Raw genomic sequence first — 254,706 nt, 5'->3', positions numbered from 1 at the left:
CCAGAGATTTCTAGATAAACCAGATGTCATCTTGACAAATCTTAGCAATCTGTTTTCTATTATGCATCTCTCACACCTTGTATTCAAAAAGAATTGAGTTGATTAAAAGCTGAAAGGTGCAACGCACTTTAACGAAATGGGTGATGACTAAAACCTAAACAGAAATATCGGAATGTTGGTGTCTTAGATTTCATAGTATATGGTATTTTCCAAAGTAACGGACTATCTCACGACGAATGGGGACTATGAACAATAGAGGTGTGTTTCGGACAACGCGTAGAATGCCGTGTAAATCGGACGGGACGTTGCGACTGAACGTCGCGAGTATGGCGCGTCTGGGATGCGTTTTGCAATGGTGCGCGTGTCGTCGGCGTATCTACGAGCGTTGTACTCCGAGCAATGCATCGAGCAGCGGCGTTCGTACTCGTCCGACATGGAATGTGGTCCGGTTCTCGAGAGTGTGCGCGAGCGCGAGCGCGCGGGCGCGGGCGCGGGCGCAAGAGCGGCGGAGAGCGCTGCGCTATAGTTCCCGTTTTTTATCGCTTCGTAATGCATTAGCCATAATAGCCGCACGCACTTAATGGACTGTAGCCTCGTTACAGTGCGCCACGTCGTGGGTGGATACGCTGCTCGTCTTCGTGCTCTTCGGCCGCGCTCGGCCTCCGCTGGCCGTTGTCTCGCATGCGTTGTCAATCTCTACAGGCGCATCGATTCGCCAACGATTTTTGTCGATGAGCCATCTTTCGAAGAATTTGCAACAAGTTACGCAAAATTAGTCCACGTTTACATTTATTGAAATTCGTAGACGTAGGCACAAAACAAAAGAACAGTCTTATTTTCAGACTATCGTTATTCTCGAAATGTTAAATATTAAAATGCAAATTTATAGCGTTAAACAGACATGAGGACATATTACATAAGTTTATTAAGAAAAATGTATTATTATTTAATAATTTCACAAGTTGTAAGAAAAAAAATATCAGATGGAAAATAACATCTCTCAAGTAAAAAATTAAAATATTGTAATACTATTATTATCAAAATAATTATATTATATTCTTAAGATAAATGTTAATGTTTTTAATATTTGTAAAATATATAGCTTTTCAAAATTTAATATTATTCCAAAATTTAATATTATTTAAAAGATTAAATTCCAACGCCGTGCGGAGATTGACAACGCTACAAAAGTAAAAAAAAAAAAAAGTAGGAAGAGTGGAAATAATTTGCTTGCAACCACTCTGTTGTGTGCCTTTACGTTATATTAATATTGTGTTATAATTTTAGTTTTTTACTCTTAATATTAACGAAATTATTGTGAGGTGAATCAATTTGTCAATGTTATGAGAGGCGCAGCAATGTATTACGTAAAATTAATTTACGTAAAATGATTACTCTCTCTACAGTCAGTATAAAAGATTTATTGATTACTTCATGATACATAAGTGCAGAAAGATAGTAAAGGATGGAATATAAGAAAATAAGTGTTTAGCTCTTCTTTGTTCAATTTGATTGTTCCACTCATAATTCTCATCACTTTCAATATATGGCAAAAGAGCAAGGGTTTCTTTTAAAGTTTTTTTTTTCAAAAATAAATATTTCGCATTTCTAATTTTCCTTTTATGAATAATTAATTTTTTCATAGTAATAGAAATTATAAAATTTTGAAACAGTTCATTTTTCTTAAATAGTAAATAGAATTGATAAATCAAGTTTTTGTTAAGTGCGGCCAAATTATATACCAAAGTTACTATATATATGAAATAATGATTGCTAAATAAAATATAATATTTTTAATTTGATACTAATGTTTTTTTTTTATATGTGTTTAAAAAAATATAATAATTGATTTTTACACTGGAAGAAAAATTTTGTTGAAATACAGATCTGAAAATGATTATGTTGATTAAAATAATGGGACATTTAAGCTAGTTACTAAAATGTTAAAATTGTTTGTACCAATATCATCATACTTGAACGTCCTGCAGAAGTACTTGTATTTTGATGATCCATTCTAAAATTACTTTTAGATTTATATCTAACTGAATATTTAGATACCGCAGTGAACTTATTATTGCAGTGTAACTAAATTAAATATTGCGCAAATAACAATATTTCCTTGGCACGATTTAGAAATTCAGCATTGTTCGCATCATTTGCAAAGTTTCATACATTTAACGTATCTCTCGTATTTGGTGCATCGCGATCTTATATCCCGACCTGCATGCAATTTCGTCCGCTCTCGCAGTAAAACCATTACTCGCGTATTACCTTCCATCATTCGTCAAAGCAATCACGCTCGCTATTCTCCTTAAACAAATGGAGAAATCCGCATCGGCGGTCACGATCGCATCGATCAATAATCACGCCTGCGAAAATCGCATCCCACGGTAGCGTATTATTTACCGACTTCGTCTCGGACGAAGGCGCATAGAGAACCAAATAACTTTCTCTACGACGTTCGATATTGGTTCGATGTTAATAACATAGAGATATGCTTTCGCAAACAGTGTGTGTCAGTGCTTAAATTAAAATATAATATCGCGCAAAAAATGATTCGATATAGCACGAGCATGCTATTCCCCTTTCCCCTTAATTCTAGCAATTATACTGCTATTAAAGTTCGGACTACCACGTGTTCTTTCGAAATGTCATGGTCATCTAAGGCCTCTCCTTTGGTATGACCTTAATTCCAAATTATGGAAAGAACTTAAAGAAAAATATCAAGTCTAATTAAGAAAAACGGAATTTACCATTCTTCTTTTAATAGGTATCTTAAACAAAGAACATATTTTCTTGATAATAGTCTCAAAGTACGTTTTTCACAAATTTTGTTATCATGTAAAAAAAAATTTACTCTCTTTCAAAAAATACTATAAAATTTTATCGAAAAAAGTCAGGCAACAAACAAATTAAATTTTATTTTCATTTATAAGTAATTCTCTGGAATATCAACACGTTTGAGTAACGAAAAGTAATTTTATATAATTTTCGTAATATTACATTTCTTGATGCTTTTTTAAAATAGCTGTTTTAAAGTCCATCAAGCAAGTATGCGGCGCACAATTTGAGGAATCTTGTAAATGTTTGTAAATTCGCCTAAAAAATTATTGCGCACAAAGATCTATTTTCAATCAGTGTAGCCCTCTCGTTATTTAAAAGCAGTGTTTACTTAATTCAAGTAATTTACAGTGTGTAGGTACTTTTACAAATTACCTGACCGATTATCATAAGTCCAGGTCCCCTACGTTCGTCACCTGAATCATCGATCGTCACACGTGGATTCAGAAAACAATTTCGCGAAACCGGGTAACAAATCCAGTCGGCGAGCAAGGCACACCGACGCGCGTTAATAACCGGCACCGCGCACACGCACACACGAGTCCGCGTGCTTTAATCTCACGTGCGTGTCCTCGGATCAAGGAGCACACTGGTAGAATTACTCACACGCCCTCGTAACGGCACACACGCACGCGCCTCGCGAGCACGCCTGAAATATTCAAAGGCTCCTCTCGCCGTTCCCGCTCCGCGCCGCCCGTTTCGCCGCGGTGTGCGTGTGCGTCTCTCGGCGAGACTGGTTTTCGATATGACTCACGCGTGTAACGCCGTTCGATACGTGTATTAGTGTGCTCGTATATCAAAACCAGTAGGCACCCCCGACGTCGCGGGATTCGTGCGCGAACGCGCGCGCGCGCGCGCGCGCGAGCGCACCTTTGCGCTCTCGCCCCTTCCAGACTTCTCTCTTTCTCTTTCTCGCAGAACGCGTGTACGCGTATGCGAACAAGTCGCCGGCTCTCCTACAACGGCGTGTTCCCTCATTTTTGCAGACTACCTTAAGTCTAAGTCGTTCTATTTAAGCGAACGCATGGAATTAAGTAACGACCCCGCTGTCTTTCAGCACTACATCCGCCTCACCTCGCCTTACCACGGCTCGACTCGACTCGCCTTGCCTTGCCTTGCCTTGCCTCCTCACCTTCGCGTCGACACTCGCGCTGCTAATGTTTTGTTCGCCGGCGCTACACGTGGCCGTTGCCGCTACGCTTCCGATCTTTCTCCTCCAGCGTGAGCGTGAGCTCGTTCGATTGATGACGGAAGACGCCGCGCGAGAGACGGATTTCGAAATATTTTTTTTTATTTGTTATTCGTACAAATTGCAGAAGGCATTTTGTTTCTCTAATAGACATTTATTTTCGCATTTATTTATTGTAGAAACAAGACTGTGTGTGTGTGTGTGTGTGTGTAAGCGGAGCTCCCAAGTGTGTGTCTATTTTGGATCTAACGATAATAAGACCACACAGCCAAAACAACAAATCGTGCAGTGCAGGGTTAAAATCCCATTAGAACCATCATACTCGGCGATAATACGCTCGTTTATTGAATCAATGAGATTTATTATAGCCAGCTCGACGACAGCGAAGGCTCGTAATAAAAAGTCGTCACAATTTCCGAACGCTGACACGAGAGAAACACATTCACAATCATTGCACGAGGCGTTAGAAAATTAAACTAATAATTACGCGTTTCTTATTTCCTGTGTAATAATCGACCGGTCGTAGAACGCCTTAATGGCGATCGTTACAGATAATGATTGCAAAAAAAGAGGAGATCCAAATTCGCGCGATCTAAAAAGGTCTTTCTAACGGTTTTCGTGACTGCGGGCGAAAATCCTGATTGCCGGCATTCCATTTATCACGAATCTCTTTTTTTCTCACCTTCCGTTGGAATAATCAACAGCTTGATTCTACTTTATCGCAAATGCGAGAGATTCTAATTAGCTAACGCGGTCTCATCGATTCGCCTGCCGAGTTCGACCAGGAAGTCTCGGTCGATGAAATAAATGCTAACCGTAAGCTAACCAAACGAAATTGGTTCCGCGATGAGCAAACAGCAATTAAAAAGTGATCTGTGAACCGTTAAACATAGTAAAATAATAGAGTAAACTAGAGTGTTATGGCCACAGTCTGTAATTTCTCCAATAATTGTTAAATAGTGCATTTTTATAGTTAATCTGAAAGATAATCAACATTTACAGTAATTTATATGTGTACATTATTCGAAATCATCTTATTCTAAACATTATATAATTCTTTTACTTTTGACTACCTGCAAAGCTTTGCATCTGTCATCGAAAAGCTGCTATAGCGTCGAATAAATTACAGTTGAGCGTACTGTAATCAACGTTACACCTTCATAAACTTTGTTGTTTCATACACAAGAATGTATTTTATCACTTAGTTTGTCAATACATTTTATAGTTGAGTTCTTCCTTACAGAGCTGTATTTGAATTCTGCTATTATTAACTAGTGTGCTGGTTTCAGACCAATTTCTCAGATGCTCTACTTAGGATAAGTTGCGAAAATCCTAATTATTAAATACGAAACATTATTACAAAAACTGTTATACCGGCTAATAGAAGACACTCTCTAACTTGTATTTATGTTCATAAAATTTCATTTTTAGCTTTTGTTTAAGAAATTTTATCCAAAGACAAAGTGGTATGCCAGTATTGACGACTTTTCTGTGTAAAATATAAAATAAAGTAGAACGAGATGAATCTCAAAAGATGAGGTATCACTACAAGGCTGCCTTGAAGCCTAAAGTTTAATACAAGAGATAAAAATAATGATACTTATCAGCTTATTTCAAGTAAAAGCATTTATCATTTGCTGAATGCGTTTGCCGAATCGTAGGACGTTACGGTATAATTCATCGATTAGAGCGTACATGCGTCCTCTTATCCGTCATCGCGGACGTAAGTGGTTCGCGCGCGGAATACCGAGGTACGGTACGAAGAAATAAACGTAGGTCCGCGAGAATGCGAGTATTATGTGTCCCGTGGAAACGGGATATCCCTCTCGACCTGGCTCTTCGGTCGAACAATCGATACCAGAGCCAGAGGAGTCGCGATACTCGAGCATGTACGTAAAACGCACACGCACTGGTTCGCGGGCATGCGCTCAGGTATGTGCGACCTCGTCGTATGTAACGAGCGTCAAATCGATTCCCACGGCTGTGCGAATCAAGGTCTTATCGGCGGAATTACCTGGTCGCGTCCCGCGAGAAAGTGGAAACTTCGCGGAAGTATGGGAGAAGTATCGCGCACGCTGCCGCGCCGCGCCGCGCTGCTCGTCTCTCGTATCGCGCGAGACTCGATTTCGCGGTATGACGGCCGATAAAGTTTATGTCGCGGGGAAACGAGCGGTTATTTTACGATTAACCGTAAAGCCGCGTGTACACTTCATCTCCCTGTTATTTCCGTAAGCGCGCATTGCCTCGGTGAACATGTACCTGCAGAAAATGCGCGTGTAGTTCGCACACCGACAATTAACTCTTGACCGATGTGGCGAAAAGAATGTTGTACGATGTGACAAAGTCACGGATACGTACCATTAATAAAATTAAAAAAAAAAATAAAGTTGCATTCCTAAAAATTCTAAATGAAGTATTTTAAACCTGTCATTCTTCGGCAGCAACATGTAAAACTTCATCTAAACCAATTATGAGATGTGATCAAATTGTCGTAGGTTAAAGAGGTAAAACTGTAGGTTAAATTGCTTAACAAAGACACGACATCTCCAGTCAAACGGTATGGAGGAAAGTCAGAGTGTGAAGGAGAAAGAAAGGTATTGGAGCACACAGAATTTAAGGCCGACTGTAACGACGTTGTACCTCGCAAATAAGACTATAAATTCGTCTCTGTAAATCATGTGGGAGGGTAACGATGAAGCAAGAGGGTTACTGCGTACATTTTCCTTCTCAACGAGCTACGTAACTATCGGTGCGTCTCGTCACATCGTTATATTGACGACGGGCATGCTCGCGCGTTCTCGAACGTAGCAGAATTGCAATCATTTTAAGCATCCATACTTTTACTCGATCACTTTGTCGTTAAAGATTATCAATAATCTTGTGATATCCGACTTTTTACAGAATTAAAAATTTTTATGAAAATTTGCTTTTCAAAATTAACTTTTAATTTAACTTAAGTTAATTTAATCTTAACATAACTTTTAATTCAGTTAGTTTTTTTAATAACTTTTAACGTAAATAAATTAATTTTTTAAACCATAACTTTAATTTGATTAATAAAGTATATTAACTCAATCATAGAGTTGAGTAAAGTCAAAACATCTCATAATTATTATTACACGTATAGATAAATATTTTTTATTTTACATTTTAATTATTGCTCATTTTTCAACTTCTCTCTGTATTTCCTTTGTTTTATTAAAGTCAAAATTGAAATTTAACGTTACTTAAGAATTTTAAACTTTTTTTTCTATATTATAAGTTGAAAGTTGTTAAAAATATTTCAAGTTACACTATTTTAATTCAAACAAAATTTTATTAACAAAATCTGTACTGTATTTGAATTATCACTTGGATGAAGATTCACCCGCAGTAGCATTCCAGGATTAAATTAAATTCTAACTTACATAAACCATTCGTACATTAATTCCAAAATAAAATTTAACAAAATAAAACTTAAGAAATTTTTTTAACTTTTTTTCTACATTATAGTTTGCAAGATGTTGCAAGTGATTTAACTAACACTATTTTAATGCAAATAAAATTTTAATAACAAAAACTGCAATAAACTTGAATTATCGCCTAGATAAATTCACCCACAGTAGCATTCCAGAATTAAATTATCTTCTAAACTTATATATACGATTCATACATTAATTGCAAGATAAAATAAAAATATATAAATATTTTATTTATTTTGTTTATTTTTGGTATCCAAGCTTATCACATCCGTGTGAATAACACAAGTGTCCGAACATAAAAAGTCTCGTGTCAAGTGTCAGCAGCGGAGTATCTTCAGACAGTTTCGCGTATCGATGCTTTCAATGTACCGTATGTATGTTGGTTGCATCCCTGGTATTGGATGCATCAGAGCGAGCGCAAATGGAGGGACAGCAAAAGCGCGAGTGTGTTTCAAGGAACGCGTAATTTATATTCGAGGCCCGTCGGTGCTGGACGGAGATTTTATGTGCCTTTCGGGAAACGGACGTTACGAGGCAATTAATTTCAAAAATCCCGATTATCCGTCCGCCGCCTTGCCGCTCTATTGCGGGACGTAATTTATCTCGCGGGGCTCCTCTATTTATGCGCGCGCCTCTAGAATTATTCTCTCGCTCGGCGCGGAGCCGCCTCGAATTTCGCGATTACTTCCTCTCGGTACTCTCAGCCTCATCATTATACACTGTGACAAACTTTACGGGACCGGCAAACTGGTTCTCAGTCAATCGCGTCTATCCGGCTGTTCTTATTAAGGACGCCGCATTATCGCGCGTGTTCCAGTGCCGTTCAATAGGTAGAGAGCATTTTGCGAGAGGTATTACCGATTACAATCGCGACTGGATGTCGCAGGTGTTTAATGTTATCACGTGGTGCAAACGCGCATGTACCATGACCATCCGGTCGACCGGACGATAAAACGTCGGAGGCGGGCTTGGAAATTGGCCAACGCGGAATAAAACTATTCAACGACCGCGAGTGATTTATATTTACGGTATCTCGCACGTTATCCGTGGCAACGGAGACTTAGTTACGGAATCGCTGTACACGTTATTTAGAAACGGTCTATGAGCCGACCCCGGTATACACCTCGTAACGAGAGAGCAACGACAATACAACAACACCACAAATCACGCCGAGCGAACAATAAAATACCAGTAGCTCACACCCACCACGTGTCTTTCTGCCTACGTCACTTACATACGTGCCACCTTCCTGTTCTCTCTCTCTCTTTCTTTCTCGTTCTTTACCGCGCGGTCGTCTTCTCCTCCTCTCTTCTCTTCTTCTTTCCCATTTCCCTTCATTTGTCTTCGGAAATTCCTTCCCGTTTTTAAATTCCCGGAATCAAGCGGCAGTCTATTCACGATTCGCGCCGAGAAAAGGTGGAGGAGAGGAAGAGAAAGAGAGAGATGGAGATAGGAAAAAGAAAGAAGCAGGAGATAGAGTGCAGGAAGAAGAGAGTGCACGAGGCATTTAATTGAGAAGTTTAACGAAACAATAGGCAGTCATTCACATAAGAAAGCGAAGAGAGATATATACACGTGACATACTGTGCGCGGCATGCCTGAGAAAACGCGTATTAGATATTAACGCGCTACATCCTCCTGAAGACATTTAATTTTCAGCTGTATGAGAAATTGCACTTTTAAGCGAAAGCCAAAGAGCATAGAGAAAAGTCACTAGTACCGGCATACCACGTTGTTTTCGGATAACATTTCTTAAACAGACTAAAAATAAAATTCTATAAAAAAAAAATTCTATAACCTGAATAAAATCTAGAAAATGCCTTCTCTTAGATGATACGGCAGTTTTAATAATACCATTTTGTATTTTGTGTAATTCCAACAATATTACAATTACCATTTGTGCAGGTTAACTGATGTTCGTTCACCAGTACCAGTTTACATTGATATAAAGAAAATTAAAAATTTTATGAAGCCCTTTACCCTTAACAACTCGGGTTTTAAAATATTGTAATCTAGAATTCAGAGAAACGTCTCTTCAAAGCTCAAACGAAAATAAACCTTTTCTCGAGTTACGCCGTTTATTCTCAGCCATATTTGTACGCTGAACTCGAAAGTATAGTCCCGAGATACTTGTATATTTCCATTTCCATCGAATCCACTTGGCGCAGCGAGTTAAAAACTTAAAAGATATTTTCACGAGCGTCCTCATAAAAACAGATTCATTTAAAAGGTCTCGCGATCACGCAAGAAAGAATTCGAGATATTTAAGTATATTCAGCAGTTGAGAATACAGTCGACAAAGTCAACTTACTAACAAATTTAACTTTGTACATACAAGTTCAGCGCCATACAAGTTATGCTCCCTGTCTCCAATGGCAATTCTATGGACTGATTAAATATATATACCTATATATACTATATGTATATACACATATACATATGCATTTATATACATGCACTATATGTCGCGTAACGCACATGTTTATTGACGAAGAGACGCGCGCGCGGATGTGAACGTGGCGATTGTATATGCTGTATTCGCCAGCGAGACGTCAATGACCTTTTATTGGTCGGTACTGCCTCTATGCACTCTTATCATTTTAATCCCTCGTAATTTCCTTTACGTTTATGCGCCATTCGTTCTGTATTGGTAACCGGAGACGCGAACGGAGCTCGAGCTTAAATCGAGCAAACCGAGTTTATAAATATTTTAACTCTCTCGGTATCAAATTATTATTTAACGTGATTATTTAACCCCCAAAGTGAAACCCTGAACTTTTTACAAATCGTTCGTACATAAACTGATAATACCAAAAACTTTTCGATGATCCAATTTTGCGATGTGAATTATTGCGAAGATCGTCGCCAAAAGGGAAGCTATCGACAAATCACTTTGATTGGCGAAAATTTTTTCGTCGAGTTTTTTAAAACGATGTGAATAAAAAAAGTTCTAAAGAAATTCGATTGAAATTGAAACGTTCGACTTTTTTGCCATTATACGCTTCCTTTATGAAAAGCAAGTCGATGAAAAGAAGCCGAGAGGAAAAACGGACGCACAATGGCACCTGCCTTTGAAGAAAACGAGAAAATTCCTTGGGGGTCCGTCTGTGAAATTGAGCGGTTAACGCTTGACCTATCGGCCTGCCACCGGACCGTCCCTCATCCCGAACCGGCGCGGCGATCGAAATATTGGCCCAGAGAAGACCCTCTTCTTGCGAGACCCTTCCTCCTCGCCCCCCCGTCGATGCAGTAACCTGCGGAAAATCGTCCGACAATGCACAGAACTGTCGGCAATATTTTGACAGATTCGTTCATCCTCTCGGCCTATCGACCATCGAGGGTCCGCCGTTCCAGAAAAAAAAGTTCGATGGGACAAAAAATCCTTAAACCGGTCAATTAATGGTCGGAAGGAAAAAAGTGTGATCGGGAGTTTCGCGCGTGTGAAAGTCCCATTTCACAGCGAACGGGCAAAGATAATAATGACAGAAGACGGAGAGAAATGGAGGGGTGAAGGCAGACGGATATCACACTTTCGGGATTTATAAGATGTCGATAGCGTGCGAAAATAGCTTTTACTCGATTTCCGCGAAATCTCGAGAAACGTGCAAAGCATTTGAATCTTTTTTTTTTCCTCGAGTATTTTCTCAGCAAAGCACGTTTTTAACGCAATTGTGTCGTTCACGAGAGCTCGCCGTTCGCCTTTTTATACGACGCGAATAAAGATACGCAGCAGAGAGCGCAGCAGGGAGGAGGACGGGGCTTCGATCGACGACCGCACTCATCTCTTCGAGATCTCCGGTTACCCGGCTCCCAGAGTGCGGAGGCGTGTAAGCGTATAGATATACATATACATGTACAGAAACATACGCCATCGTACGAGAGTGGTAAACGGAATGAAGGAGAGAAAGGGCAAGGGAGGCCTGCGCAATTTATCGGTATTCTGGAAGCCCTATGATTTAACGAAACTGGCGTGCGCTCCTGAGTTCAACGTAAATTTAATTAATTTAAAACAACGTTGACTTAATTGGTTAATAATTGGCGCTGTTGGATATCTGGTATCATAAGAAACGGAGAAATTCTTTAAAATAGGAGAATAAATACAAAATTTTGTATCCAATAATTTAGGTTTTTTCTAATGACAATATTAAAATAGCATTAACACTTTCGTTATAAACAACGAAAAATCAAGATTTAAAGTCCTATATAAAACAAATTTTTTTATCGTTCTATTGTAATGTTAAATATCGAGGAAATTAATAGTTGCTTTTAATATGTGCACAATTTTGGGTCAACCGGACTGAACAAAATATACATTGATTCCGCGAGAATCGTCCAACAAACGGGCGCGACTTTTACACGGGCAACACCGACCGAAAATCGACGAAAAATTCGCAAAGTCGGGGCGTCTGGCCGTAGCCCATAAAGTGTCAGGCGTAAATCACTCGGTTTTATGGTGGTGCGCGTTTGCCAACCTTTAGCTGATGAATTCCTTACTCGCTGGGCAGACTCGTGCCCATGCACAAGGTAAAATACGCATAACGCCAAATTCGAGAAGGAGGCTTCCATCTCGTTTTTCGCGGAAAAAAACGGCAATGCTCAAAGGAAGGTGTCTAGATTAAAATAGGGAACAATTTTTCATTCTCTTTCTTTATACTTAACTTTAAATTAAATGCATAAAGAAGAAAGAAGTATTATGGTCCTTCTAAGTATAATGACCACTCGTAATATCTCTGTTATTAGGTAACAAATTCTAATAATTACTTATGGAATCATTTGTTTAGCAGCTCGTCTTTATGCAACGGCGCTAATATGCCAATACATAATAGCCGACATTTGTTATAAGGCATTGTTACTTTTGAGTATTACAAAGTACATTTTAGTATTCAATTATGCATACTTCCTCATTCTTTTTAAACTTGGGTACGTTACCATACAAATATATGTACGTTTTTTTTTATTTAATATTTTATATTTTCGGCTTTATATCTTTCAAGTTATGCAAAGTTAAACAATAATGTGAAATTTTGCTAATGTAGTCTCTTAAGTATTAACGTCTTAACAGGGCTGCTTTTGTTTTCATATCGAAGTGATTATTTGATACCATAGTTCTATTAATTTATAATTTACATAACATGTACTATAAAATTTGTTCTCTTTTTCACGTTTTCACGTTTCAAAAATGAACTTCGTGCACGGTTTCTCTTTTCTCTTTTTCTCTCTAATATGAGAAGAAAAAAAATGAAAAAATGACCCGTGCAAGAAGTTCAATCTTGGGGTATGAAAAAAAACAAGCCTATAGATTTTCAGTACTGCAGCCTATGTGAAAGGGTTATATATACGTAAATACATTTACATATATTCTGCAATATTTTTTCTTTATTTCGATAATAAATATATAATTCTATAACAACACAGTGTTTTTTTTATTAAAACCATTTTTTTTATTTATTCTTATGGTGAGCAACATTACTCCTGATTCTCTTCAACCTATTATGTAGTATTGTCACATTTTTATAAATAAGTAATAAATGTTCCATAATTTTAATTATAGAATTGATTAAACATTGCCGAATGTAATCGTTAAGTTTTCAATTGAAAATATTAATTATTAACAAAGTTATTACACAAAATATAAATGGGAGCAATATTACTGCCATCTTGTCTATTGATTTTATAACTTGTCAAATTGCAAACAAAGGATTAATCTTCCTCCAGTTCTCGTATTTGCGAAAAGTTTGTAAAATCTTCGTAATCACTATTTGATGGTACGACACGTTCTTAATTTTGATGACATGTAAAGTGGAAGATGAGCCGTTTTCGTAATGGAGTGAAAGCTGTTACCGCGCTCGAATAGCGGGGACGTAGGACTAAAAGAAGTCGCAAGGAACGCTTTTTACGCATCCCTTGGAGAAACGAGGGTGCGAAGGTGTCGACGGCAGGCTCCGCCGTTTTCTGGTTCCGCCCCAACGACGTTCCGATTATACAGATATTCAAATGAAGGCCGCCCCTTTGGCTCTGGCCGCAACAGTTACGTATCATCGAATTATTCTAATTTCCTATCGCAAAACAGCCGGCGGAAGTTGCCGCGGAGTTTGCCACCTCGCAGAAAAAGGAATCGCCGGTTACGCCCACCTCGCGGGGATTTGCGACAGCGTCGGATAACCCCCCCGTCACCCTCGACCACCCTCTCCAACTCGTCAGTGGTGGTGACTCTCCGCTTTCCCGGTTCAAGGGGGCGGTCACGAAAAGCTAACGCGCAAGTTCCAAGCCCGCTTTTCCTATTCGCGGAATTCCACCCTCTGCGACGTGATCGAGGGGGTTGCAACTACGTGGGAGCATGCGCGACTCCGCATAACTTTTCGCGGAAAATGGATAGAAGCGAAACAAATGGAGATCCCAGAAAAAGAAAATTCCTTTATTACAGACACATTATTATTGTGTATCGACATTTTTTTTTACATATCAGATATCATGTATATTTTATATTTGCGCAATTTAGAGAAGCTAAAAGTATCAACAGCGGTCGATGGCGTGCGAGCATGGAATTGGTGCTGCTTAAATCCACAAACGTGAACACTTGATCGCCCATTGACCCCCGAGATTACGAGGGTTAAATTCTGACGTTCGAACCGACCATTGACTTCTAACGTCGCGTCGACTGCGCCAATACGGGACCATCTGGGCAGCATTGGCCTACCGGTATAATATAGCACGAGTATGACGTCACGTACGCGGCCGGATGCCGCGGACGTGTCACGCGCTTCGTACGCGACTACGCGGAATAATAAAAAAAAGCATGCACGCGGGAAGGGACGAGAAAAGCAAGAGAGACAGAAAGAGAGAGAGAGAGAGAAGAAAACTTCGATTCCACGATTCGACGGGTCGAACGTCCGCGAGGAGACGATCGACAGATCGTACGGCACGTACCCGTACACGTGTCCACGTCCACAGACCCACGATGGGCTTCCCAGCTTGGGCACCCGAGTCCCGAGCTGGCGGTACCGTCGAGCCGTTAACTTCCTCCCGAGCGCCTAATGAACGGAGAAGTCAGAAGTAGGTATACGCGTATCCCGAAGTTCACCGCTCGTGATAATTATCCATTCTAATGATGATGAATGTCTTTATCCTTTGGAGCCCCGGCGCGATTAGACGAGTTAATGACCCGCAACCGTACGGAATGCCCAAGTTCGTTGATAAAGTGTTAGATTGTTAAACGGACCGTGAGATTGCATGATTACGAGTTGGTAAATGTCGCGTAAATGGAAATCAGAGATATTTTGGGACTTGAACATATGACGACGGTACGGCCATACATTTAAAATCGTTGCTGGAACTCGATGATCGCGTATACTCTGACAACCTGTTGCTTCGACTACACCGTGTAGAGGTATTTTACTGTAACGCGCGATGCTTTGTAAGCGCCACAATAGAATCTCTATCAAAGAGTGTAATAATTTAATTGGACGATAACTCGAAACTAATATAATCGACGGTGATCCCAAATAGCACGGAAGACTATACGGCCGATCGAATCATCTTATTGAATTCCACTCCCAAAATTGATTTCCTGAGATTGATCGATAATCAATCTGCGGCATCGCATGTATTCGGAAACCGCAAGTTTACATCGATTGACAATAAAATCTGGGTGGAAAGAGAAGATGTGCTGCAGGCTCGAGCAGCTAAGACGGACGAAAGTCTCGGGCAACGGGCGTAGATATAGCGAAGAGCGTGTGTCGTTTCTCAGTTAAGTCTCTCTGCGGTTTGAAACACGATCGGCCTGAGAGTGTTCCATCATATGTGTCTATAAAACACCGTCCACGCGGGCGGCCGTGTGGGTGCGTGCGTGTGCATCTGGCCGGCCGTGGTCGCGTCGGTGTGTCCGCTCGGGCGTACTTGGACTGGTTTCTTAGAAGGAATCAGGAGATAATTAATTGTCCTCGCGGAGCCGGCATAACGAACCGCCGCCGCTCCTCCACCGGTCCACTCCGCCGGTCCTCCTCCCTTCCCCAACGCTCGCAGGCTTTTGTGCATAAAACGCATACCTCCTAGCTCGCATACGTCCAGCCCCGTCGCGCTTCTTCATTAAACCGCACGGCCGTGGTTTGTAAACTACCGATACCGAAGAAATTAATCGTTAACCGTAATTACCATGGATTTCGCTGCGAAAGTAAAAGAATATTTATATCGCTCTTTTCGCCTAAGAATGTAAACGTTTCTTATCTTTCTTCTGTTTTTAGGCAGATATTGGCTATTCTGATTTGCAAATATTAATATGTATTATCTTTAAAGATAATCATTTTTACGTTGCGAGTTTCGATAATAATTTCATTAATGAGTAATATTCTTTTTATAGTCTAATACATTTTTTCCACACTCTATTAAAGCTGTTCTGATGCTTATACACGAATAGAATTTTCTCTCGGAATTTATCCTTAAAATTTTGAAAAATTTTATGCAACTTTCTTTATTAATATAAGTATATCTACCGTAATAAGATATAAACTAGTTTGATCAGATCAGTTTTACTAACATTTTATGAAATTTTATTCAGTTTATAATATACTTTTTCGAAATACTATGTTGTCTCACGATTATCACGACTTTGTTAATAAATTCTAAAAGTCTGTGTTCATTTTTTCTTTAAATTTTAATTTGTTACCGTGCGCTACTATTACAAATCGAGGTAGCTGAGAACGGCGACCAAGATTAATAGTTCTGAAATCGTCACGAAGACCGATAGCTTCATACTTGCGCAGCACTAATCCAGAGCATAGAGCTCTGGAACCTATTTCTCTCTCGGTTTGTTTCAGTATTGGTATTTCGATAATCTAGAAACCTTGTAGAAGCAGAATCTATGTTTCTCCCCACGGTGATCGCGAATGAAGCTTGTTTGTCTACTTGGAAACGAGATCCGCAAACGGTATACACCGGTTAGTTCGAAACTGGAGCGTACAACGAGCGATATCGCGAATTCATATCGTGGATGGAAATTATAATAATCGGAGATCGCGATTATTAATCATCGATGTTTTCTAATCTCGTACGCAAAAACAACAGCGAGACAAAACTAATCATAATCTAAAAATAATTTTAATCTTCCCATTTCCATAATCTATATTTTTTAACTTTAAGCTTCTTAGAAAGCGAGGAAAATTCAATCGGCAATCTTGCACAGTTTTAGTATGCGTAGAATCGCGGCCCCATTCAGCCGCCATTAATCGTACGTGGTGTTATTAACGCGTTAACAACGCAACGCTGGACCGGCTCTCAACCGCTCTCGTATGTCGTATACGCGCCATTGTCACGTTTCAACACGGGCGGCAGTATCGATCTCTCGGATTTTTCTTATCGACGTTAATGGGTTTAAAGTCGCTACGCTATTCGCGCAACTCGTTAGATCGGCCGGATTGTGCCATTGGGGGAGCGCTTAGATCCGTAGATTTATGATGACTACCGCGAATTTCGAGGCTATCGTGACTGGGCACGACCTGAAATACTCGCCAGTATCGGCCACGATCGTTCTAGGATCGCCACGACTGCAGCGGCTGCTAAATATCGGGAGCAATAGGATATACGATACTGGCCCTTGACATTCTTTTGCAACCGAGCTAGGAATCCATCAACCGGGGCTCAACGCGAATAAAACCAGATGTATAATCGCTCGTATAATCTATGTATAAATTTTCTATATCAATATAGGTGTTTCGTAACGTAATCTCAGAAATATAAATTCAGGATACAAAAAGTTAATGCACACTATAGATCAATTCGACTCGGTTATCAAGATAGAGATGGATAATTTTATTGATATTGTAACAGGCAAAAAACATCAGACATTTATATAACTTTTGTTAATGATTTTGATTAATTTATAGTGTTATTAAACTATTATTCTCCTAATTATTAAGTGTGCGTATAGTTACACTCGAATCAAATTTGAAAAGTTCGAATTTAAATAGTTCGAGATTTCGAATTAATCAACTGTTTTGATTGTTTTATTTATATCTTTCGTGCGACCACTTTTTATACTTAATTATATGCAAATTTCCAAAATTTTTTCAAATCTTATAAAATTTATATACACGATAGACGATAGCTTTTGTAAGTCTTGGTTAAACATTTTATACACTTGTATTATTTGTAGATGTTAAAACAAAATAAAAAAAATTGCTCCATTAAATATTTTTTAATAAAGTACAGTAAAAAGTACTTATTTTTAATAATATAATTCGTATAAATATAGTCAATCATTTATGAGTCTAATACTCTTACATTTATTATCAAGTGTTTTTTATCAATTTTTGTTTAGCACATAATTTTTTTTAATTATTTTCTAAAATTCTTGCAAAATAATTTTCACGTCTATTAAAAAGAATCTGTAACATCATTAAAAATACTTTATTATGCTTAATCATATAATGTAAATCTGGAAAAATTTGACGTGATAATCTCAGATTTAATTCAATTCGATTTCAATTCAAATATCAAAAATTCGATTCGATTCAATTCAATTCGACCTCACAAATGTTTAATTACTCTATTCTAATTAAATTACTTCTTTAAAACTTTGTTGAACTTAGTCAAATTAATTGGTTGCGTTTAAAAGAGCACTATTATGTTAATAAAAAAAAGATGGACATTTGAACAAATAATATAATTAAGAGAATAATATTCACTTAATAAAATTATAAAATAATAAAATATTTACTAATAAAATTTATAAATATCTAGTATTTTTCATCTGATATAAGTAAAAGTATCTAGATTATTACAACTGAGCCGAAAATGACCCAAAGGATACATGAACTTTTCGTGTTATTTCTTGTGTTCTGAATTAATTCCTAAAGTTGTGTGAACATAAAACGCATATAAAACGCCCTTTATCTCGCAAGTTTTTATAACTTTATAGATTAGTATTTTCTTATTTTGATCATGACGCCTATTTTAAGCTATGTCACACTTCACCGAATAGTTGTACATATTTGAATCAAACGTGCCGTTTCTACTTAATGTGTCGTTGCGGCTATAAAGCTTATGAAAGCGCGTTTATTTACAACGCACGTCGATAGCTGTAACGGTATTGGCGAATACAGTTTCTATTTGAGATCCCTCCAAAGGTAACTTGAGATTTAACAGGAAAATCGGAAGTACGAGCGGAATAACATGCGGAATCCCCGGCGTGTATCGATAAACCGCGTGCATATTCGCGCATATTTGTTTGACTTCGTGTCCCACTTAATGATCGTAAAATAATCCTCCGAGCGCGAGACGCCGCCGCACGGTCGGCGCGACGATCGATTCTGGAGTGTTATCTCGCACTTACGCGAGTTTTATCCGTCGATTTATCCACGCTCCACGATCGCAGGAGAAGCAGATGTGTAAAGTGGAGCGCACGCGGTGCGATATCTCTCGTTCACGGCTATCGCTCCGTCCCGGACAAGCTGGATATCCAGTTTCCAGTATTTCTTGGTTCTCCGCGCTTTCGAGACCCTAATCCTGTCTCTTTTTCTTTCTTTTCGTTGCGCTCGGCGAGCAGGCACGGCGATAAAACCGTCGATGAAATAATACTTCATCACACGTGAATGGAGGCACTCACGTTTAACGCAACAGTTATCGCCTAATTTTTCAAGAAGCAACAGAATTCATATATTTTTAAATAAATTTGCAATAAATTACGATTAGTTTCATTACCAGTAAACATTTCTATCATATTATTAAACATATAATAAAGACGAAATAAATTTCTCTTAAATGATACCGATTTAACTGGCATTTTCAACAGAGGAAAGGAACGATCCCGACGAGAGACGACGACGCCCGCATCAAGAGGAAGTCCGCGGAGCACGCGTGCATTCCTGCGATTCAGACGTGCAAACTCGAGAGGACGAGGTGCGCGGGCGACACGCCGCTGTGTTGTGTGCGAACGAGCACTCGTATCTCTCGGGCTGCTGACAGAGAGAGAAAGAGAGAGAGAGAGAGAGGGAGGGAGGGACTTTCTGCAAGAGGGGGACAAAAGGGGAGCGAGCGAGTGCGAGGTCGAGAGCTCTGGTTTCGCCAGCCCGAGGGCTACCTCGGGCGAGTCCGGGGAACGGTCAAGAACCTAATACACCTAATGCCGTGTGTATTAGGCTGGTTCTCTGTCCAATAAAGTTAGATGCATACTCCGATAATTTCGCCGGGGAAACCATCGTATTGTGCAAATATACCGTAGTTACGATCGGTGCTGCACGGACGAGGGAAAACCGGAGTTTGAAATGCCGAGTCCTTGCGACACGCGGATACATTTTTCAGGAACAACTTACGTGCGCATAATTAGGAAAAATCGTTTATCGACAATCTGGCGAGACCGCGCCAAGATAATCGGCTATCAGAGGTATCGTTTTTTTGCCCTCGGCTTGCAACGCTAGCGATAATAATGAAAACGAGTAAGGCGGCAGTGTTTATTGGAACTGCATTCAGTTAGTTGGCTAACGATGGCATTTAATTAACTATATATATACGGCGATTCGCAGCTCTGATTTACCTGTTCGAGATGCATGGGAACCCTTCGGGGAACGTCTCCCCCCTCCCCCATCAGTTTCGTTGAGCCTTGCGGAAACGACGGCGGTAATTGGGAAAAGAAGCGTTCGCGGCCGGTTTCTCGCGGCGATTCGCTCGGAAATTATGCGAGCGGGCAGTTTCACATATTCTCGGAATATTAATCGTTTCTGGATTAACAGCGGATGTACGAATACCGGTTCCGATAGGGAGAGATAAACTGCGAGGAATTTGCAGCAACGCCGACCGATTTTTTCATCATTCCGCTGTAACGGTCTACGATTTTCTCTTATCGATTCCCCTTGTTTTACCAACGGAACAATTTTATTAGAGCAAATATGTCCTAGATATCCCAATTTTTAGTTCATATTAATTTTACGTTAAATACAGCTAATTGATCTGAGATATACTCTCTTTATAAGAGGTTGAAAATATCTGTAACTACGTTATAAAAAATCTGGAAATAATCAAGCCTGGATTATATTTAAAAACTAAAGCTTCTGCAAAATAATTTCAAAAATTTGGTAGTATAATCAAAGCCAACTAAACGCTAATTTTATTTTCCCAATTATTATCAAACAATTGATTATTATTATTATGTTTAGTAAAATTTACTATATATTACATCAATATGCAAAACTAAATACATTTGATGTCAATTCTAAACTTCTTTTAGTAATTTAGAAAGTGTATTCAACTACCCAATTCTTTTTTTGTCGTCAATGGACGACTATATAAAATTAAGAAAATTTCATTAGCAAAGCCTATCTGAACTATACAACGGTGACAATTATTTTATAGTTATTGTATTATTGTGTAATTATTATCAAACTTTTTTTGGGATCTAGTGGACTTCGGGTGATCACAGAAGGTTAAACATTTTGACATTATTTATGACTTTTTAATAATATAAATATGACAAAAATATAAAAAAAAATTTCTGTAAAATTTTTGCGTTTCTATTTTTTTTTTAATGTGCTTTTATCGATCAGTATGCATCGTCAAGTGACTCTATGGGTGGTCCCATCTATTCTATATACCCTGTATATCGCTATCAGATGTTATCTTTTTTTTCGCTAAAAAAAACTTACGTTTTTGAACTCCGTACGATTAATTGGAATTTCGTTCAACAATGTGCGCACATGCTGTGAGAAGTTGCAAGCATTAATGATCGATTTTAACGAAGCTTTCACTTGAGGCGACGAAAGAAAACAAAGAAGAAACAGCACAATGGAATGATTAAAGACACTTTTGACACATGGGTCGTCATCGGCCGACAATTTTTAAATATATAACACATTGAAGTATTCTTTAATGTAAAATGGATAAAATAAAAGTAAAGAAAAATATTTTTAACAAGATTTTAAAGTAATAATAACGAGTCGTTGAAGAAACAATATTGTCACAATAAGCGCGCAGCGATTAAAATGCATGGAGAGAAAAATATCTCTCGTCGGCATAATGTCTGTCCGCGAGAAGAGACGTTGGTCTTTCAGAATGGTAAATGTGACGGGACTTGAAGAAGAAAAAGACGGTGGTATCTTAAAATGTCTTCGTTCGGAGATGATGTGACGAGCACGTCGTGCCTTCTTCCTGTCGCTGGTCGACAAGTTAAATATAGATGGCCGGCTCGTTTCCGTGGCCGTACACAATTTCTTCGTGAATGGGAGGTGCGTTCAACGAACGTTCGCCTACAGTTTGAAACTCCATTCATTTTTCTATGAAAGACTTCCATTCGTTTCTACCGTGAGATATCCTCAAGAGACATTTGCTTCATCAACGCCACGTAGCAATAGTTTACCGTTTAACAATGATTTGTTATTTCAAATTTTCAATTTCTAACACAAAAACTAGTTGTGATAAAAAGTTTGGCCCGCAAGAGATCAGAACCTTTGACTAATATCAAATTGACAATTGAGAAATAATCAGATTTTTTTTTAGAAACTGTCGATATCTTAATATTTTTTGGAAGATTGTAGATTGACGCGAGTTCCATTTTCTAAATATTAACGATGAGAAATATCAATTGAATTTTTAAGGTATATGCCACCGGCAATATTTCTCCTCCATGGACATGCTCGCGGATCTAAGATCGATCATGTCCGTAAGACCCTTGTCCTGCCATTACTCCTTGCATAGGGAATGGCAAATTTTCGTGGCGAGCGTCGACGCGTGTCGGCCGATTGAAATGCACAGTGTCGCACCACGGTTCCAGTACACGACGAGAAATTCTTAAACGGCCGGCCCAAGCGCGCTGCTGCCGCCCAGGAATGTGTATGGAAACGTTACGTTACCACCTCCGTCCTTTATTGTCCTACATGGTGACTGGCGGCGGGTCGCTTTTAGATATATAGACTGTCGGCCTTTCCGCGCGCGAGCGTTCGCGTTACGTACGGTTACGTATGTACGCGCGATCCGCGCGAGTGTGGAAAGATAGATGAGCGCGCATATACGTGTGTGACGCGTGACACGTGTTAATCGTGCCCGCGCCGAGGTCTCAACCCTTCCTCCGCACCTTTCCCTCCCCCGCTGATGTCCGACCGCGGCGGCCGCGCCAACCGGCTACACGCGGTGGACGACTAGTCGCGGATATATACGCGGGGATTTGCAAACGCACAGATGCTATGGGAATAAGGATATTGTCGCTCGCTCAACAAACGCTCATAATTTATAAGAAATTTTACGGGCACATGTCAGGGAAAATACATATATCCGAGTCTCGCAAGTCTCGCAAATATCAATTTCAGATGTTCTAACTCGCAGGCAGTCGCGTGATTAATAACGGCATCTGATAAATCGATGAGTGATGCGCGGTATTGCATTTTTGCAACGTGCCTAACCAGCGTTCGCCAAGTGCCGCAGAATGTAAGTCAAAGAATGAATCATTATCGGTATCGCCGATTGCAAAATGTGTCGATAGCGATTTGATACCCGTGACTAGTTCAAACATGAATAGTTGATTGTTTTTCCTTTTGCGGTACGGCTAAGCGGAGCGTCGCCGACTCGTGCCACGTAAATAAGCCACGACGAGGACCGGCCCGATCAAAACCGATAGAAAATCAAAGCACGTTTCGTATGACACACATGTTGCAACCGATGGAATGCAGGTATTATGCTTCACCGGCATCGACGTTTCTTTTGTGGAAATCGTCAGAGAAACGCCGACTGTCATCGATAAATTATACATGTATCCACGATCAATGTCTCCATTCGGTATAGTCTAAAAAAAATCCATGAAAGAAAACTAAAATTGAATCAACAGTCATCGTCTCATATATGTTGTATCCATTATAGTTTTATTCGAGTATTCGCGATCAAAATTTTTTGTCGACGATTAGAAAAAAAAAGTCGAATAAGAAATTTTCAGTTTTTTAATTTCAATGATTTTTAACTATTTGAGCAGAGCTTAAACATCCTTAAAGAAGTCTTTTTTCTTGCTGATTGTTGAGTTGGTACTAATTTCTTGTGCAAAATATTTTTTCAATGACAAATTGCATAATTTTGTCGTGTTAAATCAAATTATAAAAAATATCTCTTTGTTCAATAATCATAGGTTCCAAGGATAAAGTAGCTCCGCCTAAATTCGGTACGCAAAAAAATATACGCGTGCCTGAGAAAGTTTCTACTTTCGCGAGATCCGTAATGAAACTGGTATGCGCGCAGCTCCACGGTCCCGATGATTGACGCTTTGGAGAAATCGCAGAAATCGGAGGCATCGTTACCGGTTGGTTGACACTTAGTGGCGCATTGATCATCGCGTTTGCTGCCGCTGTCCGCCTCCTTCTTGTGCTCGACGTATCCCTCGGCAAGCGCGCAAGATATACGAGGAAACGCGCGAAAGCTTGTCGATGGCTTTATCGTTCCATCGCCATCGTTTTGACGACTGATCTCCCGCGATCGGCGCGGCGCGTTCGCATTCGAGTATCACGTGATATCGTAATCACGGTACCAACAACAATGGCATAGATTAGGATAACGTTTTAACCGCGTATATCGGAGTACCGCAACGAAGCAGCAACAAAGCGAGACGCTCGATCGAGCCGCGATAGAGCTGAGACTCGGCTCGCCCACGCGATTCTGCTCTCGACGCGGTATTCGCGGCGGTTGCCAGGTTGGCTACCGAGTTGGCACGAGAAATACAATTCGCGAATCCGATCTCTATCAACGGTGCTAGGCTTAGTTGACGATCTTATTAATCGACACTGTTGCCGGAACATCAATTGTTTTGCTACGATATCATCGCGTCATTTGTCAAATTTACGAGATTATCAAGGAAGTACGTAGCTAGAATACGCGAGAGCGCAATATAGAAGATTATTAAATATTATTAAAAACCGAGGCTGAGAGACACAACCGGATGTGGACAAATAGTTTCACTCCCTGTAGTATGCAGTGTTCCTGCTGTTAGAGAAAGTCCGCAGAGTTTTAACAACCAGCATTGTACCGATACGTGAATATTATAAAAATTAATAGAGCCTGCTCATTAACTTGTAAGACCACATAAATAAAAGTTATCCAACCGAAACGCAAGTTTCCCATATTCAACGTAGGATTAGAGATAGAAAACCACATTTTTCTCAACATTATTACTTTCAAAAATTGCACATGGAAAGAACGGTTTCGCTAGTATCTAAAAATATGGTTGGCTGTAGATCTGAAAATAATTTTGTTAGACTACCAAAATAATTATGTTGGATTCTCAAGCTGAATTGCTAGAATGTCAAAATTTCTTACAGCATTGCTCATCACGTTTGAATGTCACAATTACTTTGATGGTCTAATAAAATTATTTTCAGATCTGCATTCGACTAAATATTGTATTTAGATACTTCAACAAAATCGTTCTTCCCGCACGCAGGTTTCTACTGCCATAAATATAGATTTGCCATCTCAAAACAATTTTAATTCTACGCTCGATTTTTAATATTTGTTCCATATTTATTCGGAACATGCATATATTTCCTTTACGTTTATGCAAAGCACGTATATAATTCTTTTCTGTTTAATATGCGGTTGTAAATAAGCATATAGTTCCGTGGTAAACAAGTTCTGGGAGATTTCGCTCTAGCGTTAGCGCGAGATCTCGATCGTATTCCCGTTTCACTAGCGTCTCAACTAAGGGGCAACCCACGCACGATTCGCTCCCCGGCGAAACCGCGGAAATCGGAAGAACGCGTTCCGCACGAGTAACGTTCGCCGGCATGCATTTTACTGTATTAATACAAGCACGCGCTACACATGCCTCTCTATTTATACACGCTGTAATGTTCGTATTTATACCCGCATTATGGCTTCGATTTTCTGATGGTACGTAACTAATCGATCGCTTAAAAGTATGACCGCAGCTACAAGTTTTCAGTTTCGTAAGAAGGTAAGTACGCAATGAAATAGTGTAAGGTCGGTGCGACTGCCGAATGAACATTGGTCGCGTGTATGCGCACGAGCGCGAGTAAAAGCGTATAGAAGCGTGTACACGCGCGTGATCTTGTATGCAAGCGGCGTTCTAGGTTTAGCGCGTGTCTCCTCGCTTTCACGTCCATTAAGTCAGTACCTTCACTGCAGGAATTCAAAAAATATTAATTCATTTAAAAAAAAATACAAATGCATTTTACGCCCATTTCTATAAATGTACATTAACTTTAATCTCGGTTAACGTGCTCTTTGCTTCTTTTTCTAATATTAAGAATCAGGAAAAGATGAAGAGCAAGCCAAAATTTACAGTTAATCTGCGTTGGTAGAATTGAACGTTAATGAACAAAGTTTAATTTCATCGTATTAAAAATAAGTAAGTATAATAAAGTTAATTAAATTCCTATTTTCATATTTCATATTTCCCTTTTTCTATTTTTCCAATATTTTTAATAATTTTAATATTTGTCTTGATAGCAAAAAAATAAATTCAGTATAAAATATTATCTATCAGTCTTTTAAGATATTCTTTGACAAAGAAAATAAATTTAAATTAACAGAGATCAAGGCTAAGTAAAGTTGATGCAATCGAGTCTAAGGATATCGAGATCGGCGATAAGAAATTGTCAATTATACGGACAATTAGTTTTCCAGAAGCGTAACGAAAAAAATAAGACACCGTAAACATGACTTATGCAAGTTTCCGTGTAAACTCCGTATCATTTTAACCGATCAAGGAAGCTGTGTACATGAAAAAGCTGGCAGTTAACACACTCTTTACAACTCAATCTCGCAATTTACTTTTACTTCTTTGCATCTTGGCGCGTTTTTGTCGCGCATGAAGAAAGGAATCGTTGCGTTTGACTGAAGCTACCGGATGTCGTGGCGGATGGACGAATCAAACTTATTCAATACTATAGTTGTGTAAAGTCTCAGTAATATATTATGTCACACAATTAATTAATTGATTAATTAGTAAAATATAGCTAAGAAAGTTACATTATTAAAATTGCACAATATTGTAAAAAGTATAAAAAAAACCATTAATAAAATCGATCAATAAAGACTACAATTTCATTTTAAATAAATTATTTCCAACGAATGTAAGTACGTGTAGCAAAAAACTGTTCTAATTAGGAAAACTTTGTGAAAAATTTTATTGATCTTTGATTTCTTTACCAGAGGAGCCAAATCAAATTAGTTGGCTAAAAAGAGTATTTACAAAAATAATTTATCACTTTTACATAATGCATATATGAGCATATATTTTTTAATAGATTACTCGTTTTCAATACTTGTTTTTCAACTGATAAGTGAGAACACGTTAATACGTTCCTTTTTTTACTCACAAAAGGAAGACCAAGCAGGATACCCGCAAATTTCGTCAAACTGTAAATATTGTATTTTAGTATTTGCTCTTCACTAATTCGCGAGAAATTTGCATCAAAAGTTTTTAGAGCCATCTTTTTTATGTCTTTCGTCTTTTTATTATATAATAATAATTATAATCTTTACTGAGTCGTGCGGTTTCAGAATGTATATTTTTACATTTACAATTTTTCAAATTTACACATAGCACGTTTTTACCACTTAAAACTACTCATAAGTATACATTATTCCCATTTGAATACACTCGCGTAACCTGCTTTAACTCATTTTCCCGGAAAAGTTTCTATTTGCAATCTAAAAACAATTCATTGAGCAAAATTTTCACTACTTAAACTAACCGTTCTCGCCAAAAACAGTGGACTATTTGTGTAAGGGAGATCAAAGGCCCTTAGGTCCTTACTTATTGACGAAAACAAAGTTTGAAAAAGTTAAGTCGTTTTTAAAAAAATTTGCAGACAGGAGCGGATGGACAAGTGGAGGGTCTAATCAACACTAAAATTATAAAGTGCTTTTTCTACACTACACTATTTAATAACCAACATCCACATAATAAATGTAAGGCAAATAATTGTTACTAATTATGTGGTATACGTTAATATGCTACGATAGTTTGATACAATTTTCTTTCAGAGTTCTGACGACTGTTAATCAGCGTATCATCTGATGCACAAAGCGATGTGTATCGAAAAATAAGCATTTAAATCCTGAGAGATGGGGACAACTTTGTTATCCAAATCCTAGACGCTAGGAACCCATTCGTCCTCGCGTCGAAAAGTGCGTCGACATGCAAATTCTTGGCAGTAGCCAACAATAAGCACCCTCCGCGACGTGTAACATCAGTGGGGGAGGGGGGGGGAAGGGTTTTACTCGCGCGGGAGGTGAGAGGGGCGGCTAACACCCTTTCCCAAGCACATACACGCGACTCACGTTGACTCGTCTGCCGAGTAAAAAGACCGAGGTGAGGCATCCTTCTCCATCTTCTCTCCTCCCTTTCTCCCTCTCGCTCTCTCGCACGACGGATCATCTGCATATCTAAATAATCGAACGTAGCCATGTGTCGTGGCGCGACAAGGAGGGCGAGTCCTGCGAATGGAAAAGGACGCACGGCGTGTGCGCGCCCGTCTCGTCCGCCGGTAGCCCCGGCGGTTCCCTGTTTTGCATTGCAAATACTGTCGCGGTCCCCGGGGTTCCTTGAACCAGATCCGATTGGCTCAGTCAGTACCGCGAATCTAGATCTATCTCTCTTCGTTGGACCTTTAATCCAGCGGACGCGCTTCATTGATTGTCGATTGAAAACCGCCACCTAACCACCACACCTCCCCCTCACCTTCTCCCACTTTCGCCTTTTTTTCTGGCGTTATCGCGCTTAGCCTCAATACCTCGCATTCTATCTGCCGTGTAGATCCGTACTCTCGGCCGCGGAAAATCATTTCCATCCCTGCCCATTGTCGGCCGGGATACGCTCGTCCCCGACAGCTGCACCGCTTCGGGAATATATTAATGCACGCGTTGATAAATGGCAATGCGAAAGAAAGTTAGACGGAAAGTTAGCGCGAGCGCGCGCCTCGGGCAGATTTGGATGGATGGTTCTGTGAACGCATCGTTAGATAGCAAAGCCCGATACGTCGTTCTGGCCTATCAGACATCTGTTTGGCATTTTGTCGCGCGTGCCGCGGAGAGAGACTTCGACGAGAGGTGCATTACGATGTGTTCTCTCAACCGTCCACTGTAACGTTAATACCTCCGCCTTCAAGGGCATGACTGGAATTTAAAATCCTCGTGACGACGAAAACACAGCACGATGTCTACGCCCCGTTAAATAGCGATAAGTAATAGTCATGATTGCAACATAATCCCCGGGGCCACGATAAAAATGTCAACCTCGTTTATCATTATGAAAGAACGATAGAGGATAATATGTTGCACAGAGAAAGAGAACAAAACTGCAATTAACTCAAATCATTGCTATTAGAAATTCTAAGAGAACAACGAAAGTATCACGGAAAGAAATTTCTGTCACATTTGATCGCAAAATTAACTACAAATTACCAAATATGTGATGATAATCTTGGAACAATTTTTTTGGCAACCTATTAAATATTACAACAGAAAATTGTCATAATTTAAGATCAAATTTTTCTTACATAAAAATATACATGTATACATAAAATTTGTTTTTTTATAACTATTTTTATAACTTTTAATGTTACATAGGGTCTCTTGAAAAACAAGCTAATTCAAGAACGATTCAAATCAAGGATCTCTAGATCTTCTGTCTCACCCCATTTTTTCTATTAATAAATATGTTATATATTATCTGTTTATATTATAAATTTTACAAAAAAATTTTCTGTGTACTAGATATTAAAATACGGTTGCGACGACATCAGTTAGCAACCGAAACAGAACTGGAGCATTGTACATCGCAGTCATAAATCTCATCCAATTTCCATTGCTCTTTTAATCCCACGAAAGCGGGCATCGATCGTCAAACGTCACTCCAGTCTCACTCATGCTCATTCTATTCTTTTCCGAAAGCCACCCCGTGCGCAACGACAAGCCGTTGTAATCGGCACACGCGCCAATTGGCAGCTGCCATTTCGGTAATGAATCGGCAAGCTGAGATGTCCTCGCTGATTTATCGGCTGATTAGCATACCGGACACAATCCGTGGGGTTGCATTCGTTTGCTCCCGTTTGCATCATCGAATCTAGCTCAACTGCGACGTCGACTTTATCAAGTGACAATTTGTGAAAAATCGTCACTCCAATGATATTTAAATAATATCGAAATTAAGAATATTAGATTTAAACAATAAACGTTTTTCATGTTTATGTGCTTTAGTTTCCCTTAATTTATAAGACTCTGTTGTAACTTTATCAGAAACACGTATTGAATATTGTATAGAGAATACACATAAAAGCGAAACGTTTCCGTCATTGTCAGTGACTCGAATTCTGCTGATTCCGTTGTCGACTACAATTGATATCCACCGTGGCTCGAATTCGTTACCTTTCGAATCGAAATACTGTCCTTATCGCGTACACTCCGTACCAGAACCGGCTGGTCATGCGTCTCTCGAAATGTAAGCCGGAGTTTTGTGTGGGCAACCGCCTCCTTGCATTGTACCTGCCCAAGAACAGGGTGCGCGAAATGTCGCACCGCAGGTAGAGATCAAGTTGACTTACGACCCGCCTGCGTTATTAATAGCCCGGATTTTACCGGCGAAACGTCAAGGCGACACCATTTACGCGACTTAGTTAAGCGATCAACCGTGTTACGCATTTCACGCGTGACGTCTGTCACCAAAAATACGTTTCTAATAAAATTTAGTTAGACCAACTAAGTGTCATCGAAAATTATCATTTATGCAAAGATCAATTTTACTAATTGCATTAAAATAATAGATCAAATTTAATCTAAATCATTTAATAAACAAATTAGTTTAATAATTAATAAGTGGAATTTAGCAACTGTCAAGAAAGTAATAAATAAAGAACATTTCATACTTGATTATTCAATCGCGAATCACCTTTAGCAAACATTGTAACATTTATTAAATTGATAGTCATTCCTACCTGATACGGTCGCACAAGGCTAATTTATTTACGATAATAATTCAACTTCCAAAAGAATTCAAGGTATCTCTCCTTCGCAAGACATCTTATACATGCTCCGCAAAGCGAATGGCGAAAGGCAGAACTCGTCGTCGTGTATTGTGAACGGTCGCAGGTGGACAGGACTTGACTTATCGTCGGTGTGAGCGAGCGCCGGTCTTTCCGACAGGTGAACCGATCGCGAAAAGTGACCTGACGAGTGACCCGACGGTCACAGCTGGTGCAACCGCAAAAGCCGTGTCAATGCCGATATCTTTGCGCCCGTCCAGGTGCTTTCGTCAGGTCAACCGCCTCGTTATTCCCGGGATGGAACTATGCCGGAGATAGACTACGGATTATTGAATCTCTCTTTGCAGCAGGCTAGAACTCCATGCTTCTAACTGTTCGGATAACTGATCGGGTATTATTGTACCGACTGACGAACCAATCGCGATGTCTGACCGCCTTGGATACGGCTCGCAGACTCGTAAAATTTCCCGATTATTACTAGCGATATAAAACAATATAAATGCAAATGGCGCGCAGTAGCATCCTAGTACAGATTGTATCGGATTTCTTTTATCGATTTGTATTAATCCGGTCGCAATTAGGCCCACCGGTGGGTGCTCGATAATATCTAAAGTTAGTTAGCGCTCGATCGAGCGCAGGCAAATGCGAGTTCGTTATTATGTTTCAAAGAAAACTTGAAGCAAATTAAATTTACGACTGTGAAGATTGATGCATACGATATTAGGTGTACAAATAAATGATGCACTATTTTTTGTGAATTTTGGTATGTAAATATTATCAAAATATATCAATGTTATTTTATTATAAAAATAATTTCCATTATGTTTAATTTTCATTACTAACATTAATGTATAACTTTCTTTAGCTTTTAAGCAAGTTATACATTCCTCAATAAAAAGACTGGTCTTATCTTCCAATGAATTTATTAACTTCCGAAAACACCATTATTTTTCATTGCTTTCCTAGATACAAGGAATCGCTGATGCGTAATAGTGTTTTAAAAAAAGTTTTTAGGTTCTAAACAGTCTGAAAAAAATCTGATACACTCTTCTAACATTCTAAAATACGATTTCACCATCGTTTGACCCAAAACTTTTTTCACTTTTTTTGTATGTGTCCAAATTTGAGAGAGAATAATTTCAAATTGAAAATTTGCTATCGTGTTCAAATTCCTCATGTGATTTCAGTGTCAGAGAGGGTTAAATCATTTTCTTATTTCTTTGATTTTTATAAATTTGTTGTCAGACAAAAACGTGCTGCATCGAACAAATGATAATCTAAAGGCGGTATGTTCAGTACGCCGGGTGCGGTAGAACATCCCAGCCAAGTTTTAACAGTGCATCTGCAACTGGCGATGATAGGACAAGGTCGTCGCCCAATCAAATTGCTGCATGACAATGCTCGGCCTCGTGTGGCGAGATTGATCAAAGATACACTGTTGCAACTTGGCTGGGATATTTTACTGCAACCGGCTACTTATTGGACATAGCGTCTTCAGATTATCTTCTTCATTTATTTTATTTGCAGCACGCTTTGTGTGACAAAAAACTTATAAAAATTAGAGAAGCGAGAGAATGCAGTTTGACAAATTCATCGCAAAAAGAGAGCGGAAATCTGTAACGTTCTTGAAAAGTGGACAATATTATTAAAAAATAATGGGGATTACTTTCAGAATTGACTATATCGGTATATCTCTACAATGAATACTGTGAATTTCATAAAAAATAATATATTTGTATATATAATATTTTATGAAGTAAAGTATTAAAAAAATTACAAAAAAAGACTCAAAACTAAAGAGCAACGAGCACAAAGACGCATATTGAGTCAGATCAAGTTTTAATGCTAGAGATAAATAAACAAAGACTTCTAAAGACGATCGATATAAACTATATGTATTAAGTTATTTTTCGTCATCTTTGAAGATGTGTTTTGAAGTATCGAAAACCATGCACATCTTTATAAATACTATTTATAGTAAATAAAGTATCTGTGGAATGTGAATTCTCCGTTTCGTAGCTATCTTGAGAGAAGAGTAATTTAAACTGGAGTAAAATAGTGATGTCATCACAACACTCAGAACCTGTTATCTATTCTACTGAGTCGTCAGACGTATACGTGACATCGTAACGATGATATATCTCGGGAATAAAACTTTTCCACATTCATAAGAACTTCTATTGTGATGTTGGTTTAACCTATACCTTTGTAAAATTATTAAAAGTTATTTTATCTCATGCTTGTGAAATTTCTCACATTTCAATGCCTAAACATTTAATACAATAATTATTGTAACTTGTAATCTCAAACTTTGTTATATCAAAATTCGATATCTAAGAAACATGTATGAGAAGCAGAGAATAGTTTTTTTAAATATTCTACATCGACATGTAATATTTATGTACAAATTTAATTTTTATCCGACTCACTAAACAGTAAGTGATACGATGTAAACACATTTCTATCATCTCTAAGTATTATCTTTATATACATTACTAAAGATGATCTAATATATGTCACAATATTTGTTATATTCAAGATTGTTTATAATGTTGAAAACTTTACTTAGTTCGTAGCTCATAACTTTCGTATTGCTTTTTTATATATCAATCATTGTTCATAATTAAAACAATTATTTTAATAGTTGTTAATTCTTTTGCAATTAAAAATCGTGCGTAAATATTCAAGATTGTTTATCAATAAATTGTCGATACAAAATGTCATTTAATACAAAAAATAAAAAAAAGCTGGACGACAAATCTGTGATAACAACTGTGATACGATGCAATCGCAGAAATTCGAAGCGACCACCCACGTTAGCATTATCCCGGCCTCCGGGGGAAAAAGGGTCTGTCTGAATCGCGGTACCGAAGCGTGGCTGACCCTGGCGAGTTTCCAGGGATCGAACGAACGCAGGAGGGATCGCCTCTCCTACTTGGACGGTATCAACGCATGAACGATATCAACACCGCCCCATCATGCACCAGCTATATCAATATTATGCTTAGTCGTTTCTTGGTAAAACGTGCCCCGCCAGAAGAAACTGTTGCGTCTGCAACAGCAGAGACTGGATACCGTCGGTGACGAAGATGTCAAATGAACGAGTATTGTCCAGGAGATTAAACAAAGCTCCTTATCGATACAGATTAAAGTCGACGTTGTTATCCTTAATTTATCAACGATTATTTCCAGTGAAATTAAAAATTTGTTGAAAAATTCGATTGTTTATAATTTAAAATGTATGTTACTATTTTAAATAAAAAATCTTTTTCCTATATTATTAAAAGATAAATATGTACAATATTCATTTGTTTTTCTAACTTAATCGGCCTAAACTTTAAAAACTTGAATAGTGGACTAGCAGCTTTTGCCACGATCTTTACATTACTTTGCTAAGCGAATGCCAGCGACAGTATCGTTTCATCGTATGAGTATTGCTTAACGACTCGAATCGCGGACGTTTCCATTGTCGACCATCGGGTTTCGTTCTAACATCGAAACGCCTCGGCGAGCTATGCGTAGGTATACGCTGTATATGTATCGAATCAGGCGACCGACCGCGCCGATCGATCGATACGAAATGTCATTTACAACATAGGAGTTCCGGGAGCGGACGAGACTTTCGAATTTAAATTGCGATCAGTTTCGCAAATTCACAAGTCATCCGATCGTTACCTCATCGTGCGGTATTTCGATTCGATTGGAATCGCGTAGCCTCCCCTATTCGCATTTCGTTCTTAATAATAACTCGTAATCTCGCATCCTTTATGAAGGTCGATTCAGCTTCTCGTTCTCCGAGTGTAGATTCAATTTTTCGATAAAACACCAAACATTGCTTCAATTAGTGTTGCTAATACATCACAAAACAATAAGGATTTTGATGAACCACGAACGGTGGGTAAAAATTAGCCAATTTTTAACAGTTAGATCAATAAAATAGTTTTTTTAAGCTGATAAATTTTATTCTGACCTTTAAAAAATCTCAATTTATTGGAAAAATATTAAAACCAGCACGAAAATATTAAATGTATCAGAAGTAATTACAAGATGTTAATAAAAGTATAAATTTGCAATAAAATAAGAAATATTAAGTAAAAATCAATTAATACGATTAATAAATACAAATTAACAAGTGTACGGAAAGCTTTATTTGATTAAAGTTAGTCTTGGCGCTTAAAAATTGTAAATACAATTTCCAGTACAAAATACTGTGGAAGAGAGTTACTGAAAAATCCTTGAAAGATGTCATGACCAACAATGCTCTCGAATGCCGTAGTCAAGGTAATTAAAAATAATTCCCATTGATAATGCCTTTATTTTTTTAAATTATTAATTAAAACATTTTTTTCTTATCAAACAGAACATAAATTAAAGATAACATCATCATGTTTTACTAGAAGAAAAATCCAAATAATATGTTCATAAAGTTCTACAATAACAATCTAAATCTTAATTCAAAGCATTGGTTTAAATTTGATTCTTTAATATTTAACAGTGCAGGATATATCAAAATACATATAAATTTTTTTTACAAATAAATTAAAAATAAATTATATGAAAAAATTGCATCCTCAACTATCGTAAATATCGACTAATTTATATCTATTTGCCTCACGTGAGGAATCGGAGCAGCTGAACGGACGTGACGAGTCACGCAATTTGTCGTCACCTACCGTCGCCATTGTGATCAATTTTCGAAAATCTACAGGAGGCACAATGGTGATGAGAGAGAGAAAAAACGGACCCAGTTCGAGAACGATCGCCTCGCGTAAAAGGATCTGGCCTACGTTTTCTCCCAAATTTCTAGGATCGGGGACGAAGCGTGCACGAAGTCAACGGCAAGTGTCAGGTGACACCGAAATTCGTAACGGGTGCAAACGGATATATACAACGGGCGCCACAATTGAAAGAGGAAGAATGCCCCTTTTTGCGAGTATCGAGCGGGATTCTCGGGGTGCGGAAAGAACGAAATTTCCACGCTCGACCCTCACCAACGTAGATCATAGGGGCAAAGGCTCACTAAATACGCCCTTAATGTCGCGGCTGCATTCTCTGTTAGTCTGCGGTTACGCAATTTCTCCTTCGTTGACTTTACCTTTATGTACTAGACAGGATTGAATCCGTTTTCGGGCTCGATAATACAAAAGATGAAAAATGTCCAAATGTTCGGCGATATCGAAAATTAGAAAAATATTACATATAGATCTACTTTCTTGTAATAGATTAAGCGTGACAACTTGGGAATTTTGAATAATATTTCATTTGATTATAGGCGGACTACAATCGTCACGTTGCGCCTGTCAATTGCGCCGCACCTTCACAATTTTCGTGCGGTCGGCAAGAAACGAGAACGAGGTGAGTCGTCGAAGCGGGACCGAAGAGCTAGAGATACGAGCACGAGCGGATACGATGACGAAGCGGGCATTAACGAAGACGAAGAGGAAGAAGACGCGCGAGTGAGGATGGATCGGAGTGAGCGCGCAGAAAAGAAACAAGAGCATCCAAAGTCCGTGATCGTTCCATCCGTGGATCCGTGAGTTTCGGTGAGTCCGCGACGCGCGGGCACCTCGGTCTCCTCTTTTTAATTTTGAGAATCCAGTTAGTCTCCCGAGATACATCGAACAATCCTCGGGCTCATTTGAATAAGCCGTGTACGTACTAGTCGGCCGATACCAGGGACCGATGGCGAAGGTTCGTCCGTCCCGCGTCCGTGCGGGCGGAAGGAACGGAAGAGTGACGAGAAGCGGGAGAGGAGAAAGAGAAGCAGGAGAAGACGACCGAGGATGGAAATGCACGCAGGGAAGGTTCACAGGGGTAGGAAGGGGGGCGGGAGGCAGGGAGCGTATATCGCTTACTACGAAGCGCGACTTCACGGACAGGTGCACATACGTGCACCAACACGTCCACGGCGAAAAAGGCACGGGCATTATACATTATGATTCGTCATTTCGGAATAACAACGAAGCGCGGCGCAGCCACGCCTTCCTTCGCGCCGTGGAATTCTACATTTGGGACACGTCGTCACCGCGCAAAGAGACGGAAATCTCACCGACGAATGTGCGTTTCTGTGATATGCAGTAGCTGCGACATTCTGTAATGCCCGTGCGCTTCGAGAATGTATAATAGGCTCATACAAATACGTCACAATAATGTAATTAACGATCGATGATATTAGAATTGAGAACCCCGTATCATCATTATTATTACAATGAGAGAACAAATGATTTCAATTACTATAATTCATAGACATTTTCGGTGCTAACGTATATATTTATAGTTATTTTATGTAAATTACAGCTATTACAGTTATGACTGCTGCGTAAATAATAAGTTACATAAAAAGTAAAATTGATAAAAAATTTATATTTACTGCAAAGAAATGTTCATTTTATTTTTATCATCTGTATCTCGATATTTTACTATATTAAAATTAACATAGAGTATAGTCATAGTTGTTAGAATTGTAAACATATTATTTTCATTATTAACATTTTAGCAGTAATAAGCATAAAAATTTACAATTCGATTATAGTCACAACCAAACACTTTTCTCTCAGTGTGTATACTATTATAAATAATGATATAACATCTTGCTAATTTATCTTAAATGCTGTTTTAAAAACTACAGCTTATGAGAAATGTAATAATCCAAGCAAAGCAATTAACACTTTGCGGTCCGCGTATATTTTACTCTGTTGCATTCGACTGAAACAACGGCTATGATACGAACTAAACCACATTTTTGCTGTAAATACAATATAAAAGCATCTATTAAAGTATTTACCATCATTATTATTGTCAATATCTTTACCACGAAGCGAAATTAATGCTTAAGAACCAGAAAATTAGGATCAACATCAATCCGTCAATGTTAATTACATACAATCAATAATATTGTCAGTATTTGTTGGTACTCACAGTATATTATTGACTGTTCTTAAGGTTCTTATTACACTTGCAGAACTGTGTCATCGACGGAATGTAACGTAAAATTTGCGCGACGATATTGTATATAGTCAGCGGACCGCAAAGTGTTAATTGTCTGTTAATCGTGAAAAACATGCTATGCCCTTAGTGGTTATGGAGAAACAATCTCAGCTCTGAATGTTTTCAAACTTGAAAGCGCTAAAATTCTTGCGTTCGTAGGTTTTCAGAAATTAAAAGCAAGCGAGGTCTTACGTAACCTTTTCTAATTTTATTCCCGATGTCAAAAGAGCGCATGGTTCATTTGAATAAAATCGTAGATTCATTAACTCGGTAGAAGATCGCGGAATAATCCGAGCAGCCGCTCGCGTGCGCACTTTCAGTTAATTATAATTCCAATGTGTTAATGACCACGTGCCTCGGTGGCTCATTACTTTCGATGAAAAAAGAAAGAGCACAATGGGTTACACGCCGGGTAATAACCGGCGGCACGACCCGAAGAATGCCGTCGACTCGACGATCTCGCCGCGCTGACATGGCGATAATAGGCTCGGACGACTATGAATTCGCGGACAATGACGTTAATCGCATCATCGAATCGCAAAAATCAATCGCCGATCGACGTGATGAAGGACGACCGGCGAGAAATTGATCGCGGCGCACCCAGATTCGACTTTCGCCTCTCGAAATTTCAACAAATCGGAAGCAGTCGAATTCGTGCGCGTTTTCCGCACCGTCACGAGACACGGGACGCCTATTTCGTCGTTTCCTTTGATCCAAAGAAGAGGCATCTTCACGTGAAATCTGATTTCACGCACGTCCATTAATCCCCGATTGGCTAATTGATCGAAGATGAAAGGAGTGTCGTGGAAGTCGGACGCATCCTCGTCGAAAGACAAAAAATGCAACTCTTTTTTTACTATCTGTTAATATTGTAGCCCAATTCATATTGTCACGTAAAGCTTATACAAGCTCATGTTTAAAAGAAATCGTACATTTTTTCTTTACACATTGTAAATACTAAAACGAATAATTTTTCAATTATTAAAAATAATTCGAACCATATCTTCACACCGCCTGCTTCGGAAAAAATATATTTAACACGATTGAGGCATTTTAAATACTGATCCACGTCGTCAATTCAGAGTCAACAAAGTATTACTCCCACCGGTTAGATCGTATGAGAAAATATTCAAATTTTGAATATTTTATGTCCCTGAACTTTTGGTATCGTGCTGTAAAAATTAAAGCTTAATTTTTCGTTAATCGTATATACACTAATTAATCATTATTTTTAGATAACAGTTAATTTTTTTAGAAAAGCGAGTTGTTATATAGCTGTAGAAAGGTGAATAAGTTACTTGGAAATTAGATAAATTTCCTAGTCTGAAAATTGGATGCCAAGCGATCTCGGTAACTTCGATTATTCTTATTCTCAAATGCGCACTGATTATTCTTTTAAAATTATTATTTTCGGTAATAAATAAATTAGGAAGTAATCAGAAATCTCAATATCACGAGACACATTTGACGCTCCGATGGACATCCAAGAATATCCATTGGATATCTACGCATGGAGTAAGGTTGGTCTCATGTTGCGAGACGCGAGATATCGTCCTGGACGATGTGTCTTGGATTTCAAATGTCAGGCTGGCGAGTAAATGCGGACGAACGTCGATTTCCGAAACATTTCCTGCCCCGTCACGCATCGCGACAGTTCAAACAAACAGCGCGTCGCATTTCGGAAAGCGCGCGCACGTTCTCGCGGTGGAAAGCTTAAAAAAAAAATGAGAAGAAAATCGAAGGAGCTCGACTCTGACCCACTGACAATTTTAGTCGAGACGCGTCTGTGTCGTCCCTCTCTCTCTTTATTTCTTTTTTTTTTTCTTTACATTTCTTCCCTGTTCCCGCATTGAAGGGCACCGATCGAGATGCGTAGTACGCACTTTGCACCCGCGAGCGACACTACGTCACACAAGGGCTATTAATCCTCGTGACAAAAACACGGCGGCCAAAAGCGTGTGCGCGGCTGCGCGCGCGCGCGTACTAACGAAAGTGAATAAAACGAGGCTTTTAATAGCAATCGCCGCGCGCCGCAATAAAACGAAGGCATGCCTCTCGTTCATTTACGAAGGCGATACAAGACACCGGTGCGACCCGCGTTTAAATTCGAAGAGTGCAGAACACCGCGATCGACAGGGACAAAAAAGGACGAGGAAAAGGGAGGAGGGAGGGAGGAGGGGTAGAGTTAGAGACGGTTGAGACTGAGGGCTGAGGACTGAGGGGAAGAAATACTCTCTCTCTGGTGTGAACTCGGATGGAAAAGGAGCCACCCGCGGGAGAATAAGAGGACGGAAGGAAGAAAAGAAAAAGGATGACGCGGAATACGAGAACCACCGAGAAAGAAGCTCCTCTGTCGAAGGAGAGGAGGAAAATGAGCGAGACCGAGGAGAGAGAGCCCGTGAGCGATAACACCGCGAGGACGCGAGGAGAAGGCGCGAGAGGAAGAGATCGAGAAAGAAAGAAAAAGGGACAGCTGCATGAGGAACGAAGGTGGTGACCAAGAGGGAACCTCTCGATAAAGGAAAGAGAGAAAGGAGGAGAAAGAAAGAAAGGGTGGAAGAAACGGAGGACCAGAGGTCTCTCTTTCTCTCTCTCTCTCTCTCTCATTCTCTCATACGCGCGGAGGGAGAGGTGCGCCCGAAGGACGAGGAGCTTTGCAAGAAGCGAGACGAAACTGGTCGCATTCCGCGGGACAAGAGACGGCGCGGACGGCGGAGACGGAGGAACGGCGGGACAAAAGAGGATCACGCGGGTGATTACAACATTAATAAACAAATGAGCCTCGAGGCGGGAGAATTTGCCATCCAATCGGACACTGGAGGCGGACGCGAGGCGGAGTCACCTCCGACCAACCTCGAGGGCCTCACGAGGACGCTCGCTCCCTCTCTGGACCTCTCCTCTCCTTCTCCCGTGTGCCTCTCCTCCACCAAATTTCTCCCTCTCGCGCTCGATGTTTCGCTATCTTTTCTCTTTCTCTCTCCCCCGCTTCAATGCGGCTCGCGCTTTTACGTATACAAAACGCGACGTGCACGCTTCGATGCGAAGACAACGGTGCGTTGGATTGCACGCTCTCGTTCTTCTGTCTTTAAGATTTCACGTTGTTCCGCATCTAATGTATCGATAATATTGATAATGCAAAAATTCAATTTTTATACACATCAGACTTTTCATTATTCAACCTTCTTATAATCGAAACGTCAATTTTGGACAACGGTAACCAATTCGTAACTAATTCTTTTCCAGATATTAAAGAAAATCCAGTAATTAAAAGTTAGTTTACAATATATTATTTGAATTTTAATGACTATGAATATTAATCACTCCGTACGAGGCGATAATAGAAAACCAAAATCCTCGACGAAAAGAAAGACGGTTGATTACGCAAATGACGTCTCACAGTTAAACTGAACGTACTCAAAGCCAATAAGAAGATAGTACAAATCGGATTATGCGCTCGTCGAAAAATTGTATATGAATTAACTAACGTACGAATCGATGACAAGGAGCGCGACGAAGAATGGGTTCAATGAATTCTCAACGGTGTCGTTGACAAATAGTGTAATAAAGTGTCGTTGCACGTAACAATAATGGAAACTAATGGAAACTATCATTTACTCTAATTTAATTTTACTAATATTCTGACATGCATAATTAAAAAATAATCTCTGATGAAAATTCTTCTCATAATTTTTATACGAATTGGAATATTTTGCAGAAATACTTAAAAAGTCTACATTTTCTCTCAGACCTTTTCATACATGTAAATTCTGAAATATTCTGAGATTTCTCATCTCATAATTTCTAAAAAAACTTTTCTAACTCTTCTAGATTTTATAACATTTCGTCAAAAATTGTAGAACAAAAAATCTTAGAAATCTTAGAATATTTCATAATTAACATGTATGAAAAATTCGGAGAAAAGATGTAAACTTTCTCAGTATTTGAGAAAAATGTTATAATTCATATAAAAGTCTGCAAAAATTATAAAATTGCACAAAAATTCTTAAAAATTCCGAGAAAAATTTTCACCGGAAATATTTCGTAAGATTTACTAATTTATAGTAATAAAAGAACCAATAATGAAAAAAGAATGTTAAAATTGCTGATAACGCGCGGATGACAATTGAAAAACATTTACTTTAATTTATAAATTTACAATTAATATTATATATAATTAATACGATTTTATAAATACTGTAGACATAATTGCAGACTCGCTGGTTGCGCCAGTAACCATCATTTATCGAGGCTCCCATTCTATCGGGAATAGAGAAGCGCGAATTATAAATATTAACTGCCCGGAAAAAGGAAACGCGTATCTATCGGGAAGAGTACGTTCACGTGGTCATGTAGAAAGACGACAAACAACGTGAGAAAGGAAGCGAAATAAGCGTTCGTTACCGAATAAATGAGCCGACCAGCCGACCAGCCGCGCGGCCGGCGAGGCACACGAGGGCAAAGGTGGAACGGGAGGTCGCGATAGAAATGGAGGTTGAAGAAGTCGTACCGGGGGCATGCGCCTCACCTTAATCTTTTAAAGCCCGAATTAGGCTCGGGCGCACCCTTTCCTGCATTCGAGGAGACCGTTCTTCGCTTGCCCACGAGGACTGCTCGCCTCCTCGCTTAACCGGAAGCGGACCATTACCGCAAACTTAATAGTCCGTGAAAACAATAGAATTACGCGCGCGGATCGAATAAAAATCGGAGAGGCGAAGCTGCCTTTTTGCAACGACGACAACGACGACGGCGACGACGACGACGAGGACGAGGACAGGGTGGCACAGGAGGAAATTGCCTTACGCGCAGTACGCCGTGCCCTGTATAATCGTTCTGGAAATCTATCTCGCTCCCGTCGTTAAGGAGAACGGAGACGTTCGCGGGAAAATCGGTTACCCTATGTCTCCCTCTTCAGCTTCTCCTCCGCCGCCTCTCGTTGTACGCGCCATTACTCACCGTACTACACGTCCAACCGCACGTGACCGGAGCTCGGGCCTCTCCTTGTTCCAATACACATGCACATCGATTGTGGAAAAATATCAACAAGTTGTCAAAGAAGAACTGACGAAGGTCGATATCAAAATAGACTTTGAGCGATTATTTAAGATTTGATATTAAATATAGTTAGGGATTGTCTAATGTGAATGACACATCTTCCGATGTGTAAACTGCATTGTAATGTACCTACGATTTGTATTTCATTAGGGTAAATTAGATTTAACAGGTATTACTTTCCGCGTTATTCGAATGATGGATGATGAGTGATCCGTCATCTACGATTTTGCATACGGGCGTCGGCAGCTGCTGCGCGCACATTGCATACACCGTTGCGATAGTATCGATTTCGTACAGTTATATTATACCGCCTACCGCGCCACCTTATCGATAATCCACTTTAGATCCTACGCGGTTTTCAAAATTTTGGTACATCTAATTCGTGGCACCTGACGGTTCCTCGGCGATGCAGCGATACGACTCTTCCCAATTCGAGACGTAGGGTTCCCCGGTGGTTGTACGTGTGTCCCTTTAGCATAATCCCCCGGCGACACGGGCCCATACGGTAGGTATCAACGCACGGGGGCACTTACGACACAGAATCGGGACACACACGGGGACACGTGAGTCTCATCGTTGCTCTCTCGCTCCCTCCATGCCACAGTCAATTCTCGTCTACGTCGTCGTCGCCGTCGTCGTCGTCGTCGTCGTCGTCGTGGTCACACCACCGATAGGCAGACCCTGCAAGCATCAGCAACGGCAGAAGTACCAACGGCAGCAGCAGCAATGCCCGGGCATCGGGTTGTCCGATCATCCTCGCCCTAATGAAGGCTGGTTTATCTGAAAGGCTTTCGATTCCCAGTATAACCCATACCACATGTACACGCCGGTGATGGTGGACACCTTCGCGGTGGTGCTAGCCACCGGCTCGTACATCCTTGCACAAGAGTTCCAACTTCGCATATAGCAATTGAGAGAGAAAGAGAAAGAGAACGGAAAATAAAATATTTATTTCCGTTATAACCACGTGATGATTGTAATATACTAATAATAGTAATAAATTAGAAACAATACCATTGAAAAAAATAAATAAAAATTTTCGTGATATTAAAACTCCCAGCTATAAGTTTAATCGATATCATTGCGAGAGGTAATACTAGACTAATTGTTAAATGGAACAGAGAGATAGTTTATAAAAGTAAATATAATTATTTACCCCCTCCCCATACAAACAATTGTACTTTTATAAAAATACAATAAATATCTTTGAAAAATTGCATAATATCGTAGTTGGATTTATGATTATCTGAAAGTGTAGAGAGACTCAGAGCTCGATAAGTTAGGACGGAGAGTTTTAGCGGCGGCTGTACCGCCGTTCAGGCCACCCAAAGCTGGAGAGAAGACTCGAGGTGGGTGCTCTCGGAGGGCACGTGGGGGGGGAGGCGGGAATGCTCCACGATGTTAATTTTAACTTAATTAAGGCTTAATTGAGAGGAAAACATTATACTCCGCGACCGCGACATTGCCCGGGCCCTCCGCATCTGCAACGCAAATCCGGATTTGAAATTTCAAAAATCGCGCCCGCCCTGCCTAAAGACCGCTCCCTTCCGTTTCCTTCCGTCTCCCCCTTCCGTCCCACGATCTTCTTCCCCGCGTGAGTGTAAGATCGCAAATCGTGGTCAATTAGAGAGGGTGGAAGAGGTCGGTGATACGAGAGGCATCGGCTGTTCTAGGGAGGACGAGGAAAAGAAGAAAATGCATCGTAACATTAAGAACACGCATACGGCAAGTATGTATCGAGAAAGAAAAAGCTTTTTACTTTCTCTACATTTTCGAAGCACGCAAATAATAAATGTGTCACGAAGTACTAATGAAGAAAAGTACAATGAGCTTTCATTGTCTAATTAAATAAACTAACCGACTGTCTGAATCAGTTTAGTTTAGAACAAGATATTGGAATATTAAATTCTTTTCTCGTCACGCTGCCATTCTCGAAAAAAGAAATTCAATAATATGTTATTGCATTGCAATATTAGTCAGTCATTGCACGATATTAAATCACCTAATGTGACATTCGGAACGTGACGTTTGAAAAAAAATACCGAGAAAGAGTCCGATAAGAAATTATTTATTATATATTACGAATTCGGTGACGTGTGATTTTCGAAAGTTTTGTAAAACTGTTCCAGCGATAAAACGCGAACCCTTTTTTTACATTGGTGAGCTCGCTTAATACTGTCCAGAAAAGCACGTACGTTCCGTGAACGGACCTCCGTTAGTTTGAAACGTCACTCGACTCCTCTCAAAGTATTCAACAGGCGAGAGACACCGTAACACGCGTTCATTCCCCTGCATTCAAAAAGGCGATTATATCCGCAAGATCATTTTATACGGACAGAGAACCTATTCGGCAATCTGATAAATCTATTTAGCATGTTTGATAAATTGCGACATGTCAAACTTTTTAACGTTAGCAAAACGGTCGAAACAGTAAATCTTTTTTTATTTTATTTTTTTATAGTATTATAGTTTGGATATTATTTTACATATTTAACGTGAATGTAAAAAAAATATGCCAGTGACAAGTGTAAGATACAATTGACTATTCTATCAGACATCCGCGTTCAATCTTTGGAGATAAAGAAAAAGATTCATGTAAGATACCGTACCTTTCTAATCATAATGACAATCTGTGTGTTTGAGGTAGACGAGAATAACGAACGTTATGACATTTAAAATGAGAAGGACCGATGATCTCTCGAGCGGTCGTCAATCGTCGGTAGATCGACTCGGCGAGATTTCAGCGAGTCGTTCATAGAATACGACAGATCTCGGTTATATACACCCGGGGCAAATAAACACTTCCAACAAACGTGCGTGACGTCACTTCCGTTTCCTGGTACGGACGCGAAACGCGTATTCGAGCCGCGCGCCGCGCCGTACGCCTTCCTCTCGCGATGGATAACGTCGCCCGTTTTAATCGGTCGTCATGTGTGAAAAAACAAGAAAACCGACGATGATTCGACGAGGAGGGCGCGATAAATATCACTCGGGTCTTTTATGGCCGAGGAGTCGATCGCGCAATTATTTCACTGCTGCAATTTCGAATTAAATGTTGTACCCGAAGTATATTTAACGTTATTTACGCGTTCTCGATGCCTACCGCAACGCCTCGGCGATTGTAATGATTTAATTTATATACTGTCATGCGCGTTAACTCTGTGTCGCATCGCCGTGCATTGTATCTAATTAATCTTGTAATTTTATTACTGTACACGCTTTCTTTCTCAAAATTCGATTTGAAATTTGCGTTTGACAAGTTTTTGCAAAAAATCTCTAATCTACAAAATTATCTGTACACAATGCAATTATCAATAAGTAGGCATATTATATGTCCAAAATGCATAATAATGACATTACGAATTGATAAAAATTTCAATCAATAATTGCGCTAAAATGATATGCTAATGCAGTTGTTTTGAAATAAAATTTTTAAATATTTATAAAAAATTGGAAAAATTTAATATAAAATTTTACAATTACATAAAAAAACCATTTGATTCCTTATTTAAAATTTTGCCATGCCAAAGGTGTAATATTTCATATTGAAATATTTCTATATAATTTATGAATAAATTTGTTATTTTGTAAGCACATATAGTATGTGGATTAATTATATTTCTAAATATTTTTATACATAACATGGCTAAAATATTCTTTTTAATTTTATTAAAAAATTTCTTTTCAAATTTAAATTTACAAACGTACCACTAAGATGATTCACTATATCGTTACAGTTTTGCCAAAATGCCATTTCGAAGTTAATTACGCACAATTATCAATATTTTAACACAAATTTTTACAACTATAACTACATAATTGCAAATTATAATATTTATGCAAGACCTGGACATACTCGTATAATTTAATAATTTAATATAATTTAATAAATGTTGTCAGACCGGGTAAATGGATTCTATTAAAATATTATCCTAGAAAACTAAATACTTAAATTTATTTGCAATAAAAGCTTTTAAGAAATATTCATTGAATTCATTTTTACGAAATTCAATCATAACGTACAGCGTGAAAAAATTGGAGAAACGATATGCATCTCGCGTGCATTTCGCGAAGGAGTGAATTCTCGTTTCAAGATATCCAACAACGATCGTCGTGACTACTTTAGAGACCGCTCAAGGTCGCGGCTGAAAAACCTCCTTGGATATTACACGGGTTAACCAAGATATACAGATATACGTCCGTAGGATATTCAAAAACCGCCTCGCACGCGTGGATCGGCATGACGGATCGGTGGCCTCTCGTGATGAATCGCTCCGTTATAATTCCCGACTTGGACCGATGATGAATTCGCCCCCTCTTTTTCGTGCCATCGTCCGCGCTCCTACTTCGGCTCAGCGGCAACTCCCTCCCCTCGACTCTAAGATCTTTCATGGATTAACGTAATTTCTGACATGACCAGAAATTGCGTATCACGAATACCCAACGATGAAGAACGATAAAAGACGGCGTTTCTCGCAGTGGGATACGCGCGATTTTTATGCAATACATGCTGAAACACATTAGTGCTACCACATAAGAGCGTCCCGCTTCTCAGGAATCATTCATTTCTGCGCGAGAAACAGTCAGCGGGCATTTACAGTTTTAGAGACGTATCGACAATTAGAACGTGGAATTGTGAAGGAATACATGCGAGATAAATTACAGCGGAAACTAATCAACGCTGATGAAACTGACCATTACGGGCGTAAAAATTTTTTGTGACCGATTCTATGACCGATTCGATCAAACATAGGTAGTTCTCGCAATCGTTAAGCAGGGACCTATATAAGTGCAGAGGCAACTCTGCTCATTTTCCTCGTTGTTTTCGTGGCCGTACGTTTTAACGGCCTTGATCCCAGTCTCTCCGGCATTCTCTCCGGCATTACCGTCGTAATTCGCGATACGACACAATAACTACCGTACGAAAGTATAATCTCATTTCAGAAGTACTACACAAAGAGAGAAACCAGAACCAGTTTCGATCGACGCGACCGAGCGTGCGCGCGCGTATCGTCGACGGACCTAATCAATTAGTCACTTCGCTTGGCTGCGCGAGTCATTTCGATCGTAATTTGCTTGCTAGCATAATAAACCTCCGCCGTACCCCCTTCATCCTCCGTCAATCTCCGGAGCTGTCTCCTCGCCTCGTCTCGCCGCGCGTCTCATCCCGCGTCCCGTCCCGTCTCGCCCCGCTGAGCCCCACGGTCTCTTCGCCGCGTCGCGACTCTGCCTTCTCTGCTTACGAAGAGAAACGGCGGTATTTACAAGCGGTCCTGCCAGGCCTGGAATTCGATTTGTTTAAAAATCCATCCGTGATACGTACAACGACGCCCGCGAGTAACAATCCGAGAGACGATTCTCAAACACTACAGATGCCGCGCGCGCTCTCCCTCTTTATCGATACGTTGAACGGACCGCGTTCTCGCCGCTTGTTGGCATTGACGACGATCGACGGACCACAGACGTGCCACGCGAACGTCGCATCGCCGTCGTCCCGTATCTATTCATCGCGGACGCAGAAATTATATCACATACCACGACGACGCATACACAAATAATATGGAGACGCACAGTCGAGTGTACAGATCTAGAATCGCTGGAATCATAAGAGATTAAAAAAAAAGAGGGAAAATAAATAATATAAAAAATATATGAAATATGAAAACGAGAGAAAGTGTTAATAATAAGGTATCTGAATCGAATAAGGCCCATATAATTTATTTTATTTATTTTTTTAATTCTATTTATTGGGATATTTTTAAATGAACCAAGTAAGAATAAAATCATTTCAATCACTTACAAAAATAAAATGTATCTTCCATATAAAATATTTAAAAATAAAATTTTTTTTTAACTTTGACATGGACTTTATTATATTTTTATAAATATAAAGCTCTTGTGAAATAATTGAATATAATGTTTCTTGTGTGATTTCACATAAAATTTCTAATTCTCTCAAACAGTGTGTCGTTACTTTCGGTTTCAAATGCAGTATTTAAATTGAAGCAGCACTGTTACATCACAAAATTAAATTGAAATAATGCTGACGCGGTGAGACAACAGGCATCTCTATCTATCCCCCTCTATTCTGAAAACTTTAAAGAATTTGTTGTGATATTACCAGTTCAATTTAAGAATTTGTTTGAAACCGAAAGTAACGACACACAGTGTCGAGATAAATAAGAAATTGTATGTAAAGTCATACAACAAACGTTATTTCAGCACTAAAGATACCTATTATAGCTATGACCGGTTAGATAAGTCAATTTGTATTTTCACATATCAGTCAAAATATTTGTATTAAAAAAAAAATTGTTAATTTGATGGATGGCCCTATGTTGTAGATTTTTTTTATTTTCCAAGTGTACGAATGTGGTCAGAGCGTAAATAATTCTATGTTTTTGAGTATTTTGAGCAAAAATACGTAAATTACGAACGCTACCGAGAGCATTCGGAATTACGCGCGAGTCTGCCGGGTCGAGACGAGAAGGAGAAAGAGAAGGAGCACGAAAGAAGGATCGGGGTGAGGCAAATTCGTAACGAATTCTTTTGTTTCGAGCACCCCGCAAAACGAGCAACTCGAGAGAAAACGATTCCAGACTGCTACCCGACGGTGGTGAGCCGCGGAGAGCCACGGTGAGCCGCGGAGAGACGAGGAAAGAGAGCAAAGAGGCCGTTCGCGTCTGCGAAACCTTTTCTGCAGCCATGTATGCAGCCTCCGCGAGAGTCGCAAACCTGGCACACCTATGCAAGCGGGTCCACGTGCATGTAAAATTCGCGATGGTGTGCGAACCGACGAAACGCGCGCGCGCGCGCACGCGGGAATATAAGGTTTTATTTTCGAAATTTATGATTGTCAATAAATTTTAAAAGCGTTCCGTCTGGAGCCCTAAGGGCTGGCAAGGCTGGCCAAACCGAAAGCAGTCGTCGGGAGAGGGCCAGATTCCCTCTTTCTCTTTTTCGCCCTCCCTTTCCTTCTTTCTTCCTCTCTGTCCATCTCGTTTCCCTCTTTCTTCTCCGTTTCTCTTCTTTCCACCTTTTCTTTCTTCCTCACACACACAAATCTACACGGTTCTTTCCTCTATCCTCCTCCCGCTACTTGGTTCCCTTCTTCAAGTTCTCCACCTATATACGCCATCCCGGGCTCCTATGGGGATTCGGGTTTAGCGGTTAATTGCGTTTGGTGCAACCCGCGTGGATTTTACAACCGCGATTTTCATCCTTTTTTTCTCTCTCCCGGACTTTCGACTGGCCGCCCTTCGACTCCTTTCTCTCCCCCTACTTCGCTCGACTCCTCTTCCTCTTCTGCTTCTCCCACAAAATACGGCCCCCCTCTCCACTCCTTTTCTTCCTCTTCCTCCTCCGTGTTCTTTACTCCTGTTTTGCTCCTTTCGCGACGTTTAATTGTTCGCGACTGGTTCTCAAATCGGTTTCTCACCGCGCCGTTTTTCGCCGACTAACCGCCGACCCCAAGTCAGCAAATCGCCTTTTGAGATCCCTCTTCCGATCATTCGATTACTAAAGAGAACGTTTAATGTAACAACTATTTAACAGCATTTAACTATTTAACAGCATTTAAAAGAATATCGTTTAAACTAGTAAATACATGAAAAAATAATTATTTAATCATTTTCCAACCACTGAGAAAATTAATGATTCTTGCTTCCCATTCATTTTCCTCAACGAACTTTATATCATTTCAATTATTCTGTATCGGTAATCAATATACATTTATTATAGTTTTCATTTATACTCTTTACATATTTTTATTTCTTCGTGCATCTACTTGTTTTTATTTTAAATTATTTTTCTAAAATAATTTTTCACCGAGTACTGCCGAAGATAATGAGAATTAAATGACAAGAAAATGTAATATATCAATCTGTCCATCTGTACATTTGCTAAAATTAATCTGCACATTTGAATTTTATAATGTCAAAGCTACATATCAAATTGTTTCATCGACAGCCAAGAGTTTCAAAGAATTCCTACCAAATGACACAAACATTAAGCCATCTGTGAACGTTGCAATGAAATATATCAGTGTACGTCAACAGCAAACGCTTCTCATTACGGTACCTTTGATAACTACCATTTACACGATATATAATTAATACTCGAGTCGATGTTTCGTCGCGCCTCCGAGATGCACGTATCGAGCACAATCGCTTCGCGCTCCATTTCTGCCGCCGTGGACGTAGCCTGGTAATTTCTTCGTATCCGAAAATCGATATTTCATGGCTAATCACCAGCATTTCGGAGGCGTGGAAAAGAAGTTCGTTATTCATCGCGCGTCGCCCCGGGACATGCGAACGAAGAAAGGACTAGGCGGAGAGGAGGGGAAGAGAATGTCGAAATCACCCAAGGCGATTACCGATCTTTTTTCCGCAAACGTTCACTTCTTGCAAATCCGCGTTCGTGCCATTCGGGTATGTGCCAAATGTCAGTCGCGAAAAGAGAGGCCACGCGCTTCGGGCGATCGGCATTATTCAATCACGCGGACGAGCAGTGATCGGCAAGGAAAATCGATCGTGAAGAAAAAAAAAACGCGCGTCCAATTGATCATAAGCTTTCCCAAAAAGGGCGAAGACCGAGACGCTCGGATATGATAATCGATCTTTAAGGTCGGCACGTAGTCGCGCACTGACGATATACATCTCGATCATGGCGGTGATCAAAGATCGCCGGCCTCGTTACGGGACGTTATAAGGACGTACGAAACCGAACCGCAGGAATAATTACTCGTAATCAAGCTCAATCTAATGCTCCGTAGGATGACTCGCGTCATTTTTTCCTCCACTCTTCTCTCTTCCTCTGGCGCACTTCTGTGTGCATATGTGTGCGTGTATGTGTGTGCGCGGAGGTCGTTTCTCTCTCTTTCTCTATATCTCTATCTCGTCCTCCCCCCTTTGTCTCTTCATCGCTCAACCGTACACTCCTATTAATTATAAATCGCGTCTTTCCTCCGCCGAGTCCGCGACTCCATCGCGTTTTGTTTTTTAATTGTGTCTCGTGCTCGCCGCTGTAATTACTGTTATGCGGTGGTGAACGACGAGCCGATAATGAATCATACAGTTTGTCTTTATTATAATTTATCATATCGCAAGTTTATCGGGACATCATCGTAATTTAGCTCATTAAGTCCACAAATCAGATTCTAATTCAGATTATTTCAACTCTTCACGATGTAACGGTGACAAGGCGCGTTTTCAAAAATGTTTTCGGAATTTAAATTCGGTGGTTACCCCCAGGAATAACAGCGGCCACGAAGCTTCATTGAAATTTGTGATGTTTCAAAACTGAACTTACATCGCTTTCAAAATAAACATAATCTATTCAGATGCCGTTCTCCAATTTCAGATGCAGGTTCATACAGGTTCATTTCACCGTCCGAGGAATCTCGGTTTATTCAACCCCGCACGGTCGGTTTTCTTGTTTTTTCTCATCTTCGTCTCGCGCACGTATACAAGCGTGTAACCGATCTTTGTAAACTCGAACAAAAGCGACTTTTATCCGGTTATCTTTCAGCTTTGACGCGGTCTCCGCGACGTCGTCCTTCGCGCGATGAGATCCTTCTTACTCTATCTGTCGCTTCGTTATTCGTCGAGAGGTGAAGATGAAGAAGAAGAGGAGGAGAAGGAGGAGGAGGAAGAAGAGGAGAAGAAGAAGAAGACGAATAGGGAGGAGAAACCGGCCGACGTCTTCCTAACCGATTTTTGTTCCCACAATATTGAAAGCCGTCGAGTCATCGTTTCGAGTTCAGAGAGATGAAAGAACATTATTATTCCAATTTTAAAGGATGCCTCGAACCCCGCAGGCCTCGGACTCTCTGCTCGGTCGAGTCCGTTCCGATGGATCTCTCGCTTCCATCTTGGCACCCCCTTCGGCCTCCGATCTCCCTCGCCAGCGTATCCCGCTCATCCGTCCGATACTCGTCCACTTAAATTCCAAATACGACGATTGACGGGCTTATCGACGCAACTCGTCGCTGTCTCTCTCTCTCTCTTCTCTTTCTCTCTGTCATTCCTTTTATCTTTCGAAACAACGCGTTATCCCAATTTCAATGGAAAGAGGATAGCTTCTTTTTTCAAAGTTACGTTAAATCAAACATGTTTATTCATATTCATGTAAAGTAAATTTGGAAAAATCAAGAGTGGAAGAAAGATGATGTTTGTCAACATACTTCATAAAATAGAGCGAACACTCGGAATTTCAATTACACAAGTCATCGCGGAGCTTGTTTTCTCTCGCTTCCTCCTCTTCTCGTCCTCTTCTTCGAGTTGCACGTCCTCTCCTGCGTCCGTCTTTTCTCTCTTCCTCCCTTCATGGCTAGCAGTGGTGACCGCTTATTAATTTCTCCTGATGGCTTGCTCTCTTTGTGAGACGTTATGGAATCTTTCCGCTGCGTTTCTCGAATCGTTTGTCGATTCTCAATCCTTCCAATCCTTCCATCCCCTGTTTCGTTCTGCCTCTTTTTCTTTCTCTCTCTCTCTCTCTCCCTCTCATTCTTCTGCTCCCGGGGCCACCGACTGGCCCACACTCCACCTTCTTCCACCACGTGTTTCCCCCAACATACGCAAGTGTGCGTGGGCAGCAAACTCGGCGGTACGAACAGGGAGAATACGAGAGAGAATGCGCAAGATGAAGAAAAAGAAGAGGGAGGGTTTTTTCTATTCCAGGAACGCTCGTTCGAATATGAATATGCATTGATTGACTCGTAATTGCGAGCTACTTCTGCGCGGCCAGCATTGTTCCAGGTTATTTATCATCTCGGCGAGCATTGTTTAAACGCGATAACGAGGCATTCAACGCGTACCGGCTTTTATTTATTTATCAGTACGATTCGCACGCGTTTCGCTGATCCGCCATCTTTCCACAGAATAATTAATCTTCGAGCATATGCGAGAGTTACGTGGAGAAAGAGACTTTATTTATATGCGAACGAGAGAAGAGAGTTTGCGACGGTTTCCGTCGCAAAATATAGCGCCGCTTAATATCGCGCGCGGGCAAGCAGGCGCTTAGGGGAAGAGGCACGGACAGAGACCGGACACGTAAGTGATTCATCACGGTCAGGTGGCTTCGACGAGGCTCGCTTTTTCTAAAGGAGAGAATGCGAAGGGTGATTTCTCATACTCGCAAACGGACGGAATCTCGTCGTGCCCGAAATCCAAGGTTAACTCGCGAATTTATATTAATCACATTAGAGTGATATTTCGTGCTCGCTGTCGACGTCCAGACATCTCGTATGAGAAATTTCGCCAAGTAACTTAACGATTCCCTCCTCAGTAGAGATTGGAGAAATAATAATAGCCAAAGTTTGAATGATATTCATAAAATTCATAAAATGACATTCATCAAAGTTTAAATAATATTCATAGAATTCATTAAATTATTATTCATCAAAGTTTAAATGATATTCGTAGTATCGTTCATCCAAAGTACATGGTTTTAATTAGATTATACAAATTAATATTTAACGACAGTTTTACAGTGAAGGCGAATAGAAGGATAATTTTATAAATTGCTTGTTAACTTTCACTCGCGTCATCAGATAGGCGGGATGTCTCGTAGGGATTCAAAGAAACGATAGGCAGGGAGAAAGATACCTGCGGAGAAAGAGAGACGAAGGGCCCACAGCCTTCCCAAAGGCAGATTGCCCGTGTAATCCCCATTAGGCCCCACGAATCGATTCCCATCCGTCCGCGTACGTTCGATATTCAAATAATCGGACAATGGGCCCTGCGCCGCTCTCAATTCTACAACCGCAACAAAAGGAACAAATCTAAATAATCATAACTACGGTAATGCCTCGAGAATTACTAGGGAGAGAGAGGAAAAGAGAGAAAGAGGAAAAAACCATCTGTTTTACAAAGATTCCCATCGCTAAAGCTAATAAGGTAAAATGGAGTATGACATTCTATCTTTAAATCTTTTGGTATTTCATCGTTAACCAACTAATTGCTAATAGTTTCAATTAATACAATAGATAAATGTAATTGTATAAAATTTACAAATGCGTAATAGCAAGGTGTAATATATAAAAGAAAGAGACGAGGAGATGCGAAATTCTCCAAAAGCTCGTCATTTCAAGGAATGAAGCGAAGAGGGATGCTGAAAGAGATGAGAAAAGTAACATCTCGTAATCGTGCTCATAGGTGGAGGATTTCGAGCCTCCGGCCCCGAAGGGCCTCGCGTTTCCCCTCCAACCACCTCGCGCTCCCCTGTATCTCCCGCCCACCTAAAACCCAAAGCTACGTTTGGTTACACGTCAGTTTGAAGAATTCTTCACGAGTCAGAAAAATGAGCATCGTCATGATTTTTGAAAGTAAAAAATGAACGAGTGCCGCGGGTGCAAGAGGAGCAGGAGGAGAGAGAGTGAGAGAGGGCCCCGATCTCCCGTCTCGGCGCGGACCCTTTTTCGGTCCCGTTTCCCTCCACATCACTCCATCCCCCTCGCTTCCACCAATACACGATGCTCACACGCGTATGAGGACAATACGAGCCCTGCCGTCCTATGTGCATGAGTACGCGCTCGTACGTGTGTTCGTGCGTGTGCTAAATAATGCATACGAGGATTGGGCTTAGTCCCACCGACACACGTGCGATCGCGATCGCGCGCTTTGTATGGACACGTGAAACCACACTATGCGAAAGATCGTAGGGCTCTGGGTCCCGTTCCTACTAATAACCCGGCGTTGGAGAGAGAGCGAGAGAGAGAGAACATGTGCGCGCGCAAGCGCGCAACCCGATCAAGCGCACCGCCATAAAGCTTCAATGATTACCGGGCCGCGTATTTGATTTGGCCAGCGAAATTTTCTCGACCGTAGAATTTACCCCGAGAGTAATTTATCCGCGTGTATGCTTATATGCCGATCCCTCGGCTGTTCCGACTGTCTCGCGCGCGCAGGAAGATCGAGAGCGAGACCGTTGGTAGTCCGAGATCTGCTCCGGGCAACATATATTTTCTAGGATGTGAAGGGAAAGTAATTATCGGACCTGCGGAACGCATTAATAATAAATAAATAAAGGCGAATTTATCGTGATTCAAACTTACGCGCCCTTTGAATTGCACTATCGGCAATCGAAGAAACAATTCGAAAAACAATTCCTCGAAATTAATTTGATCATTGATTCAATGATACGACTTTTTTTCATATTGTACCGAACATGTGCGCGACATGTTTCATAACTCCATAAGACATGTACAAAGCTTGTGAAAAATTCACATGACTTGAAAATAAAGAAAACGTACGAAAATTCGTCGATGACATTTAGAGCGCAATAATGAGGAACTTTTGTGCGTGCACAATCGCGCATCGGACACGGCATGAGGCGGGTGTTCGAAAATATAGAATCTCTAATTTTCAATCTAAATTCTAATAACTCGTCCGCCTACTTCCAGGCCCCCTCCGTGCCCCCATCGCGCGGCGCGGCGGCTGAAGTTACGGCGGAACATTCCCTCTGTCTTTCTTTCTCCCTCCCTCACCTCCCCTCCCTCTCCGCCACTTCTTGCAACAATAAGAAGGAATACGCTCACGATCAGAATGTCGTTTAAAGGCCTGCGGTAAAGTCATTACGTTTAAAATAAAGTCAGAACCGTGAGCCGGAGCTCTCTTCTTGCCGCTCGCACACGCGCGACCCCCGCGGAAAATAAAATATCGAGACGCGCTCGGCCTGACGTTTATAGTTTGTAATACAGGATCGTCTATTATTATTATCTCGTCTACATCCTGTGATTCTCTCTCTCTAGGCACTTTGCGCCTTGAGCGCGATGCTCTTCTTGCGCCGCTTTTCGCCGGCCGCGCCGATACACGCGAACTTGTATCCATTATCTCGTTATATCATAACGTTTATCCTTGTCATAATTTTCTTCGACAACCGTCGCCGAGTGGTGGACGTCGACAAATTTTTCGCGATGATTATTAAACGCTGCCAATGGTATCTTACTCCTAAATTACTATACGTGCGTTCCCTTACTTTATAATGTCCTTAATTTATCGCTATATGTCACGTACGTTTTCTCAGTGGCCACACCGAGAGCAACTAAGTAATATTAAAACAAAAAGTGCTCGACAAATATCAGAATGGTCTTGTTTCGCAATGCGCACAACCGCGCTTGAGAAGGAAGAAGGAATGAGAGGGTTAAATGTCGGATTGCTCCCGCACTCTTTTCTCCTGTCGATCGATTACTCGGCCGTTCACGAAGATCGTTAGATTCGGAGAGAACAGCGAGAAGCCCAGTTCTTCTTATAATGCAGGCATTCGCTTTGGCAGCGTGAAAGATGAAAAGAAAGAAAAAGTAAGATGAAGATGGCAGCGGCTGGAGCGCAGACTGGAGCAAAAGACTTATAAAGACTCGCGAGGGAGAGGGAGATGGGGGATGGGGACTCGCGGCGAGAAGCAGGGAGGGAAGAGGAAAGGAGAGAAACCAGCATCGCGGCCGCGCTTATAATATAATATTCATATTTCGAACGAAAGATGTTATCTCTTAAATGAATCGAACGCGCTCCGATTCGAGATATCTCGAACTCGAGAGCTCGACGCATTGTAATGGCCACGAGGCCGAGAGCGCGCGGCTCTCCATATGCCTTAAAACTAATACATCACGCACAACAGAAAGTCCCTCTTTCTTTCTGCTCCCTCTCGGTCTCCCCTTCCCGCGCCTCGTCTTCCCAATGCTCCCCTTTTCTCTCTCTCTCTTCCGATCGTTGCTCTTATTACTCGTATCATCTTCTCGAGTTTCGCGTCCGGTCCGCGCTAAAAGTAATAAACTGCATTCGCCAATTGTGGAATATCTCTCGATACTGTCAGAAATATCTAATTACTGTACGTCCACAAAATAAATGAAATAAACGATTTTGCTAAAGTATATAAATATTTAGCTAAACGCAGATCTAGAAGTAATTTTGTCAAACCATTAAAATAATTATAAAGAACGTTCAAACATGATTAGTAATTCTGCAAAACATTTTGACATTTTAATGACAAATTGGAGCGTCCTACATAATTATTTCGAAGTTTGATAAAAAAAATTGATTTTAGATTTCTATCTAGTTAAACTTTTAAGTCCTTTAGCAAACGTATTATCAATTGATTTCGAAATGTTTATCATTATTGACTGAAGAAAAAATTTATTCTAACAACATCAAACAACATCGTATCCTGCGAATAATTGGAAATGCAACGAGATATTTATAGAAATACAGCAAATTCTGCTGGTACCCACGTTGATGAAGATCGTAGACGAACGATAGAAAATTTATAACTGCGGACCGGCAATTCGTCGACTTTAACGAAAGGATTTGAATCAAAATTTTTCTTTCCCTTGCGCCGTAGGAGCGGAATGTATTGATGGAAAAAAAAAGTTGTCGAAGAGAAAGAGTTTGGTTCGGTCAAGCACCCCGCGCTTGTATAGTGGCTCCCTATGACTCTGGAGTTTCGAGACGCTCTCTATCTTTCCGGCCAGATCTCCGGCCCCGCGCGGCGGAATGATTTTCGAAATATGATTAATTGCCCGGCCGTGGCATTTCGTCGGCGCGGAGAGGCTTCCAAACGAACTATGGATATTTTTCTGCCGTTGTAAGTCTTTGCGGTATGTGCCTCGCGACTCGAAAAAATTGATTCCTGATTTTCATCGCTTTATGCGCCTGTGTCGCATGGATGCAAGAGGAGGACATGTCTAACGCGTAAACGAGCAAGTAACTTGTCTTAAAAGTAGTAGAAATCGTACAATTTAAATTATTTTAACTTACTAACTGTGTTCGGATCTTTTTCGACCCGAACGCTTTTGAAAGATTCTCTTCGCATTAAAATATTATTAAGTTTTGCAATTTTTTGAAATATCTACAATATTTTGATACATTTTTGTGAACAAAGTAATTTTTTCAATATATAAAAATATAACAATGGTCTAATATCATAAAAATTCCTCAAAAATGTTCGGATCGAAAAAAAGCCAAACATGGTTAAATTAATTTAAATTGTATAATTAAAAAATTAAATAAAATATAACGCATGTAAGCACCGTTTAGTTGACATCAACTTCAACATTTAAAGTGTGTCGATGAAGAAGACGTGAGTTCTCTTAAAAGCTCGCTCTTGATTACAGCGCTAGAAGTGATTTGTACATACATTGCGGTGAGACATTAGCCATGCATCGACACGGTCGAAATATTCCCGGAGATTCGTCCGCGCAACACGAGCGTGAACACGGGACCAGAAGAGGATAGCTTAAACACCGCCTCGACATTTGTAAAATGTGCTTTGGACCGGCCCCCTCCGTCCCGTCTCGTCGCACCGGCCGCCTCTCGCGCGCACGCAATTACAGCCAATTTCGCGTAAACGAGAGCAAAACAATTCGTATCGCGGTGCAAACACGTGCGAGGGAACGAGAGCGAAAGAGACGAGGAAACGCAGAGAGCGGAGTAAAACGCGAGCGCAGAAACACAGGCGGATTGAGAGAGAGAGAGCGCGAGAGAGCGAGAGAGAAAGAGAGAGGGAGAGGGAGAGCGAGATCAAGACGGACCTTTATCCTCTGCCACCCCGGCCGATGTCCCCTTTCCGTTTTCTCCCCTTCCGTCTCCCCCTATAAATCCGATCCTGGAGGCACGCCGGGCCTCACCCCGCACCTCGCAGGCGAGATTTTTAAATTTTGTCACGTTCAAGTTTAAACACAGTCATTTGTTGTGATCTCCGCCGCCCCAGCGACTATACCTTTTGCCAATGCCGATATCTTGTCCCTTCTCTCTCGCGGACCATTCTTTCTCTCCCTGTCTCACGTCTTTCTCTCTTATTCTATCACTCGTTTATTACCTTCCTTCTTTCGTTTCATTATCCGTATGCGTGCGTCTATACTTGGAGAATTTTTTCTGCAACACAATGAAAGCATGAACGCGCCCACGTTTCGATAAATAATTTGTAAAACGAATAAGCAAATTAAAAATATTCATTATGTTCATTGTTTTCTTATTTCCTCTATATATTAGGGATTTCATTGTCTACCTATATTGTCTACACAGTTTTATTGCCTAAAAATCTACACTACAAATTTATACTGTAAAAGTCACACTGAAAAAAAAGCTATTAAGTTGATAAAATTTCTTTAAGTATTTATACATGTTATATTATACATTAAATATATAAATACGTGAAATAAAATTTAAATATTTTATGTATTTAAAATAAATACATAGGAAAGAGTATTTCGTACTATTTTAATTATTTCTGTATTATATTTCGTGTTTGGTGCTGTTTTGCAAATCAAAGTTTTGCAAATCGAAATTATTTCAGACATCTAGTATTACATGTTAAACCTTTCAGTAATAGCAAACTAATTTTCTGCAACATGTTGCATAAGATGTGATTTAGAAAACAGTCGCCTAAAGCGAACTTGTGAGCTCTTAAATCCTGATGTCTTTAAAAAAAATCAAATTTATGAATTAAAGTAATTTAAAAAATATAAGGAATAGAGTTAATTAATTCATTTTATTAATAATTTATAGTAAAAAAACTATTAAATATTCAATTATATATTCATTAATAAATTATAATACACAAATTTTGATATCAAAATAAAATTGGCTTAAACTCATTTTTACAATTGACATTTTTTTATTCATATCAATTATTAGTTTTACTACTATCACTTATTAATTTTACTTTAGTATCGTTTATATTGTAACAAAATTTTCGGTGGTACTAGTTGAAAAACTTGATTAATTTAATTTTTACAATAATTGTAAATGAAGTATATACAATAAACGTAAAATAGTTTACAATAAACCTTCTTTTATGAAAATATAATAATTTAAAGTAAAATTGCGTAATTTTCAACTGTATAAATCGGTGAAAAATGTACATCAAATGTATCAGATTTTCTTAAATGTTAATAGCCACAAAATAAAATAAAATTTGTTGAATTATTTTTGTCTATATTACTTTTTATTTTTATCACTAAATATTGCTTATATTAAGTAAAAATGTAAAATATTGAAGAGACACGCCATATAAGACCGGTACGCACATTTAGTAATTCTTGATTATCTTACATCATTTTGCTGGTGATAATCTAAAAATTACTTTCAGATCTATATCTAGCTAAGTTTTTAGATACTTTAGTAAAATTCTTTTTCCCGTGTATATAGATTAATTATATGAATTTTCTGTACGGAAAAATGACTAGAAAAATATATCATGCAAAATATCCAAAATTAACAAGATTAAAATGTAACATTAAAAAAGTATTAATAAGAGTCTCATTAGTTAAGAACTAATGTTCTAATATAATTTTACATCTATTAAATTTATCAGGCATTGTCTACACGATTTTATATATTCGAGTATTCTTTTATACCTTTTTTCGTATTATTCGAAATACACATTCGAAAAGCCGTGCACTGGCCTCCCTTTAACAATTTAGAAAATTATGCCAATACAAAATTATAACATCCGCAACACACATCCACGCACACACAAATATCGCGAACGGATGTAGTTTCGTTTCGCAGCTATTGTTTTTCTGGGGCACGTAATAACGCACGGCGGGTTAAAATCGATCGCGGTCCCGAAATCGCATTTCAGTCTTCTTCGTGATCGAGATCGAAGATTAGCTAATTGCAAGCCAAACGACCGTACGTTTATTTCGAGTTATATCGGATTATAGCGACAAGAATTATAGCACGACTATACTTTTTGTCTAATGGCATAGAATTGAACAAATTATTTTAATGTTATTCTGAATGGAATAACATTGAAGAAAAACACGTAAATAACCTAAAATATCTCACAGAATCTTAAAATATGATATTGCCATAATCAATTTCATTATCTTTAAATAGAATACTTTCACGAAATCATTATCATGTCTTTAACGGCAAAGTGTTACAAACGATAGCAGAAATGAAAAACCGATGACGACCGTGATAAAATCGTATTCACGCACGTAACTAATTCGTACATCATAATCGCGTTATCATTTTCTGCCGTTTTCGCGTAGTAAACATTACGAAGTATCGACCTAGAAGATAGTCACTTACGAAATTTTATTTTCATCTGATATCAGTCAATCTCAGTATCTAATCTAATCAGTCGCTCTATAAATCGATGACTGGATCACGTACTTTTAGTATTTACTACATCTTTCTATTAGCTGTGCGGATACATGTTCGTCCCTTTGCTCTTATACTTTGATCGAAACCTTATCGTTAAACCTATCAAAATTGTGTTAAATGCTGCTTAATGATTTTTCGCTCGATAGAGAATGATCGTCTATTAGGTTCACGATTTTTCTGCGAGTTGTGTTTATTTGCGATTTATTTTGCGATTTTCTAACCCGCCCAACGAGACAGGAGGAAGGAAAGAAAGGAGAGGCGGGCGATCCGCAAAAATGAGAAAAAATAAAGGAAGGAAGAAGAAAAGGGATCGAAGGTCTGAGGAGGAGGAATCGCGATACCATAATATCGCGGTTATACCAGGGTCTGTCTCTTTTCAAATAATTCAAAAACCGGCCGATCGAACATATATTCCTGGGCCGACTCGCAGCTCGTACCGTGTAATTATCGTAGAAGGGCCCAACAGACCCTGAATCGCTGAATGCCCGCAGTGGTGGTCAACCTCGGTCGTACGGCCTTCATCGGATCGATTGTGAATTTGCAACGGCGCGGCGCGATCGAAACGCACAAATAACCGATAAAGTTCATTATTATTGATTACTTTACTAGATGCGATTACTGAGCACGATTACTTAGGTTTAACCCCCACGTAAATATTATAAAGCGTTTCACTGACAAACGTACGTAGCAATAAAATATACGCGAATAACTAAATGCTAATTTTTATATAAGGTTTATATTTAATTCTGCTGTTCAGGTCATTTCATCCAAAATATATTTTACTAATATTTTTTTCTTACTATTTGATAACTTTGCCTATTAATATAAGATTTTGTTTTTAAAAAAATGTTTCATTTCAAAAAATTTTTTTTATCATTAATTTAAGCAATATAATTGTACAGTAAATTCGAACGTAACGACAAAGGGTTAAAAATTGTATACTAGTTACGTTAAAATTGATGAAAATTCAACGGAAATAATATTAAAGGCTGAAGAAAGTTTACTCTTTAATATAAATGAAAGAAAAGAATAACACGAAAAAAAAGCTTAAAAATAAAACAGAGACATGACAAGCTTTTATCGACGAGTAGTTCAAATGTGCAAAGAGAACTGTGCGAATATTCATGGATAAAGATTGCACGATTCGCACGAAACCACGGTGCGACCTGTTAGATCATACTATACGTTTGTCCCTTACCTTCTCTACGGGGCGGTGCAAGGATGCAGCTGTGGCTTTCCCTCGCGCAGATACACGCGGACAACGAATAGATCGGTGCTTCGATTATACTCGTCGCGCCATCGATTTCTTTCGCAGGTTTTTTATCGCAATTCCGTATCACAATCTAAAATATTTTCACTTCGTCTTTCTATCCGTGATATATGAAATTGGAAAAAAAAAGGATTTTAATACAGATTTTCTCTATCGTAATTTACAAATCCGTTATTCGGTAAAACGCAAAAGCAAAACAAAATAATGATTCTCGACCGTCTGAAGACAGATGACAACACGAAATACTGGAGTTTCTGCTACTTTTTACAGATTTATTTATCTTATCGGATTCCAAGCTTTCTTTAATCATCAAATCTGCCCACAAAAATATTGGCGTTTCTTTATCGTTCTATGCGTCCGGCGCAAATATCCCTCCCCTCCCTCGTTTAGAATCGCTCCACGAAAAAGTGTGACCATCTAATTTGCGTTTGATTAAGTAAGCACCTACTCGATAAAAACCGTTGTTATTTATTTTTATATCTTTATCATAAATCTGTAATATATTTGTTATCAGCTCATTGACTGATTGCCCTTGAACGATTTAACCGAATTTTTTTCGAAGCTATATATTTTATCCCAAGAGAAACTACAAAGCGAAGTGCTAGGGTAGAGTCATGCTTCCATCCTGTACCATAAGGCATCTCTACTTTTATCATTTTCAGCTTTCCTCGTCAGAGATGAAATTTAAATATAGCGGTTTGCCGCTGTACCCCTCGTCTAAAACGCTCGCACTCGCGTCTTTCCCCAATGTTCCCACGACAATGTGGGACGTATTTGAGAAAAGAAAAAAGATCTAAGAAGGGTTACGGACGGATTGTCGTCCTTCGAGAGTTAGTTGGATCAGGAGGACTTCCGGCGCGATAAAAAGTCTTCTTTCCTAGTCGCGTTCTAACCCCGGTACTTTTTCCGCCGCTTTTCGGAGGGTGCGCGTGTAGGAGAAATATGAGACAGGCGTGTCATTTAGCACGACATCAGGTAACGTTACATAGCGAGTCGATTAACGTCATATGTACGTATATTTGAGAAACAAAATTCGAATATATTTGTAATGAGAATGAAATGATCGTGGTATCTCGATGAAAGTAAGACAATATACAATAAACAATATATTCTCAAGTAAAACATACAACTAAAAGATTTCGTACAAAAACTGTATACGTCTAAAAACTTTAATTTTCAGAATATACTTTTTTAAATTGTTCATTACATAAATATGCTAATTTTTCTCCAAACATATAGTCAATATAAGAACATGATTAAATAATTTTATTAATATTTTAAGAACTTTTAAAGAAAAGAAAAAATAAAATTTTTGGACTTGTTTGCTTCTTGCGAAAATTTTATTTTACTATTTTATCTATTTTTAAATTTTATATTTATCTATTTATTTGTTTTATAGCATTAATAATAATAATAAAGATAATAAAAAGAACATTATTTAAAGTATAAAACAATAATTGTTTCGCTTTATTTACAAAATTATACGAATTGCAATTAATAAAAACACCCATTTTTTATTTCTCTTTATTTAAATATAATTTTTTCTCCAAACGTATAATAGGCATGAGAACATATAGTTGTGGGCTTTAATTATTATATTTTGAAGATCCATTTAAAAGAAGTAAAAATTTTAGGGTTTGTCTAATTTTTGCGCAATTTTATTTTATTTATCTACGCATTTTTAATTTATATAATTTATATTTCCCATTTGATTATTACCGAAACATAATTGTTCACGATGTGACACTACTCACGATGTGACACTACTCATAGAATAATTTGATACATTAACCCAGATTTTTTAAAACATTTGGACTTATTTGGTTTTTGTAGGAAATCCTTCAATCATAATTTCTCCAAAATTGTACATCTTGCAAAGAACTTTTCAATAATTTATAAGAATGATTAATTTCTGGATTAGAAACTCATCTCTTCGAGCAACCGACTTCTCGCATAGCACCTGCTCTAACGTCTGTTGCTTTGGGAAAATTTTACAAATCCAGCCTTTCGGAGGACGAAGAAACGTACGAAAAAAAAGAACTATTAAAAAGATTCTCTCGTACCGTTCGATCATTAAAATTTTCACGCCGTCGTGAAACTCTTTTACTTACATCGACTGATCGATGGATCCAACTGAGAGAAACCCCTTCCCGATGCTGGCTGGCAAAATAGAATTACGATGGAGGGAAGGAGGGTGTGAGGAGGAGAGAAAAAATTATCGTGGAATACGAAAAATGGAGAAATCTTGAAAGAGAAATCGGTTGATCAACGCACGGTGACGTATAAAGGCGAGAATGATTAATCGTCGCACAGATCGTTAAGGCGTCCCGAGATTTACTGAAGTCGAGGATTTACCCCTCGGCATTTTTTCTCCTTTTTTTCTCGCTCAATCGTTCTGGAAGTGGGGGAGAGGAGGGGTCACATTTGCCCGGATCGCGGAAGTTCCGGCGCAAATTACCGAAACCGAATCTCCTCGCTCGACAAGCGGAAGCGAGAGTTACTTGAGTGTTCCGAGTGTAACTTGTGCATTAAATTACGAGGGTCGTCGCCTTCAAACCCACTCTCCAAAATTACCCTACTTCCCACAACCTGTAACGCGCTCAATCGCATGTTCCCAACGGGGCGAGAGACAACGCGTAAAAAAAAAGTCGACAAGAAAGAACACCCTTAGGTCTGTCAGTTCGTGTGAAAGGAAAATTATGTGTCTCCACTTTTGAGTTAATTTGTCTGACTTTCGACAATATTTCTTTTGACTTGGTATATTTTGATCAGTAATTACAAATTGCTAAAAAGATAAATGATATAACCGTAGAAGATATAATTATAAACGTAATTATCAACTCAAGAACATTTTGCAAACCTCTTTAAAAAACTTCTTTTATTAAATATTAAAATTGCTATTATTTTATTATTTAGTAAAGAAATACACTCGCATGTTCCTTCCTTACAAAATTTTCTTCCTATAAAATATCGATTGGGTTCAATGAACTGTAATCGACATATTTGTAATTCTAAAATTACGGGATGTTCGATAAGTTGGACCGAATCTCCCGAATGAGGGGCCATGTGCGCGTTTGTGTCTCGAGAATGGTCGAAGAGATCTAATAGAAGGCACGCGGGATCTTCGAAGTCTGCAGTTTCTCAAGGAGACGCTATCTCATCGAGCGGGTTTTGCTCTCCAAAAGCCTCCGGGAATTACGAGGATAAAAGTGTTTTTAGCATACACTGCCTGCGCACTGATACAATGACAAATCATGTTCTATGCGAGAGTGACTTCATCATTGAAAGAGTAAAGTAAAAAATTCGAGATTAACACGTGCAGCAAAATGGAGTCAAACAGTGTCAGAAACAGTTTTACGATAACGCAGGAGATAATCCCTCCCATTTCTCGACAAACTCAACAGCCATTTTTTTTCTTTCAAAAGCTTTTTTTAACAGAGAGCTGTACACGCTGATGTAATCTCAGCCCGTCTCTCACGGTACACTTTCGTACGACTCGTATCGCTTATGAATTCTTACGTGATTCGTACTTTATTCCCCCTTCAGTCTGACACGCGTACGCATTCGGTACTTTCTATTATCTGAATCTATTTTTACGATGACTCCTCCTTTGAAAGCAGTTCCTTTCACGCTCGCTCGCTCCATAGACGACGCTAAGCCGATCGACGATCCCCGAAACAGGATTTTTTTGTCGCACGTCGTAAGATCTTAAGAATTTCACGCGAGTCACGTTTTGGACGGGGACCCGTTGTGGAGGCGTAGAACCGTGACTTAAGATTTTTTAAACGTAATGGAAGAAGAGACGCGAAATGTTTAAATGCAAAATATCTGATATTAATATGATATATCTATAGAATAAGAAATATCATAAGATGTTTCTCATAAAGCGCGAAATCATATATCGTTCTTTCTCATCATCCATTTTAATATACACAAATATTTTATAAATATTAATTATACATATAAAAATGTCACAAAATAGAGTAGCAAAATAAAAAATATTACACTAAATGAAAAATATAAAAATGTCATGCATATTTCCAAAATGATAAAGTATATAAAACATTATTTTATATCAATAAATAAAAATTTGCAATAAAATGCGTAAAATATAGAATTGTCACTTTAATAGTGCGTATTTTTTTGGCAATCAGCGTAGTATTACCAATTCTAATTATTACACATGTGATATGATCTACTACTTTCAGCAACCCTATCCAAACCATTTTATATATGTATAAGAAATATTATTTATTGAAAAAAGTGTAACTAACAGCACAGTAAAATTATTTTATTAAAATACTTTTTCTGGCTTAATTTATAACAAGTAAAATAATTACTACTCATCTATTATGACATAACATATGATAAATAAAATAGTATAACATATGGTAAAAAAAATAGATTTTTATCTCATACATACTTTTTGTTTAAATAATATTGATTTAATTTTACAAATTTTACAATTCGTAAAAGTTTCATTTTATATAAACTAATCGTAACAATTAATAAAATTTTATCTTATCAAAATAAATATGATAAAAATTTCTATAAATTTAATATATTATAAATATAAATATAATTTGTATTTTGTTATTAATAATTTGTGTACTATTGTTAATATATATATACAATTTATTTGTTGGATATTTCATTTTTGATATTTCAGAATCAAAATTGATTCTGAAAGTTTTTATAAGTTGCAAGACAATTAGATAAACTCAAATTCTAAAAAAAAAGGCAATTATTTCGCAATATTTCTCGATATTCACCGATGCATTTTTCACTGCAATTATATTCACAATACATCACCCAGAAGTAATTGAAGAATCTCTTACATTGATAATGCCTCAATGTTTACTTCATATTGTATAATGCATTCACAATGCAAAATTAAAAGAATGATAAATTTAACAGATTTACTAATTTAATAATTGATAAACTTATTATTTTATTTTATTTTATTTTATTTTATTCATCATATTATTTTATTCTATCATACTAGTTAAATAGTAATTATATCACTTGTTATAAATTAAGTCAGAAAAAATATTTTAATAAAATAATTTTATTATAAATAATTATTCAACATAGTTTGATCTAGACTATGTATTTTAGGACAACAAATCTGTGAAAAGTCACATTTATCTCTACTACTACTTTATTGATATATATAAATATATTTTAAAATAAGTATATACTTTAAAATAAATTTCATAGGTTTGTTATCCTGTTATAAAAATTTTGTCACTCACCATTCCGATGCGCAACGAGCGGAGTTAATCAGCTACGAAGCTGCGATGATACTGTAACACAAGACATAAAAGATAATTAGAACCAAAATAACTAATATTTTAATAGTTAATTTTTATACGCACATAAAACTTTGAAAATTTGACTTTTAATTAGATATTTAGTAATATTATATAATTAGTAATATTATGATTATTTTAATATAATCATATTTGGAAAATACCTTTACAAAATTCAATACATTTGTATAACATTTTGTGATTTTTCTTTCTTTAAGCACTTTTTCAATTTAATGAGATAAAAGGGGGAAAAATTATAAATTTTACAATATAAATAAAAAATTATATTTACCCCAAGGTTGCTCCGCTGAGGCCCGATGCTTCTCTCAAGCTTCCTGCACCTCCTAGATTCTGTGATGTTAATCTGTAACATACAAATAAGAAAAAATTATAGCAAAGTTCAAAATTAATATTTAACAAAATAATTATTTAACTTGATAAATTTTATTTATAACTTAAATAGATATAAAATGTAATTTTTTAAAATCTATTCCTTTCAACCATCAGGTCTTACAACTTTACAAGCAAAAATTTCTTTGTTCTAATGTTTATTTAAATTCAAATGGATAATTAAAATAAAAAATAAAGATGAAATTACTGGCAAATGATATATAAAAAATAAATAACTCACCGAAAGCTTGGTACGTCAATGCACGATGCTTCACAGACCTACTCTTAAATTGTTAAGCCTCCTTTTGTTGCACTCGCGGAACACTCGCGAATAACACACTAAAATTACGCCCGTAGACTAATTAAGTCCAGTTACTTTAAACGGAACACCCGAAACAAACGCGCAACGCCACGAATCGGCTGCGGTTCGTATATTTTATAATAATTCGGCGACGATGGATGTTGGCATACTAAGGAATATCTGTAACATTGAATTATCCATTAATTAAGCTAAACGTTATACACCCTGTATGTCGAATCTATGAAGCTGGCACAACATTCTGTTAATATGAAAAAAACACATAAAGTTCCAGTGGCATTTTTTATATTTCCAAAATTCTTTATAAAAACAACGGAGAGTTCTGCAGTTCTTATCTCCCTCCTCCTCCCTCCCAAGAAAAAACAAAAATAAAAATGTGCTAATTTCGTAAATCTAGCACGATATCTCATCTTTCAAAATACAAGAAAACAAATATTAGTACATTTGACAAGAGTTCCAATTAATACTATCAAAGTTCTACCGATGACTGCAATTGCAAAAGTAATTTACACAATGAACATTCATTTTACACTAAGATATTAAACACACCACGACACTTGGAGAAAACGTGTCGCGTTTCCTACTTACCGCAGTTCCAGCAGTAGTTCTTGCAAGTTTTGATAGAGATCTATGCTACACAATCATTTTTAAAAATAGTTCTGGCAATTGCATATTTTTAAATAATTTTTTAATATAAACCATCATATTATTCCATATTAGGCAACACAACACTTTTTATTTAAGCGTCGTGCTACCTAAAAACATTGAATATTATAATTCAATATTAAAATATTGAACGGCATATTTCGTTGAAATCCAGTTAAATCCGGTGTAATCCGATGACAATCCGTGAAATTCATAAAATCCGATAAAATTCGGTGAAGTTTGGTGAAATTCAATGAGGTCCAGCGTAGTCCATGAAGTCTGTAAAATCCGATGAAATTCTATGAAGTTTGATAAAATCCAGCGTAGTCCATGAAGCCCGTTGAAATCCAACGTAGTTCGATAAAGTCTATAACAGTCCGTATAATCTAGTAAAGTTCGATGACAATCCATGAAGACGACGATGTCCGATAAAGTCCGGTGAAATCTGATGAAGTCCAGTGTGGTCTATAAAGTCCGTAAAGTCTCGTAAAATTCAATGAAGTTCAATGAAGTTCAACATAATCCGATAAAGTCTAGTGAAGTCCATGAAGTCCGGTGAAATCCACTGAAGTCCGACGACGTCAATGACAATCCGTGGAGTGCGATAAAGTCTTGAAATTAGAATTCCGGTGTACACTTATTCTTTGAATGATTATCCCATCGAACATATTAAAATACATCTTAGAACCATAATGCTGAAAGTAAAAATGCTGAAAGTAAAAATGCTAAAAAGTAAAAATGCTGAAAAGTAAAAATGCTGAAAAGTAAAAATGCTGAAAAGTTCAGCGTGGGTCATCGGTAACTACATAGTACACTACGTTTTAATTTAACAAATTAATATATAAAATTTGAGTACTAGTAAAAGCTTTAATTTTTTTATATTAAGAGTTTTTTTATATTAAAAGTACTTATAAATATATTTCAAATCTTGCAGATAATTGTTTGTAAGATTCAAAACTAACTAGTCAGATTGATTACCTCGCAAATACACTGTATGAAATATTATTGGTTATAAGTCCAATGAAGTTCAGCATAGTCCATGAAGTCCGACAAAGACTGATAAAGTCCAACGTAGTCCAATGAAGTCCACGTCAGTCCTTGTAATCTTGTGAAGTCCGATAAAGTCAGAAATCTTAAAGCCTTGTAGCCCGGTGTATACCTATTTTTCCAGTGATCCATAAAGTGCGTAAGGTCTGGTGCAATCCAATAAAGTCCGATGAAATCCAACGTAGTTCGATAAATTCTATGACAATCCATGTAGTCTATGACAAGTCGTGTAGTCTGCTAAAGTCCGGTGTAGTCTTGAAGTCAAAAGTCTTGAAGCCAAAAGTCCTAAAATCGGAAATCCTGAAACCGAAAGTCCTGGAGCTGGAAGTCTTGGAGCCGGAAGTCTTGGAGCTGGAAGTCTGGAAACTGGAAGTCCTGGAGCCGGAAATCCTGAAGCCGGAAGTCTTGAAGACAGAAATCTTGAAGCCGGAAATCTAGGAGCCAGAAGTCCTGGAGCCGGAAGTCCTGAAAGCCGATGAAGTCTTGAAGTCAAAAATCTTGAAGTTTTATGCGGTGTATACCTATTTTCCCAATGATCCATGAAGTGCGAGAGATCCGGTGAAATCCAATAAAGTCCGATGAAGTCCGACGTAGTTTGATGAAATCCATGACAGTTCGTGTAGTCCATAACAGGCCGTGTAGTCTGCTAAAGTCCGGTGTAGTCTTGAAGTCAAAAGTTTTGACGCCAGAAGTCCTGAAACCGGAAATCTTGAAACCAAAAATCCTACAACCAAAAGTCCTGAAACCGGAAATCTTGAAGCCAAAAGTTCCAAAGGCCGATGAAGTCTTGAAATAAAAAATCTTGAAGTTTTGTGCGATGTGTACCTATTTTCCCAATGATCCATACAGTGCGTGAGGTCCGGTGCAATCCAATAAAGTCCGATAAAGTCCGACGTAGTTTGATGAAATCCAAGACAGTCCGTATAGTCCATGACAAGCCGTGTAGTCTGCTAAAGTCCGGTGAAGTCTTGAAGCCAGAAGTCCTGAAGTCGGAAATCCTAAAACCGAACGTCTTGGAGCCGGAAGTCTTGGAGCCGGAAGTCTTGAAGCCGGAAGTCCTGGAGTCGGAAGTCCTGAAGGCCGATAAAGTCTTGAAATCAAAAATCTGGAAGTCTTGTAGTGCGGTGTGTACCTATTTTCCCAGTAATCCATAAAATGCGTAAGGTCCGGTGAAATCCAATAAAGTCCAATAAAGTCCGACGTAGTTTGATGAAGTCCATGACAGTTCGTGTAGTTCATGACAGTTCGTGTAGTCCATAATAGGCTGTGTAGTCTGCTAAAGTCCGGTCTAGTCTTGAAGTCAAAAGTCTTGACGCCAGAAGTCCGAAAGCCGGAAATCTTGAAACCGAAAGTCCCGCAGCCGGAAGTCCTGAAACCGGAAATCTTGAAGCCAAAAGTTCCAAAGGCTGATGAAGTCTTGAAGTCAAAAATCTTGAAGTCTTGTAATCCGGTGTATATCTATTTTCCCAGTGACCCATAAAGTACGTAAAGTCCAGTGCAATCCAATAAAGTCCGATAAAGTCCGACGTAGTTTGATGAAATCCAAGACAGTCCGTATAGTCCATGACAAGCCATGTAGTCTGCTAAAGTCCGATAAAGTCTTGAAGCCAGAAGTCCTGAAACAGGAAGTCCTGCTGGAGGTCCTAAAGCCGGAAGTTCTGAAGCCAAAAGTCCTAAAGGCCGATGAAGTCTTGAAATCAGAAATCTTGAAGCCTTGTAGTCTGGTGTATACTTATTTTTCCAGTGGTAAAATGCGTGAGATCTGGTAAAATCCAATAAAGTCAGATAAAGTCCGACTTAGTTCGATGAAGTCCATGACAATCCGTGTAGTCCATGACAGGCCGTGTAGTCTACTAAAGTCTGGTGTAGTCTTAAAGTCAAAAGTCTTAAAGCCGAAAGTCCTGAAGGCCAACGAAGTCTTGAAGTCAGAAATCTTGTAGTCTAGTATACCTATTTTCCTAGTGGTACACTTGGACAAAAAGTGTTATGCTACCTATTCAGTGTCTAAGTGTGGTGGTTCATATGTTAAAAAAAGTATTTTTAAAAATGCAGTCACCAGGGCTATTTTTAAAAATAATTATGCAGCATAGAACTCTGTCAGTACTGGCGCAAATTGTAGCTGGAATTGCGATAAATATGCAGCACAACACTTTCTGTCTAAATTGTCGTACTGATTTGTACATTAAAAAATTATTTAAAAAACTTCAATCGCCAGAACTATTTTCAAAAATGGTTATATAGCAAAAAACTCTAGCAGAATTGGCGAGTATTGTCGCTAGAGTTGCAATAAATGATCTTTTTGTCCAAGTGTCGTTGTATGTTTAATATTTTAGTACAAATAAAAAATGTTGATCATGTGAATTATTTTTGAAATTGCAGCCATCAATAGAATTTTGATAGTACTAATTGGAACTCTTGTCAAATGTACTAATATTTGTTTTCTTGTACTTTAAAGGATGAGATATCGTATTAGATTCGCGAAGTTAGTGCATTTTTTTTATTTTTGTTTCTTTTTGGGATAAAAATTGCAGAACTCTTCGTTATTTTTATAAGAAACTCCGAAAGTATAAAAAGTGCCACTGGAAATCTATGTATTTTTTTCATATTAACGTCGTGCCAACTTCACAGATCCGTATATGTTACAAATATCACTTACCTAAGGTTGCCTCTCAGGCCTTCTGCTCTTCTTCTCGGATCATGATTCGTTGCTCACTCACTCGCTCGCGAAAACACGCTTACGCTCGCGCGATGATACTTTATATGGCACAACCGAACCGATCGTGCGCGATTGAGTACTTAAATTCCCTTTAAAATTATGGGAATAATTTGTCCGAGTCCACTGAAAAGTTTGGTAATAGCTACTAAATGTTAAGTGAAATAAAGCCGATTAAACATTTGATTAATGTAATCAAAAATAATTTTACTTCATTATAATCAAACATTTAATTACTTAATTTTATTATATTTCACCAAACATTTGGCAGCAAATACCAAACTCCTTTTAAGTGTCTCTTTTTTTTATCCTGTGCAGAACATTAACATAGCATTGAAACAAGAAAATAAGAATTGTTTTCCGACTCACCGACCGATGCGCAACGAGCGGAGTTATTCAGCCATGAAGCTACGATGATACTGTAACACACAAACACAAGAAAATTAAATATTTAATAATACAATCATATACAAAAAATATCTTTAAAAAATTCAATTTGCACCAAGAGAAAAATTTCTTCAAAACAAAATAATTTTGTTGGTTGTTCCTTTTATTAGAATTAAAGAAATAGTTTAATTATGCAATGCAAATATTTTTTTAAGTAAAAAAAATATATTTCTAAAAACTAGAACTAAATTATTTCTTACACTTGTATCAGTCTTTGAACTAAACAATTAGTTATTGAAATTATACAAATAATTTGAACAAATAATTCATTTACTTTAAGAAAAATTGATAACGTCATTTCTTGAAATCAAATAGATTTTTATTTTTCATAAAGATATTTTCACTTCAACTTAAAAAAAACCTACTTAAAAAACGATTCCATCAATTTAATCATAACTTTTCTCTGGATGCGTATAAAGTTTCTTTAAAGTATTTTTTTTTAAATTTATTAAGATAAATCAAATAAGAGACAATTAATTTTATATAAATAAAAATTAATATTAAACTTAAATAAGAATTTTTATTCACCCCAAGGTTGCTCCGCTGAGGCCCGATGCCTATCCTAGACCTCCTCCTCCTCTCAGTCCTCCAGGTAGTTAAACCTCTTCTTTCGTTGCACATGCGAAACACTCGCGAATAATCTATTAAACTTGCGCGCGTAGACTAATTATTTATAAAGTTTTTCACGCGATACTGCGGCACATCAGATTTATAAAACCCATGATATGAGTTCCCATTCAGAGGGATTCCCGTGGATTCAGCACCCCGAGTCGACGAGTAGAACGCACGCGTACCCACCCCCGAACAAGGGTAAGTCCCACGCGGAAGAAGACAAAATCAATGGCATTGAATCCGACGCCTCTTGTCTCACAAAAATCACGTCTAAAATTGACTCGTTCATACGCCCAGCCAACGGATCATCTTAATCAGTCCCACCGGATCTTATATCCAAGCGGCGTCGACAAGACACTCCGGCAGGACGAGAGAAGAAGGTACTCATTGCCGACGTCTAGCATTTTAGACGAATCAGGAAATGAGAGCCAGCCTCTCGTCACAAGCTTAACCTACAAGGCCAAGTTCTGACCAAGTCAGATTAAACGTGATTCACCCAGCTCGAACCCCAGATCCAAAGAATCCAAAAAGGGTATCAAGGATCTAAGAAAACCTTAAGATGGTGGACGAAAGCAAGAGAAACGCGCGAATCCAAGGCAACTGATCCGAACTCTAACCGCTTAGGACCGAACCGATCGTCAGAGACAGAGCGTGTAAACCTCACACAACCAGACAGCCGCGCAACATGCACACGGGTCATGTCGTACATACGGCCCGGCATTACTTCGTGCACGGGCACTCAGCATGAAACGTCGCGGTGCGGCGCGCACGCCCACCATGCGCAACGCCCCAGTAAGGATATTCACTGCCAAGCAGCGGGGGTGCGATTCCCGGCCCTCGAATTAGGATTCTATCGAATGGGAGTTATGAAAAGTTCATTAGTCCAATACTTAAACGGCACTCCCGAAAAAAACGCGCGACGCGACGAACCGGCTGCGGTTCGATTATTTTATAAAAAATCGGCGACAATTTAGGTGTTGGCTTCCTCTCGTTGCTTTTTTCTTAAGGAATATCTGTAGAATTAAAATATCCATTGAATAAGCCAGATATATTGTACACCTTGTACGTTATAAATATTTTGTTGAGTATTTAAAAAATATATATCTTGAAATAAAATTTAATCTACATAAAAAAGATAAAAATAACGTAAATAAACAAGTATAAGAAAAATTATAGCAACGTTCAAAATACTAAATATTTTAATAAAATAATTATTTATTTGATCATTAAATTTTATTCGTAAGTAAAGTAGAAATAGTGAATTACAAAATATATATATATAATATTTTGTCGCAATATAATTTTAATTCGATACATATAGTTACTCTAAACTAAATTAAAATTATGTCAAGATATAATTCGATGAATTAAAATTATATCGCGTCGTAGCAATAATTAAAATTATGTGTCGATATAAAAAGAATTTTTATTATGTATTTCTATTATATCGCGTTAATTTTAATTCAATATAAAGTAGAATTATTATTATGTCCGGTCATAATTTTAATTATTTATTGAAACTCATAATTCTTTTGAGAGTTATTTCTTAAAACATTTATATTAAAAAACATTTCTTTGATGCTGTTAAAAAGTAAAATAGCTTGCCATATTTGTACGAATCATCGGTATACGAATTTATATCACACAATGACTAAATTGCGTATATCATACGTTAGAAGCGTGTTGATATTAAGATAGATACCCTCGTGCATTATTCGTAATCTGATAGTATGATTCTCGCGTTGTCAATTAATTATTCGCGTGATACACCTGATAAATTATTATGACATACGCGTTTTTACAAATCGCTGATATATGAGCATCGATCTGTTATGCAATATTGATTTCGCTTACTTGTTAAACAAGTGTCACGACGCGACTCGCTCCGGTTCCGATCTATCAACCCCTATCTGCCGCGTTCTACAATTAGACGTAAAATGCGAATCAAGATGGCGAGCCGGCTTCGTTTTCGCGCGCGCGTCAACTTGACGCGTCAAGATCAACGCGTCCCGCTCGCGTCGCGGCTACGTTGCACACGAGCATCGAATCTACGTTACGCAATGATTGAATTGGCGGTAAATACTAATGCGAGCATAAGTTTCACTCGCCTGTTTAACGAGTCGCAAGGTAGATTCGTTTCTGAGTCGATCCGTCCCGTGTCCGCCGCGTAGCTGGAAAGAACACCCGAATGCAATTAATAGCGTGAAGTGGGGCTTCGTTTCGCTCGCGCGGTTAACTTCACGCAAGTGACGTCGCCGCGGCGCGGCGGTGCGCGCCACTTTTGATTTCAAATGGGACGATAATGAGATGTAATAACAATTCCATGAATTAAAATTATGTATCGACATAAAAATAATTCCTTATTTTTATTATGTCGCGTCCATAAGTTTAATTAGTGAAATTACTACTGTTGTGTTCGGATATAATTTTAATTATTTATTTAATAAATAATCATTATTCTTATAAGACAATTATTTTTTATATAAAACATTTCTTTTATGCTATTAAATAATAAAATGGCTTGCCATATATATGTAGCGAATTAAAATTATATCGCGACATAAAATAATTCGATGAATTAAAATTATGTTAAAATTATAGAATTATTATAATAAAAAATTAGGAAATAACATTATTACCTTGTTATAAATAAATAGAAAGTAGAGATAATACTATTGCAAAAAGAGAGCAGAAATATGTTATGTTTAAATCGCAATACTGACTTTACCAAAAAATCTTTTATCTCACCAGGCATTATAATAGTATCACTAGTAAATTGCCTGTACAAGTATTTTGCCTGTTATTGTTATTCATCGTGCTTGTTCAATGTAAGAGTAAGGCATGGCGTGCTCGACCTACGCGTGACTTTGACCGCACGCTTACGACGCGCCTCAACAACGAGCATCCTACCCGCATGCCTGACTAAATCGGAATGAACAGTCGTTACAACCGTGTATTACTTTTGTTACTTTTCCCCCACTAACGCGGCGGAAGACGTAGGACATAAGCAATTGATACTGAATTGATATGAAGTAAAACTATTAGCAGCACAAATTTTACGAATTACATTAATAACTTATAAAATCCGAGTTATGAAAAATATTTATTGATAACACTTATATAACTATTTTACTTGAAATATTTTTATTTTCTTTTATTCACTATAAAATTTATAAGAATGTTAACAAGTGTTATTTAAAAGAAATATCAATAAAAAAATAAGGAAAATTAATTAATGCGTTTTATTACATTAATTTATCATATTCCAATATATGTCATTAGAAATATTAATTTGTTTAATCTATTTGTATTAAAACATATGAATGTTTCAGCTTCAACGTTACGTGAATTACAGATTATTTAAACTCTATGAAGATTAATAAAAGTTTCGCTCACATTTAATAATGATCATAAAAATTAATTTTAAACACGAATCTTCGTTATTATATTAATTACTTAAATTAGTTGCAATCATACATTCTCACAAATATTTATTTTACGAAAAATTAAGCCACTTTTAAATACAAATTTTCGAATTAATTCATTAGTTAAATTAATCAAAATTCTATGTTCTAAACAAGTAAATGCCCACAAAAAATTAATAAATAAATGTATAGAATATTGAATCACTAGCTCTCATTTCAATAAAACATAAACCTAAAACTAAAAAAATAGAACAGAAAAAATCATAAATAAAATAGAGCAAAATAAAATAATATTAATAAATATTTCTCACAAACATTAAAAAAAAAAAAAAACAAATTATCATGTAAAATACGTCTTAAAAAGAACATTACGCAAGTAGTGGGTATCAATAACGCGATATGCTACGAGAACGACAACGGTTACATACCCACGCACAATCGTGCTTAGAAACACAGGTTTTAAGACCGCGGCAGGGTGTACAGCTGTTACGCGCGGCAGCTGACAGAAGAAAGGGGTTAAGGACCCCAGTACATCCGTGGAAGAGAAGAGAGGAGCCTCAACACGCGGAGGAAGGGATCTTGACGGAGAAGGACCGTCGCGAGGAAGAACGAGGAGGTGGTTTCTCTCCGCGGGACCATTCACGATCCCTGGCGCAACCCCACGAAAAGGGTCTCTCCTCTCTCTCTCTCTCGTCTCGCTCTCCTGATCCCGGGCCCTTCGCGATTTCTGGATTTCCGCGTCTTTAGTAACCCGAGAACCGAAAACAGTTGGGCAGGTAGCATCGAGAAGGAACGAAAGCGAGCGAGCCAACGGCGAGAAAGAAGGAATATCGTACCCTTCCAAAGCGAGAACCCTTTGAAACGGCATTGCAACCCTTGAATGGCGAGCGATCTCTGCGATTACAACAAAAAAAAAAAAAAAAATTGTGCAAGATGACATCTCGTGCTCTCCCCCTCCCCCTTTTTATTCCCCACCCCCCTATGGTCGCCTATTCTCTTTTCTTCCTCCCGCGACGCCAACTTCTTCCAGAATGACGGAACCCTGCCGTTACCTGACTACCAGCTGTATTTTCTCTAGAGATTTTCAGATCGCGTCACCGTTCCCCGTTTCTCTCTCCTTCGCGGCTGACTGGATCCGTTCTCTCTTTTTAACTCACTTTCTTCTGTCTTTCTTTCGCTTTCGACAAGCGCTATCTCGAGCCAGAGTCTGGTTTACGAGCTCACGGCTTTTGATCGAGTTTGACGCTAGATCTTGATACTGTCTGCGAGCGAGTCGCTGATCCTGCATCGGTGTCGATTTCGTGCTCGTATTGTTGCTCGAGTTTACATATACCAACGACAAAGAATACTTTTCTTGTAACGATTGTAACAATTATGTCAAATAATGCAGTTGCTTAAAACGTTCCGATTTTATTCTAACAATTATAATAGAGAAAAAATGGCCTTTTGTACACAATAACTTTAATATTCAATATTTTTAATTAAAAACTTAACTCTAAAACGATTGTATTAGATAAATTTTCAAAAATCTATTAGGGAATATTAAAGTATTGTATAAAAGAAAAGTCAGGTTCGAATTTTCAAGCTCCACTTTTAATTTAAAGCCATTTGAAGGTCTTTTGGCTACAATAAATGTAGATAATAATATTGAAATTCTCACGATAATGCTTTATCGTCGATGAGCAACAAAGTGTTAAGAAGGAATTTTCTCATAACGCATAATTCTAGGCATTAAGTATTTTATAATATTAATATAGAAGATGGTAATACGGTCATTTACATTTTGTAACTTTGTTAATATAGAATACTTTAAATTGAAATCTTAATGATTCATAATCTGTTGTTCAATTGATTTTAGACTTAGAGTTATGAAATATTTATTACTCAAGATGTATTATTTATAAAACTGCGACGACAATGCATTATGGGTTGAAGAGAAACGGGGGTGGTAATGTGCTTCTCTCCCACCTTCACAAAAATAGATTTAAAAAATTAGTTTTACAAAAAAAGTACAGTGTTTTGTTATAAAATTATGTTTATTTAAAATAAAGAAAAAGTATTGCAGAAAATATGTAATATGTGCGCATAATCTTTCTGCATTTATATTGCAGTACTGAAAATTTATAAGTTTTGAAATGCTCAAAAATAAAAAGTATTATAAGAAACGTCGGCTATTATGCATGTATGTACTAGCATATCAGTTGTATAATGGCGAGCTAATAAGCTAGACAAATGATTTTATAAGTAACCACTAGAATTCGCCACCTTATAACGAAGATACGAGTGGCCATTATATCTTCTCCTCTAATGTTTAATTTAAAATACTTATGGAAAGTAGCGAATGTCGCGAAAGAAATATAAAATGGATTTTTTCTTCCGTTTTACTAGTGTATTAAAAACTTGCGTTTACATCGTTTAATCTTCTTGTAAAATACAAAGGCATATTACGGAAGGTTTTGAATTTAAGGAATAACGAATATTCATCTCTCTTCTGTGCTATACTCGTCGCGTTTTATTTACATATTTTTTTTGCCACGCGAGGGAGACAACGGGTGGGCCTTTTAACGTGCGGCGATAGAATTCTCCTCTTTATTTAAATCCCGCCACTTTATTTGAGCCCTTGATGCTTCGTAAAAAAAACTCTAGAAAAGTTGAAAGTCCCGTACCTTTTTCCCAGGACTCAGGTATATACCCGCGGTTCTAGGCAGGCACCCGATGGATACCCAGGGGGTTCCCCGCTTAAATCCAGGATCTTGTCTCTCTATTTGAATAAGATTCATCCTGTTTATCATTTTCTACGATTTCACCCCTCTGTGCCGCGGTAAAAGCCTCACCCTTTCGCCCGCGACGCACGTTGCCTCGGGTACGCGCATTATACGTAAAAATCTTTTCCCAAGGGGTGAAATAATCACCCCTTCTCGCACTTTTACCCCTTCAGTCGTCAGTTTCAGACGTCAAATTAGAATTTTGTACGGACCGGTTGGATGAAAATTTGATTTTCACCTGGTACCCATTCCCCCTCCGAATCCCTTTTTTCCTATTCTACCCCTTTCTTACCATTGTTTGCGGCCACGTTTATGCCTTTCTTCTGAGCAGTCGCGCAACGATGCACATATTTCCGTTGATATTACATAATTTCTTTTCTTTGCACAGACGAATATATCGCGGAAATAAAGATAAAAATTGATGAAAGGCTATTATGTTATATATTCAAATTATATTAATTTTTAAGGAATTTTATTTAATTTTTGAAATTTTTGCCGTTATTCAGGAAGTGCTGAAACATCTTGACAAACCATCATATACCCTGTTCGTATATCCCTGTTCTCATCGATTCTATAGTGGAAAAAATCATCGAATAGTGGAAAAAATCATCGATTAAAACCCGTTTCCAAGGAGAAACGTAGGATTCGTCGCAGCGAGGGTCGCGACCTTTCCGTAAAAAAAGACCCGGCTCCTCTCGGAAGCGAATGATCGTGTCTCGGGGCCCCTGACGCGTACGAGATGACAAATGGATTTCTGGACTCGATCGCAACCACTCGAATCCAACTCGGCCAACGCTGCACTTACCGTTTCCTTGAGCGTCGCCGAATTTGATCGATGGAGAGGCGCGATCACGCGTGGAAAATTCGCACCGCGCGATCCGCGTATTGCACAGTTCGGGTTCCTTCACGAGCATTCGTCGTACCACGGAGCTAGCAGAAATTCACGATTACGATGAGAGATCGACGGGACGAGAAAACTGCGAATCCTGTTACCTCTTTTTTTCCCCCTACCTTCATCGCGCATGGCGGATCGGCCGAACTATTTATTTTCAGTGTGTCAAAACGAGTGACTGATGACGCCACGATGCTAATTCCACCATATGGGAACTGATCGTTACCAGATCTCACCGTCGTGGAATAATAAAAACCGCGTACGAATAAGAGAGTCGACCGCCATCGCCAGAACGCAGAATTGGAAAAAGTCAAGGCAACGATGCGCGTCCGATTTCTTGGAACAACTGGGACAACGGGTTGTCAAACGTTTCAACGACACTGCCATATATTAATAGATAGCTTCGATATTCTATGTTATGTTACGTGTCAAAGTAGAACAAAACAGACAAGTATAATTTTTATTTCGTCTTACCTCTACCGATCAAGCTTGACTTGATTTAAATTACGATATCAATTTTTAACTGGCTGTTCAAATTTTTTTCTATATTAGTCATATCGTTTTGGTTAATACGATCATAAGCTCTAAAAAATAAAAAATAGAAACAAATAACAACTTTTCATAGAAAAAAGATCTTATTGCCAGAGGAAAATGTTTCTAAATAAATATATAATTTTTATAATTATATAAGTTTGATTAAAATTTAGTAATTAATAAAATGCGTTTTAGGCCAAATAAGAGTTAAACACGATAAGTAACAACTTATTATAATTGTATACATTTTAATAGTAACTTTGTATATTGTAAGAAGAAAATAATTATTCAAATTTGGTATAATTTATACAAAATTATTTTTGCTTCAAGAGTTTGTAAAAAACGATTGTTGATAATTCTCTGTTTTCCATGTATTCGCAAGATTACGTTCGTTTCAGAAGAAAGAAAAACGCTCGATTGCTCGGCAAACAGCAAAATGATCGTTATTTCTACAAAATACCGCCCATTCGCGCTAGGTACCGGTTCCTTTTCCCCTCATTCGCCCAATAGTGCGCAAAGAAAAAAGTAAAGGATAAAAGGTGGAACATGTGCCGGCAAAACCTCAAAATCAAATATTGATTCTCGGTTATACGCGTAGAGCGTCACGCGATGCCGGACCGCCTTTATTAAGTGATTACTCTCATTAGCTTGCACGCGATGCGCTTTGTAGCGGTCATTACAAGCCGATGGGACACAAAATGGCCATTCTCCTCCTTCGTTCCGATACAAAACATGCGTATTCGTCTCCTCGTTAATCGTACGACGTCAATTGAATTTTTATGAAATAATTTAAAAACTAAAAAAATGTCTTGATCTAATTAGCGCGAACAATGCATGTGTCATTAATAACGAGCGCAGCCACGTTTTGTGATATCTTTCTCGCATTATAATTCCCATCGCGCTTTTTTTTGCGCTCCCGCTGCAACCTATGCAAATGGCCGTCCTCGAATGGCACGACAGAAGTTGCAACGAACAAAGGAGAATCCCTTGTGGTCCCGTTACGAGGGTGTCGATATCGCCGTACATTATCGCTCGAATGCACATTGTCATTAATATTATTATCGATTACAAGTATCAACGTGGCTCGTGGATCTGAATTTATATTGGATTTAAATAGCGCCATTCGCGCGACGCGACGCGACGATAAACGAATTGCCTCTACTTGACTCTCACAAACACGATACGGATCACAAAGCCAGAACGAATATTTACGTCAAATTCAAACAACGATGAAGTGTTTAACTCGTGAATCGAATGACAAGGCAAAGAAATGTGCCAAAAATGCGACCTTTGTAACGGGACATCAAAGCAAACCGCAGCCGTTTGAATCACAGTGAATCCAAATAATCTTCGCTGCAGAGAATTTTATTGTTGAAGCAAGAGTAAAAATCGTGTTTTTGTGCCAAGTCCGAACGTAGCACGCGAGTCATTCGGTCATGAACGTCGCCGAAAAGAAGAAAAGTGACGGCTCGAATCTAAAGGGTTCATCGATCGACCCACGGACCGATTAGCCCCCGGACGGACGGTTGGCTAGCGCCAACGCGAGTCGCGGTCGGCTTTTTGCGTCGCGGTTTTCACCGTCGCTTATTTCGCCTTCTCTCCTATTCTCTTCCTCCTCCACCTCGTCCTCCCCCTCGTGTCCCCCGCGATCGACCGACGCGCGATTCGTCCATTTGCTCGTCATGGCTTGAATTCTTCCCGACCGATCGACCGGACGACGAACCGGCCATTTGGAATTCGATCAGAAATACTTAAGTTGGCGTCTGCTGCTTTCCTCGATCCCTCCGACCCACCACCACCCTCCGCGTTCGTCTCTCTTTCGCGGGCTCGCCGCATGCACTCCCAAGGCTCCGTAAGTCACCAGATCGGTCCTCGCCAATCGGTTAAGCGCGCTGCTCGACATCGGCTGGACGAGCTTTCAACCTCCTACCGGCCCGTCGTCGCGACCATCCCAGAGACTCCCGAAAGAATTTAAATTAGTCCCAGCACGTATCAAACTAGCTAAAATTAATTGATTTATGGATGCCGGATCGCGACGGTTCACTGCGAAGGCAAATACCGCCGTTGCAGTTAGTTCCATTTGTTTAGTTTTCAAGTTCGAGTTCGAGAAAATTCAAAACGATTGCACATTTCTTCATTTACCTAGAGATTCTTTCAACAAATTTTTAAATCTTTGACTTTTTTTTTTGTTAGAGCATTCAAATATATATATCGAGTTGTTAGATCTCTATTCAATAAATTTTTGAACATGTCACAAAAATTAATTTAATACTTTATGTGTAGGAAAGTTCTATTTTATGGATTCTAGCGTAAGTAGGAAGCGCGGAACGTTATTTATTGCAGCAAGAAGTACATAAATTCACATCAAATGGAACCGCCTACTTTAAGAGTCTTGGCATTGAATAGTCTTAGGATATCGTGGCAGCTTACCATTATATATAATCATCGCGTAATGATTGATCGTTTCCACTGTGATCAGAAATTCTCGCTACGTGTATACACCACATTTACATCATGTAGGTGTTTCAGCAAATATGAAAAAAAATTCCTGAATACTCAACTATTGCGCCTGTTTTTTGTTCAACTCAACGAATGTTAACTGTTCTTTTTTTAAAAAAGACCTTCAACTTTTTGACAAAAAAAGTGATGTTTCATCAACGAATTTCGCACGCATATATATAATCCTTTGAAGTGCCGCATTGTGGGTCATAATTTAGATGGAATTCCATTTAACAAGCTAGTAACGATGAAACATACTTTCATATCTCACTTTGTACAGTCAAAGAGCCGTGAAAAGATTAGGAACGCCATCTAGCAAATTATTGATTATAATTCTGCGACCCTGCTGCTGCTTGGATAGTCTATAATTCGTCGACGTTTATGTAATTCTATTTTAAGATCTGAAAATACCAACATCTGATATAACTCTACCTTATACCATCATGTAGAGCTCCACATTAACGGCACTCTGCCGAAATAGCTTACCACGCGGCACTTGGCAGAAATTGGAACTTTGTTTCAATTACAATGAGCTACATATGCATGAATAATTTTTACAAATAAAGATAATAAAAAAAGTTTGATGTAACCTAAATTATTCTACTCTTTTCCTTCTATTTTACAAGAAAAATCAGCATCACAATTTATATATTAAAGAAATACCGACAAGAGATAACCGATCCTTCGGTTCAGTCCAACCATATCACGATAATATTATCGTATTTGCAATAATTCATATGCTATTCTAATAAAATGATAAAAAGCTTAATTTATCATAAATTAATCAAGTTTTATATACATATGTACATACATATAAAAACATATGCATGAATTATACATTTATATGTACATATAAATTAATAGTAATTTTAACTCTATTACTTTTAGCTTCAGCAATCTTCATAATTTTCACTTTTATTGTAACAATCTATCAAAATATTTCATTGCACGTCTTAAGAATGTCAAGTAAGAATGATCATCACTCTCTCGTCTAGTCTGAAAATTTTTGTTACAGAGAAGCAGCATGTAACAGGCGTTATAAAGTATCGCAATACGCTGCGGCTGTTTCTGCAACATATATCTGGCAAATCGTGAGATGGAAACAAACGTTTGCACTTATAGTCCCGTGGGAGAGAGCAACATGTCTGTTGCTCAAGAAACTTCGTCGAAAGAATCCAACTAATACTTTCAGCACCGTAATTACAGTCGACACGATTCATACAGCGGTTTCGACGTCTCGAGGGAAAGTTTGCCCTGGCGCGGTGAGGCGAGGATAAGAAGCAGCCCTTGAACAAACGAGACGACTCGCTACCTCCGAGAGGTCAAAGAGTATATCTACTCACTCGACAAGAGAGGTTGTACAAAGGAGTAAAAAGAAGAAAAACAACAATAGTCCTGCGTCGATCTCTCTACCAGTTTCTTCAAGAGATAGGTCGAGGATCTCCACATGAATTCTCTTTCAACAATCAGGAAGCCATCAAAAGTTCGTTGAACGTGAAACCCACGCAGAGAAGTGGACAGAAAATCTCGATAAAAAGAGTGAAACTCTTAATCAAAATAAAGACAATACTTCAAACTTTCGCAAAAATTAATGAAAATCTTCGTGAAAAGTTTTAAGCTCTTATACTTACAATGTAAATAATTAATTTTTTTAATTACGACAGAGAGAAACAGAGAAAGAAAGAGAAATTGATTTATTGATGGATTGTAGTTCTAATGCAAGCCCCCTAGGAACAAATACAGTTAGAAAAAGAATACAGAAGATGAAACAACAACAATAATAATAATAATAATAATAATAATAATAATAATAATAGAGCAGAAACAAAAAGAAAAAAAGAAGAAAAACAGTGAACAAAATATTATGCAAAAGTAAAGTAGTGAGAGGTAATAATACAAATAATACAGTGTCAGTTGGTGATAGATGAAAAATGAAAAATAAAAAAAATAGTATAATGCAGGTGCACAAAATGAGAAAGTTGAGAAATGAAGAGATGAGAAATGATATTGCGAATCGAAATGCAAAAGTAAGAAAGACAACGAGATGTGAGAATAACATACAGAATTGCGCAATATAGAGTATACGAATTACATTAACATTCAAAGCTAAGCCGTGTCGTGCTGTGTCGCTGCAGGTGGCGAAAGAGGACCCGCTTAAACGAATTGAACGATTCCGATTCTCGGATGGGAAGAGGGAGAGTTTTACAGGGAGGAGGAGGGCTGTGTAAGCAAAGGACCACTAATAGCAGGATAGAGAGAGAGAGAGAGAGAGAGAGAGAGAGAGAAACCCATTAATCTAAAATCATTACTATCATGTTATTCATAACAACAATTTTCAATAATGTGTAATGTGATGTTTTCAAACTTGACGTATTTAATATTGCACACAACATCGATATAAACACATTTTAACCATAACTTAGAAATAATATTTTTAAAACACTTCAACAATGTTTTAAAAAAAAGTATGTATCAAATAATCTTTTTAAAATGTTATATGATATTTTAAATTATTTATAATTTAATAGTATTTCATAATGTTTAAAAATACACTTAAAATTAACGTTTCAAAGTGTTGCTTTAATGTTTCTTGCATACTGAAAGAGAGAGAGAGAGAGAGAAAGAGAGACACTCTCAAGCGGACAGTTCGCACAACTTTCCTTGTGCATAATCTCCTAGTCGAATTTGTATCTCCATCCGAGCTCTCACATGGCTAATTTCGGAAGTCCCAAAGCAGTTCACGCGTAATGTCAGCTTCCGAATTAGACACGAGCTTGGACTTTGTATCAGGTTGGTGTGATGCTCTTGATTAAATATGGGACGTTGCGCCAATCTCATGGGAGGAAGCTACAAATCTTTCAGACGAGAGAAAGAGAGAGAGAAGGGGGGAGGGGAAGAAGGTTAGCGGAAGGTCGTCAGAGCGAAACCTCCGGTTTATTTCGAATCGATCGCCAGGCATGTGTTCGAGGGTACTCGGGCTAATTCGGCTCGCATCGGCGATTCAAAACTGTTCGATTCGTAAAGTAACCACATAGCCCATATCATGCGATAAACACCGCTAGGTTCCACCTTCTCCCCCCTTCTTTCACTCTCCCTTTTCACAAGATCGACCCTCTCGCGTATAAACGCGGTCAGAGATGCGCGAGGATAGCGTTGCGTCTACCAAGAAATTTGGATCCCTCGATCAATACTGCGCTCCCTCTGCGCCAGTCGAATCACCATCGTCAAAAATATGTAATGTAAAAATGTTATCTCAATTTCTTGATATGTAAATTTTCAAAAATGATATATTCTCACTTCTCTCTCTCTTTTTCTCTTTCTCTCGGTCTTTTTTTCCTTTATAACTTTTTTATCGTTAACATGCATTTTTCAGAAGAGCAAATTCTTCTTTACAAAGTTCTTTCTTTTCGTCATTAAAAATTCTTTATCTCGGCAATTATGCTAAGGAAACGCTCGCAGATGACAAGTACTCGTACCACCGGTAAGATAAAAAATAAAGAAGATAAAGCATCTTTTTAACAGTCTTCATTCCCGGAATAAGGTTCATTATGCAAGGTAAAAGACTGTCCCGACAGGTTCATCGCGTAACCAAAATAGTTGGAATCGACCACTCTGTACTATTCTTGCAGAACGAATAAAAAAGATTATATCGTGAGGAATATTTTAATAAGAGAATTCAATTGAAATGAGTAACATTTAATTCCTGTCAACCTCTCGTACAAATCTCAAACACGTTCCGCGCTCAGTAAATTCCGGAGGAAGATTTACATCGGTTCCGTGAAGAATTCTTTCTTATTGAGTAAACTGCCAGGGCGTAAGCAAAAAGAATTTTATTATTCTGAATTTTATTAGAACTAACCTTTCATCTATTCTCTCCTAATGTCTTATACATTTAAATTTAATGGTAACAACTGCATTATTCAATACTCGATTCGTATGATTAAATTTTTAAAACACTAGCATTAATACGAAAAATCTATATTCCAGAGAAAAGAGATATTGCGAAATCTCTCAGTATAACGTGTTTTACCATTAATGCCGATATCGGTAAAACAAAAGAATTGAAGGCTCTTCGGTACATTAGAGCAAATCAATACATTCCCGTTGAATTTCCAATTCAGTGAGCACAGAATAATTCTTAACATTTATCGGGCAACAATTTCGTCCAATTTTCTGATCGATTCACCTCATTCTGGGTAATGTTTCCCACCTCAGAGAGAGCCAGTATTCGAGTCAGCATCCTGAATCCATATTTCCAGATTGTATTCCGTAACAACGAGGCTTGCTTCGATTGCCACTGAAATTGCTGGAAGTCATGCCGATCGACGAAAAGATCCCGTTCACGATAGCAGCGCGAAATCGAAATCATAAAAGTAAAGGGATTGTAGGTCACGAATGTGTGTGTGTGCGGTCGTATCCGCTGAATTTAATTCCATAACTCGACCCGTTTGAAAGAATGTTGTCCTTAGCATTATTAAAAAATAATGGAACGAAAGAAACATACGGATATCTAGAAACGTACAGTTGATATAATTGCCAAACCAGTATCAAAAAGACTGACACAGACATTGATTCGATTTCAAAAAATTGACATTGGCATTGACATTGATTTGACGTCGAACGAATCAACTATGTATTTGGGATTAGATATAAACGTATTCAGACAGTTTTTCATGAGAAGAACCATACGGAAAAAATATGTATAGAATATTTTAATGCATTTGCTCGAATAAATAATGTATACAAGAAGTGAGACACGTCAACTAAATTTATGCGAGACATTGATAGTCCGGTGTTGATTCTGGACGTAATATCAAATAGGGAATATCGAGAAGACGTAGAATAATCTGGGGTGCAACGGTACGAACAACACTCCATATATAAGGATGATCCTTCCCTGTCGTAGAATAAATACAATAACGTGCGTCCAGTATGTTACGGATGTTACGCGAATTGTTGGCGCGTACGCATTTGATAAGCGCCGGCTTATAAAATATTTTATTTACGGACAATGCTCTCCTTTCTACGAGAGCTTTTTCGCGGCGTGTCGCCCATTGCGAAGTATCCACCGTGCAACATCCATAATCCAAAATCGATGCACCACTGTTTCAATGCGAGTTTAACGCCCCGTGACCGTGGTGTTACGACGGCATCGGACAGCGTAATCCTCGTGATTTTGAATTTAGAGGGATCGTCAATTTGGTACGTTCTCACTCGTATCCCAGTACAGCATCGAAAGAAAGTGACTTGCCTTTAATTTCTCTTTAAAACACGTAATCTTGTTGCGCTTGGCAAAGATAAAGGAGAAAAATGTAAAAAAAGAAAGGAACGGAGGCGAAAGAAAAAAAGGAAAGAGCGATTGCGCCAATCTTATCGACGCGAGGAACGAACGAGTCCATTCAAGAGAAGCGAGAGATTCCGCGCTCTTCTCTCGGTGGTGGTGGTGGTGGTGGTGGTGATGCCGTTGGTCCGACAGGTAGTCCCGGTGGTCCATCCGTGTCCTTCGGTGCGCTGGTGGCGCGACCCCGAGTGTATCGAATCGAGGATCTTCGCAGATTTTCGGAGAGCTTCGTTCACCCACGAACAGGCTCCCGCGGGTTCTCCCGGGCTCTCGGCACCACCACTCAGTGTACTGCGTGGCAGCCTGGACCGCGGGCGGCCCACAGCCTCCACCGACCGCGGCGCATGGAACGCGTCGACGCGGTGCTTGCGTGCCTTCGAGAACGCACACGAAAACGCGCTCGCTCGCCCGAACGTGCGCCCTTCTGCGTGTTTTGGAACGCACACACGGCATCTGCATCTACCAGCGCGCGCGGCACATGGTCCTCTCGTGTCCCGACGACCAGCATCCCCCGGCCGCGTACGCGGGGTCATCTCTCCGCTCGAGGTGCTCCGATCAGTAGCACGAGTGTGCCACGAGCGCGACACGCAGCAACGCAGACTATAAGTGCGGGAAAGGAACCGTCATGAGCCGCGCCGTCATTAGCTGACTAAAAACTACGCCAAAATCGAGCATGACGTCCAGAAACAGTAGTGGTACCAGAGAAGATTCGATATCGCGACGGTCAGCACGTGTGACATCGTCCCCAACTAACAATAAGTCGTAGCAGAATGTGTTAACGACATCAATACATCTATCGATCAACAAGATCGGAATCATCGATCGACCAAGCAGGCGAGAGAGAGAGAGAGAGAGAGAGAGAGAGAGAGAGAGAGCGAGATCGGACCGCGAGGAATTGCGCCTTCCTGCAAGTGGGTCGAACCTGCGACACACGCTTACTCTCACTGCGGAGAGGAGGAGAGCCGTGCCATTTCGCTGTGGATGAGATCCGCGGGAGATTTGCGGCAAGCCGAGCATAGGTACGCACGCGCCCGCGCGCATGTTGCACGCGTGCATGCACCAGTACATGCGTGCCTGTGATGCATAGCGCAGAGACCAACCACTACGGCATGATGCGATTCTTTGCTCTCGATAGCTAAAAGCGGGTAATACGCGGCATTTGTGGTGAAAAGCGGACTCGAGACTGCGGAAAGGAGAGAAGGTGCCAAGAAAAAGGAGCGACAAACAGAAGAAACGAAGATAGAAAGAGGGAAGACGGAGAGAGAAATTGCTCGTGAGACAAGTGGAAGGGAGAAAAAGCAAGAGAGAGAACGAGAAAGAGATAGGGAGATAGGGAGAAAGGAAGAGAGAGAGAGGAGCTAGAGAGAGAGTAATGATCGTGACAACGGTCGTGCGGACAAATGAACACCTCGGCACAGCGTTTGGGATATTCCAAGTAAGTAGCAGTGCGCAATGCTAAGTTGTATTAGGTTGCGGAAACGCTCGCTTTGATATATACGCGTAGTTTTAAGTACTACCATTTCGGGAAACAAAATTAGTTTCGCCTTGCGGGAGCAAACAACGCTATAGAGGAATAAAGAAAATGGGGTTACTTGAGGAATTCCGAGTTCGACCTCGACGAATCTTTTCAACCAAATCAAAAATAGAGAGAGATCGATACGTCTCGTCTATCTAGCATACCAAACACATCGAGGAAAGTTGGTAGGTAGGAGAAAACTTTCGAGGAGGAATTTTTCGAACGAGATTTTTAACTGAACCGTCACTGTACGACAACTACTTGTGATGCGCGTTTCTTTCTTCTTTTTTCTCTTTCCTCTTTTCTCTCCTTTCTTTTTTCTTTTTTTTTTTGCACTATCGCTTTACGCCCGGGAAATTTTATCGCCGGTCATTTTTCAAGCCTGGACCATCGATGGGGATCATGGATGCCAGTAATGGATGCATGCGTACCGGCTAAGCTAGCGCATTTGGTGCGAAATCCAACACGCGGTTAGCATCGAATCGACCGATCGTGCGGCACATCGCGTATACATCGCGCCGGATCGTGCGCTTAACGATAGCTTTCACGCCAAAACTTCCGGAAAAAGTTCAACCGACCGCGATAAAATGAAAGCAAAAAGATACAAAAATTTCGTGCTGCTGTATATTATAGTCGGTATATTAATGACCGAGCGACTGAATCTGATTTAATTTATTCGATAAGAGAGAGTTTAAATCGGGACGCATTTAATTGGTCGACGTGCACCAATTGTCCCGTATAATTCAAAAAAAGTTTTTCTATTTCACTTTGAAATTGCATTTGGCGGCGACGTTGGCAGGTCGCTGTCGATATACTTGAAGAGTATGACCTCGAGATTCGTCCGACCCATTTTTCAGGATTTTTCAAAGCGACCACTTCTGTTGTATAAATAAAAAATACGGAGCATTTTCATTTTTAAGTCTTTAATTTTAATGTTGCATTAAGCGAAGCACTTTTATAACCACCTCTTCTCTTTCTTCCTTTATAATAATTTCAGTAAAATTGCATGATATACTTTGATTCCTCATTTTCGCTCGTTGAACTATCCTCATTTAAGCTGAATCAGAGTTCCGAGATCGCATTCTTCCATCCTTTCCCGTTAATTAAAGCCAGATGGAGTCATCCCGGAATGTCAGGGGCCGATCAATCTTCGCAGATCATACTGCCGCGCGCAATACCGTGAGATGGATTACATCCGACTCAAAATTTGTAGAACTTCTTCGAGTCGGGTCGTATACTACGTCGATGTATAACATTAGCATTTATATGGGCGCGCCGGAGCAAGATTCCGCGCGCGCGAGTGCCTCGGAAGCGAAATCCGAACGGAGCGAGATCCGACGGAAGAGAGAGAGAGGTGTCGCGAGCAGAAGCAAACGCCGGAAAGAGTAAAAAGACGAGGGGGTAAACGCGACGACGGCAAATTCCAGCGTAACGCCGAGGACGAGTCAACATATTTTTCGGCGTCATCTTGGAATCAACGTCGGCGTCGCTCGTCGTCGTGGCGACACACGGTATATTGAGCTTGAAACCCTGTACAGCGATACCAACATTTTTCGAAGCACGTACCAGAAGGTTGCATGAAAATTTGATTCCGCCCGGTATACGTCATCGACTTATCATCACAGACGTACTCAGAGTAACAAATTCCTCGCACGCAAATCCTCCGCGGAAATTTTTCTATATGAGTTTCCGCGAGCAAAGGGGACGTGGCTGGGTTGTAATTTTACCAAAGATACATCGTCCGCGTCCAGAAGGGAAGCGATATAGCATTTATATTAGCATTTATATAAGGCTAGAGTAACTAAGCTTTTCCACGGGCCTCTACGTGCTCGGGGGGCAAAAAAAAAGAACAAGGAAAAAATTCCACGCCGTAAGATAAGTACTCCTCCCGCTGTTGTGCGCGAACCGAAGCGTTTCGCAGACACGGAAAATTAAACAAACTAGAGTCACAGTTATATGTATATTCTTAAAGCTCTAACGCGAGAAACGCATAAAGTTGAAACTATTTTACACAAGACGCCGGATTTGCGGAATTAGGAATATTTATTCGAGTAACGGCGAAGCAATAACTCCATGGACTTGTACCAACTTGGTCGGAGAGTAGAAACAAAGGTTAGTTGTGAATAGAGCGAGCCGGAGGGATGAAAACAGACGATCGGAGGAGGGTATGAGGAGAATGAGCGAGCTACAGGGGTGTAAAGGGTTGGAAACGCGGCTTACAAATAGCAGAGCACACAATTAAGTGGCCGCCAGACCGTGACCAAAGTTCTCTCGGAAAGAGATTATCGGCTAATTATCAGTTTCCAAAAAGTGTTCCTAAAATTACAGCCGCAACTCTCTCTCTCTCTCTCCCCCCCCCCCCCCTCTCCTTTGCCTCTTAAGTTATTCCCAGGGTAGTGGTCCAGGTGGTTGGCTGACTAGTTTGGCTGAACTAGACAGTTAATACGCACACGTACACACACACACACACACACACACGCGCGCGCGCGCGCGCACACACGCACGCACGCATACACAGCCGTGGTGAACAAGAGAATGGAACGGGCGAGGAAGCGAGCGTACGCGCGTGTGTTTTGGGCGCGATAAGTTGCACCCTGTACGGTGCATTATATTACCGTGTGCACACAGACGCGGTTAGCTCCGTTTCATCCGCCCTCACGTGTAAGTGGTGACGAGATCCAGACACGAGTTGTAGAAAGGGGTAGGAAGGGCGGGGTTCTCCTCGCCGCGAGGCGAACAGTGTTACTTTATTGCTCGCGTCAAAGGCAATCTGCCCTCTCATACCCTCTTCTTCCTTGTGCTCAACCCCGTTTTCCTAACGCGGTACTTTGACGATCGCGAACACGTCGCGCGGGCGTTTGCAGCGTGTAGCGCTACAAATGCATTTTCGCGGTTTCACGTCGATAGGGAAAATTGTCGACACGCTCGTAAAGCGTCGCTTTCCGCGAGATGCTCCTCCGTTTTTCTCTCCGCGCACGCTCTCATTCTTTTCCATCTGATCAGACATGGAGGCAACGACGTCGTTACCCTAGAAAACAACGTCGCCGATCTGACCAATGTTGTAGTATTCATAAGAAGCTCATAAGGAAATAAAAAGTTTCGGACGTTTCGTTGCTGAGGAGAGCGGCGGGATTTCTGGCGCATATTTCATCTCCAGAAAGCATATTTTATCGGAGACGACCGTAAGTTATTCGAAAGTTGGTCCGGCAAGTTTTATCCTTCGAGAATAAATCGTAAAAGACAAATTCTACCTCTCTCTCTTTCTCTCTTTCCTTCTTTTTCCTCTCTCTCTCTCTCTCTCTCTCTCTCTCTCTCTCTCTCTCCCTCTCTCTTGGTCGCGTGACTTGGCGCGTGTAAACGAAGTTCTCGACAATTATAAAAGTTGCAAAAGAAAAGGGAGAGGGAGAAAGATGTGCGCAGGAAAAAAATGATATCGCGCGATGGCGGTCAACGAACTTCCAAAACTGGAAAAAAGCAATCTGTACTTTGCCTCCTCGGGCTCTATATAAATACAGGTGCGAGAAACACGAAAGAAGGGCGGAACTCCATTTCCGCAATCAATTAAAAGCGTCGTTCTCGAGATGATATCAGCGCCTTCTCCTATGGCCTCTTCTCCTGAATCCTCGGTTCTCTCTACCCCGAGATCTACTACCATGCTCGAATTATCGGCTCGAAACTCGTTCCTTTTCTTTCCCATTTTCCCCGACAGAATTATCGAGGTAAGAGAGAGAGTATGAGAAAGAGAGAGAAAGATAATGACAGGGAGGACCGAAACAGCCGCGGCTATCGCGCATTTGCCCTCTCACTTCTTGCCGCCCGTTTAATTTACTTCATCGACTTCCGGCCGGCGCGGCGGCGGCGGCGGCGGCACTACCGATCTCCCCAGCCGACTATCAGTCCTCTAAATCAAATAACATAATTTCGCTAAGGCTACCGTCGGTAAGAGGACCGATCCTTTTTCCCCGGGCCTGGCAAAATCCCGTCGCCAAATTTATGGGGACTCCGTGGCCACGACATTCGCTGTTCGTGTCTACACGCGTCTTACATGTGTGCGGGGTACCTACACGCGCGCATACGTGAAATAAAGTAACACCCCTGGCACAGTGGCTGGGACGGCTGCACTGCGACCTGCGACTTGTAGTTGCGATAAATTTTTCTCGGCTTTAACGGTGCTGCGCGCTGCCGCAGAACGGTATTTTCAATCCTTTATATATAAGCAACAGAAATGCGGCAAAAAAGAATGGTGATAATTCAACGAGGACGTAAGCTAGACGACGAGCGATGAAGGATTTCGGTCGCCAAGAATGAGAACTCGCTTGTATAACAAAATAGTATAGGGAAACTTAGCTCATTTATTTACAGGTTCCATCAGAGGGAAAACAAAAGCCTTTTAAAGCGAGCCAGTAACTCATAATTAAATTACATAATGGATCGCCAACCATCTCCGGCATAACAATATCTGCAGTCTTCAATAAATAATGAAAATTTTAATATTGAAAATGATATAAAATCCGTACGTTCGCTTAGCGAAAAAATGATTTTCATTTTATATGGCAATCATTACTAAATTAAAACCTTATTTCTTCGCTAATCGCTGTTTTACGTTGTAATACGACTAATACGTAATTCGCGCTATTCAAAGCTGTAAAAATTCATACGTTATTTGTGAAAATAGATGCGGTGTATTGAACTTTCGGAAAATGCTCGTGGCAGTGTAAGCGATTGTAACAGATTCGTAATTAAATTTCGAAATAGATTGCATTCCACCGGGACAGAATGACATTTCCAATCTTTTATGAGGAGAAGACAATCAGAAACGCGAGACTGACAACGATTCAGTATCATATATTGTTGAATGAACAAATGATTTTAAGTCGGTATAACAATGATGACATCGAACGTTAATTACTCCTCACAAGCACAGTTATTATCGTTACATAAATTCGTTGTTTGGAGAAGCAAACAGTTGTTTACAAAAATAGATCGGTTCCATTGTTCGACGTATCGGGTTTTTAAAGAAAGAAAAAAAATACGCGAGAAACGAATACGAATGGATGCAAACCAGCACCAGATCCATAATTAAATTTTAAAATCGAGTACCGAACGTCTCTCTCTCTTTCTCTCTCGCTCTCTCGCAACTGGCAATAGACATTTACGAGTCCAGCAAATGAAAATACATATTTAGAATTTAGAAATAAAAATTAAACGTGTTAATATTTTTAAATAAAGATCTAAATTTGTCAACAAAAATGAAATTGATGAAAAAAAATTGTATTTTTATTGCAATCGTCGTTATTAAACTACTGTTAATTACAGCGAAAAAATTGAAATTTTACATTCGAATACGATATGTCGTGTAATATATGGCTGCACCTTATAAAAGAATCCTGAGAGTGAGTGCGAAAGCGAGGTTTTAACAGGCTTGTAATGAAAAGCCGAAGTGGATTACGGTTCACTCCCCTGGCATAGCACATCTCCAGTCTTTTTATAAGCTCCAGAAGGTTTAAAATTGAGACGGGTACAATTGCGGACGTTTGTTCGACAAAGAGAACTTTACTCCGCTGCAAAAAATCACCTTTTACACCGGTATCGCTTTTATAATTCTATAAATTTAGTTGTCATGTAAAAGTTCAAATCTTGATTAGTAAAAGGGTCCTTCCTCTCTATTCGCGCAATATGCTCGGGCTTTCGAAAAAAATCCGCCGAAGGGAAAGCAAATTTGTAACAGCCTCGTAATTAAATTACGAAATGGATTGCCGGACCATCCCCTCAGTCGGTGGCGTTACGGCCGTTTTATACTCCGAGCTCTCCGCTCTCCGATCTCTCCGTACGAGCTTTTACATTCGCGTTACACGAGTTTCGCGATATCCGGAGGGCATAGGCGCGAGAGCGCGCCAGAAGACCACTATTATATTCTCGATAACCGCGCGAGCAACGTAATATGTGTTATCGTTTAACCAATTTTCCGGATTAACCAAAGCGGGTTGGAAAGCTGGACAAGCTGGATTGTCGATTAGAGTCAATTTTCTTTAGAAATCAGTCGAACGACGCGATTAGGTATGCACCTCGTTTGAAGCAAACTACCAGGATCGTCTCTCCGGTTTCTGTGCTCCCGTAGTCTGGTCTGGTGGCGCGTATCGGCTAAATGCTACGATAAAGGGAATTTGCGGGTGTGCCGGGCATTAACGATAGAGAGATGGTTCGAGTACGGGCGGAATCGCGTTTGTCTGACGCCATGGCCGTTTCCATGGCTGTTTCGCGGCGGTCCGCAGAATCTGTGTGACCGGGGCGGCTATAATTTCGCAAGTTAAGGTCTCGAGCATCGGAGGTTTGGGATCGTGCCGCGCACGGCGGCGGCGGCGGCGACGACGACGACGACGACGACGACAACTTCGGCCGATGCCGCCGAGGCCAGGCCGAGGAGGACACTTTCGGCGGGGTAAACTTCGCTCGTATATTACGCCAACTCCGCGGTAATTGATTTTGCACAATCGCGTTAAACTGAAAGTGGGTTTCAGGCACCGGCGTCGTAGCCGCCACCAGCCTGCGATATCCTCTCGGCAACCGTTGGATGACTGCAACGTTGCGCCCATTATCACTCGTCCCTTTTTCGCCAAATCCAGACGATACTAACTTTTTCCGATAATTATCGTCGTTTCGTCTCGCGCAAACTGCAACGCTATTTCGCACGTTGATACTGTCATAAGCATCGTGTTACGATGCTAGTTTACTGTGGCCGGGTATCATGCGAGTAACTACGGGCGAGTAATGGCAAACCTGTGCACTCTGTAAATTACTTTTGGCATAACAGATATCTGCCCCGTCGGCGTCCGGCTTTTTGTTTAATTTACAGTGCCCCAAGTTCATAATTGCGAGCATTAATCTTTCATCGTCGATATCGCGCTTTTTGTAGGTTGCTTCGAGCGAACAAAGGGCACAAAACGGGCGCAAGTTTTACCCGCGATCGACGTCGCTCTTTATTCTTTCAGTTGGCGTGAGATAGCCCGCGCGGTGATCGATAATTACCGTCGTTAGTGATATCATGTCACTCGGCCGTTATTTCCATAAAAATATAAAGTCCGAGCTGGAAAGCTACACTCGAAATACTCGCCGGTAGTAAATTAACCTGTGTGCGCAACGTACATCTTTATTCATTATATTTGACTAGCCATAAAATATAATTTATTGCCTCGTTCTTTCAGAACTGTCGCAGACTCGGTCGAGAATTGACTTGGAATTTTATTACGGACTCGATGTACATAACTATTCGTTGTATACTTTAGTAAGATTATTCGAGACGTTTTCATTAAAGATGCATGCGTCTTATCTTAAAGTATTAGCAAAAATATTAAAATTTCATAAATTCGTCTCATATTACGTTTGAGTATTTGTGTAAAATTTGAATATATGTAATTCTCTCATTGGTTTAAAACTTATTTGATTTTTTGTTTTCTAAATCACGTTTAGTGTTAAGATAAATGTCTCAGTATATAACGTTATAGATCCAAAATTGTCGAATGCTTATTAGGATTCACGACACAATTTTATTTAATTATATAAATTAATTGAAAAATAAAATATTAAGTATTAACCCTTACTAACCTAATTTTTAGTTCTTTACTCGCGTTTTACGCTTCTGGTAAAAGGTATACCGTAATGAGATGGTTTTCAACCATTTCCAACCATAATTTACTTGTTAGTTTCAATCTCCTAATTACGTAATTCTATTTAGTTTCAATACAATTAGAAAATGAAATAACAATAACAATTAGTGAAACTATGTAATTTTGGAACATACTCTACCGATGTACGCGACGTAGGAAATTTTACTCAGACGTGAGTGATCCTATGATAGCGAATAAAAATTATTATTAATAAAAAATGTGAAAAAATTTCAAATTATTCCAAAAGTAATAAAAATTTGTAAATATTTGAATGAATCAATTCAGACTAAAATACTAAATAGAATTCAATCTAAAATACTTGTCTTTAATGTTCTAAATGCTTGTATTGTTTATAAAATATAATTTGTTTAGAAAAAATATCTTAACAAATACACAACATTTAAAAAAATACTATGAAATTATCTTCAAAATAGAAATTATAATTTAATGCTGTAACAAATTTTTTAAATATTTTTATAGTATTTAAAATAATTTATCTTATAAATACCTTTGAATATTTATAAAGCATAAAGGTGAAAGAAGGCTTATATCGGTTGTAGCAGATACTTCAATACTAAAATACGCTGTGACCTTCTCACCTTTATATTTGACATTTTCATCGATCTAAGTTTCAAACTTATCTATTGTTTAAATATTAAAAGCTTATAATTAAATTTTAATGTTACACGAAAAGCGCATTTAAATTTAATAATTTAAAGTAATAAATTTCGTCTAAGTGTCTACATAAAAAGATATATTCGATCACTGCAATATCTACTTTATTTGCAAATTCAATAATGAAGTAATATTATAAATTAAATCAAATTCTACATGTACGTACTGATAATAAATCTAATAAATATTCGAGCAAAAGTTTATTTGAATCCATTTATTCGTTTAAAAATTAATCACCTGAAACTGCAGCAAAAAAATGATTATCTACGTTCCATTACAAGCCAAATTGTCCATTATTAAGCTCTTTATAACTTTCATGGTGTATTTACAACTAAAATTTTTGTTTGGTAGGAAAAAAAGAATAAAAGTTTACGAACCTTGCAGTTTTTAAATTTCAGCCATTTTTAACTGGTATTGTATAACTAACTATTGTTCATGTAACTATTCGTATAACTTTAATAAGATTATTCGAGGCGTTTTTATTAGGACATGTAAATATATTACAGAACTTATATTTTGTGCCATGGTGCTTTTCTATCCTCTATTTTCCGAGGGGAGCTATTTATTTTATCGTAAGTTTCCTCATTCTTCGGTCCGAGGCTTTCTCGATCGATGGAAGTGAGGAGCACTTTAGCATTTTGATTCTTTCGCCTTTTGTGCGGTCCTGTTCAAAGGAGTGACAGCATTGAGAATCGATACGACGGCGACGTCTCGTTTGTAGTCCTTAGCGCGTTTAGTTCTTTGCCTCTCTCGCGCATTTTGTAAAAAAACGTAATAAAAAAAAGTGAAAAAAAAGATAAAGAAAGCAACAAGGAAAAAATAGACAAATAACCTTACACATTTATTTCAATTCACCAACCGATTCACGTGGCTTCGATCGACCAAAGGCCAAGAGAGCAGTCTTCCCAAAGGGATACTTTTACGCCAAGTGTAAGGAACAAAAGTTAATTTCGATCCACACACTATCAAACTTGAAAAGAGCTTGAAAATAAACTCCATCATGGCTTTCAGTTTACAGTACAGCAAAGTTTCGTGTGTCTTTATAAAAGGCGTATAATCGCAGAGTTTAGTTTCTGTTATCTTATTGAATATACGATAGTTAAACGCAATTAGAAAAATGAGTTCAATTAAAGGTGTTGTTATTAAATGAGTTTATATCAATTTAGTGACGTTACATTTTAGAGGAGAATATTTTTGTCGAACTGTAGAGTCGGTTCACGGCAGCCAGACACGTTAGTCTGCAACAACGCGCGCAAATTTTTCACAAATAAATCGACTGCATTTCCGGCATTTTAGATCTGAATTGCTGTTCACACACAATTTACAGCGCTCCATTTCCCAGTTCGCGGGCCGTGATCGCATCGTGCAATCAGCACGCGCGTTCCGTGCGCTCCGCTTTCGAATTCTTGAACGATTGTTTAGGATAGATTCGCAAAAGAACGAGCGTTTTCGGAATGCCCGAAGGCAATTCGCGTAATGAAGGAATACAAAAAGATCCCAGAACGTCCGCGTAACGATACACAACAACGGTTTACTTCGTCAAGGAACAAATACTCGCGTTCTACGTGTGTACGCGATCGTATCGAGACGCGAAGCTTGAGAAGCATCGGGAGGATAAAAATTCTTCTTGCTACGAGATTCGATTGAATTCCCGGTCACCGCTCGTAACAATATAGTCGGAAAATTCGATATAACGAAAATCAGGTATGACAAATTTAATTTTAAGGTTCGACGGAGAGTTCGCGTTGTAAAGTGATTCGTTGTAAAGTGATTTTGCCGTAGTTACTCGAGCGGTTACTCGGAAAGCGGTTCTTTCGAATCGCGAGCATCGGTGAGAATCGAAGGGACGTACCGGCATGGGAAAGAGCAAGAGGAGAAGAAGGATGAAGAGGAGAGGACGGTAGCTTTATCATCGACCCGTTCCCGGACGTCCTCGTCCCCGTCATCCCCGTCGGGCCACCGCACCGTCGAGCACTTACGGAGATGAGTGGCCGTGTAAGAAACACGATAAAACCGTGGGAGGCGACGTACAAATTTCTCTACCGTACGAATTACGAGATTCGGAAGGAAGGAAGGATACGTTCCGTCACGTTTCACCCTCACTACGCACACGCGTGTTACACACGTACATACGTGAACGGGCTGAAAGCACACGTGCGCGAAGGAGCTCGGGGGGTGACCTGCACGGGTCGTGAGCGTCCATATTTAATAAAGCAGCGCGTCCTCACCCGCCAACCGCATACTTTTCCGTTCCGGAGTAATGCCTTTTTCCATCTAGTATGAGCCTTTCCACGTTACCGGCGCGACCTCACACTTTCGACTTTTACTTTAAACCGTCCTATCCGCGCTCTGCTCTGCTCTGCTCTGCTCTGCTCTGCTCTGCTCTGTTCTGCTCTGTACGTCCACGCTCTGCCTTCACTTTCGCACGTTTTCAAGTCGGATTAAAAGAGAATCGCGGTTTCCCAACATTCTACGATCATTTGCGGAATCTTCTAAATCCAACATTTTGCAGGAAGGGATCTCGTTAGGTTAATTGCCGGAGGCTCTTAATGTTCGTTAGGTTTTTATAAGAACCAATCACTGGTCAGAGTAGAAAAAGTTCGGGAAGAATTATTTTTAACGAATCTCATATCTCGTAAAAATGTAAAAAATTGTAAATATTGTTAGATAAACCAAGAGAAAAATACTTGGTACTTGTATTTATAATTGAACGTTAAATTAATTGTGAACAAAAGCTCCATTCAAATAGTTATTACTGATAAAACATTACAACTACATAATTTATTATAGCTAGCATCAAAAATGATTATATTTCATAATCATTTTTAATGCCAACTTACCAACTGCAACTATTATTTTTGTCAGTGTTACACATTGTATGTTCCTAACACTGATAGCAGTAATAACTATAAAAATGGAACTTCTACTTGTAATTATTTTAACATTTAGTTCTCATGAGTACTGGAAAAAATTAAAATATACTTAACAAAGTATCGTTGTATTAATTAAAAGTATCTACAAAAAATATTATTTAAAATAAGTATTTAGTATTTTGTGTAGAAAATATAAAAAAAAGCAAATAATATTTAATTTACTTTATTTAATATACTTTAAACAAGATATTTATTTTACGTTTTGATAAATAAATTTTTTCATTGTTTATTTTCCATTGTTTATTTTCTATTATTTACTATCGTCCATTTCGTACCAAATAACTTTATTAATACATATTCATAAAATATATGCTGCTTTTTGTTCTTTATTCATAAAATAGTATTTTTTTAATAAATACATTCTCTTAATAAAAATTTCTATTACTATTTTCTATTTTAATTATTTTTCTCAGCATTGATCACAAATGTCAAATATTTTTCTCTCAGTGTGTACTTTTCTTTCCCAAATAAAATTTCAATTGTGATTAATAGATCAGTGCACTAAATCATGAACAAATACACTATCTCACAAAGTAATAAAACACTAAAATATCGGAAGAAATATGTAAGGAGGAAAAAGATACGCATAGATTTTCAAAAGAAAAATTACATTAAGCGGAACCGGAAAAATTTGTTTCCCCTTCATAAGGTAAAAGTTATATAATTCGTGTGTTTCCGTGCACTAAGCATATTTCTCTAGTGCGTATCTCTCATAGTCGGAAATATATTATGTTTATCGTACCACTGAACCGCCGCGCGCCGTGGCATTCGCCGGTCCGAGTCCCTTTTCCGCGCTTTAACCCTCGTTCTACCCTCGTTTTGCTCTCGTCCCGAGCGCCTCCGTGCCACGATACAGCCAGGAGGATTACCACGAAACTCGGTGAAACGTCTCCAACTCTCATCGAATAAATAACAGGAGAAATCCGGTCGACTCTCAATGTTCCCCGGAACGTCGTATTCTCTCGAAAAGTCGCTGGTGGATCGCAACGTCGCCGTTGGTCGTTTTCACAGAAAGATAGAAAAGCCGCACGCGGTCTGACGCACGAATAAACAATGGATGTTCAAGCACTCTGACGAATTCGCGCTGATGCGTGCAAAATTCATCACGGTACATGCAAACATATATATCATACTTTGTGAATTATCTCCTTTGTCCACGTCGCAAGTGCCCGGGCAATCATTTGACGTTGAGTATTAGTTGACATTTCAAGCAAGTATATAAAGATAAAAATAAATAAACGTTTGACGAAAGAGAAATTGTACAGTGACGCGTACGTGTAATAAAGTCACACTATCTGCTGCGTCGGATGTATGTATATGTATAAAATGTGTCAAGGACTACGCTCGACATCGAAACTACGTATGGAAATTCACTCGGTTTTGTGTGACACTTTCGGATTAAAGAGGACCTCTCTCTCTCGTACGTCACTCATGATTAGTGCTCATACTGTTTGCCACGAAACGCCACCCGTACGCCTAAGGCAATATTGTCATAACGCGTTAAAAGAGTACAGAATTTAACACTAGATTATTATCGATCTGTTTTTCTTCAATTTGTGGCGCATTTGCGTGGCGCAGGGTGAATCTATTCATGCGTCGAGCCTAGCCGCCTACATCCGAAGCTGCAACGGGGATTTCGGGACGCGCCATGAGCTCACAATTATCCAGGTCCGTTCCTACGAATGTTTAGAAAACACGCCGAAAATGCGAGCCTGCTATTACCCTCCGTTAATAGAGAAAGCGCGGATATATAACTTTAGCCGTGTGGGTCTGGTAATCAGAAAATCCGATCGTATCCAAGCGGCTTTGCTTGTCGCGCTTAAATCGGTGCATAATTTAAATACCGTTCTTGTGCGCATATATCGACGCGGTAATTACGTTTTCGCTCCGTCCCGTCCTTTCGTGTTTCTTGCACGCAAAACTTTATCCACGTTACATTTATTCAGCGATAAATTGAAACCACCCATTCGTTTCTCGCATATTACGCTATTACGCTGGAAATGTCCGTCTTACGTGAACAAGTATCAATGTCGAGATAATTTCGATAGAAATTAAATACATTTCATTAAAGTAATTTCAAACTAATTTCGGTTCTGCATATTTTTCTAAAATGGAAAGCTCCACGTAAACCCATTTTGACATTATCTAGAAATTTTAATATGGAAATCATCAAAAATTATAATCCTCTAGATCTACATAACACTTCCAACCGTTGAATTTATATTGCGTATATCGCTTTTAAAATGTTAATTATTATTAAAATTGTAAATTAACTTTAGCCGTACTTTTCAGTTTATTCATGGAACAAAATTTTCAACTGTAGCTCACAAAAGCATCCTTCAAAAATTGTCTCTTGGAAAATAGTTCCCCTTTAAATTAATCGGAGTTCGAGGACGTGGGAGTTCGCCATGATTGATGCGGAATTAAATTGGCATTTGTTTTTACGAAAAAAAGTATTCGTCGTCGTCGATAGCTTTCGCGCGAGATGAGATGAAACGTCATTTCGGCGACTCATCTATTTTAATTAGTTTCATCGGTAATTAAATACATGCGATGATTGTTCGATGAGGATTGTCGTCCGACAGCTTAAAAGTCAACCAGGGCGTAACCGTGTAATGCGATTAACTCAATCGCTTTTATTATTTATTCCTGCTCCCGATTTATTTATCTCCCAATAATTTGCTGGATTATAATACGCGGTATTACGAGTTTTAAGCCCGTTTCGAGCTCTGTTCGCGTTAGAATGGACGGAAGCTGCGCTTTCTAGAGAGTTGATAGGGCTTCCTTCGTAATACGATACGCCAAATGCGTTTATACTCGATCAAAAGCCAGACACGCATATCGCACGGCAATATACATAACTACTTCATCAACGTCCCGTTTACGGACATAACTGAAATGATTAGCGCGCAATAATTTGATCGATAGAAACTCCATGGGCAATTTATTTCGAATGAAGCTAATTACTCCATTCCTAAACAATATCTCGTTTTACCAAGACAAATAAAGCGGGAATCACGGATCGTGAAAATATGGCCGATATATATCAGACGGCACAATAGCATTGTATGTCGATATAAGAGAGGAAAGGTATTCGCATTGTCAGACGTGGCCAATAAATGGCAGGGCTTTGTCACCCGGTGCTGTGCCAAGCTCGCGAAAAAGTTTTACGCGCGACAGGTGTTTCGTGACGTGTATTTCCGCGCGAGCCATTTTACATAAAATGGTTTTCTTATCTTGATGCATGGTTATTTTGCATAAACTGGCGGGAAAACTTGTGCAAGAATTCAATACGCGGAAATATCCGTCTGTACATATTTACAAAGCTGTATCCAAATCATAGCGTCAAAGGATTCCGTAAAATCACTCACTTCCGTCTATTTTGAATAATTAAACCCGAGAGATTTAAGCAGCAGAAGATCGAGCAGCGGGTTTGAAATGCGCCGTTTATGCAAACATAAATCTCTCATTATTTCAACGATATTACTTTCAGCAAACGAGATGTTGGATAGTTTATGATTCCTAATTAAAGTGTACCGCTTAAATGAATCAAGTGTATTGCATATCTCATGAAGTCTACATCGCATACACTTTGCACAATTTTCCATCAGCTACTCGAGCTAATTAAAACGAAACGAAGCAACGAAAAGATAAACTCTGGCGGGCTTTCTTGGAACGATGTACATAAAAATGCCATTTTGCCACAAAGTTATATTCCTTCGTGATGTCGCGAAACGAAGAAGAAAAATACAGTGCATTATATACATCGCCGAGCACCAAACTTCACGAATAAGTGGAGCACGGATAAAAGCAAAGTTAGTAAGTGTATAATTAACAACTCCGTTAAGAGAGTTCAAACTCAAGAGTATTCAGAAGTGGAAGCAGTAAGGATATGGGAACATCAGCAGGCCAAGAGAGCGTGAGACATAAGCCCTCTTACAAGAATGAATTTAAATTCAAGCGATAAAATATGCTATCAAAAACTCTAGATAGCATAAAGTAGAAATAATTATACGTATCAATGGAGGTTTCATGTTTTATGCTATTTCCTGTCAAGCGCAATTACTGTCATTCTCAAAGGGTTTGTGTTAACCAAAAGCCATATGCTCCGCTCGTTAATCTTATTCAAATTTACATTTAATCTCTAAGCGGATATATTTAAACCTCATATTATTGTTACATGAAATAATATAACGTATATTTTGTTATATACATATTATACGATAGTGAACAAAAAAATGCGCGATTTTTGCCTATAAGATTATTATCCACATTGTTCGATAGCATAACAGACTTTTATGATATATTATTATATTGGAAATATTTCAAAGCAATTTTCATGGTATAAGGTTGGTCGCGTATCTAACAATATTTCATAATTTTCCAAGTTGGTAATTTTTCACACTGTGATGGACAAATTGATTGATAGTATGCAAAATAGATGTAACACTTCAATCAAAACTCACATGGCCTGATTGAATATTAATAATGTGTCTTTATATTATAAATTTCTTTTATGTTAATTTAAATTTCTGTATCCACGTAAACCAAAAAGGAAAAAGAAAATTAGTAAAATATATGATAAAAAAACTAATTTATAATTCCTTTTATACATTTCACAATTAAATTCCCTTAATACTAAGGGCTATGTGTTTCTGAATAATACATTCAAAATGGCATTGATATCTTTACTACAAAATGAAATATAATGAAAAATTCAAGTTGTGCATTTCTAGAATCACTGCACCAGTCAATGGACAAATAAAAACAACTTAATGTAATAAGATTAAATTTCAAGAAAAGGTTCATGCTCTGAGAAAATAAATTCAAATAAAGGTGAAAAAAGTCTCAACACTGAACAAGCTCCAAACCGAGAGTTGAAACGCAATTACGTTTTATATGCAATTTTAAAATGCAATTATATTTTAATTTTATTTAATTGTTTCCGAGTATGCCACAACGTTCAACTTCATTAGTTGAGTAATTTGTTCTAATAAACCCAACTTTGCAGTAACAACCGCGTGTGGCTTTTATGACAATTTTTTACCTTTATTTTAATATAACTACATTTTAAAGTAAAAAATGATATTTTAATCAAATCTGTATGAAAATTAAATATTAATTAATACACAATTAATTACTTCACAGTCTCGTTATTTTCATGTTTCTAACAATTATACTGATTATTGTTCAGCGAGTGGTACAGCAATCTTGGATAAAAAAAAATCAATATAAACTTTATTATATCAATAAATCAAGGCTTCATTATGGAAATCTAACTCATAATTCGTAGCAAGGGCTATAGTGAGCAAAAAATGGTATAATAATGGTTTCGCAAAGTTTGCTGATTACGTTGAAATTGGAAAGTGGTTGTCAGAATGATCATGCAGTTCAGAATTAATTACTTCGATTAGAGGGTGCTTGTCATCGCGAGAGCGTTTCTTGCGGCGAGCTCGCCCCCGGGAGGAAAGCCACGACACGACCTTATCTACCTCGAAAGGTCCAACGTTCGATCCATTGACTCGTCGAGACCCTAATACGACGCACGGAACTGACGTCGGCCGATAGGTCGCCCGTGTCCTAGAATCGGGTTCTGATCGACATCCCGGTATGTACATCCACTCGGGACAGTCTATCCGTTGGTAGACGGCACATACGCAAACGGCAGACACCCGGTTGTCGACGAGACGACGCGACGCTTTAAATCGGCCACATTCGTTGTCGACGTTACGTCTCGCAATTCCTAATTCGAATATCGAGAACGCTGTCGGACTTTCTGACCCGACGATTTTCATGTACGTTTATTCAGAACGCGTTTCAAATTACAAATCAGAGCACGATTTTAGAAAAATTAACATTGCAGGAAAAAAATAAAAAATGTATTAATATACTATTTAAATTCACCCTGTATTCTTACCTCTAAACCACTCAACCTCTACACTGAAAAAAGTTTCATAATAGCTATTAAATGTTGAGTGAAATAATGCCAATTAAATATTTAATTAATATAACAAAAAATATTAATTTTACTTTTCTAAATATTTTGTAAAAATTACTAAATTTGATGATACTTGATTGCTAAATATGCAGAAAAGTAAAATTATTTTTGGCTACATTAAATAAAAATTTAATTGGCATTATTTCACTCCACGTTTGGTAGTTATTAACAAACACTTTTTTTCGATGCAGCTTTGTGTTGCTTATCCGATATAAAAATCATATCCCAGTATTAACGCGATAGGGAGAAAAAGGGGAACCAGACAGCCACATTCCACGGCAAATGCACGGAGAGAATGCGAACATTCGCGACTGTAGAGCCACTTTGCCACCTCTCTCCCGAGGGACGCGATACTCGCGTCGCGGTACGATCGATCAGAATTAAAATTCGCGTCCGGTAGCTTTTCTACCGCCGACTACCGTCCTAATGCTTCTCGTCCTCCGAGTAATTGGCGTTCTCTAATGCCCTTTCGAGGTCACTTATGTAAGTAACGCGCGACCCCATTTCTGTCATTCCAGAGATGTGAGGAATGATCACGTGGATGATGGTCGGGCTGCTTCTGGCTGCGGAAACTTGCGGCAGAAACGTCCTCTCCGGAAACGAAAACGGAAACGGAAAGGAGGAGGCGAAGCAGCGGGAGGGCCTGAAGGGTGTCAGCGCGGACGAGGAAGACATCTATCGTGGGTATCGGCGCTGGACCGACGAAAAATAAACGGAAACGTTCGGTAGAGAATAGATAGAGAGCCAGTATAAAGAAGCAAAGTATGAGAGGCAGAGAGAGAGAGAGAGAGAGAGAAAGAGAGAGAAGGAGAAGACAAAAGAGTCGAACGAAAACCATGATTTACTTGACTAACTCGAGTTTATCCCAGCTCGCCGATCCTGCAATCGAATGCCACTAATCTCCGAACTACCGCTTATCCTTTCTACCAAACTCTCTCTTCGCACATGTACCGCAACCCTTCCTGTCAATGACACCTACTCCCCCTCCCTCCGTGTACTCGTCGTGTACAACGCGCATTCACCATCGCACGAATGCTCTTCTCCTCTGTCGCTACGGTAAAATCACTGCCGTAACTTCGCATTAACGAATTTAGCTTCTGCCATAAGACGCATTGTTCCAGAACCACTGTTCCAGCAAAGTCGTCGCGAAGTCCTTTTCTGGCAGAGCCGGCTTGTTTAAACTTAGTGGTTTGGCTTGTTGTTAACTTTTGAACGTCTAGACGGTTAAACTTGTTTAATCCCTAAATATATGTTCCTTTTAATTTTCTTTCTCTTCAAATACAAATTTTGCATTTCTACGGCACGGCGGGCGGTGCAATTAAGAGTTTAACGCTCCCGTCTTTTCCCCGTCTGATTGTCCCAGTGACGCACTTATTCAGCACGACGCTCTCTCTGTTGCAGGTCTAACGTGCTACACTTGCGTCAACGTCAGCGATAACCAGGTATCGACGACTCCATTAAACGTTCCCTTAAGAGTCTCATAATGACTCTATCGTGCCTGGTCCAACCGTAGTTTTGTAAAACTCTGTAGATGGTTCCGCCATCGATTTCGGTTTATTCTAAACCCCTTATTGCATTTCGTTTCATTCCTTTCGCAGTAATGGTCTTATCTCCAATTCCCTTTCATTTTCGGTCCTTTTCTTCGCGGAAATGTGCAGCAGTTTATCGTATCACCCATTAATTCGCAAATGTTTTGCAGAATTTCAAGAGAACAATACAATACATACTGCAGCTAGACTAAAAGTTTGGAAACGCTTGCAATTTTGTCGCACCTCATAAAAAATTAAATATGTCAGTGAAAAAAAACCGTAGAAGTTTTCAACACGTTTCAAAGAGCAAAAGTGCTTTAAATTTGTATTTTAATTTGCTCTCTATATATTGTTTCCTGCATGCATCCGAAAATGGATATTTTTTCAATATTTTTATTTTTCTTGGAAATACTGTAACTTAATAAAACAACACCCAACAAAATTGAACATAAAAGTATTTTTTTTAATGTACTTATAATATAAGCTTTAAGATGTTTTTTCTTTAAATTGATGATATTTTTTACAATAATATCAAATTAAAAAGAACTACAAAATGTAAGTAAAATATCAATGATTTTTTATTAAAACGGTCGGAAAAGAAGTCTTAAAAAAATTCTGAGATAATTTGTACAATTTTTTAATTTAATACTTTATAATAAACGTGATTTCTTTTTATTTTTTAAGTCAACTCTTTAGTTTCAAAATAAAAAAAAAATTTATATAAATGACTTTTACACAAAAAAATTCGATATTATGACAAAAAATCATTATTGATACTATATGCATTTCTATATTATTGTGCTAAAAAGAACTTGGAGGTTGAAAGGTACGACATGTAACTATTGATTTTGATTGAATAACATAATACATAAAATATTAAATTTGATTGAATAAAATAGTATATAAAATATTAAATTTGATTGAGAAATTATCGTATCATTTTTTTATAAATAGCAATTTATAATGCTTAAAAAGCCTACTTCAATACTTTAATACTTTCATATTTTAATACTTTATAATATTTTTATGGGAAATTTCATCCAATGTTTTATCAAACTCACTTTACAACGCTTCAAAAATGAAATAAAAATATTGAAAAAATGCAAATCTTCGATGTTATGTAATTTAGGAAAAACATGTTATAGAGACAAAATTGAAACATAAATTTATAAAGCCCCATTTTTGCTCTTTAAAATACACGCAAAAAGTACTCTGCTATTTTTTACCGAGATATATAATTTTTCGTGAGGTGCAGGAAAATTGCAAGTATTTCAACTTTAAACCTACAGTGTGTATGTATAGTACTTCTTATACATAGTAAATAATAATTTTTGTAATTAAAAAGAATATTAACATACAATAGTTAAACATATTTAAAAAAAATAAAAATTTTATATTTATTATTTATATTCTATTTATTATTTATATATCTATGTAATAGATCACAAAAGTAAAATTCGTATTTTCTGTTGATTTTTCGACTTTCTCATATATCGAGAAATACATAGTCGATATTGGCAATAAGAATTGACTTTCATATGGAGATCTCATAGCGAATGTTGCTATTTCTATTCTTGCAGATGTGCAACGAATGGGCGATAGACACACCGTGTCCGGTGGGCGGCCGTGATTTTTGTCGATCGCTGCACATTCTGGACAGCCGGGGGAACAGTGTCTTGGTAAGCTCACCTTGCTTTATTTGCTCCGTTATAATTATGTAATGACCCGCTTATAATTTTATCCCAATATTCATAAATTTCAAGTATATCGAGTAGTTCACTGAGTAGTAAATATAAATAAAAAAAAAAGGGAAAAGAAATATATGTACATTTACTCTTCTTATCGTGAACTAAAGAGCAACCTTTCATCCTTAACTCGACATATTGCATTTCGAAACTGAATTTTGTAAGGACTATAAAATACATGAAAAATATTTTTAATAAAATTATAACATATTTTAAAAAATAATTTTTCATGTATATCAAAATTTTAAAACTTGAAATTGTAAATTTTAATACGTTATGAAAAATATTTTTTATTTCCTAATAAACATTTTACTGTCCATAATCTAAGTGAATATCGGAAAGTGTCAGTTATGAACGCTGCCTTGTCAGCGACAATTGCGCTTTCGGAACGAAATGAAAACGTAAAAAAAAAACCAGAAAAAACAGGAGCCGACAATAACAAATCGACTTTCACGATCGAGGTAAATTTCATTAGCGCCCAACCATAGTACAGGCACAGTCAAATAAAATCAATTAAAGATTATCGTATGTGGCTAATTGACTTACATTAGAGAGATAATCGATTTTTGGGCTATTAATGAATGAAGTTACGAGAACGGATTCGAGCTTGGACGTCGAGATGGATAGCCCTCTCGAGCTTAAGCGCTTCTCGAGTCCAGTCGATGTACCAGCGGATGAACTTTGATGGAACTTTCCACGCTCCGACGCTTGACGACGATAATGCGCGATAATCTAATGTCGCGCATTACCGACGACAAAACTAACTATCTAGTTAATAAGTTATTTCCAACTTTCCGATTAAAAATTAACTTTATGAGAGAGTAATAAAGATACATATAAATAAAAAATGTATACGCTGTGCTTTTTTATTTTAACTTTGAAAGTACAATAGCGGTCAAAAGTATTTATTGCTCTTGAAATTACAGAAAATGCAAGTAAATTACAAGTTCTTTGTCTTTTTCCTCAAACCATTCCTATCAAAGAGAATAAAATAAAAATATTAAAATAAATTTATATAATATTAATGCACAGAAAAGTTACTAATATTGGCATATACTTTATAAAGAGACACTCTTTTATTTCTTGGAAACTAAATATTGTACTGTATTAATACTGATAAAAACTTGATCTGCTTAGATTATTAAATAAATAAAAATCTATGATTTATACATTTATGACTTCTTTCTATTAAAAATGTACTAAAAACAAATTTTTGAAAAGCAAGAATAAAATTTGCACAATTTTCTTTTGCAAATTGCATAGTTTAAAGTGTTTAAACAATAAAATATAAAATTTATTATTAATAATATCAGATCATTTTACATTTGTTTGTAGCTTTCTAAAATTGTTTCGTTTATATTTTCCTTTTTTATATTTTCGTCGTAGTGCAGTTTGAAATATAAAACCGCTGTGTAGTGTAAACCGGTACACTTCTCCGTGAGAACAGACAACTATGAAATCTAATACAATGTTGACGGGTATTTCATAAATTTTTTTTCATTTTCTTTAATACCTTAATAAAAAAATAGCGACATATTCACATATACATTAATAAGGTGCCACAAAACGTTAAAGTTCAAAAGTTCAACTTTAGCATTTTAATTTCAAAAACTTTATTGTTTAATACACAAAAATATATCTCTGTTTTAATTTGTTGCGCACAAAAATATATTTTATTGCTGAATTTATCAATTTAGTTTGTAATTAACTCCTTCCCTACAGAGTCGTATTTCAATTCTGTTATTACTGCCTACTGTGCCCGTTCTAAGGTCCAATTTCACTGATGCTTTTTTTTGAGGATTGTAATCAATTAAAAAGTTAAACATTAAATAATAAAGTTAAAAACTTAACTTAGTTAATTTTAAATAATTTAATATTTAACTTTAATTGTATGTTACCTATGAAACACATAAACTATAAATTATATTTATTAGTACATTTAAATAACGAAAATGACAATACTGGTCACTGCGTGCCGAATATTTCCCAGACTTAAAAGACAGCTTTTAAGAAAAACCTCGAATGTAACGTCACGAAATTAAATTGCTGATCAATTTAATAATTTTTGATGCTTGCATGCATTTTTATGATACTCTCTTATCCCGAAAAAAATGTACAGAATTTATTGCGAAAAATATTACCTGTATTTTTAAAATAATTTATTAACATTTTTTTCCAAATTAAAATTTATCTATGTAAAACAAAAAATACATTTCCATATAAAAGACAATATTTCTTTATTATTTCATATGTACTTCATTTACAAATAAAATAATAATCGTTATATATAGGACATATTTAAAATTTTTGATACAATTTCTAATATTTACTACTTCCCGTTCTAATTGTATTATTATTTTACGTACAATACCGCGATATTTATTTATTTAAATTTTTGTAAAGTATTGCAGAAAGACTCAACCTTACTGATACCCATATGATAAAAGACACTTTCTAGTTTGTATTCATGTTTTATTTTTTTTTTAAATACTATCAAATACTATCAAAAAATAAAAGTAATAAGCCAGTATTAATAATTTTTCTCTATTTCTTTTTTTCTTTAAAATTAATGACTTTCCTGTTCCCAGAAGTAATGAAATATTTTTGACTTGTATTGCACATTTTTTGCGATGTAGACTGGATTTATAATAGTCACTGCTTTCGGTCATAAAGTCAAAAAATTCCGACATCTATAGAATCTTTGTCATCGCGTTGTTCATTCACGCGTTACCTCCGCTTCCAGGTAAGCAAGAGTTGCGCCAGCAGCGAGGAATGCGGACCAGCGTCGGTCGGTTGCATTCCCGTGGACACGCAGCAGGTGCGAAATAGCGAATTTTGTCATGTACCCGGAGGGAGGTTTCTCAAACAATTCAAACGAAGCAAAAGAAACAAAAAGATCAGAGAAATGAAAACGCAAAAATAAAAGACAAAAGAAAAAAAGGGGGAAAAATTGAAACACAAGAGAGAAATACCGATGGAACCGGGTGAAATAAATTCGGTTATTTCGTTTCAGATTTGCATAAGTTGCTGCGACCTGAGCTACTGCAATATCGAGTCGCCCACGAACGCCACCAACGCGATCTATTCCCGCAAACGACGCGCCAAGTCGAAATCGAAGCGCAAACGGCCCGGCAGAAACGGGGTCGATGCGGCGACGCGACTCTACGGATCCAGCCTGCTCTGGCTTCCCGCCTCGCTCTTCTATGCATATCATTGCTGAGGAAGCAGTAACATTACTAACCACGCACGCGAAGCGGACAGCGCGGAAATCGCGCGCGGATCGCTCGTCGCACCGACGACGATATCGCCGCTCGCCAAACGGCGACAGCGGGCGGCGGGCGGCGCGGCTCGCCGATCTCTCTAACAATCGAACGTTCCTTTCTGTGATTTCTTCTGTAGTATCTCGTCTAAGTAACCGACACCGCCGTCTAATTCCGACCAAGCTCTCTGACGAAACTTCCGCGAAACAATAGGAGACCCGTGTGTTTCACGTGCTTCGATTTTTCGCGCTCGCCGGGCCGATCTCGGCGGCGATTATCGTCCAATTACTTGGAAATAGAGCACACTACTCCTCTATTTTTCGTACTCTCGTTTGACATCTTTGTCGCCGTTAACTTTAATGGGAATCGTAAATTTTAACATACGTTGTATACGTCGATTGAACGCGCGCGCTCGCTGTACGAGTACGTTGGAGAAACGAGATGTTCGGGAATAAAGCGTCCGTAAGGAATTGCCTGGGAGTAAGTCCAGAAGAGATTCAGAGGAACGAGATCCGTAGTAAGAGCAGTGGCGAAAAACTTGGCGCCGTTTCGCGCTGTCCGAAACGTTATTAATCGGGGACTCTCCGAACTAATCGGGTCCCCCGTGATGGCAAAAGGAATTGTTTTCTCGTCGTAGTATCGGTAGTCGCTATGCCTCGAAGTAGAAGAAAGACTTAAAGCACAAAGAGTACACGAGGGGTCGAAGAAGACTCGCTACGGAAATCGATAGATCCGAATTCGTTTCCGGCAAGACGACAATCTAGACACTACGCAATAAGGTCGACTACTAATCACACGAACACGTAGTCTATCACGACGATCTATATCCCACTTACTTAACGCTCTCTTTCGCAAAATCAAAAGCTAAATAACCTGTGTGATTAAAAGTCATTAATTTAGAGACTATAATAACAAAGCATAGACAGTGAATGTATCAGGATACGAAAAAAAAAAAAAAAAATTGATTAAACTGATTTCTCTCTTGATATCAAATATTTGGTGTGCATACATTTAATTTAATAAGTGGAAAATTGAACGGATAAAATTACTTGATATCACGTGTGACTAGCTGTTAATATATTGAACATGGAATGTTTGTTATAATTAAGGGCATAATTGGTCAAAGTACCCGTTAAAATTCGATACGTTGAAACTTTCGTACATTATACAAGCGCTGCGGTAAACACGTAGCATCGCAGTTTACAAGTGATGAACCAGAAGCGAATTCGAATTATCGACAGAAAATTCATTCACACATCTACAAAACTCGCCTACTACAAACTCTTTAACGCTATTACAATTATTAACGATTACATAAATATATTACGATATAGATACTATACATTGTTTCGGCATGTAAGAATACTGTTGGTAATGAAATAAAGAAAATTATACTTGTCACGTCCTTTCATTGTCTCCATCAAAGCCTCAATTACCCTCTCTTTTATATATGTGTGTACATATATATGTATCCGCATCTACGTTGTTCGTCGGACAAATTTAAATAAATGTGAGACTTTTATTTTGCTCATTCCATTAATTTTGATTTACAGGTTTTGTGGCTTTGTATAAAGCGGATTTAATTCCAGGTTGCGAAACATCGCAATTTTGTCGAACAATACCAATTGCCCGCAAATAATAAAATAAATTGAATAAATTTACTCACCGAAAACGTAGTGCCACCACATCAACTCCCACCATCAACTGCTCTATTGGTGTTAATTTCTGCTCGAAACGTTCCAGCCTCAAGTCCATCAAGGCACGTGGATGCGAGTGGAAACCGCATTTAATTGCAATCGCACACACTGACGAATCCTTTCGTAGATGGCGTATCATCTTTGATACGTTCGAGATTGATGAGCTGCAATAATACATCATACATCATGTTAGTAATTAATTTAGAAATTACACATTGACAAAAAAATTTACTAAAATTTAAAAAATGCATTCGCAGTCGTACGGTTTACTAAAACTTGTGGTTTACTAAAATTAGAAAAAATATGTAAAAAATATGTAAAGAGAAAATTATTTCTTAATTTTATTAAACCACATGTTTGCATATGACTGTAAATTCATTTTTTTAATTTTAGTAAATTTTTCTCAGTGTGGACATATTTCTCTTTAAATAAAACAAACCAAATTATTACTTTATTTTTAATTACGTATTTCATAAAGACATCATAAAAAGCATTGTAATAACATTTTAATTGTGCTTAATGTTTAATTTATGATAAATTATGCTTAAATTATGTGTTACGTATAAAACATATAGTTGTCATATATTATTAAAATTAAAAAATACGCGCATAATATATAAACAGATATTATTGTATAAATATTAGTTCTACAGATATAGCTGACCTCGACATAAACTGGAATTGAACTATATACCATTACAAGCGACCGAGAAAATGCGGTTAATTATGCGCGCGCCAATTAACACGCTGTAACGGCTACCCGTTATTACACCGTTGTTCATTTTCGACTAATAACGCTGAACGGTTTGATTTTAAATCGATATGATGAATTTCACAAATTTACTCGAATGACGCGAAGTAACGACTAATTACTGTTACTCATCTTAATTGATTCACCATGGCGGGTTGGCCATTTACTCATTCACTGCTGTTTGGCGTGCTGCTGCCTCACAAACGTGAATTGCGCGTGAAACATGGAAAATCACAATCTCACGCGCTAAACAACGCGTTACTTCCAAAATACTAATTTGCATACAGAAAAATACTTAGTATCAAATTGACAATTCATTGTTTCATATGTAAGCAAGAATATAAATTTTCTTGGAAGAATTTATAACCTTAAACAGACATAATTTGCTTACGTAAAGAACAAAATTTTTTTCATGTAAGCAAATTATGTCTGTTTAAGACTTGGTTTAAGATTATAAATTCTTCCAAGAAAATTTTATATTCTTGCTTATATATGAAACAATAAATTGTTAATTGATTTTTTTTCTGTGCACGCAAAATGTATTTTTGTATCATGCGAGAAGACGCGAACAATGCAAAAGAATTTTGCGGCAACACAAAACCATGTAAGATACGATATACGGTTACTTGTAGTTCATGGTAAATTTATTCATGAGTCTTTAAGTAAACGATAAAAATCATAAATAGAGAAATTACTTAATATTATTTATCTCAGTGACAAATTTTTTATTAAGTGCAATTGGTTGATATTACGCTGTTATACGAATTATATTTTAATTAATTTAAAGTGATTAAAATTAAAAAATAATAAACGATTGACGCGCGTTGCAATTGTTACTACATGATGTTAACTATATATTATTATCAAATATTACAATTATTAATTCATTCTTTTATAAATATGACGATTCTGCAATTTACTGTTACTATAATTACCATTATACTCTGAATATTTCGTACTTCTAATCTATAGACCGACTAATGATTGTGATTAACACAGAATACATGTGATCACTGCCAATTATTACCGCATATTTCGATTAATACATGCACATATAGACATAACAACCACATTATTAGATATTGACTATTCATGTAATATGTATGTATTAACACTGCGCAATATCAAAGTTATTAATATTGCATTTCTGTCAATTATATACATGTAATATTACATAAATAATGATTGCAATATTAATTACATGACTACATATGTAGTGTGTTAGTATTATACAATATTAAAGTTATTACTTCCGCCTCTCTCCATTAATTAAGTCATGTAATATTATAAAAGTAACGATTGCAATATTAACTAGTTTACACTAGTGAGCTACAAAAAATACGTATAACAGCAATCACAGCCGACACAGAATGTAGCAGTTACTATTAATTACTATTGCGTACCTCAAATACATTACTTTTTAAATATGTAGCAACCGCGTAACATTAATTACATCTATTTCGTACTTTTATTTTGTACAGAACAATTGTACAGAACACTGATCGCGGTCAACACAGAATATCGCGCTCGCTGTTAATTACTACCTTGTACCTTGATTAACCCAGGAGTGTTACTGTGGGTTTTCTGTGAATTTTCATCCAAATGCTAATTCAAGTTTAATACAGTTCTCGTTATTCAAAATTTTAATAGCTTAAAATAACATTTATTGAGATTTTGTTTATATTACTATAATGTTCTAATATAGTTCAATTATACCAACACAAATTGCAATCTATAAAGTAACAAAAAAATATGTAAAAAAATTTTTAATTTTGCAGGTAAATTTTCACACGGAGTAATATAAAAAAAATATGAGAAGCGCTCCAAGTTTAATTCAAGCACACATAATTTTATAAATATTACAAACATAGTACCAATTACAACCATTTTGTGCTTCTAATTTACAAAACAATCAAACAATGATCGCCACCAATACAAGGCGCATTTTATTTAATGTTCGCTACATTTACGAGCAATATTTGTTCTTGTTTAATATTCGATGAAGAACAAGGATGAAATAATTCCAAAAGCGTTGCGAACGTTTAAATAAAACGCGTCCACAGAATACTGCGATTATTGTTGGTGCATCTCGATTAAATAGAGTAGAAAGATTTGAAATAGCAAAAATTTAGTCAATTTTGACTCGTTACAGAACTGTTACTAGTTTTTCGTGTACCCTGAGCAAAGTTTTAATTTTTTAGCCCCTTGATTTTTTTTAAGAAAAAAAATAAAATAAATACTATTTAATCATTGTTGAAATTATTTATAAAGTTTGTATACACAAGAAATATAAATACATTATTGTTCATATGTATTAATGTATATAAATGAATATAATTTTTTCAATTGCATTTATATTCTGACAAATTTATTGAGTATCGAAGTTAATAATTTTGATGATATTGTATTCAATTAAAAATATAAAAATTATAAAACTATTAAAATCCAATTTAAATAATCATTCAATAGTGAACCTCAAAATAATTTTTATTTAATTTTAATTTGTCTAAAATTTCATTCACATGAAACAGTAAACATGGAAAAAATAAAAAATATTCGGAAAGCATTGATAATTCAGATATAACTCAATTAATCCAAAGTCATAAAAAGCTTATAAAATATCGAGCAATTTAGTTTTAATGTTTTGTATTAGTGTCAAAATTTCCAATTTAAGAGCACGGTAGCAAAATTAAAAATTTCAAAATGTCATATTTGATAATTTTTTAATTAGTATAATTTCACAGAATCTTCTCTTTCATTCTGAACCCTATATTCTTGTATCTACACTCTGTTTTCTCGGTCTAGTTACGGTTCTGCTGGTAAATATAGGCACAAGAATAAATTGAATATGAAATACTTCATGGGTTATTTATGCTGTATTTATACTTATGAGTTATTATACTTTATATTAACAGTAAAAATCCATTTTCAAAGTTCCAAAATATTAATATACAAAGCTGTTGTAAAATGACTCATCGCTCAGTATAAATCGTTGTTTTACAGAGTTTGCAAGTGTGATCTAATTGACATATTTAACTAAATCACATGGCATTATATTTTATAAGCGTTCCACTCTTTAGAATAAACTAAAATAAAAAAATTCGATCAAAATTAACAAAATAGCAACAAAAAATTAAAAAAAAATGCTTTTTTTATTGCTATAAAAAATAAATAAATAACAGCACGTAATTGGCTGTAGTTTTGTAGAAAATTTAATTGTTCTTTAATTGAAAAAAAAATATCTCCATATCTTTATTCGTGCTCGAGTTATTTCTTTAAAACTAAAAATTTACATCACACAATGGGTCAAACTGCAGAAGAAGCTTTATACATTAATAGAGAGTGTTTACTGGAAAAAAATGAGGAAATCTAGAATTTTTAAGGAATTTATCTTTTATCTTTGAAAATCATGGATTTTATATAAAAAAATTTTTGAAATTTTATCTTTAAATTTAAATTTAATTTTATCTCTTTTTCTGACAAAATTCTTCCTTTGATCTTTTAATTCTTTATAATGCAAAATTAATTAGCAATAAATATTGCATACATTTTCGCATAACTCGCAAAATACAAGTATCTAATTCGATTAATTTATGCAAATATAATTTTATAAGTGTAATGATCACATATTAACTACAGTTATTAATCACATATATGTATACGCATTAAATCAATGCAATATTATCGCTATCAACTAGCACATGTTGTATTTACCTGATGCATAAATTTATAGAAATACAGTAACTATAGTTACTTCGCGTACCCAATCAAAACAATTAAGCAGTGATTGCGGCAAAGGTAGAGTATCGTAATCACTACTAATTACTAAGCATTTTGATTAACTCATGCATAATTATGTTGTAGAAATTTGACGAATAATATGATAGCACGAAAGCCATTTGATGGAATTCTCTTATGGATGCAACGTAAATACTATAAGCTAAGATTGGGTAAGTTAATATCTTTTTTCTTTTACTAAATTAAGTAAAAATTAATTATTTATTAAATTAATTCAATTACTTTAAAAGTTATATAAACAAAAAACTAATTCTGTTAACAGTTGCGTTAAGATTAATTTAAGTCCAATTAAAAGTAAAATTTAAAAATATTATTTATATTAAGTTATAATGTAATTTTTAAAAAATTAGTTCCAATAAAACAATTACAATTATAATACGGATTACAAAAGTAAATTTAATATTTTATTTATCAATTGAATTTATATATTGCAAAAAAAATTATTATTTTGTAATAAGAATTTTTTCTTTTACATAAGTATTTTTAACTTCTATAGAAAAACAATTAATAAGTTAAAGTTTATGTGTAAAAATAATTAGTTAAAGTTAAAAATTGCCTTATTCAAAATTTAAAAGTTAATAATCTTTTAAACTTCATTATTTCATTTTTAACTTTTAACTAATTGCTCTCCATTTCCGTGTACAATTTTAAATGAAATTTAACAATATCGCATTAAATAAAAGTATACAAAGAAATCTGTATTTATGTATAATACACAATCCTTATTCAATCGACTCAATGTTTTGCTTGGCACTTGTCGATAGCACGCGTTTCGTACAAACTTTCAAGAGACATTCAAAAGACGTCTAGAAGACATTTTATCCCTTGGATAAAATGAACTCTATGTATTATTTTCGTTCAAAATTTAATCTCAATCGTACGAGATTTACTTAAAGAAAGAATTTACATATTTGCATTGCAGAGATAACAAAATATAAAAATTTCAGAAAAATCTAGTAAAAGAAATTAAATTTTAAATATATGTATTGATCGATTTTAGCCATCTAAATTAAAAAATTATTAAATATTTTATCTCAAATAATAATAATAATCGATAGAATTTAATTGCTAAATAAATAACGTAACCGCAAAATATTAATATTTTTTTGCAATATGACGTTTCCGAGTAATATCAGTTACGTTTAATAAATGTTCAAAAAATGGTTAGCCAATTTGTGTTTATAATGTATAAAACTACGTTTATTAAACCGCCAAAATATCTTGTATAAATGATATTTTAAACTAGTAAAATATATTGAAATATGTTATAAAATAGTAAAATAAAATTATGGGGTAACACCAGTTTGTCGGGTTAAAAAAAGAAGGAAAAAAATTATACTGTTGCAAAAATTAAATTGCTTACAAAATTATGATGCTTGTATATCGCTTGTATGACACTTCAAAAAGCTTCTTATTTTCATCAGAAGTGCAACGTGTATACACCTTGCAATAGCTCTTAAATTTAATGGACACAAATCCAAAATATTATATAGATTTAATGCTTATTAATAAGTTACCTTAATAACAAATTTGTCACTGTACGATTGTATGTCCGTTTATTCCCACAGACATGTAACATTTTGCCATCCAAAAGATGTTGCATAGACATTCTCGGTAAAAAAATGTTATATATAATTATATAGGCATAAAATATATCTATATATATTAGAATAAATATTATACAAATTTACATATTTTATAATTATATATAAAAAATTTTTTCTCAGATAGTGACATCCATACAATGTCATGAAACATCCATGCAATGTTCTTCAACTAAAATGTATTGTGTGGATTGTGTTTGACGCTTTTTGCAGACAATGCCGTGAATTGTGCTATCGATTTCGGTTCGTATGATAAAAAGTGATTGCAATATGGCGCGGCGCACGAAAATCGAGCACGAACAGGCGACAGAATTTGCGATTACGAAAAATAAGTACCTCTTAGATGGAAAGTTATGAACAAATTAATTTCAAAGGCAGTCCACCTTTAAAATTAATTATCATAACTTCTTTTCTAAGAGAGTCTTATTCTTCAAACTTTACATATAACTTCCATATATTACCCAAAACGTGTGTGGACAGTTTCAAAAATGAGTCCCTTTTAAAAGGAAAGTCGTGAGCAAATTAATTTTGAAAAGAATCCACAATTGAAATTAATTTTATAATAATTAATTTGATTTAATCAATGATTATATATGAGCACAATACTTCTTTTTTTATATTTACAAAATATTTTATTAAAAAATTATAATCTTGTAATGTTCTCTCTATTTCTTAATACGGAATCCCTTTAATATCCTTTTTAATTTAATATAATATTATAATATTATGGATAATTATTAATAGTTACATATACTGAGAATAGTTACATAAATTTTAATAATCGTTAGTTATTTGTATTGATATTTCATTTTATAAAGAATAATCAATGCAAAAAATAAAATTCAAAGTACATTCGCAAGAACTTAATTATATTTAATTATATTTAATTTTTATTAACATAACGTATAAAAGAAGAGTACAGTTTACATTTCCTCTTTTCATCTTGGTTTTAGCAGTTCTTGGTTTATTTACTAATTCTTTAAATAATATTTAATTACATATTATCTTTTTACAATTTTTCAAATAAAAATTCTTTTAGCTCTTATACAGTAAAAAGAAGAAACTGAAGAGAATGGCCACGGGCATTTAACTGTGACTTTATTTTAAAGCGCCTCTATATCCATAAAATGTGGATACTGAACTATGTAGTCAACGTCGTATGAAACCGGTAGATAATGTCGAATTTGGGATTGTCTTCCGTTATGACCAAGAGCAAAATTGTATTGTACATGTTAAGATTATGTTTACACGGATTATTTACGTATTATTTATGTTTACACAAAACTTTTTAGTGTAAACAATACAAACAATAAATTATTATAAATTGGATAACTCAATATAGAAAAAATAATTAAGTTATAAAATTGTTATTATATCTGTAAACATAATTTACATTGTACCCATGCAATGTAGATTATTTATATATTTTACACTCAAGATATCCTAAGTTGATCTAAATAAATATTTGCACAAATATTTATTAAAATTTTATTAGTATATGTAAGCATTCTGATTTAATTGGTAATACTACTTTTCCAAATTTGCAAATAAGTACTGTAAAACGTGATTTTATATAAGAAACAAAAATAAACAAAAAATCAAATAACTTTTAAACCAATAAGTAAATTGTACTCAAATTTTACACTGATGCTCAAATGTACAATATGATACTAGAATATTGTATAGAATTTTTATATTTTTAGTAATATTTTGAGATATGACTCATTTAAGATGCATCCTTAACCCTTTTGTGCCTGATGACACATGTGTGCCAAATCTTTAAAGATTTATATATATCTTCCACAAAAATAAAGATAGCAACTTCTTCCTGGATTAATTTTAAGCATAAAAAATAAGACTCTTAACAAAAAAGAATGAACATTCTTAGAAGTTTTTCCTCTTGATCTATATACTTTGTCAAAAATTCATAAAATAGATTTAAAGTAGAAAATGTATGTCTCTTCCACAAAGATTAAAATAATAAGTCCTTTCTAAACTCATTTTGAAGATTAATGTAAAAGCTATTTATTAAAAAAAATTGCTATTTATTTTTAAAATGGTGGATCCAATATAACAGCCCAAAATGTAAAATTTCTTTAGATTGTAATAAAGTCATACTCCAAAGCAGGCTTAGCAAACTGTGGTTCATGAATCATTCTTGTACATTCAGATTCTTTCCTGAGTGTCCCTCAGATGTCACTTTATCCTTTTCTAACATTAGGTAAACAATAAGGATAAAATGACACCTAGGGAACACTCTACAGGAAATCCAAACGTAATCCTAGAGAAGAAAAGCCAACAAGTAACAGTTTACCAGGCCTACTTCAAAAGTTTTTGGGGTCTGATTATGCATCTGTAATCAAACTTTCAAAATTCAATATGGCAGACAAAAATATTAATTTTAATCTGCTATATTGGATCTGCCATTCTGCATTTTGAAATTTTGATTATAAATTTATTATCAGCGACCCTAAAAATCCTTACTAAAATGTAAATTAGATATTAATTATTCCTAGAAAAATCAGGCACAAAAGGGTTAAGCAATTTTAATTTAAAAAGAATCTTTTCTAATATATCAACATAAGTATTGACAGATTTAAATACAATAGGCAAGATATTTCTCATATTCAGTTAAATAAAAAAGTACTTTGCTCCTGAAATCATGTAGATGATCAAATATGATAGGTTGGGTTCCGATATACACTGCCAGTACTGAAAATTTATAGTTCATGTCACTTATACTATAAATTTTTTGTACTGGCAATAAATTTCAATGTGCAGTTACAGTAGATTATGTCATTTACAATTCATGAGTATTTATACACTGTGCATGTTTCATGAAATGTATAAATACAGTGCATGAATATTTGTGAATTGCAAATGATATAATTTACTGTGACTGCGTACCGAAATTCACTGCCAGTACTAAAAATCTATAGTACATGTGACTTGAACTATACGTTTTCAATACTGGCAATGTATATTGGAACGTAGCCTGTCATATTTGATCATCTACACATTTTACACAACCATATCTTGGTTCCAGGTACAAGTTACTTGTTTGTTCACATGTTTTCTATATAAAATTATAAATAGAATTCTGTTTCAAACTCTGTCACAAATTATAAATCGTCTAAAGAGGGCTTTATACTTTAATTACAGAAATGCAAAAACGTAGAAATATACAACAATTAATAAAATATTTACCAAGTTGCTCCACAGATGTAGTCTTTTAAGTGAAAGTCTGTTGACAACTCGTTCATTGTTCTCGAACCGTACACACAACCGTATACACGACCGGCCAATTCGACACTCTCGATATTACGCTGATAATTACACACGAATGCAAACGTGACTAAAAAACGAAACGCACGCAAGAGTCTCAACAGGCACTAAACTTGACAAAAAGAAACGAGCGACCAATGCATCACGTCACACGAAACAGCGGCGAGAGTCGTTTGAATGGATGCACAGAATGGATAGAGACGAAACAAACTCCCGATTGCAAATCTTGTGCCAATATGATCGCACGGCGACAAGTAACGCTTCACTTGACATTCGCGATATTTTACTGCGTGGTGAAGTATCTTATTCCAGTGAACACGTTTGCGCGCGCAAACTTGACAAGAAACTATGCAACAAGCACACACGATACTCGCGATCACCTTTACGATACTACGGTTTACTGCGTATCAGAATACTTATTCGTAATCACATCGACACTCTCGAGACCGTATTTGTAGACAATTCGGGTTTAGAACACGCGAGAAGCACGAAACGCTTTGTTGTAATGTCCGACAACCAGCGAAACAATATGGCGCACTTTCGGCAGTACTACGCAAAATGGCGACGGTAACGCTAGGGACAGTGGCGCTGCGACGTCAGAGCAGCGGCATCTCACGACGATTGCCGAACGGCGGCGCAGACGGCCGAGCCGCCGCGCGCCGAGCGCGAGTAGTGGGGTAGTGGGGTAGTGGGGGAAGCGTCTGGCGGGCTAGACTAGACAGCACGTGAAGCGTGGTGCGTCGCGGCGTGGCCTTGTCGAACGTTGACCTTTCGTCGCGATCAACAGCCCGTTCGTCGGTTAGCAGCGTGCGCCTCAGCTACCGCAATCTCAACTCAACGACTTCATACTATTAGTGAGACTTACTTGCGTGGCATCAAATTTTCGTATCATTACGGACTCTCGTATCATTTGCTAAATCTGTCTGCGCATACTGATCTCGGTGAAAATAATATGTTTATTAAATATTTATTGCAGCGTTTATGAGATGTTTACGTTGATAAAATCTCGCGATATCGTATCTTTTAGCTTCGGTTTCGAGAGTGTAGTACAAGGTATCGTCATGATCTGCTTTCGCGACTGTTATATAACAAAAAAATATTGTGTCTTCGATACTGAAAATTCGGAAAATCTGACTATGAGAAGAGGAAGAGGCCTAGAAGGCATCGAACATCGACGGAGCAACATGAGGTAAATATAATTTATTAAATATATTATATCTTACGCGCGCGCGAAAGCGTTGATCATTTTTTAATTTAATATTTAAAATGTAAAAATTAAAAAAAGAAATTTTACGAATCAAATTTGATTTTTTACTCACAGTTCTGATACACAACGGAGCGGAGTTATTCAGATACAAAGCTGCGATGATACTGTAACATACAAATATAAAATTTAAAAATTATAACTATGCTCAAAATAATCAATATTTGAAAAGTTTATTTTTACATGCACGTCAAATTTGCAAAACACTTTTAAATGGATTTTTAATAATGCAATCATATCGGAAAAATTTCTTTACAAAATTCAATTTCATTAAAATTTTTTTTTTCTTTAAGTATTTATTTTTTTTATTAAGATGAAATGAAATAAACGAAAGAAAAACTATTAATTTTAAATAAAAAATTATATTTACATCAGGGTTGCTCCGCTAGGACTCGATGCCTCTCCCAGACCTTCTCCTTTCAAATCCGGATTGTCGAGCCTTCTCGTCCCGCTGCACTCGCGGAACACTCGCGTTAAATACACTAACATTGCGTCCGAGGACTAATTAAGTCCTATTACTTAAACGGAACTCCCGAAACAAACGCGCGACGCGGCGAACCGGTTGCGGTTCGTTTAATTAAATCATTGACGAGTATACATCAACTTTATAAATTGAATGAATAAGTTCGCTGAAGCAAATAAAAATTAATTTTGAAGTATGTATTTGAAAATAGATATAAACCCGATCAAATTATTTCATCTAGCTATAGGTCAAAGCCAAATAATTCAAGTAATGACGAATTGCTTACGATTGAATTAAAAAACTAAAAAATTTCTAATATGTCTTTTTTTTATTGAGGAGATGTGTTTATTTTAAAGAAAGTTACAAAAAATCATGTTTAATAATATAATTAGAACGATAAATATAATTTTTAAAGACGATTACTTGCATCCTCAGAATTTCACGTTAATCAATACAGGAGTTTGTTCTCCTAAGTTCCATCTACTTAAGCTTGTATAATATTTGCAAATATCACTATGACAGCTTATTCATATTTGTAGCCCAAAAAATGTAATACATTGAAAATATAAATAAATAAAAAATATTCAGAAAATTTTATATTTTTGCTTGCTACAATAAGAAATAATCTGATTATATTTAAAAAAAACTCGAATGATTGTATGTTTCTGGTAAAACTAGAAGTAGAATTTCTGATAATTATAATAGGACTTTAGTTAAAATAATCTGATCGTTTGATAGATTTAACTATAATTTAGTAATTCCTACAAGATTTCTAATTCATCCATACTTGATTAAACGACTTAATTAACTCTAACAGATATTTAAATGCAACATGACGTTTTTCCAGTTTAACTTAAAATTGAAGTTTAAAAAAGCATTTTACATCACTACGAGCATCTTCTTCATGGCACGTGTAAGAGGCATTGCCTGCTGCGCGATATGCGAAATAATCATTTAGCAGTTCAAACGCGATGGATACGGGACCGATAGTGAGTTCGTTGAGAATGAGTTCTGCCTTTTGCATCACGTTTAACACACGTCTAACGTCGACTAAGCTTTCTTAACCACGATTCGCACGACACTTGTATCTTACAAGCCATAGTCGCCGGCAGCAAGTCACTTAAAGGAGACGCACTTTCTGGGGTGCTTTTGTCAACCCGCGACATGCTCACAAATCGTGGTTAATCCAGCTGATCGACCGGTTAGACGCTAAGTCCAATGAGACATGGTCTCATTGAACCGACAACGTGACGAAAAGTCAGAGTGCCCATTGCAACGGTCTCTGATACCAAATCGTACCCCATAATTTTATATGTGTTCAATCAAACGCAAAAATTTATTTTCTAATTGAATCACAATGTCTATTGCATTTATTACGAAAATTTAAAATAGAAATAAAAATTATACCTGAAGATCAAAAAAATTTCTGCATTGAAAAAATCATTTTGTAGCGCTGCAAGCATCTTCTCGAAGCACCTGCAAGAGACATTGCTACGTACGCGATTAACGAAATAACGAATTAGCAATTCGAACGCGAAGGATACGAGATCGATAGTGAGCTCGTTGAGAATGAGTTCTGTCTTTTGTATCACGTTTAACACACGTCTAACGTCGACTAAGCTTTCTTAACCACGATTCGCACGACACTTGTATCTTACAAGCCATAGTCGCCGGCAGCAAGTCACTTAAAGGAGACGCACTTTCTGGGGTGCTTTTGTCAACCCGCGACATGCTCACAAATCGTGGTTAATCCAGCTGATCGACCGGTTAGACGCTAAGTCCAATGAGACATGGTCTCATTGAACCGACAACGTGACGAAAAGTCAGAGTGCCCATTGCAACGGTCTCCGATACCAAATCGTACCCCATAATTTTATATGTGTTCAATCAAACGCAAAAATTTATTTTCTAATTGAATCACAATGTCTATTGCATTTATTACGAAAATTTAAAATAGAAATAAAAATTATACCTAAAGATCAAAAAAATTTCTGCATTGAAAAAATCATTTTGTAGCGCTGCAAGCATCTTCTCGAAGCACCTGCAAGAGACATTGCTACGTACGCGATTAACGAAATAACGAATTAGCAATTCGAACGCGAAGGATACGAGATCGATAGTGAGCTCGTTGAGAATGAGTTCTGTCTTTTGTATCACGTTTAACACACGTCTAACGTCGACTAAGCTTTCTTAACCACGATTCGCACGACACTTGTATCTTACAAGCCATAGTCGCCGGCAGCAAGTCACTTAAAGGAGACGCACTTTCTGGGGTGCTTTTGTCAACCCGCGACATGCTCACAAATCGTTGTTAATCCAGCTGATCGACCGGTTAGACGCTAAGTCCAATGAGACATGGTCTCATTGAACCGGCAACGTGACGAAAAGTCAGAATGAACATTGCAACAATCTCTACTGCCGAACTATATTTGACACATGTGTCCATGCAAACGCAAAAATTATTTTCAATGAATGGCAATGTCTTGTACATATGCATACACGAAAAAGATGAAATAAAAATATTAATGCACTAAAAAAGTAATCTTGATGCGTTGTTTATAAATCTGAAGGAATCAATCAATAGATGTGTTCAAAAATAGACGAATCAGAAATATTGTAGGAATTGCAATGATTATTATAATAATTATATTAAAGTCTATCAAATGTTCTGATTATAAGATATCAAGTTTTATTATAATAATGAGAAATTTTGTTAGTTTTGCCAAAACGCGCTTACACAAAAAAAATTAATGTTAAATCAACAATTCATTATTTTTTATACATGCGAGAATGTGAAATCTTTTTAGAATAATTTATAAACAAATATAATTTGCATGAAAGAAAATATTCTATATTTAAGCAAATTATGTTTATTTAAGGTTATAAATTGTTGTGAAAAAGTTTTATAATCTTGCTTTAAAATAATTATCTAATTATATTAACAAAACTTGTGAAATATTTTATTGTCTATATTCAAGTCTATTACAGTTCTTGACAAAAATTTAATGCTAATTGTATTTTTCTGTTTACATTTCTAATGTATTCTTATAAGAAATATAAATAATCTTTTAATTGGATTTTATATATTGCATAGCATAAATCTTCTGTGGACAATTCGTGTATTTACTAACATGAGTTCTGGATGAAACAAGCAAACAAATTTTTAATATTATTCTTATTTAAAATGTGCATAAATTTTGCGTTAATTCTTTTATTTTTGTTTTTTCAAAATACCTATACGGTATATACTAAAGCTTTATAATTTTTTTATTTCAATATTATTCAATTTGTCATTAATCATTATGGTATACACATAATTTTTATTCATTAAATTATGTATGAATTACAATAAAAATTCGGATTTAGTATTAAGTTTTAAAGTAATTATTATTTATAGAATTATTATAATGTAACAACATAATTTTAATTTATTGAATTATTTTATGTTTCCACATAATTTTAATTTATCCAATTAAAAAAATATTACTACATAATAATACTTTGGAATTATTATTATGTCTCGCCATAATTTTAAGTCATAGAATTATAATTATGTCACGACATAATTTTAATAAATAGAATCATTATTATGTTATAACATAATTTTAATTTATTTAATTAAAATTATGACTTGACAGAATTATTTTTATAGCCATAATAAAATTTACGAAATTTTATTATATTTGCACATAATAATTCCACGAATTAAAATAATGGACGTAACATAATAAAAATAAAGATTTATTTTTATGTCGATTTTAATGGAATTATTATTACGTTGCGACATAATTTTAATTTGTCGAATTATTATTATGTCTTGACATAATTTTAATTCACTTTTATTATAGCACGACATAATAATTCAATGAATTTTTCGGAAATTATGTCACAACGTAATAATAAATCCATGAATTACAATTATAATAATACATTAACACAAAAATAATTCCGTATTTTTATTATGTTGCATCCATAATTTTAATTTGTAGAATTACTATTATATCCAGATATAATTTTATTTATTTAAACTCATAATTTTTTTTTAACATTTTTATTAGAAAACATTTCTTTTATATTATAAAAAAATAAAATGACTTACTATATTTCATAGTTTTGTTACTTTATTTATAAATTTTTTTTATCACTCACCGATCAATGCGCAACAGTGGAGTTATCAGACACACGTCGCTACGATGAATCTGTAACATATAAATATAAAATACTTATTAAAGTAGCTCTCAAAATAATCAACGATTCAAAAGATAATTCTTACATGCATAAAGTTTTATACTAAAATATTTTTTCTTATAATTATTATTTTTTTAAAAATTGAAAGAAAATTACTAAAGAAACGAAAACAAACAATTAATTTTACGTATGTAAGCAATAATGCTTACCGCAAAGTTGCTCCACCGAGGCCCGATACCTTCCTTAAGTCTGATTTGTTTCCGAGTTGTCAGATCTCTTTAGATTATATTCCCACGATGTGCAATAATAGAATTGTAGTATATACGATACTATACGATCTGCAACACAAGAAAGTATTCAAATAAACAAAATATTCAAATAAAAATAATATTGAAAATAAATATATAGGAATATTATTTTTGCATGTATGTATTGTTTTTTATTTATAATGTCAATTGATATGTAATAGAAGGATAAAGTTTTAATGAAAATATATTACTAAAATATAAGAATCGTGCGCTATTTCTCAAACGAATATCGAATCTATGTTTTATTATTTTTTTTTTTTGTTTGTGTCCCACTATGGACACGCGTATTTAACCAACCAAAACAGTTACTGCGGTTATACAACGCGAAATCTATGTTTTATGCAATAATAATGTGTTGTTTAATAATAAAAGCATGATTAATGTAAACTTTGCTTACTAATTAGATGAATCGTAACGCCATTCGTTTCGGAGTTGAACTTTTTTGCGTACGCCGCGTTCTGCAAATAAAAAATAAATGCAATTAAAAAGACAAAACGGTTTTATCTCCCGCGCAGACAACTTCATAAAGACGCCGCACTTGTGACGTAGTGACGCTACACATCCCGCTCTTAACTTCACATTCATGCACTGGTTCGCGTCTTAAGCAACAATTGTATGTTGTCTTTTATGACGATTATTATTTTGTATTATACATTAAAAGCATATTAATATTATAAGCTCGACATCCGCGCGCGTTATTTGCAATCCGATAATATATATATCGCCGTTGTCAATATGTAGAGCGATATACCTTCGACCAAGTAATCATCGCAAAATATACGTTGTACGAATCTTCGATGAGTACAAAAATTGTATTTTACGCGACGGTTAAACTGATAGTATTGACGCAAGATTGAAATTAATTTCCCTTACTTGTTAAATGAATCACGACACCCTTCGCTCCAACTCCGATCTATCCTGCACTCGCCGCGTTCTGCAATTAGACACGTAAATGTGAATCAAGATGGCGAGCCGACTTTGTTCCCTCGCGCGCGATCAATTTTACGCGTCAAGATCGACGCCGCGCTCACGCCGTGGCCACGCAATGTACGAGTATCGAATCTACGTTACGAGATGATTAACTTTTGGCAATAACTATTAACGCGAGGTTTCGCTCACCTGTTAAACGAGTCGCGATGACGCCTGCGTTTCGGAGCCCGTCCGTCCCGCATCCATTGCGTTCTGTAAAAGAAACGTGAATGCAACTGAAGGTGGCGCGAAGCGGCTTCGTCTTCGCGCGGTTAACTTCACGCGACAAGACCGACGCGACGTCGCGTTTGCGTCACCGCGCGACAACGCTACCATGTCCTACACTCAACTTAGCGTTTCCCGCAACATATTATCGAACAGCAAACTTAAAAAATATCGCGAGATTAATATAGATTTACCTATTAACGAATTTGCGACTCCATTCGCTCTTGCTTTGATCTGCATCGCGTCCGCCGTCTTCCATAATCAGACGTGAATGCGCGTTAAAATGGTGAACCGGCTTCATTTTCGCACGGTCAATTTTACACGCGTCAAGCTCGACGTCGCGCTCGCGCTGCGACCGCGTAAAGTACGAGCATCGAATCTACACGTTACGCGATAATTAAATTTGCAATAACTATTAATGCGAGGTTTCGCTCACCTGTTAAATGAGCCGCGATAACGCCTCCGTTCTGGAGCCCGTCCGTCCCGCATCTTTTGCGTTCTGAGAAAGAAACGTGAACGCAGCCGAAGACGGCGGGAAGCGGCTTCGTCTCCGCGTGATCGATTTCTCGCGTCAAGATCGATATTATACTTCGATATTAACTTTGCATTTATTTTTTGCCTTACGTTGCAAATTATTATTATGTTTAAGACATGTTTCAGATTATAATCACTTCTAAATAACAATTTAGAAAATGTAAATGAATTAAAATATGAGCTAATTTGTTTCCCTGCACGATATCGATTCGATTCGATTAATCACTTCTGGCAGAGAGACATCTGGCAGAGAGACAGTCTTATTGGCTTTACGTCGCTGCGCCGTGAATTACTAGAGAAAGCGCGAGAGACGGGGAGAGAGAAAGAGAGAGCGTACGATAAATTTTATGTCCTTTAACGGCGTGAAACCTAGAACAATTCTTTTTAGATTTTTGAAAATCGAAAGTTAGATAACAATAATTTCATAGATGATGCCTGACGTGACATGACGCGATGTGTCTGCTAATGCGCGCGTCATCGCGCGTGCGCGGAAATGGTCCCACCATCTGGATACGTTTCCCAACAGCGTTACTGTACGCGCGACGAAAATCCATATTAAAATGGAGGAAAAGAGTCAGACCGCGGATCGTGAAACCAAGAAGGATGAGGCCCACGAAAAGGACGTGCGGAACAAGAGGTACGTCGCGGACGAACGCCTCCTTCCGCCTGCGGAATCGCCTTTGCGGCGCGATCACATAGGGCTCGCCCCGCACTTCGCCGTTCCGTCTTAACCTATATTCGTTTTGATACCAGTACCCGGTTCGGGTACGCAGTCTGCGCCGTCTCAATTCTTCATGGTTTTCCCCGGTGATCTTCCGATCGCGATTCTCCGTGGATCGCGTACCTTCTGGGACCGATCATGATTTGGCCTTTCAGAGCGATCTTTTCGCTCCGCGTCGCCTACCCCTGCCAGCGGCTCGTAATAATCGTGTCATTACGATGTAATTTGTTTTATCGACAAATACCTGATCAATACAACAGGGAGCTGCAGTCTTGCGCTTTTTAATTATCGCTACCTTTGTGCAGATGCAGATGAACGAAACTGCATTTTATGTGCCTCATTCAGGCATAACTAGAACTTTGTGTTGATATTCTTTGCGAAATTTTACATTTTTAAGTTTATTGAACTCTGTGCCGAATAAATTTTCAGTTTGCAAGTCAGTTTTCAGTTGAACAAGAATAGTAATACAGCAATATTAAATTGATAAGCAATTTAACAATAATGATGTTAAGAAGCATATCTGTTATCCCCTCCTTGAAATATTATAAAAAATTTGCAAGAAATAACAGTTTACCTATAAGGATTGGTCCTAGTACTCCTGACTTTAGCTGTTTTCCAGCTAGGACACTGATGTTACACTGTGTTCTGCTGTATAGATTTTTGTTGGAACATATTAGAGCTTCAGACTTAATTTCTTATATATCAATGACCAAATAATAACCTTTCTCTATATAATTTAAATTATGTTCATATTATAAATGAACATAATTATTGTGTTAAACAGTAATCTGACACTGTGTAACAGTTGGAACGCTTTGTGTTGGACACGCTGTGTCATTTATATACCTAGTTGGAAGACAGTCTTTTTGGACGAGTATCTTAGCTAATTCAATTATTGAGGCATGTGATGATATTTATTGCAAAAGCTAGTAATGTTTAGAAGAATGCATGTTATAAGCATAAGTAAATAATAATGATAGAATCTAGATCAATGTGAAAACACAACTAATAAGTCTTATTCAATCACAGTTGGATCTTGCTATTATTTTTTATATTATTTTATATTCATTTTTATCTCAATATTCAGTGCTGAATAATAATAATTTTTAATTTTTACAATCTTTAGCATATCCATACTACGTGTCATATATTTGTGAGAAACACAGTCAGGAAGAGGGAATTATACATAATATTAATGTTAAAAAGCATTTATAAAAAAATGCTCATTTTCCTAGAAAAACTATAAATAATTTTATTCTAAAAAATAATACCTAAGCCTGGATCTTCCCACATTCAATCTTGGGTCTTCCAATATTCTATGCTGGCATTCTAAATCATTCAAAATTAACTAAATTAGGTTTAAAAGTTATTAACTTTTTAACTATTTACTATCCAACACTGATTATCATTAAATTTTAAATATAATTAAAGGTATTTATCTGTATTTAGCAATAAAAGTTGTTTGCATTGTATTAAGAAAAACTTGCTTTATCATAGCTCCAAGAAGAGGGAAGCTCGGAAAAAAAAGAAAGAGGCGGCGCATGCAGCTAGTGAAAATCATAACAATAATACGGAGGAGAAAGAGATGTCTAGTGCATGCAACATCTCTATAAAGGATATCCAGATGGCAATGGAAGTATTCAATATGCAACAAAAACCTGCCAAAACTCAGGAGGAAGCAATGCAAAAGCCTTATCAATTTTGGAGTACCCAACCTGTACCAAAAATGGGTAAACTATTAAATCATCTAGAAAAGTTTGTGTTATTATCATTTTCTTCTAAACTTATGTGTGTTACTAATTTTCAGATGAAAAAATTGTACGCAACGAGCCAATTGAGCCTGATAAGACATCTATTAGGGCAGAACCATATTCGCTACCTGCTGATTTTCAATGGGACACTTTAAATCTGGATGATCCTTTGGTTCTATCGGAACTGTACACGTTACTCTCGGAGAATTATGTCGAAGACGACGACGCAATGTTCAGATTTGATTATCCTCCCAATTTTTTGAAATGGGCATTGCAACCTCCTGGCTGGTGTAAGGAATGGCATTGCGGTGTACGAGTGAGCAAGAGTGGACGTCTAGTCGGTTTCATTTCCGCTATCCCAGCCAGTTTACGTGTCTATAATCAGTAAGTGTCGGTACGCTTACATAATTGCCCCATTTTACAATGATGTTTGCTTAATGTTTCAAATATGTTTTTAGTACACAGAAGATGGTGGAAATCAATTTTTTGTGCGTGCACAAGAAGCTAAGATCAAAGAGAGTAGCACCTGTATTGATACGTGAAATTACGAGGAGAGTAAATCTGAAAGGCATCTTTCAGGCTGTGTATACTGCCGGAGTCGTTTTACCAAAACCTATCGCTACATGCAGGTTTGTATAGAAAAGAATAAAGTCACTGTATCTGTTGCTGAATAATTGTTAGTGGATTAAAAAAAAATAATAAGACTGAAATAATAAATTATAAATTGATGTCTTTAAATCTAATTTTCATATAAATTAAAAAAATTTTACTTAAAAATGTAATTATATTAAATTGATTGTAATTTTTCATTGACTGGTTTAATTTCTTATTTGTTAATTAATGCTTTATATGAAAATCTATTTTGCTCAACTAACTATAAATTAATTAACATATTCGTATTAGGTACTGGCACCGATCGTTAAATCCAAAGAAGTTAATCGACATTAAGTTCTCTCATCTTACTCGCAACATGACGATGCAGAGGACTTTAAAGCTATATAAACTGCCAGAGAGTACAAAAGTACCGGGTTTCAGAAAGTTGGTTTACACGGATATTCCACAAGCGCATAAGATATTAACAGAGGTAAGTGTAAAGCTACAACTTTTTGACACATCCGATTGTCGTAACATCCATTTTCAGTATTTATATTTATCTTGCAGTATCTGGAGAAGTTTGATCTTGCTCCGATATTCTCGGTTGAAGAATTTGAACACTGGTTTTTACCGCAAACCGGCATTATTAACAGCTTTGTTGTGGAGAAGGAGGGGAAAATTACCGATATGGTAAGTTATTATACATTGCCGAGCTCCATTATGCATCATCAGACACATAAGACCCTCAAGGCCGCGTATAGTTTCTACAATGTGTCTACTACAACGCCGTGGCTCGAACTAATGATGGATGCCTTAATATCAGCACGTGACGTAAGTTTATTTTTTGTATCGTTGCAGCACACTTCTAATAAGAATCGAATGTGACACATCATCTTTTGTAGTTGGGTTTTGACGTGTTTAATGCGCTGGATCTCATGGACAACAAGGAGTTTCTAGAACCTCTTAAATTTGGGATTGGCGATGGCAATCTTCAATATTATTTATATAATTGGCGTTGTCCCAGTATGACACCCGGCAAGATCGGTCTTGTGCTCCAGTAGATTTTTTCAGAAAATCGCTGTTTAGAAAAAGAAAAAAAGAGGACACCTTTTGCACGTGTAATCTCGCGAGAGATTGAGAAATAGCAATTAAGTATATGGGCGAACAAGGGACATACAGCAACGCGGTAAAGATGGCGTTGTTGGACGGGGATAAGGGCAACCTTAATCTTTCTTACCAATAGGAACATGTAAATGTATTTGCGACGGTCGAAAGGAATCTGAGTTTTCTTGTAGGATCGGCGATCAAATGGATAACTCAATCCCGAAAAATCGTTCTTGTTTTCGTCATTTCATTGACGCGTCTCCAAAGATTCTAGATTGGATTATACACGATCGGGACTACTATGAAAATTGTGTACTGTACAACACACGTGTATATACGTATCTGCGCAATTTGAGCAAATGTAGATAAGTATCATGCAATTAATAGCAATTATACGGGAAGCCATCCTGTAATCATCTGAAAATTTTCGATTTTTAATCATGTAAGCCTTTAGATGCCAGATAACTATTTGTTTTTCCTTTACACCTTCTTGGCTAATTAGGCGACATGCCGAAGTGTGAGTGACAGGCGAGTTAAAAATAAATGCCATTTATTGAAAGTAACTGCTTTTTACTTTCTAATATTTATCTTGTCCCCATTAATTTCATTCACCCGTATCCACATAAATAGATGAGTTATTTGTATCGAACAATATTTTTTGTCATGCTGTTAATTAGTAACCTACATAGCAACTGTACGTGGAGTTATATAACCTAGGATTTATTTTTCTAGTTCTAGATTAGATATGCAAAACACAGTTAAAAAAAACAAGCATGTCATGAAAAGTTAAAGATTAAGCGGGATTGGAAAAGTTACTTTGTAGAAATAATTAGTTACAGTTTTTTTTTAAAAGTTACCAACTTTAAAAAGCAACACGTTATAGTTATTCAAAAAGTAACGATTTGTTACTTTTCAGTTGCTTCTCTGTTAATTTTTTGTAATGTTTATACATTGCTATTTTAAATAAAAAAATCTTATTTCTAACATTATTAAATTATGTTACTTATTATATTAAACACTCTATTGTATGCTGCATTATTTTGTATATAACTCGTACACCAATTGTTGTGGAAAAATGATTTTTAAAAAGATTTCGAATTTTCAGATTTCATATGCAATAATTTTCAAAGGATTCTGCAAAATTTCATGAAATGTGCCAATAAAAATGTATCTAAATTCTTGTGATATAAAATGTTCAATAGAAATGGGTCTAAAATTTATCATATACAATAAATTTGAAAAGTAGAACAAAGATCATGAAATCAAAATGACGTCAAAATGATTCTAAAGTAACTATTAAGCCATTTTCTATCAATGAATTCATTTTGATGACATTTTAACGTTGTTCTATTTAGGTATGGTATATGTAATATCAGAGCAACAGTTTGATTCAATTACATTTGTTGTACAATTGCACTGTGAGACAGCGGTAATCATACTAATGGATTAGATTAGTATAGTTTACAGTAATATGTTAAATAACAAATAGCATTTATCATAATGCTTTAACTTAACGTTTGTTTTTAATTAGAAAAGTTTATTTTAACTTTAGAATAATATTTAAATTTATTACATTTAGAGAATTACAATCCATAATATTTTAAAAAGACTAGCCATTTTAGTTATAACTTTTGGTAATATTCCAGAAAGGCAGATTTTTTTCAGTAATCTTTCAGCAACTTTTCTACCAGATTTTATGTGCAGGAATTGCGGACATATTCCAGCGCAGATTAAAAAAATGTTGCACACATATTTTGCAACTTTAATGAAATGTTCTACTTTATATAAAATATCTCTGAGATATCTTTTGAATAAAACTTCAGTGCTGCATCAGAATGAAACACAGTCAAAACTTAAAATATATTCAATGTATTAATTAATAATTTACAATAAATTAATATTTATAATAATTAATATTTATTATTGATAATTTATAATTTTAATAATATATTTGTAATATATTATTAAAATTATAAAATTAATATTATTTTTAGCTAAAAAGCTCTAGATAAATTCAAACTCCGTGATAAAATCATAAACAAATGGATTAAAGCTTTTTTTAAAGTCTTAATTTTTTTAATGCATTTTATAAATGATAGCTATTTCTGTAAATAATTATTACCTTATTCTGTTGTGAACGTGTACCGCATAACGAATAAATTTGACCGCAAACGAATTTGATATATATAAAATAACAATAAAGAGAGGAGAAGGTTATGAATATTATTACGTGTATTATTACAGTCATTTGTAGATATCCGTTATCAGATGACGAATTTTAGTAATTACTTATGGAATCATTTGTTTAATAGTCTGCCATTATGTAATTGTGCTAATGTGCCAGTACACAATAAATGACATTTGTTATAATTTTACTTTTATTTTTACTTTTGAGCAGTTCGAAACTTATTCAAGGTACAATTTTAACATTTAAATACTTATTTCCTCACTCTTTTGAAACTTGAGCGTACTATCACATGAATATATGTAAACTTTAGTGTTTTTTTGTTATTTAATTTTTTATTTGGTTTCAAGTTAAATAAAGTTAAATAATAACATAGATATTTTCTACTGTAGGCTCTTATGCATACTCACGTATACAGGCCTAAAACGATCTCTTTTTCAAAGTTTTCATCGAAATAATTATTCGATAAGTTGGTTGTAGGTTTATTGCTAATCTATAGTTTATATCACATGTATTATTGATTTTCAATACTGCAGTCTGTTCTGAAGGCTTATGTGTACGTACGTACATTTGCATATATTCTGCAATATTTTCTGTTTATTTTGAATGAATATATAATTTTATAATAAAACACTGTGTTTTTAAATTAAAACCATTTTTTAAATTCTTGTGGTGGACTATATTACCTTTCCTGTTTCTCTTTGATTCATTACGCAATGACGCTACATTTTTATAAATAACATTTAATGTAATAAATATGTATAACCCTCTGCCCCAAATCTATTATTAAAGGACAGTTTGATGAATATAATCGTTAAATTCAATTTAAAACATTAATTATTCAATTAAAAATATTAGTAATTAACAAAGTTGTTGTATACAATTTAAATGTGGCCGTAATACCACATTCTCTTCTACTCTTAGTTATTAGTTATAAAAAAAATGTGACTAAGTTTTACAATTATAGATAAAAAGAAAGTTATACGCAAAAAATGGAATTGTAACTAATTTTTTTACAAATAACGAATTACTTCCTAATTCTTAGTTAGAAGATAAATATTTTGACAAAAAAAAATCGTAGAAAAGTTGTCAAAAATACGTTATAAAGAGAAATGATAGAGGTTTTAAGAATCTGTCTTACAATTAGTTTTGGTTCTACAATATTTTATTGTTAAATTTTATTTTACTTTACAGCTGTAGCTTTCTTAAATAAAAATTAACAAAATATAATTATGTATAAGGTGCGTTTTCTAAACTTTAAAATGCTTTTTTAAAGAAATCGATATGAAAAATATATTTTGCAGCAAATATATTTATAATTTGCTTGATTTTTTGTATATATTTAAAAAAAATTTTTTAAAAACTTTTTTTATTTAGCTTCTTATAAGCTGTGAGAAAATTGCAAGCATTTCCAAACTTATAAACGGCTTTACGTATATGAATGTTTTTTCAGAAAATTATTAATGCTTTCACGACGAAAAAAACCAAATTTTACTTCGTGAAGTTTACATGAATTCGTATAATATTACGAAATTATGTAACGAAAGTATATACATTTTTTTTATTGTAATACAGAATAATTAATAAAAAATCAATTTTTTATGGTTTAAGATACAAAGGTCAGACTAGAACAGTGTTCTTTGTATCATTATCGTAAGCATCGCGAGTAAACTATCGCGCTACAGCCTTAAGCCACGCAAGGTCTTTACGAAGATAAGAGAGAAAACCTGGTGATGTACCCGTAGCGATTAACTGGTTAAAATTAACATTTCGTTTTTAGATAGAGAGGCGACGTCCGAGTAACGACGGACCTTCGATAAGTCTATAAACCTGTCGTATGTTAAAAGATCGATCAATGACGTTGAGCAGACAGGAGGACACGGATGTCGTTCCACCTTGAACGAACATATTATAAACGTTGATCAAACGATACCGCTAACGATCGGTAGATATGGGCGAGTATAACTACTACTTGTTTACAGCCGTGTTTTCTAGCAGCGTAAAATTTGCATCTAAATATATTCAAATTTCTAGTGAAACTAACTGATATAAACGTCGGCCCTTGGTTAATGCAACGGGGCTAAACGATGGCCAGAAAAACTGAGTCAGGGATACAATAAATGGGGGCTTGCTGTAATACTTGCGAACGTGACGTGGTTTTCTTACGAGGAACCTAATAATAACAGGATACGTGATTTAACTAAATTGTTATAATTTTGTCGATATTTTTTCGTGCCGAGTGTGTTGCGCAAAGTAGTTGCGCACTATAATATTTGAATATGGTAACGCTTCGTATACACAGAAATTTGTCAATTGAATCATACTTATTAATCCAAGTAATATTTTTGCATTGTATGCTTATACATTTTTACTGCTTGTTTAGTTAATGTCGTAGATATAAAAAAGGAAAGCTTTTTTTCTTTTTTTTTTCTTTTAAATAACGCGTTTTTATATTAAAATTTCTACGACATTATTTCCGGCAGTGATAAAGATGATTATGATGCTTTTATATGTCTAGCAAATATTTATATCATAACAGTAAATACAAAAATATGCCTCGCAGTATACCATTTGTTCAAGTTACATCTTTTTTATAGCCAATATTTTTACAGAAAAATATTTCTTGCAACAGCAAGTGCTTTAAAGAAATTCCTCTTGTGGGAGGTATCCGTCTGATGATGATCACTTGTTAACTACTTGTTAACTCTGATCTCTTTAAAGTGGCGGAAAGTTTTTCAGCACGGAAAAAGAGAGAGAAGGAGACATAGCACGTTTCTTTTGCGAGAGAATGCACATCACGTTTCATCATCCAGGAAGTTTCTGACTACACACGTTCGTATCGATCTCGGAACGTGTTAATGGTATTGTCGATAGATGCTCGTGGAGTGCAATAATGAGTAACTTGACGAGGCGCTCACGCGCCTTTTATACTGCGGCATAATAGTATGCAAGAAAAGGGGAAAAAAACGAGGCGAGGGATATGTGCAAAAAGCGGAAACGTCGAATCATCGAACAATACCCGGAGCCAGATAACACTACAAGGCGTGGACGAGCAGTAGTAGGTGGGGAAGACACGAGACACACGATACGGAATAAATACTGGCCTGAAATCGAGCGGAATTCAGTCGCACACTTAGTGTACTAACGACGTCTGATCACTGTGGGAGGGTGCTTGTTTACGCGCAGACCCCCATTGTTTGGCACCACTTGCCAATTGATTAATTAGTAGCGCCTCGCTACCACAAAACTCTCGAGACGTTCGAGCGTCAGTTTGTAATTAACCAGCGAGAAGCTCGTTACCACCGAAGTCGATAGTATTCTGCTGCGAAACTTCATCGTCCAAACGCGGACCAGACTACCACGATGCTACCAATTCAATACTCTCTGATCTTTGTCTTCGCGTCTGTCGCGGCCGCCACTTTTTTCGGGTATCTTGTTTAAAAAATATCATATTGCTTTGAAAAATTCTTTCAGAAATAATTCAATTTTTGTTTTTAGGTAAAGATCGATCTTCTTGCATATCCGTGAAATATTTAATTGAGTGTACTTTAGTTTTATCAGCTTCAAGCAATTTATTGTCCTTCTTTGGCATCTGTCAGATATGAATTTTTAATTATACATTTTCTTTTCGGGTTTATTTCGGGTTTATTTGGGACCTAAAACGCATTTTATTTAAAACTATTTTTTTGGCATTTCATCATTTTCTTTATTAGATAATATAAGATTAAAAAAAAAAAATTTTTATTTTCTAGAATTTTCTTATTGATCTTTAACTATATATATTGATCTTAATTATATAAAATTTTTAACGTTCTGTTGTTCCTTTGACTAAATAGTTATTAATACGAGGATGAGGGTTGCTAATCCAATACTACAGAGATCCTATAAACGCGATGCGTCTGAGAAGATCCGGTTGACCGAAAATATCTTATCTAATGTCATTGTCCACGCTTACGAGTCACTTTATGTTTCTGTCCAGCTTTGGTACAACGACCCCCGAGGCCGACAACCTGCGGCAATTCGACGTTTATTGGAACGTGCCCAGTTTTATGTGCAATCAATACGGCGTAACATTTGATAATCTCAAAGATTTTGGAATTCGTCAAAATGCGATGGATAAATTTCGTGGTGAAGAGATAGCGATCCTTTATGATCCTGGAATGTTTCCAGCGTTATTAACCGATAAAACTGGTAAGTTAAAAATGCATGTTATCACTAAATAAAATTCTTTAAAGGTATCTCTAAAAGACGTGTTTTGAATTGTTTATAATATATATATGTTAATAATTAGTCGAACACTTTTCAGATATTTTTTGAACATTTTTAGAATTTTTATTGACTGTTATTGATTTGATTAGCCTTTGTATTTTCAGGAATCGTAACAAAAAGAAACGGTGGCGTTCCTCAAGAAGGCGATCTGAAGAACCATCTCGCGATGTTTCGAAAGCACTTGGAGAAGCAAATCCCTGACGGGTCATTTAGCGGTATCGGCGTGATAGACTTTGAGAGTTGGCGACCAATCTTTCGACAAAATTGGGCTTCTCTCGAGCCCTACAAGACTCTGTCCATAAAACTGGAACGTGAGAGACATCCTTATTGGAGCGACGGAGCAATCAAGAAGGAAGCGAAGCGTCGCTTCGAAAAATATGGCAGAATGTTCATGGAGGAGACTCTGAAGATGGCAAAGAAGCTTCGGCCTAAAGCCACATGGGGTTACTACGGCTATCCGTATTGCTTCAATCAGACTCCTGGTCAGCCCACCGCACACTGCAATCGTCAAACCATGGTAGAGAACGATGAGTGAGTAATGCATTCGACGAGGATCAATAATCCGACATCCGATAGCGTGCGTTTAGTAGCATATATTTGGTATAAGCGCGTAATTACACTTTACACGGAATGTACTAATCTCGAGATGATCTTGCGATCTTCGCAGCTAGACATCGGGGTCGCGTTATCGCCGCTGGGTAAAAGAATTTATGAGCTCAATGTTTAATTCATGAGGTAATTTACGATAATGACATCACCCCGGATGTAAAACGATTATATAGATCGCATATTAAGCTTACGTTGTTTATATCGAAATAGGTCAATGCCGAGGATAGCAGAGTGTTAAAAAGCCGGTAACAAAACCTGCAGTTTTGTTACCGGCGCGTTATCTAATCGCGCGCAGTTATAAAGGAGCGGATGAGTATCCGCAATGTCGTTAATCGTGGGCAATAATTTTAGAATGTCTTGGCTCTTCACGCTCGAGGACGTGCACTTGCCTTCCGTGTACTTGAGGCAAGAGATCAGGGAGGACAATCGGGTGGGCTTCGTCAAGGGTAGAGTATCGGAAGCGTTACGCGTGGCGGAGAGAAACCCGCACAAGCAGCAAATTCTTCCCTATTACTGGTTCAAGTATCAGGATCGCAGAGATAACTTCTTGAGTAAGGTGAGTCCTTCCGAGGTCCTCGAAATGCTTACGTCAGGTGAGATATTGGTATCAATCCCGAGGATTTATCTGCGCAGAAAGACACGGAAAACGCGTTCAACACGATCGCCAACCTCGGCGCCAACGGTCTGGTCATTTGGGGTAGTTCCGAAGACACAAATACGGAACAAAAGTGCAAGGACCTGCTGCAATATGTGAGAGAGACTCTGGGACCAACAATAAGGCAGCTCAAACGGTTCTAAGTGGCAATAGTTTAAGAGAAGTTGCACTGTCTGCAGTACAAACAAAACCTTTTTTTTTTATTCGATCGTTTATTTCGATCGTAATTTAATTTCTTACGATTTAAAGTAGACATGATTGTAGAAATTTGATGCGTACCTGGTAAGATATGACACGTTTGTAAATTGAACAAGTGTAGGTAAAATGCCATCTAAGAAATATTATGAACTCCGAGGAGTCGTAAAGGATCGGGAGAACCGAGGGCTGAAATGACGAGAGACCGCGAGGGAAGGCGGAGGTAGCTTTCAGCTGCTCGGCTCCGAATTCTTGCGGACCGGCGCGGCGTAGCGCGGCGACGGCGGCGGCAGTCTTAGTGATCTCGTTAACGTCGGTGGAGGCGCGCGTCGCGGCGTATCGGTTCGCCATCCTTGAATCCTCCTCTTCATCACCTTCGCGCCGCGCATCGCCCCGAGACCGGCAATCGCACGTAGCTCGGTTCTCTCACGGCTATACGATCGATGAGCGCGCGCGATGTTGGCGTACGACAAGTTTTACTGGTTCGCGATGTAACGCCTCGGGCGATATGCTTTTTACAGTACGTGCGACGCGTTTTGTAGAGAGGTGGTAGCCGGGAGATCTCTTTCCCTCGCTCACGGTTGTGATCTCTTCCCCTCCTCGGCATTCGCCTCGCTGCTGCGGCCCCGTCGTCCTTTCTCTCCACTCTGTCGCACCTGCGGAGAACGTCGATGCCGAGGCGCGAGATCGACGAAGAGGGAGAACGGAACGGGAACGCGGCGCGGAACGGGAACCGAACGCGTACCGCGAGTAGAAGGAGGAGCTGAAGGAGAGAACCCGGTGGTGGAGGTGGAGGAAGAAGAAGAAGAGAAGGAGGCGGCGGGCAAGCGGGAGGAGGAGGAGGAGGAGGAGAACGGAACACGAGAGATCGGCAGCACAGTTTCGTGTTCAGCTTAGCTCGGTTCGGCTCTCAGCTTCGTAGTATCGGAAACCTCAAAGTACTCAAAAGGTCCAAGTTCTCGTACTCTCCCCCGTACGGTTCCGCGCACTTTGCCTCACCAGACGAAGAGTTGCGGAGGTTGCGATTTCTCTCCTCCTTTCTCCGTCCGCTCGCGAGAGACGCGAGATTCTTAGTCGCCCGAGCGGCGACTAGAATACCTGTTGCTCTGCGTGCTCGCGCGAGAAGACCGGCAGCGTGTTGGTGCGCAGTTCGCGGGCGAAACAGCGACGACGTAGGTGACGTGTACACCGAGGTGAGTGACAGTCCTCCTGAGAGAAAGCCAAGGCTTCCTCAGATCGCTGGCGTATTTGAAGCCAGATTGCGACGCGAGCCTCCGCAAGCGCGAGCAAGCGATCATCGGCTCGACTCGCGTTATATATTTTGAGATTTTGAGATGCGACTCTTCTCGGCTGCTGCGACTCGGGCTTTTGCTCTTCAAATCCCGCTCCGAAAATCGCTGACTCGGAAAGCGAGTCCGTCTGTCTCTTGCGAAATTCGAAGCGCATTTGTTCGCGCGTATTTGTGTGCATGTGCATTTATCATACGTGTATGTGAGTGAATGCGTGCGTATGCATATATATACGAATGCTTTCGCGCCGACGCCCGTACGCGCGTGCACGCGACAATAGACGCACTCTCATCACTCCGGAATTTTGAATACACCGATGAAGGATTTGTGAAGGGAAACTTCAGAGAGGTACTTGATAACAAAATCGAGCACTCTTCTATTATCAATGATTTGGAGGAAAGGATCTCTTGGTACGAAGTGAGTTAGAGATGGCACAAAACTTTCCATAAATTTGCGCCTTTCTTCTTCAAGCTGGTACGCACTCCGAGAGCGCGGTACAATCTCTACCTCCGCTTCGAGGAACAAGGAACCCAACACCAGCTGATCGAATTACGATGATCGCGGTCCTCTTCCTTCCATGGGTGAGAGGTCCGGGGACGAACTCGAGCGATACAGAAGCCTATCCAAAACGCTTCGGCCACTAATCCTAATGCCCGGACCCCTATTCCGGACTTAATGATAGCTCTTCTTAGACGCAACAGTTAAGTTCCAAGCTAAACTGTTGCGCGGTAGCGAACCCGTAATCGGTTCCTTTCTAACGGAGACTGTCCACGATTGGTCCACAGCTCACAGCTACCGTCCAACTTAATTGATCCGTCTTATAGGTGTTTGACTAGGTGAGAATATTGACGTTTCGAGATTTTAAATCGGCTTCGTCGATTGTCAAGCGTTGTAATATTTCTCAGGAATTGTAACACAAAAATGTATTCTAGTTTAAATAACTTAATTTTTGGCAACGAGTAAAACTCTTTGATGACACTATGATTAAAAAAGTTCTAATAGAAAATATTCATCGTTTCTCTTCTTCCTTTGGAAATGTTATATTTGCTTAATAATATATATTTGTCTCTATCATGCAATTGTCATTATATTATGTTGATATATATTGCAAGATTAGAGATTTGAGATGTTATTATTTTGAAGATGTCGATGATTGCTCGTGAATTACTTTACATTCCATAATATTCTTTTGAGCGTGAGAAGTTTAAAAAACGTTTTCGCAGAAAAATCGATGAAACGTATAACTGGATACTTTTGAGCAACGGCATCAATAGAAAAAGGATGGATAATTCGCAATTAGTTCCTCCTCGTCTTTTTCATAAACGAGAAAAGGAGGAAGAGTGCTAAAGGGGTTTTGGCCGAGGGGGCACACGGGTCCAGGGGGGCTGGTAGCGCCAGAAGTAGCTGGCAGGCTCCAGGAAGACGAAAGGGACCGTTTTAAAGAGGCGAGCATTAAAAACAACAATGTCATTACATTTTAACGACCTGTTCTTTGGCTCTGCCCTCCCTTTTAAGAGCATTCGTTTGCAGGTATGTGGTCCGCGCTCACGGGGGCCACCACACCATGCCGAGGTAGCCCCTTATAGTATCGCGCACACGAGTCGCGTGTGCTGCGCGTACGCGGGGCTACCTCATTGCCTGCCACCTCCACTTTTGTTTCCTCCTTCCACAATTCGACGCAAAGCTAGAGCTCTAGTGCGAAATAAAAACGGACTCACCAAGTGTTTTAGAGCAAACGCATTTTTCGCAAGTATTTCCGGAATTAGATCTATGAAAAAAAAAAAAAAACGAAGACTGTTTTAATATCAACAAATAAAACATTAGATTTTCTTCAAATACTTTTTAAAACAAGTATTTTGCACGTGTAATTTTTCGTGAAAAAAAGGAATATAACGCGAAAGATAACTCGACATATATTTTAAACACGAGCTACTTTATCACGACGGAATGGAGCAAAGCTCGTGTAAGTCCTCTTCCGCCTGACTCGTCCCCATCCCCCTGTCCCCTTCTCACGGACTCCGGTTCGTTCCCCACACGCGTTCCGGGCACGCCGTGCAGCCCGCGAAGAATTAGTATGGGCGAAGAAACAAAAGCACGAGGAACCGCGGAGGGATCAGCGACGACGAAGAAGATAGAGAAAAAAAGGAGCCGAAATGGCGCCACACGTTCAGCGTGTTTTCGGGGCATCCCCCAGTGCTGTTGGCAAACTCCTTTTTTCGGCGCCGTCCGTCCCCCTCGTATCCGCCCGTTCCTGGTTCTCCCTCTCGTACTCTACGGATCCTTGCCTTCTCTTTCTCTTCTCCGGCTATTCTCGCACGATCCGCACCCTCGTGCAACTAACTTTTTTTTATTTCCTTACTCCTTCTCTATTCTTCAAGTTCACTCTGTACCCCTGGGCCATCTATTAGTTCGCCCACGGTACCCCAATATCTCAAAGAGTAAAAAAAAGAAGAAAAAAATAAATAAAAAGAAAAGATGAAGAAAACGCTGGACCATGCCGTCGTCCCAACAAAATGTGAAATTAGGGTATGTCAAAACGGGGGGTGGAGATTTTCATTAAAACCAATGGGAGATTAAAGCCCGAGACACCTAATTATAGATATATCACTCGCCGTCATCTCCGGATCGTTCGGCCATGCACCGGATCATTAAGTTCGGGAGATTGAACTTTGGGTCGGCCTGATCGTCTCGGCCAAGTATTATATACGAACCGCAGGTTGATCGACGCGCGTACAGTTTGGTACTAGAAGAGACAATACTGTAACTTTCTTTTTCTCAAGATAATTTCATTATGAGAAAAACAGAGTGATGGTGTATGCAGAATTATGTTCACAATCTATATCTCTTACAATTGTCGATGAAGGAATGGTGGCGAAAGTGATTGCGCAGAAAAGAAACTGGTTATAAAGGAAACTATTATATATGGTTTCGATCGATGTGCAAATGCGTACAACTGCAGAATACTTTTGCTGATAGATGAAATCTTTTTTTTTCTGTTTTTTTTCTCGTATTTTGATATTGCAACAGAGCATAGCTAGCGAATCGTGGATTTTCATTAAAATATAGTGCTTATTTTTTTTAACTTATTTTATTTATTTAATTTATTTTGATTTAACACATTATTTGTACAAAATCCTTACAAGTTAATTTATATAAGGATTTTTATTATTAATCTTTTATTTCAACATAAAACGTTAGTTGTCGATTTATAGTACAAATATTTTATAATGTTCCACAAGATGTGTTGTAGCACGTAATATAGATTTTTTAACATTTTATGCATAAATACTAAACTCTGGTTTTTATTATATTATAATCTGTTTTGTAAACAGGTGTGCCAGTCTACGCGGTATCCTGATTTCATATTTAAAATCACATTACAGGAAAAACAAGAAAGGAATAATTAAAACACTTTTAAGACGCTATAAACACATAAAATAGTTGTTAATATTATCAATAATATACTTATTACTGTTTAAATTACTCAATTTGCAAAAAAAATTCTAAGAATATTATTTTTATATTAACGCTTAATGTTTTAATTTTTTACGATGTATGGGCCGTTCCCAAATAGCGCAAATGTAGTTGCAAACAGGTGGAAAACGCAATTGTACGTTCATTTCTTTTAATGCACATGTGTTTTAATCCTTTCCCTTGAAATAAGGGTATATTGAGCTTAATCGATTTCTATCCATGGAAATTTTCCTAACTTTCAAAAATCTTCCAAGTCGTTATCTCCTTCTAAAAAATCTTCATAGTGAAGATCTTTGTGTGATAGAGCGAAACTATGCAGTGCTGCAAACAGCACCAAACTCATTTATCTGTTGAAGACGCAGTTTAACCCCCCAATTTCACAATTGTCGTCTGGTCGTTAGATCGTATAAATCGAGGTGTTTTGACTTTCATAAGAGTCAGTGTACCATTAGGAAGAAGAAGAAGAAAAAGAAGAAGAAGAAAGATGAAGAAAGAACTCATTTTTGTTAGACTTCAATGATCCCAATTTGTATACAATATCGGTGTTTTGTGCAATAAAAGTTTTGCAAAAGTTATACGTAAGTGTTCTATTTTCCTTTTAAATTAGTATCTGAATGCACATGTTTTTATTTAAAAATTATTTAAAATTTAAAAATTATTTTTTTCATAAGACACTCATTTATTTTAGAAAAAAATGGACTTGGAGAGCAATATTACAATGCAATTCAATATCTCAGGATTCAAATGTTGAATTATACTATAAACAAGAAAAACAACTTAGTACCTTTGGAGGAAGAATCTGTCGATGAAGACTGCTGTTGGAGAGCGAAGTCGAGAACCAAAAGGAAGGATCTGACGATGACAACAACCATCGACTGTAACCTGACTAATAACGCCGGTTTACAAGAGCTATTGCAATTATATATGCCTAGAATGTATTATACAACGTAATGTTTTTTTTATATTTGTACTTTATTAGAATTTTTTTAATAAATAAAAGGCATTATTTTTGCATCAAAATGAAAAATTATACTCTCGTTGTCTTTTTTGTTTCTTAAATCATTCTCAAAGTCATTCATTTTTATGTGCCCAAATAATTATACTTTTAGAAGAATTTGGAATTTTTATATTTTTCTCTTTATATCTAAACTAGAAAACCCTAGAGTTCATGCATTTATATTTATTTATTATAAAAAGTGACAAAATTAAATGACTCTTTCAATCAATTCAATTTCTAATTAATCTTCGATAATTAAATTACACTACATTTTTTTCAAAATAAAATACAAATATTTATTTCATAAAGTTAAAATTATGTTCATACATTTTTATAAATTCTTTTAAGCACTTTAAATAAATGAAAAATAATCGAACTCGAAATTCTTTAGTTTGTACGAATAAGGTGTCGTTTTTCATTTTGTATTGTAAGATTCAATCTCGGCTTTACTATTTTTTTAATTTTTTTCTAGCTTGAAGAATAAGAAAAATCGAGACTGAAGTTAATTTGCGTTGATAGAAATGGACATACAACTTGTAATATCTTACAACCACAAGTACTTTATTTACGCTATTCTAGAGTGGCCTTAATATCTAACGTTAAAGTATCTAATGCTTGTGATACGCATCGCGTTTTTATAACGAACGCGCCATCTCGTCGAGCGTCGTGCTGTCGACGGAGGATAGATGAAGAAGATTCAACGATCAGGAGGATCGATGGAAAACCGTCGGAGATTTCGATGGGGCACACACATGGGCGGACAGGCGCGGCGCTCTTTGTGCCGGCACCGCCTAGGCTCGGGGGCGCGTCAAATTTGCTTGAAAATCAAATTAATCTCGCGGCTGGGCGCAAGACCCTTTCTCTCGCTTCATCCTTCTTTCTTCGTTTCTAACCTACTACCTTTCCCTTTCCTCACACCATGTGTCTCTCTCGCTCTCTCCTCTCTCTCTCTCTCTCTCTCTCTCTTTCTCTCTATTTTTCTTTCTCTTTCTCTTGCTCTCTTCATCCTCTCTCGGTATCTCGAGGACACGAGCAAATCGAAGGCACGGGACCGAGATGGAGGCGAAGAAGGAGGTGGGCCGGAGGTCCTCCGTGCCACCGACACGGACCCAGAGGCGAGAAGAGAAGGTGGCGCAGCAACAAAGAGCTTTGGACTTCTGGCTGTGGCCATTACAGGGCCGTATCTATTCTACGTTGCAAAATATAGAACTTCAAGTGTATGAAATATATCTGTATTTCAAGACAACATAATACAATGCAGAGTGTTGTAACGTATAAATTTAGACAAAGAGAATAACAGAAAATTACTTTTAAATAATAACGTGTCATCGATTAAATCTAATAATCTATCTAATTAAATTAGATATAAATTTCTTAGAAACTTCTTAGAAAGGGTGTGTATGTTTCTAATTAAAATATAAGAAAACATTTAATTTTAAATTGTATTAATAGTTATCGTCAACATTGCTATTTGAGAAATATTAATCGATACTGCAAAGTATAAGAATAATTGAATTGTAACAAAGTTAAATATTTAATAGAGAATGGCATGAAATTCAGTTTTATTAATAGTGACGTTAGAAAGCTAACTATTTTGGCACTTATATTGATTTTACCTTATTCATATTTTACGTGAATTTATATGCAAAACGTAGCTTGCTTATTAAAGATAATGGTGATTTTGTAGTTTGGAAAATATTGTCTTTTGAATATGCCGACGATTGTTGTTAGTCGTTGTCCTCCTCGAGTACGTCCCTGCTGCATCCTATTCGGTCATTCAAATCTCCGCTCGTAGAAATGAGACGGGCGGCCGTGCCGTGTTGCCCCACACCTCTGCGGCTTCAGAGCATACAGGGTGATTCAACAAGAATTACTCGAGAGGCCTAATTTTTGAAACGTGATACGTTTCTTCGGATTTCTCAAGTTGCATCCTGTAAACAAGGCTCCGAGCAAGAATAAGATTTATTCTTACGATATAATAAATTTAATAGAGTATTATCAAGAGAGAGAAAGAAGAAATCAATTAAAGAGTTGTCTTGTTTAACAAATGTTATTGAAAATGCTGCTTGCTATTTTGCACACTTTTCTTTCAATTCTGAACATTCCAATCGACTGACTTCTTCCAAATTCACGAAATCGGCCTGCAGCCCTGACTGCACCGTGGTTCTTAGAACTTGAAATAAAAAACGGAAGATCGAAGCGATTCTACGCGAGAATAAAGGAGGACGAAGGGTTGCATTGCGGAACGAAGAAAAAGATCCTTCCTGTGAACTGAACGCGTTCATAGGACTGGATGGGTATAATGGAATAGAAGGGAAAAGAGACGGACGAGAACGAGCAGAAAATGAGGCGACGAGAAGAGATAGAGGAAGGGATAGGATCGAAATCAAAATGCATCATGGACAAGACGGCAAGAGACGAAAAATCGATCCTCTCTCTGGAAATGCCGCGGCAACCAATTGTTCGGCGAGGGACAAGATTCTTGCCGTTGTCAGGAATTCAGCTCGCGAGTCCCATCCTCGATGAGAACGTGAATCTTTTGGAGGACGGGCACGAGTACCTATGCAACATCGCGAGATTTCGTGATTTTGATGCTCCTTTTTTTCGGCGTAGTCGAAAAAACAACGCCGAATTCGCATAATTGGAACCACGTTTTCTTGATTCAACATTCGTATCAATGTCGCTGTGTTTGGTTCGTAGAAGATTTAATCCTTAACAAATCGAAACGTTCTTAACAAATGTATTTGAAACTCTGAAACCTTTTGGTATTAGATAGACAAAAATTTAATTATTTCAACATATATGTGTTATCGTAGACTTTATTATACTCTTTAAATCTCAGACCGTGAAACGTCATTTCTGAAAGAGTGAAAATTCAGCTTTTGCAATTTTTGAATGATTTTTTACTCTATGAGATTTAGAATAGTACAATATTATTTTTTACCTTTTCTCCTTCCTTTATTATAATTTATGTAACTTTTCTTATGTTTAAGTTGCGCATAAGAAACAAGTTGTAAACAAGCTATAAGTATACCTGAATAAGACCCATTTAATTAATTTTATTTTTAAAAACGAGAAAGACCCTTAAACGGTTGATTGCCTCTGTGATATTACTTCAGTGCTGTGTTTGAAAATAATGATGCACAGTTTGAAAGAATTAGAAGTTATATGTAAAATTACACAAGAAACATTATTTTAGATTTTGTTATGGATCTTTTTCAACTTTAATTATATAAATCGCTGCCTTGGCTCTAACGTTAATTATTGTAATTTTATTTTTTAAAAACTTTATTTACGGGATTCTTGAAATACATTATATTTTAATATTTCCCCAAAAAGAGCTTTTAAAAAATAAAACAAATTAATTAAGCCTTATTTAGTCCAAATTCTTATATCAATTTTCTTCCGCTTCTCTTTTACATCGATAAACTTTTTTCATTTGCGACATTTTGATTTTTATTATTTTTGCTTTGTTGTATTTAAATGGAGAACACGTTCTCTTATCTTCTATCTTTTAGGCGCCACGTATTCCTTGACTTGAAAAAAAAATATACATCGCCGGAAGGAGTGCATCGCGTTCCCATGCCTAGTGCCTTGAATCCGCCGCTATTTATGGCGGGGACATTCACGACGAATTCTCTATGTCTACGCATCAACCTCCGAGGAAACACGAACTTCCCTTATCTCGAAATCTCAGAAAGTTAAAATTCGAGCATGCCACATTGAGATCAGGGATCAGCCTTAACGATCTATGAATGAAACGCGTCGCGCCGTCACCCAATAATGAGAACCCGTTCCTTCGTTTGGCGCCGAAACGAGCGGACCATAACTTTCGATGCGTCTTTTTACGGATACTTTTAGAGGTATCGCACGCGAGCAATCTAATTAACTACTCGAGAGCAAAAGTAATTTACTCGAATTGATATGTTTCCATCATACTTATATGCTTCATAATTAATTTAAAAAAATCAGTAGTGGAGATGGTTGTATTAAGGATCCCTCTCTAATTACGTTTTATACAATAATTTTACTAATAATGATTTATTTAAAAATATTTAAAATTAAAATCTTAACGATTATATTTGTCAATACTGTTCAATTAATTCTAGATTCAAAATTATGAAAAATTTATTGACTAGGATGTTATTTGTAATATAAAAATGTCACTACATTGCATAATGGATTGAAAAGAAAACTCCATTTTCATCACTTGAGAAACAATTTCTCAGTCGTGATGGTATCTCATAAAATTCAATTATAAAGAAAATATAATATCGACCGTGAGCTTTTAAATATTGTTATATTATTTACTTTATACACGTTGTTTGATTAAAGTAGATAAAATTGGGATTTTCTTGTGCTGTTTCAGGAATCATGGGGACGATATGGCGGCTATTTATGATGACGCTCTTGTTAATGATGCAGTCTGCTCTACTCAGTGCTCATCGTGAACACAAAGTTTGTTTCTGCTCATTAATGTCATTTTTATTCAAGTTATCCAATCCCTATTTTTCACAATTAAAATTTTTGCTAAACAATTATTATATTTTGGAAATTATTTAATGTTATATTGTTTTTTATATATGTACATATATATATTAGAATAAATTCACAAAAAAATATAAATTTTTATTAGGTTCATAACATCGTGCTGTATCCTGATAAGCACAGTTGGTGCAAGACGACGCCTATAAAGCAAGTAGTGACTTGGCCCCAGTGTTCTTCACAAGAATTGGACAATAACGTATGCGTCGGTGCTTGTTTCTCATATATGGTCCCTCATAGCGAACCCTCCGCACCCGGTGATCTCATAAGACCTTATTGCGACTCCTGTCAACCTTTGGACAGCGTTTGGCACACTGTGAGTTTATCAATAAGATTATGAATTTTTGAATGGAAAGACTCACGATAAGAATTGTTTTTTCTCATATATATTTTCTTCTTGATATTTTCTTGCAACAAGTAACTATCACGTATGTAGGAGTTGCTTACGTATGTAAGAGCGTTGATTAAAAAAATGTTAAGTGTTTACCTACATTATCTTAATAGTCTTTATGCATTTGATAAAATTGATCAATTAAATTATAAAAAAGTTACATTTTATTACTAACTCATAGTACTTTTGAAAGTATGTAATATAGTTTAGAGTCTCACATTTATTTTTAATGAGAATAGTTAATCTCTTTATGAAGAAACAATAATTAAATTTTCTTCCTCCAACTTTAGCATCTTTTCTCGAGTTACCTTGCTCTTATTGAAGATTATTCCGTATTATTTTCAGGTTACGCTAGATTGCAAAGATGAACTGAATAATCCAGTAACCATGCAAAAGAAGGTGCAGATCATCACAAACTGTTCCTGCAGTTCTTGCATGGAGACCTCGAAGATCAAACCAGATTATAATACCCTACTACAGTCCTTAACGGAAGAGAACTTGGACAAAAATGTGAACGTGGCGCACGAGACGCCTGATTTACTATTGGATCCGAATCTGAACGCCTCGAAGAACACGACGAGAGATGGAGCGCAAGCCAACGAGCTCCTCCAACTCGTCAAGAAATTGAAAGATACGCAAAAATTGGACGAAAGTGAAAAAGAATTATTCTCCAAGTTCGAGGAAAAGGTTGATTTGAAAAAACTCAAGGAGGTGTTGGACAGTCAAGAGGACAAGGAGGATCAGCACGAGCACCATCACCAGCATCAGCATGAGCATCAGCATCAACATCAACAGCAACAGCAGCAGCACCTTCATCGCGGACCTCATCACTCCTTGGTGTTAGACTCGGATGTGAAGGAAAAGATCGATGTGGAACCGCATTACCTGCATCCCGCCGTTGCTGGACAAGAGATCAGTTACCATGACAACATCCTGGTGGGTAAGGAGAAGAAGAAAGACTTCTAGACCCGTCGAAGCGGAATTCGTCGTTGTACGAGTGTCGCCTTCGTTCGCCACGCTCGCAAAAATTCGCAGTAGTCAGTTGAGAATTGTAGAAACGCGTATAGATACTTTGATAAGCGAACGATTGGGATACCTAGTCTGCTATCCAATTTTAATTCTACGTATTTATTTACGTAATTAATTGGATCGTAAGATATTAATTGTTGATATATTTATTGATAATTATTTTTACAAAATTACGTAATAATGATTTTATACATTTTTACATGATTGTTTGTATAAAAGGTAACAAAAATTTTCTTAATATTATATATTTTATAGCTTGTCGTAAAAAATGTTTAAAAATAATATGCGAATTAAAAATAAGCCTGGCACTTTGAAATTAATTCTGTCGCCATTGAAAATGAGAAAGAAAAATTATAAGAGCGTGTGTGAGAGAGTGGAAAGATTGGGATGGGAGAAAATTCTAATATATATTTAATTGTTATTATGTTAATTAATTATTTAAATAGCTGCATGACAATCGGGGCGTTAACTCGACCTTAAGCATACGAAGTGACGCTTTAGTGAGATTTATAATCCCGATCCGTAAAAATATATGAATAATACTCTCGAGTCTGAATTTCAGTCTCGATATGACGTCGATCTCTACGACATATTCATTGTATTATTCTCCTTAGAGAATAAAGACCATCATGGTCAACATTCGTGTCTTCTCTGGTATTTTGCGAACGTTCTTCTCCCATTTCCATGGATAGTCTTCATTTCCTTTTTACAGGAAGTGTGTACTTACCATTAAGAATAAATATGCTACATTCCGTGCGGAAATCTTTTCATCTTTACTCCACTTATTGCATTTAGATGAAATTTTTCCAAGAAAAAAAATTTTAACTTGTTTTTCTAATCTGCTTATGATGAAGTAGAAAAATGTAAGAATTTCTGATCAGTACTATGTTAGAGTTTTTTTGCACAGTAAATATTTATTCAACTCAATCTTAATAAGTAATTTCTAAATTTATGCTACGCGCTTCAAATGGGAAAAGATAGGAAATAGAACATATTATATATAGGAATATCCTAAATGTAATATGTAATTTTGCTAATTCTCAGTAAATAAGAAGATAACTTGCAAACCTGTTCCTAATCCCAATTAGTAATTTTATATTAACTCTTACTTTTTATTTTCTTTATTTGATTATAATATTTAGTCAAAATATTTGATACAGTGCGTGAGCCACCGGAAAACTCCTCAGTGCACGCACCCAAAAATAGTTCTTCCGTTTTTACATCATTTACGATTTTTTGGGATAATGAATCTCAAAGATAAAGAAAGTGCACTACTTGAATGTGTAATAAGTAAGGCAATAATTTAATCGAATTTTAAAAGATTGACGGTATGGTGTTTGTTACAAGACTTTTAAACTCTTAAAATATTATTGCTCCACCGGTTATTGCGTGTTTAAATACGCGTTCTGATATTCATTTCATATGACCTATTGTTTCGAGAACATGCAGAAACATGCAAACGTTCTTGGAAATGCCCGATAATTCTTAGTAAAATCTAACAACCGAGTCCTACGAATAAATCTGTAACACAGAAGATAAAGGAAAGCTCGAGAACGGAACTTAAGAAAGAAATACAGCCGAGGAAATTCAACACGTACGAACAGTAAGTAAATATACATATATATAGTTTAATAATTAAATGAAAATTAATTAGATATAAACAAAAGATATTTTTTTAGCCGGAGATTTTTTAGTTAAATTCTATTCAAATTGTCCGGATTCTTGTGTAAATTTGTATATAAGATGTTATTCTTAAAAGTTCAAAATTTTTCTATTTAAAGCTGAAAGCATGAATTTTACTGACTGTACAACGATTTACACACATACGATTTACAATATATACATACGATTTACGAAATATTGCATGCGACTATATCAATATCGCACGCACACATACGGATAAATTTTCGCATAAGCTTTTCGTATTGAATTAAGTGTCTAAGGTCGGTATTCATAGTCGATTCTTATATTTAAGATCGTCTTAAGTATCACCTTAAGATGCCATCAACCAATCAGAGAGCCGTATTAGCATCTTAAGACGTTGCTTAAGATAATCTTGAAATAAGACTCGACTATGAATACCGGCCTAAATTCTCTCTATCGGAAAAAATCCATGTTATATCGATAGTCGCGCATCTCTCGAAGTTTATTGTTGACGCTTTTCCGTAATGCTGATTGTGCTCGTTGTACTTACTTCATGAGCTGCTGTCATCGCGAAGATCGCGTTGATAGTTATACATACTTAAGTGCGTGGACAGTTATACACATAATTGTTACATGCATCAAGAGGTTAATACTGTAATATTAATATATTATCAAAAAAATTATTACAAATTTATTTATTGAATTGGATCTGTTTCTTGCGTCTAAAGATTTCTCTTTTCCCTTGGACGACTTCATGATTGTTTCAGATATGTTTTATTAAACGTTCTTATTTATGATTGTAAGAATTATTATTATAAAAAATTGATACAATATGTTGTACTTTATTTTCAGATAGCAATTTCAATTAATATTTATTATAGTATTGTTATTAAAATGCTTTTTTGTGTACAAACATTATTGTGAGGTTAAATTAGAAAAAAGAAGAAAAATAACATCTGTAAACATATTTAACATATTTCTCAATCTATGTCCGGTCGTATTTTTTCAGTCTACATCCGGTTTTTTCAATCCATGTCCGGTTGACGTATGATTTTCAAATCATGTCCAGTTGACATACGATTTTCATTCTACGTCCGGTTTAATATAAATAGTGTGAACATAAGAAATGTGTGAAATATTGTAATAAAGAAGAAGAAAGTATTGTGAGGGTATAAGTAGGAAAAAACTAGTGGAAAGGATTTAAAGACGGCTAAGAATATAAATATTTTTAAATAAAGGACGAAAGAAATTAAGAATACAATTGAACACGAGTTTGAAGATTTTTTTAATGACCACTGTGTGATCGCCACTAATGATCCTTCTGTGATACCAGTGCATCTCAGAAAATCAAATTTCAGAAGATTAAAATTTTCATTACTTCATCCATAGAGCACGAATAGAAAAAGTAATGACAGTTTTATCACACAGCTTTTTCCAAGGTATTGTTTGAGAGTATGTAGAACTTGATCGATTCAAAAGTTAATTTGTGATATTAATTTATGATCATCTCGTGTGCTTGGACTGACGTCTTGGTTTTTTTGATGACTCGTGTATAATATTTTTTTTTAATACAAAAATACAATCGTGTCACGTGTTAACTACAAACGTTGTTGTATATTAAATAATTATAAAATATATAATTATAACATGTTTATATTTTAAATTTTTTATAGAGTTTGTTACATAAAAGACATAAAAAAGTTATACATATCAATTACAAGAATGTGATATTAATGTATTTTATTTATTAATGATAATTTTATAGACATTTAATAATAAATCAAATCATATTTTATTTTTATTTATTTGTAATCTGTCATCAAGAAGATAATCTGTTATTTGTTATTGTGAACTTTATGATTCTTAATCATAAATGTTTAATTATGTTTTGTAATTTTTATTATTTATATTTTGTTATATTATATGTAAACATGAAATTAAGTAAATGGCGCGCGTGTAGCGCGCGCTTGTGTTGTTCTAGTCTATTTTTAAAAACTCGGTGTTGTTTCTTCGTATAACTAACTGATTACTGTATCAGTAACTTATGATATTTCATTATTTAATTAAAGAGATATCAGTTTCTGTTGTAGTAATCAGTTTTTTTAAACACCGTATCAGTTCTTTTTTTTTTCAAGGAAATTTACGTTCACAAAATTATTGTGTTTAACTCAAAGCTCGGCAAAAAATGCACATTTTGGTCGATTTTTAGCTAGCGTTATTCCTCTTATCTCACTAACCTGTACTCAGTTCAAATGTTAATCAGCATTGAAGTAAGGGGAAAGCTTTAAGCTAAAAATCGGTGAAAATATGCATTTTTTGCCGAACTTTGGACTTTAATTGGTAAAACAAAACAGACTTTAGGATTCCCTTAACATACCAGATAGAGAATCCGGAAAAAATTCTTTTTTTGGTTTTTGAATTATAAAATGTATATATTTTTTTTTCTTCCCATTTCTATTTTAAAAGTATTCTAAAAAGTCAAAAGATTTTCTTTTTATGTCACTAATTATAAGTTCTTTTTCAGATAAAAAAATCCTTTTCGAGTTTAAAAATTAGCAATAAATTTAAAACAACTTTTAGTTAGTACTCTAATAAAACTCTAACAGAATTCTATTATTATTCATTTTATGTACTTTCTAAAATCGGAAAGTGATAAGTTGGGATTATGTACTTTGGAATGCTCCAAAGTACGGAATAAAAATGCAGCGTTACCAAAAAATATATAGACATCAGCTAAAAGATAAAATGATTGTTTGTAGTAAATGTTTTAATGTTAATTAAGAACATGTTGTATCAGTAACTTACACATATACACTGTAAGTGCGTATTCCTATGAAAGTAATATCTGTCAAAGAAAAATTGATAGAACTAATTAATAATCATTACACTGTAATGCGCTTCTCTTATGCAGGACTGCAGTATATCGATTCGATTGCCAGTAATATAGCTACTAATTTCTTTTAATATTACAAGTACATGTTATAGCATTAAACGTCTTAAGAATGTCTCAAGAACAAAATTATTTTTAATTATACTTAAAGTAAGTGTACACATTTTACTTTTAATGTATGTTAAGTATATTATTAGTAATTTTATTAAATATTGTGAAAAAAAAATTAAAATATATACTTTTCAGAACTTCTTTCTTAACTATCAAAGAAAAATTGTTTTTCAGTTTGTTTCGTACAGATTACATGAATTCAACAATAATTCAAGAGAGTAAATTTTTTTCTTTCAAAAGAATGAGTTGCCTAAAATTATGCAAGAAACGTGCAACTTACAAAGTTACACATTTTTAAATTACATGAAATATTATTTAAATTTTTCTTGAAACGGACTTCATGTGGGTTAAACGTTTCTTACATAACTAGAGTCAGTTGCGATATTTGAGGAAACTTTCTCTTTTTATTAACACATTCATATATTCCTCTTAACAATTTTTTATTATAGAAATTTTTATAGTATCTATTTTCACATATCTAACAAAAATAGTTTTCAATTTTTGTTTTCTTTCTTTTAACGCGTGAGGCGTTTCTTCTCTGTTTGTAGATAAATTAGCAATATATACTTTAGAGAAAACTTTTTATTTAAATAACTGTACAAATAAAAAAAATTTGCATTTAAATTTTTAAATTATATATGACATATTAGATAAGAATTAAATTTAATTATATATGACATAATAGATAAGAAAAATCTTTATGAGAAATTCAATAGATAAAAGAAATGCATTATACTTGTAGCAAACACGAAGTTACATGTAATGCAAATGTTAATTGTAATTTCCTAATCAACAAGTGTGTTGTATAATAGTTACATTGTTGAGTGAGAAATTACAACTTAATATTTGTATTGCATATAACTTGGTGTTTACTGGGTACACACATGATAATATTCTTATCGAATTTATCGGCAGGAATGTTCTTCATTTGAATAGTTGGATTTAGAAATTGTATAATTTGTATTGACAAATTTGTATTGACTAAAGATAACATTTATGATAACTTCAATATTTCATGATAATCTTGACAGAAGATATAAAATCTTGATTCTGATGCCAACTTAGACCGAGATCGCAAATGTTTTTTAAATTTTTCTATTTGGATAATAATTAGGAATGAATTTTCACATGTGATCGTACCGCGCGCATAACGATCGGTATTGATCTTCAATTGCGAAAAAATTTTGGGCGAAACACATGATTTCAACGCAGTTTGTTTCGATTCAATCATTCCGTGGATCTAGATCCGTTTTCAAATTAGCTGACAAGCAAATGCTTCATGACGATAAGAGACGACGACTTTCGACCAATGGCAGTAGCATGTACTGTCTGGTCTGATGGAAACAGAGTAATCGGCGGCGTGGTATGTATCGGCGAGAGCGCAGTGTCGTCCGATGCGTCGTCGCGCACTGTCGTATTCTCGATCGCGCGAAGACGAAATCGCAAGATGCTCCCATATCGGAGATCCGCCGCGGCGCGTTTCCGGTGAGGTGATCCTCAAGTCAAATTCAGCAATGCATAGAATCCCCTTGGTTTTCGACTACTTTTAAGGTTTTATATTTTATATCAATTAAAAATTCTATATTTCTATATCTATCATTGCGAGGTTTATCTCTTTCGAAACAACTAAACGTAGCACTTGAGTGGAGCGTGAAAGTTCTAAACACATTTAATACAAAGTGAAACTAGAATCAACTTTTGTGTGATTTTAATCTAGTTTAGTTGCTGGAAAAGAGTAAATACCTTTGATCTTGTGGATTGGTATTTTTTTATCTATCTGGAGTTTCATAGGATTACCTAAGTAATTTCACATCTTTAGTATGAGAACTGCGACACGGCCCTGAAGTATATCGCATCTATCTAAAGAGGAAGAAGATCACCAAGAAGACCACGAGAAAACTCGCAATTTACTGTTGAGCATTGCACGACACCAAGATGGATACAACGGCGAATGGTAAGAATTCCCAAGATCGTTTATCCAAGTATGGAAACCGAAGCATGATTTATGGGGGCAAAAGATTAGTCTCGTTATCCTTGTCAAACCGTCTCACTGTTCGCTTGGTTCATCAATATGCGTCCGGTTATCAGCCTCGTGTCTGGGATCCTTAACATGCTAACATCACGCATAGTTATTGTTTTTTTTTCATTAACATTAATTACATCTAGCACTTTTGTCCCAAACTTTTAAATCGTAAAATTTTATATCGCAACCACCTGTATGAATTCTTAAGGTAATTACATGTTTTGATCGATAACATTAGGACAGTCATTCTTACATGATGTTATCACGAATTTATAACTAAAATATGCATTTTAAGTAAAGCATATTTTTGCTAGAAGTGTATTCGATAATACCAACGCAGCTAGAATATGTTTATTTATTCGTGTATAATTTTTTTTTGTGGATTATTATTTAGAATAATTATTTTGGATAAAAATAATGGTATATATTCAAAGACAGTTCTTAAAAGAAACATTAATTTGAAAGAAGAAACGTGCGACAATTCTTTTAACGACAAATTATATTGAGTCATATTTTGCAAGAAACTGGAAAGATAAGGTAAGACTTTTTTAATCCGTTTACCCAAGCATAAAATTAAAGCACGTGAATTGTGAAACAAAGCACTAATCTGATTTTAAATTTAGAACGTACAGGCACATTCAAAGATTATACAGTTTATATATATAATTACTATAATATATTATAAAATATGTATTTATTTAATTATTTGATTTTTCATAAAATATCTTGGACTAAAGGCTTACATTTGTTGATGATGTAGCACAATAGTATAATTAAAAAATTTCATGTGCATTTTTTTCAAAGATATTTACACAAATCACATTTTAATGATATGACAATCCGATAGTCAATGATCATTACAATGTAATAACCAGTTGGTAACATAATAATACTAGACTTTTTTTAAATATTAATTATCAGATATTACATAAATACATTCCTATTCCCTTTCCCTATTTTTATTGGCGGTTTTTTAGAAAACATGGAGTTAACTGGTCGTGCAAGATTCGTATGCGCAGTATGCGTGAACACATTAATCTTGTAGTCTTACATAACTGACAATTCTATTTCACATTTTAAAGTTGATTATAGCGCAACATCAAGGCAGGGAACGTAAATGGAAAATTTGGCGATTTAATTAACCTAAAAGTAATTGAAATGATCAACATTGCATCTCCGCGAATAATAATCTTCTTAATTAAAACATTATAAATATTAATGATATTATTGTCAGCAAAATTTGCCATCATATACTTATAATGGCAAACGTTAAAATAGCGGTCACTTCTATTTAATTGTATTAAATTGAATCGAGTCGAAACGAAACAACAAATTCAGCTAGTAACATTGTCCTCGACCTCTGAACCGTTTAAAGTCGTGACCGCTTAGACAAAAGTAATATTGCTCAATTGCTAACGACACTGGACGTTGACGATCTTTAATTCTGTTTAACGCTTCAATTAAAGAGACGCGCTAATCGTTATCTTTATCGAACAAGTTTATCCGTTCAGCGAAATGTGTTACTGCAAAACCGTATCTTTTTGTTTTTACTTGCTTTGTAGGAGTTGTTATGTTCCACGATACAAACTTAATCGCACACCACGTATTCATTAATTAATCGCGGATTTATCAAATATTTTGAATGCCACAACAGTAATTATCACGATAGCGTTTTAGCGAACGAGGACGATCTTACCTGTAGACATGAAATACAAAGTGATAATTTTATCGTGACAATTCCACAATGTATGCCTTCACGTGAATATAAATGCGCTCATGCAACCTTATCTTATCTGTTTACTACGAAAAAGTCATTTACCAGTAAACCGAAGCACGTTTGCAGCTCACGTGGAGAATCTCCTATTGTTCTTCATTGGTAACATCTTCGATTAGTAGATGTACGACTTATTGAAACTAATGAAAATTTGATATTGAAATGCTCACACAGTAAAAGAGTTTTTGTCGAATTTATTACATTTCACATGTCTTCTCAACGTTTGTGTCAATTTAAATACAAAATGAATATGTTAGAAAATAACACAAATATTACGTAAAAAATTAACACTGAAAATATCATACAATTTGAAAACAAATTGTGAAAGCACATTTTTTTTTTTAGTAAAAGTATCATTTATAATATGTTGATAAATTTTATTCACTTGTCTTGAAATTTATGTGCAAAACTACATTACTTTTATGTTATTTCTTTAACAAAGAGAAATATGAGTTGAATATTAATTAAACACAAAGTATTTAAATAACGTAATTACATCATATTAAATTAACACTTGGTATGTTAAAAATTTTAATTAAATAAGTTTAATAATAATTTTAACATAAAATGTTCTTTTACATTTATATAAGTGTTAAAAACAAAAAATAATAATACAAATTTAAAAAGCAGGAAATATCGGGAATTAATTCTAATAAAAAGATAGACTATTTAAATGCCAAAATGCGAAAAATAAAACATTTTATGAAACGATGAAAAATGTGTTGTGGAATTTACGTTGTTAAATGCTTTGAATAAGAGTTACTACAAAATTTTACGTCGTGTCAGCGGTTTAGTCGAAGAGTTTTTAAATACTCGTGATTCGGAGCACGTGTTGTTAGGACAGTGACGAGTTAGCTGAAACGTGGTATAGACCACGAGGGTCTGGTCGTTCGATATTCCAACAATGGAACCTTATGAGACGCGAGGGGACAGAAGGGAAATAGTACGCAGAAACAGCAGGCGGGAGCCGGAGTAAAAGGCGACGAGGCAAGTCGGATCGAGGAGGATAGGTCGGTAGGACCTGGAACAATATATGGATATATGAAAGAATTTGTACCTGTAACCGGAAGTTGAATAATGTCAGAAGGGAAAGGCGATAGCTTAAATCAGGGCTGTAATTAACGTGAACGGTTACGAGGAAACTCGGTCGGCGCGGCGCTAGCGAAAAAATGAGTCACGGTCGGCATCGACGATGATGTCGACGTTCGTCATCGTTATAAGTTAAGCAGCTGATGGTAGGGGAACCCCAGGTGCGGCTATACAAAAACTGAAACCAAAGAAAACGCGACGACGCGTTCTAACTTTTGAATTTTCGATGTGTTTCTTTATGGATAAAGCAAAAATCACAATTTGAAATAATTAATTTAACTTAGTAACTTCTTCTCTGTTATTACTGCATTTAAGAATCTATTTGTCAACAGAGGAGAAAATATGTTAATCTATTTATTTGGAACAATACACATATTCATATTTTTACGATATACGTATTGTAAGAGATAGTGAGCAATTTAAATGAGATTAGATGCTTCGTATGGACAGAAGAATATGATTTTGATAAAGAGATAAAAATGATATTCTAAACGATAAAAATTACTATAAGTTTGTAAGATATAATTATTACATCTTATATTTGAAATTGCGATTGATATTTGCTAAATGCAAATTATTACAGTTGAGCGTTACAGACGGCGTATTGCGTATAAAACAATATTCCATATGGTAATCCGTGTGGTAGCTTCAATCCGTTGTAATTCGACTGCGCAATAGGTTTTACGGAAATGAAGCGCACAAGTGCTAGATAAAACTTATCTAGTGTTTGCCTTCGCAAACCGTGATTGATCGCATTCCTCATGCGCGCGAACCGAAGGCGTCGCGCAGCCAGTAGATATTTAGTTGTCCCTGCTGGAGCATTGAACCCCGTTCGATCCGAGGCTCTGTCGCTCTGAGAAGCGCCCCATTTAGACACGTTCCTGTAGCTCAGTTTGCCACTCAGGGCGCAAGTCTTCCTCTCGGTCTCCGTGCCAAGCTATTTATTCGATTCGCTCACGTTCAGAGGCTGGTAGCAATCCGGAGCAGATAAAACCCCAGCCTTTCGTCGTAACGTGCGACCGCATGTGCGTCAGTGTTTTACGATGAAGGAGGCCTTCTCTTGGTGAAGTTTTATCGTTTGTTCGATCAGTGAACGACGTCAGCGATCAGCGAACACGAGGAGTCGCTGCGCAGCCAGCCAGCCAGCTAACCAGCCAGTCAGTCTGGCCGGAGTCGGCAATTTCGGAGCTCCGAAACGACGGCGCCGCGCCGCCATTTTAGTGCGAGCACGTTTTCGCAAATTGCTTTCTACTCGCACGCAGCTCGTTATAAAGAAGCGTTTTGGAGTCTGAGACGCAGGACGATCTATCTGCGAGGCACAGCACCCCCATGCAGTGGCGACAATACCACGAATGAGCGCCGCGCCGAGGAAACACCCGCGCGCAAAGTGATTTCTCGCAGGAGAGTGGCGTTTTCTTTTCCGTTTCCTAATTTGCGAGTGATCGAAAGCGGGACATACTATTGCGCAACAGCGGCACCGTATACCGGCACTATGAGTAAAATGCTAGACACAAACTATCGCACTGTGTTCTCTGTACTTAGAAGTCCCGAGAAGTGTGAAGAGTTTAAGCGGATCATCTGAAAAAATTGCGTGACGAAAGCAGAACTCGTTATCGTCGTCGTCGTCGTCGTCGTCGTTTCTTCGCGAGGACGATCGTATTCGCAAAAAGTGTAAAATCTGTTGGTGTTTAGCGTGGAGAAGTCTCTTCTCTTCTCGTCTCACATTTTTCTTATTGTCAAGAATAAAGACTCATCGTTGACGTAACCGGTGATCTATTAATAAGTCCGTGAGATTTCTGGGTATCTTGGAATACGCGAATTCTCGTAATATCGCGCAACCTATTCCTCGTATCGATCGATTTGATCGGAAGGACAAGTCGCTTACGTGTTAAGTGCGAGAGCTCCTATCGAGTACATCCGATAATCTCGTTTACTTAAAAAAAGAAACTGAGACTTTGGCGTTTCTCGAAGTGAAAATCCCAGCGGTAGTGAGTGTGTGAAAAAGCGTGAGCTGTCAGCAATCTATCTCTGCCGATCGAGACATCCCGACGGCAACCCCGGATACTCCTATAACCCGTAATGTATTTGCGATCGCGCCAACGAGCAGCACAAGGGAGGCACGAGCACATAAGCGAGGCGATAGAAGCTGGTGTAGCGGCCGCGTGCGGTCGCAGAGATCACGGATCGTCGTCTTCGAGAGCTAAAGGTGGAACACAGGGTAAAGCGGCGAGCCGTTACCGCGATCTAGCGTTAACACCGCAGCCGCAACCGCGGCCGCTACGAGGCGGCTCCGCAGGCAGGGGCACTTCAGACCTGGTGTACCTGAAACGCGGCATGAGCGAGGGTGAACGAGCGGCTACCATGCCACGAATCGGCTGGCGAAAGCTCACCGATCCTGGCGACTGACACGAATCCAGGAAGCCGAGGGCAGGTCCGAAGCGATAGCACCAACTACCGCTATTCGCTCATCAGCATCCTCGTTCTCCTGCCGCTCTTTCGACCGTCATCGTCGGTCCATGGTCCTGGTACAGCCGCGAGACGGCCTTCATAGTCCGTTGGACCTTGTCATCATTGTCGTCGTCGTCGTCGTCGTCGTCGTCGTCGTCATTGTCGCGTCTCCCGTGCCAACTCGATGCCGACCAAATGCCGGATAACGTGCCGTTAAGACCCGCTGCGAGGACCTTGAAGAGGGATCCCGAAATGGCGGGCAATCGGTGTCGGTAGCAGACGGGGTTAACATCCCGAAGAGCGCGACCGTTCAAACGGCACCCACGCCTCGTCGTACCTCGCAGCTCACCGATCGTCTTCGGCATTCTCTCCCCCTTCCCTTTCGTCTTCGCGTTTCAATGTTCCGGCTGAATTTTTAGTCACATCGAGCTATCTGAGGTGACCTTGAGAAGCGCCCACATATGGACAATAATTTGTTAGGTACTAAGGCTAGTGTTAAATTAAAATACGTACTAGTGAAGAAGCACAAGTAGAACAGAAGAGGCAGGTAGAGACAGGTCAAGTAAAGGAGGAAAAATCTTTGAAGATAGAAATCGGATGGACAATAGAAGGAGAGAAAGAGAGAGAGAACGAGAAAAATTAAGATAAGAGGGAAAGAAATATTGCATTATTAAAGTTTATCGAAGGAAAGATTCCGTTCGTTTGAAAGTTTTCCAGACAGTTAGTCAGTTCCCTTGAATCACGTTTCGGTTGAGCTGCATTTTCTCGCGAGTATGCCGCCGACACCGAATAAGCTGAACCTGAGCTTCACCAGAAATGCTTATAGTGTTTTCGGTAGTCGTAATGAGACTACCGTAAACGAGCATCAGCGCGAGCAAAAGACGGAACTGCTAGAGGGTAAGGAGCAAGGAAGATGTATCTATCGTATCCTTGAACATTTATCACATATTTCTCGTTTTTCGATAAATTCGTCTCGCGCTCATTGATATCGGTCAACATTAAATATAAACGCGCGCTGTCCCATTCTACCTCGCTACTTTATCGCGATTATTCTCGACGATGACCGTACAATTTCCATTCTCTCTCATTCCCCTCGTGATTTGACGCGATCGGAGTTATAAAGGCCACCAGCGGCATCGTAGTCGTCAGAAACGCACCGCATTCTGCACGCGCCTACCGCATCATTATAACAACAAACAGAATCTTGCGAAACGTCGTGGAGAAAGCGTCGGCGTCGGTCGAAACAAAATTCGCGATTGGTGAACGAACGTTCGGGACGATCGCCATGCAAATGGCCTCTTGTAACAATATTGACGTCATTTCAGGTAGCAGAACCAATGGCCTTCTGCATTTGAAGAATGGCGTGGATTACATCAATCCCGGTGAAGAGGACCAAATGGAAATTTATGGGTAAGCCACTCGAGTTGCGTCACATAATTGTAGGTCAATTCTCCTTGAATCTCGCAATCCGCTTAATTTCCGCTCTTATTACCGTTACAGTTATAGACGAAACCGTGTATGGACCGTTATTATTTGGTTCCTGATCATTATCACTGGAGGTCTCCTGAGGCTGGTATTCCATTGGGTGCCGCATCTCATGATCTTAGCGACCCATACCAAATGTTCTTTAGAAGACGCAGAAACTGTTTTACTGATTGAGAAGTTTCAAGGAAAACACACGAGTTATTATGTGAAGAAATTGAGGAACTTGACCGCTCAGGAAGTTATGTTAGTAACCTTTTAATATGAATGATGAATATGAATGTCGACAATATCAAACAAAATTAATAATGATAATTATTATTTTGTTTTACAGTAACAAATCTTTTCACGAAGAATCTCTGATCGATGAGACATGGGATGGAAGTGTAATAACCACCAAAGAAGAAAAGGATACATGTCCAATGTTGTCCGTGCATCTTTGCGGGGGTCAATTCAAACGTAAGTTAATTATTTAGAGGTGTGCAAATCAAATAATTACGTGATTAAATTGAGTAGAATTGAATCTTTAAAATCAAATTGAATTCAATTTGAACTTTTTATGTCGAATCAAATCAAATCAAATCTCTTCAATTCGAATATGAATCCAATTCAAATCAAATTTTTGTGAATTTATATTCTAATTTGAACATAGTAAAATATCCATACTGCATCGAAAATTTTCAGAAAGTTTTCAATCTTTCACATTTACAACGCTTTTGAAAAAATTCTATAAAATGTAATATATAATTTTATAACAAAAATGTTTTTAAAATCTACCACACGCAATAATTTTTAAACTGGGCTTTCTAAAAGTTTAAAATTAGATAAATTTTTTGCTTGAGTCTGTTGCTCAAGCAGAAAATTTGCGTTGTTTTCGCCGGATGGACGAGTGAAAATTTTCTAAACATTTCCATTGTGCTAAGTTCAGTGCGCATTACACAAACACAGCATTTCATGTGAAAATCATGTTAAGCTACATTTATTATATTAATTAAATTGCAAATAATTTATAAAAACGTAGAAGAAAGACATTAAATATATTTTATATATAACTTTCTTTTTAATAGATAATTGAAACATTTCGAACAAAATAAATTTAAATATTATTTGTGAAGTATTTTAAGTTTACATTTATTATACTCAAAAAACTACGATCATTAAGATTTCAGAAAAAATTCTTATTTTTTTCAATAATTTTTTAGAAATTTTTTTGCAAGAATTGCATGTCTGAAAAATTTCGAAGCTTTATAGATATTTTAATAACTTTGTAAATCTTTTTTTTATGGGCAAAGAAATTAATTAATACAGGAAATGTCACATTTATTATAGGAAAGAAAAATAATAAATACTAAAAAATTATATTAAATAAAACGTTTGAATTTTAGTAAAAATCATATAGAAATTTTAGACAATTTTGATTACAAATTTTTAAAAATTTTGACTTGACAAAGCAATTTAAAAACCGAATTCGTATTTAACATTCAAAAAACTACAGAAAATGACTAATCTCGTTTTGATTTATTTTCTCGTTAAATTGTTTTATCAGTATTCTTTTACAATATATGCGTTTTAAATATAGAACTGCAGTTTAAATGAGAAAATATTTTCAGAGGTACCATCCATAACCATTTTCAATTGCAAGAAGTTGACCTATGTCTGGGACCCGGAGAGATCGGAATTTTTGAAACTGCGTGGTCTCGACACTGATGTTCTGATATCCACGTTGCATCAAGCACAAGGTCTTAGTTCTCACGAACAGTACATGAGGTAAAAGTCAAACTTTTAGTTTTAACGTTTTTTTTTTTAGTGAGAATTTTGCGTCATAACGCATCAATTACGACAATTTACATTTAAATTAATCAACAATTTATATCAATAGGCGTAACGTTTACGGCAATAATGAGATCGTGATTCCCGTAAAGAGCATATTCACATTGCTCTGTCTCGAAGTACTCAATCCATTCTATGTCTTCCAACTGTTCAGTTTTTGTCTTTGGGTCGCGGATGACTATTATTACTACGCCATGGTCATTCTCGCGATGTCAAGTGCCGGCATTACAATGGCTGTCTTCCAAACGCGACGAGTAAGTCACTTTTTTCTAGCTACCATCCTTGCGTCAACCAGACTTGCGTCAACCAGATCGAATTTATTTTATTCTTTTTAGAATCAGCATAATTTACGCTCGACGGTGCATTCGTCCGATGTCGCAACAGTCATGCGAGATCGTACTACCGGTCAAACTGCAACAGTGCCGGCTGAACGCTTGGTGCCAGGCGACGTCTTGGTCATTCCATCACACGGATGTTTAATGCCTTGCGACGCTGTGCTGCTCACTGGCAACTGTATTCTCAACGAGTCCATGCTGACAGGTGAATCCGTACCTGTTACGAAAACGCCAGTTCCTTCTTCCAATGATGTGATATACAATACCAAAGAACATGCTAGGCATACGCTCTTTTGCGGTACCAGGGTTATTCAGACGAGATACTACGGAAGTGAGAAGGTAAAACTTTGACTTAACTCGTAAATTTCACACTTTTTATTTTTATATTTAGGTTTAATTTAAATCTAAACAATTGTATTGCTACATTAGGTACTGGCGGTAGTTATCAGAACAGGTTTCAATACCAGCAAAGGTGATCTTGTTCGATCCATCATGTATCCCCCGCCCGTGGATTTCAAGTTTGAGCAGGACTCGTACAAGTTTGTCGTACTGTTAGCATTCATAGCTAGCATTGGTGTTATTTATACTGTTGTGACAAAAATGATGAGAGGCGTCCACGGCAGTCATATTGCTCTAGAAGCGTTAGATCTCATCACCATTGTGGTGCCGCCGGCATTGCCAGCTGCCATGACGGTCGGACGTCTCGTGGCGCAACGTAGATTGGAAAAGAAGAAAATATACTGCACAAGCCCACGAACAATTAACGTATCGGGATCCATCGATTGCATTTGCTTCGATAAGACTGGAACGTTAACCGAAGACGGTCTGGATATGTGGGGCGTGGTGAGCGTATCGGAGGGGAAGTTCCAGTTACCCTTCAAGGACATCGCTAGTCTACCGTTGTCCGAGGTTCTTATCGGCATGGTCACGTGCCATGGAATTACCATAATCGATAACCAATTGGTGGGAGACCCGCTCGATCTGAAAATGTTTGAATCCACTGGATGGACGCTGGAGGAACCTGACGTGTCTGACACATCTAAATTCTCCATGCTTTTCCCGACGATCGTCAGACCAGCGAAGGATTCCAAGCTTCTCAAGAGACTGCCCAACGATTTCGGCGATACGCTCAGTCGACAAAATTCCTTGTCTTCCGACGTAGTAGACGGTATATCTCTTAACAATCTCCGTTCGGACGCTACGACAGAATTGGGCGAGCAAGGACTGGAAGTGGGTATTGTCCGGCAATTTCCTTTTACATCGAGTCTTCAGAGAATGAGCGTGATTACTAGAACATTGGGCGCAAATCACTACGATCTTTTTTGCAAGGGCAGTCCGGAAATGATCTTCAGTCTCTCAAGAGCAGAATCCAGTAAGTCTTCATGATTGCATAATTGTAATTTAGTGTGATATTACTTGAACTGCGTTCAGTGTAATATTAGTTATTAAATTTTATTGTTATAACTTTATTAAAATTATAAATACGCTTTATCGAGTTACATTTTTGTGAACAACTACATTATTAATTCAATTAAAAAATAATTTAAGATATTTAAAAAAATAATTTTTTAATACTATCACATATTTTGAAACAAAAAAAAGTATATCTTTATACGAATTATTTTTAGTACTGGCATCCTAAACTAAAAGAAATTTACATATTTATAATATTTAAACTTAAGTAATTATACATAATACTTCCAATCAAATTGTTCCCTAAAAAAAATATTTGTTTTGCTTCAAAAAGATATTCTCTTTTATGATAAAATTTCTAGTTTATTAACTAATTATTTACTTCCAAGATAATATTAGGTCAAGGAAAAAGAAATCCATTATTTATGTATATACATAAATAATGGATTTCTTTTTCCTCAACCTAATATATTATTGCTATTTGCAAAAAAATTATTGTGGAAGTATTTATTTATTTTTTAATTATGAAAAGGTAGTTCAAAAAAAGGTAATTATTCAAAATAAATACATACATTTTTCTTTCTTATATAAATAATTATAGTACTACAAATTACATCTATTATAATATTTTTTCTTTTGTAGTTCCTCCAGATTTCACAGCCGTTTTACAAGAATATACCTCCGAAGGATATCGAGTAATCGCTCTCGCCCACAAATCCCTGAATCGTCTTCCGTACGCCAAAGTGCAACGCATAAATCGTGAAGCCGCCGAGACTGATTTAACATTCTTGGCTCTTATAATTATGGAGAATCGATTGAAACCTGAAACTTCACCGGTGATTGCTGAACTGAACACTGCTTGCATCAAAACGGTGATGGTGACGGGCGACAATATGTTGACTGCACTTTCGGTAGCTAGGGACTGTGACATCGTGAAACCAGGCACGCCAGTGATCGCCGTCTCGACGAATCAACAGAATCAACCGAAACCGCAGATTTATTTCACAAAGAGCGATAGTCAACCATCACCGACTTCACCGAACGGTCAGCCTGATCTCAGTGAAATGACTGATCTGAACAGCGTAGTTAGCTTGGAAACTGTAGAAAGCGGTTCTTTCGGCAATACCAAGTTGGAGAACGATATCAATTATCTTTCGGACGAGTAAGTATCTTTATTCCTCGCATCGCGAGATTTACATTAAAATAAACAGATAATGCAACTTTTATAATTTATCCGAATTGCAGTGTTCAATATTCTAAGAACAAATACGTGTTCGCGCTGACGGGAAAAACGTGGGCGTTAATAAAGCAGTATTATCCAGAATTGATACCCAAGGTGGTCACTCGCGGTGCCATTTTCGCGAGAATGTCGCCCGATCAGAAGCAGCAGTTGGTTCAAGAACTGCAGTCCTTAGGATACTATGTTGGTAAGTGCGAATGTTTAAAGAAAATGTCTAAAACTACGATGCAATTTTAATAGAATGACAAATAAGTGCGGTAACTCTCGATAGATCTTAACGATCTGATGTAAGATTTCCTTTTTTGTAGCCATGGTGGGAGATGGTGCTAACGATTGTGGTGCGTTGAAAGCGGCGCACACCGGGATATCCTTATCGGATACGGAATCTTCCGTTGCCTCACCCTTCACCAGTCGCGAGACCAATATCTCCTGCGTCTTGACAGTAATACGCGAGGGTCGTGCCGCACTGGTAACCTCTTTTGGCATTTTCAAATACATGGCTGCCTATTCGCTCACGCAATTCATCTCTGTGATGCTTCTCTACAGTATCGAGTCCAATCTAACGGACATCGAGTTTCTGTACATCGATCTTTTCATCATTTCCATATTCGCTTTCTTTTTCGGCCGCACCGAGGCCTATGAGGGCCCAATGGTGAAAATGGCGCCGCTCAATAGCCTCATCAGCACATCGCCGATACTTAGTCTGATCACCCAACTTGTGATCGTCGCAATCTTCCAATACATGAGTCTTTGGCATTTACGGCAAATGTCGTGGTTCGTACCATTCAACGCGACCGGAACCGAAGATAAGGATGACGTGGGCTGTATGGAAAATTACACTGTCTTCATCGTTAGTTCCATACAGTACATTGTCCTGGCGATAGCATTTTCCAAAGGACCGCCGTACAGAAAGTCCCTCTTCACCAATTACGGCCTACTCACCTCCTTCGTATTCCTTAGTCTCTTCTCCATCTATCTCGCGATATGTCCCTTTCAGTGGCTGGCCAAGTGGTTCGAGCTCGTGTTGCCTAACGATCTGGGCTTTCGCTTCATCCTGGTTGGTTATGGCGTGATAAATTTCGTGATCGCGCTACTGGTTGAGTATCTTTTTGTGGAGTACCTCGTGTTCGGTAAGCTGCGCTATCGCTGGCACGACGTGGATAAATCTCGACGGAAGTTTCTAGCTATCGAACGAGACATGGCACGCGATCTCAAGTGGCCGATGATCTCTCAGGAGCCGCTACCGGAAGTGGCGCCAAATTTATTAATTCGGCAAAATGTCACCGAGATCAAGATCGAAAAACGGATCACCGAATCATGCCTACCCGCCGATACCAGCTTCATGAACAGCTCGCCGATTTGTACCGGCTTCAAGCACTTCGGGTCCGCTCGCGAGGTTACCCTCAATCCCAGATCTCTCTTCAACGATTGCCGAAATACAGTGTCAATGCAGACTGTGCCATGCTTCGAGGACAAGGACTTATCGCCGAAACAATCGGATGCGGAAACCACCGTGAAGCGACGGCACAATTCGGAATCGGCGAATGGCATTAATCGTTACGAGAAGCCCTACATGAATCACAATACCAATCCCATTGCGACTCTTCCTAGAAATCCGAACGCGACTCTTCAGCCGCAGAAACTGAGGGACTTCAAGGACATCTTGGTGCACAAGAGCGACGATCGAGTGTCGTCTAATACTCAGAACGTGCTTGAATTAGATATCTTGCCGTCCTGAGGTTTGAAGCATTTGAAAGATAGGTCGAGAGGTAGCTGAATCAATCATCGGACGGTCATCATAAATTAATTAAGCATATTATTTGACATATTATTTCTAATCAACGCATTTAGGGTATCGGGTCGATGTAAGGCATAATTTTAAAAAAGCCTGTACCTTTGGTACAACAACCTCGTGTTTTCAAATGTCTGATGCACTTGTAATCTCGATTTTCGATAAGCTCTCCTTCCATCCGATTCTTGTGATAGCTAGAATGCGTACGATTTGACGCGATGAGTTGATCATGATGACGACTAGTTTTATGTAAGAAGTGAACGGTGCCCAGTTAGAATTCTGTATTCGATCAGGCAAATTCTGAATCGATGCATTTAATTGACAACGGTATCCTCGACTTGGTGATTAATGACGTTACTTAAGCTACATATAAGAATAAATTGGAAGTTAGGACAGCATTGTGTGTGAAGCTGTTTAGTCATTATCTGCGATCTCTAGCTATTCAATTAGACCTGATTATCTCATTATTCTTTTGTAGAGCAGCTCATCTTTCGCCTGGGAGTGATTAGTATTTAACATGTAATTTGTTGCATACATGCATATGTAACTTATTACACTTATTAATATGTAATTTATAATCATTATTTAATTTCCCGTAAATATCACTTTTTGACATAGAATTATTTATATTTATCAACTCAGGCCAGGGTTCCTTTTGACCCATTCCTCCTTTATCCCCTAGTCCTCTTCTTTCTTTTCCTCATTCGTAGCCGAGAGCGGAAAAGTATTATTGTTATTTATCTTCAAAAGCAAGAAATTGTAAATTGTATATTGTATATTATGCAAAGGTGAATGCGCTCTGAACGGGAAGCGTAGCGTATTGTGTTTTAAAAACGTTAATATTTACGGCAACGTTTATTGCAGGATCTTAGAATGAAGCGAGAACTCCGAGAACAACTCGGCGTGATAACACTGTCTTTTTCACTGCGATTTAAATATTTAAATATTTAAGCTAATTCGCGACTCTTAAATCTCCAAAGTACGTTTAGCTGGGACGGAAATTAACAATAACTACCTGGCCGCTATTCCCCGAGCACTCGTCTCGTTTCCCAATGCATTTTTATACTTCCCAATTTTATTATTGTATTTATTCAAACAGCATAATTGTACAGCGTAAATAATTTATAGCGCATACATAGGCGCGTTGCATTTTATGGAACGATGAGATTCGATGAGAAGTGATTATGAATGATGATTGGGATAGCAAATTAATTCGTTGTGCTGCTTGTTAAATGTTCATCTCGAAAGTAATTCCACGACGAAAAATTGAACTTAAACTAGAGATGATGTTGCAAAGAGTTTGGTGATTGTCGGAGATGTGCATATTTAAATGTATTAAATAATGGAATTATCGTGAATACTATGCGATGTTATAAAATAGGCCAAATCGATAGCGATAAATTAGATGTTATCGTCATTCGGAGCCGATTATGTACTGTTAAATAACTACGTCAAAATAAAGAAAAATGTACTTACAAAGTATGCGCAACGGATATAGATACTTAATCGCGTTGATTCACTTACGACGCTATAGTTCGTGTTGAAAAGTAGCGGTTGTCAAATAAAATTATGTTTTTAATGTAGACACTGGTCAATTATTTCATCATTGCTTTATCTATAGTGTAATAAAACAACATAAGATATTAAAATTCAATTTAATTTATAATGTGATTATCACTTTGATAATTCGATCTCAAGTTATAATTGTAATATTATATGAGTGCTGCAAGATTTGTTTAAAAATATATATATTAATGTCGATTAAAAAAATAACGTAATTAAATAACACGTTGCTACGATAAAGGTTGAATGGTGAAAATAATTCAATCACTTGAGGAAAATAGTATTATAAAAACTGCTATCCAATAGAAAAACCTTCTAGTTTGTGTTCATGTTTATAAAGTTTTATTTTTAGAAGTTATTAAAGAAATATTAACCGTAAACAAAGTGGTACGTCAGAAATGATTAGTTTCCTGTAATAAAATCGAAAACAAAGTATTTATTAAGCACAAATTCATACGTATATCATACATGCTTAATTTACAATACATTCACATCGTTATAATTACACACTTGCGCCACCCGCTTGTGTCAATAGAGATAATTATATAATACCGTATTATACTTAATAAAGAAACGTCGAGCCTTTTGACGGAACAATATTGACGGAAACACGAAATTACTTATTACAACAACTTCTGCGACTCATGGATTTCACTCTAAATTACTTTTACATTCCTGTAAAATAAAATGGCTTTAATTTTGTTATATATAGTCCTCTCTCTCAGAAGTGAGTTTAAATTGATCGTTTTCGTTCCCGTGTCAATGATTTCTCGATTTCTCAGACGTGATCTATAGATTTCGGAAATCATTCTCGACACGATAGATGCCCGAACTTTGTGTCATGCAAAGTTCGCGACTTAGGATTCTCAGGGCTCTCCTGAGAATAATTCTCCCGCGGTTGCAAGGACGCGCTACGAGTTAATGACGTACGTAATCCAATCGACGGTCTTGGCTACGCGATGATAGATTCCCGGTTGACCTGGTTGCGCGCAAGAGTAACCTGCCGAGACAATGCCGATGAGATACCATCGACCAGTTTTCTCCAACATTAATGGACCTCCGCTATCACCCTGAAAGTTAAATGACGTCTCGTAATCTCGATAAATTGGAGAAGAAAAGACAGAAGGAAACAAAATGACGATTCATCGTTCAAACAGTACACAGCCACGAAATCGCTTACCTGACAAGAATCCTTGCCGCCGCCGCGGTAACCGGCGCACATCATCTCGTCATAAATAACGACGTTGATGCCATTGGAGCGATGCCACCGCTCGCAGAGGCGATTATCGATCACGGGCACGTCTACCGCCTGCAGCGTCTTCGGTCGCAATCTAGAACCTAATTGAACAAATTCGTATAACAAAATAAACAGATGACAAGAACAAATAGCAATTTTAATTAACTATATTAGAGTTGAATGAAATACCTCTCTTCAAAAATGTACGTGTATAGTTCAATGCTTATTATATCAATATTGCAAGAAACCAAATCCGGTGTAATTGGATCCAAAAAACTTTAATCCAGAATTTATAAGGCGAGAAATAAAAATCTTTTACTGTTATTATTAAATTCAATTAGTTACTTAATTTTAGTATCACAAGTAAAGGCCACAGGGAGCGATCATCATTCGTTTGGTTGTCGAAAATTTATAACTCAATCATATTTAACAGATTATTTTCTTCTTTATGTTGTAGATTGATATAATATTAATTTATCAAGTAACATGATTTGCGCCAGAAGTATCGTGTATATTATTTACAACGATTTTTAAGAAAATAAAATGGGTGAGTAAATTTTTTTTCTCTTTTTTTTATTTTGATACAATGAGTCACGATTTCGCTTTAATGTGAGAAAATTGTATGTCTTAGATAATTTTGATGTAGTTAAGTTAATCATTATTGTAATAAAGCATGTGAACATAATTTCTTTTATTATAGATCATGTAGAGTAAACTGACTGACCTGGAATGATGGTTACGTTCAGAAACTATCTTGTTATTTAATAACAATTATTTTATCCTAAATTTGAACAAATGGACATTTAACTAGAAAAGTACATCTTTATAGTTTTATTCAAATTAATTAACTTTTTTGTACGACGATCTTCAAGATTAATTTTTTTTTTATTATATTACTTCAAGGTTATTATGTGTATTTTAAAGTACATAGTGTTTAAAAATTTTCCATCCAACTGTTTTCAAAATTCATTTTCAAAAACTGTATCAGTCTTCCTTGTCATAACATCAACTTTTAATACTCAAAATAAGTAATTAATTACTGGTCAATTTAATACTGTCAGTATTAAATTGACCAGTGAATTAAGTTGAGAAGTTTTTTGCAATTAGAGCACTACCTGCTTGCATAGCGCCCCATCCCGCAGCCCAGCCATATTGCCCTAAGAAATCTTCGTTTTTCTCCGGTAGGCATATAGGTGCTATATGGGGCATGTAATGAACCGGCCGATCCAATCGAAGCACAGCTACATCAAACCTGATAAATAACAACGAAGATATGAAAAATTGATAGAGTTTACTGTTTAGCATTCGCGACTATGCGTGGTATTCACATTTATAATTTAGTAGTACACGCAAACGCACCTATCTGCCTGGGGCGTAAATTTGAAGTAAGGGTGCACCCTGATCTCTCGAACCCCAAAAGTATAAGCTGGCAGGGATTCACTCGCGGAATTCACCACGTAATCGCCGAGGGTCACTTGGACTTGTCGCGCTGACGCTCTAACAGCCGAAAAATTTACTAAGTAATCTGATTAACATTGATTTTTGTATATTAAAATAGTTTGAACTTAAAGAAGTGTGATTGAAAAATGAAAATGCTTTAATCTATTTAAAAATTATGTAAAATTATGATAAAAGTATACTTATGAAATAAAAACAAACAAAAGAAATATAACGAAAAATTTGGCAATGTTGTTAAAAAATATTTCAAAAATTGTTACAAACATGTTAATTAAAAACTAAACTGTTGTAAAATTTCAAGTGTAAGTAAACGTTGAAACGTAAAATCTTATTATATATGTAACGATTATCAAAAATATTCAAAAATATTAATTTAATTTTACTTAGTTGAAATCAGTAATATAATCCAAATACATACTAAAACATCAACAATTGTTTGTTTTCAATTGAATCAAGATTATTTCTCACTTACTTCGCAACGCAATGTCCAGCGGTGACAACGTGAAATCGATTGACCAAAGTGCCGCCGCATCTGCTGGTACCGATACGTATGTAAGCCTGTCAAAACAAGAAACGAAAAAAGATTTTAACAAGTTCAAAACTCGAGATGTCTCGCGTTATCGTCGTGTCCTGACCTGCCACGGGAAACTGCCAAAACCGGCTTCGTCACCGCCGACGATCCTCCTCTGCGCGATTTGTTTCGAGACGACCGGTATGCCGCAACCTGCAAAACGCAATTGCCTGGATTCGCGTGCAATTAAAGTGTCGCCGTTATAATTATAGCGTGGCTGTCGGGTCTAATTATTTGGCGTGACGAATTGCGCTAGAGTTGCCAAATTTTTCCTTCTGAAATAGAACGCAGGTATCAAGTAAATTAATTCCGGCGGAACACGGCAGAGCTTTTGTGTAGTTTGTAAATAGTAATTAAAATAATACTTATGTATGAAGTGAGCGACAAACTATCTTTTTGCGACGAGTGGAACAAAGAGAATCCTAAACCATTCTGTGCGCACAGAATATCTGGCAATTCTAACTGTGCCGCAACCTGCGATTAAAGTAACTCAAAGACGCAGTTCCATAACAATCAACGCCTTAAAGTCTATTTTACGTAAGATCATAAGGCTATAATGCGCATTAAGGCTAAAATTAATTGGTAGAAATGGACGTATAATTACGGCTTACAGCCGTACGACCTTATGTTTATACTATTGTAGAATAGGCTTTGGAGTTGAACCGCGCAAACTGTCGAAAGCATGCAATAATCGACGGCGACAAAAATGTTTCTTCCCCGTTCTTCTCTTCCCGAAATTGGACTTGGAGTAATACGATAATTATCTAACAGTTTCTTCTGTCCGACCTCAATGTTGAATCCTGGCCTGCATTGCGAGTAAACAAGTAATTTTGACGGTAATTGAATAACTTCTCATAACTTTACATTAAACACTTATTCGAACATCGCCCGACAGATAGAAGAAAATCATTATTATTTACAAAAGCTGTTGCTAAAAAGAATTTCGATAATGTAACAAGCGTAAATTGATATACAGGTAAAAGTACTAGGCTAAAAGTATAAGACATCTATATTTTTTCATTTGTTTGAAACTGAAATTGTTGCTGTTCACTTGTTATATTATTTCTTATTAATGAAAACTATATTTTGTTTCAAAAACCTTTCAAGCTTACAAATTAATTATACGATACTTCACAATAATGAGATGAATTATTTGGGGTGTAAAGACAACATATAACTGCTTTCCAAAAGGTTATATATAATATATGTAATTATATATTTTTTTTAAAGTAACTATGTTTTCTTTATATCAATTGATTCATTTCGTTATTATATGCATAAAAGTATTAAAATACATTCATCAAGAAATAAATATTTCAGATAGTTTGTAATAATTTATAATATGAATGAAATAATGGTTAGTTTTATTTTTATGTCAGAATGTATCAAATTCGATTATTTCGGAAATAACGCATCATGCGAAAAAAATGTATTGTATATCATCAGCAGTTATGAAACATTCTGTATAATGCCGAACTAATAAAAAATAATGCAGATAAAAGGATTCCAGAAAAAAAATATAGGCGCCTAATATTTTTAGCCCAGGCTGTATACATGAAACGTTATAAAATCAATAATTCAACATAACGTTCTTTGACAATTGTTTCTGTAAACATGCGTTTCTTAAATTACAACACTTTGAAAAAAATTAAATGTCCAAAACTGTTAATTTTATTAATATAAATACATTTCACGATATACGACAGCTTAAATTAAAGGGGAACTGAATTATTTTTTAGATTCTTTAGATTTCTTAGAATTGCAAGAGGTATTACAAAGATGTCCTTCAATTAATCGTAGATAAATTCATGCGCTTATTAGTGCATCGCTTTGCATAAAGTGATTTCTTGCGAAAAACGGCTGTCACGAATGCAGCGAAGCATTTTATCGCATAGATTAGAAGAAAGAGACAAAGCACAGATCGCCAAAGTTTTATGAGCCAATGGCGAGGCACAAAAAACGCGTTTCACCATTTAGAAAATTAATCCGCGACGACAGCTGTTATGATATCTACATCCATTTGCCTGCTGCGCTTTCTATCAAGATCTTACATTATCCCTTTGTAAGAATTGACTTGCGATTTCTATCGTAGCATTTCATTCGTTAATTCAGCAAGGCATTGCATTTTTTCGCTTGATAAGACCGCGACGAAAGATGCAAAGGGATCGAGATCAAGAAGACGGCCGTTTATAACCGCATTTAACAGGCGTTTTAACGGGAATTCAGGCGGATAATTGTGTGAAGAAATACAACACCGATAAAAATAATTTTTGGTTACAATACCGATAAAAATAATTTTCAGGCAAACATGCACAGAAAGATAAAAATTTATGCAATTTTTTACATGCTTGGATCGTATATCACGTACATGCAAGTGAACAAAACGGATAAGGAACGCCAAAGGAACATAAAATATGTGTGTATCGAAGAAGAAAAAACTGTGATATTAAAAGGAAGAAAAGATCGAAAACGATAAATGGGAGGCATCCGTCAAGGACTCTGTGCAATTTATCGAAACAAAGTGTACAAAGTGTAGCATGCTTGGAATACACGCGAATGTGTGAAATAGTTGAAAAAAAGAACAATCGAGTCAATCGACAGGAAACTGGAAGAAAAACGGGAGGAAAAATGGAAGAATAAAGACTCTCTGGTGAAAAATTTTCTTAGAAATCTTCGTACAACTTTTTCAGAATTTCTATATAAATTTTATAATTCATGAGAAAATTTCTCAGATTTTCTATGAGTTGAAACATTTTTTAGAAGCGTCGTCAAGAAAGTCTACGTCTCTTTGAAAATTCTTTTATACATAAAATTATTCTAAAAAATTTTAAGATTTCTTAAGTTTTTATAATTTTATAACATTGAAAAAAACTTATGAAATTCAAAAAATTGTGAAAGTTCCAGGTTTCTTTTATAAAATCTTCAGAAGATTAAAATACAGAAACTTCTTAAAAATATTATAAGATATTATAAGAATCATTTTCCCCAGAAAAGATTAAATTTCATGCTTTCAAGTACGGAGCTAGAATATGGATGGCATGCTTTTCGAAGGAAGGACTTACGATCGTCGCTGTCGGTCTCCGTGTACAAATCCTGCGGAAGCGGCCGAGATTGATCTCTAGGCGACTCGATCAGGTTATAATCAGTGAGAGCTTTAGGGTCTCTTCGCTGACAACACGCATACATAATGCCACCGCAGCTGCCGTCCAATAGGCCAGCAGACATCCAGCACATTAGAAAAAATTCGCAGCTCCGTCCGTCCGCGCACAATGTATCGTCGCCTTTCCACAGCGGTCTTTTTAGTTGCCGCGTCTCTGTAGAAAATATGGAAACTCTTGTCTTCCACGACTGTATTGTCAAGTTACGTTATTGTCCTGAGCGACTGTCAAGCTATCAATGCACGACACGGTCACATTTCCGTTCCGGTCGAAGAGGAAAACGTCCGAAGGTACGCAGAAAGACATTGGTTGCGGTTGCTAATCTAATCTAAATCTATGTACAATGACTATGTTAGCCAAAACAGGAATGATTCCGATGGAATGCGACTCCTTTCACAATCGGATATCGATTATTAAAAGCTGAAAAATTATTAATATTAATCAATATGATTGCAACTGTTATATATTGAAACAGTTTAAATCACATGACCCTAACGTGAGAAGTTGAAACTCTTCACGGAATACAAATTTTTTCGATTATTTTTTATAATCAATATCAGTCAATACTCTAATCATCGATGCTTAATTGTCAATTAATAATCGAAGGAAACAGGGCCGCGGTCTTATTTCATCGATTACTCCAAGTCTAACTTCGAAAGAGCCGCAAGCTAAAATCCAGGACTGATTTAAAGTCGGATCAGTACGATCATAGCAAAACAAGAAGAATATACCAGTATTGTACTAAAATTTCAATTAATTGATCTTTACTTTAATTAAAGACCATATTTCTAATTAAATTTGCACACATTCTTTAAAGAATATAAATTTGGAAAATTTAAGAATATACATGTATTTTTACTCGAATCACTTTACAGGATCACTTCTGTAAATCATTTATAAACAATTTAATAATATTTGTAATTAAAATTATATAAAATATAATTACCATAAAACCGTATCTCAACTTAAAGCGAAAACGCAGTATTGAATGGCACAGTATTATTCCGAGAACAGTCACCTAGTTCTTTTATTGCGTAAACAATGATCTAAACTATGATTTTTATAAATTTTTTTAATTAAAAAAAATTGTTTCAAATTTTGATAAATTTTTAAAATGAAAAAGGACTATTATTAATTATATATTATATATTATTGTTTATCTTACAATATATTATTTGAGATTAGTACATATACACATTTACAATATTTTCTAAAACAATTAAGAAATAAAAAATTAGATATAAATTCTCAATAAAGCATAAAGTCTCGACGACTACTATGACTATAAGCTTCATTTTCTTGCTGCTATGTCGTAAAAATCCCTTAGATAATTATTCTCGAGTTAAATCAATCCTGCTGAAATCTATTCTAAATCTAGGATACAACTATTCAAGGTAATAAGTGCGAACGATAAGGAAAAATATTGGCATAGTAGTATTAACCGTTTCTCCAACAGACTTTCTATAAAGAAACATTTGAGCAATTGTTAAAGGTACCAGTTCAGCGTGACAACGATCTACTGTCCGGCGGCAAAGCGCGACGTCGACGATGTCGCAATGATTTCCGTGTCTTGGACCACGACGGAAGTCATCGACTGTAATGGAAATAAGTTTCGCGCGCCATTAAGAAGTGGGACGTTGCGCGACTAACAGTCCGATTTTTACGAGTTTATGCGAGAGGAGGACAAAGTTATCGAGGTGCGATCAAATGAGCTGATAATAAAGGAAAACTTAGAAGGAATCAAAAATTCCCTGAAGTAACATCGTTACACTAGTTAACTATTGAATTTTGGGAATTCCGTTGGGGCAAGTTGCACGTACCTGTTTCCAATCTGGGATAATCATCCAGCGTCTGCTTTCGGAGATCTGAAATAAAAATGAAATGCTGGAAAAGCGCAAAAGTTATCAGTTGTTCAAATATTAATAAGACTGATTTTTTTCAATGTCCAATTATTTTTTTTAAGTTTATAAATTTCGGTTGATTGTATATTTTCTTTTAATAATAATTTAATAATAATGTGCTGCATAACAGCTCCAGCTGCAAATCACTGTTGATTATGTTTAAACATTATGATAAGATTGCTTAACAAAACAAAAATAATCAACATAGCCAATATTATAAAACATTCGTGAATTGAGAGAGATATTAAAGTCACGTTTATATTTAAACAATTTAATAAAACAAAAAAAAACTGTTTTCTAATAAAACAATAAAAGAAAAAGAAAACAAAAAACTACAAAAACAATATATAGTTTAATTTTAATGAAATATTCATAAAAGTCTCTAAATCAAATAGATATTTAAAATAAGAAGGGGAAGGATATTTAATATAAGAATTATAATTAACTCTATTTTTTTAGCTATTTAAAATTAAGCGTTATTCCATATTTTTATATACACAATTGCTATTTATAATGATAAATTAGTGATTGTTACAGGTGGATGCACCAGCATTACACACCTTATGCTCACGAATTAGTTTACTCGATCGCGTCGGAGATAAGTGTCGGTTCATTTACAATTGAAATGCTTTGAAAGTTTCATATAATGCATCATTTGCATTTGCACGCTTCTCTAAGCGTCTCGCCGATAAAGTGCTGTTTGCACAGCAAACTAAATTATAGAAGCGACAGGATTACGCGAGCGCGCAGAAAAAAGAAAGAAAGTAAAAGTGAAAAGTATTTATTGTCGATTCAAAGAATAACGAGCAGCGATAAACACAGCTGCCTGTACGAAACGTTGCAATATATGTTTAAATATTACAGGTAATTAACTCGTAATTTCTGATATTTCTGACATGACTGTATTTAAAGCCTCGAAGACTAGTATTTAATGAGCACGAGTCTGGACCGTTTAAATACTAGAAATTAGATACAATTTAGAATTTACAGTTTAATAAATTATAATAGATGGCGAGAAACAAATTTCTCATTTTTAATAGAAAAAATTTATATTAAAATTTTAGTAGAAATATTTTAAAAACGATTGATGCTGTTAACACTAAAGACTATCATTTTTTAAAAAGTCCGATAAAAAATAATAGGAACCTATAGAAATTTAATAGAAATTCTATATGATTTTATTTGAACTTATAGGTTTTTATCAAATTCGTTTCTATCATTTCTTAGCAGTTTTTATTTTTTAAATTAATTAATTATTCTATTTTTTCTGCAAAAGATTCTAAAATTTTTTCTCTTTTCACGAATTTGCCTTATTCTAATAAAGTATTTGGTTTTTTATTATTTTTTTTTATTTTTACAATAATTTAGTCCTTTTAGTGAGTAAAAATATTTTAAGTGTTAAACTATAAAATAAAAATTTCTATTGACTGAAATAAAGACTACAATTTTAATGTATCATACCATTTTCAGAAAAGATCTTACCTCTGATGTCGTCCTCGAAATCTGGCAGCTGATTAGATTGCTGGAAGAAGGAGGCCGCGCCGCCTCCGACTGGCGGCAGGAAATCGTTGTCGCGGAATATCAGTCTCGGCGTCCGATGAGACATCACCGGCCTGTTGTAATCGGCGGGGCTTCTCCAGAGGGATTTGTGTTGCCTCCAAGAGCCAGAGAATGAAGCCTGCGGAACGAGACGCGTGGCCGGATGCGACCCAAGATTTCTGCCATGTGGCCCTGGACCCTCGAAGAGATAAGTGGCGGACCCCGTCGGAAATCGTACGTATCTTCGTCGACGAATTGTCACCACCCCAGTACGATTGATTCCATCTTTTCGCATTTCGATAGCCGAGGAATCTGAGTTCATGAACCGCTGCACCTCGCTCGCCATCAAGTTCGAGGAGAGACTCAGAACGACTACAGCGAGAAGCCAATGCGGCCTCGATGTACCCATCGTTTCACTGAAAATTAGAAATCGGAGCTCAAGATCAAGTTTATTAAACTTTAAGACATTAAAAAGTAATACATATACGGAGAAAATGATTCTGATCAAGTATATATCTAAAAATTTAGTTAAATACAATACAATTCGAAAATAACTTTGTTGGACTATTAAAATGAGCATGGAGAATGTTCAAACATAATGATCAATGCAAAAAATTTTGACATTTTAACAGCTAACTTGACTATCTTACATACACAACATTTTATAGCCTAACAAAAATTATTTTCAGATTTGTGTCTAGCTAAATTTTTAGACACTCTAACAAAATCGTTCTTTTTGTATAATATCTACATAGAAAGAACAAGTTGGCTGAAATATAGATCTGAAAATAATTATGTTAAATTAAAAAATTCGAATATTTAACTTGATTGCAACGTTAAAACTGTTTGCAGCAATATTATCATGCTTGGGTATCCTACATAATTATTTTAATCACCCAACATACAATTATTTTCTGATCTGTATCTAGTTAAATTTTTAGATGCTGCAATAAAATTGTTCTTTCCGTGTATTAATTACTAGAGGAAAGACGGGGTCATAAGATACGTGTGGGGTGGCGAGTTATACCTCGAACAGTATATCTCGTAATTCGCGTTAAATTCTAAGAGCAATCATTAAAATTATTTCGTTACAGTTTATTTAAACTTTATAGGATGGTTACTGGTTATGTTTGTTGCATTTTTATAAAAACTGAATTTTACAGGTAGTATGCAGTGATTTTAAAATAAGTAATGTGTACTCTCTATGTAATTTTGAGAAGTATGTTAGATATTAATTTTTTAACTTTATCTATAGCTTAAGGGCACTAAACTTGGCTCTCAAATAATATAATTAAATTAATGTGTGCTACAATGTGTGTATGAATTTGGTATGTAAAGATGTATCATGAGAGGAGTCGTAAGATCGTCGTAAATTATCTATTTGCATCTTATGCATTTTGCAGCTCAAGACTGCTTTTATGACTTTACAATCTCACAGTGTACATTGCATAATACTTAGAAACAGCAAAAGAATTATTGGTTTAAAAAATTATTTTTTAGGTCAAAGAAATTATTTAAAAGATTTTTTTTTCAAATAAAATGTGTTTTATAAAATGTTTATAAAGCCTTGTTTTGTGGCACTTATTATAATAATTTGTAAAATTTATAAAAAATTATTAATTTGCGATTATTTTTATAATTAAAAGTGTCTTTTATATCATTAGTTATTAGTGTTCCATAATTCTTCTGCTATCTCATGCATGCATTCTTTTTTCTCTCTTTAATAAATAATAGATTATGTTCGTTTTATAAACCCGATAAACTTCTACCTATAGAATAATTAGTAGAACTCTACAATTAACAAACTGTTGATAAGAATTATGTCGCGTTACTATTTACTGAGTTTGTCAACAAAAAGAAACAAAATGTTATTTACTATCTCCTTCGTTCCTCTATTTATAAAAAAAGATTTATAAAAGAACGTTATTATAATAAGACATTTTATGTACAGCTCTGTAACAAGATGTGTTTTACACATATTTTATATTTCTTAACAAGTGCATCACGAGTGCGCCAAGATTTATGTTTTATTTCGATTTTAAGTTTTATATGGCTAAGAATTTTTGCGTAAAATTTAATTATAGGAAAATAAATTTCTATTAATTAAACACGTAGTAACTTAAGAAGTATTAATCTTAAAATGTAAGTTGTGTCGTCATTTGATTAATTAGATTAATTTCATATTTATAGTATTTTTTCAGCAAATTAAATTTTTGTGTAACAAAAATATTTAACAACGTATTAAATATTTTGTATGTACTTCTAGCAAAAAATTTTTTTTTAATTGGTAAGATTTAATAAGATTAATAAGATATTATGACATATTTAAAATTTTTTAATGTATATCTTATTTGTACGACATTTCTATATTTCTAAATATGTAAATAAGGCAAGATGTGTCTAAGCGATGTGTTATAATATTTAAATTCTAGATAATCTATCACTATTAAATTCAGATTGATTTTCTCCTCGAGTTTCACAAATCGTTAATCATCATCGGGGGCCATATTAGAACGCCTGATTCCTAGCGAAAGGAAATGTGCATCGTCGGATTCGTGTTTCGGACTTGCAGCCAGCTGGAATCGTTGGAGATTCTGGTCCGACGTCGAGGAATGCCGCGCTACTCGTACCCACAATTATCGGTAGCGGTTTCGCGGTAAATCGGAGAACTTTCTTTTGGCACTGAACCGTCCATGAGCATTGCTCTCGTTTATAAAACGATAAAAGTGAAGTTCAGGTAGAAAATAAGTCTGGAAAAAGATTCTTATATCTTCTAATATTTTTAATAACTTTTCATATTTTAAATTTATTAAAAAAGTTTTTTTTATATTTCTACAAAATATTGTAAATTTTTTCAGATTTTACAAGTTTTTTTTATTATAGAAGAAATTTAAATTATAGAATGAGAATTCTTAATATATTTTTTAGAATAGCATTTCATATAGAGGATGATTCTTAGGTACAAAAAATTAAAAAGCTATGTTCTTAGATTATTTTATGAAGAAAAAATTTTATGTTCTAAACTGCTTTGTTTCAAAATACAGAATGTCAAAGTTTAAAAAAAAATATCAAAACTTTGAGTGTTTGACTTTGAGATATTGTATTAAAAATTAATGTGCGTACATGCGTGTGTTTATTTAGATTTAAAAAAGTTGTTAAACTTGAAGAATGAATTATTAAAATTTTTAAAAAATTATATAAGAAATTCTAAGAAAAGTTTTCACCAGGAACGGCTTATTTATAGAGAATGAGAATCTTTAGAGCATCTACTTACTGATACTTTTTTGATTAAGCTCATCCAACATCCTACAGTATAACCTACAGTTGCTCGTAACGAAAAGTATCTTCATTAGTTTGATATAATAAAAAAATAATTATTCATTTCTTTTAAGTTTAGATTCTTATCCGGGATTCACAGCTGACGTCGGAAGACCTTGCATGAGGCAACGCTCAGAGGCAAACGAAGCAAAGTGGAAAATAACTTCCGCGTGGCCCGTAAATTCCTCTTGACAGGACGGGACGAAATCCAGTTTGCGTCACGATCCTCCGTAACGAGTGAAAGTAAAGAGGTTCACCCGGAACCAAAGATCGTGGCATTTATATGTACACGGGAAAGATTCGCCGAACATGCTCAAATCCAGCAACATCTCTGTCGAATGGAATTATCGCCCACGAACGGCATTAGCGAGAGAAAACGATGTGTCAGTAAAACTTTAATAAGGCTAACGATGTGTCAGTAAAACTTTAATAAGGCTTATATATCGGCAGCTCTAAAGTATGAAATGTGTAAATCTATACAATATTTTCAACCGATCATATAATTAATATTAATATGTTAATTTCTCAATAAGTTATTTCGTATTAATTGAGACGCTTAACGTATTCAATATTTGATTTCCTATTTTAAAGCATTACGACGAAAAAATACGCATAACTAACTCTCAAGTTGGAGATTTATTTAAGAGTTAACACTCAATTTGAGTGTCATTTTGAACCGCCTTTTGAACGTTTTATAGTTGGATGTATTTTTTCATAAGGGTATATATTCTGAAATGTTTTAAAATAAGAAATTAAATTTTGGCATTTAAACTTTTGCACTTTATTCAATTATTACGAAATTAATTTGTTTGAAAAATTAACACATTAATACCTGAGCAGTTAAAAATATGTAGATATATAGATTTACAAGTTTCAGATTTTAGAACTAATATTTGAATATAAACGTCTCAAATAAAATTTTATATCATAAGCACAAAATATAATACCGATGAAAATGTCAAACATATTAAAGATAACAAAGTTCTCCGACGGAACAAAAAATGACCGCGAAGTGATCGAGAAGTATGCTGCCAACGATTCCCATTACGTCACTGTCACAAAAGGATACCTATAGAATTTTAGTAAGAATCTCACATATAATATCTCCAAAAAGAGGAGACTTACGTAAGGTTTCTCTACGTTAAAAAAAGAAGCTTAGGCGAATGGCGCACTGCATATTCGTCGATCTTGAAACACAGTTCTTCAAGCGAGGCTAAAATAGGTAACAGTACAAATTAAATTGACGAGCAATTTAATAATACTGATGCTCATAAGAATTTAAAAAATTTATAACAAATTGATTCTTTCCGGTTAGATTCTTTCGAAAGCCAAGTTTCTGGGTGATTGACATTAATTGGTCGTTATTTCGCGTTCGACGTAGGGATAAATAGAAAGCAGGTTTTAGAAGTGCTAAAGAGAAAAACAAGAGTAGAATTGTTCATTAAATAATCTCGGTGGACGGCCTTGCCGGGCCACCGCCAACCGCGGCAATGGATGATGAACGGTGCGATGTGTTAGTAGGTCATTGGCTCTACGTCGCGTGGATCCACCAGAAGTGAAAGTACACCTCTTGCGTGCACGACAGTGTGAAGTTCATGTTCACGCAGTGCCACCCACCGCCCCGACGGAAGTTACGAATCGTTGCTCGCATCGTTTTTCAAAGCCTCCCGCGTATTTCGTTCCCCCTATTTATCCCCTTTGTTCTCTACGAATATGCCGCGAAATGTCACGTGAACGCACGCGAATCCGTTGCGCATGGTGATTTTCACCGTGAAAGTGTTCGATTATAACGCGCGGCGATCCCCTTTGCCCCAATCCTTATAATTCTCGGCTGCAATTCTCGACGTTGTTTTTCTTTTCTTCGCAGATTAGCGAAACGCTGTGATTTTTTTTTTTTTTTTTTTAGATTTGCAGCTCCTTCAAGCATATCTCAATGGGCGTAAAAGACAGTTACATACATATTAAATTGTGAAATCGAGCTGTAATCGTACTTGCTCACGGGGATTCTGCGTACACCCATATTAGAACTCTTCTAGAAATTAAATACTTTGATAATAATTCAGCTACATTAAAGAGTTGTATTATAATATAACCGGTGGTTTAAAATATTGAAATAAATAATATTATTTGCTTTTAATAGAATATTCATGTAATATTTATACAATATTAATAGGAGTAGACATATAATCACTTTTTATTAATATTAAATAATACTTCAGGAATATTATTTTATATTAAATAATATTGTACAATTATAGGGTTATTTTAGCATCATTTCTTTGATTTTTTTAAAGAAATATATTGTAAATTTATAAAGAAATTATTTCATGCACTTGTGGATGCTAATTGTAATGTGTCCTTTATATAAATACAGGAAATGAAATTAAAGTAAAAATACTTAATAATAAAAAATTTTATTCAATGTGTAGATTTCTTTTTTTTTTCTTTTTAATTGTAATATCGTTTCTTCATTTTTCGATATATTAAAAATTAAAAATTTTTGCAATAGTAAATCTATATCGTTAGTTCTGTACCGGTTGTAACCCAAGTCCATTTTCAGCTGTCAGTGAAAGCATACACATGCAAGCATCCACACGGATCGGATCTCCAATCATCCTTTTTCTTCTCTCACGGTCCACACACAGCGACGCGGCGGCGTATCGGATTCCGTATGTGAAGCAACATTAAGAACGTGAAGGCCCATCACTTTCTCCCGGTGGCGTCGCGCAGAAGCTCGCCATTACTTTCGCCCAAATCGAAGGATAATTGTTTCTCTCGTGAGCGTTCCGCTGCGCTAGGATCGGTTACAATTTTCCTTCGATGCACCGCGTACACCCTAATAGCTGACAGCAACAATGGAACCGGCCAAGCGTCACGGAGAAAAGTTCTACACGCGTCGCCGAGCCACGACGATAATATCGGTGATAATGCATGTGCTCGCGTCCGGAATTATATAATAAACTAAATAATATCGCGTCTCACGCTGAAAATTAAACGCTATTACATCGTGCGCGCTTTATTAAGCGTGTACTAGTCGTAGATATACATTACCGGCGTAGGGTTAATTTTCCGTATAATGTAATGCACAAAAGAGAATTATTTTGAATTCGATATCGATAAGTAGAGAAAAAGATGAGGGCTATGAAATACCATTTTGTTTTTTAACAATAACTTAGTAAATTTTAACGCAACACAATTCTAACCAACGCTAGTTTATTATAGCCATTCTGTTTTTATACGAAATAAACGAATAATACGTATAATATGCTTAGAATATTTTTTTAACATCTTTGTAAAATATTATTTTTTGTTTGTTGGCAGAAAATGCTAAAAATATTATAAATACATTTTGTTACTTATTTTTTAATAAAAATTTTTTCATATTTAACTTAATTATTGTATCATATTGCCTTTTTTCTAGTTGTGTTTTAATTTAAATAAATAGCAGAAAAATTATTTTAGATGTTATTCCGCATTTGTAAAAATCAATAAAAAAACTGTAATTTTGTATATGTTTATATAAATAATATGCTTTAATTATCCATGTTTCATCTTTTTGATAACATATATTGACCTGATCTATCAGTGATATACATGTATTAACACAAAGTGTTTGTGGACTGTAACAAAGTAATTTTAACAGTTGCTCTTAGAATTAATCAACGCAAATTACGTAAAATATTATGACATTCTACTACCCCACGACCGCTGTTCTCTCTCTACTATCCGAGATAGGAACGCTGATGTTATTTGTCATCACCTTAACAATGTAACATCTTTGACGACATTTTGATGTCAAAATGACGACAAATAACGGCTTGCTATCTGAGATGTTTCAAAATTACTCATTGTACACTTTAGTAAGATACTCTATCATTATACGTATCTGTATAAAGATCATGCCGAGGTTCTTCATAATAATATGAAATAATATGTAATGATATATATAGTGCTGAAACAGGCATTTACTTAATTAAGTACGTTTCCAGGATTATGTCATATAATTGTCACATGTTATTCCAACTCTAGCATATTTATTTAACTATCAATGTCCATTTCAGCTAATGTAAATTAACTTTAATCTTGGCTTAACTTTCTTTTTCTTCTACACGCAATGGACAGTTTTGTTATAATATCTAAAAATGTAACTAGATAAAATTTAAGAATAATTTTATTAGACCTTGAGAAAACTCAAGCTGCCAAAATATTAAAACTTTTTGCAGCATTACTCATCATATGTTTAAGCGTTCTTAATGAACTAACAAAATTACTTTCAGATTCAAATTTATCTAAATTTTTAAAAACTTTCTTCCATGTATTTCTGTTAATGTAGCTTAACTTTAATCTCGTTAATTTACTTCTTATCTTTTTCTAGTTCGAAAAACTGGAAAAGAGTAAATTAAACCGAGATTGAAATTAACATGCACAGATAAACATAAGAGAAACAACAGTTAACTCTTGACGTTTCAGACTTCATGTATAAAATATAGACCAAGCCCATTCAAGTTCACGTATGTACATCGAGCGGAGAAGTTTCTTATCTTCCGATCGCTCATTCGTTGTCATAATCTCACCGGATATGGCGTATGAGACAGCTTTTGTTCTCTTTCGCCTTTTCTCTACCGAAGCAAGACGATAATAAGCCACGGCTAAAAATACGGATTGGACCGACATAAATATTCGTAATTCTGCTTTGTGCCTTAATGCGTTTCGAAAACGCATCCGAGTTTCCTTTCGGAGGATAGAAACCGGTTTCTTCTCCGAAGAAATCTTGACATCGGAACCGCTGATCTTATTCACGGCCTTGAAAAGAGTAAGCATTTTCGCGGTCTAATTCACCGATATCTTTCGTGACGAACACTTTCCATTGTGTAACAAATCTTTTCTCGCTGGCCGCTCCGTTTCTGGGCCATTTTCAGGCTCGGAGGTAATGGACGCGCTACGATTGCTTTTCAGCGAACAATTGTGTAAAAATCGCGTTCTGCGAGATAAAAAAAGAATCAAAAGAAAAAGTTAATCGAAATATATCGACCGGTTGTTTGTTTTATGCAGAACTGCAGTATGCACTTGCCGTGACGACGCTCAGACGTTTTAAATAACAAGAGTTAAAAGCCTGCGCGTACAACGACTCTCGGAAGAGTCCACGTTTCTCTCTTCAGGCCTTTATCGAATTCCGTTACGTAAACCATGAGAAGTGTTTGGGCAACGCGCGTACGACGCGACGGTACCGAAGCGTGCATCCTCAATGCGTTCGTCGCGAGCGTTTCGTTTTGAGAAAGAACGGAAGTACTTTCACTGCCTACGAGGACAGCAGCTTAAAAAACCGTCTTCGAGGCGCCACGTGACGCGAAATTCGTGCTTTAAACCCGTGATCACGCGCCTCTTGCGAAACCGTGCCTTCTTTCCGAAATCAACGAAGACTTTCTTTTCGTAAAGAATTAACAAAAATATACTGCCCCCGTGTTCGTTTAAAAATCTCGAGCAGACCAATCACGCTTTTGTCGGCGGTCATTCTGTATGATTGGAGCAAATTTCTGTACAAATTGTGCACGGAGAAAAACAACTTTGTTGAAATACAGATTTGAAAATAATTATGTTGAACCATTAGAAAAATTATATTCGACGTTAAAACTTTTTACAGCAGTATTTTCATGCCTGAACATCCTACATAATTATTTTAATAGTGCGACATAAAATTATTTTCTGATTTGTATCTATCTAAATTTTCAGAGAGCAAAATAAAATCGTGCTTACTGTATGTTAATTAATACAATTGCTTGGCAAAGTTGTAGTATGCAGGTGAAATCTCCGCGCAGAAAATTTAGTAGACAATCCAGTCACGCAAAATCAATTATTCGGTTATAAGAGAATACTCTCTTGAAATCAATTTAATCACAATTTTAATATAATTGCGAATTATCTGAAATTGATGTTCAATTGGAGCATTCTTTTTTTAACGAGCTCGTATTATTAAGTTTATACTATTATTAAGCCTAGAAACTATGTAATGTAACGTGATTATTAAACATAATGTCATATTATGATGAAATCCAGGTTGAGAATCTGGCATCGATCACTTCCATGCATCAAAATCACCGCACGCACTGGCTTACGCTTTTCGCTTAACATACTTTTTATACGTAAGAAACGGCTGATAGCCTCTCTTTGGAAAGATAGGTGCTCTCCACAAAGCCGATCTTGCTTTCTCCCCGCTTTTATAGTAACTGCCGTTTAATCACACATTAAACCTAACGAAACGAAACGAAACGAAACCGAACATTCCGTTCTACGTGCCTTCACACATCAGCGCCGAATCCTATAATAAATCTAGAATAAATTTGATTTGCTTCAAGATGTGTTCTACGTATTGGTAATTTATCGTTAGTATAATCAAGCGCGCGAGGGAACGCCACGGGAGAAAGTTTTCATTTTCGAAGCTGGCTGATTGTTTTACACACTTGCATTATTGAAAAAAGAAAGAAGAAAAAGATGCACGTTTCTGATCGTGAGATAGATCTTTCAATGTGCTGCACTGTGCTTTAGAAAACACCTGCCTCTGATATTGTTTTTCTCTGTGATAATGAACTTACACAAACGTCGACCTCAAATTATGAACCTCGAATTGCATCTTGTTACAGAAAAATACACAACAGTCTTTTCTCTCTCGAATTGCTTTCTCCTTGATAAATGAGTAATACTCCCCCGCTACAATTTTACCAAGTATTTTATAATATTCACACCAGAGCTACTAACAATGTTCGTTAGTCTCCGCTTTTGCATTACTTGTGCGAACTATTCCCAGATTTCGCGCGCATTCTTTTTTATATCAGCGTTTTAAGATTAGAAAATAGAAAACGCGAGGAATAAAATAGACCGACGCGATGCGACGGTCTACGAGAGGGGGAGACAAATCGGCGTGAGACTGCACTCACCGATTCAGCAGACGTGACCTTCCCGGATTTCTCCTCGGCTGATCGAAGCAATGCGAGCGATTTCTCAGAGGGAATCCGCCAGGACGCTATTCCTGCCGCCCTGTCTTTTGCGACCTCTTCGTCTGCCTCGTATGACCGAGGTAGTCCTCAGCAGCATAACACAATTGAGGGTACCGTCGCGACGGGTGGTTGCTTCCGTGTTATCGCGAGATGTTCTTCGTCGATTGTCCCCCAATTCCACGATCACGTCTCACGAAATGCACTCACGATTTACATATCCGAAACAACGAGAATCACCTGAACAGTACCCGCGGCTGTACTATCCTAACTATGGCTATAGAAGCTAAAGGTCTTTTTCGCGTATTCACGCGTTATCTCGAGATACGATAAGTTTTGTCACTTTGGTGACTAACGAGGTCGCGCTAGTTCTTTGAAATGCTGTTTGACTTTTCCACAAAACCCACGTCAATTAAGCTCCGAGTATCCTCTCTTCTTATCTTCAAGATGGTGCCGAGTGTGCCTTTTTCATCTTCTCTTTACTTGCACTTGCTTCCGATGGATAATCGACGATTTTATCTTCCATAAAGATTTTTCGTTCTGATTCTCCCGATTCCAAAAAGTTTGTTTTTCTTTTAATGAAAAATTTGATAAAAAATACAACACGTGGTCGACCGATGGAGCGCGTCGGTTATCGGACTGTGGTAAAGCTCCACGTCGTGTGGAGAACTCGCACCATGTCTATCCTCTCTTGTCGAGGGGCTCCGAAGAACGCCTGCTCGTTTGCTCGTCGTCAGTGTTCGCCGGCACCGCTACGTCTGCTCTCACTTTCTCCGTCGAGTAGTTTCATTTCGGTACGTAAAACTCTCTCGCGGTGACTCCCCACTATGCATGCGAGGCGACAGCCACGGGTGCCTCCACCACTCCTCGTCATCAGAATAAAGAAAAAAAAAAAATGACTAACCGGCGCTCGCGGGAAGGACTCGTGATTGCCCTTTGATGATCCAGAATGACTCTCCTCTTCTCCCACTTGTCCCTTTTTTTCGTCATCGGTTTCACCGATCTTTCGTAATATCTTCCTATACTTGTAGCTGGAATAGAGATTTCTAAGAAAGATATGTAATTCGAAGTAACTTTAATATTCTTATGCAACAGATGTTGTAAATTTTATGTAACTTTTATGACTGATGCTAATGTATTTGTGACAGTATCAACGTAAATTTATATTTTATTACAACCATCAGATATAAATAGATCTAGATCTATATTCATCACCGTAAAAAAGCGTAATTAAGATGGAATGACATTTCCTAGAACTTGCTAAATGTGACCAACATCTGAGTGTCGCCAAAACTCACGAGGTCTGCCTAATCTCTCGCTGCATTGTTTCTTTGTTTGTTAATGGCTGTCACGGGATGAGCGAGGTGCAGGTACCTAATTTCTGACATGCTAGAAAGTTACAAACACCTGACATTTCTATTTTATTAATTTAGGTGAGAGTTCGCGTGAATATCTCAAAAAAACACGGATGAAAGTACATCACGAATTACGTAGAAATCATTACACATCTCCACACTCAAACATCGGTAATTCGGAAAATTTATTAGGTAGTGATCGAATATCTTGTATATAAAATAAAGTTAAAATATTATAATTAAATTGTTCTGTAGCATCTACAAATTTAGCTGGATACAGTTAGAAAATAATTTTATGTTGATCCATTAAAATAATTATATAAATAATTAAAATAATTATTATTATCAAAATAATTATAAGACGCTTAAGCATAATGATAATGTTGTAAAAAGTTTTAGCATACTAGTGACCAAGTAAAGCATCCAACATAATTTTTTATATAATTTAATATATTTACTTTTAGATGTACGAGATGTATTTCAGCAAAATTATTCTTTCCATATATTGCATCTCTAATTCATGCATCTCTAATTTTTCTTCACGCTTTGCTAGGTTGTTGCAAATATGTAGGAAACAATTTAAGATAATTAACAGTCGACTATTTTGAAAACGAGCACAATCTTATTAAAAAAAGAACCTTTTAATTATGTGATTTTTATACAAATATTATATCTTATATACTTTTGATAATTTAATTGCATTTGCTGCATTTATTCAATAAACTGATAATAGTAATTTTTAACTATAAATCCTGAATAAATCCCTACAAAATAGATTGAATTAAAAATAATCAAATGGCAGCTGCTATTTACGAAAAACTTAAATCGAAAATTAAGTTTTTTGTTCATAATAGCTGCCATTTTGTTTATTTTTATTCAATCTGTTTGTAGATTTATCCGATAGTGGCAAACCTTCTGAAGATTTTTAGCTAAAAATCGCTATGATTATGGACTGCCGAAAACCGAGATATCATTGTAAAACAATGAGAAAAACGGAGACTACTTTGGTTATATATTTATAAGTATTTGTTTATAAAAATATATATTTTTCTGCTATTTATATTTTGTACAAATGTCTCTAAAAACTTTATTTTTGCACATTTATTTAGTTCGTCACAAAAAAATGTTGAGAAATTTTAAATAATCTGACACTCTAATTCTCTCAAATCTGAAATTGTTTAAAAGTTACAATTCATAATTTTTGATAACTCTTTAACTTGTTAAGACTAACAATTTAACAACCTATTAAAAAAAAAGAAGGCGCCGTTTTATCCGGGACATTCCCATTTCTCTGTGAAATTACGATGGCCATCAGGAAATCGTTGCCGTGAATTATTATTTAAGCGTCGGTGAAAGTTGGTGACAAGTCGAAGAGAGACGATGGGACAATTGTAATGAAATTATTTTTCGACGTAAAACTCTAACGCGCTTTCATGCTCGGATTCACGCGTAGACGAATTGCGATTATTCCGCGACTCGCCCGCGAACTTCGCTCTCGCGATCAGCGAACGATGACAAACCGCTCTGATCGCTTCTGAGATCGATTTCCTACCAATTGCCATAACATTCTTGTGTGCTAATTGTGTAAATTACGGATCTCGCAAATCCGTTTCGGAAATATTGCGATTGCAAGGACGTAAAACGAGAACGTAGTAATAAGCTTTTTTTTTAAAAGGCAACGAGTTACGTGAAAGTGACATTTTATAATAAATACACGTGCGCATTGATTCATCAGTTGATTCATCAAGTTATACAATAACTTTGAAATCCCAGACAATTTTTCTAAATGAAAGAATCATGGCGATATCCGGCTTATATAGTGTCGCAAGAAATCAATGCAATATTTATGAAAAATTCATATCGTACAAAATTATAAGCATACAAACCATACCTTGCAACGTTTATGTGTGTAAACATTAAAAATTTATGTAAATTATATTCTAGCTGAAAACGAAAGTAAGCGATGTTACATACGTCATGTACGGCGCATTATTGGCTCCTTTCTCCTTTTTGACACCTCCAAGCGAGCCATCGGAATCTTTCCTGTTACATGAACTATCTCTTTGTGAGACTAATCCGACCACAGCAAGCTTGAAGTGTATGTACATCCGCATTAGTGAGAGTGACAAAACGAACCGTTAATATGCGAGATCGAGTTCCAACGAAGCGATAAATTCCTATTGTTCGTAATTAGAAATTTAATTTTAAAGCAATTTCGATCCTTTTTGCTGTAATATTTCAATCTTTCATTAAATTTTATGTTTCCGAATATACGAAGCTTTTCACGCACTTACTTCAACATAACGTAGATAAATGAGTATAATTAATGCGTTATGGGGCTCGTTATCAGTGAAGTTGCATCTATTAAAAAGAAAAATCGCTATAAAAAACTCGCTGAATTAAAATCGAAAGTGTTCCCCGACCAGATCCTGTTATAGAGAACAACTCGCGGCATAAGAATGTCACGACTGGGAATACCGCACAAGGTGCGTAAGAACTGGGTCAAAATCGGAGAACGCGATCGCGAAATCATCGATCCTTCTTTTATTTGTCTAGACAAGTCGTCTAGCACCCGCCTCTAGAGTCAACCGAGTGTAACTTTCTCCGTGAACTTCGAAAGTCTGGCGTATCCATCGAGTTTATCGTGACTCTGCGACAGGTTCGCGAACAAATTATGCTCCTCACCGCCGGAAGTAAGAGAGTTTCTTCTTCTGTTCTTTAGATATCACTCTCTATAACGATATTACCCCGTGCAGATAAAAGAGAAGTTTACTTCTTTTAGGATTGCATGTTTGCAATATGTAATAAGCAGGGTTAAATAATTTAATATGTTTTTTTAACTAAATTAAATTAATGGTTCCTAAAATTAATTTAGTTACGTTAAAAGTTACACTAACACACTGACTCGATTAAAAGTTAATATTAAATTAACTTAAATTAAAATTTATTTTTGAAAAACGTTTATATTAAATTAGAAATTCGTAGTTTTTTGAAGTTAATTACTGAAATAAATTATTAAATCGGGCCCAAATCGCAAAATTAAAAAGTTGATGAACAAATCGTCAGCTGTTTCAGTGCAAATTAGGAAATAGGAAATTAACAGAAGAAAAGAACCTACTTTGCAAAAACAAAGAAAGAAAAGGAGAAGAGAAAAACGGTGCCACGTATTATTGCGCAACGCTAAAGAAGCTCAAGATGCCGGGATGCAATTAGGCGACGATGCGGCGTTGCATAGTCTTTTGCGTATACAAGACATGCCCGCGCAACTATTGTGACGTGAATAGATAAATACTGATGGAATGCCACGACAATCAAACGTTAGTAATATTAATGTTCCGAAAGAAACGCGTCACAATAATGACGTAGAAAAAGTATAGATGTAGGTATGACGTCGTGCGAAAGCGGTCACGTTATCGTATTGATAGAATGCAATGACACCGTACGTTAATATTATTAATATTCCGGAGGAAATGACGATAATGACGTAGAAAAAGTACGGATGTAGATATGACGTAGAAAAAGTACGGATGTAGATATGACGTCGTGCGAAAGCGTTCACGTCATCACACTGATATATTGACGAGCATTGAGTAACGAGTTCGTCTAATAAGCAATCATTTTCATGGAAGAAAAAGAAAGATAGACGATGAAATGTGGTTGTGTATCCTCTAGCTGTCGAAATCGAGGATGTATATTTAACAAACCTATAATATGATAAGCTTGTTAACAACTTTGTTGCACGTCATTAAAACCTATGTTGCAGATAAGTGCTATTTTTAAGAGCGGAAGTTAAATGATAACCTGCTATTTAGAATCATATTTCATGATTTCAAATGTAAATACAATTCTTATTTTAAAAACTTAATTTATTACATTAAATTCATTATTCATCACTTATGAAGAGTAATAACATAATATCACTTTGTTAATAACTAAGAGAATTAGTTGCACATCAGACTGTGTAGAGTTAAAAAGCGTAACATTATTTTATACTCGAGATACGTTAGGTAGCAAATTTAACATTCAATCAAGAAATCAAACTTATGAAATAAAAATCTTCTTTATCGCGAAAATCGTAAAAACAATTGTACTGCAGTCTGCTATTACTGCACTGCACAGCACACAAGAATGACGTTAATTAGAGCGATATAAAAAGAATCTATGATTCGTAATTCTTCTTGTAAAAGGAAAATGTACTATCATGAGCAAAACTCCTTCTCGTATTTGCTCCAATAATTTGCAAGGCTTATTGCTTTATAAATAATGTATTAACTCTGTTAGAAACTTGGTAAAATATTGCACGATGCGTTGAACGCAATATTTAATGTGTGATATTAAATTGAGTATAACATTATCATCTACATTTTAGAATTAATTTAAAAATCATTTCTTTTTTTTCTTTTTTTTAAGGAAAAAAACTTAATAGAACCACGTTCGATAAAATCGTATTGTGTGATGTAGCATACTGGTTTATCAAATTTAATGTTCTAATAATTATGTTGATTAATCTTTATTCTAGTCTTTCCAATATTTATCGCTGTTACATACATTTATCGTATTTTTATGTAATTCCAATTTAATATCCAAAGATTAACTAATCTAATAACCGTTTCATATTTCCATCTTGTTTTTTATTTTAACATTTCTTTATTTTTATATTATAATAAGTTATAATTAAATATAAAATGGCTTTAGAATTAAAAAAAATTTGAACATGAGATGAGGGAAATTGAGATGAAGCTTTTATGCATTGCTAGTCACACTAACTTCCTTTCGCGACCCATATACATCAGCTTGGCGGACATATACACACAGTACGTATGATATACACACAGCCACGTATATCGGCGCAACTTTATACGCAAGTATACATCTCTATGCGCGAAAGGGACTTTACTTTCTCAAGCACGCGACCGCCGTCACTCCATCGGCAGCTCCTCTTACTTTCTCTCCCGCACGTTTTAAAAGTAGGTCCCAAATAGGATTAAGCGATCTTTAAAGAGACTCACCACTCGATCCGCTACTTGTATTGCACGCTTTACGTGCAACGTACCGCTAATAATATGTAAACACAAAAATCATATAATAAGTGTTGATATTTAAGGATTAAGATTGATACTGGAGAGAAGTGCAACATGCTTAACAACAACAATCTTATCCTTATGACCGATTTTTTTTATCAACACATTCATCAACACAAACTCTGGAAGTTAACTCATATTTTTTTACATTAACACTATATTTGAGAAAAATTCAATCACAAAATTAATAATTTTTTTACATTTTCTTTCTATCTTATAGGATGCAAGATGTTAGAATAACTGAACTAAAATACTACGTGTCAACAAAATCTTATTAAATGTTACTCTAAATTATCAAAACTTTAAAACACATAAAAACTGTTCTAAACTTTGAACTTGTAAAAAAATCAATCTGCTGTAACACTCCAAGACTAAATTAAAAGCCATCGTCAGGAGAAACCCAATAAAAATATATTCAATCAAACAAAACCAAGTATGTTAATTCTTCAAATGGAATATTTTAGTAATTAAGTCGATTAATCCTCATTAGTGTTTTTCCACTACTTATCGCTTGTTACACACATTTATCGGCTTTCTAATCGATAAGCGCATGAATCTCGGAGGGATAACTCTGGTGTTCGCTCCACTTACGTCTTCACGGTGTCGTGAACGTCAATTACCCTCGCAAATGTGTCTCACGACGGTACATTCATAAAATGCAAGCTAGCACTTCCATCTTTGTCCATCTACATAGACGAATGTTGTTTCTGTGCTTCACGCACAACTTTTTGCGTGTTACTCATTTAATTTTTATTACGTTACATTTATTCTCCTTTTACGCGGGTATGAATGTTGGTTCGTTCATTGTGCCACTTAAGATAATAACAAGTTGGAATCCATATCGCAACCCCATGAGTTTTATTGCCGTTCGATTGGATTAGGTATTTGTCTCTAATTGCATTTACGTGAGACACGCGATCTCCGCGCGATGCACGATTTTATAATGCGGTCGCAAAGATATTGCTTTTTTCTTTTACTTGTCGCTTCTTACAGGCTCTTGTCCTCCTCGCTTTCGTCAGCGAAAGTGAATGGGACGCGACGACGTTTCTAATCGGCCAATTTACATCAAAAGCTACTTGCATGCTCGTAATCGAATATTATAGTTCCAGCAAAGATTGTAAGTGTCACGAAACAAGTTAGAGATTGACAGATCAGTATGTGAACTCATGTACATATGCGTACAATAAAATTAATACTAAAACTAAAATATTAGTTTGTTAGTTTCTTAAAAGACTCAAGAATTTTTGTTCAGTAGTTACAAAACTACTGATCAATTTTTAATTAAAAATTTTACAATGAAAAGAAATTTATATTAAATAAATTTTTATTATTTTTATTCTTAAATCAAAGCGATTAAATATTAGTTGGCAAAATTAATGAATAACGTTACTTAAAACACTAGAATGGTCAATGCTGCATTCCAATGTTCACTGTCAGTATTGAAAATCAATGGTATCTCCGGTAAAAAAATTTTCATAAATGCTTGTAATATTTCATAATATAAAAAAAAGTACTTGAATCCTGGAATACTCATATTCTTTTAACATTAATACTACTCTAAGTAAAAATTGACTCACATAATTAAATCTTTTTATTATTAAAAATTATTTACACCTTTTTTTTTACTTATAGATTGCAAGAATTATTAAAAGAACTGAATATTTTAACGTAAAACATTATTTTAATGTAAAAAAATCTTGCTAAATGTTATTTCACAGAGAGCACAATGTGTAAAATCAAGACATTTTAAAAACTATTTAAATTGCATTCAGCTTTGCAAATCTGAGATACGAGCTAGCATAGTGAGCTTGAATCAATCTTCAACCAATCTAAGCAGTGAGATTAATTTCGAGATGAGAATTTCCAACGATTTTCAAGGGGAAAGAGAAAATGGATGCCTCCGATTTGCAAAACCGAAAGCAATCAAAAATGCCTCTTATAGCTATGTCATGCTGAAAGACATCTTTAAGTTATCTTACATTCAGATTTTGGACATGCATGCTGCCAAGGTTGGGAAGTTACTTTTTTCTGTTTTCAATGGTAACGTTGTTACATTCTTATAGTAACGGTAATGAGTTTAGTTGTTACTTTTATCGTTATACTTTCCTATTACCCTCACCTTATTCAACAGATCAAGCGCTGATCGCGTGATCGGATAGGAATATTCCGACACAGTATCTTATTGCTGCGCAAAACGTATTATCAGCGCGTCATTTTATCCTTACTTTACGTTTAATGACCGACATAGAAATAGCACTAACAGTATACTTTCCGAACGCAGTCAATCTTGGGCTGCTCCGACATGTGTAAGCCGCTATAATAATTTGTTTATAGATGTTTTGATCTACTATTTGAGTTATCTTTAATGTAAAATTAAAATTTCAAACATTATTATGGCAATCTAAAGTGCAATAATTTCATAATTGATGATTATAAATGAAAAAAATAATGTACAAACTTTTGTCTGCAATCATAATATTAGAAATGTTAGTAATATTAAACTTGTGTTGCTATAAAACACAGTCGATGAGTTTACGTGTTAAACCACAGATAGTGTAGCACCTACGAAATAGAATAATGTACTTACAATAAGGCGAATTAATTCATATGTGCATTATAACAACCTTCAATAAGGATTAGATGAGAAGACAAAGAAGAATAAATTATAATATTGTGATTGCGGATAGAGGTTTTGGACATTGTTGTTTTCATTAATGATGATCGAGTTAAGTTGAAATTATTGTACTTTTGATAGTTTGGATTGATATAACGGAAGACTATCATCTTCGAATGAGACGTTTCATATAATTTCGATCAAACTTCGTCCGCTTTCTGTGGGATTATTTGATCTCTCAATTATATTGCAACGTCTCGTTCTCGATGATAACAATGTAGTCTTTTTAATAATCTTCTTCTCAATAATGCATATAATTGCGGGCTATCGAGATGTGTGCTAAAGGGAATGGGAAAAATGCGCGTTTCTTCCCGGTATGATGCCTTTCCAATGATAAACTTCATTATAGTTTATTCATTATCTTAAACAAGTCTTTTTAAAAAAAGAAAACATATTTACGATAAGCATATAAAAAATATCGAACTTAACATTTTTCCTAAATAAAAAACAATTTTTCTAATAGTTTTTAAAGTCGATAACGTCGATATTCTTCTTTTCTTGCTGAGTAACTTGTGAGCAATGTGAATCACATAGTGTTTTCAACGATATTCATTGAGAGGGCACAACCAAACAGAGCAATGAGAATACGAAATACGTAGCTTCGATCAGCAGTTGGCACTGGTTAGCACCAGAGTCTTCTCTCTAGTTGGCATTTACTTCATGTGTTTGTTCTCACTTCTCGATTGCTTCTCATTATTGTTTGCATTTATTGTAATTGTTGTTTTTGATTTGTTGCGCGATTTGTTACTACGCTCAAACGTGATTGACGTAATTCAACGAAATGAGCATACTAAATCGATTTTCACGACTTGCTCCTCTAAGCACAGTCCGTCATAAAAATGTAAGTCGTTTATAATGAACTTTTTATTTATGTAACCTCTAACCTCGCTTCTCCTTAACCTAAACCTGAACTAATTTTTGTATGTATTAAACAATAATATTGTCAAATTATGACGATCTCGTTAAAATCTATTGTTTAACAATTTAGTACTTGCATAAATTTATTCTAGAAAAAATAAAATAAAATTTTCTCCAATCTCAACTTGATGCTTTGTTTACATTTTCCAGGTTTTTTACTTTTCCTCAAAAACCGACGGTCCACCGATACCTGTAAATCCTTTGAAAGATATATACAGTGCCAACAGTCAAACCGGAACTGGAGTGATATATGATAAGAAACCATTCAGGATACATCTCGAAGCTGGCAAGAATTATTCTTGGTGCCTCTGTGGACGAAGTAAGAATCAACCGTTCTGCGATGGCACGCACAAAGACATTTTCCTTAAGATAAAGCTCAGACCCATACGTTTTACTGTTACGGAAACTAAGGAATACTGGCTGTGCAACTGTAAACAGACATCAAACCGACCCTTCTGCGATGGCACACACAAAAGGCCAGATATACAGGAGAAGAAATTATAGAAGAAATCATCAAACTGTACTGATATAGAATTATAAATTTCGATATAAAAGTTATTTTTATGGTGCACCACGCCTTTTATAGATATTTTAAGTGATGTATATAATATACATATTAATAAAAATATCTTGGACATAATACAACTAAAAATAATCTTATTTTTAAATCCTCGTTTTTTAGACAAAACAGACGCGCGTTACAAAGCTTCTAATATTACATAATTTCATACCAATTACAAATTGAATTAATATTACATTATTAATCTCTCATTAAACATGGTCAAAAAACGCAATCTCTGCGATGACAACCGTTCACGAAGTAAGCTGAATGAGAAGCAATCAGCACATCGAAAAAGCGACAACAATAAATTTCGAGAAATCGAGTATCGATGCAATGTATAGTCGTGAGCTAAAAGGTTGCAACACATTTTTTTCGATTGTTTTTGAAATGTAGACTTGCTCATTAAACCGCGAACGTCATTGGTTCTTGCCTGTGGATCCAACCAATTGAGCATCAAACCATTTACCATAAAAAAAAATGTGTTGCTACCTTTTAGCTCACGACTATATACTAGATGCCAGGAATGCCTTAACACATGAAAAAAAGGAGAATAATGCTTGATCAGCCTAACTATATAAAAAAATATTACTACAAACGTAAATTAAAAAAGTAAGCTAACAAATTTTTTTTAAATTTTTTAATATAATTTTTGATATTATTTTTAATATATTTTTTTTATTAGTATTCCTTGACCTTTTCTGCTATTTCACAAACCCATCCCTTTTTTTCCTTTTCCAGTAAATGTAAATTACATTTCTTTTATATGTATATCCGATGAACTTCTACCTATAGGGTAATAGAACTCTATAGCTAATAATGTTAATAAGAATTGTATCGCGTTAATATTTACTCAGCTATTTTAAAAACAAAATGGTATTCCACTAGCTCCTTCCTTTCTCTATATTATTATTTTTTTATTAAAAATTATATTTTATAACACATTGTTATATTTTAAATAGGTAATGATCCAGAAAATATCGATGTCTTATGGATATCTAAAAGATATCTTATTAAAGATATTTTTACGATATTTGTCACATAAAATGTCTTTCAAATTTCTAAAAGATTTCTTCAAAACATCTTCACAAATATCTAAAATAGAAATCAGTAATATTAAATTGTGATATTCGAGTTTTATCTTTCACTGTGTATACACAATTTCAATGCTCTCGTAATTGCACAATTATCTTGTCCGAATGATGTATACTTCCTAAGTCGGAAATACGTAACATTTGCATTTCCATTATCAGAAAAAAAAATACACAACGCTCATCATGTGAGTTGCAGTGTATCTACAGTGCTTTTGAATAATTAATCGTATATCTCCTAATAAAATCTGAAGACGAAATATTTACGAAAAATGTTAAGTTTTAATTTAATATTTTTCTTATTTATTACATACGTCGCGTATTTAGGTATCTGCGATCGTTGTTGTCTAATCAATCGTCACAAGTTGCCACCATACAATCTAATAAAGATTAATTCATGTTCGGGTCAACCAATTATATCGCGAAGAATGGTCTCCAGCGTGAACAAATGTGAAGAATTCGCCGCATCGAAGAGAGCTCTCGCCTTCAATTTTATTTCCGCAAGAAACTATACCGGTATGTGAATGGCAAGCAATTAAACGTAATTGCAATGTGTAATTATGATAATTTCACGCGATAGATCTACTCTTAATTATGGTGAAACATAACGCGAGTTGCAATAGTGTTATAAAACGCGATGTAATTATTAGCCCAGTTCAATTAGCGTGATTAACTCAGCGCATATTTCATATAAATTTCCCCAGTGTATATACTTAGCTTACAATGTTTCTTTACGCGCAGATAAACGAGAAAATTCGTGTCAAGCTCTTGAATGCCCCGAAGATTATAACATGACTACCCTCGTGCCTGAGACAGATTGCACATATTACAGCATGTATCCCATTGTAACTCTGCCTGGTAATTTCGATTACTCACATCAAAACTCGTGTAAAGATCCAGTACTGGATCCTACGTAGGAACTTGTACATTAGCACATAAAGTATCAAATATTACGTACACTGGAAAAAAAAAACATTTGAGAATATCTTTATAATCGAAATGCTAAATATTGAAGTGAGATTGCATAGTGTTAGGCGGGATAACATAATTGCTTATATAAAGATTTTTTTTTATTTTATTAAGAAAAATACGTTTAATAATAATTTTACAAATCAAACACAGAATACCAATATATATCCTTAACCTACAATTTTTTAACACTATGCTTACCAAAACATTAAATTATTGTGCTCTTTAAATAATTATTATAATATTAAAATAAAAATATAATATATATTTTTTTGACAAAATTTAAGATTGTCAATTTTTTTTTTAAATTAAATAATTGTCATTGTTTAATGTATCGGCAAAAATATAATTTCTTTCTTATATATATAACAATATAATTGTTAAATAGAATATATTAGTTTAATACTAATGTTTTAATTTAATACTAATATTTGATACTATTTGTCCTGTATTACAAAGCGTCTTGTTTTATGAATTTGCAATTATAAATTTTCTTGACATGTTAATTATAGAAGATTGTTTTTAGCGAATGCTACGATGCAGTGTCTTCCTAAAGCGGGAATATTTTTGTTCTCGTTCGAGCACTTAAATTACACTGATGCACGAAACTTTTGCCAGAAACGAAACGGATCTCTCGCGCATGTGATAAGTGAGGAGCGCACGGAAGGCCTCGGCAAATTTGTGTCGCATAATATTTCCAGATTTATTGGTCTCAGCAGCGAAAGCAAGGAGAGAATCTGGAAGAACGAATTTGGTAATACGTAACCACCGTTCATGTTTGCCTTGTTTGTATCTTTTAAGTCACGCCCAGAAGCTTTGCAGCAGAAAATTCAGAAGTACGTGATTTAGATGCATAATTTTCTTTAGGCGAACCCTTATCTTGCTTCGACTATCGAGCATGGGGCGAAGGACAACCGTCGCATTCGAAGGGGTGTGCCGTCCTCGCAAATCCATCTGCCAAAAGCTCGCCGCCCTTCTGGCAAGTGATGCCTTGCCATACATCGCTGCCCTTTATTTGTGAAATCTCGCCATTGCCTGACGAATCGTCGAAGCAGCGTAGTAAAAATCATCATCACACATAGTACAATTATATTAAATACAATTACACGAAAAGTTACGATAATTATATAACATGAAAGGATAAGTTTAGTTGCTCATGCACAAATTAGTAACTTTACAATATTATGAGATGTTAATTAGCATCAGTATTAATAAATTGCTGGTCAATTTTATTTGTGATATTACGAACTATTGCAGCTTCAATTTAAGGCAGCTTCATATTTCAAAATCAAATAATCGGTGCATAATTTGCATGAATTGGAAATTGTAAAATTCACCCAAAAATATTATTAAACAAGATCCTCTTTGACTCTCTTCAATTATTAAGATATCTCAGCCAAATAAGGCCCACTTAACTTATTTTATTTCTCACAAATTATTTTTTATAACTTATTTTATTTTGTATTCTTCTACTTATGGACATAGTGATATAAAAGCTAAGTGAGAATAAAATGTTTATTTCTATCGACTAACGAAAATAAAATTATCTTCCATATATAACATTTATAAATAAACAAAAAAAATGTTTTTAATTCTGTCTCGTTAAATACTTGTGTTTTTTATAAAGCCCAAATAAAAAAATTGAATAAAAAAATTGAAAATAAAAGAAGAAACTAAACATTATCTTTCAAATTATTTTAAATGATTATTAATTACAAAAACGAATCTTTTTCTACTGTATTATTAAACATCACATTTATTTTAATCTTTTTCGCTAAATTTTTTTTCTCGGCTTTATGCTTATTCCACAGGAAATAAATTCATAACGTCCTGCCAACATTTCTGATGACTGTCTTTTACGTCCTCTCTGTGACGCTTTTCTCGTGGGAGCTTTAGGAAATTGTCTAATTGACTGAAGCGATTCATCCATATCTTGATCTTTGTCATTGCAAGTTCTCTCATCATTAAAATCGTCGGTTAAAATTTCGTCTTTAATGTCGATTGAAAATGAATCCCTTGAGTTACTAGCGTTACTTGTTAGTGGAATTTCTTCACCTTGATGAGAGCTCGTGTCTACAGCATCATTGAGATTAGGACAATCGGTTACCTGGCTGAAATCATTATCTTGAAACACGTCTGGATTTAATGGCGATATTCCAGTACAACTAAATCCCTCTTTGATATTTGTGCTCGTGGCCGCTAATGGTAACGCTGAATTAATAATAGTCGGTATATTTTGTACGGACATCTTTTTTCCTGGATTGTTCGTTATCCAGAGGTCGCAATGAGTATTGATCGCTTTTTTCAGCGGACCAAACACGCTACGATCAAGAGGCTGTAACTTATGCGTGGTGTACGGTGGTAAAGAAAGAAGTGTTATGAAATGCTCTTTACAGAATTCCAATCCTTCGATGGACAGATAGAATTCCTGGTTATTCAGTAGAAGGAGCACTGGATTGTCTGCCGAAGCACGCACGTTTCTCTGGAAATGCTGAAGAAATTGCAAAAATATGTCCGCGGTCATCCAACCACTTGGGTGGACTGCACCATCGCTTCCAGTTGGGGCACCGGTCAAGAAGTGTGATTTGAAATGGAGTCCCGGAAAGATGAAAAAGGGTGGCAGGACATCTCCTTGAGCCGATATCGTCACTGTCAGGGTAACGAATAGACCACGCTCGGCAGGAGTAATGCGCCCAATTTGTTGGAAATCGCGCCGGCTGACGACTCTTTGAGGTCTCTGAACAGTGGTAACTCCCATTTCGTTCATGTCCCATATTAAACGAGGAACTAGGTTTAAACGATTGTACACAGACTTAAGTAGGGTGAAAAATGCTCCTACTGTTGTGCGATTGAAACTTGTGGCACGGGCGAGTCTCGTAGGTCGTTTTCTAATGGACAAACGTGGATGACGTGTCGTAAATTTTTCCAACCAATCTTCTCCGGCCATTTTAGTATCCATCCAACTTTTTGGTACTGGCAATTGATGTCGTTGTGAATATTCAAATGCCAATTTTCGTATCTCCTTCGGCGATAGACCGAAATAAATATCCGATGCTTTCTGAATGTAATTCATTAAATTCTGCTCGTGTGCCGCATTGAAAATCTGAATAAAAAAATTTCTTTTAACAATAATACCGTGTAAAGAAAAATAAAAGTAATAAAATAATAAATATTTTTTATAGTTTTATTGTTTTGTAGTATTTGTTAATAATTTTTAATTTATTTCTGTTTTGTTTTCTATTTCAGACGATTTATTGCCTTTTTTATTGCCTTTTAATAAATATTACATGAAAAATATTTTTATTTTTATATATAAATTTTTGTAAATTATTTATTACAATAACAAAAAACAAGTAAAATAAAATAACATTAAATTACCGGTTTATGTCCTGGTCGTGCAACAGAAACATTTTCTGCAGTAATGTTTTCATCTGCCATATTCTTGCACTGACGGTACACCGTTGAGGAAGGCACTTGGAAGTAATCCGCAGCCTGCCTTATCGTCATTCGTCCTTGTTTTACTTCAACAATGGCCTGCTTTATACTTTCTTCTCTAACTGTTGTGTTTTTTTTCCGTATATAATGCCGCACCATTTTCGTCTTGCAAAGATATGTAAAAAATTTTTATTGTCACCATAATCAAATTACAGTAAACTATAACAATTTTTATCATGTTCAAGTTACAAATCATTTGTCATTCATATTTCGCGTAATTACATCTGTTGAGTATTAATTGTGTATTTTGGTACATAGAACATGAATATGAAAAAAAAACGTCGCCTCAAGCAGGTAAAATATTATCAAACATTAAAAATTATTGATACTTGTGGTGTTAGGAAATCTGTCACACCGATGGCATAGAGCAACAAGAAAACGTGCGATTATAATAAAAAAAAACAGAAAAACAGTATAATATTCTCATTTGCACGTTCTCACGTCCTTTTATGTCATCAATGTGACAGATTGCCTAACCCTATTCTTTAACGCTTTATAACTTTTTACCTGTTTAATTGAGAGCGACAATTTTTTCTTTCATATTCATATTCTACGTACCAAAATACACAATGTTACAAAATTTGAGCTAAATCGGTGAGGAAGACCGTTCTTTTCAGCATTAAATGCTTCACGTATTTCAACACGTGTATATTAACACTTTTAGGTTGGGTACTGCTACACTGTCGGTGATGCGAATAGCCCCAACGCCATGCGGTATTTCGGCTGCGTTCTGAAATTCACTGCCAGTACTGAAAAGCTATAGTATACGTGACGTAAACTATAGACTTTCAGTACTTACAGTGAATTTCGGAACATACCCGTCGAATAGCCCCGGCGTTAACTCTGTTCATTATTGCGTTCATGATTAAGATCACAAAAATAGGCATTTCACAGCAAAAATGGACACAGTCCGTTTGGGGCATCAAGCGTGTACAAACGTGTTTGTCCGTTACAGGAAATATTTTTGAATCCGCCGATTGCATCACAATCAGCTGCCGGGACAACGTCTCTGTGTTTTCACAGATCATAAAGGAAAATTTGTTATCTTTGAGCTTTGTACGGAATGGTCGTATCGCCCCTGTGCTTTCTCTCAAGAGGCGGGTACCAATAACCTGAAAACTAACTAACAAAAATAGACGCAAATGGTTTCAAATACATTTAACTGGACATCATACATTTAAAGTTTTCAAAAAGAATCTTACTTTTCTTACCTGAATCTTGAAGAAACTTTTTGACTGTCAGAAATTACTTCAACTATCGCAAACCACATTTTTTACTGCCACTGCAAAGCAAAATATGAGTCAAATCAGTTAATTGTAAAAGAATCAAAGGTAAAAGAAAGATCAAAAAATTTTTTACCAAAGCTTTTCGAATTATAGAGGCTTTTTGCTGCACTATTTACTTATATACGTTGCAAAGAATATTTTTATTTATTCACATATTAATAAATTTTACTTACCATTGTTCAATAAGTTTTATTGAAAAAAACCATTTATTCTTTCGATGTAAACTATTATAAATAAAAACAAGATTTATTGTATAATACGTATAAATTTATAACTTAAGCTCAACTCTTACTGCCTTAATTTTTTAAGTACGATAACCATAGTGGACAAATTCTCATATTATATATAAAAAATTTTATATTTTAAATTTATGAACATTTTTTTATAAAATATTCAAACTTTCAAATTTTACATTTCAAATATTTTAAAATTTATATATAGAATATTTACATACAGAATTCTAAAGAATATAGACTTCATTAATACTTCTGAAAAGTGTTCCAATTTGTATAAAAAGTTTGAGAAGTTGAAATTCTCTAAAAAATTATACAGGAATTGTACAAAATTTTGAAGTTTGTATAAAAGTTTTAAAAAATTATGTAAAAAGTTCTAAGAAAAATTTTAGTCAAGAATTTTTATTCTGCTCTTATAATCCGATAGGCTAATCGGATTCTCCACTTACAAAATAATAAGGTCAAAATGCAGGCAGACATTAAATATGTATAGAGATTTAATGTAGGATTACAGGACTTCAGCGTATGTAGAGAGTGATTTACTCTCCGATGGCTTTATTTACAGGTACGATTGTTAATCGACGTATGCACGGTTGGACACGTTGATAAAGGAGGGGAAAATATATTTATATGTATAACTCTCACTCGATCACGCTGCGCTTACACATGTATATGTATGTACATAATAGGCCTAACGTTAATAACATTAAAAATCGTTTGAGTCGTAAACTCCAGTCTCCTTACATTCTAGAGCATGCTTTCTACAGGGATATCACTTAGCAACTATGCAGCCAAACAGCTGTGTGCTGCCGCATTCGACGCTTTTCCGACAGAATATTTATCGAGGATAACTCGCTATAGCACGATATAAAAATGCTCTCAATAAGATTCGATGTCGAACAACAACAATCGGAAATAAGTCTGCTATTACATTAGTCTTACAACCTCATGGGCGACATTTATTTGTCGTAGCGCCGTACATAGTGATAGATCGAAAGCGTGTGAGAGATAGTTACATCGCAATTAATACACGATCGATTACAATTTGTCGATCCACTGTGGCGTTAGGATAATATTTGGGACGCGATACCTTTAGAATTAAGATTTCGTTACGATGATTTTTCGCATATTCTCACTGCATTCGTAGAAGTAATATTCAACATTATTATATTTACGGTTTAACTTTTTTTTTTAATGGTTCTGGAAACACTCGTTTCGAACAAATTCTGGAAGTTTGGTGGTGAATGGAAAGGCGTCATAAATTCATAAGTACAGCTCTAATTTAATTAATGCATTTACGTTGTTTGTTCAAAGTAGTCACGTTAAGATTGCAGTGTCGGATGATTGTGTTAACGATTAAATCGCAAGAGATTATTAGAAGGGAAGACGATGTACCTGTAGGGGTGCGAAACTATGACTAACTAATACTTGACAAATAACTTTACATTCTAAAAAGTATCTCCGAAAGACATAAAATGCAATAAAATATTTTAATTGAGCTTTCACTGATCTTGATTATAAAAGTAATTTTAATTCAAACGTAATTATGGAAAAAAAACCAGCAAATGGTCTTCCGAATTCGCTTAAAACTATTATTGTCACGCGTTACATTTGCAAGAAGGTGCATAATAGTGTCGCATTCGTAAACCGAAGCTATTATATGACTTGAGTGAACATATTATATTCACTTAAAAATTGTTCCGTTCAAACGATTTGATCTGCAGAGAAATATAAAAGTATAAAAAGACGTGATTACGGTGATGTACGAATCTGAACGTGGTCTCGTTTATTTGAACTTTCTTTTGTAGGCATAGTCAGTGTTAGATGCCGATTAAGATAGTTGCCCTTGAGTTTGTGTTAAAATAAATATATTACACGTACACATTACGCAAATTAATACAATCTCGTAGAGAATTGTAAAAAGAAGCTTTTCAAAAATCATTTACTCTACAAATATAAAGAGGTACTTCCGTCGTTAAATGCCGTTGTATTTAGTTAATTACAGCTTGTTAATTAACTCTGTTCTATTCTTATGATGCCTTGCGATATATTTTCGAAATAACATACGTGTGTCGACAAAAGTATGCTTTAAGATAATAAATCAGTATCAAAGGAATACCTTCTCTGAGAAAGAAGAAAAATTATGTATAAACTATCCAATACACAATTTTATAATTAGTGCAAAGTACATATATTCGAATATTATAGCCTTACGATCAAGCAAACTTATAAAATTGTATATTTTTCTAATTTTCGGGGACGGATTACACGCAAAATGAAAACTTATGTTTGAAATAGAATTCATTTTTTCTTGTATTATAATTTTGTCTCTATATACGAAATTGGTAACAATTGTACACATTATTAGTGGAATTAATTTGATAAAAGATATTCCACTTTACGTAAATATAAATTTCTTTTTGCAAAATTTATTACGGCTACATACGTCAACATATGCAGTTAAAGTATATTTGCAAGACATTATTAAGTGATTGAGCCGCCCCAAAATATATTTTGTTTTTTTTTGCACAAACCTTATTGTGCATTATATTGATAATTCGACCAACATATACACATTCGATTATCGAATAAATATGATATTTATACTGCTCTTTAAACCTGTCAGGTTTTGCGATATGGAACTATTGATTGCTAAAAATTAATGGAGACGAGAGAGAATAAAATACATATGTATATATACTCGTATATGTATATATACATATAGATACATATTATTTAATACATGCATATCTGCATAAAAATAAAGTCTCTTTTATATCAATCTGATTAGAGGAAATAGCTTTCAGTCCACTATTGTTAGTTAAAGTTAATTAAATATATTTTATGGAATACTGATATAAAAAACTAAATAGCGTCTCATATTTCCTCCCATATATGATATCCCCTATAATCTTTTCATTAGGTTTTACTTAAAATTCCATTTTCATAAAAAAATAAAAACTTTTTTTACATTCAACACGATTCGCGATTGTATCGAATAAAGCTGCTAATCTGTTGTTTAAAGCGGCCTACAGTGCATTCTTAGCTTTATCGTCCCTTCATGATACTTTCATATTTAGGACTGAACAAAAGTTTTTCATTAACGTTTCTCTCTCGCTGTGCCTCATTCCTATATGTATCATATAACCACGTGACGCTACGATATATCACATATCGCGTTATTAGCACCGTTTCAAAGACATTCCGCATCGGAACGAAATGTGCTTCGACAATCGGGTGAAAATAAATGGCTCGACTGACGCGTCGAATTAGACTTGTACGAATCGTATTTGTCCGTAGTTTGGTGATGTTACTCGTGAAAAATCAACGAGAATCGCTTATCACTATTGTTGAATGAGGCATCACGGAAATGCAATAAACAAAAATGCTTTATACATTGGCACTCAGATTACTGAAGAAACCTACAGCAAATCATCACACACAGTTATCGCGAGGCAGCTGCGTTCGTTGGACAAAAAAAAGGAATCACATAATTATTATGCTCTATCTCTATCAAACTAAAAATTTAAGTACTTTTTCTACCTTCTCCGTATTCTAATAATAAAATTAAGATAATTAGCAATCTTTCGTAAATTCTATTAAAATATATACGTAAATAAGTAACATAAAACAATTGATAAAATGCAAATTGGTACAAGAAAAGCACAGGCACCCATCTGGAAGGACACTTGCGCTATTTTTTCTTTTTTTTCTTTCCTCTTTTTTGGAACTTTACGTCGCAAGATTTTCCGTACATACTGACAACGGGGAAGTTTTGTCGTAACAATCTAGAATATGTGCAAATATACATTGAAGATTTGCGTCGCGTAATTCTGATATGTGTCGGGAGTTTTAAATAAAAGTTATGCAGTTTAAATTACACGAATGTCTCGGCACACATAAATCGGCCACACGATTATCGAGAGAGTGACAAACTCTAGCGGTCACAATGAGATCTGTTAAATTACCGGAAATCAAGTGAAAGGTAAATACTTTTACAGATGAAGAATGTCGTATGGAATGTTACGTTTTTTAACTGGATCGCGCGAATACTGTACTCGACGGAGCAAACAATAAACAAATATTACTAAGTGAATAAATAGAAGAAATAGGTCACAAAAGAACATATTTCATCATGTGTGTGTGTGTGTGTGTGTGTGTGTGTATATAACAACAGTAATAGCGCGCGATGAACGTTATTCTAGCAGCAGTATTAGTTTCTTTCTCATTACTGTTGTAATGAGAAAACAACACAGTGGTAGTACGGGCAGATAAGTGTACTATTGATTTTTCTGTCTCAACACCGATACGTATTATACTTTGCTGTTAATCGATGCGTTTGCGAGAAGAGGTACGATCTGTTCGGAGAGCTGTCCTATTGTCGCCTGCAATACTGCTTGTTTCTCCTCTAACGCGACGACCTTGTTAAAGCAATTTAAATTAATATCGCGTATCCTCGCATACATGCAACCTACTGAAATGAAAACTTGATAGCATATGGATTATTTTGATATTTACCCTTTCCAATAATTTGCTGTAGAGGGCATACGGGACGTAGGCCGGTTGACCAGATGCACTAGGACTGTAATCAGTGTGGGGGCTCGTTTCGGCTTTCGGGCTCTTTTCTTTCTGTTTGCTATCGTCGTTATCGGTATCCGGTTTGTTAGCAGAATCCATAGCGTTTCCTGGTGTCAATCTAATGAACGATAAGACAATGTACATTATATTCGCATATTCGCGGAATACATGATAGGTTTAGAAAGTTATTAAAAAGCCGAAGACTACCGAGAGAAATTTCGTTCCTTCTTGACTTCCACTTTATCGACTCGATCTACTGTGGCGGTTTTTCTCCTCTCCATCTGATTCATCTTCAATTCTTCGACCTGCAGGGGATTGACGATAATACAAATAACGGTAATTAATTAACGATATATATATTTCTTACATTCTTTTTATTTTATTTCTAAGAATGGAGCATTACCCATGGCGCTTTTCTCCTCGCTTTTGCCGCAAGCCCGTCCGTCTCTTCGTCAGGTATCTGCTCCAACGTGGTATCAGTGCGTCCATTAGACAAATTATCTTCCTACAAATTATAGAAGATATAATCAATACTTTTATTAAGTAACGTAGCATAGCATTAATTTATAACTTTATAGTATTGACCGCTCGTCCATCTACAAGGTTTCTCAAAAATGGTTTAACTTTTTGAAAAAACTTCGTTTCCGTCAATAAATATTAAAGAATTTTAGCTTCACCGAAACAAATTATGAGTCAAATCAATTAATCCTAAAGGAATTCCGATCAATAAATTTCTAAGTTAAAAATTCTAATCTCTTTTTTAATTACGACGGTTTTTACTACGCTGCACTACTTTAGCCATGGGAAAAGATTTACTTAGAATTTAATAAATAATATTAAAATTCTTTTTTTAGATAATATGGTACCAAGAAAGTGGTAGGAACACTCGGTAGAGTCGAGGGTGCATTTGTGTTGGATCCAGAGGCGTGATGACGTAGATGCTGCGACGAAGGCGGACGTCGCCGAGGTGCTCTCGCGCGAGAAGCTGTCAAATGCGAAAGCGGAGTGCCTTCTCCTCGTTCCACGCCGTCCAGTTCCTCGCGACACTCCGAAGCGGCACTCGTCGTGCTGCTGATACCGTTATTATTCCCTACGTCACTTACGAGACGCTTCAGGCTAGATATAATCGAATGGCCACCGGCCGCCTTCTTATCGCCGCTTCCGCTTCCGGTAGCCGTCAACGATGACGATGACGTTGAGGTGGATGACAACGTAGATAGGCCCTTCTTAGCGGTGTCTATAGCGGGGAAATGATCTGGAAAAGTACGAAATTGCACTTCATATTCACTGTTACTTATATTCACGTAAATTAAAAATAATTGTACTCGATACGAAATAATCGTACTTTACCTGATATATTACTCGAATGCACATTCCTGGTATCCAGACTTTTTCTAACGTGCGCCTTCTCGACTTTTTTTATTTGATGGGAATGTCTGATACTCGACTTTGCACTTAGCAACGTTTTTTCTTGCCACGGGGATTCTGGTTGTTCCTGGGATTCATTTTTTGCACCAATCAGCTCGACGAAATTGTCGGGGAACAAGCCCACCTGTCCATTGAGCTCTCCTTTCCACCAACCCTGTATAAATGATTAATTATTATACATGTTTGATATAGTAACCATATACTTACAGCCATTATCTTGTTAGTTAATTCATTAATGCTAATCAGATAAATTATGAACCTGGTCTGGTGCATCCTTTGATAAAAGGGTGATTATATCTCCCTCGACCAGGGTAAGCTCGTCCTCGTTAGCAGCCTCATAGGGAAATAGCACTCTATACATTTCCTTCTTATCTCGCTCCTTGTGCCTCTCTTGTTCTTCGGGTGCAAGGGCAGAAACAAAGTTTGAGGGAAACACACCGACTCTACCTCTGAGGCGACCTCTCCACCATCCCTCCTCTACCTCTCCCAAGAATTCTATGGAGTCTTGCGGTACCAAAGTTAGCTCATCCTCGTTGCAAGGTTCGTAACTGAAGAGGACTTTGCAGAAACGTCTACCGGAGCCGTTCCTCAAAGTGACACTCTCATCAGATTTTGTGCTGCTTACAGTTTCGCTGCCGTTACTGCCGCTAGCGGTCGAAGGAGGATCCAATACCTGTAAGTCAGACATTTGAACCTAAGCATCTATGAATGTATGCAAATGATGAATTACGAGGGGGACTATTAGACGCGTAATACCTTAACAAAGTTATCGGGAAACATGCCACGTTTGTCTCTCAAAGTGCCCTGCCACCATCCACCGGGCATTATCCTGATCTCGGTGATGATGTCACCCTTCTTCAGCATCAACTCGTCATCCTCTTGCGCCACATAGTTATGCTCTACTATCGCCTCCATGACCGAGTCCATAGTTATGCTCTACTATCGCCTCCAGTCTCGACGTCGGAGACGGGAATTATTCCTGCGGAAAAGCGGCCTTACAATGCGACGGAGGCGGCAGAGTTCGATCGGCTCGAACTGGTTTGATTATCTCGGCGCCGACACGCCTCGGTACGATCGACCGACGCGTGGAACGTTGAGAGTTTCGCGAAAGGGAAGAAAAATGGGGTCGCACGCGCGGAAGCAACGTTATAACGCGCGTATATACATACGGGTTACGAGGTGACGTGCGTTCTCGGGCTGCCTGGGTGCGTTTCTGTCAGACGGACGGTCCCCAGTGGACTCGCGTATTCGCGCATCGCAACGCGGCCCGATGCAACGCGACGCAACGCAGTGATTTACACGACGCGACGCGCGGCGCGGAAAGGACTCGCCGCGTGACACTGAATTTAGGCCTTAGGCTCCCGGGCGGAGTTGACAGCACCCCGTATCTGTCACCGCGGCCATCTTACGCTTCGGAGACCACTGCTCGGCAGCTCTGATCTCTGGGCAAGGCGGTGCGCATGCTACCTGCTCTAGTGATGGCTATCGACACCGAACATACTGTCCGTCGCCATGCACAGTCGAACGGCGGGATGAGCGACGCGCGTTGTGCAGCCTAACGTGAGACTCAATTTTTACAAATTCGAAAACGTTAGCTTCTCAATTTTGAAATTCGGTGGTGACTCGGTGTCAATTGAAAACTCGTTGCAGCGAGAAATTCAACGTGGAACTTGGCGAAAATATTTTATCTTCGATCGGCCGCATGTGTGACTTTAGTACGTTTAAACGCAAAGAAACATGGCGGAGCAGTCAAGCCAGTCTGGTCTCTCCCACTCGAGTCTCTCTCGAGACTTTAGGCGCTCGAACGAGAGATGCGCCTCACTCATCTGCCTGCGTGATTCATCTCTCGAAGCGACGGGCTTGTTTGAATGGACGCGCGTTACTCGACGTAATGTGAGTCATGACGCGCACGTGCCTCAAGATGCATAGTAATCGACGATCGTAGTCTGCGCACGTCTCGCTATTCCAGCACAATCAAACCTGATCCGCAGATTTATAAGATGCATGTTTTGAAAAATCAGCAGAATGTCTTTTAATACGGTTCATATTGCGTTCTTTATTTGGTAACTCATTCATCATGTCGATGACCTGTGCAAAATTGTCAGAGATTTGGGGAATTTTCTCTTAAATTTGAGTTTTGTTAATTGTCATTATCACAAGAGATTTTTCTTGGAAATATAATTTATTTATCCTCCCTCCCTTAATATCCTCAAAAATTTCCCTGTGATAAAATTTAAATTTTGAAGAAATTCTCCCAACCTCCTAACTCTGAACACAAAGTATTTTTGTTTGTGTTTGTTGTATTCAGGATAGGATAGTAACTAATTAAAATTAAAAATTAAATAATAAAATTAAAAACTTTTAAACACACTGAAATTAATTTTAAGTAATTTAATTTCTAATACAAACTATTTATTTAAACTAGTTAACAAATATTATATTTTTAACATAGAAACGTATTTTTTTCTTTTATAAATGCATTTTAAAAATGCAATTTGTTATTTATCAACTTTTTCTCTAAATTAAAAATGTATGTATTCTCTAAATTAAAAATGTATCTATGTATAAAGAAAAACAATTATAAAAGAAAAAATACTTTTTCGCGTAAAAAATATAATTTTGTTATTTCATAAACTTAATTTACATATAAAATATTAAAGTTATTTTATGATTCATTGTAATTATGTGGAGTAATTTGACTACAACAAAAATAATAACTTTCTAATTAATATAAAATTAAATTACCCGATCCTAATTGTACATATTCAGAATGTACGTGTTACGAGTCCCAAAAAATTACAAATTTCTTAGATTGTTCTATTATTACGTTTGAGTGTCTGAGTAAAATTAGAACATAATTTTCTTATTGTTTCAAAAATAATCTTCATTTAATTTTAATTTTTAAATTGCTCGTTATTCTTATATAAAATCGTGTTTTGTAATGCAATATTTGCAAATTTGATTAGAAAGTAGTATTACGAGTTATTTAATGAAATTTTTGACATACATATATTAATAAAAGTCTAATAAATAATTGTGCAAAAGTTTATTTGAATTCATTTACTCGTTTAAAAGTTATTTACCTAAAATTGCAGCAAAATATCATATACGCTGCAGAAACTATTATAAACCAAATAAATTATTTGTTATTTTGTCATTTGCAATTGGTTTCAAAAGACCAAACTTGGATTTCATAATTAAAATTTTTTATCGTGGATTAGAAATAGAAGTTGATTAGGAATAAATTTAAAAAGCTTGCATTTTTTAAATTTTGATCATTTTTAGCTGGTATTATATAATCTAAACATTCTCTTAAATAAAATAAATTTTATAATAATTAAAAAGTACAAAAATTATTATTATAAAGAAGAAGATCTAATATATCAATATTGCGTATCATAATTATGTTTCCATATTTCATAATTATTTTATATAGATCATTAGCCTTTGCACTTATTATTAATTATTTTATATAGTTCAGCGTATAGGTCATCGCGTGGCGAGAAAATTGTTAAACGTCAATTAAAGAACAAAAAGGATGTTGATCAAAGACAACCTGTATTACCTGTATTCTTAGAGAATTTTTCCGTAAATACAATGTACGGATTCGTTGGTAAATCAAGCATTTGTCTTCTTATCGTTATTGATCCTGGTCTCACATTTAATTTTCACCATCACAGCACAATTCCGATCTTGAACGTCGAATGACGTGACACGCGACTGCCGGCCTACGTCCCGCGTATCGTAGATAGACTCACGCAATTTACGAACGTGACAATCCATTAAATCCCACGTCGATTTACTCGCGTTGACGAGCGCGAGCTCGAGCGCGCGTTCTCCGTTCCGAAGAAGAGAAGAGACGCTTCACAATATGCGCTCGTATCTGCCTACCTGTCAACGGGGATCCCGCGCTTCTCTGTGGCTTCCTGGTGCGTACGATTCAGCGCGGGCGCTCAGCTGGAAAACGGTGCCGTGTCGTTCTCCATTTTCAATGCGCTGATTCACGCCGATAATCGCCTCGCGTCTTATCGCCGAAGACTATCGCGTATTGGCGATGCGCGGCGAATGCCAGAGGTGTCTTCCCTACATATGCGTAAACGTCGTACGTTTAAGCAATTTGTTTAACGTACTCGGGTCACGCATTGGAAGAACCGTTGCGTTACAATCATTACGTCTCACTTTCCTCCTTACTTTTGTTGAGTATGAGTAATCCGCTTGTTTCCTTTATGCTCGTTGATGACCATATAGTTCAACAAAAAATGCTTTGTTTTTTTTTAACACCAGAACAAGTCTAATTTCTTATAACTTTTTGGGATGCTGAATGTAAATCCGATTTCTAAATTGCTCCATCAAGTAACAATTTTGAGAAGTTCGTAATTGTACGAATTAGAAGGAAACCTCAAATACGATATATTTGCAATTAAAGTTTTAAATAAGAATTATTTTCACGTGTTTTGTCATAGTGTAACATGCTATGACATAAAAATTAAGTATGTTGTTAAGACTTTCAATTTTCAAAAAGGCGTTTTTTGGCTATGGATAATAAAATATTCATGATTACCTAAATATGAGACCTATTGCAGAAAAATCCGTATAAATAATTTTTTGCTAAAATTGAAACATAATTTAATTTTTATTCTCTATGTATATATTTTACATTAACAAGTTATTAGAAATGCCAAAAGAAAAAAATTTTTACCAGAGTAAGTTAATATATTTTATTACTGACGTTAAATTAAGAACCTTTAACATTAGTTTTGTTTTTTTTTAGTAAATTAAAAAAAAATACAAAAAAGTTGAGGACAACATTACACGGTGTTCCCAAGCGGTCACCCATCCAAGTACTAACCGTGCCCAACGCTGCTTGACTTCAGTGATCGGACGAGAACTGGTACTTTGAGCGTGATATGAACGTTGCCCGAGAGAAGAAGTTATTGAGGATGGTTTTCAGTTATCACATAAACTAAATTATGTAGATAAATTTTTAACTTAAGTAAAAGTTAATTAAAATTCGTGTTCCTTAAAAAGTAGTTAAAGTTAAAAATAAACTTATTTATATTAAATTAAAAGTTATTAACTTTTTTTAACTAGTTATTACAAAATCCTACTTTAATCTTGACATATCTTAATTTTTATCTTTTTTAATTATAGATTCTTATAACATTTATTATTACATAAAAAAATAATTAAATTTGGGAAGTGACAGATTAATTCTATTATTTTGAAATTGTCCATTTCAATTCGTACTCAGTATCATAAAGAAAATATGTTTATTTAAATTTTTTTAGCAATTCGAATATCTTTTTTAACTCTTGACATCATATCAAATCTATCATTTTAAATTTGTCAATTTTGATATCAAATTTATATTCAGTAATTTAGAATAAATCCTTAAGAATATTTTAGCTGTATAATATTATAGTAATTAAAAGTTTTTGAAATTTAAAAAACTTCTCAGATTTATTTTCTTTCTAATCAGCAGCAAAAAATTTTGATCGTAAATTTTAAGCAAATATTTATTATATTTTTGATAATGTATAAAAAGTTTAATTTAGTTCATTTCTTTTACGCTTATGCTGTAGCGTTGTTACTCTCATTGATCATTATCGTTTAGAAATTCTTTATTCTTTTTAATACCTGATATCTTTTGTTTTAATACAAAGAAGACGCAGTGTGTCATAGGTAAAAAGTGTGTATTTTTATTTATTATTAATTCAGACATCGAGTTGAACAAATTGTTTTTCTACAAACTTAAAAACTTCTCTTATACACTTATACATTTAGATAATCGATTGCGAAGGTCGAATTAAATTATGTAATAACATGATAACCATTCTTGGTGTGAGGTGATAAACGAAACGTCGTAAAAGCTATTGTATGTTTAACATTCCCGCATTTATTCCCTTGGTGATCGGGCCTTGTTTGCTGAACATACTTATCTTGTCAGGCAGTTTTCTCGCTTTATAAAATCTAAGAACAATAATGGCATAAAACAAACTGAAAACTCTTAATTAACTTCGAGCATCGATTCGGGAAATGTTAAAAAAAAAAATTTTATAAAATATCGGCTTGATTTGACGAAAGAAAATTGGCAGCCGAAACTGTTTGCCCGATCATCCACTTTATCTCATTTTTATCTATCTTAACAAGAGTCGTCATAGAAACACAGCTGATACCTATCATTATAAAAACACAGCTGATACCTATCGAAAAACTTTCATCGCATCGTTAAAAATCGCAAAAGTCGTTGAAAATCGAGAACTAGTTGAATTTGCAGAGCCGTAACTAGAATGCAAAATGGAATTGAAGATATTTGATTTTGCATAATCTATTCTAGAATCCAAATCCACGCAAAACTAAATTTTATAAGTTCATAAAGATCTTATGAAATTGGCGATATCAAGTACAAATCTAATGCTACAAAGATCGCAATCTGTGCGAGTACAAGGTGAAAGGATTCCGATTCGAACGTGATTCCGTGATTCCGTCACGCATATTTTTCGCGGAATCTCAAGGACAAGGCTGCGGAATGATAAAACGCCGTTGAATTCGCGATAAGTGAAAGAAACGCTAGTTACGGCGCTGCGTACGCGCGCACATGCGTAACAGGCTTCAATTAACAAATGTAAAAAATTCTCCAAGAGAGAGCCCTCCTCTTCAGCCGAAGACCAGCATCGGACGAGAGATTAAGCACTTAGATGAAGGCAAACGATCCTGCGTCTCTCAAAAGAAATTCGTACACGTCCATGTGGGCGACGTCATTCTTTAAATCGATTCCTTTTCGTCACATTTCACGCGAAAAACAAACATTCGAACATTTCAAATGAAAATTCTACATTCGAATGCCGATTTTATGTCACCGCATTTATGAAAAGTCTCTATTACACCTCTTGACTCTTCGCGCCGTCTCTTTTTGACTAGAGAAATTCACTTTCCAAAAGAACAATGTTAAATTCTACAGATGTTTGCTCACCTTGCTACAAACAGTCCGTAGAACGAAAATTAATGATAGACAAATCACGCGCGCATCTAAAGAAGAATTAACAAGAATAGAGCATATTTGACCTGGTTTCTCTAATCACATCTTATCTCCGTTAATCCAAGATTTCCCAAACTTGTGAAATATATACACTGGTCCTCGGACAGCGATACAGACATTCGCTTTATTCAAATTTGTATGACTAAATTAAGAGAAATCGTTAAATTTTTTTCTAACATATTAATTTTGAGATATCTGCGACAGTCAGTCACTTAAAAACAATTTGAACGAAATCTTATTAATGGACGTAGTACATTAATTTCGTTGTTTTGGCATGTCGCTGTATTTTAAGAAAATACACATCGAAAACGTTTAGCCCACGTCCGCATTTTAAGTTTGGGAAATCTTGATTGCTAATTAAAGGGCACATGAAGGTTGCTTAGCGGGCGAAACAATCGAATTCCATGGTGTTCCTTTCTTTTTATACAAATACGCCGCGATTTATAAATATATAAAAGCAACAAATATATACCGTCATATCATGTGTGTATATATATAATACATATATGTATAATTATATATATATATATGTATATAATGTTGTTTTGCACAAATGGTACAAAGCCTATTCCGTAAAACTGTTACGTTTAGAATTGCGGCTGAAAAAAAAAACAAATACGTTGACGATCGCGTTAACGTGCGCGATTCGCGAAGTGATCTCATTTCGTCGGCATCGTCGCTACAATGTATGATCGATCGCGACGGATATAGAGCGCTTCTCGTCTGAGAAGTGCATGCGCTCTTCGGACTCGGCTCTGTCGCGATGTAGCCCGTAATCGCGCGTGCAAGCGTGCGAAAAAGCGCGAACTGGGTTGATTCTTCGCAAAGTTTCGCGGGCGCCCTCGATATCGCACCGCCAGGAGATTGTAAGAGTTTACAAGATTGCCGTTCGCAATGCAGTCCGAACTGCACGTAAATGCAGCCTCAAGCGGAATTATGATTGTTGTGTATATAAATCAGAAACCGCAACGGTGAAAATCGTTTCTCGATTCGCCAGATGACGAGAGACTCGGTAGTTTTTAAGATATACTTATGAATGAGAAAGTAATAATATAATATATTGCAAGTATCTGTCGATTTTCTCTCGCATAATCCCAAAGGTAATGTCCTCAGAGATATTAAATGAAACGAGATTATACATACAATTGCAGCTTTAATCGGGCATTAACCGTCACCGCGTTACTTTCTTCTGATAGTTTTCTTCCGATCAATCATAAAGCGATATCTCGTGCAACGTATCTCTTATCTATCTTCCTTTCGACTTTATTTTCTTTCTTATAATAGGCACAATAAAGGCTTTTATGTTTCTGCCAGCATAAACGAGAAGTACAAAAGATAAAAGTGATTTTATAAAAAGGCCGACAATTCTACGTTTTGTTAATTGTATTGAGTTAATAACTCACAACATAATAAATACAAACAATTTTTTAAACTGTATAAAAAAATATTTCTTGTAACATGAAACCAATTTGTGAATAGGATTGGAAGTTCTATTAAACCTCAAAGAATAAATTTTTATAATAAACTTTCTTCCTGTTGCGCATTGAAATAATCAATATAATATAATAAGGTTAATTATAATTTATAGATCATATACATCTTTTCAGTTATTGTATTTCATATTCAAAAAATTCTAATCTGATTTATTTTCCAATCCCATTTACTGTGACGCAACTAATAAATTTGCCTTGCGAGTAAACTCATTGAAGTCTATGTAAAAACCGAGAAGCTCGATTTTATATGTTTATTTAAGAAAACTCTCTCAAAACTTAGGAAGATTAATTTGTATAATTTAATCCTTTGTAGATAATCTGGATTTTTTTGGCACAAGCGCAATTTTACTACTGAAATTTCAATTTTTTAAAATAAGAGTTTCAACATTTCAGTTAAGCAACTATTCAATTATGTAGCAACGCTGTTAAAAAGTATCCTAAATTTTTCTAGATTTTTTGAAAACCTAAAACAACAAAAATTTGGAATTGAACGAAAAAGATCCAGATTACGTATAGAATAAGTAAAAATATTATTGCCAATGGAGGGTTAAGATCAATCGAATAATTTACACTATGCGTTAAATGTGCACGTATTGCAGTACGTTACATGGCAGCTAACATTTCTTGCGGCTTTTAAATCTTCCTCCAATTGCAAATATGGCCCGTGAAAAATGTAAGGACACTATTATTCTTCTTTTTTCGTACAACTAACCTTTTGTTCGAAAATAAGTTTTGTTATTACTAATAAAAATAATGCAGTTGGCAGAAGTGAAAATTACTGGCGTTCCGTTTTGTTTCTTTTACCAGTAAAATCAGTAGATGATTTAAAATTGTGAACATTTCAACGTTACCGCAAACTTGTAGTAAATTGCAGAAATTTTTAACTTAAAAAGTTAATAAATTAAAGTTCATGTGTTTCAAAAATAACTAGTTAAATTTAAAAATTAAATCATTGTAAAATTAACTTAAGTTAAGTTAAAAGTTATTATTGTTTAACTTTTAATTTTTTAATTATCCAACATAAATAAATTACAAGAGTTTCTAGTGCGATGCGATGCAAAAAGATCTCCCTAAAAGTCGTTTATTAAGAAAAGGTAGTCTCGCGCAGCAAGACATACTTCGCACCAGCACGCCGTCTTTGTTAAATGCCCCACTCAGGTTGTTGACCGCGCACGCCGCGTGCCGTCTGGGCCAGCCTCCCCACTCTCCTCAGTCGCCCGGTCATTCAACTTGCCCGAGGCGCGCGTGACCAACGGGTGCACGTGCGAGGCGTAGCAAGTTGAATGACTCAGCGACTGAGAAGAGTGGGGAGGCTGGCCCAGACGGCCTGCGGCGTGCTGCCTATCTCACGGGGCTGTGCGCGGTCAACAACCCAAGTAGAGCATTTAACAGAGACCGCGTGCACGTAATGCGGAGTCTCTCTTGCTGCGCGAGACTACCGTCTCTTGATCAACAACTTTTAGGAAGATTTTCGGATTTCCTTTCGTCTATTGATTTTACTGGTGAAAGAAACAAAACGGAACGCCAGTAATTTTCACTTCTGCCAACTGCATTATTTTTACTAGTAATAACAAAACCCATTTTCGAACAAACTATAAGTGCTTTATTTTTGTAATGCGAAACAAGATTGGTGCTGTGACATTCTGCAGTGGAATGTATTGTAATTATTGCGAAACGTTTCGTTCGTCAAATATAACACGGATTATCGAAAATGTTTCATCACGATTATCAAAGCGCATTAATTAAGCGTGGATTATCACGTGTGTGCACCGATATAAAAGGTTTGATATACAGATGTCAAGTGCTCGCTTGTATGGATTCGGCCTCATTTCGAAATTTTACTTCAGACTCTAAAAACATCTCTTTTTTTTAATGAACACATATCAGAGGTTCTTTCTTAAATACAAATTTGCTAGTCTTACGCTACACCACTTTCTCGAGGCAGAAGGAAAGTTTTTATTTGACATCAATGTATATTGAAACAGTCAATATTATCTCTTTTAAAGAAAGTCTCGCGTGCGGTAGTGCAGTAAATCGCGGTCTCTTTGGTATATTTGGTTAAGCGGAACTTTTTACTCCAGAATGTTTCCTCAAGCGTTTCTTTAACTGTCGTCGTTCTTACTTAAGTTTGTCATTTCTAGCATAAAGTGTTTTTGTAGTTTTAAAATTAAACCGGAATTAAATTTTTTATTATCTACATTTAATTTTTCTTAAATTCTTTTAAATTCAAAAATTACATGTTTATTAAAAAATTATTCGCTCACTCGATATCAAAGAAACGTTTTACGCAAACTTTGGCATCTGTGCATCAAATGATCCCGACGAATAATCGCGCAAGCTCTTCTCTGAGGGAAGAACTCTGGTCCTCGTTGAGAGACATCGGTACTAATAGCAAGTCTTATATAGTAGTATCATTTTTTTTTTTTTTTAGACGGTAATCACAATGCGCTTGATGATGTCTTTTTCACGTAGACTTACTAGAATAGTAAATACGTCGATTATACTGCGAAAGTATGTCGCCTTAATAGCATCGAGATGATTTCTTTTAGTTAGGCCTTACCAAGCGAATCTAATTGAACATTCTTAAACTGCTTATGATACCCGATAAACGCATTTGATCCGCGAAAGTCTAACATGGACAAGATTCTCTGAAAATTGCTCGTAGACAAATACACGTCTCGCGAGTCTTTCGTGGAATCTTTGTCGCGTAACTTTCTCAGCTGTAAATCTTTCCTCCTCCCCCCCCTCCTTTCCTCTGGCTAATCTGCTAAATATCTTTACTCGCGCGGAACAATAATCATCGGTTTACTCGAAAAAGTTAACCGATGTTCGTGAAACCGGCCTACGATTAATCAGATCAATTGTCGACGCGTCTCTCGATGATGCGTTCAGGCATTCCGATTACTTCGTAGCGAAAGTTTTATCAAATCTCTACATTCGCGCAAAACGTGACTCATATCACTATAAATAGACATCTACGATGTGTAATCGCATATCATAGATAAACTTTGCGATAATCTCGAATGTAGCTCGGGCTTAATTATAATGTGCGTGTACGTGTGTTTTACAAATTATCCAGAGCGAAAGCTCCTCATATATAGCACAGATCTCCTAGAGACGTCCATAGGACGTTCGTATGTCCTAAGAACGTCTTTGGGATATCTTTTGGATAATGTGTGCTGTTTATCATCTCGCACAGGCGACAAATGTTTCCTACGGTGTTTATCATGGCTACGACGACAATCCAGAATCGGCGGCGGATCACATTTGTTTTTCGCACTATCGCTGCCACATTACGCTACGACGTTCTTATTCGGGCTGTCGCGCGTAATAGGGTGCAGAATTTATGAGATAATACCTAGAATATCCGTTGCGACTATTGCGGATAGTGTGGTGGTATATCGTGAATACTTGCCCGGGCCACCCTCACCGGGTATGCAAACACCTTCTCGCGTTGTTCGGGTCAATCTACCACGACCGCGTTGCGTATGTACAAATATAGAAACGGGTGACTCTCCCCTCGTGCACGATGAACAGAACTCTTGTGCCCAGATTTAATTCTTGGCTGTCGTCGAAACTTCCAATCGTCCGGATAGACCTCCGATGATCCATCAAACTAACAGCTGCATCTCCAGGCATCACCTTGCTGAGACGGTGACTGCGCCTTAATTATACTGTCCGCGCCTTCTCTCTCGGAAGCCTCGAACAGGCTGGCCTGCAACAACAATTGTTCATTGCGCTTGAGAAAGCTCGGTCGCGTTATGTTTGTAATCGAAAGATAAGAGCAGAGAAAATCGTTTCTTTTTTATTCGTTGAAATTCCATCCATGCACAGCATCCAACTTAACAGTAACAATATAAAGAGAATGGTTTTTAAATTTTTTTTAAGTTACTCAGGTATACGATAAAAACGATGTTTTCGATAACAGTGTGGGATTCAACGCGAATAAGTCTTACCCGGCGGCCTCGTTGTTCCCGTATTCTTCTGGCTAGAGTGAGGAAAGCCTCTTCGATGTTGATATTTTCCTTGCACGATACCTCGAAGAAAGGCATATCGAAGTTTTCGGCGATCTTTTGGCCTCTCTCGGCGTCCACGGCGCGCTGCGCGGTCGCGTCGCATTTATTCGCCGCCAAAACTTTTACCACGTCTGGTGACGCGTTCTATGATGCAAACGACGGAATAGTTTATGATTCACATCTCGTATGATAATTCGGTTGCTTGCAGATAACTTCAAATCGATCGTGGAAACATTTTCTCGTGAAAATAATTTTTTTACGAGTCTGACAATTTTATGGGAATACTGGTGTGACAAAATTACCGATATTATAGATTCAAATTTTCTTCGAATTAGCTGTACAGAATTGAAAATTCTTTTACACGTTTAAAATGCACACAAAAATAAATATCGAGAAAAAATTAAAAAAATGTATACGCGTCGATAGCTTCTTTCATTTTTTCGGTTCTTAAGTTTAAGTCAAGTCTTTCAGTATTTATTCTTGTGTGTATTATAAAAGTGTAAAAAAGTTTTTAATTTTGCACAGTCAATATAAAGAAAATTCATTCTTGTAATATCGGTAATTACATTATGCCCTTAATTCATCCCATTCATTAATTAAACTTTTGATTTAACACGAATTCATTAAATATTCTTAATTAAACGTTGTATGCGTAGCTTATATAATATTCAAATAAATTTTATCAACTTTCCTGAAACTTTTCTCATTTGAAGCTTTCGGATCATAATTTTATTCAAACAGTCTCTTAGCACTTGGAATTCCTTTTCTAAGCTTTTTACATCTTTTTAAACGCAGCCATTTAAAAAGTAATATAGCGTGAGTTTATTTCCGTTCGCGTAATGGGTTTATTCTATCTTTAGAATCAATTTTAATCTTACTTCTTGAATATTCCGTAGCCAATATGATAGATGGTTAAAACTCTCCAAACTAGTGACATCGTACATCAAAAGGATACCCATGGCACCACGATAATACGCCGTCGTTAAAGTTCGAAATCTTTCCTGGCCGGCAGTATCCCTTTTAAAAAAAGATGCATTCACAGATATATCTTCTGCCACTTTATCTCGTTTATGTATGAGACACCTGTCACTTTATGCGCAGATAATGCTTTATGGAACTCGAGAGAACTCAAAATAAAATTTTCTGAGAGAAAATTTTTTTTCACTTAATTTTCAAAAATGTTACTTAACGTTTAATTATCCATTGCACTCAAAAAGAAAAAATGTCTAAATTAAGAGAGATATTAAAATGTTTTATTTCTGTCTCCAATTTATAAACACTTAAAAATATTTTAGTTTTAAACGGAATTCAAACAATAAAATGTTTAAAGCTGTTAAAACTGTTAAAAATTTTAGTTTAAAACATTCTTATTCATAGTGTTTTAAATTTAAACACTTTTTAAAATTAAAATATTATTTAAAATTAAATATTTCTTCTTTGAATGTGAGAACTCGTTGGAGAGAGAACTAATTGATACTCACCAAATTTGTAATTTAATTGGCGTTCCATCTAAGTTAATGATCTTCTGTTTGAAATCAATACCTGCAGACAGATTCATCATTTACATCAATCTTCACGCGCAGATATTATCGGAATATTTAGCAAATTCTAAAGTTTAAAGAAAATCAAGGACACGTGATACATTTCAATTATGTTTGTAGCACGGAACAATTAGATGCTATCATTAATTAGATAGCCGTTGCAACAGTTTATACACCAGAATTTCATATGTTCCTCGCGTGCAAATAGGATGATTAAAACCTTGTACACACAGGAACGGAACTAGCTTTTGTAACGGAGAAGAAACGCGTAATAGCTGTAACTATAAAATATTTTCATACAAGCGAGAATGCGAGTTTACATCATTTTTATAATTATAACAATTTATATCGGGACGATGGCCAGAAATAGTTTGCTCCTAAAGTTGAACTTAAATATACATATACGCCACGACATTAAAGTTAGGGCGGATGCAACCGGGTAATCAGCTGATCGATGCTGGCTGAATATACATTTTACGAAATACATAAGTAATTCATATCCGCTATCAAGTGCCAGTTAACTAACTTTAGCAAATAGAATAATTATTATACTATTTAACCCCACCAAAGATAAAAACAACATTGAATTTAAATAATCTCTCAAAATGCAAAATAGGTTTTATTTCTCATTATTTTGCAAGTAGAAAAGACGAGGATGGTGAAAAATTAAACGTGTAAAATTAGGACAATGTTATAAAAATGAATTGAGGTAAAAATTTTTTAGCACGTAAAAAATCTGCATTGAAGACAAAGACATGACCTGACTGAGTAATAGTTGAGGTTTAATTAACGGCTACTTGTGTCAACGATGTAAAGAACCAATAAATCGGTTTGTCGTATCCTGAGGAAAATTGAGGCACGTGATTTTATTGCACCAGGGAAGATGAGCTGTCGTAAACCAATCGCATCTGGCGCCAAGACACGTCACAGTGATCAACCAACAACAAGTCGCTGAAATGACTCACCGACGCGGCTTCGGGGTGGCCGCCGCGGGTGAAACGGAAAACCCGGCGTATATTTTTACGATCACACGCATACGCGTGTTTTTTCTCACCTATCGTCGAGATGTAAGTATCGTAGTATCGTTCGTCGCAGTAGCGATGCACGATACAAGTTTTGCCGACGTTCGAGTCGCCGAGCACCAGGACCTTGTACGTCGCTGCGAAATCCAACGCCATGTTTGCCGTGGGTCTCGGGCGGTTTTGAACTGTTGTTGGGTCGACAACAGAGTCGTCGGCCGGGGGTTGTTCTTCGCGGACGCTCGGGGGGCTGCGGGGGCGGAAGATCGATTCGAGGCTTGCGCTTTAGCCCCCCATACGACTCGGGGTTGAAGGTGTCCTCACAATCGTCTCTGTGACTTTTCGTCGCTCATGCGCGGTTTTTAGATGTTAAAAGAGCGCACGGTATGGAGATGCGTGTGATGCAGCAGCGGACGCGTGAGACTGTGTGCGTGTCAAAGATGAGACCGAAGATCGACACAGGGCGCCGACGGTGTCTATCGGGAGCCATATGCAACATATAGCCTTATATATGTATAATACATGCAACATACTGGAAAACGCCGGAAGACTATTTCTATTTTTACACTTCTCTCTTTCTCGTTCGTGTCTCCTTCTTATGCATAATAAAACCTTGCGCGTCTTGTGGAATAATTCGATTCGTCGACACAAAGGTTCGACGATTTGCACGAGGGATTTGTGTGTGTGGAGATGTCGAAAATGATTAAGCAATTATTGGAAATTAGGCCGCTTTATTTTATTTTATTCACATTACCAATTAGATCAAAATTCCTTTCTGACTGAAACTGTCAGACAATCTATAGTTGTATCGACAATATACATATTTATCCTAAACTCTGTTCGATAACAAAATATTATGGAAATTAAATTCAAAAATCTATGAACGTTCGGCCGCTTAATACGATCAATTTATTCTACATATCGCAATACACTAGTTTGTCTTTTTACGTGACGAAATATCTATTTTCCTTTTTCAAAATTTGTATGCTACAATTACATCTATAATATATCCCTGGTGAAAATTTGTCCTAATATTTTTCGTATAATTTTTCAAAATTGCTGTGACTATTTATTTAATTTTATAACTTTTTCAGAAAAAATTTCTTAAATTTCTTAATTTTTTTAACGAATAGAACATTTTTCAGAGAAGTCTATTCTCTTCCGAAATTCTTTATATACACATACATCTAAATTTTCAAATATTCTAAGATTTCTTATTGAATAATTTTCAAAAAAAACTTATAAATCTTTTAAGAAGAATTTTAAGATATTTTTTTAGAAATCTAAAGTATGAAAGGAGGAGTGGACCTCGCTCACGTGGAAAGTTATAAACTCATGTGAAACAGAACAATTAGACTTTGTTTCACAGAGTTACAGTCATGATGCATTGAACCTTTTTTTTATGCAAAATTCGATGTACTTTATTTTTTGTTTGAATAAATTTTTAATCAAATTTATACTTTCAAAGTAAAATAAAATCGCGTTTTTTTTTTTTTAATATAGCAGTCAAAATATGAGTGAGCGACAACACAAATTTGTGTTGTCATATTCGCAATCAGGAGACAAAAATACAAACAAAATTGATAATATCTTCTCTTTTTTCAAAGTAAGAATACGTAGCTCGTCCAAAGATTAATCGATAATTTTTTCACCAGAGATTCCTAAGAATCAGATGAAATGACGCGTATAACTACTCAAGTACTTTTCGGGACTGGCAAAGTATATATTCTACAATAAATATATATAGATATGGAATTATATATGTAACAATAATAAAATTAGTTTTGATACTTTGGTGATGTAAGCTGCATTTGTTAATCAGGCCACATTATCTACCAGGATACGTGACTCTGATGCACAGGTAATATTGCATGTTAACCGCCAGAGGTTTCATTAGTCGAAGTAAACAAGCTTCTAATTACCAGATTAGAAGTAAGATGTCAACGCTTTAGCCATGTATACACATTAAAAAACTAGCAAATCGATATTATTGTTAGCGAGTTTATGAATTCCTTTTCTTTGTATTTAAATAAGTGTTTTTGAAATAACCATTTGTGTTTGATGTCAAAATACGCGAAAATCGTTTTTGTTCGCCATTGCTTTTCGCCTTAGTTAATAACAATAATCATATAAATAACATATGTATAGGCACTTCAAGCATTATAACTTGTATAAGAAGTTAGAACTATTTTTGGTTAGCATTGCCTGTAAGTTGTACAATTCTGCCTGCCACGATAACGTCTTGCTTATGTAAGCTATCTACATGATATGTTCTTAATTAATGTAATACTTAAATTTAATACTTAGAGTAACGCTTTAGACGCTACCATTCGCAGTCTATAACATATCCTAAATTAAAGCAGTTTTAACATTAACAAGTCTTCAGCTAACATAATTTTTTCCGTTGGTAAGTCTTGTATAGAGATTTGCTCACAGTCTCATATCATTATATAAATACTAATCTTACATAAATAATAAAATAGAGTTTAATTTACGTAATAAAGGACGGTAATTTGAAACGCAAGAAGAAACGCACAACTCAAGTTTATTTACATTCGGAACACATTCGTTAAAGGTAATACTATCACGGAACAAGTCTGCGGAACGTCTATTATGACATGAAAATTTATCATGTTTCCGCAGCAATAATCGATCTGTCACTAAGAGGCTAAAGTCGGTATTCATAGTCGATTCTTATATTCAATATCTGTCTATTTCAAGTACTGTCTTAAGATGTCATCAACCAATCACAAAGCCGTATTAGTATCTTAAAACATTACTCATTTACAAGGTTTTAAAATAAGATTCGATTATGAATGCCAGTCTGAGAGACATTTGGCGTACGCGTTAGACCAAGTTATTTTTGCATCGCGGAAAATAATTTTTCCCGCTTTTAGGAAGAACATTAAATTAACGAAGGCCATTCTTGCAAGAAGAATGGAATCGAATCGTCGCCCATTCTGCACAATATGCTACCCTCAAAGATGTATATTATAGTAGAAATGACCAAATGCACAATCCAATCACTACGATGCTCGACATGTACGCTAACGAATTAGGAAGATGAATATTATAAATACTTTCTCGTTTAATCAACCACAATGGAACGACGACGTGGAGAATGTCCGGTATCATAAAGCCCAAATCGCGTATAACCTTCGCAAAAGTTAAGAGTTACAAAACATTTCTTCTTTATTATCATTCGTGACTGAGAAAAAAAATATTAAATTAATTAAATTTTTTAACTTGATTAAATTTCTTCAGTTCCAAAAAAATATTTATATATTATTTATAAACTTAAATATAGAGGAGAGAATTGCCTCTTAAAATTTATCATCAAAATTATAGTAGTTGTGGGACAACAAAAATTCTATTATACTTTTAATAAAATTTGATTGAACATTATATTTTTCATTATAGTTTTATAACGTAAAATAGTTTAATTGAAATCGTTTGATTTCGAGTTTGAGTTTTAAAATCGTTCAATTTTAAAAGAATGATGAGTAAAATAAGATTTTGATTCTGGAGTGGGAAAAACAATATACCTTTTTTTGTAGGTTTTAAGCTGCTGAATTTGACTTTCAAAAATTTGAATTTGTCGGGAAAGTATTAAATCTACTAAACGTCTAGTACCGTAAATTGTTATTGTTGAGTTTCATGAATGTCGAAACGTTTGTAATTTGAATTTATGTAAAATAGAAGTTTTTACAAAGTAATCGTACCATAATCTTGCATGGCTTGTCTTGTTCGTATTGCTTTGTCATTTAATTTTGAAGAAATTTAACCAAATAAAAAATTTAATCAAGTTAATGACTTTTCTTCAGAATCGTTTCTTACCTGATGCGCGTGGCCCTCTCCTCTAACGACATTCTCGAAAAACTGATCCCATCCACCGGCTACAATATGCAGAAGAGCTATTGCGGCAATGCCAAACGCTTTTCTGTGAGTTATAGGATTCTTCTTATCCGCAAGGTGGACCACCCAGGCCGTGGATATCAGCTCAGTGATGGTGAAGAACAACTGATGATACCACTGGGAGTAAAAGTCATCGTTCCAGTAATTAATATAAACCCACCACGAGTAATAATTTGAGAATAGAGCGGTCGAGAAGAGGAGCATCATGGACTGCCTAAGCCTCTGTTTGATCGCCAATCTTGCCAAATGCTTCATTGTCTCGTAAAACGCTATCACTCCAACGACGATAAGCACCCATATTTTCAACATATTCGAAGTGGCATTGAAGTACATGTGTTTATAAGGAGCGATACCGGATTCGTATGAACCTGTAAAAAGATTTCAATTTAGATAGCTATTGCTGATCTGCAATTGCTGATTATAGCAACATTTAAACATGAAAAGAACGGTTTTGTTGAATCTAAAAATTTAGCCGGATAGAAATAGAAATAATTTTATTGGGCTATCAAAATAATTTTGAAGAACGTTCAAATGTGATAAGCATTGCTTCAAAAAGGCATTCCAGTCCACAAGCTTGAGCTTCTATATAAATTATTTTGATAGTCCAATAAAATTAGTTTTAGAGATCTGTGTCTACCTAAATTTTTAAATAATTGAGCAAAACTGTTCTTTCCTTAGAGATATTCGTAGATTTTCACAAATTTTATTACCTTTAAAGACAGTGTCCCAGCACGAGCAGGAGCAATATCGTTTGTCCACAACCCTTGAATAATCCTGCCAGAAATAATATAAGGTTACAATCTGCAACGGTGGAATTGTTAAAGGTCCTATGATGCCCATGAATCTCGATCCGCTTGTTGTGATGTTTTTGCACAGGGCACGCTTCAACATCTTTAATAGAGCCATTTGTCTTGATTTGATGTATTACGAATGAACAGATAACGATTCAGAATTTTCCTGCATTTTATCGATTAGAAAAATCCTCCTTATCACATATACCAATATTATACCGTAGATAAAAGTAATACCTAGCGCTGTGCATTGGCACTTGTGGTCGTTATATACTCAAATAATAAGTAAAAACACTTTAATGGAAATACCCTTAACTATATTTTATAATTTCATAAAGAAATCTGACTTTCACTTTGGCAACGCCACATTGTCGTTTTCACTTTACATAAATCAAATTTATTGTAAACTTTATGTGCGCATTTTAAACGAAACCATCTCTTCTGTCTTAATATCCCTTGAAATTTTTGAAAATTAACATAAAATGAAACAAATGGACAAGTTCTACAACATAGGATATAACTTATTTCTCTACATGTGATGAGTCCTCAGGTGTGAAACGGCGGGTAATAAACAAAAATGCAAACGAAAAACTGTTCAACACATGTTTATTGCAACAACACGTGTTTATTTCACACAATGCGCATCGTTGTTGTGCGCCACACGACGCAAATTGGAGTAAAGATTTCTCGGCACGTCTGGATTCTTTGGTTGTTACGTCATGGCGAAAATATGTGTTCATTTAGGTCGTAGCGGTCTGCACACGAGCAACCGCTGGCGATGGCGGTGCTCTCCGAGCGGGCACCTTCGACTTCACATGCTTCACATGTCAACTAATTCGATGATTTCACGTGCAAGGCCGTTTAATCAGGAATGGACGGCCAGAAATGGACCAAGCAGCTGTTAAGAAACGCCATCTTTCTGTTCCAAGTTGCTTGGCAGAAACTTTTGCTTCGAGTAACAGGAAGTGGCAGATGCAACCTCGACTGTAGATATGCATTACAGCGTAGATAAAAATGTTAAAATATTAATATTAAAATTACACAGGCTTAAGTAAGTTAATATTTCTTTCATTTAAATTAAATTGAATTTAATAACTTCAAAACTATTATATTATGACTAATTCTACATCATTTTTTAATTTTTAAAACCAGAAAAAAATAAAGAATAGGTTAAAACAAGATTAGAATTGTACAATGGTGAAAATAAAAATAAATTAATCTACTTGTAATTACAAATATTACTGTTTATATATAAAAGCAGTTTAAGGCTTTTTGTTATTTCTGAAGTATCGACCACTATTAATTCAGAGTTCTGCATTTTTTGTATCTGTATCATTTATTATAGCGTTCAGTACACGATTCCTTTTTGATATACCTTCCAATCTTATCGCGTTCAGTTCCAATATTATCTATATCTATTATCCGCAAACTATAAATAATTATAAAATAAAAATTATTGATGTAATCTGAACATTGTTACTATTCATTATGTTTTCTTCCATTATTTGTAACCTAAACTCTAGTAAATTTAATAACATTTTTCTTTGAATAATATGTTGACATTAGTAATTTACTAAAAAATTTATAAATAAAAGTGGCAAAAAATATTACATTATTTCGTATTTATTATAATATGTAGGAAAAACAAAACATTTTTAGACTGCTAACAGTTATTCCGTTCTCAAGCATTTACTCAAGATTCGAACGTAAAAATGCCAAGAAAGTACAGAACTAAAAGCTTTCAGTTGTGTCGTTGTTGCTATAAGTGGCGTTGCCAATGTCTGGTACCACGAAAAAAGAAACCACATCCTCCATTTAATAGCGAAACAAAGTTAGGTAGCAAAATTGGCTTGCATCCTAAACTAAAGACACTTGCACCAATATCACCAGCTGTAGGTTCTTACGATCCTCGACCGATCGATCATAAATCCATAATTATTAGGTAAAACGCAAACTCAGTTTTTTCTCGAAATCTTTCGGGAGTTACTAATAAGTAGGACAAACTACGTTACAGTTGGCAAAAGCAACAAGAAGTGGAAGAATTTTCCGCCACAATGGGTGGTAGATTGACAAAGAAAATTATGGGCCAGAGCAACTTGATGAAGACTGAACATGGACCAGGTAGTCACGAAATATATCGTTGGCCGGAAAGAGCCGTGGAGGCGCCTTGTAAAAGTTTGCGAATGGATGCTGGTTTCGGAACCATTCCAAGATTTCTACAAAGTTATAAATCCACTACACCCGGGCCAGGTTAATAACATTATCTTCCGAAAGAATGACAAGGAAAGAACAATTTTACTGTAAAATCTAAAAAATTAAATACAAAGAAAAAAATAACTTTATGTTGGATCACAAAAATAATTATATATACATATACATATACTAAGCATATAATATTGCTGCAAAAAATTTCAACATTATAAACAGAATTGGTATAAATCGGTCAATTTTTATCTATTTTAAATTGTTTTTCTTACGAGGGAATTTTTTACGAAGGAAATCTAAAAATATTACACATTTTATATTTTTTTCTCTTAAAGTTTATCCAAACTTGTTTAAAAAATTTTATTTGAAATGTACAATTTTACTTTTTTTACTGTCAAATTTTGTTAAAACTAAATTATTCGTATTGTGTAATTAACAGTTGTTTTACATAAACATTGTTTATTTCTTAATTCTTTATTTATGATTACCCGGTCGACATCCTTTATCTTCTTAAGGATATACATTGAGAACGCACAATCCTTTTTTCTACTTGGATCAGAGAAGGCAAAAAGGTTTCTCTGATATACCTACATTCGAGTTCGACAATTTAGCACCTAGGTTCCAAGAAACTATAAAAACATGGTCTCTACCATGCACCAGGTAATGAGAAAGAGAATATTATAATACTAGGCTTTTAAATTTTTTTCTAAAATTTTTTAGTTTATAATATTGTAAAAAATTGTTTGTTACAATAGATATAGAGTAAAACATCCAAATTCGTTGCAAGTCTTCCTTGAGAAGATCACTAGCAAAAGGGGACCTTATGATCTCTTTACAGGTATTAAAATAACATTTTTAAAAATATGCACTCATTACTTTATGATGTATGTATTTTGCAAATACAGACTAAAATATATTTTAAATATACACTATCGTTTGTAAATTCAGAAAATTTTTCCACACCTCATATAAAGTTAAATTAAAATATGTTTCTTTAATTAAAAAAAATTATCCAAACCAAGAATGTAATAAAAAAAATTTATTCTCTTCTTTCTCTTATATGTAAATATTTTTATTTCGAAGTAAAAAACTTTTTTTTTTTTTAAAGAAATTAGCTACTGAAAAATCATCCCACTAATTTAAAACATTTATTTTGAAACTTAAAAAACCCACTTTAAAAGATTTTCTTGTTAATTATTATTTAATAATAGCCAATCTACAGAACTTAAAAAAAAAAAAAAATATTGAAAAAAAATTTTTAACTCTATATATTTTGGAAAATAAAATATCATAGAAACAAATTTTAAAAGTCAAATTTGTAACTGCCTCTTCTACTCTTTAAAATACATTTTGAAAACTTAATGATTTTTTTTACCAAGATAAAGCTTAACTTTTTATGAGATGCGAGCAAAATTAAAAGTATTCCCAAATGTATCAGCAAAGTAATATTATTTGAAAAAATGTTCGATATAATGTGTCATGTAAAAGTATTCTTTTAAAATTTGGGAAAACTGTCTTTAAACATTTAATATAAATAAAAACGTACAGATTTAATTACAAAATATAGTACGTATATTCTTATTTTCACATTGAGGACCAAGAGATGAGACTACTATTAAGGGACACTGGGCATATGCAAAATTAGAAAAACAGATTGATTGGCCACAAAAATTGCAGGGTGAAGTGGAAAAACTTTCTAGCAAATGCAACTATTTTAAAGGAAAATGGTCTACCAATCCTAGGTATTAAAAAAAAATTACAATAATAAAATAATATAGGTGATAAGGTTAAATAAAGTTATTCTTATTAATTATATTTTATAATCTATAATGGAAAGAATATAAAAATTTTATATAACAAAAAAAATTCTCTTAAAGATTCACGAAGAAACCGGTTACAAGGATGCTATTACAAGATATCAACACGTGTTACAAAGACCCCGATGAGCCGGGACCTGGTCATTACAATCCTCAAACGCCGCAAAAATTGAGTACACTCAAAAGATATCCATTTGATAGCAATGTAAAACATGTACGGCCCATTCCGCCAAGGGATATTCATCCTGGACCACAAAGATACAAAATTAAACAGGAATATCGTGTGAAAGGATACGGATGGACATGCGTTTTTAAAAGCAAAGTGCCTAGGACGATTGATTTCGTTACTTCGCCGTTGTATAATTAATCTTTGCAAGCATTGTAATATAATAAAATTCATAAACTATTAGCAAGTTCTTAATAGAAACTAGTTCGATCATTGTGTAGTTATGATTACATTAAAAACAAAATTTATTATACATATCGCATCACAATATAAAATTCGACATGTATGTAGAATTAATTTCATGGCAATTATCGATCGCGGGTGTAAGTTTCATTACGTCGAAAGCTGCCGCGATGCAAAATCTACACGGTTCGCGTGATAGCCCCGGTCTACACGACAAGATCGACGATTGCTCCACTTCTCATTTAAAAGTCCAATGATCGTCATGATTTATCGCATGGATTAGCTCGAACAGCATGCTGCTTCGTCGTTTTTTCCATCGACGGTGTTCCTCGGCACTCCTCGGAGAGGCGCGAGATTTCGTGCCAGGTGGGAAACGGTAATGAGAGCCTCGCTCGAGATAACGACGCGCGCTCGGCGATTATCCAGGCTCCACAGAATGCATAATTCATACCTGTGTAGTGAACTTTGAACTGGCTCCGCACGAGCGCATCCAGTATTATCAGCCGTCCTAAACGCGGCACAATTGCGTCTTCGAACGACCACCCCTTTCATTAAGATCTTTGCCACACACGTCATTCATTTGCCTTAAGATTCCCCCTTCCTCTTTCCCCAGCCGAGCTTAACCGCCACAATAAAACGGGACGAAATTTATTAGATCGTACGATCATGACGAGCTCGCAACGGTGAGAAATCGCCACTGCAACTACGCCGTCCTTATGCAATAGTCTGAATCGTTACAACGCGAGGATCAATGAAGCGCGAATGAAAGAAAAAGTACTACGGGGAAAAAATATGCTGCTAGTTAGGAAACAACAGGCGCGCCAGAGAAAGATTTTTGTTCTCCTGTAAATTACAATCACACGAAGATATGCAAGATATATGCCCGCCACGTAACCGGAAGCACATCACGCGCGCAAGGCGAGAGAAAAAAAAATGAGAAAAATTTCTCGCGGCGTGCCATATGGCGGATAATTTCGTAGATTGATGGAGGATTTCACGGAGCAACTGACACCCAGTATACGGGTTCCCATAGACGCCGCCGCTACGTAATGCGGCTGTAGTGTAGGATGCTCGCATTAGCTGCAAGGGCAAATTAATCGGGACGCAATTGGGCGTTAATAACTTTCTAATTTACGGCCGACACCGACGCCGACGCGCCTCTTGCAAGATCGATCTATGCCATCGAGTTCGTTCACCCGTGAGATTGCGAATGACAGATCGCGTTAAAAGAAGAATAGGAAATATGTTAAAATTGCAAGTAAGCTAGGTCTTTAAAGATGTATGTGTCACATCTCAAAGTGTTATTAAAAATATAAAAATTTTATAAATATTGTTCTATTATTAAAAGAAAGCCGCTAATACTCGCATAAACCTTTTAAAACGACACCTTGTTTCTCAACACCCCTTTATTTCTAAACTAAAATTGCACTGCATAAATACAAATAAAAACATAATCTGCTTAGATAATTCAAGAAATAAAAACCTATAGTTTACAAATTTATGGCTACTTTCTGTAAAATCTGTTAAAAACAAATGTTTAAAAAGCGAGAATGAAATTTGCATGATTTTCTTTTGCAAATTGCATTATTTAAACTAATGAGTATATTATTGATAATATTAAATCATTTTACATATTTGTACCTTTCAAAACTGTTTTGTTTATACTTTTCATATTTTCCTCGTAGCGCAATTTAGATTATAAAATCGCTGTGCAACGTAAAACGGTACATCTCTCCGTAAAAACAGATAATAACTACAAAATCTTCAACTGTAATGTTAACAGATGTTTCATAAATTTTTTCACATTTTCTTTAATAGATTAAGACAGAGTAGCATACAAAACGACAGATACTCTAAATAGAGTATCCTAAATAGAAAAAATCGGTATTTTGGGAAGTAATTACTACGGCGTTTTTCCGAATACCCTGTATAATTAGAAACCAAAAAAGCGTATAAAATGGGAGGATTCAATTCTAACTCTTTAATTTTAATTCTTTTTTTACAGTGGAAAAATTAACTCAAAAATATAGGATATTCCTTATAGAAGTTACATGTGTCAAAATATGTAATATTATGGCATCTAAAATATTATTAGAAATACTAAAATGTTTTATCGCAGCATTTACAATATTGCAGTAATATTTCGTTTTTGCAACGTTGCGATATTGAAAAGAAACAGTTCTCCACAAAATTCATTGCAATCTTTCTATGCTATATTGTTTTGTTATTTTTTTCAGCTAGTTTTAGGATCAAAATTCGGAAATTCGTGAAAAAAGTTTTTTATTCTTGATTATAAAAAAAAAAGAATAAACCTAAAAACCTGCAATTTTTTTAATTTTGATAATTTTTAACTGGTGTTATATGTTTACTATAGTACAAATAGTTTAATAATTAGCGATTAATTCATTTATTCTATGCTTATTCTATCTTTCTATCTCCTTCACTATTCTAGAACTTTTGATGCAAGCCATCGAAGCTTCAAATGATGAGTCCGAAATTGATCGTCGAGGACAGACGGAACAACTTGAATTAGCATGCTTCCTCTCTTTCACGCTCCTGACATATTCAAAACATCTCAATTCCAACACACGATTCTTCCATTAAGAGTTTCCAAGTGGCACACATTCTTCGAAAGTTTATGTCATTTTGCTTCAGTGACCTCTCCTCTCTTTCTCTCTTACGCGAGTCGCGTGGCAGGAGTTTGACCCATTTTTCCTTCATCATTTTCACTTGACTGACCGGTTACGTTATAAATCACCGGAACAAAGGATCAATACGTTTGCACAGTGGCACCTTCCCCCCTGCCACTGTTGGCATTCTGGAAAAAACGTAAATCTTAGGCCGATTCTATACTTCTATTCTAAGTCTTCATTCTCCTACTCCCTTTCTCCATTCTTTTTTAAAATCATAGTCCTCGAAAGGACACGTGCCTTTTAATATTTATGAATCGGCCCATTCATCGATACAATAGACCAAAAAATAGAAATTCAAGACTTGAATTTCTGAAAATTATGTCAACCACGAAGATATGCGATTTTTCACAATGATCTATTAACCCGTAATGGTCACCCGAGGTCCAAGGACCCCACGCCAACTTTAAGAGTACCCTAAATTTTTGTTAAATTATCTCAAAAATCACAAATTTTATGGATATTTTTGTAATTTGCAGTTTTTTTTATTTGAATTTTTTCATTATGTTAAATTCTAATAAAAAAATTATTGGACGATAAAAAATAGACCTCAAGGTATGTCTAGTAAAATTTTTGCGACGTAATATCAAAAAGCTGGCAAATGGCGACTGATTGACCCCATGAACCCCGTGTGATTATTATGTTATTATTTAAAAGTGTGACTATTACGGGTTAAAAATCTAGACTGGTATAGTGTTATCATTGCAGTGTAACATTTTATTAGAATAGTACTGAACAAAATCGTATTCAACTTATGGTATTCATACAGAAGACGCATAACTTTTTTCAAACCTGACATCTAATTTAAGTCTAAGACTACTCTAACTTAAAACCTTGAAGGTCACGTTTTCTTAAAGTAGAAGAAAACTAAAGAACAAATACCCGACAATTAGTATCAAAACAACAATAAGACGTAGAAACGTGTCTTTTCAAATTCACTTAAGTGGAAATAATTATTAAAGAAGAAAAAGCTAAATAAAATTACCGTACAGGTAAGAAAGTTCAATAGAAGTTGAAAGTTGAAATAAACAATAGAAAATAGATAAAGAAAAAGAGGACGTAGATAGACAAACATGAGACACTGAGACACGAAAAGACTCTACCAAAGTAAAAGATCTACCTCTTGATCAAATCCCGAGAGAAATACCAAAAAAAAGAACGTTACAGAAATGAACGCAAATTCGATTGAACGGAAGCGACGGTCACGCACCACGCACAGCAGATTATCGATGCACACGTGCCTTTTGTGAAAAAATTCCGGCCCGTCGGATCTCTCCCCGCCCGCACTCAGAAAAGCGTCCATCGAGGGAGAAGGTGTGATACGTTACAGCTGGTTAAACAGCTGCGGGGTGGAAGGATAGCCGTGAACGCCGCGACAAATTTCGGCAGCAGTCACCAGAAGGCCGCGCATGAAACCGGAGAAAGCTCGTCCTTTTTTTTTCTTCTCTACAATTTTGAATTTATTTCTGGATCTTCACTGCTCGATAAGATCGACGGCTCATCAACCAGAAACAGTCAGGAGACAGATAAATAAAAAATTTTTCATATTTTACAATAATAATACGACTGAAGAATTAAAATCCACAAAAACCAAATAAATTTATTTTTTTATCTAGATTTTTAAGCCAAATTATTCTTTATCAATAGCATCGCATCGAGAATAATTCCTGACAAGAATCAAACGAGAAATATAAATTATAGAAGTAAATCCAAGAGATATAAAAAAAAGTAAATCTAGTTATAAGACACTCTCTTTGTTCATACGCTTTAACACGTTTCAACGATCCCTCACGCACAGGCAGTAAAATATTAGTATCAAATTAAATTAGCGGACGTACGATGGGTCGACATGCGCAACAGTTTATTGGTCAATCTTACGTTGACAATTATTATTACGATATCGCTTGTTTGATTTTCAGACTAACGACGACTTGACGGTCACACCATATTTAACACTTCGACTTCGACAATCACGATAACAATCGTTAAACGTGTTGTATCTTAAAACATCAATATTTTAAAACGAATCTTAACTCGACATATAAAATTATATCGTGTATCGAGAGAAGTCGTGAGATGGTCGTGAGTCATTTGTATTACGAGTGTAAGATCGCTCTTGCGACTTAACAACCTCATAGTAGACGTTGCATAATGCTTACTAGCAGCAAAGAAATTATTTTATAAAGTGATTTTTTAAGCCAAAGAAATTAAAAAAACTTAAAAAAACTTTTTATAATATATTTTATAAAATTTTTATAAAATCTTGGCACTTATTAGTGCCAAGTGTAAGATCTACGAAGGATCATTAACTTGTAATTTTTTATAATTAAAAGTGCCTTTTATGACAGTATACCATGATCTTCCTGCTATCTCACAAACGCATCCATTTCCTTTCTTCGGGAAATTAATATTCTATATACCTGATAAACTTCTACCTATAGGATGATTAGTAAAACTCTAACAAACTGTTGTTAAAATTGTGACGTGTTAATATTTACCGAGTTATTTAAACAAAAAAAAAAAAACATTCCGTTACTCCCATTCTTTCTCTAATTTAAGATTTACATTTATGAAAAGGAAAGTAATTTACATTTCATATCTTCCCTTTTAGAACATATGTTCCCTTTTAGGATATACAATATAATAATATAACAACGGGGAGAGATGATTAATTACCGCAGTATTTTAAACTGTTATTTTCGTACTCACAATCCATGTAGATAATTTCGAGGATAAATTCCACATACTACAGGTACGTAAAGGTGGAACATTATTCCGGTAACGGTACAACGAGAGGTGATACCCATTCGCTCACCTATCTCGAGAGAGCAACCGGTGGAAAAAAATAGAATCTGTCGAGTCACAGGGTTTTGAAAACGATGGGGCGAAGTTTAAAGGATGCCGCAACACCGGTAGCCGTGTTATTACACTCACCAATACACGCGCGCGTGCTTTGTGAATCCCCTGAAGGATCGCGTGACAGATCTATCCTACGACATCTACACAGTTAACTTACTGCCATTATGCCACTTGCGGTTCGCGGCGCTAAAGAGTTGGTTGTAATGTACACCACAGAAACGTCATGACGTCACCACTTTCTCATAAATCATAATGTACTTTGACAAAAAGATATTTTGTCAAATATAAACGTTATTAATTTTTATATTACTCAATGAGAGAGAGAGAGAGAGAGAGAGAGAGAGTGTGTGTGTGTATGTGTGTGTGTGTGTGTGTTTTCGCGCTTATACAGCACAGAAAAACAGCATCAACATTGCTGAAATAATATTTCATCGCAAGATATTTCATTGCAACATTGCAAAAATGTTGTAAAATATTGCTGCAATATTACAGCAATGATAAAATTTCCGCCTTTAAAAATACTGCAATGCAATATCGAAACAATGTTACAATAGAATACTTTTTAGTGCTTCTAATATTTCAGATGCCATTATATTTATACATTTCGGTTGTTAATACGTATAACCAGAGATATCAGTCAGAGAAATGTCCCTGAATTAATTTGTATTCAATAAAATCAAAAATTTTATCTTATTTACACTTTCGTTTTCAAACTCAATTTTGAAGGTTCGTTCTTTCAAGAAATTATTTCAATTATTAAAATGTTGGTGAAAAATCTTATAACCACTTCGTGTCTTATTCAACTTTGTGTGATCTTTTAATTACGAGAAGTAAAACTTCCCCGCGTTCATCTGATGACGATGGTGCGTATTGCCTCTAAGTAAAATAGAAGATGTATTTTCCAAAATATTTTTGAAGTTACTGCAACATTGCTGAAGTAATATTAAAAAATTTTTAATATCTTTGCAACACAGCAATGTTGCTGTAAGCTTTCGTGCTGCATGGGTTATAAGTAAAGAAAAAATTAATTTAAATGCGTTGGAAATACAAACTTATATCGTCAAAAAATTTCCAATAAATCACTTTTATTTAATTCATTGACAAAATGGACAAAAGACACATTTCTTAAAAAAGACTGTATTTGTTAAGGCTCATCTAAAATCTGAGGTCTCAAAATAAAATTGTTCAGTCGGAGTTCCATCTAAAATTCACGCCGTCGCCAAGAGATCGACAGTGATTGATTTGCCGAAACTTGATTTACCGATTCTATAAACGCAATCTTTAAACGACATTGCCGTACAAATACCCACGTGACACACGGAAAAATTCGAAATTTACGACTTTTGCGCGCGGAATCGACTTTACCGCTGTAATGCTTGCGCCGCTTCTCTCGCGAGCTTCTCTCCTCTCGT

The 254,706-nt window shown here is 36.2% G+C and overlaps 13 protein-coding genes, 2 long non-coding RNA genes and 1 other non-coding gene across 22 annotated transcripts; 8 read left to right on the top strand and 8 right to left on the bottom strand.

Annotated features, from left to right (window-relative positions):
• Positions 1-68,127: 68,127 nt before the first annotated feature.
• On the bottom strand, positions 68,128-69,279 carry LOC113003929. The gene is made up of 3 exons (XR_003268766.2): positions 68,817-69,279; positions 68,478-68,549; positions 68,128-68,179 (listed from the first exon to the last, which is right to left on the bottom strand). It is a non-coding gene; the product is annotated as an uncharacterized LOC113003929 (long non-coding RNA).
• A 20,835-nt stretch (positions 69,280-90,114) lies between these two features.
• On the top strand, positions 90,115-116,281 carry LOC105196776. The gene is made up of 6 exons (XM_011162880.3): positions 90,115-91,249; positions 109,119-109,280; positions 110,002-110,042; positions 111,710-111,808; positions 114,618-114,692; positions 114,888-116,281. Exons 2-6 carry the CDS (start codon positions 109,130-109,132, stop codon positions 115,092-115,094), a joined length of 573 nt encoding a protein of 190 aa, XP_011161182.1. The 5' UTR covers positions 90,115-91,249; positions 109,119-109,129; the 3' UTR covers positions 115,095-116,281.
• Positions 116,282-132,145: 15,864 nt separating this feature from the next.
• Positions 132,146-134,311, bottom strand: LOC105196822. 2 transcript variants are annotated; one of them, XR_005576715.1, is made up of 6 exons: positions 134,123-134,311; positions 133,612-133,674; positions 133,366-133,426; positions 132,890-132,950; positions 132,394-132,522; positions 132,146-132,195 (listed from the first exon to the last, which is right to left on the bottom strand). It is a non-coding gene; the product is annotated as an uncharacterized LOC105196822 (long non-coding RNA). The 2 variants fall into 2 exon arrangements; XR_005576716.1 differs by lacking the exon at positions 133,366-133,426.
• A 388-nt stretch (positions 134,312-134,699) lies between these two features.
• On the top strand, positions 134,700-138,953 carry LOC105196777 (glycylpeptide N-tetradecanoyltransferase 1). Its single transcript, XM_011162881.3, has 7 exons — positions 134,700-134,857; positions 136,439-136,671; positions 136,749-137,076; positions 137,151-137,321; positions 137,596-137,776; positions 137,854-138,117; positions 138,189-138,953. The coding sequence occupies exons 1-7, from the start codon at positions 134,781-134,783 to the stop codon at positions 138,345-138,347; spliced, it is 1,413 nt and encodes a 470-aa protein (XP_011161183.1). The 5' UTR covers positions 134,700-134,780; the 3' UTR covers positions 138,348-138,953.
• A 4,091-nt stretch (positions 138,954-143,044) lies between these two features.
• LOC105196779 (hyaluronidase) lies at positions 143,045-147,112 on the top strand. Its single transcript, XM_011162883.3, has 5 exons — positions 143,045-144,003; positions 144,555-144,766; positions 144,949-145,375; positions 145,805-146,009; positions 146,087-147,112. The coding sequence occupies exons 1-5, from the start codon at positions 143,939-143,941 to the stop codon at positions 146,249-146,251; spliced, it is 1,074 nt and encodes a 357-aa protein (XP_011161185.1). The 5' UTR covers positions 143,045-143,938; the 3' UTR covers positions 146,252-147,112.
• Positions 147,113-147,167: 55 nt separating this feature from the next.
• Positions 147,168-158,685, top strand: LOC105196778 (neuroblastoma suppressor of tumorigenicity 1). 2 transcript variants are annotated; one of them, XM_039459687.1, is made up of 5 exons: positions 147,185-147,496; positions 155,582-155,926; positions 156,433-156,521; positions 156,700-156,924; positions 157,345-158,685. In XM_039459687.1, exons 2-5 carry the CDS (start codon positions 155,899-155,901, stop codon positions 157,963-157,965), a joined length of 963 nt encoding a protein of 320 aa, XP_039315621.1. In that variant the 5' UTR covers positions 147,185-147,496; positions 155,582-155,898; the 3' UTR covers positions 157,966-158,685. The 2 variants fall into 2 exon arrangements, with proteins under 2 accessions (XP_011161184.1, XP_039315621.1); XM_011162882.3 differs by lacking the exon at positions 155,582-155,926 and having other exon boundaries at positions 147,168-147,496; positions 157,345-157,965.
• Positions 158,686-164,062: 5,377 nt separating this feature from the next.
• On the top strand, positions 164,063-179,682 carry LOC105196781 (probable cation-transporting ATPase 13A3). Of its 2 annotated transcripts, XM_011162886.3 has the most exons (12): positions 164,063-164,224; positions 164,493-164,627; positions 171,333-171,417; positions 171,508-171,735; positions 171,824-171,948; positions 173,100-173,256; positions 173,369-173,573; positions 173,655-173,993; positions 174,084-175,026; positions 175,710-176,229; positions 176,313-176,494; positions 176,616-179,682. In XM_011162886.3, the coding sequence occupies exons 2-12, from the start codon at positions 164,609-164,611 to the stop codon at positions 178,043-178,045; spliced, it is 4,233 nt and encodes a 1,410-aa protein (XP_011161188.1). In that variant the 5' UTR covers positions 164,063-164,224; positions 164,493-164,608; the 3' UTR covers positions 178,046-179,682. The 2 variants fall into 2 exon arrangements, with proteins under 2 accessions (XP_011161188.1, XP_011161187.1); XM_011162885.3 differs by lacking the exons at positions 164,063-164,224; positions 164,493-164,627 and adding an exon at positions 169,632-170,904.
• Positions 179,683-180,014: 332 nt separating this feature from the next.
• Positions 180,015-200,824, bottom strand: LOC105196780 (serine proteinase stubble). 2 transcript variants are annotated; one of them, XM_039446383.1, is made up of 10 exons: positions 199,777-200,824; positions 189,470-189,942; positions 187,907-187,951; positions 185,991-186,242; positions 182,993-183,081; positions 182,830-182,915; positions 182,259-182,396; positions 182,015-182,151; positions 180,843-181,000; positions 180,015-180,732 (listed from the first exon to the last, which is right to left on the bottom strand). In XM_039446383.1, the coding sequence occupies exons 2-10, from the start codon at positions 189,933-189,935 to the stop codon at positions 180,574-180,576; spliced, it is 1,530 nt and encodes a 509-aa protein (XP_039302317.1). In that variant the 5' UTR covers positions 189,936-189,942; positions 199,777-200,824; the 3' UTR covers positions 180,015-180,573. The 2 variants fall into 2 exon arrangements, with proteins under 2 accessions (XP_039302317.1, XP_039302318.1); XM_039446384.1 differs by lacking the exon at positions 185,991-186,242 and having other exon boundaries at positions 199,777-200,805.
• Positions 200,825-209,538: 8,714 nt separating this feature from the next.
• LOC105196782 (CDGSH iron-sulfur domain-containing protein 3, mitochondrial) lies at positions 209,539-210,503 on the top strand. The gene is made up of 2 exons (XM_011162887.3): positions 209,539-209,784; positions 210,012-210,503. Exons 1-2 carry the CDS (start codon positions 209,725-209,727, stop codon positions 210,363-210,365), a joined length of 414 nt encoding a protein of 137 aa, XP_011161189.1. The 5' UTR covers positions 209,539-209,724; the 3' UTR covers positions 210,366-210,503.
• A 1,216-nt stretch (positions 210,504-211,719) lies between these two features.
• On the top strand, positions 211,720-213,720 carry LOC105196783. Its single transcript, XM_011162888.3, has 4 exons — positions 211,720-212,027; positions 212,253-212,369; positions 213,007-213,234; positions 213,348-213,720. The coding sequence occupies exons 1-4, from the start codon at positions 211,784-211,786 to the stop codon at positions 213,560-213,562; spliced, it is 804 nt and encodes a 267-aa protein (XP_011161190.1). The 5' UTR covers positions 211,720-211,783; the 3' UTR covers positions 213,563-213,720.
• A 2-nt stretch (positions 213,721-213,722) lies between these two features.
• LOC105196784 lies at positions 213,723-217,467 on the bottom strand. Its single transcript, XM_011162889.3, has 3 exons — positions 216,534-217,467; positions 215,859-216,080; positions 213,723-215,583 (listed from the first exon to the last, which is right to left on the bottom strand). The coding sequence occupies exons 2-3, from the start codon at positions 216,072-216,074 to the stop codon at positions 214,255-214,257; spliced, it is 1,545 nt and encodes a 514-aa protein (XP_011161191.1). The 5' UTR covers positions 216,075-216,080; positions 216,534-217,467; the 3' UTR covers positions 213,723-214,254.
• A 506-nt stretch (positions 217,468-217,973) lies between these two features.
• LOC105196786 (SH3 domain-containing kinase-binding protein 1) lies at positions 217,974-227,540 on the bottom strand. Of its 3 annotated transcripts, none has more exons than XM_011162892.3 (9): positions 227,392-227,540; positions 224,257-224,479; positions 223,760-224,173; positions 223,423-223,654; positions 222,939-223,327; positions 222,476-222,577; positions 222,280-222,377; positions 222,013-222,190; positions 217,974-221,915 (listed from the first exon to the last, which is right to left on the bottom strand). In XM_011162892.3, exons 2-9 carry the CDS (start codon positions 224,425-224,427, stop codon positions 221,808-221,810), a joined length of 1,692 nt encoding a protein of 563 aa, XP_011161194.1. In that variant the 5' UTR covers positions 224,428-224,479; positions 227,392-227,540; the 3' UTR covers positions 217,974-221,807. The 3 variants fall into 3 exon arrangements, with proteins under 3 accessions (XP_011161194.1, XP_025991211.1, XP_011161193.1); XM_026135426.2 differs by lacking the exon at positions 227,392-227,540 and adding an exon at positions 227,066-227,338; XM_011162891.3 differs by lacking the exon at positions 227,392-227,540 and adding an exon at positions 224,670-225,684.
• A 760-nt stretch (positions 227,541-228,300) lies between these two features.
• LOC113003930 lies at positions 228,301-228,419 on the bottom strand. The gene has a single exon (XR_003268767.1). It is a non-coding gene; the product is annotated as a 5S ribosomal RNA (ribosomal RNA).
• A 757-nt stretch (positions 228,420-229,176) lies between these two features.
• LOC105196787 (ras-related protein Rab-8A) lies at positions 229,177-239,212 on the bottom strand. The gene is made up of 5 exons (XM_011162893.3): positions 238,644-239,212; positions 237,530-237,590; positions 236,927-237,065; positions 235,989-236,192; positions 229,177-235,747 (listed from the first exon to the last, which is right to left on the bottom strand). The coding sequence occupies exons 1-5, from the start codon at positions 238,765-238,767 to the stop codon at positions 235,649-235,651; spliced, it is 627 nt and encodes a 208-aa protein (XP_011161195.1). The 5' UTR covers positions 238,768-239,212; the 3' UTR covers positions 229,177-235,648.
• Positions 239,213-239,322: 110 nt separating this feature from the next.
• LOC105196788 lies at positions 239,323-244,262 on the bottom strand. The gene is made up of 3 exons (XM_011162894.3): positions 243,234-244,262; positions 242,446-242,891; positions 239,323-241,764 (listed from the first exon to the last, which is right to left on the bottom strand). The coding sequence occupies exons 1-3, from the start codon at positions 243,427-243,429 to the stop codon at positions 241,600-241,602; spliced, it is 807 nt and encodes a 268-aa protein (XP_011161196.1). The 5' UTR covers positions 243,430-244,262; the 3' UTR covers positions 239,323-241,599.
• An 885-nt stretch (positions 244,263-245,147) lies between these two features.
• Positions 245,148-247,703, top strand: LOC105196823 (lymphocyte expansion molecule). Its single transcript, XM_039445796.1, has 5 exons — positions 245,148-245,564; positions 246,035-246,179; positions 246,275-246,357; positions 247,114-247,261; positions 247,397-247,703. The coding sequence occupies exons 1-5, from the start codon at positions 245,369-245,371 to the stop codon at positions 247,701-247,703; spliced, it is 879 nt and encodes a 292-aa protein (XP_039301730.1). The 5' UTR covers positions 245,148-245,368.
• Positions 247,704-254,706: the final 7,003 nt, after the last annotated feature.

Source organism: Solenopsis invicta, chromosome 2 (genome assembly GCF_016802725.1).
Source record: "Solenopsis invicta isolate M01_SB chromosome 2, UNIL_Sinv_3.0, whole genome shotgun sequence".
NCBI classification, from domain to species: Eukaryota; Metazoa; Arthropoda; class Insecta; order Hymenoptera; family Formicidae; genus Solenopsis; species Solenopsis invicta.
This window is presented reverse-complemented; position numbering and strand designations above follow the sequence as displayed.

Excerpts from the sequence above, each read along its gene's own strand:
- LOC105196776 (XM_011162880.3), top strand. The coding sequence starts at position 109,130 with ATGATCACGTGGATGATGGTCGGGCTGCTTCTGGCTGCGGAAACTTGC. Across the intron at positions 109,281-110,001 it reads GGACGAGGAAGACATCTATC|GTCTAACGTGCTACACTTGC; the intron begins GTGGGTATCGGC and ends TCTCTGTTGCAG. Across the intron at positions 111,809-114,617 it reads GCCGGGGGAACAGTGTCTTG|GTAAGCAAGAGTTGCGCCAG; the intron begins GTAAGCTCACCT and ends CTCCGCTTCCAG.
- LOC105196777 (XM_011162881.3), top strand. The coding sequence starts at position 134,781 with ATGGAGGAAAAGAGTCAGACCGCGGATCGTGAAACCAAGAAGGATGAG. Across the intron at positions 137,077-137,150 it reads AGTTTACGTGTCTATAATCA|TACACAGAAGATGGTGGAAA; the intron begins GTAAGTGTCGGT and ends ATATGTTTTTAG. Across the intron at positions 138,118-138,188 it reads CCTTAATATCAGCACGTGAC|TTGGGTTTTGACGTGTTTAA; the intron begins GTAAGTTTATTT and ends CATCTTTTGTAG.
- LOC105196779 (XM_011162883.3), top strand. The coding sequence starts at position 143,939 with ATGCTACCAATTCAATACTCTCTGATCTTTGTCTTCGCGTCTGTCGCG. Across the intron at positions 145,376-145,804 it reads ACCATGGTAGAGAACGATGA|AATGTCTTGGCTCTTCACGC; the intron begins GTGAGTAATGCA and ends CAATAATTTTAG. Across the intron at positions 146,010-146,086 it reads GAGATAACTTCTTGAGTAAG|AAAGACACGGAAAACGCGTT; the intron begins GTGAGTCCTTCC and ends TTATCTGCGCAG.
- LOC105196778 (XM_039459687.1), top strand. The coding sequence starts at position 155,899 with ATGCGTCTTTTTACGGATACTTTTAGAG. Across the intron at positions 156,522-156,699 it reads GTGCTCATCGTGAACACAAA|GTTCATAACATCGTGCTGTA; the intron begins GTTTGTTTCTGC and ends AATTTTTATTAG. Across the intron at positions 156,925-157,344 it reads TGGACAGCGTTTGGCACACT|GTTACGCTAGATTGCAAAGA; the intron begins GTGAGTTTATCA and ends TATTATTTTCAG.
- LOC105196781 (XM_011162885.3), top strand. The coding sequence starts at position 170,781 with ATGCCGCCGACACCGAATAAGCTGAACCTGAGCTTCACCAGAAATGCT. Across the intron at positions 171,949-173,099 it reads TTGCGGGGGTCAATTCAAAC|AGGTACCATCCATAACCATT; the intron begins GTAAGTTAATTA and ends AAATATTTTCAG. Across the intron at positions 173,994-174,083 it reads GATACTACGGAAGTGAGAAG|GTACTGGCGGTAGTTATCAG; the intron begins GTAAAACTTTGA and ends TTGCTACATTAG.
- LOC105196780 (XM_039446383.1), bottom strand. The coding sequence starts at position 189,935 with ATGGGTACATCGAGGCCGCATTGGCTTCTCGCTGTAGTCGTTCTGAGT. Across the intron at positions 181,001-182,014 it reads ATGGGGCGCTATGCAAGCAG|GTTCTAGATTGCGACCGAAG; the intron begins GTAGTGCTCTAA and ends TTGTTCAATTAG. Across the intron at positions 180,733-180,842 it reads GCGGCAAGGATTCTTGTCAG|GGTGATAGCGGAGGTCCATT; the intron begins GTAAGCGATTTC and ends TTTAACTTTCAG.
- LOC105196782 (XM_011162887.3), top strand. The coding sequence starts at position 209,725 with ATGAGCATACTAAATCGATTTTCACGACTTGCTCCTCTAAGCACAGTC. Across the intron at positions 209,785-210,011 it reads GCACAGTCCGTCATAAAAAT|GTTTTTTACTTTTCCTCAAA; the intron begins GTAAGTCGTTTA and ends TACATTTTCCAG.
- LOC105196783 (XM_011162888.3), top strand. The coding sequence starts at position 211,784 with ATGTTAAGTTTTAATTTAATATTTTTCTTATTTATTACATACGTCGCG. Across the intron at positions 212,028-212,252 it reads TTCCGCAAGAAACTATACCG|ATAAACGAGAAAATTCGTGT; the intron begins GTATGTGAATGG and ends CTTTACGCGCAG. Across the intron at positions 213,235-213,347 it reads AATCTGGAAGAACGAATTTG|GCGAACCCTTATCTTGCTTC; the intron begins GTAATACGTAAC and ends AATTTTCTTTAG.
- LOC105196784 (XM_011162889.3), bottom strand. The coding sequence starts at position 216,074 with ATGGTGCGGCATTATATACGGAAAAAAAACACAACAGTTAGAGAAGAA. Across the intron at positions 215,584-215,858 it reads CACGACCAGGACATAAACCG|ATTTTCAATGCGGCACACGA; the intron begins GTAATTTAATGT and ends TTTTTTATTCAG.
- LOC105196786 (XM_011162892.3), bottom strand. The coding sequence starts at position 224,427 with ATGGACTCGGTCATGGAGGCGATAGTAGAGCATAACTATGTGGCGCAA. Across the intron at positions 223,655-223,759 it reads CAAAGGATGCACCAGACCAG|GGTTGGTGGAAAGGAGAGCT; the intron begins GTTCATAATTTA and ends TCATTTATACAG. Across the intron at positions 223,328-223,422 it reads GCATTCGAGTAATATATCAG|ATCATTTCCCCGCTATAGAC; the intron begins GTAAAGTACGAT and ends GTACTTTTCCAG.
- LOC105196787 (XM_011162893.3), bottom strand. The coding sequence starts at position 238,767 with ATGGCGTTGGATTTCGCAGCGACGTACAAGGTCCTGGTGCTCGGCGAC. Across the intron at positions 237,591-238,643 it reads TACTTACATCTCGACGATAG|GTATTGATTTCAAACAGAAG; the intron begins GTGAGAAAAAAC and ends ATCTGTCTGCAG. Across the intron at positions 235,748-235,988 it reads GGGAACAACGAGGCCGCCGG|GCCAGCCTGTTCGAGGCTTC; the intron begins GTAAGACTTATT and ends TTGTTGTTGCAG.
- LOC105196788 (XM_011162894.3), bottom strand. The coding sequence starts at position 243,429 with ATGGCTCTATTAAAGATGTTGAAGCGTGCCCTGTGCAAAAACATCACA. Across the intron at positions 242,892-243,233 it reads CTGGGACACTGTCTTTAAAG|GTTCATACGAATCCGGTATC; the intron begins GTAATAAAATTT and ends ATCTTTTTACAG. Across the intron at positions 241,765-242,445 it reads GAGAGGGCCACGCGCATCAG|GTTATACGCGATTTGGGCTT; the intron begins GTAAGAAACGAT and ends ACTTTTGCGAAG.
- LOC105196823 (XM_039445796.1), top strand. The coding sequence starts at position 245,369 with ATGGGTGGTAGATTGACAAAGAAAATTATGGGCCAGAGCAACTTGATG. Across the intron at positions 245,565-246,034 it reads ATCCACTACACCCGGGCCAG|GATATACATTGAGAACGCAC; the intron begins GTTAATAACATT and ends TATCTTCTTAAG. Across the intron at positions 246,358-247,113 it reads ACCTTATGATCTCTTTACAG|GACCAAGAGATGAGACTACT; the intron begins GTATTAAAATAA and ends TTTCACATTGAG.